The sequence below is a fragment of the Oncorhynchus mykiss genome, chromosome 6 (genome assembly GCF_013265735.2).
Source record: "Oncorhynchus mykiss isolate Arlee chromosome 6, USDA_OmykA_1.1, whole genome shotgun sequence".
Taxonomy (NCBI): domain Eukaryota; kingdom Metazoa; phylum Chordata; class Actinopteri; order Salmoniformes; family Salmonidae; genus Oncorhynchus; species Oncorhynchus mykiss.
This window is the reverse complement of record NC_048570.1, coordinates 42,831,521-43,119,878: the sequence shown is the minus strand read 5'-3', so window position 1 is coordinate 43,119,878 and position 288,358 is coordinate 42,831,521. Positions and strand designations below refer to the sequence as shown.

The following is a 288,358-nucleotide window of genomic DNA, read 5'->3' as shown; positions in this document are numbered from 1 at the left end:
AATCACAGTCCATGGGAGGCTATTAATTCCTACCTCCCCAAAGCACCACACACACGCATTGTCTGTAATGTCTTTTTAGTCATGTGTTGGCCCCCAGTAAGACTAGGTGTCACCATTGGTGTCGGCTAATGTGGATCCTAATAAAATCTACAAAATCTAAAGCAAATGCACACACACTCGCCTCAGTCACACAGTCATTTAAATAAGCCGAAGCAGTCAAGCGGCACACAGATCTCCCAGCAAATACCACAGAGTGATTGAGCTGGAGAGATCATGAAAGTAAAAAGATAGCAGATAAATATCTTAAATTGAGGCTGATCCCATTCTCTGTATCAGGACTAATGTACCTCAGTAGAGGAGGAAAGAAATAGAACACTACGTTTGGTAGTGAGTGAGTGAGTGAGTGATTCTACCTTTGGTAATGTTAGACCATTAGACTGTATTCAGCTCTGTGCTGGGTGATTAAGTAGTTTAGATCTCTGCCATTGTTCAACGGAATAATGAGTAGTCCCAAGGTTTTCAACTGCCACTCACTCTGCTGAAAAAAAGAGATGGGAACTGTAGAACTTCAATGCTCCATCTTTATCATATCATCATCGCCTGATTTGAAAGGAAAGATGAGAAATGCTTTTATGATTAAAGACTTTGGGGGGGAAAAAGATTGAGAAAATGGAGGCTGCCATTGCTATGAGATAGAACATGAACAGCATGGGACCACCAATCCTACGTAAGAGTCATTATAGCTATGCCGTCAATGGATGGTTGCATGCCAATAGTTTCACAGCTTGAGTGTGTCTTTATGACTGTCAGTTTCACAGTGTGGTAATTGTTGCTTCTTCTTCTGTGCGGGAGTGTGGGAGGACAGTCACACAATGACATGTTGCCACCACCCAAGTCTTCTTATCTCATTCTCTCTTTCAGTCGCTCTCACATGGTGTGACTCACAGGAAGCAAGGACTGAGACAGTGAATAAAAACTATTCCAGCTCAATAATGGGTTGAGAATGACACTCTGACTCTTGAGAATGTTGCCTGTCACACGATACCATGCTTTGTTCTCCAGAAACATTCTCCACTACTCAGTCCGCTAGCTGATAGATTGAACCTCTTGTTTAAGGAAGTCCTTACAACAGCAATCAATGTCTCTTAATTACAATGTATTGTGATGAACTAAGTGTCAGGGGGGATTTGTAAACAAATTCTCAAATTCTCAGATCTCAATCGTTCCCAAACAATTCCTTGGGCAACATGGTAAAACGCAGATTGGTTTTCCAATGTTTATTCTGTGGAAAATGTGTGGTTGGAATTTCAGATCACACAAAGGTGTTTTGTGAGTGGGGATATAGAGCAGACTAGGGTGTCATTTTACCTAGCTGGGTAGTGTGGTTAAATTGACACAATCATCAGCACCAACAGCAGGATGCATGACCAGCAAATTTAATGTTGTTAAATTATACCCTAATAAATCAGTCTGTTTCCATTTGTCAGTATTTGTATGCATAAATTGGTCCTCTTTCAGTAAAACCATTTTTAAAAATCAAATTTCGACAACATGGGTCATTAAAATCTTACATTGTGAATGACAGGAGGCCTTTTTAATCAGACTCATGAATTGAGGCTCCAGGGTTAAGTCCAAACTATTTGCTCGAATTTTGTTTTAATGAATGTGCTGTAAACAATATTTTGCTAATCACAGTGATGTTTTTAGTTATCCTTGATACCTAGTAACCAGGTTTGAAAGAATAAGGACACACACACACAGACAGACAGACAAACAAAACAGTTACTGAATAATTACAGTAAAGTATCCTGCACACACACAGGCTCCTGCTTTGTCCGTTAGGGATCATTTGGGATGAACTTGTGGATACCATTTTTTATGTACCTGGTCCAGTATAAAGGAAGTGTTAGTGTTAGCAATTGCTAGATACTTCCTTTAAACTGCACTCAACGACATAAAAATGGTATCCACGAGTTCATCTGACTCTGGGGAGGTAGATAATGCGCCTCATTGCCAAAATCCTGAACTATCCTTAAAATGTTGGTTTATTTACAGGGACAGGTCAATTGTAGGGCAATGTCTCCTGTGCTATACAGATTCCACTGGCCTTCTGCTCATGCACACTCACACACTCTCTTGCCTCATTGACAGGCTTAGCAGAATTTTTTTTTGGTTTAAACCTTTATTTAACTAGGCAAGTCAGTTAAGAACAAATTCTTATTCACAATGACAGCCTAAGAACAGTGGGTTAACTGTCTTGTTCAGGGGCAGAACAATAGATTTTTACCTTGTCAGCTCGGGGATTTGATCTTGCAACCTTTTGGTTCCTCACCCAATGCTCTAACCACTAGGCTACCTGCCACCCCAAATGTGACCATCCATGCTGTGTTTGTGCCTGATTAAGAGTGTAAGTTACTGCCAGGGAAGTGTGTGCGTGCCAAGGAAGTCATCGTCCAGGGCTTTTTTAAACAAAAGCCCCTCGCCAGGACCAGAGGTTAAATACCCAATTAGATAGGCATGGGTAATGGCCGAGTGACTGTGATTCTGCCTGACAGAGTTAGAGGCTGCATAGCAAATGGCTCTGGTAAAAAGTAGTGCACTATGTAGGGAATAGGTTGCCATTTGGGACACAGGGTAGTTTAACCTCTAAATGTCTAACCTGTTGGGGTGGGGTATACTAAGCTAAGATATGGAATTGTTTTAAGATGACCATACCAAGTAACATGTAGCTATTTGATTATGAATTTTAGGTACAACAAAAATAAATAAAAAAATATAGGAAGTTTAAAAGGCTCTTCTCTCTGTTCAAGGACATTATTATGAGACTATGGTGACCTCACAGTGGTAACCAGGACAATCAAACAACCCGAAAAAACACTATCAGTGTCAGATACATCATCATGGAGACAAATTCACTTACTTTTGGTGGTGCCTCCAGCATTGTTTTGTGTTCTGAGAACTCAAGCTCTGATGTCGAAAAGCAGGGAGACTAGAATTCAGTACATAATGACAGCAAATGAGATGGAGAGCTCAAAACCCCCATTTCAACTTATTTGTCTGTCAGTCTCTGTTGCTGTAGTTGTGGTGTTGGCTGCCATTTCTGTGTTGTTTTTGTAAGTATTTTTAAAATCCCTTTAACCCTGTCTGGATAAGAAGTAGTCCTTTCTCTCGCTCTCTTCTCTCAACATTCAGTAATTTGCACAATCACAGCCCCTTGCATCTCTGCACCAAACTCCACCAGAGGTAAATACATAAATGCCCAAACACTTGCTCCAAACTAGAGCAGCATCCCAAATGGCACCCTATTCCTTACATAGTGCATGATTTTGCACCTGTTCTCTACAAAATACTGTATTATATAGGGAAAATGGTACCATTTGGGAAGCAGTTTGGGAGTCTATCCTGTTTCTTTCACATTAGACAGGGTCAATGAGGAAGACAGACCTTTGTCTGGGATGCCAGGTCCTCATGGGGATTAATCAAAACTTTAGACCTGCACAATAAACTCTAACAACCCTCCTCGGCGAGAGAGAGATGCGGTTCTGAACAAATTGATAAACGCCTATGAAGAAGACAGCGACTGTCTGACTGCCTTAATGAATTATTTATTTCATCTACTCTATTCTGCTCCTCCTCGTCAGTTGGTTCGTTCTTAGCATTCTGTTTTGCTTTACATGAAATCTGATTTAGCAGCAGATTAGATTCAAACTCGCATGCAGGCTACACTGTGAATGGGGAATTATATTTTCCCACAAAAGCCTGATCAGCAAACTACCTCAGCTTGGAATGTGTAATTGGAAGACGGTAGAGCTTTTAAAATGTAATTATGCCTAATTGTCTCTCTGTCTCTTCTTCAGTGCTTGAAATGTGGTCCCATCAATCACTCAAACAAGAACAAGCTCCTCGGTCTCTGTTGTGAATCTTCAAATAGACTCATCCACTCTTTGAGAATAAGAAGACTGGGTAGAAAAAGGAAAATAAAATAATCACCTATTACATAACATTGTGTAGTTTGATGAGATCAAGGGAGACACTGTCTGTCCCTGGCCCAGGGTTTTCCTACCAGAGGTATGGGCTCACATGATTTAGACTTGAGTCTGACTCCAGTCACAAATTTGATAACTTAAGACTCGATTTGATAGAAAATAAAATACCTTGAGACTTGATTTGAATTTGGAGCCTTAAGACTCAATACTGGATTTTGACGAATTGAAATGACACTTTCACTCATTTTGTGGCAAAGAGTCTCCGTGGATTAATCCACACGCATCCAGAAACAGTTTCCTATTTGCAACAAAAAAAAACTGATTGGTTTGTGAAACGCACATTCGGGCCTCTGATTGGACCAGTAAACATTAATCTACACTGGTCGGATGCCCTAGCTCAGTGAGGTTTTGTGGGGTTGCAAGTGTGAAACTAAATGGGAAAATATTTTTTTTTATCAAACATATTTAAATAGGATGCCTACAGCCTACCATTTTGTATTTGATATGTATACCTTTGCTTAGTCGATCTGGTCACTAACATAGGCATTGCACTAAATTGTTGTTCACCAATGACCAGTCATCAGCATTGGAGCCAACTCTGGCGCACATATCCAGATTAGTGACCAGAAAGCTCTTGTTTAATTTTCTCCGGTTTTGCCTGGAAAAAACAGAGTAGCGTACCCATGTAAATATTATCCATATGAAGTACCGTTAAACAATCTGCTACGGACGCATCTTTGCCACGAAGAATTCTACTTTTTTGTCGTTATTGTTCTGAACCCTATCATCGTTAAATTCTCATCTATGCTTCAGAACCAAAAGGGTGCACGTGTTGATTGTTTACCAATGACCAGTCATCAGCATTTGCGACAAAGTTAGGCGTGCATATCCAGATTAGTGACCAGAAAGAAAGAACGTTTAATTTCTTCCAGTTCTACCTGGCAGAAGCATAGTAGGCCTACATGTATCAACCATATAAAATACATTTTAGCAATCTACTACCGACTCGCCTTAATCAGAACGATGGGCTACCTGGCGATTTGATTGATACTTTTTATATTTCAGATAGGTGTAGTTTGGGTGGCTACTGGCTATTATGTCTAAAGCTGTCAACATCGCACTGGCTTCAATATTATGGGATGAAGATGTAACCTATTCTGGTCTAATTTAGTATGATATTTGTTAAGAAGAAAAGGACTACCCGGCTGGCAACGAGCACTCTGCAAAGTGATGGCATGGTGCGGACAGAACATTCTTTCCATCCAATCCTGCAACCTCCGTTTAGTCCGCTACAAGTAAACCGTATGATGTTGCTTGCTTGAGAAGGGACATAATATATCCCTAGATGATATTGGCTGCTAAAATGAATTACTTTCAACTCCAAATGTAGATGTAAAACGCAATTTATTTCTGTAGCCTATCTTGTATTTTGAAAAATGCATCACTATTTATGGCTGTAATGACAGGCCATAATTTGCGAAGCGATTGTGCGTGTATGTTCACGTGTGCACACGTGCAGGTGGATGCGTGCTTGAGACCATGGTTGTGAGAAACTTTTTTTTGACTTGCCCTTTCTTTTGGTTTGACACAAAATGTCTTTGCACAGCCCTGGTACTGGCAATCGGTCTAAAGATAGCTGTAAAGGCACACTACCTTCAATACTTATGGGATGAAGATGTAACATAATCTGGCAAATTAATTATGATATTTGAAAAAAAAGGCTACAGACAGATCATGTTTTGTGTCCGATCCTGCAATCCTACAAGGGTATGCCATATTAGCCGGCTTGTCCCGGACGGCTGGACTACAGAGAAGTGACAATGTGATATTGACCGCTAACATGAATGACTTTCAGGTCAAAATGCTGGTGTAAAACGCTGTTTATTTATGTTCTTGCGTTTTTTAAAATGCATCACCGTTTATGGCTGTAATGACAGGCTACATTTGCCCAGCGATTGTGCGCACGTGTTTGCTCGGTGCACGAGTACATGTGCGTGCACTGGTCGCAAGCTTTGAACCACTCCTTTTTGGGGATAGCTGGTCAAAAAGTTTGAAAACCAATGAGCAGGTGCAGCACAACCTCAAATTGTAGGGAGAGAGGATTGCCATAAATTAATATGCAGCTTTAAAAAAAATGTGGTAATCAATAATATGAACCGTTTACTTTGCATGTTCGTCAGCAATGGGGCATCAAGCAACAATTACTAGCATATGTCTTCTGGTCTTTTGGTATGTAAAAATTGCTTGAAATGTATCATTTACTTATGAAGATTGGATTTGGAAATTGTTGTTAAAATGTATTAAGTAATCAAAATTAATTGTAGACAAAATAGTGAAAAGGGCTGTCTGGTAGCCTCAATAAGTAGACAAAGATTTGTAGTTGAACAAGTCATTGCCTGTACAGATAATGTTTTACATACCTTTAAGGGAACATTTCGGCATTTCGTGTATGATCAGTGAGAAAGTCCATATTGCAAATGTACGGTCCCTTACCAGACGTCCGAAATCGTTTGTAAAATTCGCGGTCGGCGTCGGGCCGTGCGGTAGGGCCGGACCTACCGGGAAGTCATCGAATGAAATTTGTCGGACGTTCGGTTTCCGTTAAATAAAATAAACAAGTTTTGGACCGTTTTTTCCGCCGTCCCGGAAATTCCCACCAGATGGCATACGGAATCGTATGGCAATTTGGCAAAACATCACGAGTCACGACGGGGCCTTCTCAAAAACTGAAAATATTTCGAAGCCGAAACTTGGTGAGCGTAGGTTTGGCGTAATGGGCAGTTGGCCCCGAACGGGATGGCGTCTAGGCCTCGACGGTTTTTGAGTTACGGCCATTTTTCTGGGATTAAAGGCTTAAAATGGAAATAGAGAAATTATTTTTCCACTTCAGGTCAAAGTCAAGGAGCCTCCGGTGTCAATAAAAAAAGAACCAGCCATTTATCTATCGTCATTTAAGAGAAACGGAACAATGACAAAATTGGTGATGGTCACAAATAGGCGTTTTTTTTTTTTTTCAACAGTTACAGATCCAGTTGCAGGGTGTTCATACGAATCTTTTTAAAGTGTGCTGCGGAGCTCTGCGACATTTCTGTGATTTTCTATGATTTTCTGAAATAACACAATAACTCAGTTCTTAACGTAAAGACTTAAAACTCAGGATTATGTAAAGGCATACCCCAATCAGGATATGAGTTTATTTATAGCTTCCTGTGCCAACCAGAAGTGCCTTAAATGGTGTCATAGTGGCTGTTTCCAAGGGTTAAAAAGGTCAGATCTTTTCAAAACTTCATATGTGTGATTAGGCAACCCCCATAAACTGTAAGTCAGTCATTTCTCCCAACAGATGTCAAAGAAAAGCTCTCACACACACACACACACACACACAGCAAGGATGGAGTGACAAAGTGCGGTGCTTAAAGACACAGAGAGCAGGCAATGCAATGCATTACCATAATCCCTAGGCCGTGCCGAGTTCAACGAGATATCCCGCTTGACCGTAGCTCGCTCGGTCTAGGCGCAGCGACCATTAGAATAGTAGGCCCAAAATGAAGCCTGCCCCACAATGTCATTTGCTTTTGAGTGACAGTGAGAGAACCGTTAGGGTGAGAAGAAAAATTCCACCACATGAATGTTCCTAAGGTCCTCCCGATCTGAACTGGCATTAACCCTTCACAGTAAAACAGGGTTTTTTGATCTCACAGATTACAGTGACATCTCTCCCCATAGGAATACATAGCCTGCACCACAAAAGCCTATATGGGTTATGAATGCCGTATGAACCTGTCTTCGGTACCAGTCCATCAGGCCACTATGAGGTCTACCTGTGTCGAATCTAAGCTTCCTGGACCAACCGGAAGTGGTTAAAATGCCCCTAAAATTGTATATCCATACCCTGCCTGCAGTTTGACAGACATAGTGCATTCAGGCCTGTGTAAATCAGTCAATTCTTAACGTAAAGACTTAAAACTCAGGATTCTGTAAAAGCATACCCCAATGAGGATATGTGGTGACTTCATATATGTGATTAGGCAACCCCCATGAACTGTAAATCAGTCATTTTTCCCAAAAAAAATCAAAGGAAAAAAAAAAAATCGCACTAAAACACAACTTGGATGGAGGGACGTATTGGGGTGCGTAGAGACAGACAGTGGCTGCAATAGTTAGCTTTGTTCGAGCTAAAAAAGAACGGTCGGACCTAGAGTTCCGAAACTTTAGAAACCTGTTCTAGACCTCCGGTCGATGGTGCGTGGTGAGTTACGTGGCTCTAGACGGTTCTCGGACCGAGAAACAGCCTCGTACATTTGCAATAACTTCAATTCATTTTTGCATCACGAAAATGACGACGTTTAGAAAAGTCTCAGAGACGCAAGGCTAGGTGCGTTGAAACCGGCTTGGCCCATAGAGACGGACCCCAACGTTTCTGTCCGATAGCTCGTTCAAGGACCCCGTAGCAAGGCATGGAAATAAATGGATTTTCAGCACCAATTAGGGTTTTTCTCGGACACCAAATGACCTATCGAGCCGAAACTCGGGATTCGGGGTCGCCTCACATAGGCCTTCGCATAATGTCCGAACTGGACCCGCAGCTAGAACGTAACTATGTGTTTTACCTTTTTATTATGTTTTCAACTGAAGGCGCTGTGAATTATGGGCCTGCTCTGACATATGTGATAGTTGGCTACTAAATGAGTAGGAAAAAGTGGGTTTGGTGTCAATTGATATCCGTTTGGTGTCATAATGACATCTAATTGACTGATGGACACTGACTTGCTAGTTGACTTTTGTACATTTGCAATATGTTTAAACGGAGAGGGACCATCACCAAAATGGCATTCTGAAATCAACACAAAAAATGGCATCACCATAGTCTCCAGACTGTGCCGAGTTCAACGAGACGCCCCGCTTGACCGTAGCTCGTTCTGAGTGCAGCAAACTTGAAAAAAAGAAGGCCCAAAATGAAGCCTGCACCACAATGTAATTTGATTTTGGGTGGCAGTGAGAGAACCGTTAGGGTGAGAAGCACAATTCGACCTCAGGTACGTTCCTGAGGTCCACCCGATCCGTGCAAGCCTAACCTTGACCGTGTGGCATTAACCCTTAACAGTAAAAAGAAGGTGTTTACTTGAAACAGCTTGCTTTGACTTCTCTCCCCATAGGAATACATTGCCTGCACCTCTAAATTCAACCTGAAGCCTATGTGGGTTATGAATGCCTTATGAACCTGTCTTCTATGACAGTCCATCAGGCCACTATGAGGTCTACCTGTGTCGAATCTAAGCTTCCTGGAGCAACCGGAAGTGGTTAAAATGCCCCTAAAAGTGTTTACCCATACACTGCCTGCAGTTTGATAGACATAGTGCATTCAACCCTGTGTAGATCAGTCAATTCTTAACGTAAAGACTTAAAACTCGGGATTCTGTAAGTGGCTATGTAAATCAAGACATGTGTTTACTTATAGCTTCCTGTGCCAACCGGAAGTGCCTTTAATTGGGTCACACTCTCTGTTTCGAAGGGTTAAAAAAGTCACATCTCTCCAAAACTTCATATGTGTGACTAGGTAACCCTTCTGAACTGTAAATCAGTCATTAATCCCAACAGATGTCAAAGAAAAGCTCCCTCACACACACACAGGAAGGATGGAGTGATAAAGTGCGGTGCTTAAAGACACAGAGAGCAGGAAATTGCATTACCATAATCCCTAGGCCGTACCGAGTTCAACGAGATATCCCGCTTGACCGTAGCTTGCTCGGTCTAGGCGCAGCGACCATTAGAATAGTAGGCCCAAAATGAAGCCTGCCACACAATGTCATTTGATTTTGGGTGAGAGTGAGAGAACCGTTAGAGTGAGAAGAAAAATTCCACCACATGAATGTTCCTAAGGTCCTCCCGATCTGAACAAGCCTAACCTTGACCGTGTGGCATTAACCCTTAACAGTAAAACAGTGTTTTTTGATCTCACAGATTACAGTGTCATCTCTCCCCATAGGAATGCATTGCCTGCACCCCTAATTTCAACCTGAGGCCTATGTGGGTTATGAATGCCGTATGAACCTGTCTTCGGTACCAGTCCATCAGGCCACTATGAGGTCTACCTGTGTCGAATCTAAGCTTCCTGGACCAACCGGAAGTGGTTAAAATCACCCTAAAAGTGTTTACCCATACCCTGCCTGCAGTTTGATAGACATAGTGCATTCAAGCCTGTGTAAATCAGTCAGTTCTTAACGTAAGGACTTAAAACTCAGGATTCTGTAACAGCATACCCCAATGAGGATATGTGTTGATTTATAACTTCCTGTGCCAACCGGACGTGCCATAATTGGTGTCTCAGGGGCTGTTTCGAAGGGTTAAAAAAGTCTGATCTTTCCAAAACTTCATATGTGTGATTAGGCAACCCCCATGAACTGTAAATCAGTCATTTTTCCCAAAAAAATTCAAAGGAAAAAAAATCACACTAAAACACAACTTGGAAGGAGGGGGTGCGTAGAGACAGACAGTGGCTGCAATAGTTAGCTTTGTTGGAGCTAAAAAAGAACCGTCAGACCTAGAGTTCCGAAACTTTAGAAACCTGTTCTAGACCTCCCGTCGATGGTGCGTGGTGAGTTACGTGGCTCTAGAAGGTTCTCGGACCGAGAAACAGCCTCGTACATTTGCAATAACTTCAATTCATTTTTGCATCACGAAAATGACGACATTTAGAAATGTCCCAGAGTCGCAAGACTAGGTGCATTGCGAACGTCTCGGCCCATATAGACAGACCCCAACGTTTCTGTCCGATAGCTCATTCAAGGACCCCGTAGCAAGTCATGGAAAATAGTGGATTTTCAGCACCAATTAGGGTTTTTCTCGGACACCAAATGACCTATCGAGCCGAAACTTGGGATTCGGGGTCGCCTCAGCTAGGCCAACACATAACATAAGAAATGGACCCGCAGCTAGAACGTAACTACGTGTTTTATGGTTTTTTTATGGTTTGAACCGAAGGCGTTGTGATTTTTGGGCCAGCTCTGAAGTATGTAATAGTTGGCTACTAAACGAGTTGGAAAAAGTGGGTTTGGTGTCAGTTTGTATCAGTTTGGTGGTCAGAATGATATCTAATTGACTGATGGACTCTTGTCCACTTGACTCTTGTACATTTGCAATATGATTCTATAGTGAAAAAACATCACCAAAAGCGACATTCTGAAATCAACCCAAACGAGCGATTGAGATGACCCAGAATCACTGCAAAGCCATCCCGAGTTCATCGGGCCAGTCAATTTCACATTCCTGCAGGATTTTTATAGCATGACAAATTCGTGATGGTACCTGCCCATCAAAACATATTGCAAATGCACAGTGACTTTGAAAAAGTAAGGGAAACATAAACAAAAAAACATCAAAAAAATGTTTGGGTAACCAGTTGCATATTTTAGATCACAAGATGACAAAGGTATAGTTTGAGCAAAGTAAAGCTTGAATTTTGAGCATGACAAATTCGTGATGGTACCTGCCCATTAAAACATATTGCAAATGCACAGTGACTTTGAAAAAGTAAGGAAACATAAACAAAAAAACATCCCAAAAATTGTTTTTTGGGTAACCAGTTGCATATTTTAGATCACAAGTTGACAAAGGTATAGTTTGAGCAAAGTAAAGTTTGAATTTTGAGCATGACAAATTCGTGATGGTACCTGCCCATTAAAACATATTGCAAATGCACAGTGACTTTGAAAAAGTGAGGAAACAAACAAAAAAACATCCCAAAAATTGTTTTTTGGGTTACCAGTTGCATATTTTAGATTACCAGTTGCACATTTCAGGTCACCAGTTGCACATTTCAGATCACCAGGTGCACATTTCAGATCACCAGGTGCACGGAGGAAAATATTTACTTTTGACTTTGACTTTTGACTTCCTATGACATCATATTGCAAATGGAGAAAACATATGCCTTATGCACAAGTAAAAAAAAATAAAATAATATGATAATAAAGTATGACTAAAGTATGTTGATAAGGTTCTTATACATGTGTTGACACAAAAATCGAATGAATTTTGAAAAACGGTCCAGAAAGCACTTTTTTAAGGATGTGTGAAGTTTTTTACCAAATTTTGACATTTTTGACTTTTGACTTCCTATGAAATCATATTCCAAATGGAGAAAACATATGCCTTATGCACAAGTAAAATATATATATATATATATATATATGATAATAAAGTATGACTAAAGTATTTTGATAAAGTTCTTATACCTGTGTAATTGACACAAAAATCGCAAGAATTTTGAAAAACGGTCCAGAAAGCACTTTTTTAACCTCTTAGAGCTCTAGGGGCGCTATTTCATTTTTGGATAAAAAACGTTCCCGTTTTAAGCGCGATATTTTGTCACGAAAAGATGCTCGACTATGCATATTCTTGACAGTTTTGGAAAGAAAACACTCTGAAGTTTCAGAATCTGCAAAGATTTTGTCTGTAAGTGCCCCAGAACTCATTCTACAGGCGAAACCAAGATGATGCATCACCCAGGAATTAGCAGAATTTCTGAAGCTCTGTTTTCCATTCTCTCCTTATATGGCTGTGATTGCGCAAGGAATGAGCCTACACTTTCTGTCGTTCGCCCAAGGTCTTAGCAGCATTGTGACGTATTTGTAGGCATATCATTGGAAGATTGGCCATAAGAGACTACATTTTCCAGAGGTCCGCCCGGTGTCCTTTGTCTAAATTTGTGCGTAATCTTCAGGTGCGGTCATTTTCTCCTGGGATTCAGGAGAGAAAGCATGTGTCCAAGAACGATGTATCAATGAAGAGATATGTGAAAAACACCTTGAGGATTGATTCTAAACAACGTTTGCCATGTTTTCAGTCGATATTATGGAGTTAATTTGGAAAAAAGTTTGCGTTTTGAGGACTGAATTTATGGATTTTTTTTGGTAGCCAAATGTGATGTATAAAACGGAGCTATTTCTAATACACAAGGAATCTTTTTGGAAAAACTGAGCATCTGCTATCTAACTGAGAGTATCCTCATTGAAAACATCAGAAGTTCTTCAAAGGTAAATGATTTTATTTGAAGGCTTTTATGTTTTTGTTAATGTTGCGTGCTGGATGCTAATGCTAACGCTAAATGCTAACGCGAAATGCTAACTCTAGCTAGCTACTTTTACACAAATGATTGTTTTCCTATGGTTGAGAAGCATATTTTGAAAATCTGAGATGACAGTGTTGTTTACAAAAGGCTAAGCTTGAGAGATGGCATATTTATTTCATTTCATTTGCGATTTTCATAAATAGTTAACGTTGTGTTATGCTAATGAGCTTGCTGATAGATTTACACAATCCTGGATACAGGGGTTTTTTCATAGCTAAACGTGACGCAGAAAACGGAGCGATTTGTCCTAAACAAATAATCTTTCAGGAAAAACTGAACATTTGCTATCTGAGAGTCTCCTCATTGAAAACATCTGAAGTTCTTCAAAGGTAAATGATTTTTTTGAATGCTTTTCTGTTTTTTTGTGTAAATGTTGCCAGCTGAATGCTAATGCTAAATGCTACGTTAGCCATCAATACTGTTACACAAATGCTTGTTTTGCAATGGTTGAGAAGCATATTTTGAAAATCTGAGATGACAGTGTTGTTAACAAAAGGCTAAGCTTGAGAGCTAGCATATTTATTTCATTTGCGATTTTCATGAATAGTTAACGTTGCGTTATGGTAATGAGCTTGAGTCTGTATTCACGAACCCGGATCCGGGATGGGGAGATCAGAAAGGATAAGGATGTGTGAAGTTTTTTACCAAATTTTGACATTTTTGACTTTTGACTTTTGACTTCCTATGAAATCATATTGCAAATGGACAAAAAAACATATGCCTTATGCGCATGTAATTAAAAAAAAAAAATTATGACAAAAAAGTATACTCATACATTTCTTACACATGTGTAATTGACAAAAAAATCGAAAGAATTTCGAAAAAAGGTCCAGAAAGCACTTTAAGGGGTGATAAGTTTTTTTTTTTTTATTCTTTTTTCAAAATTTTGCTTTTGGATGTTGACTTGGGTTCCATTTGCAATATGAAAAGCCCCGGTGTCAGTTTGTATCAGTTTGGTGGTCAGAATGATATCTAATTGACTGATGGACTCTTGTCCACTTGACTCTTGTACATTTGCAATATGATTCTATAGTGAAAAAACATCACCAAAAGCGACATTCTGAAATCAACCCAAACGAGCGATTGAGATGACCCAGAATCACTGCAAAGCCATCCCGAGTTCATCGGGCCAGTCAATTTCACATTCCTGCAGGATTTTTATAGCATGACAAATTCGTGATGGTACCTGCCCATTAAAACATATTGCAAATGCACAGTGACTTTGAAAAAGTAAGGAAACATAAACAAAAAAACATCAAAAAAATGTTTGGGTAACCAGTTGCATATTTTAGATCACAAGATGACAAAGGTATAGTTTGAGCAAAGTAAAGCTTGAATTTTGAGCATGACAAATTCGTGATGGTACCTGCCCATTAAAACATATTGCAAATGCACAGTGACTTTGAAAAAGTAAGGAAACATAAACAAAAAAACATCCCAAAAATTGTTTTTTGGGTAACCAGTTGCATATTTTAGATCACAAGTTGACAAAGGTATAGTTTGAGCAAAGTAAAGTTTGAATTTTGAGCATGACAAATTCGTGATGGTACCTGCCCATTAAAACATATTGCAAATGCACAGTGACTTTGAAAAAGTAAGGAAACAAACAAAAAAACATCCCAAACATTTTTTTTTTGGGTTACCAGTTGCATATTTTAGATTACCAGTTGCACATTTCAGGTCACCAGTTGCACATTTCAGATCACCAGGTGCACATTTCAGATCACCAGGTGCACGGAGGAAAATATTTACTTTTGACTTTGACTTTTGACTTCCTATGACATCATATTGCAAATGGAGAAAACATATTCCTTATGCACAAGTAAAAAAATAAATAATAATATGATAATAAAGTATGACTAAAGTATGTTGATAAGGTTCTTATACATGTGTTGACACAAAAATCGAATGAATTTTGAAAAACGGTCCAGAAAGCACTTTTTTAATTAGAGCTCTAGGGGCGCTATTTCATTTTTGGATAAAAAACGTTCCCGTTTTAAGCGCGATATTTTGTCACGAAAAGATGCTCGACTATGCATATTCTTGACAGTTTTGGAAAGAAAACACTCTGAAGTTTCAGAATCTGCAAAGATTTTGTCTGTAAGTGCCCCAGAACTCATTCTACAGGCGAAACCAAGATGATGCATCACCCAGGAATTAGCAGAATTTCTGAAGCTCTGTTTTCCATTCTCTCCTTATATGGCTGTGATTGCGCAAGGAATGAGCCTACACTTTCTGTCGTTCGCCCAAGGTCTTAGCAGCATTGTGACGTATTTGTAGGCATATCATCGGTCATTTTCTCCTGGGATTCAGGAGAGAAAGCATGTGTCCAAGAACGATGTATCAATGAAGAGATATGTGAAAAACACCTTGAGGATTGATTCTAAACAACGTTTGCCATGTTTTCAGTCGATATTATGGAGTTAATTTGGAAAAAAGTTTGCGTTTTGAGGACTGAATTTATGGATTTTTTTTGGTAGCCAAATGTGATGTATAAAACGGAGCTATTTCTAATACACAAGGAATCTTTTTGGAAAAACTGAGCATCTGCTATCTAACTGAGAGTATCCTCATTGAAAACATCAGAAGTTCTTCAAAGGTAAATGATTTTATTTGAAGGCTTTTATGTTTTTGTTAATGTTGCGTGCTGGATGCTAATGCTAACGCTAAATGCTAACGCGAAATGCTAACTCTAGCTAGCTACTTTTACACAAATGATTGTTTTCCTATGGTTGAGAAGCATATTTTGAAAATCTGAGATGACAGTGTTGTTTACAAAAGGCTAAGCTTGAGAGATGGCATATTTATTTCATTTCATTTGCGATTTTCATAAATAGTTAACGTTGTGTTATGCTAATGAGCTTGCTGATAGATTTACACAATCCTGGATACAGGGGTTTTTTCATAGCTAAACGTGACGCAGAAAACGGAGCGATTTGTCCTAAACAAATAATCTTTCAGGAAAAACTGAACATTTGCTATCTGAGAGTCTCCTCATTGAAAACATCTGAAGTTCTTCAAAGGTAAATGATTTTTTTGAATGCTTTTCTGTTTTTTTGTGTAAATGTTGCCAGCTGAATGCTAATGCTAAATGCTACGTTAGCCATCAATACTGTTACACAAATGCTTGTTTTGCAATGGTTGAGAAGCATATTTTGAAAATCTGAGATGACAGTGTTGTTAACAAAAGGCTAAGCTTGAGAGCTAGCATATTTATTTCATTTGCGATTTTCATGAATAGTTAACGTTGCGTTATGGTAATGAGCTTGAGTCTGTATTCACGAACCCGGATCCGGGATGGGGAGATCAGAAAGGATAAGGATGTGTGAAGTTTTTTACCAAATTTTGACATTTTTGACTTTTGACTTTTGACTTCCTATGAAATCATATTGCAAATGGACAAAAAAACATATGCCTTATGCGCATGTAATTAAAAAAAAAAAAATTATGACAAAAAAGTATACTCATACATTTCTTACACATGTGTAATTGACAAAAAAATCGAAAGAATTTCGAAAAAAGGTCCAGAAAGCACTTTAAGGGGTGATAAGTTTTTTTTTTTTTATTCTTTTTTCAAAATTTTGCTTTTGGATGTTGACTTGGGTTCCATTTGCAATATGAAAAGCCCCGGTGTCAGTTTGTATCAGTTTGGTGGTCAGAATGATATCTAATTGACTGATGGACTCTTGTCCACTTGACTCTTGTACATTTGCAATATGATTCTATAGTGAAAAAACATCACCAAAAGCGACATTCTGAAATCAACCCAAACGAGCGATTGAGATGACCCAGAATCACTGCAAAGCCATCCCGAGTTCATCGGGCCAGTCAATTTCACATTCCTGCAGGATTTTTATAGCATGACAAATTCGTGATGGTACCTGCCCATTAAAACATATTGCAAATGCACAGTGACTTTGAAAAAGTAAGGAAACATAAACAAAAAAACATCAAAAAAATGTTTGGGTAACCAGTTGCATATTTTAGATCACAAGATGACAAAGGTATAGTTTGAGCAAAGTAAAGCTTGAATTTTGAGCATGACAAATTCGTGATGGTACCTGCCCATTAAAACATATTGCAAATGCACAGTGACTTTGAAAAAGTAAGGAAACATAAACAAAAAAACATCCCAAAAATTGTTTTTTGGGTAACCAGTTGCATATTTTAGATCACAAGTTGACAAAGGTATAGTTTGAGCAAAGTAAAGTTTGAATTTTGAGCATGACAAATTCGTGATGGTACCTGCCCATTAAAACATATTGCAAATGCACAGTGACTTTGAAAAAGTAAGGAAACAAACAAAAAAACATCCCAAACATTTTTTTTTGGGTTACCAGTTGCATATTTTAGATTACCAGTTGCACATTTCAGGTCACCAGTTGCACATTTCAGATCACCAGGTGCACATTTCAGATCACCAGGTGCACGGAGGAAAATATTTACTTTTGACTTTGACTTTTGACTTCCTATGACATCATATTGCAAATGGAGAAAACATATTCCTTATGCACAAGTAAAAAAATAAATAATAATATGATAATAAAGTATGACTAAAGTATGTTGATAAGGTTCTTATACATGTGTTGACACAAAAATCGAATGAATTTTGAAAAACGGTCCAGAAAGCACTTTTTTAATTAGAGCTCTAGGGGCGCTATTTCATTTTTGGATAAAAAACGTTCCCGTTTTAAGCGCGATATTTTGTCACGAAAAGATGCTCGACTATGCATATTCTTGACAGTTTTGGAAAGAAAACACTCTGAAGTTTCAGAATCTGCAAAGATTTTGTCTGTAAGTGCCCCAGAACTCATTCTACAGGCGAAACCAAGATGATGCATCACCCAGGAATTAGCAGAATTTCTGAAGCTCTGTTTTCCATTCTCTCCTTATATGGCTGTGATTGCGCAAGGAATGAGCCTACACTTTCTGTCGTTCGCCCAAGGTCTTAGCAGCATTGTGACGTATTTGTAGGCATATCATCGGTCATTTTCTCCTGGGATTCAGGAGAGAAAGCATGTGTCCAAGAACGATGTATCAATGAAGAGATATGTGAAAAACACCTTGAGGATTGATTCTAAACAACGTTTGCCATGTTTTCAGTCGATATTATGGAGTTAATTTGGAAAAAAGTTTGCGTTTTGAGGACTGAATTTATGGATTTTTTTTGGTAGCCAAATGTGATGTATAAAACGGAGCTATTTCTAATACACAAGGAATCTTTTTGGAAAAACTGAGCATCTGCTATCTAACTGAGAGTATCCTCATTGAAAACATCAGAAGTTCTTCAAAGGTAAATGATTTTATTTGAAGGCTTTTATGTTTTTGTTAATGTTGCGTGCTGGATGCTAATGCTAACGCTAAATGCTAACGCGAAATGCTAACTCTAGCTAGCTACTTTTACACAAATGATTGTTTTCCTATGGTTGAGAAGCATATTTTGAAAATCTGAGATGACAGTGTTGTTTACAAAAGGCTAAGCTTGAGAGATGGCATATTTATTTCATTTCATTTGCGATTTTCATAAATAGTTAACGTTGTGTTATGCTAATGAGCTTGCTGATAGATTTACACAATCCTGGATACAGGGGTTTTTTCATAGCTAAACGTGACGCAGAAAACGGAGCGATTTGTCCTAAACAAATAATCTTTCAGGAAAAACTGAACATTTGCTATCTGAGAGTCTCCTCATTGAAAACATCTGAAGTTCTTCAAAGGTAAATGATTTTTTTGAATGCTTTTCTGTTTTTTTGTGTAAATGTTGCCAGCTGAATGCTAATGCTAAATGCTACGTTAGCCATCAATACTGTTACACAAATGCTTGTTTTGCAATGGTTGAGAAGCATATTTTGAAAATCTGAGATGACAGTGTTGTTAACAAAAGGCTAAGCTTGAGAGCTAGCATATTTATTTCATTTGCGATTTTCATGAATAGTTAACGTTGCGTTATGGTAATGAGCTTGAGTCTGTATTCACGAACCCGGATCCGGGATGGGGAGATCAGAAAGGATAAGGATGTGTGAAGTTTTTTACCAAATTTTGACATTTTTGACTTTTGACTTTTGACTTCCTATGAAATCATATTGCAAATGGACAAAAAAACATATGCCTTATGCGCATGTAATTAAAAAAAAAAAAATTATGACAAAAAAGTATACTCATACATTTCTTACACATGTGTAATTGACAAAAAAATCGAAAGAATTTCGAAAAAAGGTCCAGAAAGCACTTTAAGGGGTGATAAGTTTTTTTTTTTTTATTCTTTTTTCAAAATTTTGCTTTTGGATGTTGACTTGGGTTCCATTTGCAATATGAAAAGCCCCGGTGTCAGTTTGTATCAGTTTGGTGGTCAGAATGATATCTAATTGACTGATGGACTCTTGTCCACTTGACTCTTGTACATTTGCAATATGATTCTATAGTGAAAAAACATCACCAAAAGCGACATTCTGAAATCAACCCAAACGAGCGATTGAGATGACCCAGAATCACTGCAAAGCCATCCCGAGTTCATCGGGCCAGTCAATTTCACATTCCTGCAGGATTTTTATAGCATGACAAATTCGTGATGGTACCTGCCCATTAAAACATATTGCAAATGCACAGTGACTTTGAAAAAGTAAGGAAACATAAACAAAAAAACATCAAAAAAATGTTTGGGTAACCAGTTGCATATTTTAGATCACAAGATGACAAAGGTATAGTTTGAGCAAAGTAAAGCTTGAATTTTGAGCATGACAAATTCGTGATGGTACCTGCCCATTAAAACATATTGCAAATGCACAGTGACTTTGAAAAAGTAAGGAAACATAAACAAAAAAACATCCCAAAAATTGTTTTTTGGGTAACCAGTTGCATATTTTAGATCACAAGTTGACAAAGGTATAGTTTGAGCAAAGTAAAGTTTGAATTTTGAGCATGACAAATTCGTGATGGTACCTGCCCATTAAAACATATTGCAAATGCACAGTGACTTTGAAAAAGTAAGGAAACAAACAAAAAAACATCCCAAACATTTTTTTTTGGGTTACCAGTTGCATATTTTAGATTACCAGTTGCACATTTCAGGTCACCAGTTGCACATTTCAGATCACCAGGTGCACATTTCAGATCACCAGGTGCACGGAGGAAAATATTTACTTTTGACTTTGACTTTTGACTTCCTATGACATCATATTGCAAATGGAGAAAACATATTCCTTATGCACAAGTAAAAAAAAAAATAATAATATGATAATAAAGTATGACTAAAGTATGTTGATAAGGTTCTTATACATGTGTTGACACAAAAATCGAATGAATTTTGAAAAACGGTCCAGAAAGCACTTTTTTAATTAGAGCTCTAGGGGCGCTATTTCATTTTTGGATAAAAAACGTTCCCGTTTTAAGCGCGATATTTTGTCACGAAAAGATGCTCGACTATGCATATTCTTGACAGTTTTGGAAAGAAAACACTCTGAAGTTTCAGAATCTGCAAAGATTTTGTCTGTAAGTGCCCCAGAACTCATTCTACAGGCGAAACCAAGATGATGCATCACCCAGGAATTAGCAGAATTTCTGAAGCTCTGTTTTCCATTCTCTCCTTATATGGCTGTGATTGCGCAAGGAATGAGCCTACACTTTCTGTCGTTCGCCCAAGGTCTTAGCAGCATTGTGACGTATTTGTAGGCATATCATTGGAAGATTGGCCATAAGAGACTACATTTTCCAGAGGTCCGCCCGGTGTCCTTTGTCTAAATTTGTGCGTAATCTTCAGGTGCGGTCATTTTCTCCTGGGATTCAGGAGAGAAAGCATGTGTCCAAGAACGATGTATCAATGAAGAGATATGTGAAAAACACCTTGAGGATTGATTCTAAACAACGTTTGCCATGTTTTCAGTCGATATTATGGAGTTAATTTGGAAAAAAGTTTGCGTTTTGAGGACTGAATTTATGGATTTTTTTTGGTAGCCAAATGTGATGTATAAAACGGAGCTATTTCTAATACACAAGGAATCTTTTTGGAAAAACTGAGCATCTGCTATCTAACTGAGAGTATCCTCATTGAAAACATCAGAAGTTCTTCAAAGGTAAATGATTTTATTTGAAGGCTTTTATGTTTTTGTTAATGTTGCGTGCTGGATGCTAATGCTAACGCTAAATGCTAACGCGAAATGCTAACTCTAGCTAGCTACTTTTACACAAATGATTGTTTTCCTATGGTTGAGAAGCATATTTTGAAAATCTGAGATGACAGTGTTGTTTACAAAAGGCTAAGCTTGAGAGATGGCATATTTATTTCATTTCATTTGCGATTTTCATAAATAGTTAACGTTGTGTTATGCTAATGAGCTTGCTGATAGATTTACACAATCCTGGATACAGGGGTTTTTTCATAGCTAAACGTGACGCAGAAAACGGAGCGATTTGTCCTAAACAAATAATCTTTCAGGAAAAACTGAACATTTGCTATCTGAGAGTCTCCTCATTGAAAACATCTGAAGTTCTTCAAAGGTAAATGATTTTTTTGAATGCTTTTCTGTTTTTTTGTGTAAATGTTGCCAGCTGAATGCTAATGCTAAATGCTACGTTAGCCATCAATACTGTTACACAAATGCTTGTTTTGCAATGGTTGAGAAGCATATTTTGAAAATCTGAGATGACAGTGTTGTTAACAAAAGGCTAAGCTTGAGAGCTAGCATATTTATTTCATTTGCGATTTTCATGAATAGTTAACGTTGCGTTATGGTAATGAGCTTGAGTCTGTATTCACGAACCCGGATCCGGGATGGGGAGATCAGAAAGGATAAGGATGTGTGAAGTTTTTTACCAAATTTTGACATTTTTGACTTTTGACTTTTGACTTCCTATGAAATCATATTGCAAATGGACAAAAAAACATATGCCTTATGCGCATGTAATTAAAAAAAAAAAAATTATGACAAAAAAGTATACTCATACATTTCTTACACATGTGTAATTGACAAAAAAATCGAAAGAATTTCGAAAAAAGGTCCAGAAAGCACTTTAAGGGGTGATAAGTTTTTTTTTTTTTATTCTTTTTTCAAAATTTTGCTTTTGGATGTTGACTTGGGTTCCATTTGCAATATGAAAAGCCCCGGTGTCAGTTTGTATCAGTTTGGTGGTCAGAATGATATCTAATTGACTGATGGACTCTTGTCCACTTGACTCTTGTACATTTGCAATATGATTCTATAGTGAAAAAACATCACCAAAAGCGACATTCTGAAATCAACCCAAACGAGCGATTGAGATGACCCAGAATCACTGCAAAGCCATCCCGAGTTCATCGGGCCAGTCAATTTCACATTCCTGCAGGATTTTTATAGCATGACAAATTCGTGATGGTACCTGCCCATTAAAACATATTGCAAATGCACAGTGACTTTGAAAAAGTAAGGAAACATAAACAAAAAAACATCAAAAAAATGTTTGGGTAACCAGTTGCATATTTTAGATCACAAGATGACAAAGGTATAGTTTGAGCAAAGTAAAGCTTGAATTTTGAGCATGACAAATTCGTGATGGTACCTGCCCATTAAAACATATTGCAAATGCACAGTGACTTTGAAAAAGTAAGGAAACATAAACAAAAAAACATCCCAAAAATTGTTTTTTGGGTAACCAGTTGCATATTTTAGATCACAAGTTGACAAAGGTATAGTTTGAGCAAAGTAAAGTTTGAATTTTGAGCATGACAAATTCGTGATGGTACCTGCCCATTAAAACATATTGCAAATGCACAGTGACTTTGAAAAAGTAAGGAAACAAACAAAAAAACATCCCAAACATTTTTTTTTGGGTTACCAGTTGCATATTTTAGATTACCAGTTGCACATTTCAGGTCACCAGTTGCACATTTCAGATCACCAGGTGCACATTTCAGATCACCAGGTGCACGGAGGAAAATATTTACTTTTGACTTTGACTTTTGACTTCCTATGACATCATATTGCAAATGGAGAAAACATATTCCTTATGCACAAGTAAAAAAATAAATAATAATATGATAATAAAGTATGACTAAAGTATGTTGATAAGGTTCTTATACATGTGTTGACACAAAAATCGAATGAATTTTGAAAAACGGTCCAGAAAGCACTTTTTTAAGGATGTGTGAAGTTTTTTACCAAATTTTGACATTTTTGACTTTTGACTTTTGACTTCCTATGAAATCATATTGCAAATGGACAAAAAACATATGCCTTATGCGCATGTAATTAAAAAAAAAAAAATTATGACAAAAAAGTATACTCATACATTTCTTACACATGTGTAATTGACAAAAAAATCGAAAGAATTTCGAAAAAAGGTCCAGAAAGCACTTTAAGGGGTGATAAGTTTTTTTTTTTTTTTTATTCTTTTTTCAAAATTTTGCTTTTGGATGTTGACTTGGGTTCCATTTGCAATATGAAAAGCCCTGGTGGAACGCACACGCCCCCTATTGGAATTTTGAAGTGTTACAATTGGCAATTGCCATATGGCATTTGCAATATACTTTGCATGAATCAACGCCAAATTGGGTGGTATTGGCCATCGTGTATATGGTTTGTCCAATGCCAATATTTTGCCATTAATTTTTGTCCAAATCAGGGGGGTATTCCCTTACTTGACTTGAGACTTGAGTTGAGAACTTGATTTGACTTGCTCTTAGAATGCACGACTTGGACTTGACTCGAGACGATCCGTTCTACTTGGGACTCGACTTGGACCTTGTGACTTGCTTGTGACTGGAATAATAGTGACTTTGTCCCACCTCTGTTGCCAACCACCCACGGGTCTTTGTTTGATCACAAGGTGTTATCAGGATTCCATATGATGCAACTGGAGGGAAAAGCGAATGGATACCCTGCCCAGGGCTACATTATAGAACTATGGAACTACATTATGGCATTCTACAACAACACGTGTCATGAGTCATTCCATCCCTGGATTGTTTGTGGGCAAATGCATTACAGATGGTGATTAGATTTGTTTGTTTGTACCATGTGAACAAATCCCAGTTACCATAGGGAACGTAATCAAACACATATTTAGGATCCTTAAGTATGCATGAACATTGCAATATATAGCAATTCTGTGTAGTAGCCATGACGGGCATTATATTACAATGCTATTATTATGCAACTACATTGCTGTAGTCTTTACTTATAGCTGTTCTAGTTTTGCATAGGAGATGACAGTCTTGGTCCGACTCTGATGCTGCGTTTTTTTCTGGATAACTTATGCAACCATTACGAAAACTGATGGCCGGTGTGATATTTCTAAAGATTATCGTGCGTTGTACTTGGTTATTGTATCGGCGGATTTATATTTATATAAAGAGGGGTTGTGGTTGTCAGTGATAACAAATGCACTGACAAATACCTGGACAGCGTGCCATTTGGAATTCATTTAACAGGCAAGGTAAAGATAAACCTCCCTGTCTGGGCTCCGGTCGGTAAATCACGGAAAAGAGACAATGAATTAAACAGGTGAAGAAGTCGGCTCTGAAGGACAGACAGCGCCAATGCAGACCTGGGTTCAAGTATTATTTGAAATCTTTGAAATACTTTGAGTGTTTGCTCTAGTCAGCCTTGAATATCAGATGGACACGGTTTGCAGTTTTCAGACTGTTCTATTGGTTTTGTTTAGCCATGAAAGCTCAATCAAGCGCAGCTGAAGTATTTGACATTTATTTGAATATTATTTGAACCCTAGACACTGTATATTCATCAGAGCCCAACGTCCTGCCTACAGACACTATAGGTCACTGCTCACTCCGCCAAAACGTCACCACGCTGTCCTTTTGGAAATGTTAGTGCAGTCAGCAGTACAGAGTAAGACAAATATCTCACATTTACATCTCTGGTTTCTGAGGACTCAATTCTAGGGAGTCATCCAAAGGACACAATCTCCTTCAATCATGCGGTGACCCTGAGGAGAGGAGAGAGGATAAACAAAGGAAAAGAGGAGAGTGAAGTAAAGAGCACATACTGGAAGGAATAAACAAGCCAGGCTTATCTTGACCATCTGGGTTAGTGATATGTGGGCCAGACCAGCAACTGTACTGTACCTCTCATTGTAACGGTTGTCATCTGGAGATAGAAAGGACCAAAGCGCAGCGTGGTTAGTTTTCATCTTTTTAATGGGAAACTGAACACTTCAAAAACACAAAACAACAAAGTGACAACCGAAACAGTTCTATCTGGTGCAGACACACAAAGACTGAAAATAACCAGCCACAAACCCCAACAGAAAACAGGCTACCTAAATATGGTTCCCAATCAGAGACAATGACTAACACCTGCCTCTGATTGAGAACCATATCAGGCCAAACAAGAAACACAACCTAGAAACACAAAACATAGAATACCCACCCAACTCACGTCCTGACCAACTAAAACAAAGAAATAACACAAGAACTAGGGTCAGAACGTGACACTCATCTGGAATAGACATAGCCTTTTTGCAGGAAAAGTCTGACAAAGTCTGGCAAATAAAACAATATAGACCCACTCTGTCTTGTGGTACAAGCAACAGAAGAGGAGCAAGGTACATGCTGTCTTATAACCAATAGTGGAGACAAGACCGCCTATATAGCTGAACTTATAGCTGTAATATAGCTATAATATAGCTTATATAGCTGTAGCTAGCTGTATGCTCTCCATCCAGATGCACTGTCACTTTGCTTCAGACATGGTTAAGGCATTTGAATGGAGACCATAGGTTCAGCTAAACGCCATCTCCACTTCTCGTTTATACAACCTTTATACAACGGGTGGGTCTAATTCTGAATGCTGATTGGTTAACACCGCATTCCAGCTGGTGTCTATACCACAAGTTACCACTGGCTAAATCTATGACATTAAAATGCCTATTTACTCTGTTCCATCTGACTGCAAAATCCACTGTCTCATCAGCCCAAACAGGCAATTTATAAACTTGATCTCCACTATTAAAAGCATCTAGACATTATCTCACATTTCTTTTAGACTAACATTTAGTTTTCAACCACGGAGATTTGTATAAACCTTGCTGTCTGTCTCGCCGACATTTGCAACATTGTTTCAATATTCAAATTCGCATAGTAATGAACATGTCGGAATGAGACAGACAGGCAGCTTTTCTCAGCCAGTCGAAATCATGAATTAGCATAATTTTTATGGATACAAAGAACTATCAATAGAAAACAGGTCAAACTAGTTTGCAACTAGTTTGCAGTCTTTCCAGCTTCAGTTTGAAGTGATTGTGTTATCTGTGTTGTTGGCTATCTTCTCTGAACAACAGTGTCCTGACGAGAGAGCACATTTTCTATGCCAGGTGAAATCGCACATCATCATCTCATTGTTATGGATAAATGTCACTAGAAAACAGCTTAAACAAATGCAAATGCAGCTATTTTGTTGTTATTCTGACTGCACTGTTTGATGTGACTGTAAGTTAGCCGTAGTTGGCTAGCTAGCAAGCAAGGGATAAGAGTTTTGGCAGCCAGTATGGCAATAGAACATTTAGAACAAACGACTAGGTTGTGTCCATAGATAAGGAACAAAAAGACTTAACGACTGGGTCACATCTTTGGCAACCGAACTGATAGAACGAACGACCAGCCGGCTTGGGTAGCAAGATTTGTGTCGGGACTATATCTTGTGGAAGGATGAAATAGTATGAATGCATTTATCAAAATAACTTTTTTTATGAAAATATGTAAAATCAAATCAAATGTATTGGTCACATGCACGTGTTTAGCAGATGTTATTGCGGGTGTAGCAAAATGCTTGTGCTTCTTGCTCCGACAGTGCAGTAATATCTAACAGTTTCACAACATATACCCAAAATACTCGTAAATCTAAGTAAGGAATGGATTAAGAATATATACATATGTCAGAGCGGCATTGGACTAAGATACAGTGGCATAGTATAGATTACAGTTTATACATATGAGATTAGTAAGGCAAGATACGGAGACATTTTGAAAATGGCTAGTGTTTACTTTCCTTAAAGTGGCCAGTGATTCCTAGTCTGTCTATAGGCAGCAACCTCTGATGTGCTGGAGATGGCTGTTTAACAGTCAGTGGTGTATTATAGAATACAATACAGTATATACATATGAAATAGGTGATGCAATATATGAAACACAATTTAAAAGTGACTAAATACCGTAGAATAGGGTGGAGTGCAGTTTATACGTATGAGATGAGTAATGCTAGATACGGAAACATTATTAAAGTGGCTAGTGATCCATTTCTAAAAGTGGCCAGTGATTCCTAATCTATGTCTATAGGCAGCCTCTGATGTGCTAATGATGGCTGTTTAGCAGTCTGATGGCCTTGAGGTAGAAGCTGTTTTTCAGTCTCTTGGTCCCAGCTTTGATGCACCTGTACTGACTTCGCCTTCTGGATGATAGCGGGGTGAACAGGTAGCGGCTCGGGTGGTTGATGTCCTGGATGATGTTTTTGGCCTTCCTATGGCATCGGGTGCTGTAGGTGTCCTGGAGGGCGGGAAGTTTGCCCCCTGGTAATGGGGTGGCAGGTAGCCTAGTGGTTAGAGCATTGGGCCAGTAACCGAAAGGTTGCTAGATCGAATCCCTGAGCTGACAAGGTAAAATTCTGTTGTTCTGCTCTGAACAAGGCAGTGAACACAGGAATTGTTCTTAACAGACTTGTTTAGTTAAATAAAGGTTAAGAAAAACGCACCGGGCCTCCCAGGTGGCGCAGTGGTTAAGGGCACTGTACTGCAGCGCCAGCTGTGCCATCAGAGTCCCTGGGCCCAGGCTCTGTCATAACCGGCCGCGACCGGGAGGTCTGTGGGGCGACGCACAATTGGCCTAGCGTCGTCCGGGTTAGGGAGGGCTTGGTCGGTAGGGATGTCCTTGTCTCATCGCGCACCAGCGACTCCTGTGGCTGGCCGGGCGCAGTGCGCGCTAGCCAAGGTTTGCCAGGTGCACGGTGTAGCCTCCGACACATTGGTGCGGCTGGCTTCTGGGTTGGATGCGCAGTGTGGCTGGTTGGGTTGTGTATCGGAGGACGCATGACATTCAACCTTCGTCTCTCCCGAGCCCGTACGGGAGTTGTAGCGATGAGACAAGATAGTAGCTACTACAACAATTGGACACCACGAAATTGGGGAGAAAAAGGGGTAAAAATTATTATTTTTTATTTAAAAAACGCACCACACTCTGGAGAGCTTTGCGGTTGTGGGTGGTGCGGTTGCTATGCCGTGTCATAGTTGAAGTGTACCTATGATGAAAATTACAGGCCTCTCTCATCTTTTTAAGTGGGAGAACTTGCACAATTGATGGCTGACTAAATACTTCTTTGCCCCACTGTATGTGCATAGGTGGGTGTTCCCTCTGCTGTTTCCTGAAGTCCACGATCATCTCCTTAGGTTTGTTGATGTTTAGTGATAGGTTATTTTCATGGCACCACACTCCCAGTGCCCTCACCTCCTCCCTGTAGGCTGTCTCATCGTTGTTGGTAATCAAGCCTACTACTGTTGTGTCATCTGCAAACTTGATGATTAAGTTGGAGGCATGCTTGGCCACACAGTCATGGGTGAACAGCGAGTACAGGAGTGGGCTGAGCACGCACCCTTGTGGGGCCCCAGTGTTGAAGATCAGCGAAGAGTTGTTTCCTACCTTCACCACCTGGGGGCCACCCGTCAGGAGGTCCAGGACCCAGTTGCACAGAGCGGGGTTCAGACCCAGGGCCTCGAGCTTAATGATGAGCTTGGAGGGTGCTATGTTGTTGAATGCTGAGCTATAGTCAATGAACAGCATTCTTATATATGTATGCCTCTTGTCCAGATGGGACAGGGCAGTGTGCAGTGTGGTGGCGATTGCATTGTCTGTGGATCTATTGGGGCGGTAAGCAAATTGAATTGGGTCTAGAGGGGCAGGTAAGGTGGAGGTGATGTGATCCTTGACTAGTCTCACAAAGCACTTGATGATGACAGAGATGAGTGCTACGGGGTGATAGTAATTTAGTTCAATTACCTTTGCTTTCTTAGGTACAGGGACAATAGTGGCCATCTTGAAGCATGTAGGGACAACAGACTGGGATAGGGAGAGATTGAATATATTTGTAAACACAGCCAGCTGGTCTGTGCATGCTCTGAGGATGTGGCTAGGGATACCATATGGGCCGCCAGCCTTGCGAGGGTTAACATGCTTAAATGTCTTACTCACGTCGGCCACAGAGAAGGAGAGGCCACATTACTTGATAGCGGGCCGCGTCGGTGGCACTGTATTACCCTCAAAGTGAGAGAAGGAAGCAAGATGTCGGTGTCCGCGATGTGGCTGGTTTTCATTTTATAATCCGTGATCGTTTGTAGACTCTGCCACATCTCGTGTCTGAGCTGCTGAACTGGGACTTAACTTTGTCCCTATACCGACTTTTAGCCTGCTTGATTGCTTTGCGAAGGGAATAACTACACTGTTTGTATTCTTCCATATTCCCAGTCTTCTTGCCCTGGTTAAATGCGATGGTTCACGCTTTCAGTTTAGCGTGAATGCTCCCATCTATCCAGAGTTTCTGGTTGGGGTAGATTTTAATAATCACAGTGGGTACAACATCTCCTATGCACTTCCTGATAAACTCATTCACCGTATCGGTATACGTGTCGATATTATTTTCTGAAGCTACTCTGAACGTATCCCAGTCTGTGTGATCAATAATGTAAATCATGATTTGAATATTTTGGTAACCCGTTGTATAAAAGTATTAATGCCCTCGGAGCCAGTGTTTGTGCTTAGCAACACCTGTGCCAACATATCCTCCAAACACCAGCTTTATCACCTAAATAGCTCAACCTATTGGCTACAGCTGAAAAGAGTGTATAGTCTAGCTGAACCTACAGCCCTGTCACTTTGATTAAGACATTGTTCAGGAATCTCATGTCATGGCTTTGTTGGTGATGAATTGATTTCATGAGCCATGTCATTTTTAAAGCGACAAGTCATTTACATGTTCCCCTTTTCAATTTCTGAACTTGAATGTGCATCTTAGAACTTGCTCTTGTTTTCAGTGCAGTGCAATAGAGATATTTCATTTTTAATAAGCATCAATGATACACTCTTAGAAAAAAAGGTGCCATTTAGAACCTTAAAGGGTTCTTTGGCTGTCCCCATAGGAGAACCCTTTGAGGAACCCTTTTGGTTCCAGGGATAACCCTTTTGGGTTCCATGTAGAACCCAAAAGGGTTCTCCAATGGGGACAGCTAAAAACAACTCTTTGAACCCTTTTTTCGAGGAGTGTACTGAGCTCATTTGCGAACAGTATAGTATTGAGTGGCTGTCGGGAAAATGAATTGATGGCAGATGATGATCACTCAGATAAGGGATACAGATGTTCTTCTAAATTGTATTCAATTCCATATGCAGAAGATATGTCAGCAAATTCTTTGAACTGAAGAAGAAACTAAAGTAGTGCAAATACAGAGAGTCACTTCAGAATCATGATATCGCCATCTTTACAGAAGATAGTGCTACAGTGCAAACTTGCTAAACGGGTTCATACATGATGCACCTTTGAGTTGGAATAGAAACTGTATGTGAAGTGTGGATATAGAGATATGAATATACTGTATTTCCACAAGAGCGATAGATAAAAGGGTTCAACCATGGGTTGAATTGGTGAACAATAGATCATACTTCCTGTTCTAATTCAAGTAGACAGTGACTACCTCACACACACTGTCATTACCAGTGGCGGTCGGTTACATTTATTTTCACTGTTTATCCCCGTTTTGTTCCATTTGCTTCCGTTTAAGAGAGGTTTTTCAACAGAATCGGCGGAATGAATACAGCACTGGTCACACTTACACCCCTGAACACACTTTCATAGCAGCCACATACAAACAGCAGGAACATTTTGCTTGTTGTATCACGTTTCAGGTAAGACCCAGATGCAGACAATGTTGAAGTAACAACAGTTTATTAATCGAACAGAGGCAGGCAAAAAGCAGGTCGGGTAGGCAGAGGTCAGTAATCCAGATACAGTAGGTGGGGCAAAGGTGCAGGATGGCAGACAATCACAAATACAGATTAAACAGATTTTGGTGTGACACGTTGTATAATTCCTTCTATATTCTATGCACTCTCCTCCTATCACCTTTTCTCTTCGCTTCTGACTTCATTGCACAACACATCAGCTCTCTGTAACCAGGCGGGCGAAAAAAATTCTAAGCCAAACCATTATATTATAACCGCTAACCACATCCTATATCAGCTAACGATGTTAGTAACATCATAGCTGCTAGAACTAACACATTAGTAAACCTGCTACAATCATGTAGTACAGTGTACAGTCGGCAAGCAGTTTAGCAATTACACCACGTGGCAAATTTATTGAAAAAAAAACTTACCTTGACTTGGAAGAGTTCCCGTGTTGGATAGCCATAGCCAGCTAGCTAACATAACATCCCTCTATGTTTGAACCAGGTGTTTGAGTAGGCTAAACTAGCTAGCTGCATTCGCTAGCTACAGTATGTGAAAGTGTAAAAAATACAACTAAATCTCTCTCGCTCTTTCTCTCTCTCTCTCTTCTTCATTTTTAAAGAAATGTATTTATTAAAAACTGTTCAATTGTCTTTATCTCTCTTTGAGCTACTCACCACATTGTATGCACTTAAGGGATTACTAGCTGTAGTTTATGCTTTCAGTACTAGATTAATTATCTTTGATTGGGTGGACAACATGTTAGTTCATGCTGCAAGAGCTCTGATATATTGAAGGACATCCTCCGGAAGTTAACATAATTACTATGTTAGTCTATGGAAGGGGGTAAGAACCATGAGCCTCCTAGGTTTTGTATTGAAGTTAATGTACCCAGAGAAGGACGGAAACTAGCTGTCCTCCGGTTACACCATGGTGCTACCCTACAGAGTGCTGTTGAGGCTACTGTAGACCTTTTGCAAAACAGTGTGTTTTAATCAATTATTTGGTGACATGAATATATTTAGTATAGTTTTATCTAAAATGGATAACTTTTTAAAAATGTTTCACTATTTACATTTTTATAAAATTCACTGAGGAGGATGGTCCTATCCTGTGTACGGCTCCAGGTGCGAGTTAGTTCTCCATGCTGTGGGCTTGGGGGAGAGGCTTTACCAGGCTTTACAACCTGTATGTTTGCTTTGTATCTCCAGGAGGATGGATGGATCCACAGATTGTGATGGAGGACAGATGTAACTGACAACCAGCGTGTGTCAGCTGAGTGAGGAGCCTCTGTCCTGCCTCAGGCCTTTGTATAAATCACACAGAGCTCACACAGAACTCTTAACACCACAACTAATGGACAATGTTGCTTCAAGTGGTGGAAGACATACGTAGTTCCTGTATATATTCAAGACTGAGTTTTACTCCCAGCTGCCTGCTGGGAGGATGGATGGATTCACAGGTTAGGATGTTAGACAGAGGTAAGTGAAAATGGCACCCAGTCATTACTGGGTGAGGACGTAACTGACAACCAATGTGGTTCAGCCGAGTGAGGAGCATCTGTACACATTCTCTCTCCATCCTCTATGGGATTTCGTATGGGCAGTTCCATGGCTTGTACAGGCATGACGGCACTGCATGGACGCCCGTGGATGTAAACTAGGAGAGGATCCTGCTACTCTCTGTCTTTGTCTGTCAGTGGTGTTGCTGTTCTTTGGCTGTCTGTGAGATCTCATGTGATATGCATTATATGGCCCTATCCCAGCTCTCCCTGAGGCTCTCCCCATGGGACCAGTGGTAGATGTAGGACCGGTTTCCTGGACATAGATTAATCAAATCAAATTTTATTTGTCACATGCGCCAAATACAACAAGTGAAGACTTTACCGTGAAATGCTTACTTATGAGCCCTTCCCTAACAATGCAGTTAAAAAGTAAGAACATTTTACAAATAGATACAAAAAAATAGTAACAATAAAATAACACAAAATAACAATAATGAGGCTTTATACAGGCTATATACAAGGAGTACCGGTACCTGAGTCAGTGTACTGGACTACGAGGTAGTTGGGGTGATTGATTGAAGTAGTATGGACATGTAGGTAGGGGGTGAAAAGCAGAAAGTCCGGGTAGCCGTTTAATTAACTGCTTGGCAGTCTTACAGCTTTGGGGTAGAAGCTATTCAGGAGCCTTTTGGTACCTGTGTTTAATAGTCACATGTACAGGGTTGCAGGTGTGATTGCAGGGTACAGTGAAAATCTTAGGCTCCGAGTTCCAACATGCAGGACTAAGTGAAGTAAAATAATGAAAAACAATAATAGAAATAGAAATATACACAGTACCAGTCAAGTTTGGACACACCTACTCATTCAATGTTTTTTATTTATTTTTTACTATTTTCACAACGATGAAATAACACATATGGAATCATGTAGTAACCAAAACAATGTGTTAAATAAATCAAAATATTATTTTATATTCGAGAGTCTTCAAAGTAGCCACCGTTTGCCTTGATGACAGCTTTGCACACTCTTGGCATTCTCTCAACCAGCTTCATGAGGTAGTCACCTGGAATGCATTTCAATTAACAGGTGTGCCTTGTTAAAAGTTAATTTGTGGAATTTCTTTCCTTAATGCGTTGTGTTGTGACAAGGTGGTATGCAAAAAATACCAAGTCCATCTTATGGCAAGAACAGCTCAAATAAGCAATGAGAAATGACTGTTCATCATTACTTTAAGACTTGCAGGTCAGTCAATTTCCAGAATTTTGAAAGTTCTTCAAGTGCAGTCACAAAACCTTCAAGCGCTATGATGAAACTGGCTCTCATGAGGAATATTCGAGTTAACTGCACCTCAGATTGCAGCCCAAATAAATGCTTCAGAGTTCAAGTAACCGACACATCTCAACGTCAACTGTTCAGAGGAGAGTGCATGAATCAGGACTTCATGGTTGAATTTCTGTTAAGAAACCACTACTAAAGGACACCAATAAGAAGAAGAGACTTGCTTTGGCCAAGAATCACGAGCAATGGACATGAGACTGGTGGAAATCTGTGCTTTGGTCTGATGGGTCCAAATTTGAGATTTTTGGTTCCAACTGCTGTGTCTTAGTTAGACGCAGAGTAGGCGAACGGATGATCTCCACATGTGTGGTTCCCACCGTGAAGCATAGAGGTGGTATGATGATGTGAGGCTGCTTTGCTGGTGACACTGTCTGTGATTTATTTAGAATTCAAGGCACACTTAACCAGCTTGGCTACCACAGCATTCTGCAGCGATACGCCATCCCATCTGATTTGTGCTTAATGGAACTATAATTAGTTTTTCAACAGGACAATGACCCAACACACCTCCAGGCTGTGTAAGCGCTAAATGACCAAGAAGGAGAGATGCTGCATATGACCAAGATGGAGTGCTGCATCAGATGACCTGGCCAATCACCCGACCTCAACCCAATTGAGATGGTTTGGGATGAGTTGGACCGCAGAGTGAAGGACAAGCAGCCAACAAGTGCTCAGCATCAGCATATGTGGGAACTCCTGCAAGATGTTTGGAAAAATCATTCCAGGTGAGGCTGGTTGAGAGAATGCCAAGAGTGTGCAAACCTGTCATCAAGGCAAAGGGTGGCTACTTTGAAGAATCTAAAGTCTAAAATATATTTTGATTTGTTTAACACTTTTTTGGTTACTACATGATTCCATATTTGTTATTTCATAGTTTTGATGTCTTCACTATTATTCTACAATGTAGAAAATAGTAAATATAAAGAAAAACTATTGAATGAGTAGGTGTGTCCAAACTTTTGACTGGTACTGTACATCACAACATCTGTATCAGTGATGAATAAATAAATGTTCATTGAGGTGGAGGCAGAGTAAAGACTATTTAGGGGATGGGGTGGAATGAACATAGAGGGAGCAGCATGACCATTGATGGGGTGTGGGGACCAAGTGATCTATTTTTTAAAACAAAAAAATATATATTAACAACTGCAACAGGGATTAATGCCATTGCGGTGGGGGCATGTGGGGGGGGGGGGGGGGTGTCCATAGGGGGATTAGCAGGTAAGGAAAGTGACCGTTGAGGGGGGTGGAATGTCCATAGCGGGAGCAGCAGGGGGGATGGGGGAGCAGGTTGCAGACTAGTGGTGGCTATTCATTAGCCTGAGGGTATAAACTATTGGCCAGTCTTCCAGTTTTTGCTATGATGCTCCTGCACTGCCCGCGTCTTAGTGATTGAACAGGGGATGGCTTGGGTGGCTGGGGCCAAATTTCTTCAGCATCCTGAGGTTGAAGAGTCGCTATTGTGCCTTCTTCACCAGTGTCTGTGTGGTTAGACCATTTCAGCTTCCGTGTACACCAAGGAATTTGAAGTTATTGACCATATCCACTGCTGCCCCATTTTGGAGGGTGGGGGCGTGTCCAGCCTAGTTCATCCTGAAGTCCACAATCAGCTCCTTTTGTGTTGCTAACGATGAGGGAGAGGTTGTTTACTTGGCACCACGTGATCAGAGTACCTACCTCCTCCATGTAGGCTGTCTCATCATTGTTGGTAATCAGGCCTACTAGGGTTGTGTTGTCAGAGGACTTGATGAAGGAGTTGGAACTGTGTGAGGCCACGCAGTTGTGGGTATACAGGGAATACAGGAGGAGGCTAAGCATGCACCACTGAGAATCCCCCATGTTGAGGGTCAGCGTAGCATATGTGTTGTTGCCTACTCTCACCACCTGGGGGTGGCCCGTCAATGTCCAGTATCCAATTGCAGAGGGAGGTGTTCAGTCCCAGGGTCCGTAGCTTAGTGATGAGCTTGGGAGGGCACTATGGTGTTGAACGCTGTGCTTTAGTCAATGAACAGCATTCTCACGTAGGTGTTTCCTTTGTCCAGGTGGGAAAGGGCAGAGTGGGATGCAATAGAGCTTGTGTCATCTGTGGATCTGTTGGGGCGGTATGCGAATTGGAGTGGCTCCAGGGTTTCTGGGATGGTGGTGTTGATGTGAGCCATGACCAGATTTTCAAAGCCTTTCATGGCTACAGATGTGAGCGCTATGGGGTGATAGTCAATTTGACAGGTTACCTTGGCATTTTTGGGCAGGGAACTATGGTTGTCTGCTTGAAACGTGGGTATTACAGACTGGGTCAGGGACAGGTTGAAAATATCAGTGAAGATACTTGCTAGCTGGTCAGTGCATGCTCTGAGTTCACGTCCTGGTAATCCGCATGCCCCTGTGACATTGCAAATGTTAACCTGTTTAAAGGTCTTACTCAGATCGGCTACGGAGAGGGTGATCACAGAGTTGTCTGGAACAGCTGATGTTCTCATGTATGGTTCGGTGTTGCTTGCCTTGAAGTGAGCATAGAAAGCATTTAGCTCATCTGGTAGGCTTGCGTCACTGTGCAGCTCGCGTCTGGGTTTCACTTTGTAATCCGTCTTAGTTTGCAAGCCCTGCCATATCCGACGAGTGTCAGAGCCGGTGTAGTAGGATTCGATCTTAGTCCTGTATTGATGCTTTGCGAGATTATTTATAAGCGTCCAGATTTGTGTCACGCTCCTTTAATGCGGAAGCTCTAGCCTTTAGCTCAGTGTGGATGTTGCCTGTAAGCCATGGCTTATAGTTAGGTGGGGACTACGTCGTTGATCCACTTATTAATGAAGCCAATGCCATCTGATGAATCCTGGAACATATTCCAATCTGTGCTAGCGACTGAGTCCTGTAGTTTAGTGGCTACTTCATAGGACCATTTCCGTATTGAGCGCATCACTGGTACTTCCTGTTTTGAGTTTTTGCTTGTATCCAGGAATTTAGAGTACAGTGTTATGGTCAGATTTGCCAAATAAAGGATGAGGGAGAGCTTTGTATGCATCTCTCTGTGTAGAGTAGAGGTGATCTAGAAAAAACAGCTTGATTTATATTTTCCATCTCCTTGTTCAGCCACGACTTGGTGAAACATAGGATATTACAGTTCTGCAGATCATGTTGGCAGGATAGCCTTGAACGGAGCTCATCCAGTTAATTTTCCAATGATTGCACATTCGCCAATAGAACGTAAGGTAATGGTGACTTATCCACTCGCCTTCGCAGTCTTGTTAGATATCCCGCACGCTGACCTCTATGTGGCTGCTTCCACCTCCTCCAAGTGACGGGGATTTGGGCATGGTCTGGGTGAGCATTATGTCCTTCGCCTCCGATTGGTTGAAATAGATCCAAATCGAGGTTAGTAAATCGCTGTTTTGATGTCCAGAAGCTCTTTTCGGTCATATGAAACGATGGCCAAAACTTTATGTACAAACAAAGTTTGGATCAGGTAAAAAAAAAAATAGCACAATTGGTAAGGAACCAGTAAAGCGGTAGCCATCCCCTCCGGTGCCATTATATAACCCTGTAGTCCTGGACTAAAATACACTATGGATGGAGAATCTCCATTCAACATGGTTCTTGTCGACCACTACTCACTGGGCAAAAACTAGTTGAATTAACATTGTTTACCGTAACTTCAACAAACGTGATGACGTTGAATCAATGTGGAAAACTGATTGGATTTGCAAAAAGTCATGAACGTAAATCCAATGACATTGTGAAATGTTTTTATATTCAAGTAGTTCAACTCGACCAAAAGTAAATCAAAACTAAACGTTGAACTGACATCTGTGATCAGTGGGTAGGCTTAATCTGTGTCCAGAAAACCTACCCTTCACTCATTTTGTTTCGTAGCACCTCAACATTATTCTCTCAGAAACTGGCCTGTAGTTTTTAAATCTGTTTCCTGGTAAATTAAAGAGTAGAAGTAAAACAAATTAGGTAAGTAAGCAGTGTGCTACTGAAGCACACCTGCCCATAATTTGTAGCTTCATGCATAATGATTTTATAATAGCCCCAAACTAGAGAGAAGAGATAAAGAGCTGTAGAGCTTGATATGAGAATAATGCTTGTCTGTTTGTGTTCCAAAATGTCATGAGAAATAGAGCTAACATAATAGAGCCAAGGGCATTCAGATTAATTCAAGATGCAGCTAACTACAGCTTATTCATTTCAAACCATAGTACCTTTGACCTTTTTGTACCCCAGGGAACAACACTGTACCTTAAACGAACCCTAATATTGAGTGTGTGGATATACAGTGCAAATAGAAACTCTACACCCCCTTGAACGTTTTCACATTTTGCTGCCTTAAATTTTTTATCAAATTTTTCCTACCTACTCCACATTTTCAAAGTGAAAGTTATAGAACATTTTCCAAATTAAGAAAGAAAATAACTGAATTATCATAATTGGATAAGTCTGCACCCCCTTGGTGGAAGCACCTTTGGCAGCCATTACAGCTGTGAATCATTTCTACCAACTTTGCACTCTTAGGGCAACATATATCCATTGCTTTTATCAAAATTGCTCAGGCTCAGTACATGTACTAGGCTACTCTGTTTTTTCCAGGCAAAACTGGAAAAATTAAACAAGTGCTTTTTGGTCATTAATCTGGATATATGTGCCCGTCTTTGCGTGCCATTGCTGATGACTGGTCATTGGTCAACAGTGAAGATGCACAACGTTTTGGTTCTGAAGCACAGAATAGATGTTTTTGAAACAAGAATTTGGTGCAATGCCGTAGGCCTATGTTAGTGACCAAATCGGATAAGCAAAGGTATAAATATAAAATACAAATGGTAGGCTATATGTAGCCTATTAAAATATATAGGAAAAAAATTACCCCCAAAACCTTCTTGTGACCCCCACTTAGAGAACCACCATGCTAGCCATATGACCTGTGTTGATTGACAGTTTGCTGGTCCAATCAAAGGACAGAGTGTGAGTTTCACTAGCACGTTTATTTTTCTGAAGGTGCGATGCTGCTGCTACTGTGTCTGGCTGGGTGGAGAGTAATCCACAGAGACTCTGTGCAACAAAATGAGTAACAAAATGTTACAAAACCTGGCCAGATAATTTCAAGTCTCAAGTCAATGTCAAATCCCAAGTCTTGAGGCTACAAGTCCAAGTCAAGTCTCAAGTTTTTATTTTCTATCAAGTCGAGTTTCAAGTCATTAAATTTGTGACTTGAGTAATAATCAGAAAAGTATAGTATAGTCCAGTACAGTACAGTACAGCAGTGGTTCCCAAACGGTGGGTCGGAACCCACAGGGTCGCGGCAGGGGTCTAGGTGGGTCAAGGGATGACATGTTTTGTGCATTGCAAAAGTACAGTAAAGTATTGAGAAGCAAATGTAGTGTTCTGTATTATACCCTATTTTAATGTACTCTACAAAACTAAACTGTACTTTACTCTACTGAATAAAACTATACTGTCGACCGTATTACCTACCAAGAGATTCTCTTCAGTTATAGTCACAGCCGTGTATATTTTCCCCCAAGCCGATACCACAACGACCCTCAAAGAACTTCACTGGACTGTATGCAAACTGGAAACCACATATCCTGAGGCTGCATTTATTGTAGCTGGGGATTTTAACAAAGAACATATTAGAAAAATGCTACTGAAGTTCTATCAACACACTGACTAGGACTCGCACTGCTAAAACACTCGACCACTGCTACTTCAACTTCCGGGTTGCCTACAAGGCCCTCCCCCGCCCTCCCTTCGGCAAATATGATCACAACTCCATTTTGCTCCTCCCTTCCTATAGGCAGAAACTCAAACAGGAAGTACCCATGCTAAGGACTATTCAACACTGGTCTGACCAATCAGAATCCATGCTTCAAGATTGTTTTGATCACACGGACTGGGATATGTTCCGGGTAGCCTCAGAGAATAACATTGACGAATACGCTGATACGGTGACTGAGTTCATTAGGAAGTGTCTAGGAGATGTTGTACCCACTGTGACTGTTAAAACCTACCCTAACCAGAAACCATAGATGGCAGCATTCACGCAAAACTGAAAGCGCGAACCATCACATTTAACCATGGCAAGGTGACTGGGAATATGGCCGAATACAAACAGTATAGTTATTCCCTCCGTAAGGCAACCAAGCAGGCAAAACGTCAATATAGAGATAAAGTGGAGTCGCAATTCATTGGCTCAGACATGAGACGTATGTGGCATGGTCTACAGACAATCACAGACTACAAAGGGAAAATCAGAAAATGCCTCCAGACGTCTTGCTTCCGGACAAGCTATAAACACCTTCTTTACCCGCTTTGAGGATAACACAGTGCCACCAACGCGGCCTGCTATCAATGACTGTGGGCTCTCCTTCTCCGTGACTGACATGAGTAAGACATTTAAGTGTGTTAGCACTCGCAAGGCTGCTGGCCCAGACGGCATCCCTAGCCGTGTCCTCAGAGCATGCAGCTGGAGTGTTTACAGACATAATCAATCTCCCTATCCCAGTCTGCTGTCCCCACATGCTTCAAGACGTCCACCATTGTTCCTGTACCCAAGAAAGCAAAGGTAACTGAACTAATTGACTATCGCCCTGTAGCACTCACTTCTGCCATCATGAAATGCTTTGAGAGACTAGTCAAGGATCATATCACCTCTACCTTACCTGACACCCTAGACCCACTTCAATTTGCTTAGCGCCCCAAAAGATCCACAGACGATACAATTGCCATCGCACTGCACATTGCCCTATCCCATCTGGACAAGAGGAATACCTATGTAAGAAAGCTGTTCATTGACTATAGTTCAGCATTCAACAACATAGTACCTTTCAAGCTCATCATTAAGCTTGAGGCCCTGAGTCTGAACCATGCCCTGTGCAACTGTGTCCTGGACATCCTGACGGGCAACCCCAGGTGGTGAAGGTAGGAAACAACACCTTTACTTCGCTGATCCTCAACACTAGGGCCCCACAAGGACGTGTGCTCGGCCCCCTCCTGTACTCCCTGTTCACCCATGACTGCGTGGCCACGCATGCCTCCAACTCAATCAAGTTTGCAGACAACACAACAGTAGTAGGCCTGATTACCAACAATGATGAGACCACCTTCAGGGAGGAGCTGAGGGCCCTGGAAGTGTGGTGCTTGGAAAATAACCTCTCACTTAATGTATAAAAAAAACAAAGGAGCTGATTGTGGACTTCAGGAAACAGCAAAGGGAGCACCCCCCTATCCACATCGACGGGACCGCAGTGGGGAAGGTGGAAAGATTCAAGTTCCTCGGCATACACATCACTGACAAACTGAAATGGTCCACCCAAACAGACAGTGTGGTGAAGAAGGCACAACAGTGCCTTTTCAACCTCAGGAGGCTGAAGAAATCTGGCTTGGCACCTAAAAACCCTGACAAACTTTTACAGATAAACAATTGAGAGAATCCTGTCGGGCTGTATCATCGCTTGGTACGGCAACTGCACTGCCCGCAACCGCATGGCTCTCCAGCGGGTGGTGCGGTCTGCCCAACGCATCACAGGAAAGCCAGAAAGATCATCAAGGACAACAACCACTGCCTGTTCACCCCACTATCATCCAGAAGGCAAGGTCAGTTTAGGTGCATCAAATCTGGAACCGAGGCGCTGAAAAACAGCTTTTATTTCAAGGTCATCAGACTGTTAAATAGCCATCATTAGAGGCTGCTGACTTGAAATCACTGGCCACTTTCATAATGGAACACTAGTCACTTTAATAACGTTTACATATTTTGCATTACACGTATGTATGCACTCATATGAATGTACTGTATTCTATCCTATTCTACTCTTAGTCTATGCCGATCTGACATTGCTCACCCAAATATTTATATATTCTTATTTCAATTGCTTTACTTTAGATCTATCAACCAAGATGGCATAGCAGTTCAGACGTCTTTTGTCCTCGTCTTGTCGTGCCCTGTATATATATTTACAACTTTTTCACATACATTTTATTTTTATTTTCCATCAACTCATCTTCAAAACACTCTCCTGCAACCCGCCTCACCAATTTATATTTATAAAAAAGTATTATTTACCTCAAATCTGTAATCCTCCAAGAAGCTAGCCAGAAACTCCAAGAAGCTAGCCAGAAACTAGCCAGAAGCTAGCCAGAAGCTAGTTCAGAACATGCTTCAGCTAACCACGGTTTGTGGTCATCAGCTATCCTTTAGCTCGAAAATCTATCGCCAGTTTTGTACGGCGCAGCGCGGCTCGGAACGGAACATACCGGACCAATTTTTCTCTCCATGTCCCTGGATTTCAACTGCTCTCTGGACATTCATACCCGGATCTCACAGCTAGCTAGCTGCTATCCGTGTGACTATTGGCTTTCGTCGATTCCGGAGCAAACATCAATTATTCCGGAGCTAGCCAGCTCCGTCAATCACTCCTGAGTTCCATCAATCACTCCTGGGCTGCAGTCACCTATCCGGACCCGTTTTACTGCGTACGCGGAGCCCCACCGAGCCTTCACAACTGGACTGCCGACGTTATCTACCTGAAGGAGATCCGGCTGGCTCCTCCGTCGCGACGTTACCTGAACGCCCATCTGCGGCCTGCTAACCGTTAGCTGTCTTACCGGCTGCTATCTGAATAGACAATCGGACAATTTATTTATTTTTATTATTATTATTATGTTTTCTTCTTGGGCCTCTATAACTATATATATTGTTCTTATTTTTGTTGTTGTTGTGTGATTTGGATTAATCCCCTCTACCACACGGAACCCCACTAATCTACTGATGGAACGCAAGAGGTGGCTAACAACAGACCTCCCTCCTATGCTAGCTTGCTACCGATGGCCTGGCTAGCTGTCTAAATCGCCGTGACCCCCAACCAACCTCTCCACTCACTGGACCCTTTTGATCACTCGACTAAGCATGCCTCTCCTTAATGTCAATATGTATTGTCCATTGCTGTTCTGGTTAGTGTTTATTGGCTTATTTCACTGTAGAGCCTCTAGTCCTGCTCACTATACCTTATCCAACCTATTAGTTCCACCACCCACACATGCAATGACATCTCCTGGTTTCAATTATGTTTCTAGAGACAATATCTCTCTCTTCATCACTCAATACCTAGGTTTACCTCCACTGTATTCACATCCTACCATACCTTTGTCTGTACATTATACCTTGATGCTATTTTATCGCCCCCAGAAACCTCCTTTTACTCTCTGTTCCAGACGTTCTAGACGACCAATTCTTATTGCTTTTAGCCGCACCCTTATTCTACTCCTCCTATGTTCCTCTGGCGATGTAGAGGTGAATCCAGGCCCTGCAGTGCCTAGCTCCACTCCTATTCCCCAGGCGCTCTCTTTTTACGACTTCTGTAACCGTAATAGCCTTGGTTTCATGCATGTTAACATTAGAAGCCTCCTCCCTAAGTTTGTTCAATTCACTGCTTTAGCACACTCTGCCAACCCAGATGTTCTAGCTGTGTCTGAATCCTGGCTTAGGAAGACCACCAAAAATTCAGACATTTTAATTCCAAACTACAACATTTTCAGACAAGATAGAACTGCCAAAGGGGGCGGTGTTGCAATCTACTGCAAAGATAGCCTGCAGAGTTCTGTCCTACTATCCAGGTCTGTACCCAAACAATTTGAACTTCTACTTTTAAAAATCCACCTCTCTAAAAACAAGTCTCTCACCGTTGCCGCCTGCTATAGACCACCCTCTGCCCCCAGCTGTGCTCTGGACACCATATGTGAACTGATTGCCCCCCATCTTTCTTCAGAGCTTGTGCTGCTAGGCGACCTAAACTGGAACATGCTTAACACCCCAGCAATCCTACAATCTAAACTTGATGCCCTCAATCTCACACAAATTATCAATGAACCTACCAGGTACCTCCCCAAAGCCTTAAACACGGGCACCCTCATAGATATCATCCTAACCAACTTGCCCTCTAAATACACCTCTGCTGTTTTCAACCAAGATCTCAGCGATCACTGCCTCATTGCCTGCATCCGTAATGGGTCAGCAGTCAAACGACCTCCACTCATCACTGTAAAACGCTCCCTGAAACACTTCAGCGAGCAGGCCTTTCTAATCGACCTGGCCGGGGTATCCTGGAAGGATATTGATCACATCCCGTCAGTAGAGGATGCCTGGATATTTTTTTTAAATGCCTTCCTAACCATCTTAAATAATCATGCCCCATTCAAGAAATTTAGAACCAGGAACAGATATAGCCCTTGGTTCTCCCCAGACCTGACTGCCCTTAACCAACACAAAAACATCCTATGGCGTTCTGCATTAGCATCGAACAGCCCCCGTGATATGCAGCTGTTCAGGGAAGCTAGAAACCATTATACACAGGCAGTTAGAAAAGCCAAGGCTAGCTTTTTCAAGCAGAAATTTGCTTCCTGCAACACTAACTCAAAAAAGTTCTGGGACACTGTAAAGTCCATGGAGAATAAGAACACCTCCTCCCAGCTGCCCACTGCACTGAAGATAGGAAACACTGTCACCACTGATAAATCCACCATAATTGAGAATTTCAATAAGCATTTTTCTACGGCTGGCCATGCTTTCCACCTGGCTACTCCTACCCCGGTCAACAGCACTGCACCCCCCACAACAACTCGCCCAAGCCTTCCCCATTTCTCCTTCTCCCAAATCTGCTCAGCTGATGTTCTGAATGAGCTGCAAAATCTGGACCCCTACAAATCAGCCGGGCTAGACAATCTGGACCCTCTCTTTCTAAAATTATCTGCCAAAATTGTTGCCACTAGCCTGTTCAACCTCTCTTTCGTGTCGTCTGAGATTCCCAAAGATTGGAAAGCAGCTGCGGTCATCCCCCTCTTCAAAGGGGGTGACACTCTTGACCCAAACTGCTACAGACCTATATCTATCCTACCATGCCTTTCTAAGGTCTTCGAAAGCCAAGTCAACAAACAGATTACCGACCATTTCGAATCTCACCATACCTTCTCTGCTATGCAATCTGGTTTCAGAGCTGGTCATGGGTGCACCTCAGCCACGCTCAAGGTCCTAAACGATATCTTAACTGCCATCGATAAGAAACATTACTGTGCAGCCGTATTCATTGATCTGGCCAAGGCACTCGACTCTGTCAATCACCACATCCTCATCGGCAGACTCGACAGCCTTGGTTTCTCAAATGATTGCCTCGCCTGGTTCACCAACTACTTCTCTGATAGAGTTCAGTGTGTCAAATCGGAGGGTCTGCTGTCCGGACCTCTGGCAGTCTCTATGGGGGTGCCACAGGGTTCAATTCTTGGACCGACTCTCTTCTCTGTATACATCAATGAGGTCGCTCTTGCTGCTGGTGAGTCTCTGATCCACCTCTACGCAGACGACACCATTCTGTATACTTCCGGCCCTTCTTTGGACACTGTGTTAACAACCCTCCAGGCAAGCTTCAATGCCATACAACTCTCCTTCCGTGGCCTCCAATTGCTCTCAAATACAAGTAAAACTAAATGCATGCTCTTCAACCGATCGCTACCTGCACCTACCCGCCTGTCCAACATCACTACTCTGGACGGCTCTGACTTAGAATACGTGGACAACTACAAATACTTAGGTGTCTGGTTAGACTGTAAACTCTACTTCCAGACCCATATCAAACATCTCCAATCCAAAGTTAAATCTAGAATTGGCTTCCTATTTCGCAACAAAGCATCCTTCACTCATGCTGCCAAACATACCCTTGTAAAACTGACCATCCTACCAATCCTCGACTTTGGCGATGTCATTTACAAAATAGCCTCCAAAACCCTACTCAACAAATTGGATGCAGTCTATCACAGTGCAATCCGTTTTGTCACCAAAGCCCCATATACTACCCACCATTGCGACCTGTACGCTCTCGTTGGCTGGCCCTCGCTTCATACTCGTCGCCAAACCCACTGGCTCCATGTCATCTACAAGACCCTGCTAGGTAAAGTCCCCCCTATCTCAGCTCGCTGGTCACCATAGCATCTCCCACCTGTAGCACACGCTCCAGCAGGTATATCTCACTAGTCACCCCCAAAACCAATTATTTCTTTGGCCGCCTCTCCTTCCAGTTCTCTGCTGCCAATGACTGGAACGAACTACAAAAATCTCTGAAACTGGAAACACTTATCTCCCTCACTAGCTTTAAGCACCAACTGTCAGAGCAGCTCACAGATTACTGCACCTGTACATAGCCCACCTATAATTTAGCCCAAACAACTACCTCTTTCCCTACTGTATTTAATTTATTCATTTATTTTGCTCCTTTGCCCCCAATTATTTTTATTTCTACTTTGCACATTCTTCCATTGCAAAACTACCATTCCAGTGTTTTACTTGCTATATTGTATTTACTTTGCCACCATGGCCTTTTTGCCTTTACCTCCCTTATCTCACCTCATTTGCTCACATCGTATATAGACTTGTTTATACTGTATTATTGACTGTATGTTTGTTTTACTCCATGTGTAACTCTGTGTCGTTGTATGTGTCGAACTGCTTTGCTTTGTCTTGGCCAGGTCGCAATTGTAAATGAGTACTTGTTCTCAACTTGCCTACCTGGTTAAATAAAGGTAAAATAAATAAAAAATTGTGAAATTGGTAGATAGTACTGTACTATTGGAGCTAGAAACACAAGCATTTCGATACACACGCAATAACATCCGCTAAACACGTGTATGTGACAAATAACATTTTATTTTATTTTTACTGTACTGTACTCAATTGTACTGTACTCTACTCTATTAAACTGTACTGTACCGTACTAAACTGTGCCGTACTGTACTGTAGACGTCTATGATTCGTTCAGAAAGTTAAATCTAGAATTGGCTTCCTATTTCGCAACAAAGCCTCCTTCACTCATGCTGCCAAACATACCCTTGTAAAACTGACCATACTACCGATCCTCGACTTTGGCGACGTCATTGACATAATAGCCTCCAATACCCTACTCAATAAATTTGATGCAGTCTATCACAGTGCCATCTGTTTTGTCAGACCAAAGCCCCATATACTACCCACCACTGCGACCTGTACGCTCTCGTTGACTGGCCCTCGCTTCATACTCGTCGCCAAGCCCACTGGCTCCAGGTCATCTACAAGACCCTGCTACGTAAAGTCCCCCCTTATCTCACCTCGCTGGTCACCATAGCAGCACCCACCTGTAGCACGCGCTCCAGCAGGTATAGCTCTCTGGTCACCCCCAAAAACCAATTCTTACTTTGGCCGCCTCTCCTTCTAGTTCTCTGCTGCCAATACCTGGAACGAACTGCAAAAATTTCTGAGACTGGAAACACTTGTCCCCCTCACTAGTTTTAAGCATCAGCTGTCAGAGCAGCTCACAGATTACTGCACCTGTATGTAGCCCATCTATAATTTAGCCCATCTATAATTTAGCCCAAACAACTACCTCTCCCACTACTGTATTTATTTTGCTCCTTTGCACCCCCATTATTTCTATCTCTACATTGCACATTCTTCCACTGCAAATCTACCATTCCAGTGTTTATTTTTAAATTTTATTTTTTACTTGCTATATTGTATTTACTTTGCCACCATGGCCTTTTTTGCCTTTACTTCCCTTATCTCACCTCATTTGCTCACATTGTATATAGACTTAATTTTCTACTGTATTATTGACTGTATGTTTGTTTTACTCCATGTGTAACTCTGTGTTGTTGTACCTGTCGAACTGCTTTGCTTTATCTTGGCCAGGTCGCAATTGTAAATGAGAACTTGTTCTCAACTTGCCTACCTGGTTAAATAAAGGTGAAATAAATAAAATAAAATAAAAAATTGGATCTGGTCTGCAAATAAATAAATACTATCCATCATTTATATTTTGGTCATTTAGCAGATGCTCTTATCCAGAGCTACTTACAGTCAGTGCATTCAACTAAGATAGATAAACAACAACATATCACCGTCATAGCAAGAAAAAAAACATGTTACCTTTAATGAGAATGTTATTGTAGTTGAATTGTTCTTTATTTTCTAGGTTGGACTACTTTGAACATTATCGCTGCCAGTTTTTTTTTTTAAAGCTTTTGAAAAAGTTAACAGAAGTACATTTGACAGATGGGAGTAACTCTAAATGTTCTGTTGCAATCTTCAGCTGGCTCCTCTTTCCTATATTAAGAGGCTTGAAAAATGACGCTTACTTAATTGAGAATGTATGTGCAGTTGAAATTTGTATGTACATACCTATTTTCAATGTCGAAAATACTTATTTTCAATTTCCAGTAAATACGGGTTTTAACCTTTAATTCAGCACCTAAAATGCACATGATGTTAGCTGTACATCTCCATTACTGGAAAACATTTATGGAAAAGGCGGATGCCACAGTTCAAAAGAAACTATCACCCCATTATATGGCCTAAGAAACACATATGAGGAATTATTGATAACTATCCATCCCCATCGAGCCATTCCAATACCAGACATTATCTGAGAATCACGTCTCCAGATTAATGGTGAAATAATGCAGTCTGGTGCTGCAGACACTTGCCTGCTATCTGCAGTGTCTTTATCCAGCACTAAACATCACTGTATTCCCGGACCCAGCTGATATCTTTTTGATTCGGTCTATCAAAATATAATTATGGCAGCCACGCAGTGACATTATTACTATCTGGCTTTCTATTTTACCCAAACAGCATGAGCCCTGGAATATAAATAATAAACAAAAAAGCAAACTATATTTGTACTGGATGTAATGAATAATTGAATCCAAGACAGAGGTAAAGTTCAGACTAGACAGGCTTCTCCTCTGAGCATACAGTGCCATCTAGAGGCCGACTGGGGAATAGTCTAATAGAACTCACTGCTGCATATGTATGTGAGTGTGTACATGTTTTCCTACACTATCAGGACCAGAATGTCCTGACAAGGTAGGGCATTTTTTTGGAAGGGTTTGGGTTTAAGGTTAGAGTTAAGTTTAGGGTTGGGTTATGGAAAACAGGATTTTGAATGGGAATACATTCTTACTCCCCAAAAAGTCCTGAAATTTAAATTTAAAAAAGCTGTATGTGTGCATGTGTGTGAGCATGCGCACTAGCCTACGTCCATATCTGAAAGGGGAAAAAAATACCTCTTCAAAAGAAAGTGGTTAAACGGGCCGATGGAAAGATCAGAGTCCCGGGATGGTTGTTCATTCCAGGGGAATGTAACCTAGATAATGTTATGTTATGCCTGGTGCCACAGAGGGTCTGGTCAGGGCACAGGCTGCTTACCAGGCTGCCTGGCCCAAAGGTGCCCCAATGCCCGCTACGGGCCCCTACGTCTGGCAGCTGCACCGCTGTCCAGATGGTCCCCTGAATAATGAGTAGAGATGAGTAGAGACACACAAACAAACACATTTACACACACTCTCACTCAAAATCAAATCAAATCAAATGTATTTGTCACATACACATGGTTAGCAGATGTTAATGCGAGTGTAGCGAAATGCTTGTGCTTCTAGTTCCGACAATGCAGTAATAACCAACGAGTAATCTAACCTAACAATTCCAAAACTACTACCTTATACACACAAGTGTAAAGGGATAAAGAATATGTACATAAAGATATATGAATGAGTGATGGTACAGAACGGCATAGGCAAGATGCAGTAGATGGTATCGAGTACAGTATATACATATGAGTAGGGTATGTAAACAAAGTGGCATAGTTTAAAGTGGCTAGTGATACATGTATTACATAAAGATGCAGTAGGTGATATAGAGTACAGTATATACATATATATATATGAGATGAGTAATGTAGGGTATGTAAACATTATATTAAGTAGCATTGTTTAAAGTGGCTAGTGATATATTTTACATCAATTTCCATCAATTCCCATTATTAAAGTGGCTGGAGTTGAGGCAGTGTGTTGGCAGCAGCCACTCAATGTTAGTGGTGGCTGTTTAACAGTCTGATGGCCTTGTGATAGAAGCTGTTTTTCAGTCTCTCGGTCCCTGCTTTGATGCACCTGTACTGACCTCGCCTTCTGGATGATAGCGGGGTGAACAGGCAGTGGCTCGGTTGTTGTCCTTGATGATCTTTATGGCCTTTCTGTGACATCTGGTGGTATAGGTGTCCTGGAGGGCAGGTAGTTTGCCCCCGGTGATGCATTGTGCAGACCTCACTACCCTCTGGAGAGCGTTACGGTTGTGGGCGGAGCAGTTGCCGTACCAGGCGGTGATACAGCCCGACAGGATGCTCTCAATTGTGCATCTGTAGAAGTTTGTGAGTGCTTTTGGTGACAAGTCGAATTTCTTCAGCCTCCTGAGGTTGAAGAGGTGCTGCTGCGCCTTCTTCACAACGCTGTCTGTGTGGGTGGACCAATTCAGTTTGTCTGTGATGTGTACGCCGAGGAACTTAAAACTTACTACCCTCTCCACTACTGACCCATCGATGTGGATAGGGGGGTGTTCCCTCTGCTGTTTCCTGAAGTCCACAATCATCTCCTTAGTTTTGTTGACGTTGAGTGTGAGGTTATTTTCCTGACACCACACTCCGAGGGCCCTCACCTTCTCCCTGTAGGCCGTCTCGTCGTTGTTGGTAATCAAGCCTACCACTGTAGTGTCGGCCGCAAACTTGATGAATGAGTTGGAGGCGTGTATGGCCACGCAGTCGTGGGTGAACAGGGAGTACAGGAGAGGGCTCAGAACGCACCCTTGTGGGGCCCCAGTGTTGAGGATCAGCGGGGTGGAGATGTTGTTACCTACCCTCACCACCTGGGGGCAGCCCGTCAGGAACTCCAGTACCCAGTTGCACAGGGCGGGGTCGAGATTGCATCGTCTGTGGACCTATTTGGGCGGTAAGTAAATTGGAGTGGGTCTAGGGTGTCAGGTAGGGTGGAGGTGATATGGTCCTTGACTAGTCTCTCAAAGCACTTCATGATGACGGAAGTGAGTGCTACAGGGCGGTAATCGTTTAGCTCAGTTACCTTAGCTTTCTTGGGAACAGGGACACTGTATATGCACACAGACACACAAACATACGCACACACACATGCACTTGCACATACACACCGGCCTTCCAGCTTGACAAGGCGAGAAGCCATGCGCAGAGTGAATATCCCTCAGCACATTGGAGAGGCACTGCAGATAGATTTTTCTTTGGTATCAACTCAAATGGTAGTATGTTTCAGGCCTCCCTAGGTACGCTGTTGTGTCTCTCCTGTCTGTATCTGTGAACTTCCCTGTCCCTTACACATTTCAGACTCCCATCCTCCCTCTCTCCCCTGACATTTTTTTGCCAGGCTGGGCACAAGGAACCTTTCCTGTATTGTTAACTAAAATTACCACCCCAGACTGCTTTCCCTTCCTCCCCAACAGACACATACAGGCACACAGACACAGACACACCATCAATGCCACCTTCCTCTCTCCTGAGTCTTTGTGTACAGGTAGTAGGAGTCTTTCTTTATTGTCAACCACAAGCCTGCCCTACCTGAAACACATGTACAAGCATGTACATACACAAACATACTCTTGTACAAACACACAGCCTCTTCCACCCTCCCCTAGGCACCAGCTCTTAGAGCCAGTTGTTGTTCCCGTAGACTCCATAATGGTTGTTGGTGTTTATTGCTGGCAAGGCTTGAGATTTCACTGACTGGCCACATTCCCAGATAGTGTGCAAAACTCCAGGGAAATGGCAGCCATTTTAACTTCCCTCCTCCCCATCTATCTCTTCCACTCTGCATTCAGTGCTTGGTTGGTCTGTTTTCTTTTATGACAGTGGTGACATACATGCTGTTAACTTCTTGATGCACCCATCCCGTTAGCGGGATCATTTTCGTCAACAGCCACTGAATTGCAGAGCGCCAAATTCAAATTAAATTACAAAAAATATTTAATTTTCATGAAATCACAAGTGCAATATAGCAAAACACAGCTTAGCTTGTTGTTAATCCACCTGGCGTGTCAGATTTCAATAAAGCTTTTCAGCGAACGCATACCAAGCGTTTATGTAAGGACATCTCTCTCAGTAGATAAAATATTACAAACATCTACCTGCCAAGAAGATTGGTCACGAAAGTCAGAAAAGCAATAAATTAAATCACTTACCTTTGATGATCTTCGGATGTTTGCACTTACGAGACTCCCAGTTACACAATAAATGTTCCATAAAGATTATTTTTATATCCAAAATATCTCCATTTGGTTGGCACGTTATGTTCAGAAATCCACAGGTTCGAGCGGTCACGACATCGCAGACGAAAATTCCAAATAGTATCAGTAATGTGTGTAGAAACATGTCAAACGTTTTTTATAATCAATCCTCAGGTTGTTTTTACAATATATAATCGATAATATATCAATCGGTACTGTAGCTTCTTCAATAGGAGAGAGAGAGAAAATGGCTGCTCCAAGCTGTTGCGCATGCAAAACGTTGCTGGCACAAAACGTTGCTGGCACCCAGCCATCCCCTTACGCGATGTGATCTTTCTCGCTCATTTTTCAAAATAAAAGCCTGAAACTATGTCTAAAGACTGTTCGCACCATGGGGAAGCCATAGGAAAATGAATCTGGTTGATATCCCTTTAAATGGAGCGAAGGCAGGCTATGGAACATAGAGCTTTCAAAATAGAAGCCACTTCCTGGTTGGATTTTCCTCAGGTTTTCACATGCAATACCAGTTATGTTATACTTACAGACAATATTTTTATAGTTTTGGAAACTTTAGAGTGTTTTCTATCATAATTATATGCATATTCTAGATTCTGATTCTGGGCCTGAGAAATAGGCAGTTTATTTTGGGTACGTTTTTCATCCAAACATCAAAATACTGCCCCCTACACTCAACAGGTTTAAGAGTGACAGAACAAGAGTCTCCCCTCTCTCCACTGGGATTCTCTGCCTCTAACCCTATTACAGGGGCTGAGTCACTGGCTTACTGGTGCTCTCCATGCCATCCCTAGAAGCGGTGTGTCACTTGAGTGGGTTGAGTCACTGACGTGATCTTCCTGTCTGAGTTAGCGCCCCACCCTGGGTTGTGCCATGGCGGAGATCTTTGTGGGCTATACTCGGCCTTGTCTCAGGATGGTAAGTTGGTGGTTGAAGATATTCCTCTAGTGGTGTGGGGGCTGTGCTTTGGCAAAGTGGGTGGGGTTATATCCTTCCTGTTTGGCCCTGTCCGGGGGTATCGTCGGATGGGGCCACAGTGTTTCCCGACCCCTCCTGTCTCAGCCTCCAGTATTTATGCTGCAGTAGTTTATGTGTCGGGGGGCTAGGGTCAGTCTGTTATATCTGGAGTATTTTTCCTGTCTTATCGGGTGTCCTGTGAATTTAAGTGTGCTCTCTCTAATTCTCTCTCCCTTGGAGGACCTGAGCCCTAGGACCATGCCTCAAGACTACCTGGCCTGATGACTCCTTGCTGTCCCCAGTCCACCTGGCCGTGCTGCTGCTCCAGTTTCAACTGTTCTGCCTGCGGCTATTGAACCCTGACCTGTTCACCGGACGTGCTACCTGTCCCAAACCTGCTGTTTTCAACTCTCTAGAGACAGCAGGAGCGGTAGAGATACTCTGAATGATTGGCTATGAAAAGCCAACTGACATTTACTCCTGAGGTGCTGACCTGTTGCACCCTCGGCAACCACTGTGATTATTATTATTTGACCCTGCTGGTCATCTATGAACATTTGAACATCTTGGCCATGTTCTGTTTCAATCTCCACCCGGCACAGCCAGAAGAGGACAGGCCACCCCTCATAGCCTGGTTCCTCCCTAGGTTCTGGCCTTTCTAGGGAGTTTTTCCTAGCCACCGTGCTTCTACACCTGCATTGCTTGCTGTTTGGGGTTTTAGGCTGGGTTTCTGTACAACACTTTGATATATCAGCTGATGTAGGAAGGGCTTTATAAATACATTTGAGTTGATGTATAAGATTGCAGGTTTGTTAAAAAATCACTGATGCTGGGCTTTAGCCACTCTCCTTTATCCTCTTTGATCCTCTCCTGTCCTGTATCATAGCAGGGGTTTGGAGTGTTTGTGAGAGAGAGTGGCCGCCGCACCACACCTCACAGTACAGCACAGCAAAGCATCGACAAAAAGGGAAACTTTTAATTAACTACATGGAACACAGCTACAGTGCCTTGCGAAAGTATTCGGCCCCCTTGAACTTTGCGACCTTTTGCCACATTTCAGGCTTCAAACATAAAGATATAAAACTGTATTTTTTTGTGAAGAATCAACAACAAGTGGGACACAATCATGAAGTGGAACGACATTTATTGGATATTTCAAACTTTTTTAACAAATCAAAAACTGAAAAATTGGGCGTGCAAAATTATTCAGCCCCCTTAAGTTAATACTTTGTAGCGCCACCTTTTGCTGCGATTACAGCTGTAAGTCGCTTGGGGTATGTCTCTATCAGTTTTGCACATCGAGAGACTGACATTTTTTCCCATTCCTCCTTGCAAAACAGCTCGAGCTCAGTGAGGTTGGATGGAGAGCATTTGTGAACAGCAGTTTTCAGTTCTTTCAACAGATTCTCGATTGGATTCAGGTCTGGACTTTGACTTGGCCATTCTAACACCTGGATATGTTTATTTTCGAACCATTCCATTGTAGATTTTGCTTTATGTTTTGGATCATTGTCTTGTTGGAAGACAAATCTTCGTCCCAGTCTCAGGTCTTTTGCAGTCTCCATCAGGTTTTCTTCCAGAATGGTCCTGTATTTGGCTCCATCCATCTTCCCATCAATTTTAACCATCTTCCCTGTCCCTGCTGAAGAAAAGCAGGCCCAAACCATGATGCTGCCACCACCATGTTTGACAGTGGTGTGTTCAGCTGTGTTGCTTTTACGCCAAACATAACGTTTTGCATTGTTGCCAAAAAGTTCAATTTTGGTTTCATCTTACCAGAGCACCTTCTTCCACATGTTTGGTGTGTCTCCCAGGTGGCTTGTGGCAAACTTTAAACAACACTTTTTATGGATATCTTTAAGAAATGGCTTTCTTCTTGCCACTCTTCCATAAAGGCCAGATTTGTGCAATATACGACTGATTGTTGTCCTATGGACAGAGTCTCCCACCTCAGCTGTAGATCTCTGCAGTTCATCCAGAGTGATCATGGGCCTCTTGGCTGCATCTCTGATCAGTCTTCTCCTTGTATGAGCTGAAAGTTTAGAGGGACGGCCAGGTCTTGGTAGATTTGCAGTGGTCTGATACTCCTTCCATTTCAATATTATCGCTTGCACAGTGCTCCTTGGGATGTTTAAAGCTTGGGAAATCTTTTTGTATCCAAATCCGGCTTTAAACTTCTTCACAACAGTATCTCGGACCTGCCTGGTGTGTTCCTTGTTCTTCATGATGCTCTCTGCGCTTTTAACGGACCTGAGACTTTCACAGTGCAGGTGCATTTATACGGAGACTTGATTACACACAGGTGGATTGTATTTATCATCATTAGTCATTTAGGTCAACATTGGATCATTCAGAGATCCTCACTGAACTTCTGGAGAGAGTTTGCTGCACTGAAAGGGGGCTGAATAATTTTGCACGCCCAATTTTTCAGTTTTTGATTTGTTAAAAAAGTTTGAAATATTCCAATAAATGTCGTTCCACTTCATGATTATGTCCCACTTGTTGTTGATTCTTCACAAAAAAATACAGTTTTATATCTTTATGTTTGAAGCCTGAAATGTGGCAAAAGGTCGCAAAGTTCAAGGGGGCCGAATACTTTCGCAAGGCACTGTATGTTTGTTGTTCTATGAAAAATATATATTTGTCAGAAGTGCAGGCTGCAGTAATACTGAGGCAACACCTGAAACTAATACCAAAAGGGACCAGGGACCATAGGGTTCTATATAGGGAATACCCACTGGGTTCTATTTAGGGAATACCCATTTAGGGAATACCCACTGGACAAAAACTGGTTGAATCAGCATTGTTTCCACGTCATTCAACCCCAAAATTAATTGTGATGATGTTCAATCAATGTGGAAAACTCATTAGATTTGCAAAAACTCACTGAACTGTCAACCTAAATCCAATGACAGGGTGACATATTGTGTTGAATATTTGTTAGTTGGCAACTCAACCAAATGTAAATCAAAACTAGACGTTGAACTGACATCTGTGCCCAGTGGGTAGGGTGCCATTTGTAGCTATTATTGAGTTATCAATCAGATTATATGTGTAAGCACAGGGGACAATTTGTCTGTAAACTTGGGAGAGAAAGTTGGAGTAAGAACCCTCCCTCCTCTAAATAAAATCATCAGCATCATAATCATCTGTTCTGAGATGGGGCTTCTTTATAAATATGCTTATTCATTCAGTGTGACGGTGGTCATACAGAGGGTGGAATGTAGAACAGATTCCTGTTTCAATCAGTCAACTGTAGATACATCCCAAATGTTACTCTATTCCCTAGAATATCAGAACCCATAGAACTAGTATATGGGATAGGGTAGGTTGCCATTTGAGACGTACCATGTGTGTTGCACCATTTCACTAATAATTATTCAGATGAAATGTATTTTATTCACCCTCCTGAGCTTTCCTGTATTTTTACAACAGGGAGTTGGGAGGCTTCTTGTTATGTTGTATTATGCAGCCCCCCTGGGTATACTTCAACAACTCCAAAACCTCCACAATAGCCTTATGAATGCAGAGGTAGAGGTATTTTATTTATTTGGTTCTCTGGAATTCACTGTCATAAAGAAAATGAAATCCACTTGATACAGGACCTTTTGTATCATTTGCCTGCCAGTAATGCTCTGTAATAAAATGAAATATGACACGCCAATTTAATTACGGCTTCGGGAAGGCTCGTCTTCCCTTATAGTATAAATATTGAATCAGGGCTTCACTCTGCCTCTTTTCAAAGCTCCTCTCCCTTCTCACTTTCTCTCTCTACCCTGCTCTCTAAGCACTTGGTCTATCCCTCTCTCTTCTCACTCTTCCTTCTCTCTATCCCTCCTCGCTGTCTCGCTCTCCCTCCTCTCTTTATTTGATCTCTGTCTCTCCATCTCTCCACTTCACTCCCCAGTCACTCACTTCACTCAGTAAACACCAGGTGATGGTGCTGCATATCATGCTGTGCGTGTGGGGGCCAGCTCAGGGGTCTGCTTTGAAAAGTCTCACATAAGATTCCACCAAGGTTCTGGCCAAGCTGAATGTGATGATACCACAAGTCAGTTTGCACGCACCGTGCTGCCCATTGTAAAATACACACCATTTCCATAGCAATATGCTTTAGAAAATGTAAATGGTGCCACTCAGGGCATAGGCACACCTTTAGAGGGGAGTCAGAACAACTGGTGGGGAGGAGAGCTAGGAAGGCTCTACAGTAGTGTGTTTTGTGTGTGTGTTTGAGAGACTTCACACACAGCCTCTCTTCATCCCTCAGCAGTGTGTCTGGACTTCCATAAACTCTTTGACCCCTCCGCTCTGCCATTCCCTCCTGAGTGTACAGTGGGTCAGACTCATAGTAGACCTGACCTGTCGGAGAGTCTCTGTGAGAGCTTCCCCGTTGAGAGGTATAGACCCGCTTATGCATTCACTGCTCATGTATGCGGGCGGCTGCCTAACCACCATCGCCATTCAGAGAAGAAGAAGAAGCTTGCACAAAGGAAGGTTGTGGACGGAATGAAACACAATGAGCTGGAGGATGGATGCCCTTTTAATAATGTAAATAAAGACACTACACACAGACACACACATACCACAGGCATGCTATTAGGGTGCTTCCTCTCTAAACCTGTCAACCCGTTCGCTCTCAGGGTACTCAAACTTCCATTTTATAATGACTCACATGTGAATCATTACAATATAGCCTTAAGGGTGACAGAGCTTGCCAGCTTGACGCATTGTTAACACCATGCCGCAGAGCCAGCAGAGACAGGGGTTTCATCCCAAATGGCACCACCCTATTCCCTACATAGTGAGCTACTTTTGACCAGGGCCCATAGTCAAAAGACTCTGGTCAAAGTAGTGCACTTTGTAGGTAATAGGGTTCCAATTGGGACGTATCCAGGACCTGCCAGAGGATTAAACTGCCTAACATGGAAGGTCAGGGGCCGTCGACGTCGTGCTACAATCCTATTCAGATGCCTACCAACTCTGACTGTCAGTACAGGCAAATGTAAATGTGTAATTGGAGTGTACATGAATGCAAACCTACTTCTCTTACAGGGTGGCATGAGTCTTTCATAGAAGTAGCAGTTCTATTTTTCAATTACTCGTTAGATCTCACTCATGGGTAGCATCCCCGTTTAGGGACATAGTCTAGGAAGATCCAATCACACGTCTGCCGTAGAAAGACAGGAGCAACGGCCAATAGTGGACCACTCCACTTCCCATATAAGGGGCCGTATTTCGCTCCTCGCTTAAATTTATCCATCTTCTTTACTAATTCGATTAAGATCCTCTACTCTCCTCACCTATTGACTTGGGCCTCATTTCCCGATAGCGATGGAATTTAGGCTTACGAGTGTTTTAACAATGCATTGTTCCTACAATGGCCGGACATGTAACATTAGTTTCCCAAAACACCACGCAGAGAGAAGGGTCGCGAAGTGCATCTTAGGAGCATGTATCGATACTGATAGGATCGAAAGAAAGGGAGTGCTGCTCTCAGATCAGCTTTTTCGATTCAAATCTTTCCCTTAACATAATTGTTTCGCAATACTGATGTGAAATATCTCCTAGAGAGATATAACCACCTACAGCTGCAAATATTGAGGCGGCTTATTCTAATGTTTACCCAATAAAAATGCACTAAATCACCGATTGTGCATGTTAGGCTACACATCATTAAATATATTGAGACAAATTACAGACAGTAGCTTACAAGTGGCAAAACAGAACTTAATTGATTGAACATGAATGTATTTCAATATGATTGAAATAGGCCTATAGCCTACTGTTTATATAGTCATCCCGTGTTTTTGTTTGTAACAATTAAAGACATTGACAACTTTGTATTTTGTAGTCAACTTTGTTCTGAAGTTATCGGTGGTCACAGAGAGATGGATAAACCATGTGATTCTATGTTTAGCAGAGTTCTTCTGTTTATAAAGTGAGGCGGGATGGCAAAAAAAGCATCTAACAATGCACTTAGATGTTTGCATTTACGATTGGTCCTAGGCAGACGTTAGATTAGGAGCGGTTTCAAGTGCAATTTAAGAGATTTAACGACGCTCCTACAAAGGTTCTAACAATGAGCTTAGCCTTAAGATGCTTTTGGGAAACTGGGCCCTGGACCTGTGCTTACCTGTTCACAGGTGGACCATCAAAGACTCTACCACCGAGCGTAGGACAGCAGCTTCTCGTCGAGAAGATTGAGCTCACACTGGCTCAGCTAGCGTCACACAGCTAGCTCTCGTGAAATGCTTATGTTTCTAGCTCCAACAATATCTAGCAATACAATAGCAATACACACATAATCCAAAGTTTTTTTTATTAAATAACAAGAAATTAAGACGTACTGAATCAGAACAAGCAATATCAGAACAAGCAATGTGAGAGTCCGGATTATAAATATATTTGTATGTGAATGGTGTGTATAGACAGTATATTAATAGAAAATGTATGTATAGCAGTAGTTATATAGGATGAGTATTGACTATAATACAGTATATACTGTACATATTAAGTGGGTAAAATAGTAAGTAAACATTATTTAGGGGACCAGTGTTCAATGACTATGTACAGTGCATTTGGAAAGTATTCAGCCCACTTGACCTTTTCCACATTTTGTTACATTCACAGACTTATTTTAAAGTGTATTAGAAATAAATAAATCTACACATAATACCCCATAATGACAAAGCAAAAACAGGTTCAGACATTTTTGCAAACGTATTAAAAATATCACATTTACATAGGTATTCAGACCCTTTACTCAGTGTTGAAGCACCTTTGGCAGTGATTACAGCCTCGAGCCTTCTTGGGTATGTTTCTCCCATTCTTCTCTGCAGATCCTCTCAAGCTCTGGCAGGTTGGCACAGCCATTTTCAGGTCGGGTTCAAGTACGGGCTCTGGCTGGGCCACTCAAAGACATTCAGAGACTAGTCCAGAAGCCACTCCTGCATTGTCTTGGCTGTGTGCTTAGGGTCGTTGTCCTGTTGGAAGTTGAACCTTCATCCCTGTCGGCGGTCCTGAGCGCTCTGGACAGGTTTTCATCAAGGATCTCTCTGTACCTTGCTCTGTTCATCTTTCCCTCGATCCTGACTGGTCTCTCAGTCCCTGCCGCTGAAATATATCCTCACAGCATGATGCTGCCACCACCATGCTTCACCGTAGGGATGGCGCTGGGTTTCCTCCAGATGAGACGCTTGGCATTCAGGCCAAAGAGTTCAATCTGGGTTTCATCATCATTGTTTCTTATGGTCAGAGTCCTTTAGGTGCCTTTTGGCAAACTCCAAACTGACTGTCATGTGCCTTTTACTGAGGAGTGTTTTCTGTCTGGCCACTACCATAAAGGCTTGATTGGTGGAGTGCTGCAGAGAGGGTTGTCCATCTGGAAGGTTCTCCCATTTCCACAGAGGAACTTTGGAGCTCTGCCCTTCTCACCCGATTGCTCAGTTTGGCCAGGCGGCCAGCCCAGGAAGAGTCTTGGTGGTTCCAAACTTCTTCCATTTAAGAATGGAAGCCACTGTGTTCTTGGGGACCTTAAATGCTACAGATATGTTTTGGTACCCTTCCCCAGATCTGTGCCTCGCCACAATCCTGTCTCGGAGATCTACAGACAATTCCTTCGACCTCATGGCTTGGTTTTTGCTCTGATATGTACTGTCAACTGTGGGACCTTAAATAGACAGGTGTGTGCCTTTCCATATAATTTCAAATCAATATAATTTACCACAAATGGTCTCCAGTCAAGTTGTAGAAACATCTCAAGGATGATCAATGGAAACAGGCTGCACCTGAGCTCAATTTCGAGTCTCATAGAAAAGGGTCGGAATACTTATGTAAATAAGGTATTTATGTCTATTTTTAATACATTTGCAAAAATGTCTATAAAACTGTTTTTGCTTTATCATTATGGGGTAGTGTGCGTAGATTGATGAGGTAAAAAATTATTTAAGCAATTTTACAATAAGGTTGTAATGTAACAAAATGTGTAAAAGGGCCTGAATCATTTTCAAATGCACTGTACATAGGGCAGCAATCTCTGAGGTGCAGTGTAGAGTACTGGCTGGTAGCTGAATAGTTGTCTAACTTAGCTACCTGATTCATGCTGCTTATTCCCACCAAGGTGGAGGAAAGGAAAGAGACCTCTGAGATTTGGATAGCCACACTAAGCTAACCTAGCTAGCTGACGAGGAATGCACAGTGTGCAGTGTGTGTTATCTCCACCCGGCACAGCCAGAAGAGGACTGGCCACCCCTCATAGCCTGGTTCCTCTCTAGGATTCTTCCTAGGTTTTGGCCTTACTAGGGAGTTTTTCCTAGCCAGCGTGTTTCAACACCTGCATTGCTTTCTGTTTGGGGTTTTAGGCTGGGTTTCTGTACAGCACTTTGAGATATCAACTGATGTACGAAGGGCTATATAAATAAATTTGATTTGATTTTGCTTGCTGTGCGCTTGCTATAGCTAGGCTATTAACCCTCGAGGTGAACGCTAGCTAGAAAAACGCCAGGACTAGCCGGCAGCACAGCTAAGCATCAGCGAAAGCACACGACTAGAACTAGCTCTCTCTACCTACACGGTAGTATTCTTCTCTCACCTAGCTTACCAGCGCTCTTGCTGGCCAGGCTGACCGGTCCTACCTTCCAGTAATGCGGTCTTGAAAACCCTCTAGGCTGTACAGCAACTCCACCTTGCGGTGCTCTCTGACTTACTGCGTGCCATTTATGACAGGTTTGGAGCCCACTCCACAGAGTCATGGCTACCGCTTCCCCTTGTGAGGATAACCCAAGCCAGGCACCGGAGCCCCATCTCTGTCCCTGTGGCCTTTGCATCCCAGAGAAAGGCTTCCACCCTCTCTGCTTTGCCTGTTTGGGACGAGAGCATTCTCGAGAGGCAGTCGACTACCCAGAGTCTTGTCTGAACTGCAGCACACCGTCTAAGGTTAGCAGGAGAAGGATACTAAAAAAGACAGCTCCTGCTCCACTGGCACCCCCATCTCTGAGCCTCCCCAAAGGGTAGGGGACAAGAGCTCTACTGTACCCAGCTGGGCTGAGGTGATGCATAACCTTGATTATCTTCATTTACTGAAGACATGATCTCGGGAGAGGGGAGATGACAACGCTCATGTTAATAGCAGCCTCTCCAACTTTGAACCAGAGGATGGAGGGGGAGCCCCCGCTTCCTCTTTCACAGGCACCTGCATCTGTCCCCAGGCGCCTCGCCAAGCGCAAAGCTGGTGAAGAGGTCGCTAATCCCCGCCGGGATTACAAGCTCATCGACATCTGCAAGCAAGCTGCGGCCAAACTCGCAATCGAATGGCCCAATGTCTCTCTGGACCAAGGGGGAGGCAGGGATTTGTACGATGGGAGAAGACTCCCACCACAAACGACCACGACCAAACCTAGCATTCCGGTGGTAGCGTCTTGCCTAATCGAGTAAAATTGTTCCTGGGAAAATTATTTTTCCAGTAGACTAACCCCCAGTGGTTCCCCTACCCTGAACATGCAAGGTGAGTCCGGTTTCCATAAGCCCCCTCCGGTGAAGCCCCCTTTGGCTAACTACCTTAACACTTTTCCGCTACCATTTGTCATAACTGCAGCCCATTCGGCCAGAGCACTTATTAAGATGTCCAACTTACTTATGGCTTATCAAGCAGAGCTGCTGGAAAACATGGCATGTCAATGCACAGCTGACCCTGCTATGTATATGGGAGGAAATCTGTGTCATCACAGATCTCAACCTCTGCTCCGCTCGGGAAGCTGTACAGAGTTATGGCCGTACCATGAGCCTTGCGGTAGTAGGAGAAAGGGGCCCTTTGGCTGGACATAGCCAGTCTTACGGTCAGGGTCAAATCTGGCTTTCTGGAATGCCCCTATTACACACAGTGGGTTGTTTGGAAAACCATGTCAGAAATGCGAAATCCGTAGGACGGAGGACAACGTCTGCATACCCCGCAGTCCCAGGCCCTGTGGCGGATCACAAATGCCCCATGGGGGTGTTTGGAAAGGGACAACGGATAAGCCTCGAGCCCTAAAATCCTGGCCTCGCAGCAAAATATTAATACCCAAGCGAAGCCCCACACCCAGGGCCGACCCGGACAAACAGTCCTTCGCTGCAATCACTACGAAATTCTGACCTCTCAAGAAGGTTAGCGTTTTTCGTCATGAATCTTGTTCTGGATGCAGCTCTAGTCATAAAATCTGGTTTTAAATAAAACCCTAACCACAATGCTAACCCTAATGCATAAACCTAACCTTAAATGTAGACTAAAAAGCACATTTTTACAACATAGCCAATTTTGACTTTGCAGCCGGCCTATCTAAAGGGAAATCGCTCACTCGTGTCATACTAATATGGCATGGTGGCTATAGGACCATCTGATATGTGTTTCCAAGGGTTATGCCTCTGTTACAGATCTTCAGCTCTGCTCCCTGGTATAGTGCCTTCAGAAAGTATTCACACCCTTTTACCTTTTTCCACATTTTGTTGCGTTACAGCCTGAAATGTTGATTTTGTGTCATTGATCTACACACAACACACCATAATGTCAAAGTGGAATTTTGTTTGTAGAACATTTTTTACATTAACTAATTAAAAGCTGAAATGTCTTGAGTCAATAATTATTCAACCCCTTTATTATCGGAAGCATAAATAATCATAAAATTGCATAATAAGTTGCATGGACCCATTCTATGTTCATTAAGTTAATGAATTTCAGTGCAGGTGTTTGTTTACACACAAGCACATATGTACACAAGCACATATGTACGCACTCACGGTTGCACACACACGGACAGACACAAACATTTCTGTACGGTGCTTGTCAGCAGGTGGTAGCCTACTAGTATGAGTTCAGTAAACATACTACTTGATGAATTGTGCATGTGGTGCTCCCAGGTAAATATGGTTAGACAGCACTGTAACCGTTTCCTACAGCCACTTGTTTCCATGCCAACCACAGCCCCTGCTCTGCTGCAACTTTACAGCACGATAAACACAAAAGGCTGATAGATTTCATTGGTCCTCCTTCTGTTACTGATCTGGGAGGATGAGAATGTATTTGAACAAAGTAACAGGAGAGGAAGAGAAAAGGTGGCATTATTGCAGTCTTATGAATTTTGCCTCAATGTCCTAGATTTAGTGGTTGATCTTTGATTCTAAATTCAAACCTTGTGAGTTGATTGTTGACTGCATAACATGTATGATTTCAGTCCATGACATTCGTGAAAAACTCATACCTTATTTGTTCAGTATATACCCCTGTCTGTGTGGACTTTGTGTGTATGCGAGCTTTGTGGAGACATGTCTTATCATGCTATGAGAACATGGCCATGTCAGACCTCACGGCAGGTATTGAATTGATGTATTACGGGGCGGCACGGAAAAATAAAACCTTGGGCTTTTCCTCTGCCTGGCTGCCGTTATTGCATTTGACAGGACAGTGACCACATAACTCAATCCTGTCAACACTCAAATTGAAGCCCTTGAGAAAGTGTTCTGCCATTGACCTGCAAATTCTTTCTGAGCCTTGTGGCCAAGACCATGTTTGCTCACTTCACAGTTGTGGGTTGTGTGCAGATTTGGGTTCAAATAGTATTCGTTCTCTTTTCAAATACTTTGATCGTTTGATTGAGCCTGCCTGAGAATGGCAGATTTAACTGACTTTGCACTGTTGTGACTATGTCAGTGTCTCAATCACACCAGGCAATCTCAATCAAGTGCAGCTGAAGTATTTCAAAGAACACAAATACTATTTGAAACCCCGGTCTGGTTGTGTGTGTGCCAGGAGGGTGGGATGTGGGCTCTAGCCCTTCTAGTGTGCTGCAGAATCAGGATGCTGAAAGAAAGTGACGAAGCCCTGGTGATGCTCGCTCAGTCTTCAGTTTTACTTTTTTTCCAATCATTGGAGTAGAGCAGAATTAATCACTCTTAGAGCTGTCTGTTCCCGTCAGCCAGAAGCAATCCATCTCTGAACCGGCATCTGTAATTTGGCAATAACTGTTATTTTGATTAATTCGCTGACTGAAACGATTCCAGGACTACCAGGAGAAGTCAATCGACAATGACAGATTGATGATGCGTACCCTTTAAAAGTCAATGCCCCCAAACTTTGCAATGATTGGGCTATATAAAATATATTACAGATATGTGTTGTAACCTCTTAAATGTGATGATGTAGGGATCACTGTGTTGGATGCTCCTTTGTAGCTTGGGGGCCTATACTTCAAATGCACTTTGTCAGCGGAAGGAAGCTTCAAGCTTGTTGCATCTTCAACAGACACACGTTATCATTAGCCTCTAGCTGGGGCTGACCTGCTGAGTGTTAGGGTGTGTCTCAAATCGCACTACTTTGACCAGAGCCTTATGGGTTCTGGTCAGAAGTAGTGCACTATAAGGAATAGGGTGCCGTTTGGGACACACACTTAGTGCTACTGGAGATACTTTACAGCGTTAGCTTGTGGGTTGCGTTTTCAGACTTTGCTTTCTTGTTGCTGCTGGTGAAGCACAATTGGTGACATTCCTCAAGCTAACCACGTCCCTCCTGTCTTCCCAAAAGTACGGATAGGGATTTAGGTATCAAAATATTTGAGCTATACCACAGTGTTTATCAAAAGAAAAAGCAGATTTAGCATGTGTTGTTCACATATTTTCTCTTCACCTTGATTCTTCTTTTTTTTTTTTTTTTTACAAAATTCATGTTCACTTCAATCCCTCCCCCTCTCAAGAGATTGCAGGGATGGAACACATTGCTGATGTATTTTGTTATTTCATTTGACCAGACAGAGAGAGAGAGAAAGAGCCACACCCCCCAACCTTGGGGATGTTTGTTTTAAACACCTGGCACGGCTCTGAATTTTTCACGGACAAGACCATTTACACTGTGAGAGGAATGTGAGATTGTCTCACTTCCACTATGAATGGGTAATAATAAGTGGTGTGGCAACATTAGGATTCATCAGCCACTTCAGTCAGTCTACTATGGTAGACTGACTGAAGTGTACAAAACATTAAGTGTACAAGACATTAAGAACACCTGCTCTTTCCATAACCTGCTCTTTCCATTCCATAACAAAGACTGACCAGGTGAATAGGTATGATCCCTTATTGATGTCACTTATTAAATCTTCTTCAATCAGTGTAGATGAAGGGGAGGAGACAGGTTAAAGGAGGATTTTTAAGCCTTGATACAATTGAGACATGGATTGTGTATGTGTGCCATATAGAGGGTGAATGGACAAGACAAAAGATTGATCTGCCTTTGAACGGGGTATGGTAGTAGGTCCCAGGCTCACCATTTTGTGTCAAGAACTGCAACGCTAATGGGATTTTCACACTCAACAGTTTCCCGTGTGTATCAAGGATGGTCCACCACCTAAAGGACATGCAGCCAACTTGATACAATTGTGGGAAGCATTGGAGTCAACATGGGCCAGAATCTCTGTGGAACGCTTTTGACAACTTTTAGAGTCCATGCCCCGATGAACTGAGGCTGTTCTGAGGGCAAGCGGGGGGTTGCAACTCAATATTAGGAAGGTGTCCTTAATGTTTTGTACATCGGCTATGCATCCCCTTCATGTCTGGAATAAGCAGGAGGCATTTATGCATTCCCTTAAACAAAGATGACTAATTAGGCTATCTTCAAAGTATGTTAACCAAACTCATACACCTGCTAACAAGCACCTTAGACATTTTTGTGTCTGTCCGTGCGTCCGTGTGTGTGCAACCATGCATGCATACGTGCGTCCATATGTGTATTTTATCCTGTCTTTGGCCATTTGATGGATATTTATATGTACATTTTATTTAATCAGGGGAGCACAATTGAGACCAGGGTCTCATTTTCAATGGTTCCCTGCATGAGGACATAAAATTAAATATAAAACTACAAGATACAATAACAAGTGCATTATATTAGAACATCACAGGCATCATAAGCAAATTATTAAAGTCAATCAAAGCAATTGCACACCTCTGAACTCATTTATCATCAGGGTTTTAAACTGTGGTTCCAAAAATGTGGAGCATTAAAACTAAAATCATATTTACCTAGTTCGGTGGAGACCCGAGGAATCTCAAGAGAGTTAACCAACCCTGTGAACGGGTTTGGTATATAATGTTTTTATACTTTAGAAAATAAATTAGGGAAACAAAAAGTGATCTATGGGACTTTAATGAGGGACCAGCCAACCTTTTGATACAGGATACAGTAATGCGTATCAAAACTAATCACCTGTGATAAAGCGAAGGGCGGTATGGTAGACGGCATCCAAAGGTTTAAGAGTAGTAGCTGCTGCATTCCGATAAATGGTGTCACCATAGTCAAGAACTGGCAGGAAAGTTGACTGTACTACTTGCCTCCTGCTGTTCAGGAAGAGACATGATCTATTTCTATAAAAGAAGCCTACTTTAAATCTCAGCTTCTTAGCTAGCTCATCCGTATGTTTTTAAAATGTCAAATTATTATCAATCCAAAAGCCCAGATGTGTATAGGCAGGAACCTGCTTGATGAAAGAACCATCCAAGTGTGTAAGACATCTGAAATATTTCTGAGAATTAGAAAACAGCATACAGTTAGTTTTCCCCACATTAAGTACCAATCAACAAGATGTTTCTGCAAGGAAACAAAATCAGATTGCAGCTCCAACATAGCCTGGTCAGCTGTAGGGGCAATAGCATACATAAATGTCATCTGCATACAGATGAATGTAAAAGGTTTTTGCAGATAGACCAATATTATTTATATAAATAGTAAATAGGACAGGTCCCAAAATCGACCCCTGTAGGACACCTTTAGTATTATCGAGGTAACTCAACACCAAACCGTTGAGGCCCATTTCAGACATTTGAATGAGTAGGGGATGGTTGACAGTATCAAATGTCTTGGATAAATCTACAAATATGGCAGCACAGTGATTCCTATGATCTAAGCAATTTAATATATAATTTAAGACAAGGGTATCTGCTGAAACTGTGCCATGTCCAGGTCTAAAACCAGATTGGTACACATTAAAGGGATACGTCTGTAACGGTCGTCGTATGAAGGAGAGGACCAAAGCACAGCGTTGTAAGTGTTCATCTTGGCTTTTAATAAGAATAATGAACACTGAACAAAACAATAAACGACAACGTGAAAAAACAAAACGGAAACAGTTCCGTGTGGAACAAAACACTGACACGGAAAATAAATCACCCACAACTCAAAAGTGAAACCAGGCTACCTAAGTATGGTTCTCAATCAGGGACAACGATTGACAGCTGCCTCTGATTGAGAACCATACCAGGCCAAACACAGAAAAAGGAACATAGACAACCCACCCAATTCACGCCCTGACCATACTAAAACAAAGACATAACAAAAGAACTAAGGTCAGAATGTGACAACGTCGGGATTTTGGCAATGAGGTTCATTATCTAATTGCCCAGAGTCAGCATGCTAGCAGATACCCATAGACTTCGTCATTGCACTAATTGCTAGTTAATATTGGCTCGCAAAGCTCCGTCTAACTTCCTTCATACTGGACAGAGAGAAATAAAAATGGCATCCACAAGTTCATAAGACTCTGGAGAAGTAGATAAAGGGCCTCATTGCCAAAATCCTGAAGTATCCCTTGAAGAACATAATGTGAAGTTAAAAAAGTTCTTAGCTGAGAGTTTGCCAGTGATTCTAATACTTTTGCATGGCAAGATAGTTTATAAATTGGGCAGTAGTTATCTAGGTCAGAAGGATCCCCACCTCTGTAAAGGAGGTGGACATGCACCGCCTTTCAGATCTTAGGGACAGCACCAGAAGCAATTGTTAAATAAAAAATGTAGGTCAAAGGTTCTACAATGGATGGGGGTAGAAATGGATCAAGCGAATCAGCTACTGTAGATTTCTTTACATCAATATTTTGCAAGGCACTTAACATCATTGACACAAAACGGTTCAAATGAAGAAAAAAAAGACTAAGTGCATGGAAGTGCATCATTCTCTGCTATTTGTTTAGAGGTGAATAAAGGACGCCCTCTAGTGGAACTTGACGTATTTCCAGAGACCAGTCTTTCAAATAGATGGCCAGCTGAGGCAAAACGGTTATTTATTTATTTATATTTATTTGACCTTTATTTAACTAGGCAAGTCAGTTAAGAACAATTTCTTATTTTCAATGACGGCCTGAACTGCCTGTTCAGGGGCAGAACGACAGATTTGTACCTTGTCAGCTCGGGGGTTTCAACTTGCAACCTTCCGGTTACTAGTCCAACGCTCTAACCACTAGGCTACCCTGCCGCACCACAAATGTATTTTCTGTCTGTTATGGGACCGAAGCCTGTCATAACCTGCTGGGGGATTGAGGGTTTTTTTCTCCAAATATTTGTCCAGAATTTAGATAGATTTCCACCACTCTTAGATACAAAATTCAATAAGTATGTTGATTTAGCTTTTCTAACCAGAGTAAGACACATATTTCTCAAATGTCTGAAGGACTGCCAGTCAGAGGTAGAATCAGCAAATCTAGCTTCAGCCCAAGCAAAGTTTCTTTCATGAAATCTTTCAGACAATTCATGCGTAAACCATGGGTTAGACCTGTCCTTTACCCATAATCTCTTATATGGGTCATGCTTATCTGCAACAGAGTCAAACGGAGAGGTAAAACATTTAAGGGCCTGATCCGAATCAGAGATAGATGACCTGGGAATCATGCATCCCCAGGTCATACAAGAAATGATGCTAATTGAAAGTTAAAAAATGTCTCTTTGAAATAATGCGCAGGTAAGATTTAGGTAGCTTAGGATCTCTAATGCAGACAATGGGACAATCGTCACAGCTCGTTAGCAAAGATTCCATTGGCTGTATACTTATTTGTCAGTGTTTGTCAGAATGATATACAAAAGAGTAGATTTTTCTGGGTATTTCAAGTTGGTTTAGATATCAGTTGAGTTCAATTTAGCTCAGTGCAAATATATTTCAGTCTATGATACTGGCGTCAACCAATCCAGGTTAATATTAATAATTCAGATTTAGCATAGTCAAACAATTTGCTATGAACAACTAGAAGGGCCGATGGATGGCGATAAATTCTCACTAACGTTAGTTGGGCATTATACAATAAAAAACGAAATGCTAGTATACCCAATGAAGAACACAGCATCATGAAAAGAGAAGAGGTTCAAAAGGCTACATCAGACCGACTGACACCGCTGTGAGATACTGTGTAGGTAGAGGATGTCGGAAGGTAAGGAGAGAAAAAGGAAATCTCTCTCCAGGGGCAAGAGATTACCACACCACTACACCAAAGGAATGGCTGGTGGTTATGTTTTTATTCACACACAATCACCTTCAAAGGATCTTGGGGGAAACATTTTCAAACAATATCTCAGAGGTTTCAATGGAACGTCGAAGTACTGTTAGATCCCTCTGAATTTTCCAGATGCACCAGAAGCCTGCTGCTCTGCCAATCTTTAATTAAAATCTGACCCGGAGCTCCCATATGGAATACACACTCTTCAGAATAAAGAGGTACTGTGATAGTCACTACTCCAGCTATTTGATACTTGTTGTTATTGAATTTGCAGTGTTAGGGATCAATTTAGGTACAGCCCGAATTTCATCAGATCTTTCTATTGATTGGAATGCAACGCAAGGTCACCGACAGTCACCTTGTGATCATTTCTAATGGAGGGAGAGAGAGAACCAGGATGTCTTTCTAAACCAAAAGTATCCTAGTATGTATGATGTGAAGATACAATGTCGCCAAGAAGGTGTTAGGTGCCTGCATGCCACTTTCCTTCCTACCACAGCATCAAAGGCCTTTAATTGGTGCTGTCTACATCAAGTAGTAATTCAATATGATTTCAGGAGGAACACATAGGAGATTTTGGAAGGGTAATTGCCTAACAACTGGTTTTTGGAGGGTGATTACACGTTCTGGGAAGTCAAGGGGATTTAGAAATGAAGTGACAGGGCCTGAGTCACAGAGCAAACGCACACACACACAGTGTATTCCAACTGGTAACGTGTCGTGCTTATTACTCTGACAGGAACCACCAGCCTGCTGCAGTGAGTCTCTCTCTCACTCTCCTCCCCCAGGAATGCACTACTCACAAAGACAGCCTGCAGTGTACAAAGGCGCCTGATTGTGCTGTATTTTGATTTGACAATATGAATGTGTTTTAAATGGGAAGAAATAACCCCTTGACAGCCTTCATATTTGTATTTATTATGGATCCCCATTGTCCGCTGCCAAGGCAGCAGCTACTCTTACTGCGATCCAGCAAAATGAAAGGCAGCCATACAACTTTAAAAACATTACAATACATTCACAACATTCACAACAGTATGCCCTCAGGCCCCTACTTCACCACTACCACATATCTACAATACTATGTGTATGTGTGTGTATAGTGCGTATGTTATCAGGTGTGTATATGTTTGTGTTGCTTCACAGTCCCCGTTGTTCCATAAGGTGTATTGTTATTGTTTTTTTAAATCAAATTTTAGTGCTTGCATCAGTTACTTGATGTGGAATCAAGTTCCATGTAGTCATGGCTCTATGTAGTACTGTGCGCCTCCCTCAGTCTGTTCTGGACTTGAGGACTGTGAAGAGACCTCTTGTGGCCTGTCTTGTGGGGTATGCATGGGCGTCCGAGCTGTGCGCCAGTTGTTCAAACAGACAGCTTGGTGCATTCAACATGTCTATACCTCTCATAAATGCAAGTAGTGATGAATTCAGTTTAGTGAATGATTTGCCCCAAATACAATGTTTTTAGTTAAAAATTATTTAGGACTAATTTATTCCTTGCCACCCACTCTGAAACTAACTGCAGCTCTTTGTTAATTGTTTCAGTCGCTGTAGAAGCTTGACATGTACAGTGGTTGCGCCACTAAAAGTTTTGCGATTATGCTGCGGGACTTAGAGGTAATTTGTGGTTTAGTACGGTACCCTGCGTCACAACTTCATTGCTAAAGACCAGCGCAAGGGGGAGTTAGAGCACTGATTATGCTTTTGGGTGTCTGACAATGAATGAGCGACATAAACCTAAATAGAAACTGATAATTGTGCACGACTTCAGTACTACCTACTAAAACTGTTGTTACACTAAGGTTTTATTATTTTATTTTGCTCTTACTGTAGGCCAATCACAACCTTCACGTTATACAGCACCTGGGTGGCACAACGGTCTAAGACACTGCATAGCAGTGCAAGCTGTGTTGCTACAGATGCTGGTTCAATACATGTGCCGCCCTCGACTGGGAGACCCATGAGATGATTATAGGTTTTTGGTTTCTCTCCCTCTAAAAAGAGAAATAAATCATTCTAAATAACAAACTGGCTTTATTTACAAATTAGTAACTTAAAAAATATATATATATATTTCACCTTTATTTAACCAGGTAGGCTAGTTGAGAACAAGTTCTCATTTGCAACTGCGACCTGGCCAAGATAAAGCATAGCAGTGTGAACAGACAACACAGATGGAGTAAACAATTAACAAGTCAATAACACAGTAGAACCACATGTTCAAGAATGGCCTTTTTCTCACTCATTTTATATTATTTGATAAAATCTCAAATATTTTTTTAAACAAAGCAATTAATATTAATTTAGAATTATATAAAAGCCCGTTGGATATTCTCACAGATATTATTAACCCTGTTATTAGCAGGACAATATATATATTGGTCAAGGCTCCCGAGTGGCGCACAATGGGATTGACTTTCAGTTCTCCAGCTATATCCACTGAAAGCATGCAAGGTTCAAGGCACGAGGGCAGGGGGCATGGGATGGGCCACAGAGCCGCGCACAGAAGACTGACCTAGCCCATGGGCAACACTTTAAGGGGCATTGCACTAATAATGGCGCTGACGAGGGAAACGTTCCCGCTGTTCTGTTCTTAGTGCCAGTCTGCATGTGAAAAAAATATAACAATATAACTAATAATGGCATCTTTATGCTTTCGTTAATAAAATAATGGACGTCATTTCCTGTCACAACTTGCAGACTTGTTTTCGAGTTGCTGTGCGTTTTGTTGCCAACCTATTTTGCCACCTGACAACTTTACTTTTTAATTACCGTTTATATATATATTTTTTTTTCCTCATCTTTTTCACTCCGGACGCTTTATCTGGACACGGTTCGTCAGGACCTCCAACAGCCAAAGCTAAGTAGTAACATTAACATGATGCCTTCTAATTGATGCCTTTTTTTTTGCCCAAGATGGCATACCAGTTCAGACGTATTTTTGTCCTTGTCCTGTCGTGTCCCGTATATATTTACAACTTTTTTTTCACATACATTTTTAATTTTCCAAAAACTCATCTTCAGAACACTCTCCTGCAATCCGCTTCACCAATTTATATTTATATAAAAAAGTATTATTTACCTCAGATCTGTGATCCTCCGAGAGGCTAGCCAGAAATTAGCCAGAAGCTAGCCGGGAGCTAGCCAGAAGCTGGTCCAGAAGCTACTCTGAAGCTGGTTCAGGGGCTAGTTCGCTTATTTACTGGCTAATCGTTGGTACTCAGCTGACCACGGTTTGTGGTCATCGGCTGTCCTTCGGCTCGAGAATCTATCGCCAGTTTTGTACGGCGCGGTGCAGCACAGCGCGGCTCGGAGCGGAACATATCGGACCAATTTTTTCTCTCCATGTCCCTGGATTTCGGCCGCTGGCTCTGGACGTCCATGCCTGGATCTCGCAGCTAGCTAGCTGCTATCCGTGTGACTATCGGCTTTCGTCGATTCCGGAGCTAACATCAATTGTTCCGGAGCTAGCCAGCTGAAGAGTTCCATCAATCACTCCTGGGCTGCAGTCACCTATCCGGACCCGTTTTGCTGCCTACGCGGAGCCCCACCGGGCCTTCACGGCTGGACTGCCGACGTTGTCTACCCGAGGGAGTTGTCCGGCTGGCTCCTCCGGCGCAACGTTGCCTGGGCGCCCATCTGCGGCCTGCTAGCCGTTGGCTATCTTATCGGCTGCTATCTGAATAGACAATCGGACAATTTTTATTTTATTTTATTTTTTATTTATTTATTTTTCTTCTTGGGCCTCTATAACTATATCTATTGTTTTTATTTTTGTTGTTGTTGTGTGATTTGGATTAATCCCCTCTACCACACGGAAACCCACTAATCTACTGACGGAACGCAAGAGTTGGCTAACAACAGACCTCCATCCTATGCTAGCTTGCTCCTATGCTAGCTTGCTACCGATTTAGCTGTCTAAATCGCCGTGACCCCCAACCAACCTCTCCACTCACTGGACCCTTTTGATTACTCGACTGAGCATGCCTCTCCTTAATGTCAATATGCCTTGTCCATTGCTGTTCTGGTTAGTGTTTATTGGCTTATTTCACTGTAGAGCCTCTAGTCCTGCTCATTATACCTTATCCAACCTATTAGTTCCACCACCCACACATGCAATGACATCTCCTAGTTTCAATGATGTTTCTAGAGACAATATCTCTCTCTTCATCACTCAATACCTAGGTTTACCTCCACTGTATTCACATCCTACCTTACCTTTGTCTGTACATTATACCTTGATGCTATTTTATCGACCCCAGAAACCTCCTTTTACTCTCTGTTCCAGACGTTCTAAACGACCAATTCTTATTGCTTTTAGCCGCACCCTTATTCTACTCCTACTCTGTTCATCTGGCGATGTAGAGGTGAATCCAGGCCCTGCAGTGCCTAGCTCCACTCCTATTCCCCAGGCGCTCTCTTTTGACGACTTCTGTAACCGTAATAGCCTTGTTTTCATGCATGTTAACATTAGAAGCCTCCTCCCTAAGTTTGTTCTATTCACTGCTTTAGCACACTCTGCCAACCCGGAAGACCACCAAAAATTCAGACATTTTAATTCCAAACTACAACATTTTCAGACAAGATAGAACTGCCAAAGGGGGCGGTGTTGCAATCTACTGCAAAGATAGCCTGCAGAGTTCTGTCCTACTATCCAGGTCTGTACCCAAACAATTTGAACTTCTACTTTTAAAAATCCACCTCTCTAAAAACAAGTCTCTCACCGTTGCCGCCTGCTATAGACCACCCTCTGCCCCCAGCTGTGCTCTGGACACCATATGTGAACTGATTGCCCCCCATCTTTCTTCAGAGCTTGTGCTGCTAGGCGACCTAAACTGGAACATGCTTAACACCCCAGCCATCCTACAATCTAAACTTGATGCCCTCAACCTCACACAAATTATCAATGAACCTACCAGGTACCTCCCCAAAGCCTTAAACACGGGCACCCTCATAGATATCATCCTAACCAACTTGCCCTCTAAATACACCTCTGCTGTTTTCAACCAAGATCTCAGCGATCACTGCCTCATTGCCTGCATCCGTAATGGGTCAGCGGTCAAATGACCTCCACTCATCACTGTAAAACACTCCCTGAAACACTTCAGCGAGCAGGCCTTTCTAATCGACCTGGCCGGGGTATCCTGGAAGGATATTGATCTCATCCCGTCAGTAGAGGATGCCTGGATATTTTTAAAAAATGCCTTCCTAACCATCTTAAATAAACATGCCCCATTCAAGAAATTTAGAACCAGGAACAGATATAGCCCTTGGTTCTCCCCAGACCTGACTGCCCTTAACCAACACAAAAACATCCTATGGGGTTCTGCATTAGCATCGAACAGCCCCCGTGATATGCAGCTGTTCAGGGAAGCTAGAAACCATTATACACAGGCAGTTAGAAAAGCCAAGGCTAGCTTTTTCAAGCAGAAATTTGCTTCCTGCAACACTAACTCAAAAAAGTTCTGGGACACTGTAAAGTCCATGGAGAATAAGAACACCTCCTCCCAGCTGCCCACTGCACTGAAGATAGGAAACACTGTCACCACTGATAAATCCACCATAATTGAGAATTTCAATAAGCATTTTTCTACGGCTGGCCATGCTTTCCACCTGGCTACTCCTACCCCGGTCAACAGCACTGCACCCCCCACAACAACTCGCCCAAGCCTTCCCCATTTCTCCTTCTCCCAAATCTGCTCAGCTGATGTTCTGAATGAGCTGCAAAATCTGGACCCCTACAAATCAGCCGGGCTAGACAATCTGGACCCTCTCTTTCTAAAATTATCTGCCAAAATTGTTGCCACTAGCCTGTTCAACCTCTCTTTCGTGTCGTCTGAGATTCCCAAAGATTGGAAAGCAGCTGCGGTCATCCCCCTCTTCAAAGGGGGTGACACTCTTGACCCAAACTGCTACAGACCTATATCTATCCTACCATGCCTTTCTAAGGTCTTCGAAAGCCAAGTCAACAAACAGATTACCGACCATTTCAAATCTCACCATACCTTCTCTGCTATGCAATCTGGTTTCAGAGCTGGTCATGGGTGCACCTCAGCCACGCTCAAGGTCCTAAATGATATCTTAACCGCCATCGATAAGAAACATTACTGTGCAGCCGTATTCATTGATCTGGCCAAGGCTTTCGACTCTGTCAATCACCACATCCTCATCGGCAGACTCGACAGCCTTGGTTTCTCAAATGATTGCCTCGCCTGGTTCACCAACTACTTCTCTGATAGAGTTCAGTGTGTCAAATCGGAGGGTCTGCTGTCCGGACCTCTGGCAGTCTCTATGGGGGTGCCACAGGGTTCAATTTCATTATTTTTATTTCTACTTTGCACATTCTCCCATTGCAAATCTACCATTCCAGTGTTTTACTTGCTATATTGTATTTACTTTGCCACCATGGCCTTTTTGCCTTTACCTCCCTTATCTCACCTCATTTGCTCACATCGTATATAGACTTGTTTATACTGTATTATTGACTGTATGTTTGTTTTACTCCATGTGTAACTCTGTGTCGTTGTATGTGTCGAACTGCTTTGCTTTATCTTGGCCAGGTCGCAATTGTAAATGAGAACTTGTTCTCAACTTGCCTACCTGGTTAAATAAAGGTGAAATAAATAAAATAAATAAATTGCAGTCGCTGTACTCATAATATACAGGAGAACGATCGCCTTACGGCAAGGATAGCTGTGCTACAAGCCCAGCTTCAGACGCAATCATTAGGCAAGGGTAATTTCAGTGTAGGAAAGGATGAAACAGCGTCTGTGCCACCAGTAAGTACAGATAGTAGTATAAATCCCCTGGCACAGTCCCCGCAGCCGGACAACTTTCTCACGGTTTCTGGAAGGAAATGCTGTAGGAACGCTCAACCGGTGTTGCTCATTCAGCCGACAGAAACTTTCAACCGGTTTTCCCCATTAAGCAGCGAGTCGGAGTCAGAGTCCGAGTCTTCTCTGGTCTCTACTCCTCCCGTTACGGGGTCTGAGACGCCGAAGCTTCCCACCATTAGCTCTGACAAATTGAAAACTCTAGTCATTGGCGACTCCATTACCCGCAGTATTAGACTTAAAACAAATCATCCAGCGATCATACACTGTTTACCAGGGGGCAGGGCTACCGACGTTAAGGCTAATCTGAAGATGGTGCTGGCTAAAGCTAAAACTGGCGAGTGTAGAGAGTATAGAGATATTGTTATCCAGAACTCACAGGGCAGGCATTCTTCCAAACTAGTTTTTGTGGTCATGAAAGTTGGAGCAACTTTGACGTCATCGCCCCCACCCTTCCCAACCAGTTATGATTCTGGGGAGACTTTCTATGTCTTCCACTAGATGTCCTCATTCAGTAGAGCTTTAAATCGTTCAAATCCCGCGAGAATTGGCCCTATGGGAGTGAAATTAGTGCGTGCCACAAGAAAATAGGTTGTGCGTTGTGGCGCGAATTGGTCCCAGCCATTCCTTTGTTCCAGCACTCAAGAGAAGGACAGACGATGGCCGATTGAATTGAAGTTTGTTTTGTGTGTTTAAAACATCATAAAGCTTGCTTCTGCACTTAGTTTGACCTGTTTAGTCGACATATAATATGTAATTTTGAAGTTTTGATGCGCAACTTTTCCGGACCAGAGGACATTTTGGGTGCATTTCAGCTGATGTTACTAGCAGTAGCTAATACAAAGACGCAAGACTTGAAACCAAACGATGTATTGGGTAAGTATGAAGCCTTCCAGAACATTCTGAACGAAGACCATCGAAGGTAAGGGAATATTTATGCTGAAATCTGTGTTTCTGTTGACTCCAACATTACGGAGAAATGTAGCTTGTATCTGAGCGCCGTCTCAGCATATTGAATAGTGTGCGATTTCTGTAACGTTAAAAATAAATCTAACAAAGCGGTTGCATAAAGAAGCAGTGTATCTTTCTAACTATATGTAGAACATGTATATTTAGTCAAAGTTTATGATGTCTATTTACGTTATCTTTCCGCGCTACCTAGATTTCCTGCGGACATTTTTGAGTAATTTCTGAACGTGAACTCAATGTAAATGGACATTTATGGATATAAATGGCATATTATTGAAAAAAAAAAAATGTACTGTGTAACATGTCCTATTACTGTCATCTGATGAAGATTTTCAAAAGGTTAGTGAACGATTTATTTTTTAATCCTGCGTTTGTTGATTGCATGTTTTGGCTATTCAAATGAGCTGTGTCGGGTGGTGGTTTGACATATATATGTGCTATGTTTTCGCCGTAAAACATTTTTATAACAGACGCTCAAGGCTAACAACAGACCTCCATCCTATGCTAGCTTGCTCCTATGCTAGCTTGCTACCGATTTAGCTGTCTAAATCGCCGTGACCCCCAACCAACCTCTCCACTCACTGGACCCTTTTGATTACTCGACTGAGCATGCCTCTCCTTAATGTCAATATGCCTTGTCCATTGCTGTTCTGGTTAGTGTTTATTGGCTTATTTCACTGTAGAGCCTCTAGTCCTGCTCATTATACCTTATCCAACCTATTAGTTCCACCACCCACACATGCAATGACATCTCCTAGTTTCAATGATGTTTCTAGAGACAATATCTCTCTCTTCATCACTCAATACCTAGGTTTACCTCCACTGTATTCACATCCTACCTTACCTTTGTCTGTACATTATACCTTGATGCTATTTTATCGACCCCAGAAACCTCCTTTTACTCTCTGTTCCAGACGTTCTAAACGACCAATTCTTATTGCTTTTAGCCGCACCCTTATTCTACTCCTACTCTGTTCATCTGGCGATGTAGAGGTGAATCCAGGCCCTGCAGTGCCTAGCTCCACTCCTATTCCCCAGGCGCTCTCTTTTGACGACTTCTGTAACCGTAATAGCCTTGTTTTCATGCATGTTAACATTAGAAGCCTCCTCCCTAAGTTTGTTCTATTCACTGCTTTAGCACACTCTGCCAACCCGGAAGACCACCAAAAATTCAGACATTTTAATTCCAAACTACAACATTTTCAGACAAGATAGAACTGCCAAAGGGGGCGGTGTTGCAATCTACTGCAAAGATAGCCTGCAGAGTTCTGTCCTACTATCCAGGTCTGTACCCAAACAATTTGAACTTCTACTTTTAAAAATCCACCTCTCTAAAAACAAGTCTCTCACCGTTGCCGCCTGCTATAGACCACCCTCTGCCCCCAGCTGTGCTCTGGACACCATATGTGAACTGATTGCCCCCCATCTTTCTTCAGAGCTTGTGCTGCTAGGCGACCTAAACTGGAACATGCTTAACACCCCAGCCATCCTACAATCTAAACTTGATGCCCTCAACCTCACACAAATTATCAATGAACCTACCAGGTACCTCCCCAAAGCCTTAAACACGGGCACCCTCATAGATATCATCCTAACCAACTTGCCCTCTAAATACACCTCTGCTGTTTTCAACCAAGATCTCAGCGATCACTGCCTCATTGCCTGCATCCGTAATGGGTCAGCGGTCAAATGACCTCCACTCATCACTGTAAAACACTCCCTGAAACACTTCAGCGAGCAGGCCTTTCTAATCGACCTGGCCGGGGTATCCTGGAAGGATATTGATCTCATCCCGTCAGTAGAGGATGCCTGGATATTTTTAAAAAATGCCTTCCTAACCATCTTAAATAAACATGCCCCATTCAAGAAATTTAGAACCAGGAACAGATATAGCCCTTGGTTCTCCCCAGACCTGACTGCCCTTAACCAACACAAAAACATCCTATGGGGTTCTGCATTAGCATCGAACAGCCCCCGTGATATGCAGCTGTTCAGGGAAGCTAGAAACCATTATACACAGGCAGTTAGAAAAGCCAAGGCTAGCTTTTTCAAGCAGAAATTTGCTTCCTGCAACACTAACTCAAAAAAGTTCTGGGACACTGTAAAGTCCATGGAGAATAAGAACACCTCCTCCCAGCTGCCCACTGCACTGAAGATAGGAAACACTGTCACCACTGATAAATCCACCATAATTGAGAATTTCAATAAGCATTTTTCTACGGCTGGCCATGCTTTCCACCTGGCTACTCCTACCCCGGTCAACAGCACTGCACCCCCCACAACAACTCGCCCAAGCCTTCCCCATTTCTCCTTCTCCCAAATCTGCTCAGCTGATGTTCTGAATGAGCTGCAAAATCTGGACCCCTACAAATCAGCCGGGCTAGACAATCTGGACCCTCTCTTTCTAAAATTATCTGCCAAAATTGTTGCCACCCCTATTACTAGCCTGTTCAACCTCTCTTTCGTGTCGTCTGAGATTCCCAAAGATTGGAAAGCAGCTGCGGTCATCCCCCTCTTCAAAGGGGGTGACACTCTTGACCCAAACTGCTACAGACCTATATCTATCCTACCATGCCTTTCTAAGGTCTTCGAAAGCCAAGTCAACAAACAGATTACCGACCATTTCGAATCTCACCATACCTTCTCTGCTATGCAATCTGGTTTCAGAGCTGGTCATGGGTGCACCTCAGCCACGCTCAAGGTCCTAAATGATATCTTAACCGCCATCGATAAGAAACATTACTGTGCAGCCGTATTCATTGATCTGGCCAAGGCTTTCGACTCTGTCAATCACCACATCCTCATCGGCAGACTCGACAGCCTTGGTTTCTCAAATGATTGCCTCGCCTGGTTCACCAACTACTTCTCTGATAGAGTTCAGTGTGTCAAATCGGAGGGTCTGCTGTCCGGACCTCTGGCAGTCTCTATGGGGGTGCCACAGGGTTCAATTCTTGGACCGACTCTCTTCTCTGTATACATCAATGAGGTCGCTCTTGCTGCTGGTGAGTCTCTGATCCACCTCTACGTAGACGACACCATTCTGTATACTTCTGGCCCTTCTTTGTTAACAACCCTCCAGGCAAGCTTCAATGCCATACAACTCTCCTTCCGTGGCCTCCAATTGCTCTTAAATACAAGTAAAACTAAATGCATGCTCTTCAACCGATCGCTACCTGTACCTACCCGCCTGTCCAACATTACTACTCTGGACGGCTCTGACTTAGAATACGTGGACAACTACAAATACTTATGTGTCTGGTTAGACTGTAAACTCTCCTTCCAGACCCATATCAAACATCTCCAATCCAAAGTTAAATCTAGAATTGGCTTCCTATTTCGCAACAAAGCATCCTTCACTCATGCTGCCAAACATACCCTTGTAAAACTGACCATCCTACCAATCCTCGACTTTGGCGATGTCATTTACAAAATAGCCTCCAATACCCTACTCAACAAATTGGATGCAGTCTATCACAGTGCAATCCGTTTTGTCACCAAAGCCCCATATACTACCCACCATTGCGACCTGTACGCTCTCGTTGGCTGGCCCTCGCTTCATACTCGTCGCCAAACCCACTGGCTCCATGTCATCTACAAGACCCTGCTAGGTAAAGTCCCCCCTTATCTCAGCTCGCTGGTCACCATTGCATCTCCCACCTGTAGCACACGCTCCAGCAGGTATATCTCTCTAGTCACCCCCAAAACCAATTCTTTCTTTGGCCGCCTCTCCTTCCAGTTCTCTGCTGCCAATGACTGGAACGAACTACAAAAATCTCTGAAACTGGAAACACTTATCTCCCTCACTAGCTTTAAGCACCAACTGTCAGAGCAGCTCACAGATTACTGCACCTGTACATAGCCCACCTATAATTTAGCCCAAACAACTACCTCTTTCCCTACTGTATTTAATTTATTCATTTATTTTGCTCCTTTGCACCCCATTATTTTTATTTCTACTTTGCACATTCTCCCATTGCAAATCTACCATTCCAGTGTTTTACTTGCTATATTGTATTTACTTTGCCACCATGGCCTTTTTGCCTTTACCTCCCTTATCTCACCTCATTTGCTCACATCGTATATAGACTTGTTTATACTGTATTATTGACTGTATGTTTGTTTTACTCCATGTGTAACTCTGTGTCGTTGTATGTGTCGAACTGCTTTGCTTTATCTTGGCCAGGTCGCAATTGTAAATGAGAACTTGTTCTCAACTTGCCTACCTGGTTAAATAAAGGTGAAATAAATAAAATAAATAAATTGCAGTCGCTGTACTCATAATATACAGGAGAACGATCGCCTTACGGCAAGGATAGCTGTGCTACAAGCCCAGCTTCAGACGCAATCATTAGGCAAGGGTAATTTCAGTGTAGGAAAGGATGAAACAGCGTCTGTGCCACCAGTAAGTACAGATAGTAGTATAAATCCCCTGGCACAGTCCCCGCAGCCGGACAACTTTCTCACGGTTTCTGGAAGGAAATGCTGTAGGAACGCTCAACCGGTGTTGCTCATTCAGCCGACAGAAACTTTCAACCGGTTTTCCCCATTAAGCAGCGAGTCGGAGTCAGAGTCCGAGTCTTCTCTGGTCTCTACTCCTCCCGTTACGGGGTCTGAGACGCCGAAGCTTCCCACCATTAGCTCTGACAAATTGAAAACTCTAGTCATTGGCGACTCCATTACCCGCAGTATTAGACTTAAAACAAATCATCCAGCGATCATACACTGTTTACCAGGGGGCAGGGCTACCGACGTTAAGGCTAATCTGAAGATGGTGCTGGCTAAAGCTAAAACTGGCGAGTGTAGAGAGTATAGAGATATTGTTATCCAGAACTCACAGGGCAGGCATTCTTCCAAACTAGTTTTTGTGGTCATGAAAGTTGGAGCAACTTTGACGTCATCGCCCCCACCCTTCCCAACCAGTTATGATTCTGGGGAGACTTTCTATGTCTTCCACTAGATGTCCTCATTCAGTAGAGCTTTAAATCGTTCAAATCCCGCGAGAATTGGCCCTATGGGAGTGAAATTAGTGCGTGCCACGAGAAAATAGGTTGTGCGTTGTGGCGCGAATTGGTCCCAGCCATTCCTTTGTTCCAGCACTCAAGAGAAGGACAGACGATGGCCGATTGAATTGAAGTTTGTTTTGTGTGTTTAAAACATCATAAAGCTTGCTTCTGCACTTAGTTTGACCTGTTTAGTCGACATATAATATGTAATTTTGAAGTTTTGATGCGCAACTTTTCCGGACCAGAGGACATTTTGGGTGCATTTCAGCTGATGTTATTAGCAGTAGCTAATACAAAGACGCAAGACTTGAAACCAAACGATGTATTGGGTAAGTATGAAGCCTTCCAGAACATTCTGAACGAAGACCATCGAAGGTAAGGGAATATTTATGCTGAAATCTGTGTTTCTGTTGACTCCAACATTACGGAGAAATGTAGCTTGTATCTGAGCGCCGTCTCAGCATATTGAATAGTGTGCGATTTCTGTAACGTTAAAAATAAATCTAACAAAGCGGTTGCATAAAGAAGCAGTGTATCTTTCTAACTATATGTAGAACATGTATATTTAGTCAAAGTTTATGATGTCTATTTACGTTATCTTGCCACGCTACCTAGATTTCCTGCGGACATTTTTGAGTAATTTCTGAACGTGAACTCAATGTAAATGGACATTTATGGATATAAATGGCATATTATTGAAAAAAAAAAAATGTACTGTGTAACATGTCCTATTACTGTCATCTGATGAAGATTTTCAAAAGGTTAGTGAACGATTTATTTTTTAATCCTGCGTTTGTTGATTGCATGTTTTGGCTATTCAAATGAGCTGTGTCTGGTGGTGGTTTGACATATATATGTGCTATGTTTTCGCCGTAAAACATTTTAGAAATCTGACTTGCTGGCTAGATGAACAAGGTGTTTATCTTTCATTTGAGCTATTGGACTTGTTAATGTGTGGAGGTTAAATATTTCTAAGAATATTTTTGCGTTCCATGCTCCACCGTTCCAGCTGAACGTGGGAGGGTAGAGTCCCAAATGGGAACCAATATCTTTGAAAGGTTAAATGAGGCCTCACCTCCTGGCTACACTAGTGGCCATATCCCCCGTGCATCCCGCAAAGGCGGAGGTGTTGCTAACATTTACGATAGCAAATTTCAATTTACAAAAAAAAAAAAAAGACGTTTTCATCTTTTGAGCTTCTAGTCATGAAAACTATGCAGCCTACTCAATCACTTTTTATAGCTACTGTTTACAGGCCTCCTGGGCCATATACAGCGTTCCTCACTGAGTTCCCTGAATTACTATCGGACCTTGTAGTCATAGCAGATAATATTCTAATCTTAGGTGACTTCAATATTCACATGGAAAAGTCCACAGACCCACTCCAAAAGGCTTTCGGAGCCATCATCGACTCAGTGGGTTTTGTCCAACATGTCTCTGGACTCACTCACTGTCACAGTCATACTCTGGACCTAGTTTTGTCCCATGGAATAAATGTTGTGGATTTTAATGTTTTTCCTCATAATCCTGGACTATCGGACCACCATTTTATTACGTTTGCAATTGCAACAAATAATTTGCTCAGACCCCAACCAAGGACCATCAAAAGTCGTGCTATAAATTCACAGACAACACAAAGATTCCTTGATGTCCTTCCAGATTCCCTCTGTCTACCCAAGGACGCCAGAGGACAAAAATCAGTTAACCACTTAACTGAGGAACTCAATTTAACCTTGCGCAATACCCTAGATGCAGTTGCACCCCTAAAAACTAAAAACATTTCTCATAAGAAACTAGCTCCCTGGTACACAGAAAATACCCGAGCTCTGAAGCAAGCTTCCAGAAAATTGGAACGGAAATGGCGCCACACCAAACTGGAAGTCTTCCGACTAGCTTGGAAAGACAGTACCGTGCAGTATCGAAGAGCCCTTACTGCTGCTCGATCATCCTATTTTTCTAACTTAATTGAGGAAAATAAGAACAATCCGAAATTCCTTTTTGATACTGTCGCAAAGCTAACTAAAAAGCAGCATTCCCCAAGAGAGGATGACTTTCACTTTAGCAGTGATAAATTCATGAACTTCTTTGAGGAAAAGATTATGATTATTAGAAAGCAAATTACGGACTCCTCTTTAAATCTGCGTATTCCTTCAAAGCTCGGTTGTCCTGAGTCTGCACAACTCTGCCAGGACCTAGGATCAAGAGAGACGCTCAAGTGTTTTAGTACTATATCTCTCGACACAATGATGAAAATAATCATGGCCTCTAAACCTTCAAGCTGCATACTGGACCCTATTCCAACTAAACTACTGAAAGAGCTGCTTCCTGTGCTTGGCCCTCCTATGTTGAACATAATAAACGGCTCTCTATCCACCGGATGTGTACCAAACTCACTAAAAGTGGCAGTAATAAAGCCTCTCTTGAAAAAGCCAAACCTTGACCCTGAAAATATAAAAAAACTAATCGGCCTATATCGAATCTTCCATTCCTCTCAAAAATTTTAGAAAAGGCTGTTGCGCAGCAACTCACTGCCTTCCTGAAGACAATGTATACGAAATGCTTCAGTCTGGTTTTAGACCCCATCATAGCACTGAGACGGCACTTGTGAAGGTGGTAAATTACATTTTAATGGCATCGGACCGAGGCTCTGCATCTGTCCTCGTGCTCTGCATCTGTCCTCGTGCTCCTAGACCTTAGTGCTGCTTTTGATACCATCGATCACCACATTCTTTTGGAGAGATTGGAAACCCAAATTGGTCTACACGGACAAGTTCTGGCCTGGTTTAGATCTTATCTATCGGAAAGATATCAGTTTGTCTCTGTGAATGGTTTGTCCTTACAAATCAACTGTAAATTTCGGTGTTCCTCAAGGTTCCGTTTTAGGACCACTATTGTTTTCACTATATATTTTACCTCTTGGGGATGTCCTTCGAAAACATAATGTTAACTTTCACTGCTATGCGGATGACACACAGCTGTACATTTCAATGAAACATGGTGAAGCCCCAAAATTGCCCTCGCTAGAAGCCTATGTTTCAGATATAAGGAAGTGGATTGCTGCAAACGTTTTACTTTTAAACTCGGACAAAACAGAGAAAGAAAACAGAGAAACCAAGAAACAAAGAAATCTTCTGTTGAATCTGACAATTAATCTTAATGTTTGTACAGTCGTCTCAAATAAAACTGTGAAGGACCTCGGCGTTACTCTGGACTCTGATCTCTCTTTTGACGAACATATCAAGACTGTTTCAAGGACAGCTTTTTTCCATCTACGTAACATTGCAAAAATCAGAAACTTTGTCCAAAAATGCAGAAAAATGTATCCATGCTTTTGTTACTTCTAGGTTAGACTACTGCAATGCTCTACTTTCCGGCTACCTGGTTAAAGCACTAAATAAACTTCAGTTAGTGCTAAATACGGCTGCTAGAATCCTGAATAGAACCAAAACATGTGATCATATTACTCCAGTGCTAGCCTCCCTACACCTGCTTCCTGTCAAGGCAAGGGCTAATTTCAAGGTTTTACTGCTAACCTACAAAGCATTACATGGGCTTGCTCCTACCTATCTCTCTGATTTGGTCCTGCCGTACATACCTACACGTACGCTACGGTCACAAGACTCAGGCCTCCTAATTGTCCCTAGAATTTCTAAGCAAACAGCTGGAGGCAGGGCTTTCTCCTATAGAGCTCCATTTTTATGGCATGGTCTGCCTACCCATGTGAGATACGCAAACACGGTCTCAACCTTTAAGTCTTTACTGAAGACTAATTTCTTCAGTGGGTCATATGATTGAGTGTAGTCTGGCACAGGAGTGTGAAGGTGAACGGAAAGGCTCTGGAGCAACGAACCGCCCTTGCTGTCTCTGCCTGGCCGGTTCCCCTCTGTCCACTGGAATTCTCTGCCTCTAACCCTATTACAGGGGCTGAGTCACTGGCTTACTGGTGCGCTTTCATGCCGTCCCTAGGAGGGGTGCGTCACTTGAGTGAGTTGAGTCACTGATGTGATCTTCCTGTCTGGGTTGGCGCCCCCCTTGGGTTGTGCCGTGGCGGAGATCTTTGTGGGCTATACTCGGCCTTGTCTCAGGATGGTAAGTTGGTGGTTGAAGATATCCCTCTAGTGGTGTGGGGGCTGTGCTTTGGCAAAGTGGGTGGGGTTATATCCTTCCCGTTTGGCCCTGTCCGGGAGTATCATCGGATGGGGCCACAGTGTCTCCTGACCCCTCCTGTCTCAGCCTCCAGTATTTATGCTGCAGTAGTTTGTGTCAGGGGGCTAGGGTCAGTTTGTTATATCTGGAGTACTTCTCCTGTCTTATCCGGTGTCCTGTGTAAATTTAAGTATGCTCTCTTTAATTCTCTCTTTCTCTCGGAGGACCTGAGGCCTAGGACCATGCCTCAGGACTACCTGGCATGATGACTCCTTGCTGTCCCCAGTCCACCTGGCCGTGCTGCTGCTCCAGTTTCAACTGTTCTGCCTGCGGCTATGGAATCCTGACCTGTTCACCGGACTGGTGGTCATTTATGAACATTTGAACATCTTGGCCATGTTCTGTTATAATCTCCACCCGGCACAGCCAGAAGAGGACTGGCCACCCCTCATAGCCTGGTTCCTCTCTAGGTTTCTTCCTAGGTTTTGACCTTTCTAGGGAGTTTTTCCCTAGCCAACGTGCTTCAACACCTGCATTGCTTTCTGTTTGGGGTTTTAGGCTGGGTTTCTGTACAGCACTTTGAGATATCAGCTGATGTATGAAGGGCTATATAAATAAATGTAATTTGGATTTGATTTCCAGCCGGAATAACAGCAAAGTATCTGCATATTTAAGCTGTTTTCTTGTGACATTCATTTGGATGCATCTATAACAATTAGCTGATGATGCACAAATTTGCCTGGCATAGAAAGATGTTCCTTCTCATCAGGACACTGTTCATTACGAGATCACATTGTATATCAAACCCTAGGCTAGAAGCTAGCTAAATAGTTTGTAGCTAGCAAACATGCCAATATGAAAACACACACAAAATAAAAACAAAAACATGCTGTGTAGCTAAGGTAACAGATATCCCAGCTGTTAAATCAGAGACTGATGAAGATAGACTATTACCTGATAATAAGACTGGTGGTGTTCTGTGAGGAACCAACCACACAGTTATGAGTAAAAGGACCAAATTCATTCTCCATTGGTCCAGACCTCCATCATAGGGTTCTCTTGTACCTTCTGTACTCACCAAATATTGGTCCCCAAAAGGAGCAGCAGTGTCAGCTAGAGTTATATGAGTGAATATGATAATTTTACATTCCTTGTTCTGCCACCATTTCCAATATTAAACAGTGAGCCACACTGGCAGAATCTGTATTTTTGGGTGCAGGCTGATAATTGGCTGTTTCACCTTTGGTTTCTGTCATTTCTGTGAGAAACTTACAAGGACCATCAATTTTTTTGTTGTTGTATCACTTTCAGTTATAACCCTCAGCTTGCCAGTAGCAGAACCAAGGAACCGACTAGAACCAAGGAACCGATTAGATAGACAAGCAAACAGTCCGCAAATGGTTTCCCTTTCCACTAAGTCCAGATGCCATGAAGCAGCAGGAAAACATTTGATATTTTTGCTCCATTTCCTTTCCCACTCACTGCCAATAGCTAAGCCTACCTTTCTTAAATCTAAAGCAACATGCACCTACTTCATTCCACCATGCATTCCCATCCAAGTCAATTTTGCTTCACCCCTCCCCTCCATTTTCTTTCAAATTACATTTCAAAGAGTCCTTGGAGACAGCAGTGGCCTGAGAGTTGGTGGATCACATTTTCTCATTAATATAGTGGCACCGTAGATGCCTTCTGATTACAGCATGAATAATAAATAGGCCACTGCTGAGTCTCCCTTCAGTGGGTTAAGCCCTACTGTTTAATTCACGGTCAATCCAACAGTATTAGGGAAACTGCTTCTCCACAGTGGCAAATGGAACACGACATTGTTGTTCAAGGCTTAATAAACAACTAGTCAAGTCCTGTAACTGTAGGGAAGGATATTCTCAGAGAATCACAGTCAGGGCTCATGAGAATAGTCCTGTTGCGTTTGACATGCTGTTTCGATTTGAGAAAGTAAACTGTGTTCCTTAATAGCAGTTTCAGATTGTGTGTTGAATGTCATAACATTCACAAATTAATTGGTCGCTATATCTTTATGGTTTTGGTTCTAATAGTTGCTTGAGTGAACTAGTCTTAAACTAGTCCATTTTCCATTTAGTCTGACAAATCACATAACAAGATCTGTATTCACGTGGAGTTCCATAAAAGCATAAATAAACAAAAGGGAATACATTTAAGCTTGATTTTCCACACTTGAATCCACTGCAGATGAAAAAACAACAAATTCAAAACAAATGTCTGGGAGTGGTCCCTAAGCGACGGCTTCACTGGCTCAATATGCAGTTCATGAACTAACAATTACACGGCGATCTGAGGGCTCCTGAACAGCTAATTTTTATTTATGTCTGATTAACATAATATACATTACCAGTCAAAAGTTTGGACACCTACTCATTCAAGGGTTCTTATTTTTACTATTGTCTACATTGTAGAATAGTGAAGACATAAAAACTACAAAATAACATGGAACCAAAAAAAGTGTTAAACAAATCTAAATATATTTTAGATTATTCAAAGTAGCCACCCTTTGCCTTGATGACAGCTTTCTTTCAACCAGTGTCACCTGGAATGCTTTTCCAACAGTCTTGAAGGAGTTCACACATATGTTGAGCACTTGTTGGCTGCTTTTCCTTCACTCTGAGGTCGAACTCATGCCAAATCATCTCAATTGGGTTGAGGTCGGGTGATTGTGGAGGCCATGTCATCTGATGCGGCATTCCATCACTCTCCTTCTTGGTCATATAGCCCTTACACAGCCTGGAGGTGTGTTGATTCATTGTTCTGTTGAAAAACAAATGATAGCCCCACTAAGCGCAAAACCAGATGGGATGGCGTATCGTTGCAGAATTTTTTGGTAGCCATGCTGATTAAGTGTGCCTTGTCCTCCATGCTTATGATGGGTCTGTTACTTGAACTCTGAAGCATTTATTTGGGTTGCAGTTTCTGAGCCTGGTAAATGCTAATGAATTTATCCTCTGCAGCAGAGGTAACTCTGGGGCTTCCTTTCCTGTGGCGGTCCTCATGAAAGCCAGTTTCATCATAGCGCTTGTTGATTTTTGCCACTACACTTGAAGAAACATAAAAAAAAATTACATTTTCCGGATTGACTGACTAATATGAGCCCCTTTGGCCCTGCAGTCTACGGGGGATGGAAACGAGACCCGTAACATATCTCATGCAAATCATAACAGTGAAAAGGAACAGTGAGAACTAAAAACAGACAACCTAAATCTCCCGTCAAACACTAAAGGTTTTATTGCTTAAACACACGGTAATGGGGGGAGGGGGGGGCCCAAGGAAATAAATAAATATCCCAAAAACCCTAAGCTAGTCTTACCTGCTCCAAGCACAGCTAGCTAACTAACCAATAAAATACTGTGGGTGGTCCGCCCAGTTCTAACTAGGGTATTTAGACAATGTTTTCATACGGGTAATGTATGCCCATGGGCGATTTGGCTTGGTATCCCCTTTTCCCACCAACAAACAAACAGTGATACACCACAACAATACATACTCACAGGATAACGGACAAATGTGACATATAGGCGCAAAAACAAAAGAGAGATAGCTCAATCCAAAGTGAGATAGAGAGTTTGGGAAAATAACTGACTGGGTTTTAAAACCAAGTGAAATGGGATGTGATTGGGTAAGGGAAAAGGAGCAGGTGTGTCTTCAGTGGCGACTGATTGGTGACTGATGAGTGACACCTGTGACTAGGGCAGAAGGAAATAAAACAAATACACACACAGGATACTTCAAATCAAATCAAATTTTATTTGTCACATACACATGGTTAGCAGATGTTAGTGCGAGTGTAGCGAAATGCTTGTGCTTCTAGTTCCGACAATGCAGTAATAACCAACAAGTAATCTAGCTAACAATTCCAAAACTACTACCTTATAGACACAAGTGTAAGGGGATAAAGAATATGTACATAAAGATATATGAATGAGTGATGGTACAGAGCGGCATAGGCAAGATACAGTAGATGGTATTGAGTACAGTATATACATATGAGATGAGTATGTAAACAAAGTGGCATAGTTAAAGTGGCTAGTGATACATGCATTACATAAGGATGCAGTAGATGATATAGAGTACAGTATATACATATACATATGAGATGAGTAATGTAGGGAACATTATATTAGGTAGCATTGTTTAAAGTGGCTAGTGATATATTTTACATCATTTCCCATCAATTCCCATTATTAAAGTGGCTGGAGTTGAGTCAGTGTGTTGGCAGCAGCCACTCAATGTTAGTGGTGGCTGTTTAACAGTCTGATGGCCTTGAGATAGAAGCTGTTTTTCAGTCTCTCGGTCCCAGCTTTGATGCACCTGTACTAACCTCGCCTTCTGGATGATAGCGGGGTGAACAGGCAGTGGCTCGGGTGGTTGCTGTCCTTGATGATCTTTATGGCCTTCCTGTGACATCGGGTGGTGTAGGTGTCCTGGAGGGCAGGTAGTTTGCCCCCGGTGATGCGTTGTGCAGACCTCACCACCCTCTGGAGAGCCTTACGGTTGTGGGAGGAGCAGTTGCCGTACCAGGCGGTGATACAGCCCGACAGGATGCTCTCGATTGTGCATCTGTAGAAGTTTGTGAGTGCTTTTGGTGATAAACCGAATTTCTTCAGCCTCCTGAGGTTGAAGAGGCGCTGCTGCGCCTTCTTCACGATGCTGTCTGTGTGGGTGGACCAATTCAGTTAGTCTGTGATGTGTACGCCGAGGAACTTAAAACTTACTACCCTCTCCACTACTGTTCCATCGATGTGGATAGGGGGGTGTTCCCTCTGCTGTTTCCTGAAGTCCACAATCATCTCCTTAGTTTTGTTGACGTTGAGTGTGAGGTTATTTTCCTGACACCACACTCCGAGGGCCCTCACATCCTCCCTGTAGGCCGTCTCGTCGTTGTTGGTAATCAAGCCTACCACTGTTGTGTCGTCCGCAAACTTGATGATTGAGTTGGAGGCGTGCGTGGCCACGCAGTCGTGGGTGAACAGGGAGTACAGGAGAGGGCTCAGAACGCACCCTTGTGGGGCCCCAGTGTTGAGGATCAGCGGGGTGGAGATGTTGCCTACCCTCACCACCTGGGGGCGGCCCGTCAGGAAGTCCAGTACCCAGTTGCACAGGGCGGGGTCGAGACCCAGGGTCTCGAGCTTGATGACGAGCTTGGAGGGCACTATGGTGTTAAATGCCGAGCTGTAGTCGATGAACAGCATTCTCACATAGGTATTCCTCTTGTCCAGATGGGTTATAGGGCAGTGTGCAGTGTGGTTGAGATTGCATCGTCTGTGGACCTATTTGGGCGGTAAGTAAATTGGAGTGGGTCTAGGGTGTCAGGTAGGGTGGAGGTGATATGGTCCTTGACTAGTCTCTCAAAGCACTTCATGATGACGGAAGTGAGTGCTACAGGGCGGTAGTCGTTTAGCTCAGTTACCTTAGCTTTCTTGGGAACAGGAACAATGGTGGCCCTCTTGAAGCATGTGGGAACAACAGACTGGGATAGGGATTGAATGAATATGTCCGTAAACACACCAGCCAGCTGGTCTGCGCATGCTCTGAGGGCGCGGCTGGGGATGCCGTCTGGGCCTGCAGCCTTGCGAGGGTTGACACGTTTAAATGTTTTCCTCACGTCGGCTGCAGTGAAGGAGAGTCCGCATGTTTTAGTTGCGGGCAGTGTCAGTGGCACTGTATTGTCCTCAAAGCGGGCAAAAAAGTTATTTAGTCTACCTGGGAGCAAGACATCCTGGTCCGTGACGGTGCTGGTTCTCTTTTTGTAATCCGTGATTGACTGTAGACCCTGCCACATACCTCTTGTGTCTGAGCCGTTGAATTGAGATTCTACTTTGTCTCTATACTGACGCTTAGCTTGTTTGATTGCCTTGCGGAGGGAATAGTTACACTGTTTGTATTCGGTCATGTTTCCAGTCACCTTGCCCTTATTAAAAGCAGTGGTTCGCGCTTTCAGTTTCACGCGAATGCTGCCATCAATCCACGGTTTCTGGTTTGGGAATGTTTTAATCGTTGCTATGGGAACGACATCTTCAACGCACGTTCTAATGAACTCGCACACCGAATCAGCGTATTCGTCAATGTTGTCGTCTGACGCAATACGGAACATATCCCAGTCCACGTGATGGAAGCAGTCTTGGAGTGTGGAATCATATTGGTCGGACCAGCGTTGAACAGACTTCAGCGCGGGAGCTTCTTGTTTTAGTTTCTGTCTGTAGGCAGGGATCAACAAAATGGAGTCGTGGTCAGCTTTTCCGAAAGGAAAAGCCCGCCCTGTGCAACTGGGTACTGGACTTCCTGACGGGCCGCCCCCAGGTGGTGAGGGTAGGCAACATCTCCACCCCGCTGATCCTCAACACTGGGGCCCCACAAGGGTGCGTTCTGAGCCCTCTCCTGTACTCCCTGTTCACCCACGCGTTGCGGAAGTTGGAATAGCAATGATCCAAGGTTTTTCCCGCCCTGGTTGCGCAATCGATATGCTGATAAAATTTAGGGAGTCTTGTTTTCAGATTAAGTTGTTAAAATCCCCAGCTACAATGAATGCAGCTTCCGGATATAAGGATTCCAGTTTGCAAAGAGTCAAATAAAGTTCGTTCAGAGCCATCGATGTGTCTGCTTGGGGGGGAATATACACGGCTGTGATTATAATCGAAGAGAATTCCCTTGGTAGATAATGCGGTCTACATTTGATTGTGAGGAATTCTAAATCAGGTGAACAGAAGGACTTGAGGACTTATGTTGTTTTGGCCACACCACGTCACGTTAACCATAAAGCATACACTTTATGGTTAACACTGACCTTCATGTCTTAAAGTAATGATGGACTGTCGTTTCCCTTTGCTTATTTGAGCCGTTCTTGCCATAATATGGACTTGGTATTTTACCAAATAAGGTTATCTTCTGTATACCACCCCTACCATTGCACAACACAACTGATTGACTCAAAAGCATTAATTCCACAAATGGACTTTTAACAAGGCACACCTGTTATTGAAATTATTATTGACTACCTCATGGAGCTGGTTGAGAGAATACCAAGATTGTGCAAAGCTGTCATCAAGACAAAGGGTGGCTACTTTGAGGAATCTCAAATATAAAAGATATTTGATTTGTTTAACACCTTTTTGGTTACTACTTGATTCCATGTGTTATTTCATAATTTTGATGTCTTCACTATTATTCTACAATGTAGAAAATAGTAAAAATAAAGAAAACCCCTTGAATGAGTAGGTGTGTCCAAACTTTTGACTGGTACTGTATATGTGGCATACATAAATAATGCACAATCTTTCTAATTATGTGAAGGGCGTCCTTTTGGTTCAGGCAGAGAAAGTTATGTGCTGCTATTCTTCCTCCAGTATTTTCAAGGAAGTATGTCTCCCGCTACAGGTTACAAGGGGTATATTCTCAACTCGCATCACCCCGTGTGACTCAACAACAGGCCGTAATATCAAATGCTATACTGATAGGCAAGATAATCATATGTAAACTTTGTGACTGTGCAGTATTTAAATCACTGACAATAACATGTCTATTTGTCATAGTAAATTATGCATTTAATTTAAAGAGATTCTCTGGTACTTTTGTATACTTTTTAATCAGTAGTTCTGAAAGTAGCACTCACAATGCAAAAGTGGTCCCACATCATTGCTCTTTCTCTCTCCCTCTCTGTTGTGTCCACTGAGCCGTTGGGCCCACCCGGCAACCTCATTGGATAACGCTGTGTAGGCCTCTTGCTAGCTGTCACTCAGAATGTGAGGGGCTGAAGCTCATTGGCTGAAATTCTAATTGCTAGGGGCTGGCCCACGTGGGGAGAAATGTAGGGAAAAAGGCACAAGAAAACAGTCACTTCCCAAAGTGAGAGGTTTAAAAATACTTTCTTAGTCACCAAGTACCGGAGCATGTCTTTTACTACACCAGCTTAACCCTCCAATGTTGTGACGGTATTCTTTAAAAGCTTTTCATATAATATAATATTTTTAACATACTCAATAATTGATCCATCACACAAACATTATGGCAATGTGTAACCTATTAATATTTGACATTTATTAGTATACCTGAAACCTTAACAAATACTGCACATAATAAATAAATAAATACTAATTGTATTATTAGAATTATTGAAGACTTTCAAAACAGCTTTAAAATGACCCAAGAAGTATCAAAACAAAGTCAACAAAGTTTACATTAGCTCTAAAAGTTTTTCCTTCACCTTGTCTTCAATGCTCGCAAAGTATTTCATTTGGGCGAGAAGTGCTTTGGCAGCTTGAAGCTCTCCTGTTGAAAAGAAAAAAAACTGTATGTGGAGCAAAAACGAAAAGAAAGTTGAGCCATGTGACTCACAAGCACATCTGAAAGCATCTGAATTAACACCATAAGACTGAACAGTGAGTAGGAGGGAGAGAAACATAACACTTTAGTGTCTGAGGGCAACATACCTTTGTGCAGCAATGGATCTATTTGTTCAGTCAAGTCTTTCAATTTCTCTGCAAGTAAATGGGGAGAAAAAAGTTTAAATACATTTTGCATTGAAATGCAATATGGTACAATTTCCAAAAATCACATCCCGTAAGCTTATCAAAGCCATTACTGTAAAAAATAAACAATACACTGATTAATTTTGTTGAACTCCCTTCCTACAGATTCAAATCAACATATTCATGAAGAAGAATAAGTAGGCTGAGTAAAATTATTATTTTAACCCACACCTTTCATAGAGGCACCTATCTTGTCCGTTTCTTCTTTGCGCTATGGCTCATCCAGAGCTTCGTTATCTCCATCAACTCCATAAGAAACATAGGATTGGCCCCATTATCCGTCCCCTCTTCTATGTGCATGATCTTCAGCTCCAGCTGAAATAGAAGCAGGAAGTCACTTACAATGACTGATTCAACCTTTTCGTTTTATGACATGGAATGGAAGACAACGTTCCACCGGTTGTCACAGATAGCAGGCAGTCACATAAAAAGACAGGATTCAAACTGTTCATTTTCCGACATTGAAGGGAACACAACATTCCACAACTGTCTGGGATGCTACAAAAACAACCAATTAAAAGTCTAGACGGACTGACGGAGGCTTTGTGCTGCTGAATGCTATTTAGGGGGTCAAGGCTGGGTAAATGTAAAATACGTTGTGACAAATATTGCTGTTAAAATGGTTAGGCTACATAAATACTATTTGATGAAATTGGTTTTAGAAAAGAGACTCAAGTGAAATGGTGCCATCGTTCATTCAAAATGGGTCTATTTTAGGGCTCTCCAACCCTGTTCCTGGAGAGCTACCGTTCTGCAGGTTTTCCATCCAACCCCAGTTATTAGAATCAGGTGCGCTAGATTAGGAGGGTTGGAGTGAAAATCTACAGGACAGTAGCTTTCCAGGAACAGGGTTGGAGAGCCCAGGGGCCTCATTTATCAACCGTGCGTAGACACAAATGTGTTCATAAACCATGTGTGGGATCATTTCCATGCAAAGTGCACATATGAACGTTTGCTTGACAGTGTGCGTGAATTTATGCACAGCATGCGTAAGCACAGTGCCAAGTGGTAGAATAATCTGAAATAGTCGAATCCACTAATTTGAAGGGGTGTCCACACACTTTTGTATGTAGGTAGATAAAGTTGAAGTCGGAGGTTTACATACACCTTAGCCAAATATATTTAAAATCAGTTTTTCACAATTCCTGACATTTAATCCTAGTAAAAATTCCCTGTTTTAGGTCAGTTAGGATCACCACTTTATTTTAAGAATGTGAAATGTCAGAATAATAGTAGAGAGAGTGATTTATTTCTGCTTTTATTTCTTTCATCACATTCCCAGCGAGTCAGAAGTTTGCATACACTCAATTAGTATTTGGTAGCATTGCCTTTAAATTGTTTGTTTAACTTGGGTCAAACGTTCCGGGTAGCCTTCCACAAGCTTCCCACAATAATTTGGGTGAATTTTAGCCCATTCCTCCTGACAGAGCTGGTGTAACTGAGTCAGGTTTGTAGGCCTCCTTGCTCGCACACACTTTTTCAGTTCTGCCCACAAAATGTTCTATAGGATTGAGGTCAAGGCTTTGTGATGGCCACTCCAATACCTTGACTTTGTTGTCCTTAAGCCATTTTGCCACAACTTTGGAAGTATGCTTGGGGTTATTGTCCATTTGGAAGACCCATTTGCGACCAAGCTTTTAACTTCCTGACTGATGTCTTGAGATGTTGCTTCAATATATCCACATCATTTTCCTCCCTCATGATGCCATCTATTTTGTGAAGTGCACCAGTCCTTCCTGCAGCAAAGCATGCCCACAACATGATGCTGCCACCCCCATGCTTCACGGTTGTGATGGTGTTCTTCGGCTTGCATGCCTCCCCCTTTTTCCTCTAAACAAAACGATGGTCATTATAGCCAAACAGTTTCATCAGGCCAGAGGACATTTCTCCAAAAAGTACAATCTTTGTCCCAATGTGCAGTTCTAAACCGTAGTCTGGCTTTTTTTATGGTGGTTTAGGAGCAGTGGCTTCTTCCTTGCTGAGTGGCCTTTCAGGTTATGTTGATATCGTACACGTTTTACTTTTGTACCCGTTTCCTCCAGCATCTTCACAAGGTCCGTTGCTGTTGTTCTGGGATTGATTTGCACTTTTCACACCAAAGTACATTCATCTCTAGGAGACAGAACGCATCTCCTTCCTGAGCAATATGACGGCTGAGTGGTCCCATGGTGTTTATACTTGTGTTTGTACAGATGAACGTGGTACCTTCAGGCGTTTGGAAATTGCTCCCAAGGATGAACCAGACTTGTGGAGGTCTATAATTTTTTTCTGAGGTCTTGGCTGATTTCTTTTGACTTTCCCATGATGTCAAGCAAAGAGGCACTGAGCTTGAAGGTAGGCCTTGAAATACATCCACAGGTACACTGCCAATTGACTCAAATTATGTCAATTAGCCTATCAGAAGCTTCTAAAGCCATGACGTCATTTTCTGGAATTTTCCAAGCTGTTTAAAGGCACAGTCAACTTAGTGTATGTAAACTTTTGTCCCACTGGAATTGTGATACAGTGAATTATAAGTGAAATAATCTGTCTGTAAACAATTGTTGAAAAAAAGACTTATGTCATGCACAAAGTAGATGTCCTAACCGACTTGCCAAAACTAGTTTGTTAACAAGAAATGTGTGGAGTGGTTGAAAAACAAGTATTAATGACTCCAACCTAAGTGTATGTAAACTTCTGACTTCAACTGTATGAATTGCACCCCCCACTCTTTAACATGTCTCCTCCACTGTTTTAAGTGGATTTAACAAGTGACATCAATAAGGGATAATAGCCCTCACCTGGATTCACCTGGTCAGTCTGTCATGGAACGAGCAGGTGTTCATAATGTTTTGTACACTCAGTGTATATTCTTTCATCAGATCAAATTTTAATCGTCACATTCTTCATTGCCAACAGGTGCAGAATACAGTGAAATGCTTACAACAATGCAGAGAGAGAAAATAGAGATATTTGAAAAGTAATAACATGTAATAATAAAAGTTATCATAAATACACGAGTAATGCTAACTTGGCTACCAGTACTGAGCCATTGTGCAAGGGTATGAGGTAATTGAGGTAGATATGTACATATAACTAGAAATAAAGTGACTAGGCACCAGGATAGATAATAAAAACAGAAGCAGAAGCTTATGTGAAGAGTCAAAACATTTTAGTGCGAAAGGTTCAATGCAGATAGTCCGAGTAAATTGTTAACCAAATAGCTACCCGGACTAACTATTTAGCAGTCTTAGGGCTTGGGGGTGGAAACTGTTCCGGGTTTTGTTCTTTCCAGACTTGGTGTATCGGTACTTCTTGCCGTGTGGTAGCAGAGAGAACAGTCTATGACTTGGGCAGCTGGAGTATTTTACCATTTCCTCTGACACTGCCTGGTATAGAAGTCCTGGATGGCAGGGAGCTCATTCCAAGTGATGTACTGCACCGTACGCACTACCCTCCGTCATGCCTTGCGGTCGGGTGCCAAGCAGTTGCCGTACCAAGCGGTGATGCAGCCAGTCAAGATGCTCTCAATTGTGCAGCTGTAGAACTTTTTGAGGATCTGAGGGCCCATGCCAAATCTTTTCAGCCTCACTACAGCCCCGTCGGTGTGAATAGGGGCGTGCTTGGCCCTCCGTTTCCTGTAGTCCAAAATCAGCTCCTTTTTCTTTCTGACGTTGAGGGAAAATTGTTGTCCTGTCACCACATTGCCAGGTCTCTGACCACCTCCCTATAGGCTGTCTCAACATTATCGGTGATCAGGCCTGCCACCGTCATGTCGTCACGAAACTTAGCAAAGGTTTTGGAGTCGTGCACGGCCATGCTGTTGTGGGTGAACATGGAGCACAGGAGGGGACTAAGCACAAACACCTGAGGGTCCCCTGTGTTGAGGATCAGCGTGGCAGATATGTTGTTATTCAATAATTTCATCCAAACTGCTTTTTGATGAATGAAAGATGAATGAGGGCCACACTCCAGTCCATCTGGTAGTGGTAATGCACTTTAATGCTAGCTAAATGTTCATGAATGTTTCATGTGTGTTTCGACCTGTCCCCAAATTAATATAGCTGGTTCACGGTTGGTTTTGGTATTTTAACCTGCATGTCCTGAACGCATCTGGTGTGGCTAGACAAAATCAATACCCATAAGTACGGAGCCGGTTTGGTCAGCATGTAAAGGTGAGAACACAACAGTTCACCTGACAAGACTGAATCCAAACATTACACTGTTGAAATTATGTGCATTTTACATTGACTGTACTTTTCACAGCATTTGTTGAAAAAGAAAGCTGAAAATACTCTGGATACATTCAGCAACATAATAATAATACAAAATGTGGGGTAGGTGCAACATAAGACCAAGCAATTACAGGGGTTTGAGTAAGAGGACTAACTGTTGTCTCCAAGGCCACACACCTCTCCAAAGTCTGTACAGTTCCATAGCAATTTCAATGCACATTGATTACTCAAGAGAAGAACCTTCAGCTATTAGTTGCCTTTTTAATTTTTAGCTCTCCTAGCTGTGCCATTAAGGAACTAAAGCAAGGACACGTTTTGTTTTGAACACGTTTTGGTTTGCATAGAATAAAGTTTTTCCGCAGCTAATTTTCTTCACAATACGACAAACAGGCCAATTCTGTTTAGGACAACCCAAGGTTTGACGCCATGTCATCATTGAACCTGTACATCAAACATAGCTATAATAAATGTTGATAACGTAAATAGTATGAGTTTTATCATATGGAAATGTTAAGTGCATATTTGGACTCACAGGTGTGTGGTTTTCTTGTATGACATCAAAGCGGCATTTATTATAATCCTCAACATCTCATGTTTCAGAACATATCGAGTCCTCTTGATTTACACCATCTCCCTCACTCAGACAACAAAACATTTGCAAAAGTATCCCAATTAGCAGGAGGGATGGGAGCATATTCCTTTTGAGGGTGGTCCTCACATGTGGGTTGTTCCATTTGAATTTGATTACTTTATGATCGCACCCTTTTGATTTGAATGAAACCTATACATATTTGCCCATGGTAGAAGTGGTCAGAATGTAACTTTTTGGACCTGAATGCCAAAACATTCAGGAGATAGAGGTGCTCAATGAGCTGAGGTAGAGGGAGGACATGCCTATGAGGGACTTAAATTGGTACTAGTAAATAAATTGGAACTAGTGGGTCTGGTGTCGTGTATGCCATGTTTTTCAACTGCCCTCGACAACATGTGAATGCAATGAGTGTGAGCAAACTAAAGGGATAGGAATAGGCAACCTGGTGTCAGAGCACTTCGTATTATGTACGTAAATCTGAGATGCTCCATTTAGTACGATACGTTACATTTTGTATGGTGTGTATTCATTTGTGGATGTCCTTGATCAATTTTTTCGTGTGATATGTTACGAATTACAATTCGAATGATAGGTTGTGAATTTGCAAAATGTACAATTTGTTACAAATACATTTAAAATGTATAAAAAGAGGAAGCCTTAGATACGCATTGTCTGTTCACCAATAATGTTATGTGAATGCTGAAGAGCCTGTGGTGTGCACATAATCCGTAAATTGTTCAGTGACAGCATTGTTAGCAGCTAAAAACATGGATTAGCTCACTGGTTATGATAATCTAAAACCAAAACCATCGAGCATTTCCTGGAGAAGCATATGTTTCTTCTTCTATGGTGTGACAAGCGACAAAAAAGCGTACTATTGCCACCTATTGGAAACTGGTACAGGCTGCAGTGCTCTGATAAAGACAACAGATGAACAGAAGACAAGCTAGACACACCAAAATGTATTTCTGCTAGCAACTAGCCTGTGGGTAACCAAACTGAGTAAGTTTTCTAATAACTAGACTCTAGTTAGCTAAAACGATATTCAACACAGGCCTTAATTCTCTGGAGTTGTTTGTACTTATGCCGGTCGATTGAACGTTCGCGTGCTGGCTATGTTAGCTAGCTAACTAACATGCTGACAAATGTCAGCTAGAAAGCTAAGTTAGCCAACTATATAGCTATCTAACCATCTTAGCTATTTTAGCTGCAGTAGTAAGCTAATGTGATGCACGCTATCGCTGCTATGATAACATCAAACACTGGCTAATTACCAGTCGACTATAGCTAGCTAGCAGTTGAACTTCACAATCGTCTGCGCACCATAGACCCCACTGATAGAACAATGCGAGAGACCGGTTTTATCTGGCATGACTTGCCCAGCGAGCATGGTGATGTTAGCTAAGCTAGCTTTGTCACTAATTTAATGACAAGACAAAGGATAGCTATCTATTCACCGTAGAAATTGCATTTTGTCGTTACAAGTAATATTATATATAGTCTAATAAAAATGATATAATTTTGCTAACTTCATCTCACATCATCAGACTGCTGAATAAACTCCTGTTAGCTAAGTCAACGTTATGGTGTCACCCTTCAAGTGCTTAACATGTTTTCTTAAGGAATGGGATAGACTTATGTAAGCTTAAGCTATTCGTGTTATGCACAAATATAATATTTGAAAGTCTGTTTGTCTGATAGGTATTAACTTACATAAGGTAACTAACCCCAGTGCTACCAGACATCATGAAAGAGTTGCTTACTAGTCCTAATTATTCTTCACTTCTCTTTTTCTTTTGTTTTCAGATCAGCAAACCACCCATTCCTATGAAGATAAAAGAAACCTGGGCTCATGAGGATTGCTGGGCATACACCGAGTGGGATATCCACCAAGCACTGGAGTACAGATAACACTGCACTACCACCACTGTGGTAAGAGCATCAGATGTCTTGATACCTGCACAATTCACATAAATCAGGCTAATCTCACAGATATGTTGTCTAGACATATATTTATTTACTCAGTTTTCCATTGTCTCTATAGTATTCTTATCAGAATGCTTGTGTACTTTGTATTACACAAGAAGTTGAGTTATACATTTGGATACAGTCCCTCGACGAGTGCTGATTTAACTGTGGTAATAATGGCCCTGTAGAAATAATTCTTACCACTAAATGCTTTTTATCAGCACTCTAATGGGATGTCTGGTCTCATAATAGGGTGAATGGGGCTGAATTGTGGTGACATTCTGTGTGGGAGTAGACTTATATGGGAGGTCTGACTGGGCTGTGGTGGGCCCAGGCAGGCGACAGACTTCTCATCTCCACAGGAAGTCTGTTCTGTCTGTCTTCCTTGCTGAACAGATGAGGGGCCGTGATGGTACCCTACATTCTCAGGAATTTGTTCTTTAGATAATGTTCCAAAAACTTTGCAAATAACAGAGTTGGCGATAAAGAAAGCACATGTGGATTCTTCAATCCTACCGCGTCATTGTATGTACTTTATTCTTTATTGGCATAGTTGCAGCAGTGTTTTTGGAACTGGTTCTAAACAACTAAATAACATGTTCCTGAAAATATAACCTAGTCTAATGACCATCCCGAGAGGAGAAGGGCCATTAGGTGAGGGCCTGAGGCACAGCCAATGTTCCTCCCAGCAGGGAGACATCCAAGAGTAGGAGAAACGGGGTACGGTGTTAGAGGAGGCAGCGCTGGCTGTCTCCAGCCCCTAAGGTAAACAGGATCTTGTCCTGAAGGTCGCTGGGGTGCTCCACAAGGCCACTGGAGACAATATCCTGGGTATTATTATCAGAAACGACTAAGAATAGAGAGCACGGTGGTTGTCGTGCTTTTGGTTTGTGTTTGGACCAAACGAGCCAAAACGGAAGATATTTCTATAGAAGTGTTACGGTTGTGAAGATAATGTTCTGGAAGGGAGTGGCACGTGGGGGGAGGGGGGAGGGCACATGATATTTTGATTTGATTTTTATGGTAAATGTCTGAGGTTTTTCAGCCTGTCTGTTATAGAACTTTTCAAGATTTTGAGTTGTAGGCCTAGCACCTAAATAGAGAAGACATATTTTGTAAGCTTTTCACAAATGGAGACTTAATGTTCTACTGTATTTTATTCCAGATTTTGTTTGTCTTATTTTAAAATATATGATACTGGGCATATAGGATAGACTACCTACACTACAAAATAAATGTACTCATACGTGTTATTCGATCATTTCAACCAAACTGCTTCCCCCCGGCAACAGGCGTCTCCATAGCCAGCCGCTAAAATAGATCTTGGTTCTATTTGAGATGCTTGATGCGCTGCAAGTCCCGCTTCTCCCATCTACTCATTGGGTTTCACGAGCATACTAACCCACGTGGGTGATTGGAATATGAAGGAGGAGAGACTAATCAAAGAAAACAAACTAAATAGGTTTCTCAAATAGTCACCTAAAAAGGACCTAATGTGTTTCAGGTAAAATAACAACCCAATGTTTATCTCGCAGGACAAATTAGCTCGCTAAATGTCCATGAATGTTTCATGTGTGCTTCGACCTCTCCCCAAATTAATATAGTTGGTTTTGGTGTTTTAACCTCTGTGTCATTCATGCGTCTCGTGGGGAAAGACAATCAACATACGCACGATGGCACACACAGGGCCAGTTTGATCAAGGTGTCAGTGTTTCTTTCTTTATAATTGAAGTGATTTACAAGGTGGACCACACTTAAATGACTAATCTAACCGCTTATAAATTAGATTACTGCTAAACTGACTTTGGTCTTCTGAGACAACGTGTGTGTTTGCCGGGGTAATAAAAATGCTGTCCAATACCTGCCCTATGGGAGTTAGATTAATTGGACCTGCTTGACAGTGGTGAAATCAATAGCAAAGCAAACTCCAGTGTAATGCATCAGAGATTCAGGTGTTAGACCATGCACGTGATTGTCAGTCTTTTCATTTCATTGCTACACCTTTCAAATGAATAATTTGGTATTTTCTGATGGATGACCTATCATGATGCCATTGATTTATGTTGCTGCCAATACTGGCTATGTAGTACACATCACATTCATTCAACGTAGAATGCTTGTCTTTTCTTTTTTTCTTATAATGCCAGAGGCAAGCAATGGTAGACTTCGTTGATTTTGAGTGTTAAATGGCTTAAAGAATGTAGCCTGTTATTAATTGCAGTAGCTAATCTGTGTTCCATATGCCCATACCATTTTTAATGGCATAATAGGCTCTTTCCATATTTTTGTTATTGTATTTCAAATTGGAGGTGGAGCCCACCATTCTAAATGGCAAGTATTTCAGAAAATGTTTTGCTATTCTGTAATTTGATCATAAGAACTTGAACAGATCATGAAACAGGTTGTTTCAAAATTCATACTTGTGTTCTATCTAGAAAATTAGGCAAGTACGGACGTCAACTGTCATTTTTCAAGTGTGATTCCAAACGTAAGTACGTGAAAAGGCAAGTATGTACTAAGTTTACCGGAAGTTCCATAAGCGTACTTGGGAGGTCTGGAAAATAAAGCACGCATGGGAGCATACTTTTTCGGTCCTTTCGCGGGGAGGCTATCACAACACCTTTTTTTTTTACTTCTTAATTAAGAAGTAAACTTAACTAAAGTCCCGCTTGGGAGATCAATTTCCAGAGGATTAAGAAATACTTTTGTAAATTGTAAGTCTTGTGTTTTTATTCAACAAATTGTTAAAATGTTAAAATTACTTTCATATGAACACACTGAACACACTGGTGTTTATCAGACTGATAGCCACTCTCGTCAGACGTCATAGGTAGCTAGAAGTGATCTTGTCTTGCTAATCAGCTGTTTTAGAGATGAGCAACTAAACAAACTAATCGTGAAGTCGGCAATATGTCAATTGTGAAGATCCAGACAGTTTTTATTTTATTTTTTTAAATCCAGAATTTTTATACTTGCTAGCCAGCTAATGACAAATTCAAATTTGTTTTTTGTCCGTTTGTTTTCAGGGACAGATAGCAACTGATGCGTTAATTTTACTCCATGGCATAGGCTTGGCAGGACTAAAGTTATGCCCGATGGTTTGGAGGTAAGACATTTTAACAACAACTGATTAAAAACTTGGGAAATACAGCTAGATCTGTTCTGTTTAATCTAGGCCTGCTAGCCAGCCAAGTTATTTTTGCTTTCTTTCATTATTGTTCAATGTAGTGTCTTAACTTTCTTCTTGTTACTTTCCCCTCCCCTCTTGTGTTGCATCATTTGCATATTAAGAAAATGGGTTGAATAATCAACTAAAAGTAAATCGGTGACCACTTGATCAAGCCTATGAATATTCTAAACTTTTTACAAAACCATTGCACATTTGTAAAGGTAGTTGTTTCTCAGCATCTTGAACCAGGGGTGTGATCATGAGTCCAAACTAAAACGAGATTCTATTGGACAAATTCAGGTAGGTTCCTTTCCGTTTTAAGAAACGTTAACAATCGGCAGAACGAATTCACCCCAGCACAAAAATTTGAGCAGTGAGGTTAATATCCCCCCCCCCCCCCCCCCCCCCCTTATGTTTCTGCTCTGTTCTCCTCAGGTTGAAGCACATCCCACCCTAACACCTAGATACATGTAAAGAACTTGGAAACCTGCCGTCCACCTGGAAAGTCACCCTATCCCAGGGGTTTAGTCAGTAGTTTATTAAGTAGTGTGCAACATCACTACAGTAGATCCATACATGTTGTTTTCTATCATGGAACCTATGAAGCTCATTCTAAAATACAATGAGTTCTCTTCTAGGGGAACTTCACTGTGTGCAAGTTTTTATTCCTGCCCTGCACAAACACCTTGTTCAACTATTCGTGGTCTACAATTTACAGGAAAACAAATAAAAGCGACCATATTTATTAAAAATGACAAGTGTTGATGTCTCCCCACAGTTCTGGTTTTGAGGCTTGGCATCTGGGGGCTGCAGTTAATCTGTCAAATTCCCTACAAGGAGAGAGAAAGGCATTCATAATATTACAATGGTGTAATTATTTAATGTAATTCCTGTTTGATATGCATGCATATAATTAAAGTTGACATTGTCCTTTAATATGCCAGTGTTTGTTTTGTATCCAATGCATTTAGCTTACACTAGGATGAAGTGGCCTTCTAATCTAGTTGTATTGCATCATATCGCCTATCATTTGGTTATCAGTGTATAAAGTGAATGTAAAACAAAGCTAGCTTGAACATCATATGCATGGGTGTTATAGTTGTGTGAATTTAGCACTGAAAGCCTGCTCATTAGAAATGTAATGTTAGATTCAATATTCTGGCAATTTGTGTTTCACTGTAATCATTCTTAAACCGTAAGCAAAATAGTTTATTTAGCTTTTATTTATTTTTTGCTTCAAGCGTACCTGTCATACGTCCACAACGATGTAGCAGCAGACCAAGTAATGTGTGAGAGGAGGACCCCACATAAAATATTGATTCTGGTCGGTGTCAGCTTAATTCACTAACGTACTGAGGAGAACGATTCTGTGTAAACAAATGTAGCTAGCTGACTGCGTGGTGATGCGGTTTCCTGTTTATGTCAGTCACATCGAAGTACGTTTCAAATTTAACGGATTTTAAGCACTGCGTTCTCCATTCTAGACAGTATGCTCTCTCAGGTGTTCTTAGAAGTTCACCTTTGAAAGAACTGGTGAACGCAGGTGTGCATTTTGAAACATGGCCATACTGTATGTCATACTACTCTCCTCTTCCCAGGTAAACCATGATCCCCATCACTGAGCTGCGTTACTTTGTAGACTGTCAGCCTGCCTACCGTATCCTGAAGCCATGGTGGGACGTCTTCACCGACTACATCTCTATCGTCATGCTCATGATCGCCGTGTTCGGGGGCACGCTACAGGTCCGTGAGCGGATATTCCCTTTTTTTCCAATGCACTTGGTCTTATTTTTGTCCAGCTCATGTTACATTTCAAATTAAACTTAATTTGTTTTATGCACAGGAATGAAATGCTTATTTTGCTATTTTCGGTGTATCTAAAATCCTCTCGTTTCGTTATACAGGTCACTCAGGACAAGATGATCTGCCTGCCCTGCAAGTGGGTGGTCAACCAGACCTGCAGGAGGTATTTCAATGCCACCCTGTCGGCCCCGCTTATGTTGGAGCCCAAAGGAATCCAATACAACCTGGACCGCCACCAGTACAACTATGTAGACGCCGTCTGCTACGAGAACCGCCTGCACTGGTTCGCCAAGTACTTCCCCTACCTGGTGCTACTGCACACGCTTATCTTCCTGGCTTGCAGTAACTTCTGGTTCAAGTTCCCCCGGACTAGCTCCAAACTGGAGCACTTTGTGTCGATTCTCCTGAAGTGTTTTGACTCTCCCTGGACCACCAGGGCTCTGTCTGAGACGGTGGTGGAGGAGAGCGACCCCAAGCCGATGAAGATGAATGGCTCAATGGATAAGAAAGTGTCGTGTATCAGCGAGGATGTGGAGGCTAGCGTCCCCATGCTCCAAAGGACAAAGTCTCGCCTGGAGCAGGGTATTGTGGATCGCACAGAGACGGGCGTCCTGGATAAGAAAGAAGGTGAACAGGCAAAGGCCTTGTTCGAAAAAGTGAAGAAGTTCCGCATACACGTGGAAGAAGGAGACATTGTGTACAGGCTCTACATCCGACAGACTATTATCAAAGTCATTAAGTTTATTTTGATTATCTGCTATACAGGGTATTATGTGCACAATATTCAGTTCAGCGTGGACTGTAGTGTGGACCTAGAGGACCTCACGGGGTATAGAATGTATCGTTGTGCTCATCCTCTGGCCACGCTGTTTAAGATCCTAGCTTGTGTCTACATCAGCTTAGTGGGGGTTTATGGATTCATTTGCATGTATACCCTCTGTTGGATGCTGCGGCGCTCGCTGAAGAAATACTCCTTTGAGTCGATACGAGAGGAGAGCAGTTACAGCGACATACCGGACGTAAAGAACGACTTTGCTTTCATGCTGCACATGATCGACCAGTACGATCCGCTGTACTCCAAACGCTTTGCCGTCTTCCTGTCTGAAGTGAGCGAGAACAAGCTGCGGCAGCTCAACCTGAACAATGAGTGGACTCTGGACAAACTGAGGCAGAGGATCACCAAGAACTCCCAGGAGAAGCTAGAGCTGCACCTGTTCATGCTGAGCGGCATCCCAGACACCGTGTTTGATCTGATAGAGCTGGAGGTAGTTTGTGTAGAATTACCAGTGTTCCTTGTTGGCTGTGCCTTGTTTTTGTCACACAAAAAAATATATGTCCACACTGTAGCAACTTTGATTTGTTGTACACTTTAGGAAAGCACTCGCACATATGAGTCAGCTTGTTGCAGGTGTATGGGAATAATTAGATGATAGAAACAGAAACTCGCACATTGCTCTTGCCTGTGTGGGTCATTTCAGTTTGTTGGGCTTTCGGCCCAAATTTATTATTTTTATTATTATTGATGATATTCTAGGTGCTGAAGCTGGAGCTCATCCCAGACATCACCATCCCTCCCATCATCGCCCAGCTGGTCAACCTGAAGGAGATGTGGCTATACCACACCCCTGCTAAGATTGAGGCTCCGGCCCTGGCCTTCCTCAGGGAGAACCTCAAGTCCCTCCACATCAAATTCACAGACATCAAGGAGATCCCTCTGTGGATCTATAGTTTGAAGAACTTGAGCGAGCTGCACTTGACGGGGAACCTGAGCGCAGAGAACAATCGATATATTGTTATTGATGGGCTACGGGAGCTGAAGAGGCTCAAGGTAAAATTAACTTTTACAGACTAGCACACTCATCGATAGTCCTTATCAGTGACGCATTTTTTTAACACCTATTATTGTTATTTTAACTGCCTTGTATTTTTTTCAGTCTACGTACATAGCGCTTTGAGTTTTCTCTAACACTATAAAAATGCTATATAAATTTAAATGCATTTATTATTAAGGTCCTCCGGCTAAAGAGCAACTTGACCAAGCTACCTCAGGTGGTGACGGATGTGGGGGTGCACCTCCAGAAGCTCTCAGTTAACAACGAGGGCACCAAGCTGATGGTTCTCAACAGCCTGAAGAAGATGGTGAACCTGACAGAACTGGAGCTGATACGTTGTGATCTGGAACGCATCCCACACTCCATCTTCAGCCTGCACAACCTGCAGGAGATTGACCTCAAGGTAAGTTTGTCATTGCTGTTTGTTACGTTCAGTGTACTTTTATGTGTTCTCGCAAATATGTGATTTTTCTTGTTTTTAGTCCATCTTGCTGATTTAATTATGTAAAGTGACTTTGGTTTCCCGGACACATTAATTATAGTCCTGCACTTAAAACCATGCTCAGTGGAGATTCTCATTTTGAATCTTTTTTGTTGTTGTTCAGGGCTAAGCTTAATCTGTGTCAAGGAAACTGGCACGGGGTGTTTTGAAAAGTATGAATAAAATCTATTATTATTGTCATCATTGAAGGACAACAATCTGAAGACTATCGAGGAGATCATCAGCTTCCAGCACCTGCACCGTCTGGTCTGCCTTAAACTCTGGTACAACCAGATTGCCTACATTCCCATCCAGATCGGCACCCTCAACAACATGGAGAGGCTCTATCTGAACAGGAATAAGATTGATAACATCCCCAGTCAGCTTTTCTATTGTCGTAAGCTACGCTTCCTGGACCTGAGCCATAACAACCTCACCTACATCCCAGCAGACGTGGGGTACCTGCAGAACCTCCAGTACCTGGCAGTCACAGCCAACAGAGTTAGTGCTTTCATTTTCAGCTTTGGTTTGTTGTACTAGACATTTCTGATGGGTTTTAAATACAATTTATTCTGGATTCATTATTTATGAGGAATGTGTTGTCTGTACTGTAGTTGTGTTTACTTATCTGAGAACTGAATCAAATTGCATTAACACAGTGATTTGTGTTTCATTTATTTGATTGGGTTTTCTTAGTCTGTAATAACTAGGTTTAACTCCAGATGTTTTGTCTGATAATTACAGTTTTACACATTGCAGTGTTTGTCACATATCCATCTGATATTATCTCTCTATCCGACTTCTCCCTTTTTTCTACTTCTACCGCGTTTAGATCGAGACCCTGCCCAATGAGCTGTTCCAGTGTAAGAAGCTCCGTACTCTGAACCTGGGGAATAACTGCCTGACGTCTCTGCCATCACGCTTCGGGGAGCTGACGGGGCTGATCCAGCTGGAGCTGAGGGGGAACAGGCTGGAATGTCTGCCCGTAGAGCTGGGGGAGTGCAAGCAGCTGAAGAGGACGGGCCTGGTGGTGGAGGAGGACCTCTTCAACACCCTGCCCACCGAGGTGAAGGAGCAGCTGTGGAAGGTGGACAAGGAGACGGCCTGAACAGATGGGGGTTGGAGGTGGATGTTCACTCCGTTGAAACAGCCAGGGCCCCTGGAGGGCTGGGGAGGACTACACAGACCCAGACAGCACGCTAACCGAGCAGGACCTGCTCACTTTGACTGTACTCTACTGCAGGGCTGCTTTTCAAGGGAATCTATGCTAATGTCCCACCGCCATGCTACTTTTTTCCTGCAGTAACAGTTGTGAAATGCCGTTGTAAAAGGGACATTGGTAAGGAAAAGTGTTAAGTTTTACAAGATGTGTGTGGATTGAATGAGATCAGATGTGTTGCATATGAGATTGCAAAATGCAAATGCAATATTCCTGTACGAGAAAGGACTTAAATAATTAGCCAGCAGATGCATTTTCTGGTGGGCAGTGTTATTGTCATTCAGACAGGGTATATTATCCTGTCATATCGTATCGTAACCCATTTATATAACACAATGCAGTAGACTACCCTTGATCCAGATTCTCTAGGGTGCTACGGGATGTTTGGAGATGTACGGAACGGGGCTATGGAGAAAAATGGGGGAAGGCCTCAGGGCCATGCTTTTTATATTTCAGGTGTGGGGAGGGTTTAGTATTATTTATTTTTTATTGAGTCCTGTAATTGATCAAATGATGTTTTCTCGGTTTTAGAATGAGTTGCTTACTATATAACGATGTGTGCCCGATGCTGCCCCAAAACCCTTATTCTCCTTTGGGCACCCAATTTCAAGTGACCTATAGTCTATTTGCTGTGATCCCAATCAAATGATCCATTGCTTATAGGCCTAGGCTATATGAAGTGCATGCTTGGAAAAGCACAAGGCAAAGTTATATTTGTAAGAAAATGAACTTCCTGAATGTTTTGCGCTGTTCTGATGGTGTAAATTTAAACTAGACTACACTGCAATGGATATTCCAGTCAAGAACCCTGCCCTGCTCTTGCTGACCAAAACCTGTTTGTGCTATCTAACCAATGGCTGTGCAATGTGGCAGTTCAGGAGGTGAGTCAGATATCTTCTGAAAATAATTTTTAATTCCGGCTAATTTGAGTAGGCCTAATTCATTTCAAGTCTTCATTTTAATTTGACTTTACTAACAAGAGGGCTTTGTGTTGGAGCCTATTTCTTCCTATTTAAGAAAAAGAGGTAGGCCTACCTGTTTGACAGATGAAATCATAGGATGTTATAAATAGATTTTTCTCGGCCAGTTCCTCCATCAACCCTGCACTCTTTAAAAGCATCTGTCAGTGAAGTGCTTGGTGTGTTAAGTGAAAACCACGCCTCGAATTGAGCAGGTATGTGAGAGTATGCCATACCTTTTGTTAAAGAAAATGGCAAAAAGCATAGACCTACCCTTTTATTTTTAAGAAAATAAAACGGACCCTATTATATAACGCAATCTATAATGGTGCTTTAGTCCGTGATGCTTTATGCTAGAATCAAGCTGTAAAATACATGGGAAAGACGAGACTCCGATGCATATGGGGATGTATTTGGTTTGTCTCTATGACATTGAGTCTGAGCTACAACCTTCTATAGCTGACGAGACAAAAAAATGTACTTTGCTTGGGAAGTAATCTAATATGTGTGATTCTGTCGCTATCAATTGAGCTATTAATTTTCTGTAAAATGTTTAAACTCCAACAGCTTTTAGGGAGGTATGCAAGGTCAATGCATTCCTCTGACACAGCAAAACACATGAATAAGAGGAGCCTGCTTGTCATCAGAAACGTGGATTATAACACAGCTGCAATGAGCATTACTATGGATGAAGACAAGATTAACAAAATATGGTCTTTTTACAAAAGTACAACAAATGCATCATAGGAATGATAGCTGGCTATCGCTATGTAAACTTGGGATTGTATGTCAATCACTAACTGCTACAGTACTACCTTTGCTCCTTCTAGCCAAAGGTTAATACAGTATGATCCCCGAAAAAGGGATTCTTTTAAATAGGCAATACATGGACATTTTCACATGTCAGTTAATGGGAGGAGAGATGTGAATAAGAAGTCAAGAAGATTTAAAGGGATTTATTAAACATATATTGCACTAGATGGATGAAATCATCTCATCTACAGTAAGAGGATAGTCTTGTATTACACCGTCGGACAAATGCACAAAAAGCACAATGTGTAGGCTATTTATGTTATTGGAGGTTATGATGCAATGCAAATGTCCTCAGCAATGCTGGCGTAGACAATCAACTCTAATTTCATGGTGTATTTTCAGTGACATTATGCATGTTATAATGGAATTATGTACATATTAATGCTAGATTACATAGAAAGTGAGACAAGACTAACAGTAAAGACCAGATTAAGCCTAGTCTAGGACCAAAAAACATTCTCCGTCTCAATGGAAATTCTAATTTGAAAGAGTTTTTTTTTTCCATGACGAGGCTGAATCTGTCTAGGAAACCGACCCTAGATGAGTCCTGCCCATCATCAAGCGTGGGGTGTCTTGAAGAATATCAATATGAATATGAAGAATATCAATATGGAAACTGCATTTGGTGCGCGGGGTGTTTGTTGAAGTCTGTGAATCAATGTGTAATCCCAAGGAAACCCATTTAAATATTTTTTTATCTACTCACTAGCCTAACTCACTAAATCAATCTTATTGAAGCCACTATTTTTAGGTAGGTTTATTGAGTGGTAAATGAAATGCAAGCAATACTTCATGATATTAATTTGAAGAACAGTCGCACTTAGACATTCCATTTTTCTTCAGTGTTGACAGCTATTAGTACAGTACACCAAAACCTCAGGAAATTGCCATTCAATTTTATCCTCCTTTTGTTGACATTTTTGTTTATTCCACTCAATATTTTGATGTTAATTTAACAGTTGTTATACCACACATTTTTATATTTCTATACTTTTTAAAATGTTTTCTGGTTTTTATTAGCATTTAATATAATATGAATTGCTGGTTCGAAATTGTCGAACTTTTAATAAAATAAATCTGAAATCATACATCACATGGGGCAATTCATTTCTATGTCTTCTGTTAGTTACATTCTGAAACACCGATTTAACAATGTTAAAGGTTTCTTTTGGTTCTCACTTGAATTAAGAGTATGGAAGGAAAGTATGTTTCATGTAGTTCTGTTTTTAATCTTATTTGTCATCCTTTCCAACATGTCATTTTGACACTATTGTTTTTAAATCTCATTACTTTGTTGACTGACAACCCCAGTTTAACTTTTCATTCAGACACAGTGACTAGCAGTCAGTAGTGTAGCAGCAGTATGACATTTATTTAAAAAAGATAGTTCAGCACTTTTGGACAATAACTTTGCTATTTTGTTTAAATGACATGAATGTTGTGAACTGTGTCTAATCCTAATTATCCCCTTAAGCATGATCACCATTCCCCTCCTTTACTCTTTCATTCCTGTTATGAAATTATAGTATAATAAATGTAATTATGCACATACTGGTCTCATTTTACCATTTGTTTCCTGAATCAAGAGGCTTTCTATGGTCATGAAATTACTATTTTGAAAAAGAGATTTCAGATTTTCTAATTGGACGTTTGAACATTTTGTACTTTGTGTACAGAGAGAACCAAAGGTGTCACTCAGCACATGTAAGGAACTTGACAAAAACATTATTTTCATGGTGTTTCATTACTTTAACAGAACGTTTCCTTTAATTTTCCCTATTTTTGGGGTAATGTTCTTGGAACCTTCGCCAAGTGGTTTGACATGTTTTCATATAGTTTGAGAACGTTAAGAGAATGTTCTTCTGTGAGAATTTAAGTACTTCAATGTTTTCTGCTGGTTTCGTTATGGTTCTATTTGAAGTCATGTTTTAAGAAAACTTTCGATAAAACCCACCACAGTAACATTCAGAGAACGTTCGAAGAATGTTATTTAAAAACATTTGCATTCGCTTCTCAGAGCCAACACAACACTATCCTTGATCTTGTTAAATGTGTTCAGGTGTGTTGGCTGCACCCACTAATTGGTCACACCTGACCTTAATGAGTGCTTGTTTCCTTTGAAATGGGGTCTGTTTGAATATACTGAAATGAACAGCTTTGCATGAGTAAAAAATAACATAGCATGCTAGCTCCATACTGGTGGCACAGTGGACTAATTCAATGGCTAGAGAGCAAAATATCATAGGTTTGGAATCTCACTGACACCAATGCCACAATACAAAAGGAATGTGTTTGCATAATTAATGCCTAAGCAAATTCCTTTCCATATGTCCTGTCTGTGCTTGGAGTTCAAAACAGTTAAGCAAGCAGTGTTATTAAAAGTCTAATTGTAACATTTAGTGAAAGTTTTAAGGAAGTTATTTAAAAAAACTCCAAATAACCTTTACATTTGGTTCCCAAAGATTCCCAGAATGTTCATTAATTACCTTCAAATAACCTATAATTTCCATTCTCAGAACATCAATAAAAACCACCCCAGAAAGTGTTTAGGGACCAGAGTAAAATGTTCTCAGAACCTTCCTGCAACCAAAAAAGTGTCGTTCCCAGAACATTCAGATTTACCGGTCAGAAAAGCTATGGGTTTGTTACCAAAAGCAGTAGGAAACCAAAAATGTACACTCCCACAACCAAATATGCTAGCTGCTAGAGCTTGAGATATACGTTCTAAATATGTATTTATATTCCTCTATCTGTGAATCAGTTTGAGTTGCGGCAGTAGTTGTCTTTGCATCATAGCACCATCGGTTCAGCTCTGAACTCCAAAACAGGGTGTAGTCCTGTTACTGTCACAGAGCTACTGGCAGTGCCAGGCTAAATATAACATAGTAAAACAAGGTATTGATTAAAACTGTTTACTTCAAAGATGTTTAGTAAATGCAGCAATGGTTCTCAGCAATAGAAAAACATTTGATCACCTGTAAAAAGAAAAGAACACATGAGAGTTTGTGGTCTCGCGCCTATTCATTTGATTTAAAACTCAGACACTTTTGTAGGATTGTCAAACATTTGCCTGCTGACAGTACTTGGCACCTCTGAACAGTGTCGGCAGTTAATCTCTTTGGTGTTCACACAACAAAGACCCAATAATCTATATAATCCCTTGATTGCTAATGCTATGTATTGGCCATTGAGAAGGTTTGAAGTCGCCAGTCAGCCATAATGGTACACCCCAGTAGGAGCAGTCATCCATAGGAATCAAGGGTCGGAACCGGTTCAGGGAACAGAACCGAAAACTGGAAAATAACTAAATTATTTGAGGAACTGAAAATGAAAGTGATCTATACTGTTCTGGAACAGAACCATTATTTTAAAAGCATGGAAACTGGTTAATAACGTTCTTTTACATTCCAGAATTTTTTTTCCAGTCCCACAAAAATCACAAAAAAGCACCTATGCAAAGCCCTCACTGTCACTCAGAAACTTATTCCAGCATCTCCCTGCCAGCTAGAAATCTTTTCCTATGGGTGTGCATGTGTGTAGGCTAGCTGCCCCTCCCCTCTGAAGCATAAATTACTGTAGCCTACGGATGATGTTACAAGCATAATTCAGAAATTAGGGAGAGATGTTTAATTAGAGAAGAATGGATTAACCTTTTCAATGCTAGTTAAGGATACTATAGTTATCACGTTTCACATTGGATTTATTAACTACAAAAAGGTAAGATGTGTTTTTAATTCTAGTGCTACTCTGCACAAACAAGCTTGTTAGCTGTCTTGCTAAAGTTTGCTCTGGTCCAACGTTAAACCAACTCGGAAGTTCAAAGATTCTGCAATCTAGAGTCGGTAGGTTCCTTACTACTGGGTCAGTACCAATGATTTATATATACACACTAGGTCTCTGATAGGGGGTGTTGTGTTGAAGCCACGGTGCCTCCATCTTGGCACTTCCACACCATTGTAAAAAATAAAACAAATGCATTTATTAAAGTCTACGTTAGTTTTTACCACATTTATTATATTACAGACACCTTTATGCACACTTTGAAATTATATTATGTGACCTAAACATACCAATACAAAATGTTTAAAAGGTATAACATTTTCCTTAAAGTATATCGTTTTTTAGATTACTACACTGTAATATTCATATGTGTAAACATACTGAATTGTAATTGGATGCATTTTACCTCCATATCATACTGTGCTATGATTGGTTAAGACCACCCAAATGGTTAGGTCATGGGCAGTTTGATCCTGGTTGGCAATACGTGAACATGCCAGTTATAGCTAGCTAATAAAGAGCTACGTTAAGAAATATCCTGTAGTACTGCATTTTATTATTTTGTACAAAGTGTGCAAAACAAGACATACACCAATACATTTTTTTTTTAAATACATGTAATTTTGTTCTTGAAACATTTAATGTAAATGCTGTAGAATTCCATTCATTCCTATGGAGGACTGCTCCTACTGGTGAGTGCCAATATGGCCTAGCGGTGGCTTCAAAGCCTCTCAATGGCCAATACATAGCATTCCAGGGTTTATATACATTGGTCGGCACCCAGCAGGTACCGCTTTTGTTTTAACAAGGGAAGTTCCTTGCCACTGAGATAAGTACCTGTTGGCAGTGAGATTCTCTGTGCGTTTCATGCTTTAAGCTCCAAACTTGTTTGCGTGTCACGTTCGTTGTAATGATTAGACCAAAGCGCAGCGGGATAATACATTCTTCTTTTAAGGAAGAATAAACACTGAACAAACTATACAAAACGAACGTGAAGCTATGCGACACGAGTACTGACATGCAACTACACAGACAATAACCCACAAAACCAAAATGGAAAATGGCAACCTAAATAGGATCCCCAATCAGAGACAACGATAAACAGCTGTCTCTGATTGGGAACCAATTCAGGCCACCATAGACCTACATATACCTAGACATACCAAAACCCCATAGCCATACAAAAAACCCTAGGCAATACACAAACACATATACCACCCTCGTCACACCCTGACGTAAACAAAGGTAACTAAGGTCAGGTCTTGACAGTACCACCCCCCTCCCCGGCCGCAAACCTAAACCTATATGGGAGGGTCTGGGTGGGCATCTAACCTCGGTGGCGGCTCTGGGTCTGGACGCCGCCCCCCTTCTTTACCCTAAGTCTGCTCTTGTAGCACTGACCCGTGGCCCATCGCCGGAGGCCCCGGACTGTGGCCCGTCGCCGGAGGCCCCGGACTGTGGCCCGTCGCCGGAGGCCCCGGACTGGGTACTGTCACCAGACGCTCTGTACTGCCGAGCCGCACTGTAGGCCTGGTGCGTGGTGCCGGCACTGGTGGTACCAGGCTGGGGACACGCACCTCAGGGCGAGTGCGAGGAGCAGGAACAGGGCGTACTGGACTGCCGAGGCGCACTATAGGCCTGGTGCGTGGTGCCGGCACTGGTGGTACCAGGCTGGGGACACGCACCTCATGGCGAGTGCGAGGAGCAGGGCGTACTGGATCCTGGAGGCGCACTGGGGGCCTGGTACGTGGTGCCGGCACTGGTGGTACCAGGCTGGGGACACGCACCTCAGGGCGAGTGCGAGGAGCAGGAACAGGGCGTACTGGACTGCCGAGGCGCACTATAGGCCTGGTGCGTGGTGCCGGCACTGGTGGTACCAGGCTGGGGACACGCACCTCATGGCGAGTGCGAGGAGCAGGGCGTACTGGATCCTGGAGGCGCACTGGGGGCCTGGTGCGTGGTGCCGGCACTGGTGGTACCGGTCTGGGGACACACACCTCAGGGCGAGTGCGGAGAGGAGGAACAGGGCGTACTGGGCTCTGGAGGCACACAGGAAGCCTGGTGTCCTGTCTGTGCTTGGGAGTTCAAAACAGTTAACCTTAGCTAGCAGTGTTATTAAAAGTATGATTGAAACATTCAATGAACAAGACTAAAGTAGAAGTGAAAGTCACCCAGTAAAATACTAGTTGAGTAAATGTCTAAAAGTATTTGGTTTTAAATATGCTTAAGTATCAAAAGTAAATGTATTTTTTTAAATGTACTTAAATAAAAAGTAAATGTAAAAATAATTTCAAATTCCTTATATTAAGCAAACCAGACTGCACCATTTTCTTGTTTTATTTATTTACGGATAGCCGGGGGCACATTTCAACACTCAGACATAATTTACAAACAAAGCATGTGTTTTTTTGTGAGTCCGTCAGATCAGAGGCAGTAGGGGTGACCAGGGATGTTCTCTAAGTAAGGGAAAATGTATGGAGAAAACAAGACTACAAGCAAGTTGAAAGAGCGTGCTTCTACTTGGAGTAGCTGTACCAGCTAGCACATTTGGTTCCTTGGAAGTTGTGGAGTTCGTTTCAAACTGGTGGTGGGAACGAAGCCATATACTCCTTACTGGTAACAGACGTGAACATTTTGCCTGTTCTGGGAATGTTTATTTTTAAGTTGCAAGAAGGTTCTGAGAACATTTGACTCTGGTTCCTTGAAAGTTTTCATGGGAGGTTTTATTAACGCTCTCAGAATGGAAATTATAAGATATTTGGAGGTTTTTTTTAACGGGGAACTGCCCCCAGCTGATTTGGCCTCAATCTTTTTAGCTTGCTCCTCAAGAAATGCTGGCGGCCGTGACAGAAGCCAAACGTGAGTTAGCTTGGGGTGTGGTTTGATGTGGGTGTTTTTTGGGTGTCTCCTTGACACCACCAATACACACCCATCTGTCAGAACTTCCCCTGCAGCAGTTTCCCCCCACTCCATCACAACAAACAAACCTCCTGCAGGTTAATAACTACAGGAAGATGTATGGTGAGATGCCAGGGGAAGATTTTTGTTATTTATTCATTCTTTATTTATTCAGGGAAAAAACCCATTGAGATCAGGGTCTCATTCACAAGGGTGCCCTGATCACAGCAACACAACAATCAAACACAAGATGAAACAAAACAGCAATCAAATGACCTTTGAATAATTGATTTATAAAGCTCTTTTTACATGAGCAGATGTAGAAAACCCCAAACAGCAAGCAATGCAGATGTAGAAGCACAGAGTAATATGAGAAGAATGCAATTGCTGAATTTATGTAGATATTAAAATGTAGTAACAGGTCCATGTAGAATAAACAACCCTTTACATAATACCATAGGCACAGTATCTGTATCGGCTGGTCCCTTGGACCAGGAAAGATGAAAGGTGCACATTGTTATATTAGCAGAACACTGCTTCTGTCTACATTTTGTCTGGTGGTAATGTGGCTACCTTGGCAAACATGTCAGAGTGGTCATACCTTGCTGTGTGGTGTCCTTTATACAACAGGAGTTTCCTTATCATATAATTACACAGGGTTTCTCCTCCCCATATAGACTGATACCATTCAATTGAATCATAAAAAATTCAATACAAGTAAAGGTTGTGTCAAGTAAAATGTTAATGCAGAGTGCCAGGTCTCTCTCCATTCAGAGACATCAGTATCGAGCCCTGTAACATCATCTCCACGTGCTGTCTCCATATACACTACCGTTCAAAAGTTTGGGGTCACTTGGAAATGTCCTTGTTTTTGAAAGAAAAGCTATTTTTTTGTCCATTAAAATAAAATAAAATTGATGAGAAATACAGTGTAGACATTGTTAATGTTGTAAATTACTATTGTAGGTGGAAACTGCAGGTTTTTTATGGAATATCTACATAGGCGTACAGAGCCACATTATCAGCAACAGTCACCCCTGTGTTCCAATGGCACGTTGTGTTAGATAATCCAAGTTTATCATTTTAAAATGCTAATTGATAAATAGAAAACTCTTTTGCAATTATGTTAGCACAGCTGAAAACTGTTGTCTGATTAAAGAAGCAATACAACTGGCATTCTTTAGACTAGTTGAGTATCTGGAGCATCAGCATTTGTGGGTTCGATTACAGGCTCAAAATGGCCAGAAACAAATAACTTTCCTCTGAAACTCATCAGTCTATTCTTGATCTCAGAAATTATAGCTTTTCCATGCAAGAAATTGGCAAGAAACTGAAGATATTGTACAACGCTGTGTACTACACCCTTCACAGAACAGCACAAACTGGCCCTAACCAGAATAGAAAGAGGAGCGGGAGGCCCCGGTGCACAACTGAGGAAGAGGTAAGTACATTAGTGTCTAGTTTGAGAAACAGACGCTTCACAAGTCCTCAACTGGCAGCTTCATTAAATAGTACCCGCAAACACCAGTGTCGATGTCAACAGTGAAAAGGTGACTCTGGGATGCTGGGATGAGTTCCTCTGTCCAGTGTCTGTGTACTTTTGCCCATCTTAATCTTTTATTTTTATTGGCCAGTCTGAGATATAGCTTTTTCTGATGACGTTGAGACTGGTGTTTTGTGGGTACTATTTAATGAAGCTGCCAGTTTAGGACTTGTGAGGTGTCTTTCTCAAACTAGACACTCTAATGCACTTGTCCTCTTCCTCAGTTGTGGCCTGGCGCCTCCCACTTCTCTTTCTATTCTGGTTAGGGCCAGTTTGTGCTGTTCTGTGAAGGGAATAGTACACAGCGTTGTACAATATCTTCAGTTCAAAGCATCACCCAGGTGGGTGCTACACTGTCAGCAACGGATGATCGGCTACTATGGAGGAACTGGGAACGTCGGACAAAGCAATGGGCCCTGATGGCCCTGATAAAGAGCTCCTAGCTTGTCTGACTTTCTCATTGGCTGCACTGTACCATCGATGCACCCTCTGCTCAATCCATATTGACTTTTCCGAACTGCCTCAACTCCATTTGATTTAATTTGTTGTTCATTTATGAATACTATATTCTGTTAACAAGAAGACCACAATGGAAAGAAGTTTTAAAAAGTTTTTGTGTTATTCTCTATGATTTTTAAATGCATTGTATCCACATGAGGTTGTATTATGTTTTTTTCTTTTGTCAAATAAATCAAATCGTACATATCCCGCTCCCGAAGCTACATCCATAATCAGTAGACCGTTCTGATTGGAGAATGAACAAGAAACTATGAAAATCAGTTTTTAGCTTCTATGTTTGTGCTAGAGGTCTGCTATTGGGCCAACACACACGCTATGATTCTAAACACATTCGTTAAATCAATGCTTGCAGCTCTGTTAGTCCAATAATATTATTTTGGTTTGAAATATTAATTGTCTTTTACATTTTGTACCAAATAAAGTATTTTTAATAAAGTGTGTGTTTGAATTTTTCCATCATGATGATAAACTTGAATCGCCTTCGTTTGTGAAATCCATAAAGAAAACTACATTCTGCCATTTATGGTCTCATTTTGATGACGTCAGAAAACTGCGTAAATAACAAGTTATTTGACGGAGTTGCTAAACACTGCCACGAGTGAACTTGACCGATTTTACAGATTTAAACCTGGTTGTAGTCATTTAAACCCCGTTATGTCTTCAGGGGAAGGATTTAAGGTGAGTCAGAATTATTTGTGCATGCTCATGTTAGATTAGCACACTGTCAAACGCTGCCTATTGCCTTATCTGTTTGCTTAAATCTGTTGTAAATTCGCCGCAAGCAGCATATCGAAATGGAATCTTCACAGGACCTTAATGTTTTTGTTTACATTCTTTTTTTTTGTCTCTTTAGGTATCATCTTTGAAAGACAAAGTGACTTTGATCACAGGTGCCAGCTCGGGCATCGGGGCAGGGACAAGCATCATGTTCGCTAAACTTGGTGCCTTGCTCGCATTGAACGGGCGCGACGTGGAAAACCTCACCAACATAGCAAAACAGTGCACGGACCTGGGTGCTGCGGAGGTACAGTCCAGTGTGCAATTCATGTCATTGTCATGTTGATACAAAGTAACAGATCATTTACGCTGACATGGTGTAGTATTTGTTACAGAGTAGCTAACTATAACGTTCTACGTTCAGCCCTTCTGCCCAGGTGGGTGGGTTGTCACTATAGTAGAATGGTCTAAATTAAAATGTGCAAAATCCGCACCGAGGTATAGACTCCGGTTGGATATTCGCCTGTAGCTGTCCTTACGTCCACCAACAGCAGTTAACATAACCATTGCTCCCTAAAACTTTATAAACGGGTTCTAGCTAACCCGATGGCACACATTGCACACTTTTTTTTTGGTGGATTTACATCTCGCACTATTTTAAATTATTTATTTACATTTTTGAATTTCAATTGTCCTGACCTCAAACAAGGTTCAGAATGTCCACTGACTACCCTTCTATATTGCACACCTTTTTCAGCTCACACGATTTTAAATACATTTTTCCAAATGTAACATTTCAATAATTCCTTGGTCATGTGACCTACTGACTACAAACAAGGTTCAGAATGTACACTCAGTGGACCTACACTTTGCACACCCTTTAGTTTGTCCATTTACATCTCACATGATTTTACATGAACTTTGTAATTCAATAGCTCTTTGGTCATGTGACCTACTGGACTCAAACTACTTTCAGAATGTCAACGGACTGGTGGAAACGGGCGCCGCGAGGCATCCAGTGAGGTAACGCGACCGATCCCGGAGAAGCTGGCGGAGCTCCGGGGAGAGTTCTCGTTTATTTGTGACGTGCAGGGTTCCCTGGAATAGGTTCGCCCCGATAGAGGGACCCAAGCCCTGGAAAGTGTTGCGGTTTCGGTGCCGTCCGGTGAGCTCTCCCTGGCCCTTGTAAATCCAGGGGAGAGGGTGTAAATCTTACGCCAGGCCGTACCCATATCCGCAGCAGGTCTCCAAGGTGAACAGCCTCTGGCAGGTGGGGAGTTTGACTGGGGAGGTGCACCTGTCAAACAGTAATGCAGGTGTCCTAAGGCGAGCTTAGGGAGGACATAAACTTCCCGTGGAGCAGAAGGGCTAAAGCTCGCTTGATCTTGACTTTCAGTATGAATACAGACTGTGAAAGCGGGGCCTCACGATCCTTCTGAATTTTTGGCTTTTAAGCAGGAGGTATCAAATTTTAACACAGTGATAACTGGCTTGTGGCGGCCTAGCGTTCATAGTGACGTGGCTTTTTGATCCTTCGATGTCGGCTCTTCCTATCATTGTGAATCAGAATTCACCAAGCGTTGATCACTCGTAGACGACCTGATTCTGGGTCAGGGTTTAATACGTAGCAGAGCAGCTCACTCGCTGCGATCTATTGAAAGTCAGCCCTCGATCCAAACATTTGTCGGGGACGGAAGGCATCTTCCTCCACCATCCTCCTCCTTTACTTACGGTTTACCAGGTCCACGGAGAAGGGCCAGAGGCCAGACACAGAGTGTGAGAGAGCCCAGGCAGGTGGGTAGAAGGCATAAGACATTGACATGGGGCTCTGGATAGGTTGGGGGCTAGGTGGTGGTCGCCCGTCCTCTGGTGGGACTGTGAGTGAGGTTGGGACTCGCTGTGGAAGTCAAAAGGTTACCAGGTGCACGAGGAGACCTCCCCCAAGGCGGGGGGCACTCAGAGTCTGAGCAGGAGCGGCCGGACACGGACTGGGGCAGCACTCAGGCTGTGGAGGTTGGGTTGGGGACTTCGTCTCTGAGTGGATAAAAGCGGGCAGGTCACCAGGTGCCCAGAGCTTATTTCAGTTTACCAGGTGCACAAGGAGGCCTCCATCAAGGCAGGGGGCACTCAGATTCCAAGCAGGGGCGGCCGGACTCAAGCCATGGAGGTTGGAGTGGGGACTTGGGTGGGTTACCAGGAGCACAGAGCCTGTTTCAAATTACCAGGTGCCAAGAGCCTGTTTCGGGTTACCAGGTGCACGTGGTTCCTGACAGCGGGACAATAGACATCTTAGTAATTCCAGGGAGTAAGCTATATTCTAAGGCCAAGGGAGAGGGGTGTTGACCGGGTAGGGAGAATAGGTCTGGAGGTCTGTAGTTCCAGGGAATAAGCTATACACTCTCAGGCCCAGGGAGAAGGTGGGCAGGGAGTGTAGGCCTAGAGGCCAGGAGTGTCTGCCTGGAGGTCAGGAAGGCCCAAGTGAATAGGTGTGTAAGTGACACGGTCCTTCAGGGGGGCAGAGCAGGCAAATTAATGTAAAATCGTGTGAGATGAAAATGGACAAACAAAAGGGTGTGCAATGTTCAGGCCCACTGTTTTGACGTTCTGAACCTTGTTTGAAGTCAGTAGGTCACATGACCAAGGAGCTATTGAAATTCTGAAGTTTACAAAATGTATGTAAAAACATGTGAAATGACAATGGACAAACTAAAGGGTGTGCAATATAGGAGGGTAGTCAGTGGACATTCTGAACCTTGTTTGAGTCCAGTAGGTCACAGTCCAAGGAGCTATTGAAATTCAAATGTTAAAAAAAGTTTGTACTTTTTACGCTGCCTAACTAATTCAACTAGGAATACAAAATGCTGCTCACATTTCCACGTTTATTAGCATTGCAAAGCAAATTAATGTCCAAATTGTGAAAATAAGACCTGTGCAATGTTGTGTGCAATTTTTCCAACATCATGACACTTATTTGGAGCCTGTGGCTCAAGTGGTTTGAAAGCTATTGAGGTTTGGAAGCGTGAATATCCGTCAAATATCCAACTTGAAGCTGTCTTTACCTTGGTAAAATCCGCCCACTAGTTCCCTTGGCGAGCTATATCGAACCCCCCTAATTGCAATACCTGTATTATGACAGTACCACACTAACAAAAGTGATGAATGAGTAACATGATTTGTCCATTGCTGCCCACCAGCCCTTGCTTGTACCAGGGGACCTGACCAACGAGGACACCGTAAAGAAGACAGTGGAACTGACCATTGCCCACTTTGGCCGGCTGGATGTGCTGATCAATAGTGCTGGCATTCTGGCCATGGGCAGCATTGAGACAGGTGACCTGGCTCAGTATGACAAGGTCATGAACGTCAACGTCAGGTAGGATTAGCAGACCTATAATACCCTGAATAATAGACTTCATGATAGACTGAAGATTATATGTAACGTAGGGCCTTGAATGACAATCTAGGGCACCGCAAACTAAAAAATAAGCTTTCATTAGATGAAGCCTGAAATCTATGTTCTGTGTTTATTAATTGCAGTGCATTGTTATGCAAAATCATGTACGAGAAGATCATGTCAGTATTTGTCAGACACTAACATCTCTACTTGGACTGTCCCCCCCCCCTTTCTTTCTTAATGTTTGTGTTATTCCACAGATCAGTGTACCATCTGACTCAGCTGTGTGTGCCCCACCTCATCAGGACTAAGGGTTCTATTGTCAATGTGTCCAGTGTCAACGGGCAACGATCAGTAAGTATTACCAGACCATCGGGGGTTTGTGTGTGTTTCTGTGTCATTCTTTTGTAGCGGAGGCAAGTCAGACTCATGCTGTCTTGATGAGGTAGCCCTGCCTCTGACAAAAAAAATTAAAATAATCCTGCCCGAAATGGAAATGTACTCCTAGCCTTATGGTTAAGATGTTGGATTCCCAAACAGGAGACTGAACTTCAGATCCCACCTGTGACACTATTCCAGTATGATTTATGATGCACACAATTGTACATTTGTTTCTAGTTCCCAGGTGTCCTTGCCTATTGTATGTCCAAGTCCGCTATTGACCAATTCACACGATGCATAGCACTTGGTAAGAATTATTTGTTTTTCTCCCATTCACTTTTCATTCTATTTTCTGTAATATGTATTATTATAGTGGGTGAAAATAAAGGAGATACTCATACGACTCATATTTCTCCCAGAGCTAGCGTCGAAGCAGGTGCGAGTGAACTCTGTCTGGTATGTCAAGTCTGTTTTGCTACTTAATTATTATTTGTTATGTAGTTATTACGACCATATTGATCTCTATCTCTCTCTGTTGTCTTTCCCCTTCCAGTCCTGGTGTGATCATAACAGATGTCCACAGGAGAGCAGGCCTGGATGAGGAGCAGTATGCTCAGGTAACCTACTATGTTATACAGGGACCTAAACACATTGTTTTACAAGGTTGTGTTCACTGGATGACGTTCCAAAATGTATGTACTGTATATTGTAAAATGTCAATGTTTAGAGAGCTCATGGCTTACTATATGACAGAGAATGTTGTCAGTCACCTAGTTATAATGCAATATCTTTCTGTCTCTCCGAACGCACTCACTTGCTCTCTCCTACCCCGTCTCTCTTTCTCTCCATTTTCCTCTCTCCTCCCCCTTCAGTTCCTTGAGAAGTGTAAGCAGACCCACGCCCTGGGGAGACCAGGTGAGGTGGAGGAGGTGGCCCATGCCATAGCCTTCCTGGCGTCAGATGCTGCCACCTTCATTACCGGGGTCAACCTACCTGTGGATGGGGGGCGCCACGCCATGTGTCCAAGATAATATCCTGTGACATGATCATTGACTGGCAGCCGATACAAACCTGAACTGTCTCCCTTGGTTTGTGTCATTTAAAAAATATATATTTTGAGTCTAGACAGACAGAATATAATGAAATGTATAGTATGCCCTAGTATGCTATAAAAGTGAAATCATGTCAAGATCCTTTAGTTCTTCTGTGTTCAACATGACTGTACGCTTAGATGGGAGATTGGGTTTCAAACTGGAACATGAGTGCCCTCGTGGTGAAGATGTGAAGTGTAAGAATTTTTATACTTTAAAAGGGAAAACTTTTCATATTTCAGTTGCAATAATACATTCACTATTTTAGAACAACAACAAAACAAAAAGCCTATTGACAACTTTTATTGAAAACTAACTCCGTTCAAGGTGTCTTTGTAGCTAACAATTTTAAATGTTAAAACACAATGGTCTTCTTGGGTTTCAAATATTTATTGAACACCTGAATGTTGAAGAAAAGGAAAGTGAAAACTAGAAGCTGCAATATTTTGAAGCAGACAGAGGATCTGCAAAGGTGAATGAATGAATGAGCATTATAACCACTAACATCTGCTGTCTCACTCAGATGTGTTAAAGTAATGAAAGAAATGCAAATGGAGGGCTCTGAGTTGTGTGATGAGAGGTATTCTGAGTTTATGGTTGGTTGGTCTGTAGATTATCACAAACATGATCAACAATAAGGTAAAACAGTAAGTGTCAAAGCATTAAACGGTCCAAATACAGTACAGTTTTGAAGAAGAAAAAAGATCACGAAATCCACGAAGCCCCAAATGTATGCAAAAAAAAAAAAAGCTCTGATGATGGGAAGTGTAATAGATGACAAAGTCGCAAAACCCATGGACATTAAATAACATAAATTAGCATGTTGGGATCCACTGTATACAACAAAAAGCTTTGCATAATTATATACATTCAACAAGTAATAAAAACAAGACCTAAATCTTCAATAATAGCTTCAGACTCGGACAAAGGGGATACAATGATGATGCAGGGGAAAAATGCTGTTATGTTAGCTTGAAAAGTGAGTTTGATTTTTTAAAATTACTTGCATTTGTAATGTATAAAAAAAAATCCCTTTTGAAGTATAAAAGGCATGTAGATATATTCTGTCAAGATTAAACATGACCCACCACGGGAGTCGGTTAATTATTTTAGCACAAGGTATCAGGTGTCATCTCAGTTGAAAGCACCATAGCTAGATGAGAGATGGGAGGTAGACAGACTGACACTCTTCTGGATCCACTCTCTCTTACAAGCTTCAATTCACTTGACTAGGGAAACGCACATCCAAAATGTTTGTGTGTGTGAACGCAATCGTTTTTCATAGCCTGGTGGGCATTTCTTCTGCACCAAGTCACAAGTAGATTCATACCTCATCTGCAGACTAGGCAGGAGAAGATGGCTGGAAAGCATACACCTGTGGATGTCTGATAGGAACTATTCCTACACCTGAATGTTATGATTACTATTATATCCAATGTTTTGAGATCACTGTAAACCTGAATTGCTTTGAAAAGTTGCAGAACGAGATGTCTATTGCACGTTTATATTAAGATATACACGTAACATGTATAAATAATACGTGTATGTGTGACATTTAACAAGATAAGATGTACTGCATAATATGTATAATCTCGTTCCCTATTACTTCATACATCTTTCATTACATGTTGAGTGCAGACCATGAAAAGGAATAATTTAAAAACGTTGTCCAAGTGTGATGTCAGAAGAGAGATTTTCATATTATTTTCTCTCACTCTGGCATTCAGGGCTCATACTGTGCAACAGTAAAACAAGTCCCTGAAAGAAGCCAAAGTTTAATATCTTCTCCTCAGGCAGGCAGTAGAAACTATAGTGCGAGATGCCCCATTGTATCTCTGCAGTTTCTCCTGGTCAGTCCCTCAATGGCGCCCCCTTTCTGTTTCTGCAGTCCGAGCATATGCTGCAGGGTAAGGGACCTGACCTGCCCTTCATCTCCTGATGGGCCCCAGTATATGGGGACAGGGAGCCCCTCCTAACCTCCACCATCCCCCTTAAGTCACTCCTATGAGGAGGCTGTGTATGTAATGTATTTTGAGCTTCTATAACAACAGGCCTCTATAGGAAGCACACAGGGCCAACCTCTAGGTGGTAGTGCGAGCCAGGCTCTGTGGCTGGTAGGTTATACACGTTCAGGATGGGGAGTAAGTTGGGGTCCTGGGTCTGGAAGATGAAATGGGTCTGGTGCCAGCGGCCATCTTTGATCTGAAAGACGAGGAGGTTCTGCTGGTTAGAAAATCTTTGAGATAAGAGAACAAAACAATTTGAATATTGGAGCACGGAGTATAAAACAAAATGCAGAGACTGAACAGTATTTGGTCATGCTTTGCACTATTTGCAGATTGATATGAAATAAAGTGCCTTCAGAGAGTATTCAGTCGCATCCCTGGACCTTTTCAGATTTTTGTTACAGCCTTAATTTAAAATGGATTTAATTCAGATTTTTGTCACCATTTCAAAGCGGAATTATGTTTTTTAAATGTTTTACCAATTAATAGAAAATGAAATATCTTGAGTCAATAAGTATTCAACCCCTTTGTTATGGCAATCCTAAATAAGTTCAGGAGTAAAAATGTGCTTAAGTCACAAGTTGCACAGACTTACTCTGTGTGAAATAGTGTTTATAAAGATGTTTGAATGTCTACCTCATCTCTGTACTCCACACACACACACACAATTATCTGTAAGGTCCCTCATTCAAGCAGTGAATTTCAAACTCAGATTCAACCACAAAGACCAGGGTTTTTTCCCCAATGCCTCAGAAAGAAGGGTACCTATTGGTAGATGCGTTTAAAAAAACAAAAGACATTGACCATCCCTTTGAGCGTGGTGAAGTTATTATTAGTTACACTTTGGATGGTGTATCAATACATCCAGTTACAGAAATAATACAGGCGTCCTTCCTAACGCAGTTGCCGGAGAGGAGAGAAAACGCTCAAGGATTTCACTATAAGGCCAATGGTCACTTTAAAACAGTTACAGAGTTTAATGGCTGTGATAGGAGAAACCTGATGGATCAACAACATTATAGTTACTCCATTATACTAATATAATTGACAGAGTGAAAAGAAGGAAGCCTGACAAAACAAATATTCCAAGACATACATCCTGTTTGCAACAAGGCGCTAAAGTAATACTGTAAAAAATATAGCAAATCCAATTCAACACATTACTGAGTACCACTCCATATTTTCAAGCATAGTGATGGCTGTATCATGTTACAGGTGTGCTTGTAATCATTAATGACTGGGGAGTTTTTCAGGATGAAAATTAAACAAAATACAGCTAAGCACAGGCAAAATCCTAGAGGAAAACCTGGTTCAGTCTGCTTTCCACCAGACACAGATTAATTCACCTTTCAGCGGGACAATAACCTAAAGCACAAGGCCAAATATACACTGGAGTTGCTTACCAAGAAGACAGTGGATGTTCCTGAGTGGCTGAGTTATAGTTTTGACTAAAATCTACTTGAAAATCTATGGCAAGACCTGAAAATTGGTGTCTAACAATGACCAACAACCAATTTGACAGAGCTTAACATTTTTTTAAATAATAATGGGCAAATGTTGCACAATCCAGGTGTGGAAAGCTTTTAGAGACTTACCCAGAAACACTCAGGTCTAATCGGTGCCAAAGCTGCTTCTATTTGCTTCTATTTTCAATTTTTTTTAAATAAAAATGGCAAAAAAAACATGATTTCACTTTGTCATTATGGGGTATTGTGTGTAGATGGGTGAGACATTTTTATTTTATTCAGGCTGTAACACAACAAATTGTGAAATAAGTCAAAGGGTATGAATAATTTCTGAAGGCACTGTACAACTGGGTAATTACATTCTGGTTAGATAAGTCATAATAGAGTATCCTTATTACATGGTATACTGGCGCATTTATGCAAAGTGTTGCAGAGCAATCTTTGACTGGTCAACATACCCAGCAGTCATCCCTCACAACGTGGGGCTCTAAGAGTCCTCCAGCCTGGATCATGTCTCCACTCCAGGCCTTGAAGCGCACAGCGGTGGGGGAGGGCTCCAGGGAGGAACTGTTGGCCCACACAGGGATGTTCAGGCAGTGGATGGTGACGTGTTGCACTGCCTCGGAGCTCAGGAGGTGGAGGAAGTTAATTTGGATGCGACCTACACCAATCTCCAGCTGCAGGCAGAGACGAACGTCAACTACCGTTACAATTCCATCCGTAGTCTCTTGTGACAGACGAAACACCAGCAGGCATGCAAGATTTGGTTCTAGGTGCCGAGATGACTAAATCCCCCAAAATCCTATTTGAACTTAAAGGTTAGGGCTTGTCAAAAAGCCACAAAAGACAGGAAATTCAAATGAGCCATATAGTGAGAGCAATAGAGGTTGATGCTGACCTTGGATACTGTGATGGGTTTCAGACAGGTCTGGCCGCCGCTGCTGAAGTTACACGTCACTTCGATTGTGTCAGCCGAGCAGCCGAGGTTTGGGTCGACCCAGTAAGTGCCTTAAGGGAGGGAAAATAAACTGAGTGAAAAGGGATTTTGGATACAGGAGTAGTGTAATTTCACCAGAGTGGGCACATATTGACAGCTGAGTTCTGAGGGGCTATGGCAAGGATGTAGTGCTTTTGGAAGAGGTGTCACTAGCTTCGTCAGGTATATAGACGTATTGTTTATGCTGCAGTTATAGCACATATGAGCCCAGAGTCACGTGCAGGTTAAAATATTGGCCCTAGGACCTAGTAACTGAATAAATTAACCTTATATTTTTCTGTGGAAATAATGTCACAGCTTTTCATGTCTTTCAGTCGACATTAGTTCCAACTTCCTTACCATCGTTCATCCTCTGTTCACAGTCCTTGAGGTCTCGGCAGATGCGTGCTGGGTTGTCGTGGGTGCCTAGCGGGTTCTTCAGGCTCTGGATCAGTGTGCTGAGGTAGTGGAGGGTCTGGAAGATCTCTGTACCCTGGTGGTCCAACATGGGCAGGTCCATGACATGGTAACTCTTGAATGGAATGAGGACAACGGTCACACAGCACCAATAGGAGATAAATTGCCTCTGTATAAGGCAGACACATGATAATGTGCTAAAATGTATGAAGACAAAGTCAACATATGGGGAGCCTACAGTAGCCCATAATCATTGATTTGTAAGAGACTTACATCTACCTCCATATAACAGGCACCATGTTTGATGTGCACCACATTTTACACACCGACATTAACACACACAATTATCCTCTGGCCACATTGATGAATTCCCAAGGGATCATCTCACAGAGTACTCACCTCTGACCTCAGTGCAGCATGGGAATCAATAATGACTTGGAAAGCAGCTCCAATAGCCTCCTTTCTCTGGAAGAGATGACAAAATGACACAGTAAGACCACACTGGAACACTTACTTTCACGCCTCTTCATCCTTCCTGACACAGTCAAGTTTTAACATAAAGCAGACTTACAAATGTCAGAGAACCAGGGAGACCCTAGAAACCAAAGGAAATAGAAAGTGGGTTTTAATGTATTGTGCAGTCATAGTACAGTATACAAAATAATTAATATTAAAATTAGGTTAACACTGCCACAGAGTAACATAAATAACACAAAGGACTTACTGGGGACCCGGGTGGTCCACGTGGACCAGGAAGGCCCCTTGGTCCTTGCACCCCCTGTTTATGAAAAGAAACAGAAACACGATTGGATTAATAAACCCCCAATACACTAGACAATAATACTCCAACTGGGGACTGGTCTTGACCAATCAATATCGTGGATTTCATCATCTAAACTCCTTTACCAGGAGAAGCAAAAGCAGCATCAAGCAGCAGCCCAGCAGTCATCTCTCACTGTCTGAAATTATTCCACAACAGGGAAAGGGAAAGGGCTTTGGGCGTTGAAGCTAAATGTACTTTAAGTAGTGTGCTCTCCATACTAAGCAATGGGTTGTGTCCGAAATGGTACCCACTATATAGGGAATAGAGTGCCATTTCAGACAAAACCTGGGTCTATAGGGGATCGGATTTATCAAAGATATGGACACGCACCGTCTCCCCTCGACTCCCTTTGTCACCTTGGGGTCCCTGATGGGGAGAGAGAAAAGAAAGAGGGGAAATCCCTCCATTATTGCCAAATAAGAGAGAGGGTTAACATGTGTTGCATATCAGAAGGTATGAGATTTAATGATGTACATACTGGACTACCACTGGGTCCGATGATACCAACTGGGCCTATGGCACCAACATTGCCCTGAGAGAGAGAAAAACCATGGTGATAAAGTAGAAGTATAGGTAGATATCTGACTAGGCAGAGAATCATTTTACCTGACCTAACCAGGGGGAAAAAATGGCTTTGTAGTTACAGCTACAGCCCAGAGTTTTCGCTGTACAGGTAAAAACTCAGGATCATAATGTCCACATTTTTCTTTTCTCTTCTTACCATCAATCCATGTGGCCCTTTTGGTCCTTGTATCCCGGCTGGGCCGAGATCTCCTGGAGGTCCCTATGGAGATACAACAGCCAGGTCACTCGTTATGCAAGTCAGTATTCAACGTCCATCCATGTCTGAGGAGTCAGGAGATGTGGAAACTGGCCACTAGAGGCAACAGTGAGGGCTTTAACCTTCATTCATGTTTCGATTTTGCTAGGGTGTTGTGGACGGGGAAGCATCTGTCTTCCGATTCCAAAGGTTGCAAGTTTGAATCCAGCGATAAAAGGTTGTTTTTGATATTTTTGTTTTAAGCTTATCACAAACCTTAACCCTTACCTTAACGATTCGGAGTTAACGCCTAAACTTAACCTTCAACACTTCACTTTGGAACAAGTTTGAAATTTGATGTTTGAGGAACATGGGTTAACGTCTAATTCTGACATGAATCTGAGAACTTGTTGGATACAAATACATGTGTTGACAAACATACATGTTGATAATGCACACTGAATGTGAAGTATGACGATATGGGCCAAATGAGTGGAAGGTTGCACCATATCATCTGTTTAGCATCCTCTGTTGTGTGAATGTGCGTACACTGTATATCAAACTGAAACACTAGGAAAATCTCCAAGTGGAGCACTGGCAGTCATACAACACACTAAATTACTGCCTAAAAGTTCAGTAAAGCCTGCTAACGTCTCTGTTTTCTCAGCTGGCCAGCACCTGCAGAGCAACATCACTACAGAGTAGCAGAGTAACAAAAGTTATGGCATGTTAAGTGACGTTATGCGTGGGTGCGTTTAATTTATTGTGGACCGTTCTTCTGTCCAAATGCAGCAGTCTTTAATTCTGATTTATCCCTTTCAGGGCAAAAACAAAAAATGCTACCAAATCGTTTGAGGCTTTAAATTCCTCTCAAACTCTCTAATAATCTCCAGCCAATCTCTGATTTACCACTGAAAATGGGTTATGCTTTTTGGCGTTGTTTTATCAGAACCATATTTTTGGCCAACTGAGAAGGAGAGGGTCCTTCACTAGAGACATTTAACTATTTTAAATGTTTCTGCAAGTATTAATTCAAGAGCAAGATGTGTTTGTTGTGTTTCATTCATTCACCATTGCAGGATTTTTTCTGGATCAAAAAAGGGCTTAGGTGGTGGGTGTGGCAGGGGGCGTGGTAGGAGGCGTGGCAATGAGCGTGGTCGGCCGTTGCGTGGCTATATTTGAAAGAACATTTTCTCGACGCTGCAGAGAATATGACGAAATTTATGCTAATTTCCTGCAATTCTACAAATTTCTCCCTGGTGCTGAGAATTTGTTTTGTAGTTTAAAAGCTAACTGCCTCCAACTCGACACATTTTGCCATGCAACTGAGAGAAAATGTTGCAGTTTTAAAGCTAATTTCTTGCGATTCAATATAATGTGCCATGGCGTTGAGATAACATTTTACAGTTTTAAAGCTAGTTTCCTGCAATTCTATGCATTTTGCCATGTTATCCAGTTTTGCTGTGTTCTTTTGCTCAAACATAAAACAATTAATACTGCTAAATTAATTGTTTTGGGAATTTTCAATTCTCCCTGACTGTCTCCTTTTATTTTGGTGATTGTTAGTTGCCACTAGATTATATTGTAAAAATATATATACGTCCATTATCTTCTCTACATACTTTATATCTGGTTTTAGTTGTTTAAGTTTATACTTAAAACATTTTTCCATCCCGAAAATTAATGAGAGAAAAAGAGAAAGAGAGAGAGCAGAAGAGAGAGAAATAGAGAGAGAAAGAGGGAAAGAGAACAACCACAATTAGTGAAAGAGCTTCCATTAAAGAAAACCCTCTGAGTTCTATTAGATCTCTGAATCCACAATATGGCTATGGTCAATAATATCAAAGGCTGGACTGAAATCTAACAGTACAGTTCCCACACTCTTATTATTATCCATTTCTTTCAACCAATCAGTAATTTGTGACAGTGAATGCCCTTCTCTATAAATAAGCATGCTGAAAGTCTGTTTATAATTTGTTTACAGTGAAATAACATTGTATTTGATCAAACACATTTTTTTCCAACAATTTGCTAAGAACTGGCAGCAAGCTTATAGGTCTGCTGTTAGACCCAGTAAAGGCCGCTTTCCAACTCTTGGGTAGCGGAAATACTTTGGCTTCTCTCCAGGTCTGAGGACAAAGACTTTCCTCTAGGCTCAGATTAAAGATATGACAGATAGGAGTGGCTATAGAGTCGGCTGCCATCCTAAGTAGCTTTCCATCTAAGTTGTCAATGCCAGGAGGTTTGTCAAGATTGATTGATAACAATCATTTTTCCACCACTCCCACACTAACTTTACAGAATTCCAACTTGCAATGCTTTTCTTTCATTATTTCCTTTTGTGTGCGTGAATATGATGGCTCACTGTTCGTTGTTGGTATTTCCTGGCCAAGTTAGCCCACTTTGCCAATAAAGTAATCATTAAAATAATTGGCAACATCAAATGGTTTTGTGATGAATAAGCCATCTGATTCGATGAAAGATGAGGTTGAATTTGTCTTTCTGCTCATAATTTCTTAGCCAAGAGAGAATGGCATGCATAGTATTTATATCAGCCCACTTCTTGGTCACAGACACCTTCAAAAAAAAAAAGGTAGGGGTGTGGAGCAGAAAACCTGTCAGTATCTGGTGTGACCACCATTTGCCTCATGCACCACGACACATCTCCTTCGCATAGAGTTGATCAGGTTGTTGATTGTGGCCTGTGGAATATTGTCCCTCTCCTCTTCAATGGCTGCGCGAAGTTGCTGGATATTGGCGGGAACTGGAACACACTGTCGTACACGTCGATCCATAGCGTCCCAAACGTGCTCAATGGGTGACATGTCTGGTGAGTAAGCAACCCATGGAAGAAACTTTTGTGTACAGACCCTTACAACATGGGGCTGTGCATTATCGTGCTGAAAAATGGGACGATGGCGGTGGATGAATGGCATGGCAATGGGCCTCAGGATCTCGTCACGGTATTTCTACTGTAAATACATTTGTACACAACATTTGAGAGAAGCGTATGGAACATTTCTGGGATCTTTATTTTAGTTAATGAAACATGGGACCAACAGTTTACGTGTTACGTTTATATTTTTGTTGAGTATATAGAGCGAAAGAGAGAGAAAGAGAAGAGAAAGAGAGAGAGAGAACAACCACAATTAGTGAAAGAGAGAATATATATATATTTTTTATTTTTTTTGCTTTCCACACCTGGATTGTGCAACATTTGCCCATTATTCTTTTCAAAATTCTACAAGCTACGTCAAATTGGTTGTTGATCATTGCTAGACAACCATTTTCAGGTCTTGCCATAGATTTTCAAGTAGATTTAAGTCAAAACTGTAACTCTGCCACTCAGGAACAGTGCTGTTGCGGTGACCGTATTACCGCCACATCGGCGGTCACAATCCATGAAGGCAGTCAAATTCCACATGACCATTTAGTCTCAGTAATTAGGAATCCAAAGTTCTGATGCTGCTGTTGGTTATTAGTAGCCTGCCAAACTTGCTAACTGCCTGGTACTCAGCACTCTGTTGTCCCTCTAATCACTCTGACATCAATGCAAATGTAATCGAAAATCTAATCAAAGACTTCATGAGAACCCATGAGCTCATGTAATCGCAACATTTCTATAGGTTATGCAATTGTGTGAGAAAACAGAGTGATGGCCTCTATTAAAAAGAGGTTCCCAACAGCTTTCTATAGGCTCGGCCTACTATATTTAGTTCCAAACTTTCCTAATATTAATCATATTGTTTATCTTTACAACAGGAGTATAGCCTACCTGGCTGGCATGAAAATGAACCGTGGGAAAAGTCATTTTTTTGCGACTTTTTTGAATCACACCTCATGTAGCCTAGCCCATAGTCCTATATGTTTTAATAAGGTTTGTATCACAACTAAAGTGGCCAAATTAAGCACATTCATCTGCTTTACAAGGGCTGTAGAGCCTAACTGGCATACAGAAGCAGCACGTGAGTTTATAGCCTACTGCCGCGTGCGCATTGCTGCGCTTATAATGTGAAGAAATACTGTAGAAATGTATTAACATTTTAAGCTAAAAGTTCTGAACTGTTGCGTAAGCCTAACTGCATAAAACAGTTTTTTTATGCCAATGTTTGTATTCATTTGGGATCTATCGCATTCCACAACTGTCCTAGACTATGTTTGGAATATTTATTTTATCACACAGAATAAGTCAACTTTTGTACTATGGGAATAGTAGATTGACATAGGCTAATGCTTTTGCTGTTCGTTAGGCCTACTCATCTTGTTGGCTGATTTGCCCAAAATATAACGCTTCAGGACAAAAATGTAATTCCTTTGCCACATTTTTTTGCAGTATTACTTTAGTGCCTTGTTGCAAGCAGGATGCATGTTTTGGAATATTTATATTCTGTACAGGCTTCCTTCTTTTTACTCAATTGGGTTAGTATTGTGGAGTAACTACAATGTTGTTGATCCATCCTCAGTTTTCTCCTTTCACAACCATTAAACTCTGTAACTGTTTTAAAGTCACCATTGGCCTCATAGTATAATCCCTGAGCGGTTTCCTTCCTCTCTGGCAACTGAGTTTGTAGTGACTGGGTGTATTGATACACCATCCAAAGTGTAATTAATAACTTTACCATGCTCAAATGGATATTTATTTATTTATTTTTACCCATCTAGAAGTAGGTGCCCTTTCTTTGCAAAGCATTTTGGGCTCCCGAGTGGCGCAGCCGTCTAAGGCACTGCATCGCAGTACAAGAGGCGTCACTACAGTTCCTGGTTTGATTCCAGGCTGTATCACATCCGACCGTGATTGGGAGTCCCATAGGGCAGCGCATAATTGGCCCAGCGTAGTCTGGATTTAGCCGGGGTAGGCCGCCATTGTAAATAAGAATTTGTTCTTAACTGACTTGCCTAGTTAAATAAAGGTTACATTTAAAAATACATTTTAATAATTGAAAACCTCCCTGGTCTTTGTGGTTGACTCTGTGTTTGAAACTCACTGCTCGACTGAGGGACCTTACACATAATTGTATGTGTGGCGTACAGAGATGAGATAGTCATTCAAAAATCATGTTAAACACTATTATTGCACACAAAGTGAGTCCATGCAACTTATTATGTGATTTATTAAGCACATTTTTACTCCTGAACTTATTTAGGCTTTTCATAACAAAGGGGTTGAATACTTATTGACTCAAGACATTTCAGCTTTTCATTTGTAATTAATTTGTTAATTTAATCCATTTTAAATTCAGTCTGTAACACAACAAAATGTGGAAAAAGTCAATGGGTGTGAATACTTTATGCTGGGACTGTAATTAGATTATTGCTCATGCCACAGCATAAAACAGGTGCATTCAGAATGTTCTAGCGAGTCCATGTCTGAAAGGGGAGCTGTTGTTTTAGCACCTGATAATGCCAAGCTGTTATTGTTTTATCTTGCACCCTTTGCACAATAAATCAAGTTGTATTCTCAGTGTATGTTTTAAGCCTTTAAGCGCACAAGGTGACAGCCAGCCTTGTCACACCCACGTTTACGGATTAGGTCATTCTTGTGGGGGAAACTTTATAGATGATTAATGAATTGTTTCATTTGATCATGTGACTCAGGTGGGAGATGAAAACAGAGGGAAGTGTAGCGTACCTTTGGTCCAAACATTCCGAGAACCCCTGGGTACCCTGATTCACCTGTGTCACCCTGAGGAGAGGAGAGAGACGGAAACATCTTCATCTTTATCACCAGCATCATCACATATTCTAGTCATTACCATAAATCTGTGGTCATTACTCATTACTAACCAAATAACTTTTGAGTTACAGATGCAAACGATGACAAACCGGTTTGGTGACCAAGAATTTTCAGTCAAGTGAGACTGAACAGGGCTACATAATGAGCAACTTCTTCTCTGACTCCGCACTATTGCTATGTTACTCACAGGCTGTCCTTTGGGCCCCTGGTGACCCTGTTTCCCTGGCAACCCCATTCCACCAATGTGGCCTCTTTTCCCTAAAGGTCCAGTTTGGCCTGGGAGACCCCTCTCACCCTGTGACACACACACACATGGACAGAAACCAGTTTTAATGGAATAACAAGCAAAGTGCATATTCCTTTTTCTTAACACCTTAAACAATGTCTAACATGATAAACATGATGGGTCTCTATAGTTCATTGGAGCATGTTCTCTTCTCTCTCACCTTCGATCCAAAGAGGCCCTGATCTCCTGGAAGCCCTGGCACGCCCGTTTTACCGTGGTTTCCAGCTTTGCCGATAATACCAAACTCTCCGTCGTCCCCTTGCTCACCCTGAGGAGTGATCACACAGAGCTGATGATGACTGAAGCCTTACAGAAAACATAACTTGAGCATTAAGATGCATTGATATTTACGAGCACGTAGAGAGAACATTCGCTAAGTCTTTTGTTAGACCATGCTTCGATATTGATAGGATCGAAAGAAAGGAGTGCTGCTCTCGGATCAGCTTTCTCCATTTAAATCTTACCATAACATTAGAACTATTCCACAATACTGACCACGAATCAGCTCCTAGAGAGATATTACCACCTATGGCTGCAAATAGGCTATTGAAGCAGCTTATTGTGGTTACCCAATAATAGTGCACTAAATCATTGCACACATGTTATCACACATCATGAAACACATTGAGGCAAGCCTTTTTTGTGAGTACATACCGTGCATAATGGCAATAATGACTATAGTTGCTCTGCGAAACTCCTTATTTTGGTGAGTACCAAATGTATTTTGATGTTATAACATCTGCAGAGTAGGTTAATGGGACTTTGAATTGTAGGATCCTGGGTGTCAGGATCTCCTCAAGCCCAGATACTGTTTCATTGCAGCCGTACTTATTAATGCAGTCATCTCGGTTTTCATTTGAAGCATCATTTTTTCCTTCACTTGTTTGTAGCAATTGCAAATACTTTGTATTTTTAGTCAACTTCGTTCTGAAGTTATTCGCAGTCACAGTCAGACGGATAGCTTAAATATCTTGATTCTATATTCAGCGGAGATCTTTTGTGAACAAAGTGATGTGGAAGGGCAAAAAAGCATCTAACGATGCACTTTGGGCTGCACTATGAGTGTTCTGGATCACTCGTAGATGTGCAACAGTATTTAAGTATGTTACCAAAGAAAGGCTCTGGGAAACACCTTGGCTACTAAAGAAACATTCTAAGAAGGTTCTAACGATGGTCTTAATGCTAAAAAGGCTCTGGGAAATGAGGCCCTGGTCATTTCAGTCAGGGAGGAGTACACAGTTATTGTCTGTTCTTACCTTTACTCCTTTGTCTCCGTCTTTCCCAGGATGGCCGTCCATTCCAGGCTGGCCCTCAAGGCCTTCTCTGCCCACAACTCCCTTTGGGCCAGGATGACCCTCTGGACCCTAGGAAATACACAGAAATAAGCATATATACTGTATCATAACCTGCATTCTAGTACATAAGAAATCTCTCCGGCGAACCATCAAACAGGCAAAGCGTTAATACAGGGCTAAGACTGAATCCTACTACAAAGGGAAACACAGCCATGAGCTGCCCAGTGACACAAGCCTACCAGATGAGCTAAATGACTTCTATGCGTGCTTTGAGGCAAGCAACACAGAAGCATGCTTGAGAGCACCAGCTGTTCCGGACAACTGTGTGATCATGCTCTCTGTAGCCGATGTGAGTAAGACCTTCAAACAGGTCAACATTCACAAGGCCGCAAGGTCAGATGGATTACCAGGACGTGTACTCAGAGCACTCGTGTACTCGGTCCCTGACCGAGTCTGTAATACCAAAACGTTTCAAGCAGAACACAATAGTCCCTGTGCCCAAGAACACCAAGGTAACCTGCCTAAATGACTACAGACACGTAGCACTCACATCTGTAGTCATGAAGTGCTTTGAAAGGCTGGTCATGGCTCACATCAACACCATTATCCCAGAAACCCTAGACCCACTCTAATTTTCATACCTCCCAAACAGATCCATAGATGATGCAATCTCTATTGCACTCCACTCTGCCCTTTCCCACCTGGACAAAAGGAACACTTATGTGAGAATGCTATTCATTGACTACAGCTCAGCATTCAACACCCTAGAGCCCTCAAAGCTCATCACTAAGTTAAGGACCCTGACTAAACACCTCCCTGTGCAACTGGATCCTGGACTTCCTGACGGCTGCCCCCAGGTGGTAAGGGTAGGTAACAACACAACTGCCACACTGATCCTCAACATGGTGGAACCTCAGGGGTGTGTGCTCAGTCCCCTCTTGTACTCCCCGTTCACCTATGACTGCATGGCCAAGCACGACTCCAACACCATCATTAAGTTTGCCGACAACACAACAGTGTTAGGCCTGATCACCGACAACGATGAGACAGCCTATAGGGAGGAGGTCAGACACCTGGCAGTGTGGTGCCAGGATAACAACCTCTCCCTCAACGTGATCAAGACAAAGGAGATGATCGTGGACTATAGGAAAAGGAGGACCGAGCACGCCCCCCTCAATGACGGGACTGTAGTGGAGCAGGTTGAGAGCTTCAAGTTCCTTGAGGCAACTGCTTGGCAGACCTGCCTCTGATCGCAAGGCACTACAGGGGGTAGTGCGTACGGCCCAGTACATCACTGGGGCCAAGCTTCCAGCCAATCAGTACCTCTATACCAGGCGGTATCAGAGGAAGGCCCTAAAAATTGCCAAAGACTCCAGCCACCCTAGTCATAGACTGTTCCTTCTGCTACCGCACGGCAAGCGGTACCAGAGTGCCAAGTCTAGTTCCAAAAGGCTTCTTAACAGCTTCTACCCCCAAGCCATAAGACTCTTGAACAGCTAACCAAATGGCTACCCAGACTATTTTTTATTTATTTATTGTTTACTTCAGTTTATTTAGTAAATAGTTTCTTAACACTTATTTATTTTCTTAAAACTGCTTTGATGGTTAAGGGCTTGTAAGTAAGCATTTCACTGTAAGGTTGTATTCGGCGCATGTGACAATTACAATTTGATTTGATTCAATCAATGAATCAATCAATTAAATTAGGTACACGTTGCATTGCTTTACAAACTAGGTGTCCCACTTACCAGTGGTCCTTTGGTCCCAGATTCACCTCGCTTCCCCCATTTGCCTTTCTGACCCTGGAGTAGATCAGAGTACACAACAGTCAACAACCAACTGTGACATGATGTCATCATACCATAGGTTAAAATCAATCACACTGTGTCTGGTTCAAACACATGTCATGATGTGAAGTGAACAGGTGTTATGGTATACAATGACACTGGATACTACAGATATGTTGTTACTTGTCAAGGTCTGTTGTCCTTACTTGATCACCTTTGGATCCTTTTGGCCCCTGTATTCCCCTTGATCCAGGATGTCCCTACAATAGGAATGCATACATGATGAATAGCTGGATACTGTATTTATGTGGATACTGTCAGTGTAAGTAATCACATATTAGCAGGTCATAAACATAACCATTGGCTCACAGGTAGTCCAGTTGCTCCAGCCTTGCCTCTTTCTCCATCCAGTCCTGGCTGGCCCTGAGAAGTAGATGTGTGTTAACATTTCCACGCATGAAGCAAGTTTATTCCAGTAAAGTAACTTTCTTACTAGATTGGTTATTACCCCTATTTTATACAGTATATCCTGGCCAATGAAAGAATAACGTCAAACGATGTCCCACTCACTAAGTATCCGGGGTCACCTGGTTCTCCTCGGACTCCCCTGTCTCCAGTAGGACCCTTGTTTCAGATGAGAAACATACACAATGAAGCATATAGATAATTAGCTACAGCAGCACACCAACACCAAACACTGCTGTAGGCGGAGGGATACATGATGTGAGGAACTCACTCTGTCACCTTGTGGACCAGGAGGGCCTTCCACCTTACTGTCCTCCCCCTGTTCCCCCTGGAAATAAATATACAGGAAAACATATGTAGTTTTTTATGCATTGTATGTATGATCATTGCTGCAGAACCAATTTGCCTCCAGGACAATACATTTAAACTTCAAACTTGAACTTGAGACTGTGTAAGGTGAAATTATGTGAAATTTAATTGGATTCAAAAACAATGGAGTATTCAAATAAATCGAGGACTTTTGTTGACAGTAAACCGGCAGCTTCCAATTAAATGGAATCAAGATTGCATTAAACGTTCCAGTGGACTTTACAGGGACTGATGAATGATGTGGGATGCTTGTAGTATTATATAGTGCATGTGCTGTGTATGTGCTTGGTGATATAGAAGAGGAAACAGGGGAGAAGGGATCCAAAACTTAATGATTTATGAGCAGTGGCACAATTTGGGTCTCATTAGAAAGTAAGCAAGGTTGTCAAATGTCATTATGAGTTTATCATTATCGGTAAACAGGAAACTGCTTAATATCGAAGTCCTATTTATCACAACTGAACCATGATTGATCTCCTGAATAATGATGACAAGGAGTATTCCAAAGCAGTTTGTGGCCAATGTCCCCTGAGTTAATGAGATGTGCCTTGGTGCATGCCATCAAACAATTATATTTGATCACTTCTTGCAGGATTATCAAACTATAACAACAACACAGGCAGTGAGATCGACTCTCTCAGTGTATGCACACATGCAGCTATTACCAATGGGTAGGGCTAGGAGTTTTCCTGACCAACTGACCTGACCAGGAGAAACTCTGGAACCCTAAAGTTTTGTACCTACCTAGTCAGGATAGACTAGCCATACCAATTTGTTATAACAGGATATGTGGGACATAATGTGGATTGACCATAGAACAGACAAACAAAATAACAGACAGTGTTGGGTCAGTCATCACTAAACCCAAACCGTCACAGGCCATGAGTCCAGGCCCACTTGGATAGTAGAATTTGAGATAGCTATTACAAACAGACAGGACTGTGGGAAGTGTACCTTTTCACCTTTTGGTCCAGGAGGTCCCAGTGTGCCCTGTCGTCCTGTGTGGCCCTAAAATAACAGATGGTGTAAGTCATCATCGAGCACAACTCAATACCTCTGACTTAGTTTGGGCAACCTATTGTGCAAAATATCACAGACGACAATGCTCTCTACTGATCAATCATCTTTAGTTTTTCTAGATTCAACAAAAATCTCAGTAATATTGAGTCGAAGACACCCAATTCAATGATATAAGGGTCATTCTTACCTCATATCCTGGCATGCCTGGTTCGCCTTGTTGGCCCATTCTACCCGGGGAACCCTGTGAACATCACATGATCCGTCTTAGTGACCTACAACACTAAGAAACCTCCACATCAGAATCAGATCTGTAGAAGAGCCTTACCACTGGTCCAATGGTTCCTCTCGATCCTTTCGGCCCGACAAATCCTGCCTCTCCTTGTTCACCAATTGGCCCAGTCTCTCCTAGGTGACCCATATGACCCTTGCTGCCCTGGAGAACGGTCGCCAATGAGCAGGCATACAATATTAGCAAGGTCACCTTTCAGTCACTAGGAAGTGGTGTGTGGATAGATGTACTATGTCAACTGTCCATTTTAAAACTGCCCATTGGCTGAGCACTTTAATCATAGTGTGGTGGCTTGGAAGGCCATTGACCCTTATGTCTGTTGACCACAATTACAAGCAGTCATCAAACTTTCTTTACAAAACAAGACTATGGTAAAACGACTAACAGGTTTCAGGGAATTAAATGAGAGTGTCAGACGGAGGCCTATTAAATAACTGAGCTGACATACAGTACATACCTTCTCCCCTGGTTTTCCTCTTTCACCAAATTTGCCAGGTTTACCCTCCTGACCCTGGAAGACATGAGTCAAAAGACCATTACTTGAACTGCAATAAACATATAATAACATATGACGAAGACAAGGCAATGGTTAGAACAATGTCATAAGCAGTTTGCTTTCTACTCTTAAGAAAGTAAAACAATTGTTTGTTGGAGAGACAAAGAAGTGTTATGAATCCTACAGTATTTGGCACATAGTAGACTACATTGTTCATCCGACAACCAGTGGAGTTAAGTCATCAGTCTGACTTACGTGAACCTGAGAGTCATGTACAGGAAAAGGTAAGGTTACATTTCAGGAATGTAATAATCCTACGTTTGGACACTCACCCTCAAGCCCACTAAGCCAGGAGGTCCAGGAGACCCTTCCTTTCCTTTCAGTCCGATCTCACCCCTCTCTCCTTTACCCCCCTCCGGTCCCATGTCACCCTTCTCGCCCTGAGCACAGAACCATAGGGAAGATGCACTCAGACGTGACCAGATACAATTACAATACTTCACTGGTGTAGGTCTTGGTGGTAGTAACAAATATTCAAATAACTTTGAAGGCCGACGTGGAGAAGTGTTCCATGTGAACAGCAGTTGAATATGGTGCAGACGTGCATCTGTGAGTTTTAAGGCATTAAGCCACTGCACTCATAGTAGAGTTGTCCTGCATCGTTTGACTGACAATTGGTAATATGTCGATTGCTGGAGAGAGGATGATGATGCGCGTGTGTGCGAGCAAGAGCTTCTGTATGTGTGTGTGTGTGCGTGCGTGTGTTCATGCACAACACAACACTTACTATCCAGCAGCTTGGCTCAGATGGATATGAAACCTCCTTGTGCTTCTCTGAATCACCACTGTATTTCTATCAAAACTCCTGACAGACGGAAGAGCTCAAAATAGGCCAGCTGCCTATTTATTTTCACCCAGTGTCAACAGAATACAGTACATATACAGTACTTGAGTCTGACTGAAAATAACTGTCATTCCAGCTAAGTGTACAGTACAGTTCATTATCTTCATATGAATATAGCTGTGATGATCTAATAAAGGTTTGAATCGCCTTCTCTTGTGAATGGCTGATTGAAATAATGAAAGTTATCATAAAAACACCCTCTTCTGATTTACAAATCATTGGCTATCACATGGCTGAATCCTATTTGGAGATACAAGGGTGCAACTCTGGCAGGGCCTCCCGAGTGGCACAGTGGTCTAAAGCACTGCATCGCTGGAGGTTCTGGGTTCGAGTCCAGGCTCTGTCGCAGCCGTCCGCGACCGGAAGACCCATGGGGCGGCGCACAATTAGCCCAGCGTCGTCTGGGTTAGGGGAGTGTTTTGCGGCCAGGGATGTCCTTGTCCCATTGTGCACTAGTGACTCCTGTGGCGGGCCTGGCGCAGTGCACGCTGACACGGTTGCCAGGTGCACAGTGTTTCCTCCGACACATTGGTGCGGCTGGATTCTGGGTTAAGTGGGCATTGTGTCAAGAAGCAGTGCGGCTTGGTTGGGTTGTGTTTCGGAGGACGCACGGCTCTCGACCTTCTTCTTTCCCGGTCCGTACGGGAGTTGCAGCGATGAGACATGCCTGTAACTACCCATTGGGGAGAAAAATGGGTGGCACCAAAATTGTCCACTGATGTCAAAGTTTATACAGGCAGCCCAATTCAGATCTTTTGCCAATTATTCGTACATCTGATAACTATCTGATTTTTTCCAGAATGTGTAAACAAAAAAACCCACATGGAATCTGTACTTTTGACATCTGAATTATATCACCTTCTTAGGGTGGCTGTGAAAACACAGCCAAAGAGACAATGACTGTCAACTCTTGGCCGAGACTTTCAACTCAAGTTAGTCATTGTGATGGATCCTATTACCATAGTGTTATCTCTTACCTTAGGTCCATCTGGTCCACTCTGTCCAGCCTCCCCATCGATTCCCATCTCACCCTGAAGTAGAGGAGGGTTCAGTACAAGTTAATAAGGCCAATGTTACTACTAGAGGAATCACCAACATGGGTACAAGTGAACTTTGGGGTACCCACCCTCTGTCCGATGAGGCCCTGCTCTCCGAGGTTTCCCGCTGGTCCAAGGGCACCCTGTCACACAGATCAATAACACACTAGCACATGGATTGTGTGGCCTATGGACATGCATACAGTAGATTGATATACAGACTATTACTGGTTCGGTAAGTTAGGGCATTGGAAGTGAGATGTTGAGTGACCCCTTGATAGAAGTGTTGTTGAATACATCAACTATTTTTCTGAGCAGTTGAGGGTATTATCGTACCTTCTCTCCGGGTTCTCCTGGCAATCCCCACTCCCCAACCTTTCCAGGGGGACCCTGTCATAGAAAAATCCCCATTGACAATCAAACACAGATAGTGTTCAGGCTCCAATGACCAATGCCTATGTGAATGGCACACTACACGGGCAATTACAATAACCTATAGAAGCCACAATACTACCGTTTGGCATGTTTATGGAGTGTGGTGAAACTTACCTTGAGGCCCATCTGTCCCAGGGGACCCATTGTTCCTGGTGGCCCAGTTGGTCCCTAGGATGATAAGACAGAGGCAGTGTAGTGATGATTGAACACAAAAATACATAGGCCTATGCAGCCCTTATATCATAGTAACTACACTTGAATAACTAAGTACATTGCGGATAAAAAAACTACACCGGAATAACTAAGTACATTGTAGATAATAAGCAAATGTAAGGGAACACAGCAAGGATAGAAATGTGAAACAGGCAGCAAGGATTATAACGCGAAAGAGGCAGCGAGGATAAAAACGTGAAAACGATAATGAGGGTAAATCATGGAGTGGTGGAGATAAATGAATCTAGACTTGAGATCCAGATCAGCTCCTACTGCTAGAGACTTAGAACACAGAGCCAAAGCTTTTGTAGGCTATGTGGTGGAGAAAAAAAAAACAATGTTCACATAAAGCTGCCTCTCTGCCTCTGCAGGAAGCTCTGAGTAAATCATCTTCAGATACAGTATCACTGTATCTCTCTCTCTCCATTAATGCAGGATTAGGCTTCCCTGGGCTACTCAACCAGCAGATGCTGCACCATTTGAGGTATCAGAATGAAGACGTACTGTAGACGCACACCGAAGTTTACAACACATGGAGATGCAGATATTTTGGGACATTTCCCCTAGTCACTTCCTCTCTAAGATGTTGGTTGGATCCAATAACCCCTGGTTTCAAGTAGAGGAGCAGTAGAAAGACACCCAAGGAAGGGTATTTGTATGGAGACAATACAGTAAACAAAGTTAGGGGAAGTAATGAAATCAAAGACAGCTTTCTGGCTTGAAGGTGAAATATAACGCTAACCTGATGTGGCATTAAGTGTTGAGCTCTATAGGAATTTAAACACAGGATATAACTCCCATATCCCTGGCTGGGCCAGAGACACTTAGGACTGACAAGGATTTGGCAGATAAACCCTACAAATATTTAGACATAAAAGGACTTACCAGCTCTCCTGCTATTCCTTTGGCACCCGGAGGTCCTGAGAGTCCTTGGCGACCCTGAAATAATATAAACCCAGTTGTTATAAATGCAGATAGCATTTAACTAAGGTCACAGGAAGACAGACCATTTCCACTATACACATCTCACCCCTTTTTATCCCCAATTTCATGATATCCAATTGGTAGTTACAGTCTTGTCTTGTCCCATCGCTGCAACTCCCGTATGGACTCGGGAGAGACAAAGGTCGAGAGCCATGCGTCCTCCAAAACACTACCCTGCCAAGCCGCAATGCTTCTTGACACAATGCTCGCTTAACCCGGAAGCCAGCCACACCAATGTGTCAGAGGAAACACTGTTCAAATGGTAACCGTGTCCTGTGCATGCACCCAGGCCCGCCACAGGAGAGCACCCATCACGCTAGAGCATGATGGGACAAGGACATCCCGGCCAGCCAAACCCTCCCGTAACCCAAGATGACGCTGGGCCAATTTTGCGCCGCCTCATGGGTCTCCCGGTTGTGGCCGGCTGCGACACAGCCCGGGATTGAACCCGGATCTGTAGTGACGGATCTTAGACCGCTACCCCACTTGGGAGGCCTATTCATACGCAGCTTTAATGTACTAAGTGCTACTCACAAGCCTCTCTTTTCCCATAGCTAATGTTTGTCCACAAACCCATAGCAACTCTCAACTTCATATTCTTTATTTATTTTCCCCCATATTCTTTATACAGTATATTTCCCCCCATATTTTACCAGGTAAGTTGACTGAGAAAACATTCACAGCAACGACGTGGAGAATAGTTATACAACTGCATGCCCTACATGCTACACACAAGCCTCTCTTTTTCCATTGCTAATGGTTGCCCCTCCAACCTGTGTCCACCCTAAAGGCATGATTAACCTAAAAGAGCACTCTGTTAGCCCCAATCACTTACTGGAAATCCTTTAGGCCCAGCTTCCCCGGGCTCCCCAATATTTCCCTGGAGCAAAATAACATGGAGAGAAATAAGGGTTGAAATGAATATCAAGCACATAATATGGTCATTAAACGGAAACATTATGGTTGTTCCGAAGACACATTTATCCAAAGTGACGCACGGTTAACATTCAATTCATGTATTTAGTATGTGTGAATGTCCCATACAAGAATTAAACCCACAACCTTAGCGTTGTAACTTTAAAGCATCACACTCTAACTAAATGAGCCATTGGGCCATTGGAACCTCTAATGAAAATGTGTTAACAAGTTGAACATGATATGAATGGGCACTCATAGTCCTACACTATTCATTACCAGCCAGGAAATGATGTGAACACTAAATGAGGGGTAAAGCGTGCAAAGTCAACATGCAAAGTAAGGTAGGAAAGACTATACCCAAAAGCCCATGACTTGGACATAGCCATGAGTAGGAGGGTATGAGCAAAAACTGTTATTAAAAACATAGGGATCTTGAAATTGCCTGTACGTACCATCTCCCCTGGGAAGCCAAATTTTCCTGGTGGACCATCAGGACCCTGTAAGAAAACACGTGTCAATCTCACTTACAGCTTCACACACTTTACACATAAGAGCTCTTGTCCTAGATTCCCCCCTTAAGTAAAAAGTGTCCTTCAGATGTTGAAAATAATCAAAACTATTTAAAGACTTGTGAACAAAGCCAATTGAAAAACTCTTATATGGACATATTTAAGTATCAATTTAAGACCTAAACCAATGCCGCATTGCAGTCCATTGCCACGTGAAGTAGGGGTGCTGAGGGTACTGCAGCACTCCCTGATAAATTGAAATAATTTTGCCAAATTATACTGTATAATTACTCCTGTCTGAACACTGACTGAATTTGGGCAGCATGCTGGCCAAATATCGAAGAACTTGTTGCGTTGCAGCCATAGAAATATAATCCATGGAAGGGTTTTGGCTAACCCTGGCAATTTGACTGGTAAACTCATGCGTTCATTGAAAATGGCTGCCAGTCCTGACTTGAATGGGCACTTTCATTCTATGGATTCTTTCTATGCATTCTCTTTGCACTTTCAGTGAATAGCAATAGGCCTTTCACAAATTTCTAAATACAATTTTGGTAGAGCAAATGCCTACTGCTGAAAAGAGAAGACTAATCTGTCAGTCGAAGCTACCATTTTTTTTCACAACTCACTGATTTTGATAGTAGCTCAGGCCCATCTTGAGACGATCACCAGTCAAAAGCCTAGGCTACGCATATTTATGCTATCTTCATCATTGGGTGAGTCAGTGCCCCTGGAAAGTTGATTTAGTAGCCTATAATATACAGTATATTTTCTTCTAATATTGTACAATCTGCGTCTCCCTTTTTTCCATTAGCCCGGGCCAGGTCAAGACCAGTTCATTTGTATTGATCTGTTTGACAGTATTTGTGTAGTATAAAAAAATATTCTGATGTCTTTTAGGCCTAAATGACACAGAATTGCATGATATGCGTTTTTTAAGGCTCCACCAACTCAAAACATCTTCCCGCGGCTGTGGCAGTATCCATGTTTTCCATTGGCTGTGGCTAGTGCGTTCCGTAAAGGTCGTAGCATTCAGTAACTGAGTCAAGTCAGATGAAGTGGAGCTATGGAGCAGAAATACTGTATTAATAGTGTAGACTTTGACATATGAGCTTTGAACTTCATCCTCACCTTTCCGCCAACTGACCCCTTCTCCCCAGCTGGACCATCAGGACCCCTCGGACCCTGTAGGAGAGAGGGGGGAGCGAGAAACGAGAAAGAAAGAGAGACAGAAAGAGAGAGATTAATTGATGAAATATGAAGTATTCTCTTCACCATGAAGGGCACTTCAGTCAGAAAGGCTTTAACAAACGTCTAAATGTTCACACTTCCCATCCTAATGACAGTGTTCATTTGGGAAATTGCTTAAAAACACAAATCCATGGTTACTGAGAAGAAAGAGGTATTATTGGAGACAGAGGGAGATGTGACTGTGGTTGGTTCAGTAAACGCTCGTGATTTTCCCTATACAATGCACACTGATGTCTATGTTCTTTTTTCCAAGACCAGCTATTGTATGACCATGGTATTCAACTGAACATTCGGGAACAGTGTCACACAGAGAACACATGACCTTTACAAGACTAGAGTCTTACTGCTGACTAATCCTGTCACGACCTTTCCATCTGACCCTACCTATTAGATGTGAATGCCTATACGGCTCCATACTAGGATCACTGTGGAAAAATGTAGTCATATAATTGAATGGTTTCACAAATTCCTATTCATTTTGATAAAGATTTTAAGAAATTCTATCCATGTGCTTCAGGCATCTAGCATGAGTACATAGGAGATTAGATACTATTCTGAAACTTGGAAAAGTTGATAGATGGATAGCCACAGGGGAGCCATATCCAACAGTGAATTGGGCTCAGAGTAGATAGTACTGCTAGGACAGCCCTGATATCCCCAAAGACGTTTCAGTGATCTTGGGAGTTTCAGCAGTCCAGTACATCTGCTGATGAGGGTACTGCACTGCATGGCACAGGAACAAACAAGAATGTAAATAAAGTCATACAGTTTGCTGAGTTCTCCCATCTGTCTCTCTCTCTCTTTCCTCTCCTGGAGGACCTGAGCACTAGGACCATGCCTCAGGACTACCTGGCCTGACAACTCCTGGCTGTCCCCGTCCCCAATCCACCTTCGTGCTGCTGATCCAGTTTCTGTGGTTCTGCCTGCGGCTATGGAATCCTAACCTTTTTACCGGTCATGCTACCTTGTCGTGCTACCTTTTCCCGGACATGCTGTTTCGACCCCCTCCTCTCTCTCTTTACCACACCTGCTGTCTTGACCTCTGAATGCTTGGCTATGAAAAGTAAACTGACGTTTACTCCTGATGTGCTGACCTGTTACACCCTCCATAACCACTGTGATTATTATTTGACCCTGCTGGTCATCCATGAACATTTGAACATCTTGAAGAACAATCTAGACTTATTGGCCATGTACTCTTATAATCTTCAGCCAGCACAGCCAGAAGAGGAACGTGTACTCTTATAATCTTCAGCCAGCACAGCCTGGTTCCTCTTCAGGTTTCTTTCTAGGTTCCAGCCTTTCTAGTGAGTTTTTCCTAGCCACCGTGCTTCTACATCTGCATTGCTTCCTCTCTGGGATTATAGGCTTGGTTTCTGTATAAGCACTTTGTGACAACTGCTAATATAAAAAGGGCTTTATAAATACATTTGATTGATGGGAAATGGCCGGTCCTGTTTCTTTTGGAGCAGAGATGATCATGACGCGGACGATTCTTCCCTCACGACACTGGTCCATTCTCTCCACTAACAGGGAATGACATGATTCGTTCTGCATCGTATCTAGTCAACCAGACCATGTGTTACTGCTGTGTCCCTCGATAATTTTCATCTCTGTGAATGCTACGGCTCTTGGTCTTAGAGACTGGGTTGAGGTCAATGATTCAAGGTGGCCAACATGTGCTTGGTAATTGCGCACATAGGATTCAACGAAATGCATCCCTTGAGGATTGAAGAGTCATGAAGATAACTCACACCAGAGGGGGTTAGAGTCCACGACAGAGCTGAATGTATAACCTCCTTGTTCCTCTCTTACCTAATTCAAAGCCTCACTGGCTTCGTCTGTCCAACCTCAACATATGCAGCAAACACACAATTAACAAAGGAGGACTTGGAATGATGCTATTGAGTAAACAGTGCTATCTGTTGTTGGAGAAGTGCTCTTACTATCCTTCTCTCAGACATAAACGGTATGTCTCATCTCTCTCCCCAGTGCCGCTGTGGTATTATCTGGCAGGGTCTGAGTCAGGGCAGATCTTTGTTTGTGGTACTTCCCTGCCCTATATAAGATATGATTGTTTCACTTCGTTCTTTCTCAGACACATACTGAATCTATCATCTCTCTCCCCAGGCTGTTGTGGTACTGGCGTCTGGAGTCATTGCAGATCTTTGTTGGTGGTGCTTTGCTGATCTAAAGGATATCACTGTCTGGCAGGGTTTGGGTAAATCTGTAATGGAGGTACTTTATGAATACGGATTTGTGAATACTGATATACTGTAAGAAGATTGTTTCACCACCAAAGAATCTCTGCCCCTTTTCCATCGCTTAATGTGCCACATCTGAGTTTAATTGCATTGATCTTCTATGGTTCATTTTTATAGACCATTTTTATACTTAACGGCTATTATAGGTTATTAACTATTCAATCTGTGATTGCTTCGAATATTAAACAAGTTATGCAAAATGATTAAACAATATCCCCAAATGATACCACTTATGCATATTAGAGCGATCAGTCACACAGTTGAGCAGACCTACAGTGCAATAAATGGTAACCCTTTATCCAGGCAGTATGTTGTAGTATATTGTACTTTGTTGTACTATATTGGTTCTCTCACACTAGCATATCTACAGTATAATGTTCAATGAATGTTGTGTCCAGCTTTCTATCTAAATCAGTGGTTGCTAACTGGCTGATCACAATTGTTGGTGGCAGGTGCACTTGATTCAGAAGCCCTGCGCACCGGGTAAGCAAATTGTACCCATTTTGAACAATTTAAATTTGTCTGAAAAGACAAACTCCGCCTGCCTGGCGGACCGGGAGTTCTGTGGCTAAATCGTGGGTGCTTACTGCGCTGGTCAATTGGATAACTCACATCGCCGTGCCTACAGAGCTTCCAGGACCACGGCCACAGATAAGTTTGATGCTAGCCTACGTAAGATTTGATAATTTTTAAAACCATGACCATGGAGAGAGACTGTCAAACAATACAGCAAAGAGCTGCTGTTTTTATGAGTAAGTTCATGTTAAAGTTTTTATTCAGCACTTTTAACACTGTTTTTATTCAACACTATTCCAAAACATAAAACACTCATGCTGCAGCTGCAATTGATTAGTAGCCAAGTGTATCGATAAGCCTGCATTTGTATTATTATCAGCAGCTCGTCGTGTCTATTTTAATATTGAGGAATCCTTCACTTTCTCTGGTCATAGGAACAACATGAATTTGCGCATGAGGCAGGTTCGGTGCAACTCGAGTTTCGCCATTAGGTGAAAGACGATGTCCCATCTCTCTGGTCAGTATCACCAGAGGAAAGGAAGGAGAGAGCAGGGACCGTGAGAGGCAGACCCTCTGCTGCTCTCTCCCTCTGCTGAGACTAATGTTGTGTTCAAAACAACTGGGAACTCAGAACTATCCGACTTCAGTGCGTTCAAGACAACCGAGTACTCGGAAATAACGAGATTAGACTGGGAAAAATCGTTTCGAACTCCAAGTCGGAATTCATAGTCGGAAACTCTGGCATCTTTCTAGAACTGCAAATTTCCGACCTGAAGATTACGGACATCATGATTTGACCTTGTTATGTTCGGAGTTCCCAGTTGTCTTGAAAGCACCATCACCATTAGATGCAGATACCATCAGTCCAGTAAAATAAAAAAGCGAATTATTTCAATTTAAGCTCTGCAGTGCCTCGCAAGTTCTACATCAACTGATCTATTTTGTTATCAAAGCTTGAGCCTTTAACACAAACACCTGGGATGGCCAGCTGAGTATAAGACTGTATCATCTGCATATAAATTGATGGGAGAGGTACCTACTGCCTGAGCATTGTTATTGATGTAAATTCAGAAGAGCACAGGGCCAGGGATTGAGCCTTAGGGTACTCCCTTGGTGGCAAGCAGGGGCTGAGACAGCAAAATTCTTTACTTTATACACTGCACACTTTGAGAGAGGTAGTTAGCAAACCAAAGACCAAAGACCCCTCAGAGACACCAATACTCCTGAGCCAGCCCACAAGAACAGAATTGTCTACCGTATCAAAAGCCTTGGTCAAGTCAATAAAAATAGCAGCACAACATTGCTTAGAATCAAGGGCAATGGTGACCTCATTGAGGATCTTTAAGGTTGCAGTGACACATCCATAACCTGAGTGGAAACCAGATTGCATACCAGAGAGAATACTATAGACATCAAGAAAACCAGTCAGTTGATTTCCAACACATTTGATAAACAGGGAGAAATAGAAATAGGCCTATAACAGTTAGGATCAGCTTGACCCCCCCCCCCCCTTTAATAAAGGATGACCTGTGGCTGCCTTCCAAGCAATGGGAACCTCCCCAGAAAGAAGAGACAGGTTAAAGAGTTTGAAGATAGGCCTGGCGATGATAGGGGAAGTCACCTTGAAGAAAGGGTCTAAACCATCTGACCCAGATGTTTTTTGGGGGTCATGTTTCAGGAGCTCCTTTGGCACCTCAGACTCAGTGACTGCCTGCAGGGAGAAACTTTGTAGCGGGGCAAGGGAAGAAGAGGGAGAAGCATTGGGGATAGTCGCATTAGAAGGGGTGGGAGATGAGGAAATGTTGGACAGGCAAGGAGGCATGGCTGAGTCAAATAGGAATCCTGGCTTAAATGAAGTGGTGATTAAAGAGCTCAGCCATGTGCTTCTTGTCAGTAATGACCACATCAACTTTAAAGGACATGGGCAGCTGTGAGGAGGAGGGTTTATTCTCCAGGTCTTTAACAGTTTTCCAGAACTTCTTGGGGTTAGACCCATGTAACAGATGTGAAACGGCTAGCTTAGTTAGCGTGGGCGCTAAATAGCGTTTCAATCAGTGACGTCACTTGCTCTGAGACCTTGAAGTAGTAGTTCCCCTTGCTCTGCAAGGGCCGCGGCTTTTGTGGAGCGATGGGTAACGACGCATCGTAGGTGTCAGTTGTTGACATGTGCAGAAGGTCCCTGGTTCGCGCCCGGGTATGGGCGAGGGGACGGTCTAAATGTATACTGTTACACCCACAGAGAGAGAACTGCTCCTTAAAGTGACTAACTTTGGCCCTCCGAATAGCCTAAATGCACCTATTTCTTGCCTGAACAATGGCCAGAGTATGCATGTGCTGAGCCTTTCGCCAAATGGAATTCTTGAAGTGGAGTAACTCGACTCACGGTCGAACCAGAGGCTGAACCTGTTTTTAATTATAATTTTCATTATGGGGGCGTGTTTGTTAACAATACCACTGAAAATATAAAAAAGAAGGTCCCAGCGTCTTTGACAGAGGGGATCAAGCTGATTCTATACCATTTTACAGAGGCCAGTTCATGAAGGAAAGCTTGCTCATTCAAGTTTTTTAGCATGCGTCTATGACAAATCAGGACAGGTCGTTTCACTGAGCAGCCATTACGAACACAGGCTATAAAACAGTGCTCGCTAAGGTCATTACAGAAAACACCAGACATATACCTATTAGGATTATTTGTAGGATAACATCAAGAAGATGAGCCTTTTCTGGGTGCTTGGAGTCATACCTTGTCGGATTGGTAATAATCTGAGAAAGATTTTGGGATTTCCATTGCTTTAGGACTAGGTCAGGTGGTTTAAGCATGTCGCAGTTTATGTCATCTAGCAGGACAAATTCAGACTTGGTGTAAGGGGCCAAGAGAAGTTAGGGCAGGTAGGGTACAGGCCGGTGCTGATGGAGGACAATGGCACCCAGCAACAGTCAACAAAGAGCTATTTGAAAGTTTAATACATAAAACCAGCAAATTAAATTGTTTGGGGAAAGATTTGGTGGAGACAACCGAGCACTGAAGGTGATCCTTGGTAAAGAATGCCACTCCCCCACCTTTGGAAGACCTGTCTTGACGAAAAAGGTTATAACCAGAAAGGTTAACATCAGTATTCAAAACACTCTTCCTCAGCCACGTCTCAGTAATGACCAACACATCTGGATTGGAGCTGTGAACTCACACTTTCAATTGATCAATTTTAGGTAATAAGCTTCTATTGTTAAGGCACAGAAAACCCAGGCTTTTACGGGAGCAGAAATCAGTGAAGCAGATATCAGAGCACAAGTCAGAATTGGGGCAAGCAACTGTAGATGGGCCAGGGTGTACATGCACATTTCCAGATATCATCAACAGTAATACAATCAAGGCACAGCAGAGGACAGTGTTGATTTATGACATCTGAATGTGCATCAGATGGCAACAAGATCATATTGTACAGCAATTTCATCAGGTAACATGAATACAAAGCCGGCGAGAAGTGGTTAGAATGGGATGGGAGGCCAAAAATCTGTGTAACCAATAGAGAGTCAGAGTCCCGAGTGTGGGAACAAACATAGTCTGTCCCACTGCTGGGTAAAGAAAGTTCGTAGTCAAAGCATGCAGGAGTCATGAGACAAATAGCAAAATGCACAATCATTTTTTTAAATATATAACGACTTGGGGCTAGGCATTGTAAGTTCAGAGACACTCTGAACTTAACAATATTGACAGGCCAGGCATATTACCAATATGCTGTGATAATGTATTTAGCCTACTGCCTAAACCTCATTCCTACAGAACTGTTTTATTCGGTTAATGTTACAGTTTTTAAGTCATGTTAAAAAAAAACTATTTGAGCGGTAGATTTCGGCTGGCATTTTGACTGCGAAAGTGATCTTGGCTCAGAAAAGGTTGGTGACCACTGATCCACGTCAATGCCACCTTGTGTTGCACAGCAAGTTTATGACAACCATAGCAATTCATAGCAGAAAGTACAGATGCTTAAAGAGGAAACCTTATTCCTTACCCTCCTGCCTTTGATTCCTCTGATCCCACCGAGACCCCTTGATCCGGCTTGGCCCTGCAGGAGGAAGAACATTACAACACAATTATATGACGGAAGGCAATAACGTTACAACACTCACTGAGACGAGTTGCAGGACTGACTAATGAGAGTTGGACTGGGTCTCCAGGATGCTAGTGAATGCCATTCATCCCTATCATGACCAAAGAGCTGAGATCATGCACTTGAAGGACATGTGTTTTAGTCGTGCTTGTAAAAGAGATTCTATTGAGATGAAGCATGTCCTTTTCAAAGGACACCTGGTCAGAAGTTGAAGAGTATGTTCCACCTTTTAGAGTAAAGTACTCGCCTGCTGTCTTCCGTGCAGTTTGCGAAAGCGGCTCTGAGACAGTCCGGCATGTCTTGCCACAACTTGTGTGATGTCAGTGCACGGCGTAAAGAGACTAGAGACATGTAGACATGCTATAAAGGCAAAAGGGTGGGAGCTGCATTAGCTTTAGCCAGAGGTACTAAAGAAACGTTTACAGCTGCCTGTTTGAATGAATGACTGTCACTCTCACTCCCCATCAACAGAGGTATGTGCTAGGAGGAATTTCTCCCAACCTCCCCTTTGTGTGAAAAACTATTTTCTTTGGTCTCCAAATGAGCGAAGAGTAAAAAGGACTTAGCGGTGTTACTATATGGGCCTCGTTACAGACCTTTATTGGCTATGTTTACGTAGCTGGATTCCAAACAAGAAAGGCAACAGACCTTTGAGGAGCCAGAATGGGTAGTAGACTTTCTAGTCTGACCTTGAAAGACACTTTAATAAACTACACTCACTCTATGCTAAGATGATGTGCCAAATAGAACACAAGTTCTAACTTGAAGTCTCATTCAGTTTGTGATTCAGTTTCTGTTTACAGCAGTGATGTCTTGCTTCTGAGTTCATTCTGCCATGCTGTATTTTATTTTATTTAACCGTTATTTAACTAGGCAAGTCAACAAATTCTTATTTACAATGGCAGCCTACTCCAGCCAAACCCGAACGACGCTGGGCCAATTGTGCACTCCCAATCACAGCCAGATGTGATAGAGCCTGGATTCGAACCAGGTACCATAGTGACACCTCTTGCACTGAGATGCAGTGCCTTAGACCGCCAAATGCAAATGACAAAGGATGGTATTTTAGAGTAGTGTTGGTGTGATGGGGTTTGTTCTCGTAAATCTAGAGGGCACAGGACGTTTAAAATGGTACCATAACCTTATGGGCCGGTTTGAAAGACCCAATTTAAGACTACTCCATGGACAACAACAAAAATCTCCATTGAAAGTTGTTTTTAGTCCAGGATTAGGCTTAATCTGGGTCCGGGAAACCGGTCCCAGAAAGGTAAAGTGAGCAGGCTTTACTTACTGGTATCCCTAGAGGTCCAGAGGGGCCACACTCTCCAGGAGTTCCGGGATGACCCTGATAGACAGACAGAACACCACAACACCATGAAGACATCCATCATACTTCAAACCCATGTAACCCCTTTTTTACATACTCTAAATAATACTGAAAGTGAACTGGTGACTATTGACAATATGTTGTCTGTTCAACAATTTTGATGTAATGTATCTATTCTTAGCCTGCATGATGTGGCTGACTGGACAGTTTGTTAGTTTAGGTACGGAGTTATACTGTATCTGGCCTACTCCAGTTGTCATACAATAAACAGCTTGAGTAAAAACAACTAAGTTGACTGAGAACACATTCTACATACAGCAATGACCGCGGGAATAGTTACAGGGGATAGGAGGGGGGATGAATGAGCCAATTGGAAGCTGGGGATCATTAGTTGGCCATGATGATATGTGGGCCAGATTGGGAATTTAACCAGGACACCGGGGTTCACACCCCGACTCTTACAATAAGTGCCATGGAATCTCTAGTGACCACAGATAATTGCCAAAATAAGGGAAACACCAACATAAAGTGTTTTAATTGGGCTTGGGCCACCACAAGCCAAAACAGCATCAATGCGCCTTGGCATAGATTCTACTGGAGGGATGCGACACCATTCTTCCACCAGAAATTCCATAATTTGGTGTTTCGTTGATAGTGGTGGAAAACACTGTCTTTAGGCACCACCCCAGAATTTCCCATAAGTGTTAAATTGGTTTGAGATCTGGTGACTTATCAAACCATTCAGTGACCAATCGTGCCTTGTGGATGGGGGCATTGTTATACTTTGGGGGCATAGCCATGGCAGTCAAAATAATGGCCAGCCCAAAATGTTTATACATGGCCCTAAGCATAATGGGATATTAATTGCTTTTAATTAACTCAGGAACCACACCTGTGTGGATGAACCTGCTTTCAATATACTTGTATCACTCACTATTTCCATTATTTTGGCAGTTACCTGAAGATGCACCTCCAGCTGTCTTTCAGCTGTGTAAGCAAATGTTTCTGCTTTTACCATACTGGGTATTGAGTTGAGAGGCTTGTATTGAGATTAGATATAAAAATAACTTATTTGGAAACTTCTGCACACTTAGATCCAACATAAATACTCTTCTCACTACAGTTCATCTCAACATGAAGTTGGCCAGTATGACCTAACAAAAACGTAATTTCATACAAGATATACAAGCTCAATACATAACTATTTTTCAGTGATACCTATCTTAGTACCCCATTCCTTATCGCCAAGCCCCCACATGGCACTCTGTCCTAACACTAGACCCCCACATGGAACATTACCCGACCCATATAGAGTTGAATGCCCCTTGGAAGACAGACGGGGTCCAGACTTACTCCTTACCATCGCCCCCTTTTCCCCTGGCGGTCCAGGCAAGCCCATCTCCCCACGGTCCCCCTGGGAAAACAAACATAACTATAAGGACCCTGTATTACATAGGTAAGGCCAGGAGTTTTTCCTGACCACATGACCTGACTAGGAAAAACTCTGGGCCTGGAGTTAGTCCTAGTCAGGTCACAAGGTCAGGGGAAACCCAGGGTAATAGTTACATTGCCTTCAGAATGTATTCATAACCCTTGACTTATTCCACATCTTGTTGTGTTACAGCCTGAATTCAAAATGGATTAAATCTTCTTTTTTTCCCCTCACCCATCGACACACAATAGCCCAAAATGACAAAGTGAAAACATGCTTTCAGAATTATTTGCACATTTATTGAAAATTAAATACAGAAATATTCAATTTACATAAGTATTCACACCCCTGAGTCATGTTAGAATCAACTTTGCCAGTGATTACAGCTGTGAATCTTTCTGGGTAAGTCTAAGAGCTTTGCACACCTGAATTGTACAATATATGCACATTATTATTTTTAAAACCCTTCAAGCTCTGTCAAGTTGGTTGTTGATCATTGCTAGACAGCCATTTTCAAATCTTGACAGATTTTGAAGCCTATTTAAGTCAAAACTGTAACTATGCCACTCAGGAGCATTCAATGTCATCGTGATAAGCAACTCCAATGTATATTTGGCCTTGAATTTTAGGTTATTGTCCAGGTGAAATGTTCATTTGTCTCCCAGTGTCTGTTGGAAAGCAGACTGAACCAGGTTTTCCTCTAAGATTTTGCCTGTGCTTAACTATATTCCATTTATTTTTACTCCCTAGTCCTTGCCGTGACAAGCATACCCATAACATGATGCTGCCACCACCATGCTTGAAAATATGAAGAGTGATACTCAAGGATGTGTTGTTAGATTTGCCCCAAACATAACGCTTTGTTATCAGGTTCAAGTTCTTTCTTTGCCACATTTATTGCAGTTTTACTTTAGTGCCTTATTGCAAACAGGATGCATGTTTTTGAATATTTTTATTCTGTACAGGCTTCCTTCTTTTTACTCTGTCATTTAGGTTAGTATTGTGCAGTAACTACAATGTTGTTGATCCATCCTCAGTGTTCTCCTTTCACAGCCATTAAACTCTGTAACTGTTTTAAAGTCAACATTTGCCTAAAGGCAAAATCCTTGAGTGTTTTCCTTTGTTAGTATCTTTGTATTGACTGGATGTATTGATACACCAAAGTGTAATTAATAACTTCACTATACTCAAAGGGATATTCAAGTCTGCTTTTTTCAAATGTATTTTTCATTTTTTTTAAATCACATAACACTATTATTGCACAGTGAGTTCCTGCAACGTATTATGTGACTAGTTAAGTACATTTGTACTTCTGAAGTTGTTTAATACTTTGACTCAAGACATTTCAGCTTGACATTTTTTTTTATACATTATACATTCTAAACATTTTGAAAAACATAATTCCACTTTGACATTATGGAGTATTGTGTGTTGGACAGTAACCCAAAAATCTCAATTTAACAAAATGTGAAAAAAGTCAAGAGGCTTTCTGAAGGCACTGTAAATCTCAAGACATCAACAGGAAGCAATCCCAGCAGGCAAAACTGGTTGAAATTGCTTCATTAGAACCAGATTACAACTGTCTGTAATAGCATAATCTCAACCAGTTTAGCACGCTGGGAAAGTAGAACAATAACATATATTAATCAGAATCTCTTTCAATATGGCATCATAAGATATATGACATGAGAAGTCTTCCTGTAATGTCTAACGTAAAGATGCACATCTAACCTTTTCTCCAGCTAGGCCTGTCTCCCCATTAGGCCCGATAAAACCCACAAGTCCCTAAAGACAGCAACACAGGAAAAGACAGTCAAAGTCCTGTACTTACACCATTGCCTTTGGAGCAGTGGGGCAAAAGCAAAACACAAACTCACACACACACAGTACACACACAGAGTACAGTAAACAAACAGAGAGAGAGAGAGACTCCGAGTACACAGTACACACACACAGAGTAAAGTAAACAAACAGAGAGAGAGAGAGAGAGCGAGCGAGAGAGAGAGAGAGAGAGAGAGACTCCGAGTACACAGTACACACACACAGAGTAAAGTAAACAAACAGAGAGAGCGAGAGAGAGAGAGAGAGAGACTCCGAGTACACAGTACACACACACAGAGTAAAGTATACAAACAGTGAGAGACAGAGAGAGAGAAGCCTTTACCCTCTCTCCAAGCTTTCCGACCTCTCCAGTTATTCCCGTCTCACCCTATAGCAGAAGACAGAATTAGCATTTCATTCATTTAATTCTGTATCAACAGATTCAGACCTTTTTGAAGTTCAGATCAGCCAGAGAGAATGTGGTGAGAGGGCAGTTCACCTGGTAGTAGAAAATGTATGTCAAATTTACACAGTTAAATAAGACTTTACAGGTTGGGATAAAGAGAGACAGAAAGAGAGAAACAGGCCAAGAGAGACAAAGAGAAACAGGCAGAGAGAGCATGGGAGACCATGTTTAACGACAGTGATAGTGATAGACTCAGGCGGATGGCGAGAGAGAGACACTCAGCCAGTTGAATGGTGCATCATTTTAATAGGATCTGACCTTCAATCCTTCGGTTCCTGTTTCCCCCGGGAATCCATGCCTTCCAGGTCTGCCCTGAACAGAAGACAAACATGAACCATAGTACAGTACTTCATCAGATTCAGAGTGATTAATAGTCACATGTACAGGGTTGCAGGTGTGATTGCAGGGTACAGTGAAAATCTTAGACTCCGAGCTCATGAAGGACTAATTTTAATAAAATAATGAAAATGGCAATAAGAAAAACCATCTAAATAGAAATAGCAGTATATACACATCATAACAACTGTTGCAGTGATGAATAAATAAATGTCCATTGGGGGAGGCAGAGTAGTGACTGTTAAGGGGGTGGGGGAGAAAATCCATATGGGGAGTAGTAGGGGGAGGGGCGAGCAGGAGGCTGACTAGTGGTGGCTATTCAGCAGCCTGATGGTCTGAGGGTATAAACTATTGGCCAGTCTTCCAGTTTTTTGCGATGATGCTCCTGTACTACCCGTGTCAGATTGATTGAAGTGGGGCGAACAGGGCATGGCTTGGGTAGCTGGGGTCCCTGATGATCTTCTTGGCCTTCCTGCAACACCTGGTGTTGTAGGAATCCTGTAGGGCAGGCAGTGTGCACCCAATGGTGCGTTCGGCTGCAAGCATCACACTCTGAAGCGCATTGCGGTTCACAGTGGTGGAGTTGCCACCCTAGGCTGTGATGCAGCCTAACAGTATGCTCTCGATGGTGCTCCTGTAGAACACTGAGGGCCCTCAGGGACAGGCTGAATTTCTTCAGAATCCTGAGTTTGAAGAGTCGCTGTCGTGACTTCTTCACCACGGTGTCCATGTGGTTACATAATTAATTGTAACGATGTGCGCTGAGAGTCGGGAAGCAAGTTCAAGGAGTGAGTTTTAATAAAATAAACAGAACATAATACAAACAAGAAACAATAACAGCACATGGACATGAATCTTAAACAAAAACAATGACACCTGGGGAAGGAACCAAAGAGAGTGACATATATAATGCAGGTAATCAAGGAGGTGATGCTGTCCAGGTGAGTCTGATGATGCGCAGGTGCGCATAACGATGGTGACAGGTGTGCGACCGGTCGCCTCTGCTTCTGCGACCGGTCGCCTCCGCTTAGACAGAAACCTAACAAACCGGCTGAGGCGTGAGGGCCTGATGAGCCAGCTGAGATCTCCCCGGTTGCTTCAGTCAAGGCACGGGAACCTGTTCACCAACTGAGGCATGGGAGCCTATCGAGCCAGCTGAGGCATGGGAGCCTATCGTGCCAGCTGAGGTATGGAAACCGGTCGAGCCAGTTGAGGCAGGGGAACCCAACAAACCAGCCGAGGCCTCCCAGGTAGCTCAGCAAGGAAGAAGCCACTGCTCCAAAACCACCATAAAAAAGCCAGACTACGGTTTGCAACTGCACATGGGGACAAAGATCATACTTTTTGGAGAAATGTCCTCTGGTCTGATGAAACAAAAATAGAACTGTCTTGCCATAATGACCATCATTATGTTTGGAGGAAAAAGGGGGAGGCTTCCAAGCCGAAGAACACCATCCCAACCGTGAAGCACAGGGGTGGCAGCATCATGTTGTGGGGGTGTTTTGCTGCAGGAGGGACTGGTGCACTTCACAAAATAGATGGCATCATGAGGCAGGACAATTATGTGGATATATTGAAGCAACATCTCAAGACATCAGTCAGGAAGTTAAAGCTTGGTCGCAAATGGGTCTTCCAAATGGACAATGACCCCAAGCATACTTGCAAGCAAAGTTGTGGCAAAATGGCTTTAGGAAAACAAAGTCAAGGTATTGGAGTGGCCATCACAAAGCCCTGACCTCAATCCCATAGAAAATCTGTGGGCAGAACTGTGTGTGCGAGCAAGGAGGCCTAGAAACCTGACTCAGTTACACCAGCTCTGTCAGGAGGAATGGGACAAAATTCACACAACTTATTGTGGGAAGGTTATTGAAGGCTACCCTAAACATTTGACACAAGTTAAACAATTTAAAGGCAATGCTACCAAATACTAATTGAGTGTATGTAAAGCTCTGACCCACTGGGAATGAAAGAAATAAAAGCTGAAATAAATAATTCTCTCTACTATTAATCTGACATTTCACATTCTTAAAATAAAGTGGTGATCCTAATTTACCTAAGACAGGGAATTTTTACTAGGATTAAATGTCAGGAATTGTGAAAAACTGAGTTTAAATGTATTTGGCTATGGTGTATGTAAACTTCCAACTTCAACTGTATATAGGGCAGGTAATAAAGGAGGTGATGCATTCCAGGTGAGTCTGATGATGCGCAGTTGGGCGTAATGATGGTGACTGGTGTGCGCCATAACGAGGAGCCTGGTGACCTAGAGACCGGAGAGGGAGCACACGTGACATTAATCTTCTCTGAGATATGTACGCCATGGCAGCCCCGTTGTTGAGGATGGGGGCGTGTCCAGCCTGGTTCCTCCTGAAATCCAGAATTAGCTCCTTTGTTTTGCTAACATTGAGGGGCATGGCTTGGCACCACACCGTTAGAGTGCCTGGCTCCTCCTTGTAGGCTGTCTCGTCGTTGTTGGTAATCAGGCCTATTACCGGTGTGTCGTAAGTAGAACCACAGTATTGTACCTTACAGTCACTACTACCAAATCTACATTACTACACATAATACGGTAAGTAGAACCTAGATTCAAGACTTGATGTGTGTCTGTATTGATATTTGCAAATGAGGAAGTTTGCAATGATACTTTCATACACCTCAATTGTGTGTCCAAGATGTGTCCCCTTACGGACTAATTCGTATACTGTCTTCTCTTCCTGAAACCAGTGAGTGACATGATTCATGTCTTTGTTATTTAGAATGAGTGATAAGAAAACATTCCAAAAAGTTATTAAGAGCGCCAACAAAGCACTTTTACACAAATTTGGTGGAATGTCTTCCGCTTTTGTCAAAGTTTAACGTGCAAAAAAATCTGTGATACTTTTGTATGGTTTTTGCTAAAGGCTTTTTCTTGGCCGAGAATAGAAACGTCCCCATCCCACTCTATATTTTTCAATGACTCATAAACAATTCAGCATCAAAGTTCCCTAATGCGTTACAGTATTAAAGGCCCAATGCAGACATTTTTATATTAATATGAAATCATTTCTGGGTAACAAATAAGTACTTTACTAACTAGGTTTCTTTCCATCCACAGTTTTTATGCGAGTAAAGTCATACCGCATAAAAAAAAAAAATCTCGACAGCTGTGATGGAAACAGGGAATTTGGATACTTTTTCAGAAATGCCAACAGATAATTTGTTCGTTTGACATGGTGGGATCTGTTTGTGTCTGTAAAATGTATCATGCGATAAATGGCGATGGAAAAGCCTTTATGATGATTATTATATCAATATTTGCACATGTCGAAGTAAACTTGGAGTCACACAATGGTATGGTGTGTCATCCTGCCACCATGACTTGGGAAACAATGCAATTTACTGTATTGGGCTATAGATGTAAGTTATGATGAACTTCACAGGGTGGTGAAACTGCATGGGGATGAGCTTGATGCTCCGGGGGTCTTATTCTGGTGACATGATGGTCAATGCTTGACTACTGTCAAATAAAAACATTCTTGCACTCATCCATTCTAATCTCATCATGTATACTAGCCGCCTGCACTGTATCTGCAAACTGCTGGCTGGAGCGCAGGTGCCAAGACCAGAGTCGGCACATTTGCTAATTTAATGCACCAGTTTTTCTGACAAAACTATTGGTAATGTTGAAAATGCGATGGAAACACATTGAACTTCAGATTTTTTTTTAAACATAAGCGAAAAAGAAAATGTTGTGTTCACTACCTCATTGCACACAGTTTGGTGGAAACACAGCACTGGTGGGAAAATGCAAATGTTTTCTTAATGCAGATTTTAGAATATTCTGAAAATCTGTCGACAATTGTATGGAAACCAAGCTACTTCCATTAAAATGGGCAAAAATATATTTTTTTACCAAAAAACTACTTCTCAAGCAAGAATTGTGCTAGGACTGTCTGGGAGTGGTCTGAGTGGGGAGGAGAAATTGGCAGAGAGGTTTGGAATTGGCCTATTAACCAATTTCCTGCATGTTGATGTCACCATGGAAAGCCAAACTTTCTGTGCATGCAAACCTGCTGATTAGAAGGTCTTGTATTGCATTTTCAACCAGCAATTATCAGGAAATAACACGGATCACATTTCTTCACACTGTTACAGTCTTAGTTTCATCAGCTGTTATGATATTTAAACACAGGAAAACGTCATTTTGACTGCACTGGGCCTTTAAACTATAATTGGATCAAATGTGTTATGTGTTATATTGAATCAGTATATTCAGTTCGTTGTGGTTTCCATCTTTTGGAGATGGCAGTTTAGAATCCTCTGTTATTTAATGTGCTTAGTCTGTATGAACTTCGGGTGACTCCAGATTAACTCTCTATTCAGGCTATGATGGATACAAATTGGATGTCTCTGCAGGAAGATGCAGTACGGTGGAATCCAAGGCTACTGTCTACATCCCAAATGGAACCCTATTCCCTATATAGTGCACTATTTTTGACAAGGGCCACTAGACCCCTGGTCAAAAGTAGTGCACTTTATAGGGAATAGGGTGCCATTTGGGATACATACACTAACTGACACAATCAGAGGTTTGGCTTTCAGACCTAGCTTAATGGATCTAGGAGAAGAGAAAGAGAGAGTCTATCCTCATAGATATCCAGATGTTTATGATTATTTAGAGTAAGGAATGGGAAATCTATCTGTCTACGTTGGAGGAGTTTGACTTAACAAGCTCACAAAATATTAGGCAAGAGAGATCGAAGAGTTATCATTTCACAACAGCCATTCCAACTGACGTTTTTTAAAATAAAATTTTCAATATTTTAATGAGGCTTGACATTTACTATCAGTGTTTAGCAAAATGGCAGCGTTCCAAAAGCAACAACTTTAAAAATGAATGCAGAAAGCAGACATTTGGACAGTTTCTTATTTCAAAGAAATCATAATTCTCTAACTGGGATAGCTGACTAGGTGCATAAATGAGTGACTTTATTTTCATTGGTTTAAAACCATAAAGCTTTGTTTTTTATAATCCCATCTCTTCCAATGGTGTTGTTTTTGTCTCACAGATGAGCACCATGTGGTGGTAGCACAGCAATTTTACTGACCAAACCGTTGCCACAAATGCACAATAAGCGTTGAGCCATCTATCAAAATAGATTTTCTGCACAATAGACTGACAGCTAGCCAAGTGCTGCTGGTATGTAGCTAACCAGATCATAGTGATTCAGCTGGATTTAAACACGGACTGCAGCAAATTGCCTTCCACTCTGAAGTGCCATTGTTATGAAACAGGCTTTTTGATGGTGGAGATGAACATTTGGGTGTTTTCATGTGCTGAGTGACCCATATTGTGTTTTCTGAGTTCCTTGTTTTGGTTCTGAGCTGTCCAATTAGCACTCACCTCTGGTCCTGTTGACCCAGGTGGTCCCAGTGGCCCCTCATCGCCCTGGAAAACAATATGGAGACAGAGGGTCAAGGCAGGGACAAAAGCACTATGCATAAAAAAACACTTTGTATTTTCTCTGGCCTATGTGGCAATGCCAGATTTCTGTCTTATCTCTTACATACATTCTACATACATGGCCAAAGTAAGACTAAATCTTGACATGTTTAGTAAATACAGAACACTAAAGACAATCCCACCTCTAGTCCAGCTGTTCCTCTAGGCCCTGGTAAACCTCTGTTCCCTGGCTTCCCCTGAGGAGAATGATACAGAATGTTAGATTGCATAAGGAACCCATGTTGCTATCCATGATGCACCACTGGCAGTAAAACAGGACTGGTCCCCAGCAGTCACCACAGTCCCCAGAAAAGGCCTCAAATGTCCATGCGCCTGCTCTTTGCCACCCACCGTTCTTTGTATTCACTAAAAACCAACTGAACCTCCCAGACCACTTCTCAACACTTGCTCATAGAAGTGCTTGATCCAGCCGACTACGCCAAATGAGGATGTTAAAACCTCTTAAAGCTAGGGGGCAGAATTTTCACTTTTGGATAAATAGCGTGACCAATTTCAAATTCCTGCTACTCATGCCAATAATATAAGATATGCATATTATTCATATGTTTGGATAGAAAACACTCTGAAGTTTCTAAAACTGTTTGAATCATGTCTGTGAGTATAACAGAACTTATATAGCAGGCAAAACCCCGAGGACTAACTGTTGAGATTTTTTTTTCTTTCCCCTCTCTGTTCCCTATATTGTCTTTGCCATTGGATATTTAATTGGAACCTATTTTCATTTCCTACCGCTTCCACTGGATGTCGCGATTGAGGTTATTCCTTTGTGCTATGAAGAAGTAGGCCAACTCGGAACTGGGGACACTTTTGTGAGTTGCGCAAGATGTGAAAAGCAGTGCTGGTTTCTTTTCTTTCCTGTATTGAATACAGATTGCCCCGTCTACAATTTGATTGATTATTAACATTTAAAAATACCTAACGTTGAATTACAAAAGTAGTTTTAAATGTTAAGTTTTTGTAAGCTGTTTTTTTTTTTGGATCAAACGCACTTTATAAATGGACATTTTCGATATATATGGACAGAATTAATCGAACAAAAGGACCAATTGTGATGTTTATGGGACATATTGGAATGCCAACAAAATAAGCTCGTCAAAGGTAATGCATATTTTATATTTTATTTCAGCGTTTTGTGTAGCGCCTGCTATGCTAGCTCCTTTGTTTACTGCTGGTGCAGATGGTGCAGGCTATCAGATAATAGCTTCTTATGCTTTAGCCAAAAAGCATTTTTAAAATCTGACATGTTGGCTGGATTCACAACGATTGCAGCTTTAATTGAGTATCTTACATGTGTGATTTAATGAAAGTTTTAATTTTATAGCATTTTATTTGAATCTGGCACTCTGCATTTCCCCCAGCAATTGTCCAGTTGAGACGCTAGCGTCTCCCCTATCCATAAGAGGTTTTTAAGTACACAACCAATGTTTTAAAACAAATGGTGTCGCTCTTACCGATCGCATTGCCATGAACTGTGTGAAGATGGAATCATCGCACCATCGGACATAAGACAATGGTACACTACTAGATACGCAGAAAGATAGTGCCAGTATACATACCTTTGGGCCTTCAGGGCCGTTGTGACCTGGTGGGCCGATGTCTCCTGGGAAACCCTGTGGACAACCAGAGAACAGGTTGAATATAATCCATTACTCACCTCGTACTAGACAAAGATTTTTTAATTAACGAGTTTGACACAAAGGATTTACTTCAGACACCGGACAAGGCCAAATCAACATCATTTGCATGAAGAAGAGACTGAGATATAGGAGTTATAGTTCGGGGTGCCTTGCAAGAATCCGAAGGCGAGTGGGTAACCCGCTTCTACCATCAGTCATATTAGCCAACGTGCAATCATTGGATAATAAACTGCATGAACTCCGATCAAGACTTTCCTACCAACGGAACATTAAAAACTGTAATATCTTATGTTTCACCGAATCGTGGCTGAATGACAACATGGATAACATACAGCTGGCTGGGTTTTCCGTGCATCGGCAAGATAGAACAGCTGCCTCCAGTAAGACAAGGTGGTTTGTGTCTATTTGTCAATAAATATCAGTGTACAAAATCAAATATTAATGAAGTCTCGACGTTTTGCTCGCCTGAGGTAGAGTATCTCATGATAAGCTGTAGGCCACACTATTTACCAAGAGAGTTTTCATGTATATTTTTTGTAGCTGTCTATTTACCACCACAAACCGATGCTGGCACTAAGACCGCACTCAGCGAGCTGTATAAGGTCATAAGCAAAAAAGAAAATGCTAATCCAGAGGCGGCGCTCCTAGTGGCCGGAGACTTTAATGCAGGGAAACTTAAATCAGTTTACCCTAATTTGTACCAGTATGTTACATGTGCAACCAGAGGAAAAATAAACTCTAGATCACCTTTACTCCACACACAGAGATGCGTACAAAGCTCTCCCTCACCTTCCATTTGGCAAATCTGACCATAACTATATCCTCCTGATTCATGCTTACTAACTAAAACTAAAGTGACTCGCTCAATACGGAAGTGGTCAGATGACGCAGCTACAGGACTGTTTTGCTAGCACAGACTGGAATATGTTCTGGGATTGTTCCGATGGCATTGAGGAGAACACCACATCACTCACTGGCTTCATCAATAAGTGCATCGATGACGTCATCCCCACAGTGAGCGTACGTACATACCCCAACCAGAAGCCATGGATTACAGGCAATATCCGCACGGTGCTGAAGGGCAGAACTTCCGCTTTCAAGGAGCAGGACTCTAAACCAGAAGCTTATAAGAAATCCCACTATGCCCTCCGACAAACCATCAATTTGCAGTGATTGATGAACGCTAGTCGGATGTGGCAGGGCTTGCAAACTATTACGGACTACAAAGCCTGAGCTGCCCAGTGACACAAGCCTACCAGACAAGCTACAGTGGCAAGTAAAATTATGTGAACTCTTGGAATTACCTGGATTTCTGCATAAATTTGACATAAAATTTGATCTGATCTTCATCTAAGTCACAACAACAGACAAACACAGTCTGCTTAAACTAATAACACACACATTATTGTATTTTTGTTGTCTATATTGAATATATCATTTGAACAATCACAGTATGGGTTGGAAAAATTATGTGAACCCCCTAGTCTAATGACTTCTCTAAAAGCTAACTGGAGTCAGGAGTCAACTAACCTAGAGTTGAATCAATGACATGAGATTGGAGATTTTGGTTAGAGCTGCCCTGCCCCATAAAAAAACTCACAAAATTTGGGTTTGCAATTCACACGAAGCATTGCCTGATGTGAACCATGCCTCGAACAAAAGAGATCTCAGAAGACCTAAGATTAAGAATTGTTGCCTTGCATAAAGCAGGAAAGGGTTACAAAAGTATCTCTAAATGTCAGTCCACGGTAAATCAAATTGTCTATAAATGGACAAATCCTGTCTTCACGTCGCACATGACAAAGAACTTGACTCCAAACCTGTGCCTTTTGGAGGGAATATATTGACGGAACGCCATAACATAACCTTTCCATAACATCAGGGACTCATCAATGCATAGGTCCTTGTATGGCACAAAGACCCGACCAAATGCTGATGTCAGGCTGATAAGAACATTTCTTATTTTGTGTAACGGGTCATTTAGGTTTGCAGTAGCATTGTTGACGAAATGCAGGCATCGCAGCAGAACTAGGAAGCAATCTTGGGAAAAGAGGGTGGCAAAAGAAGGGAGTTGCAAACATAGGATCTGTGCTCCCGTATTCTCTTAGGGAGTTCTTCTTTACTATCCCCATGAGAAGGACTGTCACCAGGAAGGTATACATTTCACTAATTGTGGTTGTCACCCATTTAGCGAGTTTCCCCCTCACTCCTGGCTCTCTCTTCTCTTGTAGCTCTAAGGCATAGCGATTGGTCTCCTCAACTATGTCTCCCACCAGCTCCTCTGTCAGAAACAACTTGAAGCACTCTGCCTCAGTTGGAAATGGCAAGGGGCGTTGCACTCCAGACTGGGACTCATCAAAGCAAACAGCAGGGCCAGGTGGGGTGAAATGGCTGGTGGCCTTCCAGCTACCACAGAACTCCTGTACTTTATCCACTGTCGGTCTGCCTCCATCACCACCAGCATCTTCAAAGGGACCTGGGACTTTGTCAGTGGACAAGGGAAATTCAGATTCAGGGTTCTCAATGGCTAGAAGGTTGGGGGGCAGCTCCTCACTGTCAGAATCTGACTCCTGACTTTCATACTCAGACTCATTGTCAGAATTTTAAAAAATCTCCAGAATTTCCACATTTGTGAGTTGTCTCCTTTTGAAAGACATTGTTAATGCTACAGCTTAGCTCACTAGCTACATACATAAACAACAACACTGAATGGCCCAGAGTGGGAGGTTACGTGGTTGACTGCCGGCACGCGCCACTTGTATCAATAAATCACTATCAGAAAATGTTTTGTGTGGCAATTATTTGTGTATTTACGGTTTTATTCACGTTTTCAATTCTAGGTGACAAATCATGCATTCCGATTCTTGCACAGATTGTAATGGACACATATTATGTGTGTAAAATACTTTTTTGAAGGTTGTACTGATTATGATGAGCTAAGCTAATTCCAGCTGTGTAGCCATGTTTGTTGACATATAATGCATTCTGGGATTCACGTCTGTTTGACCAAAGATGTTATAACAAAATGAGGTGAGGAAGAGTTCACAAATTTTTTGAGGACTTCCGGAAATTAATGGTGGGATGTGAACGAGGTAGATGACACACCCCTTCAACATGCATACTATAAACAGACCGAACTCATCTCGTCTTCTCTTATTATCTTCGGTTTCTGTGAGGAAAAAATGCATGGCTGCGCGCTGAAACTAATTGTCGGATTACTTTCGATTTCTATAGTGTTTTACCTAGTTATTTCGGTCAATGGTGAGCTCACCCGTGATGTGATTAATTATATATTGCTATTAGCTAATTCATATTGTAGTTTATGTCAGCCGAGAGTTAGAAAATATGACTGCTTGTGTTGGGTCAATCTTTCCTCAGCGCTAGGACAAATGTAGCCTACATTTTTCCGGTTAGGATGATTGTGTTATGCTATATTTACTTCTATGAATATCTGAACAATGCATCCAAAAATAAACTGCTGACATTCTGGACATAACTTTGTAAGGACTGTGTTTGTGTAAATAGTTTCTGAAAAAAAGTGTGGCCAGCTCAAACGCTGATTATTGCGTCATTCGAAACTGCCGTTCTAAACGAGCATTCTAAATGAGTGTTCTAAACACACGGGTGTGATCGTACGCTTCAGGGACCACTGTAGAACGATCACCGTGTGATGGTACGTGTGAAAGGGTTAAGCAGACTGTGTTTGTCTACTATTGTGACTTAGATGAAGATCAGATAAAATGTTATGACCAATTTATGCAGAAATCAAGGTAATTCTCAAGGGTTCACATAATTTTTCTTCCCAATGTAAATTCCTTCTATGGTTGCTTCGAGGCAAGCAACATTGAAGCATGCTTGAGAGCATCAGCTGTTCCGGACGACTGTGTGATCATGCTCTGCGTAGTCAATGTGATTAAGACATTTAAACAGGTCAAAATTCACAACACGGCAGGGCCAAACGGATTACCAGGACATGTACTCCAGGACATGACCAACTTGCAAATGTCTTCACTGACATTTTAAACCAGTCCCTGACTGAGTCTGTAATGCCAACATGTTTCAAGCAGTCACTGTGCCCAAGAACACCAAGGTAACCTGCCAAATTGACTTCCGACACATAGCACTCACGTCTGTAGTCATGAAGTGCTTTGAAAGGCTGGTCATGGCTCATATCAACACCATTAACCCAGAAACCTTAGACCCACTCCAATTTGCATAGCGGCCCAACATATCCACAGATGACGCAATCTCTATTGCACTCCACTCTGCCCTTTCCCACCTGGACAAAAGGAACACCTACGTGAGAATGCTATTCATTGACTACAGCTCAGCGTTCAACACCATAGTGCCCTCAAAGCTCATCACTAAGCTAAAGACTCTGGGACTAAATGCCTCCCTCTGCAACTAGATCTTGGTCTTCCTGACGGGCCACCTCCACGTGGTAAGGGTAGGTAACAACACAGCTGCCACATTGATCCTCAACACGTGGGCCCCTCAGGGGTGCGTGCTCAGTCCCCTCCTGCACTCTCTGTTCACCCATGACTGCATGGCCAAGCACAACTTCAACACCATCATTAAGTTTGCCGTCGACACAACAATGGGAGGCCTGATCACCGACAACGATGAGAAAGACTGTAAGGAGGAGGTCAGAGACCTGGCAGTGTGGTGCCAGGATAACAACCTATCCCTCAATGTGATCAAGACAAAGGAGATGATTGTGGACTACAGAAAAAGGAGGATGAGCACGCCCCCATTCTCATCCACAGGGCTGTAGTAGATGAGCAGGTTGAGAGCTTCAAGTTCCTCGATGTCCACATCTCCAACAAACTAGAATGGTCCAAACAAACCAAGACAGTTGTGAAGAGGGCACGACAACGCCTATTCCCCCTCAGGAGACTGAAAAAATTTGGCATGGGTCCTCAGATCCTCCAAAACTTTTACATCTGAGAGCATCCTGATAGTTTGCATCACCGCCTGGTACGGCAACTGCTCGGCCTCTGACCGCAAGGCACTACAGATGGTAGTGCGTACATTCCAGTAAATCACTATGGCCAAGCATCCAGCCATCCAGGACCTCTATACAGGCGGTGCCAGAGGAAGGCCCTAAAAATTGCCAAAGATTCTAGTCACCCTAATTATAGACTGTTCTATCTGCTACCACACAGGAAGCGGTACCGGTGTGCCAAGTCTAGGTCCAAAAGGCTTCTTAACAGCTTCTACCCGAAATCCATAAGACTCCTGAACAGCTAACCAAATACCACCACCCCATTTTTACACTGATGCTCCTCTTTGTTTATTACCTACTTATGGTCACTTTACCTCTACATGTGTACATATTAACCCGACTAACCTGTTTCTCTGTACCGGTACTCCCTGTATATATAGCCTCATTATGTTTTTTAATTTTTTAATTGTTGCTCTTTAATTATTTGCTCTTTAATTATTTGTCATTTTTTAATTGTTTACTTCAGTTTATTTAGTAAATACTTTCTTAACACCTATTATTTTCTTAACTGCCTAGTTGGTTAAGGGCTTGTGGGTAAGCATTTCACTGTAAGGTCTATCTATACCTGCTGTATTTGGGGCATGTGACAAATCACTTTTGATTTGATATAGGTCATGTGTAATCTTTCCACCCACACGCAGATCCTTACCTCTTGGCCAGGAGGGCCAGGTATACCATCAGGTCCTTGGTCACCGGTCACCCCCTAGGGGAGAAAAGTGATAACCTAGTAGTATACTTTACATAGTCCCAGGTACACAGATAGGTCTCTATTTAATGTTATTAAAAGTTAAATGACAACATTATAATGAAAACATTGTAACTTGAAGAGTTTTCACAATGTACCTGATGTTTGCATAATGTACATTGTGTGGAAAATGTCCAGATCAAAGATAATGTTTTTGTAAAGATTAAATGTGAAGTTAGTTGTCTAAATTGGATCTGAGTAAAATATAGACCTTGCCTCGTAACTAGTTACGCCCAGAGAACTTGCACTAAAGGCGGATACACCCATTTCTGACCCTAGGGTATAAAACATGTGAGTTAAGAATAAACATTATGACTAGGTGACCACGAGCTGCAGCCAAGGTTCGATTAGTTGTAACCCCAAAACGCAACACGAGGTTGAAGGCGACAAAGGAACCTTTTAACAATCTATGCTACGGATGAGTAGTTGTGTCTAAAAGGGTGAATTCAAGCAGGACCACCCGGTTATTCTCTCCAAGGAATCATGTGTCTACACTGCTTTCATTCCCACACTGGAACCACCTATATGGCTGATTAGCCATCATCAGAAGACCCCTCTTTCATAACAAGGGAGAGGAACCAGACCACTAAGAGAAAGGACACTACCATTGTGTGGACAATCAGAGTTACACCCGGTAACAACAGAACAACAGAAGTGTCACCATCAGTGGAGAAGTTATAACTCGGTCCACGAGGAGATAGCCCATCGGAGAACTTTGACACATAATTACATCATTATATTCTGACCCATAAGAGCGGCAGTTCGGGGCAAGGTTAGGGTTAAACTAAGCATAGTTTACAAATGTACGTAAGTGTGCTTTTCTCTCATGCACTCTCTTGTTTGAAATCCCCATTTTGTGTAACAAGTGTCATATTGTGTTGGCCTTCTAGGGACCTGTTTCATTGTAGTAAGTTTTAATCAATAGCCTAGACTGTGTGTATGTGTATCTTATTTATCATTTTAGCTTGTTAGTAAATAAATAATCTTCTCAATTGTTGTGGTACGGACTTATTTAGTTGGACTCAGGTTTGTGCAGATTCCCAGATTATGCGACATTCAGAATGAGACTGTAGAGGAAATTAATGAATTAGCGACTGTTGTAAAATCAATATTCTGATATTCGTTGAGGTAATTTGGGAAATAGAATCTCAATAAAGCCAAACTTTCCCATGGTGCCCCAGGTTACTGAGTTAATAGTTACCTGATTCATTTAATCACGTAATTATGAACAGTTCATCATTTGATGAACAGCAGTCGTCACATTAATCAATCCAACGCCACGACAGGTTAATGGACTCACCTGTTGCCCTGGTTTCCCTTGAACACCTAGCAACCCAGGTGAACCCTGGATACCCTGTAAAACAATGAGAGCACTTCTGTGAAAAGAAGTTATCCACAGTTAAAACCCAGACACAAAGACTCAGACGACAAACATCAGCACCATCTGTCAGGTGGTAGCGGAGTGAAATACCTTGTCACCTTGGAATCCATTCTCTCCTTGCTCCCCTGGAAGACCAACTTCACCCTGAAGAATGAGAGGTTAGAAGGTTAAGAATACCCTAACAAATGTACACTATAAATCCTCATCTCTATTGATGAGTACTATAGCCAGCTGTGGGCATGAGGCAGATCCAGTATGCCCAGTAGGCAGCTCTAGGGATGTCATCTGGTGACCTGTCGAGTGCAGATCTGCCATTGTTATACACGTGCTGTGCTCAGCAAATATGTGCATTTTTACTAAGAAAAGCACACATTTCTCAGTAGCTTATACATATATGTGATACATGGAGCACATAGCAAGCCCAAGCTCTAAATTTGCAATGATTGAGGATGAGTATCATCTTGTAGGCTTCGGAAAGTCTTTAAACTGTTCCTGAATCAGATTTCTAGAGATGTCTGTAGTTTTACCACATGTAACCTCCTCCCCAGAGAGCCAGCTAGTGGACGAGACTATTTGGCATGCATAACTTGATCTGATGGTTTATTTACGTACAGTAGGCTAATAATGAGGTATTCAGATCACCTTATCACCTTTCAGTCCTGATTCTCCTGGATTTCCTGGTACCCCCTGAAATTGAACCAATCACTGATGAGCAAACAGGCCTGGTGTTGCGCCGAGAGAAACCCCTCTTGAGATTTATGACACCTCCTGCATTGTATTACATTTACAATATTTTGTAACAGCATGTACAGTAGACGTGAGTAAAGCAGTAGGTCAGTTACCTTGAGTCCACATGGTCCTGGCAAACCCATCATCCCTAAAGGACCCATGTCTCCCTGCCACCAACAACACACAGAACACACACTTAGAACACTGTAGACAGAAATGCAGACCTACAGCTGTAGGACAATTATGTCATGCACATTCCTAACATATGTATACAGTAGTTAAGTTGAATGATAGAGCAAGAGTATATGGCAAAATTTGGGACTTATATTTATCTGTTTATCATCAACAAGACAAATTATAAACTGGGTGGTTTGAGCCTTGCCACGGGTATGACACAACAGTCATTTTTACTGGTCTAATTACATTGGTAACCAGTTTATAATAGCAATAAGGCATCCCTGGGGTTTGTGTTATATGGCCAATATACCATGGCTAAGGTCTGTATCCAAGCAGTCCGCGTTGCGTCGTGCAAATGAACAGCCCTTTGCTGTGGTATATTGGCCATATATCACACCCCCTCAGGTCTTATTGCTTAATTATAAACAGGCATCCCCAAACCAATCAGTGTCCTAGAGAGTGCAGTGGAGCAGAGAGTGACGGTGCACAATTAGAAAAAAAAGTGCTATCTAGAAGCACAGAGCGTTTTTACATGGAACCACAAAATGTTCTACCTGGAACCAAAAAAGGGTTCTACCTGGAACCAAAAAGGTTCTACCTGTAAAGAAAAAAGGGTTCTCCTATGGGGACAGCCGAAGAACCCTTTTAGGTTTTGGATAGCACCTTTTTTTCTAAGAGTGTGCACCTTCACTCTCTGCTCCACTGCACTCTCTAGGACACTCTGCATGTAGAACAGAGGGTTCTACATGGAACCCAAAAGGTTCTATCTGTAAAGAAAAAAGGGTTCTTCTATGGGGACAGTTTTGGAACACTTTAATTCTATGAGTGCACATGTCATATGGCTTTTTATACTCACAATGAGCCCGGGCACTCCATTAGGACCAGGGGCTCCCAGCTCGCCCTGAGAGAGAGAGAGAGAGAGAGAGAGAGAGAGAGAGAGAGAGAGAGAGAGAGAATTTCTCTCTAAGGTTATAGGCTCTATTCTAAACAAACACAGGCAGAAGAGAGGCACAGTGTTCCTTACGCTTCTGGTAGAAGGAAGGGGATAGACCCTAGCTCTCAGAATGTGTGTGTTGGTGTGTGTTGTCCCCCCCCCCCCCCCCCCCCCCCCCCCCTGTTTGTGTAATCTCCAGCTCCCATCTCGTGGGTCAGGGCAGGCTGATGAAAGGGGGGCTGGCTCGACACACAGAGAAGGGCTTGTTGTCCCCGGTAACTGCCCCACTGCTACGTGTCACGCCCACATCCTCTCCAGGTAGAGAGAGAGAGATACTTGATCTGTGAACTGAAATAAAAAGAAAGCTGAGCAAGCTTGGAAAGAGCTAGTAAAGAAATCAGCAATAGAAAATCTAAATGGAGATTATATACCATACAGATGTCTGCTCTCTTAAAGGCAAAGGAAAAATGTTAAAAGTAAAGTAAGGAGAGAATCACCCGAGACCTTGGTGGCAGACTTCTCAATACTATAGGGGAAGAAAACCACAATAAATCTCTTATTTCATACTGAGAGCCCCTCAGCCTGGCACCCTGTTGTGCACGAAATACGCAAAACATTGAAAAGATAACAATTAATGAGGACAAATTAATGAGGACAAACTGCCCCTGCCTCACCGTTAACGTTAATCATATCGGCACCATCATGGTCCAGGGAAAACAGCCTGAGGAAATTCCAGGAAGACTTATAGTCCCTAAGAGAAGAAGCAAAGGAGCAAGCAGCCTCTCCACAGATCACAATCCAGGAGAAGACAACCCCTCCAAGCCCTGACAGCAGACTCGTCTCTCTAAGTCTCTCCTCCGACATCAAATCTTTCAGAAAGTCTATCTGTTCTAGAAAAATACTTTTCTGAGTTCAGGGAGAAATCATTGACCTGCCAGAGCAGAAGCAGCCAAGAGCCCGACAGAGGAAGACACCAGCCTGGTGACTCGGGGGAAACAGCAGCCCAGTGACATCAGGGAGCAACAGTCAGCCACTAGAGAACTGGAGGAGGACAACCAGGCCCTCAGGATGTAAGTGCGTCGCCTAAGAGAGATGCTGGCCACCACTGTCGATCACAGCCACTTGCAAGACCTGCAGAGAGAGCTAGAGGAGCTGGAGGAAGAGGTCATCAGGCACCAGCCCGGCCACACTGCCAGGAAAGAGTCATCAAGCTCTGGTGCCCCACCACATACACTGCCATGGAGTTGCTCTCAGAGGAGAGTCTGAAAGAGGCAGAACACATCCATATTTACTCCAGGACAAACAACGTGACAGCATGCAAGGACAACCTGGACAGAGCTCTGAGCCAAGTGGCTACCAAAGATTTTTCTTCAGCCAGAATCATCCGTGAGTCATCGACACCATCAACACAGAGGTATCACAAGCCTGTTCCCCTCTGACAAAGGTGCATCTGGTGCATCACTAGGACATTCAACCTTCTATGACCATGTGCACCTCAGCAAGAAGTCAGGCTCTTCGCAAAAGCCCTGAAAGACACTGCTGGGAACAGGTCCCCCTCCAATACCCACACTAAGCCCAGAGACTCTAATCAGCACTACAAGAGTCCCAGGGCCCCTCAAAATCCAAGGAGCCCCAAACTACAGGGAGCCCAAATTCCCACTGGCCCCAGTCACCATGCTGCTCCTGGTCCTCATGCCCCCCCCACGAGTCATCCCTGACAGAGTACCCACCCAGCCAGCTAAAACAGGCAGTACAGAAGAGTTACGCAGTAGTGACTCCAACAGGGTCCTCAGTGCAGGACAACCAGAGCCAGATAAGAGACCTGTTGGCTGTAATCTGCTTTAAGATACGATATACTGAACTAAAAACATACATCCACTACAGATGACATCCAGAGTAAAGTACTAATGTATGCATATGATATGTAGCCGAGATAATAATGAGAAAATAAAGTTTTTTTTATTGTTTCATTATTAAATGTTTTCACCTAACTATTATTTTAGCCCCATGTTATAACACATGATAACACCCACAATGATAACACATTGGTTCACATATTAAGCATTTCACTGTTAAACACATAAAGGAGCATTTGAAATATAGCATCCTTAAGGATAAGCAGCTATAACGTTCAGGGTTTGTGCTCTTCAAACTTTGGTGTGAAAAGCACAGACCCAGACTTTGTAGGTACTGTAGGTCCATACAGAAATGGTTTGCCGAGATCGGTGTGGAAGAACTTGACTGGCATGCACAGAGCCCTGACCTCAACCCCATCTAACACCTTTGAATTGGAACACCGACTGCGAGCCAGGCCTAATCCCGCAACATCAGTGCCTGACCTCACTAATGCTCTTGTGACTGACTGGAAGTCCCCACTGCAATGTTCCAACATTTAGTGGAAAACCAGCAAAGGGGGGACCAACTCCATATAAATGCCCATGATTTTTGAATGAGATTATTAGCGAGCTGTACACATACTTATGGTCATGTAGTGTACATACCCTCCACACCTTTGTCCCCAAAAATGTCCACCAAACTCACAAAGGAAAAACATTTGCCTGTTTATTAGACTTTCAAAAAGCCTTTGATTCCATACGGCATGAAGGTATGTTCTTATAACTAATTCAAAGTGGTTTAGGAGGCAAGGTATATGATATTATTGATGTGATCTATAAGGAAAACCAATGTTGTATAAAGTTGTCAAGAAAATAAAACTATTCTTTGGTCAGGACAGAGGAGTTAGACAAGGGTGCAATATTAGTCAAACTGTATTCAATATTTATATAAATGAACTGACTACGATATTAGAACAATCTACATCTCTGGGACACCCTCAAATTAAAGTTGATTTTATATGCTGATATATATGCTGACAGAATTATTACAAAATATATTTTCCCACAATTACTGTATATTACTCCTGTCTGAACAGACATAAATAAAACCATTAAAAATACTACACCAGGGAACATTATTTACTGTAGCCACAGAGGATCAATAGCTTCTACAATATTGCTGTGGTTTTAAGTTGTATTACAAGCACTTACAGTCTTCACGACTGCAGCAATTTGGGCAGTAAGCGTGACCAATATCTACTGAACAAAAAATATAAACGCAACATGCAACAATTTCAAAGATTTTACTGAGTGACAGTTCATAAAAGGAAATCAGTCAATTGAAATACGGTAAATTCATGAGGCCCTAATCTATGGATTTCACATGACTGGGAATACAGATATGCATCTGTTGGCCACAGATACCTTAAAGAAGATGTAGGCTGTGGATTTTTAAAAAAACAGTCAGTATCTGGTGTGACCACCATTTGCCTCATGCAATGCGACACATTTCCTTCGAATAACGTTGATTGTGGCCTGTGGAATGTAGTCCCACTCCTCTTCAATGGCTGTGCAAAGTTGCTGGATATTGGTGGGAACTGAAACACGCCATCGTACACATCAATCCATTGAGCAAACATGCTCAATGGGTGACATGTCTGGTGAATATGCAGGCCATGGAAGTGCTGGGACATTTTCAACTTCCAGGAACTCTGTACAGACCCTTGCGACATGGGGCTGTGCATTATCATGCTGAAACATGAGGTGATGGCGGCGGATGAATGGCACAACAATGGGCCTCAGGATCTCATCACGGTATCTCTGTGCATTCAAATTGCCATTGATAAAATGCAATTGTGTTTGTCTGTAGTTTATGCCTGCCCATACCATAACCCCACCACCACCTTTACATTTTTGTTCAGTGTAAAATAGCTTGTAAACCACTGTGCTTCTACACCTGCATTGCTTGCTGTTTGGGGTTTTAAGCTGGGTTTCTGTACAGCACTTTGAGATATCAGCTGATGTACGAAGGGCTATATATATACATTTGATTTGATTTGTTGCAATGTGGCCATAGACATATAAACCATAGAAGGATTTTGGAACCTTGGAACCATTTTGGAACTCAGTGGTACACTAGCAATGGCAGCCAGTCCTGACGTGAATAGGAACTGCCATCTAGGGATTATATTTATTTGTTTTGTTGCGGCTGTCAATCTGTCAAATGCCTACTGCTGAAAAGAGAAGACCAATCTTTCCGTAGAAGCCAACAACTTTTTTCAACATTTTTGAGTGATTCTGAGCGAACAGCACTGTTTTTCAAAGTAGCTTATCTTGAGATGGCTATTGGCACAAGTGCATCGGCCATCACCGTTGATTAGCCTAGGATTCATCATTGGGTGAGTCAGTGTCACTGGAAAGTTTATTTTGTAGCCTACCGTGGCCTGTATATGTGTATATGTGTATATGTGTGTGTGTGTGTGTGTGTGTGTGTGTGTGTGTGTGTGTGTGTGTGTGTGTGTGTGTGTGTGTGTGTGTGTGTGTGATGTATGTGTATATATATAAATATACATATATATATATATTTGTGTGTGTGTGACCCGTTCCAGGAAGCTAGAAATGTGTCGCGCGTCACTACTTCACAGGAGAAGCATTTGAATGTAAATATATATTTGTTTTATCAAAATGTGTTTTTTTTGGCCTTGTGTTATTTATTATTAAAAGTCACTCCCTGAACTTGCTTCCCAACTCCCAGCGTATACTTTTACAACAAATAAGTTTTGAACAAGCTATATTTCAGAAATTACCAAGCCCTGACCATAGAGAGACCTCTATGGTGTAGTAGGTCAGGGCATGACTAGGGGGCATTCTATCTTATAATTTCTATGTTGTGTTCTAGTTTGTATTTTCTATGTTAGTGTTTTGTATGATTCCCAATTAGAGGCTGTTGGTAATCGTTGTCTCTAATTGGGGATCATATTTAAGTAGATATTTTTCCCACCTGTGTTTGTGGGATATTGTTTTGTGTTTGTGCATGTGCACCACGTAGTCACGTTTCGTTGTTCGTTTGTTGATATATTTTGTTTTGCTTAAGTTTCACTTTGGACTAAAGATGTGGAACTTCAATCACGCTGCGTCTCTCCACACAAATGTGACAAAAGGCTAGTGCCTACCATACCCAACAAATGACAGCAATAGGCTAATTATATTTATTTTACAACAGGCCTACTTAACTATCTTAAACTAAATACGGAAAACACAATTCAAAAGACAGATCAAACTTAATTTAGCGAACGGAATGAAACAAAACAGGTTCTGCATAGGCTATTTAAAGAACTGGTTTAGATTTTTTTGTTAAATAGGCTTACAATAATATCAATGATATACAATTTAATCATGATAAAACAAATGATTATAAATATGAAAACATTTATAAATTAAGTTCCAAAATTGCATCCTACATGAAGAGTTACGTATGTGGCCATCATGTAAATGACGTAAACTGCATGAAATTGGTTTATGAAAAGCCCATTTTTTTTCCACATCCTGCTAAAAATTCCCCCCCATGTGATTATAGATGCATGTAATGCGTTACTGTCTATAGGGCAGAACTTGGGAGATTCCCCCTAGCAATGCAAATTGAGAAAAGAGCTACCAAATTCTGGTGACCCTAAGCAACTGGCCCAAAAGCACCAGCTAAATTAAACTATTCGACCACAAATAACAAATTTAAAAGAAATACAAATCTCTAATCAAAATACATACACTAATCATTGGCAAAACAAAAGAAGGAGAAAGACTGTGTAAGCACTGTGGGTTGGGTGAAGTACAGAATGAGCCGCACTTCCACTGCCCAACATTTAATTAACGAGTTGCAGGATTTGGGAGAAAATCTGCATTTTGTTAAAAGAAAATGTAGAGACAGTAGATCTTGCTGCAGATTATTAGGTCTGTCATAATATAAGAGAGACAATAGTTTCAGTCATGTCATACACATGAACCCTTGTATATTAAATGTGTCAAATGTCAATTGTTGCTGTTTTGTTTACTTTTTTTCCACAAATGATTTTACAAGCATCATTTTTTGTTGTTGATATATATTATTATTTTTGCTCAAACATATTGTTCATTTATGTGATACTTCATATACAATCCTCTGGCAACAATGGCTACCACCCATTCATGCCAATAAGGCATTTGAGAGAGAGAGAGAGAGAGAGACGTTTTCGAAAAGGGGGAATAGATGTTACAGAGATGTGTTACAGACCAATTTTAAAGTGTGGCCTTCCGGACCCCTCTCTCCTCTTCTAACTTCACTATGAAGGAGAGGTTATTCAGCCAACTGGAACTTGCCTTCTCCTCGGTTGGAAAGACATGTGGTGTTGGAGAGGTCCGCAGAGGTCAGCCAATCACAGTATCACGATACAGCTGCCACTCAAGGAGATGTCAGGGTCAAACTAAGAGAGCAAATGTATCTGTATGAAGGACCGCATGCCTCTATGTCAAACTAGGATATTGTGTGGATAGAGATCTAAGGAATTTCTTTGGTGAAGACATTATTCCCCTTTTGACCCTTCTGAAGTATAGTATCCGCTTCATTGCTTGGAGGGGAAAGTTCCCCCTACTGGCCTACAGACAGCATGTCCATCAGTGAGCTGATTTTCCCAGTCGTCCCCAATTCAGCTACTGAGAAGTGCATGGGAGTGCATACTGCTCTAGAAAGAGTCTACAATACCTATAAACATACTTGGCATGTGAGTACTCAATAACACTTCATTTTAAAGGGGTCCTTATTACAGTGTTATAACCAATGTTCCCTCAACATTTTGAGTGCAAACTTGATCGTTGCAAATGAAAAATCTGTGCAACTTCCAGTGCATTTACTGTGAACAGTTTACTGTGAGCTAGTTTTAGCAATGGTCAATTAGGCTACTGTGGCTATTTGATTATAATGTAGGCCTACCAGAGTGGCCTACCATCAAAAACAATGGAGAAAATGCATCCCATAACACTTTAACATGGAAATAGCTGTTTTGTCATTCAGCGTACAGTAGCAGCCAATGTGTGGTTTTCAATGTAGGCCTACATTCCATGAGACTTTTGAAAAAAAAAACATGCAGGGCTTGACATTAACCTGTTTATACACTTATACACTTCAGACAGAGGTGACTGAAAATGTTGTGTTGTGTGATGCAAGAAACCACTTTACAAAATAAAATGCATCATTATTCCCATAGCACTATTACAGAGAATCAGACAAATTATGCTACCCTTAGCTTATTCAACAAAAAAAAGCTTTTTATCTGACTTGCCTTTCAAAGATGTCTAGAAATGCACACATTTTTTTTATCTTGTAGGAAGCAATCCCTCCCCCATTGTTGACTACAAATGATCTATAACTGGGCTAATAACTCACTAACTAGCAAAGGATATGAACACATGTAGAAATGTGCACACATCGCTACATGTAGCTCTCACTTTGATCTCCAAACAAGCGCATCTACTCACGACCGCTGATGCTGTACTGCAGTTAAGGTGCACCGGTCTGTGTAGAGAACGTGCCTGAGTCGTGCCTGTCAATGCAATATATACAGTATGCCTGTGTTATATGTTATATTCTGCCTGTTTGGCCTTGTCCGGGGGTATCGTCGAACGGGGCCACAGTGTCTCCCGACCCCTCCTGTCTCAGCCTACAGCATTTATGCTGCAGTAGTTTGTGTTGGGGGGCTAGGGTCAGTCTGTTACCTGGAGTATTTCTCCTGTCTTATCTAGTGTCCTGTGTGAATTTAAGTAATTCTCTCTCTCTTTTTCTTTCTCTCTTTCTTTCTCTCTCTCAGAGGACCTGAGCCTTAGGACCACGCCTCAGGACTACCTGGCCTGATGACTCCTTGCTGTCCCCAGTCCACCTGGCCATGCTGCTGCTCCAGTCCAACTGTTCTGCCTGCGTCTATGGAACCCTGACCTGTTCACCGGACATGCTACCTGTCCCAGACCTGCTGTTTTCAACTCTCTAGAGACAGCAGGAGCGGTAGAGATACTCTGAATGATCGGCTATTAAAAGCCAACTGACATTTACTCCTGAGGTGCTGACCTGTTGCACCTTCGACAACCACTGTGATTATTATTATTTGACCCTGCTGGTCATTTATGAACATCTTGGCCATGTTCTATTATAATCTCCACCCGGCACAGCCAGAAGAGGACTGGCCACCCCTCATTGCCTGGTTCCTCTCTAGGTTTATTCCTAGGTTCTGGCCTTTCTAGGGAATTTTTCCTAACCACCGTGCTTCTATACCTGCATTGCTTGCTGTTTGGGGTTTTAGGCTGTGTTTCTGTACAGCACTTTGTGACATCAGCTGATGTAAGAAGAGCTTTATAAATAAATTTGATTGTAAAATAAAATCTCTTGCACAGTTCGTTTTGTTTTGGTATGTTGCATTGAAAGTGGATTATACTGCGTTGATTCGATCACAATTCCCACAGTAAAGGGAAACGTTGATAGTGTTACGAACGTGGAAAACTCTATAAAGTTGACTGAAGTTCAAACTCATGCTTCTCTGCCCGCACTGATATTTCTTCTAAGTGGTAGTTCCTGGGAGCTAGACAGAACATTAGATATAACATATGTAATTACGCTGTAACAAGTATTGTAATTCATTTTAATAATTCATAGTTACACTAAACTAACAACAAGCAACTGGTGGTAATTGCAGTCTGTAATTACAGAAATGTAACAACGAATGCTTGTTCAAGTTTCCGATAGCAACCGAATGCACAATTTTTTCAGTCTACACGATCCACATTGATGATACCCAGGCACCAGTCGACCTTTTGTTTGAAATGCATGGAAGCTTATGAGCGCTATTGCAAAAACGAGGGGTTTACATATATGTATTTTTAAAAATAGTTAAATAATTGAATGCTACATTTGACCTTGAAAGCAACTGTAGCTAAGGATAGCAGGGCTTGGCAACGGGTGAATTACTTTATTAAGCATCAATCAAACATTTTTAACACATTAATAAAAAGTTATGGCTCTTAATAAACAGTTATTCATAAAATTGTGAGATAGTCATTCAGCGCTGGCCAAATTGGGAGATAGTCATTCAGCGCTGGCCAAATTGTGAGCCCACTAAGCTTGGTTGAATAATGGTTAATAAATGCACAAAATGGTCGTAAGACAACCTCTTATTTCATCATGTAACCTTGCAAGGGTTTCACGATTGAAGAACACTCTCACTTTTGGGTGGGATGCATTATGTGTATATTAAACTGTCCAGTGTTTACTGATTTCTATGAAATATTATTTATAATTACTTAACATTTTTTTCAATAAGTATGTTACCCCAACAACAGAATGGTGTGGGCATATATAGGTCATAAAAAATATTAATGCAAGTAGACCACTGATTGACCACTGATTTGTTTGAGGTGGGGTTTTTGAAGTATTTTTTTCTCCAATGTATACTTTGGTCACAAATACCAGTACAGATGTTGGATTTTAATATGACCCATTTCGTCACAGATTGATTGATGAGGTTTTGATGTTTGTGTGCTGTGCCTTTTTTTCTCCAAACAAAAACTTTTGTTTCATCTGTCCACAGAATATTTTGCCAGTAGCGCTGTGGAACATCCAGGTGCTCTTTTGCAAACTTTTTTGGACAGCAATGGCTTCTTCCATGGTGTCCTCCCACGAACACCATTCTTGTTTAGGGTTTTATGTATTGTAGACTTGTCATCAGAGATGTTAGCATCTTCCAGAGATTTCTGTAAGTCTTTAGCTGACACTCTAGGATTCTTCTTAACCTCATTGAGCATTCTGCGCTGTCTCTTGCAGTCATCTTTGCAGGACAGCCACTCCTAGGGAGAGTAGCAACAGTGATGACATTTCTCCATTTATAGATAATTTGATTTGCCGTGGACTGAATTTTAGAGATACTTTTGTAACCCTTTCCTGCTTTATGCAAGGCAACAATGCTTAATCTTAAGTCTTCTGAGATCTCTTTTGTCCGAGGCATGGTTCACATCAGGCAATGCTTCTTGTGAATTGCAAACTCATATTTTGTGAGTGTTTTTATGGGGCAGGGCAGCTCTAACCAAAATTTCCAATCTTGTCTCATTGATTCGACTCCAGGTTAGTTGACTCCTTCCTCCAATGAGCTTTTGGAGAAGTCATTAGACTAAGGGTTCACATACTTTTTCTAACCTGCACTGTGAATGTTTAAATGATGTATTCAATATAGACAAGAAAAATACAATCATTTGTGTGCTATTAGTTTAAGCAGACTGTGTTTGTCTGTTGTTGTGACTTAGATGAAGATCAGATCAAATTTTATGTCAAATTTATGCAGAAATCCAGGTAATTCCAAAGGGTTCGCATACTTTATCTTGCCACTGTATCTGACACGAATAACAAGTAATAGAATCAATCTCCTCAGTACCTATTAATGAATGAAGTTGATACCGGCCAGAATAATTATCCTATGCTCCATCATTTTGAACATGACAGGTAAGCTTGCATGCATGATACGATACAGGCTACGATTTTTTGAGATTTTACTGACTGTTTAATAGCCAGAATAGTGATGTTTCAATGTAAAGCTAATATTGCATTAGAGCTATTAATATATTTTTTTTAGGCTTGCTTTGTGATTAATTCATACAACGATCACAACCGAGCATATTACTAAATGACACCAATGTTCAAGATAACATGGTTGTATATTCATTGAAAACTAATATTGAAATGTGATATGATGTAATCTAAATAGATTAGGCCTAGGCTACTTCATCCTAAAGTAAGCTAAATGCATTGGCTATCAAACAAACACAGGCATGTGATAAAGGATAACATAATTATAATTATAACATAATTATATCAAACAGGAATATACGTTCAATGAAATGAATACAGTATTGCCATATTATTGATACCTCTCTCTCTCCTTGCCGGGGATTAGACAGATGAACTGTAGTCACCAGATGCCCAAGCCCCAAAAAGAAACGTGGAGACATCAACACTTGTAATTTTGAATAAAAGTTCAAATGTGTATTGGTTTTCCTGTGTCTGTGTATGAGTCCTTAAAACACCGTCCATTGTACAAAATAAGTCATTTCCAAGTGGGGGATATAAAGGAAATTAACCTCCAACATTCATAAATTGATCAGTACATGAGGGCAAATTTAGTCTTGACACCCATAGGTTTTTTTTATAGACAGGACAGGAGTTTACAGGTTTTTGTTCCAGACCTTGACTAAAACCATAATTCAACACATTTTTGTCTATACTGAAGACTTGCACAGAGTGCAATCCGCTGGGACAGAAATCACATCTGCATTTTAGAATGAACTTTACAATGTCCTGACAAATCTGCATTATAAAAAATAACACGGGTGAATCTATTTCTAATTTCAATGCCGGTTCAAGTCGCTGAAGCCACAATTACCTTTATTAAATGTGCAATCGTTTGGTTCACAGTTTTGTATATTTTTAGGCTTGGTATAGTTGTTTACAGTAAGACTAGAATAACTTAGCCTCTAATTTTAACTAGTAACACCAACCCCAATGGTGCAACACAATAGGGGATGAGAAAGTGGCAAGAGAAAGTTAGCTAACGTTAACTAGGTAAACAGACACTGCATGCAGGTAGCTAGCTAGACTCATCACCAGAATTCACAAATAACTTGGCTGGCTAAACAGAACACAGTTGGTTGTATTTCCTACGTTTTTTTAATCAAATGTCGTTAAAATGTCTTACTTCCAAACGAGACGAGTTATTTAACCTTTATTTAACTAGGCAAGCCAGGCAAGAACAAATTCTTATTTGACAATGATGGCCTACTCTGGCAAAACCCTGATGACGCTGGGCCAATTGTGCGCCGCCTTGCGGGACACCCAATCATGGCCGGATGTGATGCAGCCTGGATTTGAACCAGGGACTGACATGCAGTGCAAGAGGCGCCACTCGATGCAGTGCCTTAGACCGCTGCACCACTCGCCAATGCAATGGAGTAAAATGTGATTACAGTTACTCAACAGTTGAAGGAAAAATTCATATGACAATCATTTGTTGAACATTTTAACATAATTTGGTGAATAAATAAACGTTATACCTACATTTCGCAAAGTTATTACTTATTCTACAGGAATATGTTATCCCAAGGGGGACTTCTGTCCGATGTTAATTATGATTATTATTATATATTTTTCACTGCACCGCTAAGTGTTGTGGGATAGCTTTCCCAACTAAGGATACATGGGATTGGGACATGCCAATTTTGACGTCCTACCTAGAAATCCTGCCTCAAAAGGAAGCATCCTTATTATTGCCAGCTAATGTCTCGTTAAACCATCAATACGCGCTAAATTCACCCGCACAGCTGATCTCAAGTGCAACCATTATTGGTCACCTCATTATCGCTCCCTAAAAGATGATGACGGTGTCCTGCTTGCAAGTCTTTCAAGATATGTTCGCCCTCTGGTTTGTATTGTCATCTCAACTTATGTCATAGCCTAATGGAGACCAATATCTATCTTGTGTTACTAAGATATATAAAAGGATGGTTGATATGTATGGCTGCATTTCAGATAAATGTTTGTACATTTGAATGTTGCAGTAATAGGACCAAGACCTAGTATTTGAGCGAGCGAGAGAGAACATTATTTTGATAGCAAGCCTGGATCTCAATGACTTGACTGCCCTCACATGGAGAGAAAGAGAACGGCTCATTTTCAGCCACTCACGAATCTGAATTTCCTGATGGATCATGCAAATTCTCAGCAAAAAAAAGAGTGATCAAGTTAAGATCCGACATCTGTATAGGACTAGTCAACAACATTATTTGGATATGAGTTAACAGAATAAGAATAGAATAAAAGTGAGATTTTCACTGGGAAGTTAGTTTAAGGCATCGCGTCAAGATCTGCCCATCTGCGAAATGCGCTCGAAATAACAACAACCTCGATCATGCCCACAATTTGTGTTTACACTGACTCCTAGTGACAGTGTGCAAAGAACTGGGATCAATAAGAAGGTAATGTGCAAAATGCAGACATAAGAGATTGCTGCGAAATACACAAAGTGTGGTAGAGACAAAAACATACACACAGGAGAGAGTAGGTAGGTTTTCCATGCAATTTGTTTAGATTTTTGTATACTTGTGGTAACTCACCTATGAGTAGTTCATAAACACTAGGTAGTTTATTAATGTGAGAAAGCACCATTATTAGTATAATGCTAGCTGTGTACCATAACAACTATGTACTGTAGCTAGGCCAAGCAATAGGCCTAAACCCTAAATGATAGAAATCATGATAATAATGATAGCAGACATATCGGAGGAAGGATTCTATACCGTCTCTGATTATAGCTAGCTAGTAGGCTAATTGTTGTGTATTTGCTAAATTGTCATACATTATTTTTCTCCACCACAGATTTCCATAAGGTCTTAGAGTCTAGAAAGAAACAGACGAAGACAGATCGTTGTCGATTTCCTAGCCTAGACATGTGCTAGCCTAGACATGTGCACTATCGTCTAGGATCAATGGTTCTTCACAGGTCACAAAAGGGTTCTTTACTCTTTTAAAGATAATTGAAATGTAGGGGAGGCGGCTTATTCAAATATTTGAGGGTGTGGTTTGGACACAGCTCGTTTTGTTCTTTATAGAAGCATTCTGCATAAAGGTTATGTAAAATAACCATAAAAAAAGGGTTCAATATAGCCCCAAAAAGGGTTGTAAACAAAGCGGAACCGTTTTTGAATATGTAACCTGTTATATAAAAGTGATAATGCCCTCGAAGCCGGTGTATGGAGGATATTTTGGCACGGTTTGCCGGCCCTTGACGGACAAAATATCCAAAATATCCTGGTTTCTCTGGCATTATCACTGAAGTACCCCTCAAGATACACAGGATTTAGCTCGTTAAAATTAAGTGTAACAACTAGTAATTACATTTCACTTATGCAGATAGTACTCTATGGTGTACTAGTGGGTTTATCTTCCCACTTGGATGGGTTAGGTAAAGGAGACTCAGGTTGTCATAATGGGAAACATAAACATGAATTATAAGTCATTTTTAATTGTACAATCTGGGATGACACCCGTATGGTAGCCCCCAGTCAGAGAGGTTGACGTATATCTGATCTGTTTTTGTAAACTCAACCAAGTTAACCCAGATGATACACTTTTGGGGTTAACTTCCTAGCAACAATGTGGAGATTTTAAAGAGTGTACATTTACGGGTTGGTAATTATAGCCTAGGGAGCCTTCAACCTTTCTAATCTTGGACACCCAGTGCAACTGTCCACAAGAGATTACAAGTTGTTACTAAATCGGATGCTGTCGAGAAGAAACAAAACACTAAATTGGTGAATTTAGTGGAAACTTGCCCACATGTAAAAAGCATGGTAACACGCATTTGTTGTACACCTCTGTAATTACAGACTGTAACAATCACAAGTTACATGCTGTTTTTATAGTGTAACTATGAATTATTACGATTAACTCCAATACTTGTTACAGTGTAATTACACATGTTATTACATTGTAATAATGACCCCTTAAAATGTAGTGTTACCAGGTACTCTATGTCTCTAAGCATGTCAATGAATGAGCAAACGTATGAATGTGCAATGAACACACCAGGTTATAGTTCACACTTTCTCCAGATATCACAGAGTCCACAGAAAGCCAAGTTAACAAACACAGACCATTTCGAGTCCCACCGTACCTTCTCTACCATGCAATCTATTTTCCGAGCTGGTCATGGGTGCACCTCAGCCACGCTCAAGGTCCTAACTGATATCATAACCACCATAGATAAAAGACAGTACTGTACAACCGTTTTCATCGACCTGGCCAAGGCTTTCGACTCTGTCAATCACAGCATTCTTATCGGCAGACTCAATAGCCTTGGTTTCTCAAATGATTGCCTCGTTCACCAACTACTTCTCAGATAGAGTTCAGTGTGTCAAGTCTTATCGGCAGACTCAATAGCCTTGGTTCCTTTGGCAGTCTCTATTGGGATGCCACAGGGTTCAATTCTCGGGCCGACTCTTTTCTCTGTATATATCAATGATGTCACTTTTGCTGCTGGTGATTCTCTGATCCACCTCTACGCAGACGACACCATTTTGTATATATCTGGCCCTTCCTTGGACACTGTGTTAACAAACCTCCAAACGAGCTTCAATGCCATTCAACACTCTTTCCGTGGCCTCCAACTGCTCTTAAATGCTAGTAAAACTAAATGCATGCTCTTCAACTGATTGCTGCCCGGACCTGGCCATCCACCTAGCATCACTACTCTGGACAACAGAGTAGCATCACCACTATGTGGACAACTACAAATACCTAGGTGTCGGGTTAGACTTTAAACTCTCCTTCCAGACTCACATTAAGCATCTCCAATCCAAAATTAAATCTAGAATCGGCTTCCAATTCGCAACAAAGACTCCTTCACTCATGCTGCCTAACATACCCTCGTAAAACTGACTATGCTACTGATCCCCGACTTTGACGATGTCATTTACAAAATAGCCTCCAACACTCTACTCAGCAAATTGGATGTAGTCTATCACAGTGCCATTCATTTTGTCACCAAAGCCTCATATACTACCCACCACTGTGACCTGTATGCTCTCGTGGGCTGGCCCTCGCTACATATTTGTTGCCAAACCCACTGGCTCCACGTCATCTATAAGTCTTTGCTAGGTAAAGCCCCGCCTTATCTCAGCTTACTGGTCTCCATAGCAACACCCACCCGTAGCAAACGCTCCAGCAGGTATATTTCACTGGTCATCCCCAAAGCCAATACCTCGTTTGGCCGCCTTTCCTTCCAGTTCTCTGCTGCCAATGACTGGAATAAATTGCAAAAATAACTTAAGCTGGAGACTTATAGCTCCCTCACTAACTTTAAACATCAGCTGTCAGAGCAGCTCACTGATCACTGTACCTGTACATAGCCAATCTGTAAATAGCACACCCACCTACGGCATCCCCATATTATTACTTACCCTCTTGCACCCCAGTATCTCTACTTGCACATTCATCATCTACACATCTATCACTCCAGTGTTAATGCTAAATTGTAATTATTTCACCACTATGGCCTATTTATTGCCTTACCTCCCTAACCTCACAACATTTGCACACACTGTACATCAATTTTTCTATTGTGTTTTATACTGTACGTTTGTTTATCCCATGTGTAACTCTGTGTTGTTGTTTTTGTCGCACTGCTTTGCTTAATCCTGGCCAGGTCGCAGTTGTAAATGAGAACTTGTTCTCAACTGGCCTACCTGGTTAAATAAAGGTGAAATAAAAAAAACTCTTTTTTTTAAGTCCAGAGCTCCTTCATGGTGTGGAGGGCTGTGGTATAAATGATCAAAGACCGAACAGTGAATTGGCTTGTGGCATATAACTATGTAGCTAACGGTAACACTTAATAACTAACTATGTAACAAAGTCTCAGACTGGAATCATTATCCGCTCAGGACTCAGGAGTAGAAAATCTTCAGGTCTTACTTCCAGAAAGAAACAAGTAAGATCAAATGCAGTGCGAGGTCTACATATTTTCAATTCATCAAGTGTGACTTATGTTTAGCATGTCTTTCCCCATACACATTTTGTGTGTGTGTGTGTGTGTGTGTGTGTGTGTGTGTGTGTGTGTGTGTGTGTGTGTGTGTGTGTGTGTGTGTGTGTGTGTGTGTGTGTGTGTGTGTGTGTGTGCGTGTGTGTGTTGAGTTAAGGACTGCCTGGAAGCAAACAGCCATGGTGTGCAGTTTCACTACTTCAGTGCACCCATGAAGTGATCAAGCACTCTTAACTGCTGTACTGAAATTATGCAAATCAGTCATTCAAATTCTGTAAATAGATAGTTTCTATTGTTTTTGCTAATCATTGAATCCAAACAAAGGTATTAAATCAAGTAGACCTATGACTGTATAAAAACAACAAGAGAAACCTTCAAAAAGACATGCTGAACCTAAAATAGCATTTGTTTTCTCTTTGATTGAGCCTGCCTGAAGTGCCAGATGGGCAGTCATTTCACTTTTGGGACTATTCCAGTTGGTCCATTGTGCCAGGCAGACTCTACCAAGTGCAGCTTAAGTATTTGAAAGAAACAATATAGGCTGTTTTTTGAACCCAGGTCTGGAGTGATGGACAAGGGTGTTCAAGGGGACAGGGGGAGGAGACCTGTTGTTTCACTTACTGGGTTTCCGTCTGGTCCTGGTGGTCCCCGCTCGCCAAAGTCCCCGGGAAACCCCTGAGTAGACAAACACAGAGAGAGGAGAGAACAGACATGTTATCACTCTGTACAGCACAGAGCTGTTACACACCGTGGAAGACACATAGAAACACAACAGTCTGCAACGCAGCAGGCAACCAAATAGCAGTAATAGAAATAGAATGTACTAGACCATAATTGACATGGCCAACCATTACATACCATTATTTTCCCAAACCCAGAGTTGACCGTGAGAAAATGTTCTTGGAATATTAGGCTTATTAATCACATTGGTGTGGCTATTATCCACAAAGCTACAGTATTCCATAAAGTGCACTATAGTGTTTTATGTTCAACACGGAAGCAGATAAGAACACCGTGATGATGATCCTAAATATACTCATAGTGGGTGTTTGTTAATGTATGATTAACACATTTCCCACTGTTTTGTTACTGTACATATTGACAAAATACACTGAACAATAATATGAACACAGCATGTAAAGTGTTGGTCCCATGTTTCATGAGCTGAAATAAAAGACCCCGAAATTTCCATATGCACAAAAAGATAATTTCTCTCAAATTTTGTGCACAAATTTGTTTCCATTTCTGTGAGTGAGCATTTCTTCTTTCCCAAGAAAATCCATCCACCTGACAGGTGTGGCATATCAAGAAGCTGATTAAACAGCATGATAATTACACAGGTGCATCTTGTGCTGGGCACAATAAAAGGCCACTCTAAAAATGCAGTTTTGTCACACAACACAATGCCACAGATGTCTCAAGTTTTGAGGGAGCATGCAATTGTCCACCAGAGCTGTTGGCAGATAATTAAATGTTCATTTCTCTACCATAAGCCAACAGCCAATGTCATTTTAGAGAATTTGGCAGTACGTCCAACTGGCCTCACAACCTCAGACCACGTGTATGGCGTTGTGTGGGCAAGTGGTTTGCTGATGTTGACTTTGTGAACAGAGTGCCCCATGGTTGCAGTGGAGTTACTGGCAGGCATAAGCTATGGACACTAACACAATTGCATTTTATCAATGGCAATTTGAATGCACAGAGATATCGTGATGAGATCCTGAGGCCCATTGTCTTGCCTTTCATCCGCCGCAATCACCTCATGTTTCAGCATGATAATGCACAGTCCCATGTCTCAAGGATCTGTACACAATTCCTGGAAGCTGAAAATGTCCCAGCACTTCCATGGCCTGCATACTCACCAGACATGTCACCCATTGAGTATGTTTGGGATGCTCTGGATCGACGTGTACGACAGTGTGTTCCAGTTCCCGCCAATATCTAGCAACTTTGAAGAGGAGTGGGACAACATTCCACAGGCCAAAATCAACAGCCTGATCAACTCTATGTGAATGAGATGTGTTGTGCTGCATGAGGAAAATTATGATCACATCAGACACTGACTGGTTTTCTGATCCACACCACTACCTTATTTTTAAGGTATTTGTGACCAACAGATGCATATCTGTATTCCCAGTCATGTGAAATCCATAGATTAGGGCCTAATTCACATATTTCAATTGACATAGTTCCTTATACGAACTGTAGCTCAGTAAAATCTTTAAAATGGTTGCTTGTTGCATTTATATTTTTGTTCAGTATACATTTACATTCTCAAAACACAAAGTCAGCACTCCGTTAACAAACTCCATCCCCTTCATAGAGGTTCGCAGAATAAAACCACAAGCAAGCAACAATTCAAGCTGCACCCTGCAAACAAGCTCCTTGGTCTCTTCATTCCTAGTAGACTGCGTGCGGTGGCATGAAATTCCATGGCTGAGTGTTTGGGAGGGCTCCATGCTGCGCTGAGCCTCGCTGACAGGAGCCCTAACCAGCCTGGGGGCTGACTGGCCTGGCTCTGGATCTGCTGACTGGGCTCTTCCCTTTCCTCCTCCTGGCTCCAACTGTTCCATTATAGAATCAGAGAACAAGAGGTGTGATGCTCCAATAGGTTAGACTAAGGCTCTGGAAGGCTGAGGGTTCTGCTAGGCCACACGCTCAACGTGTGCCGCTTGTCCCGTTGCCAAGGTCAACAACAACCTGCTACTGCTTCAGCTTCAGTGTTCACCTTTCTCCACCACAATAGACAAGCGCTGTAGTTAGAGTATATACTGTCTGCATGATGAATGGCACTATTAGTAGAGGTCTTCTAGCCCCACAGAGTGGGATGGAAAATGTAACATTAGATGAAGCTATGGAGATCTTACAGGCAGTTCTATTGCATGAGATATTATTCAGATGTATGGTCTAAATGTTTCTGTGGCAGGCAATCTTGAGTAAAGCATTAGTCAAAGATCTGGGGGAAAGTAATAAGCTTGTAATTGCTGCAATGTGATGCCATCGAAAATGTGGAAAACAGCACTTCTCTCCAAAACTCCAATAGTACACTCTATCAAGAGCTTAAAAGGGTTCTTTAGCTTTCCCCATCGGACAACCCTTTAAAGAACCATTTTTTTGGTACCAGGTAGAAGGGTTCTATGTAAAATACTTTCCACAGAGGGTTAAAAAAGCGTTTTCTTATGGAGACAGCCAAAGAATCGTTTGGAACTCTTTTTTCTACGAGCGTACTAGTTTAAACAAAAACATATGACTCCTCCTCAGCTCTTGCATTGTTTTTAACTCAAAGATGTTACTTAAAAGATTGTAGGCAGTATGACCTCTGCTGCAAGGTAATGCATCTGATTCCACATTTGATTAACTGTCATATGCAAGTGCCACTGAACTTCCGCTAGTTACTGTGAAAAGATGTTCAGAGGACTGAATGTAAAAGAGGCAAAACTAGCTACTGAAGATGAGAAGCAGAAAGAGAAAGGCTGGTATGGCACCACAGAGACAAACACACAGAGATGCCATCATCAAATGCTGAAGCAGCACTCTCCTCAACATCTATTGCTGTTCTCTGCCAGCTTTAATTCTTGTTCAATGACCATCATCAGTTTAATAAACCACTTCATCATGTACCATTGTAAAGCTATGCTTGGAAAAATATCTTTATTATATAAGTCATTAGGAACATCAGGATTTTCCATGTAAGCACAACTCAATATGTTTATGTGAGAATTGAAAATTCCCATGCAGGCGCCAATGAATATACTTCCCTGGTCTGTGGCTAGCTGCTCTGGAATTCCAAAACCAAAAGTTCCTTCACCACATTGCTCCAATGTAATGGACTTTGTAATAGTCTTTAGATGAACAAAATACAAAACACAGATATGCTCTGTGAACTACCCTTTGAATGAATGCCATTCAGATCTCAATGTTATCAATGTTCAACATTAAATGATTAAATAAATAAGTAGAACTTGGTGTTAATCATATGTAATTACATACACTGAACAAAAATATAAACGCAACATGCAACAATTTCAAAGATTTTACTGAGTTTACAGTTCATATAAGGAATTCAGTCAATTTAAATAAATTCGTTAGGCCCTAAATTATACATTTCACATGACTGGGAACACATACCTTTAAAAAAAGTAGGGGCATGGATCAGAAAACCAGTCAGTATCTAATGTGACCACCATTTGCCTCATGAAGTGTGACACATTTCCTTCGCATAGAGTTGATCAGGCTGTCGATTGTGGCCTGTGGAATGTTGTCCCACTCCTCTTCAAAGGCTGTGCGAAGTTGCTGGATCTTGGCAGGAACTGGAACACACTGTCGTACACGTCAATCCAGAGCATCCCAAACATGCTCAATGGTAACATGTCAGGTGAGTATGCAGGCCATGGAAGAACTGGGACATTTTCAGCTTCCAGGAATTGTGTACAGACGCTTGAGACCTGGGGCAGTGTATTATCATGCTGAAACATGAGGTGATGGTGACGGATGAATGTCATGACAATGGGCCTCAGGATATCATCAAGGTATCTCTGTGCATTCACATTTTCAGCAATAAAATGCAATTGTGTTTGTTGTCTGTAGCTTATGCCTGCCCATACCATAACCCCATCATGGGTCACTCTGTCCACAACGTTGACATCAGCAAACCGCTTGCCCACTTGGCACCATGCACGATGTCTGCCTTCTGCACGGTACAGTTGAAACCGGGATTTATCCGGGAAGGGTACACTTCTCCAGCCTGCCAGTGGCTTTTGAAGGTTTGCATTTGCCCACTGAAGTCTGTTACGATGTCAAACTGAAGTCAGGTCAAGACTGGTGAGGTCAACGAGCAAGCAGATGCCATTTATGAGACAATTTCTGCAGAAATTCTTTGGTTGTGCAAACCCACAGTTTCATCAGCTGTCCGGATGGCTGGTCTCAGATGATCCCGCAGGTGAAGAAGCCAGATGTGGAGGTACTGGGCTGATGTGGCTACACATGGTCTGCGGTTGTGAGGCCGGTTGGACGTACTGCCAAATTCTCTAAAACAATGTTCGGAGGCGGCTTAGTGTAGAGAAATTAACATTAAACATTCAACATTCATCTCTAGTGGATATTCCTGCAGTCAGCATGCCAATTGTACACTCCCTCAAAACATCTGAGGCATTGTGTTGCGTGACAAAACTGCACATTTTAGAGTGACCTTTTATTGTCCCCAGCACAAGGTACACATGTGTAATGATCATGCTGTTTAATCAGCTTCTTGATATGCTACACCTGTCAGGTGGATGGATTATCTTGGCAAAGGAGAAATGTTCACTAACAGGGATGTAAACAAATTTGTGCACAAAATCTGAGAGAAATAGGCTTTTTGTGCGTAGAGAAAATTTGTGGGATCTTTTATTTCAGCTCATTAAATTAGGGTCCAACACTTTACATGTTGCGTTTATATTTGTGTTCAGTGTATAATCACTGGGATATTTGGCAATAGTGTCAATTGGTGCCATAGCTGTACTCCTTCCAACTCTCATCCTATATTTTCTAATTATATACTGAATAGACTATGGAAATATACAGACTTATGACTCAAGGGGTAGCCAGCCATCTCCAGAGTGAAAAGACAAATCTTCCCCTCTGGTTGTGTGAAGGTTACCACAACATAAATCACAGATGTATGGCTAAAGTCAAGGGGGCTCCATACACACTCAAGACTTCCTGTGAATAATAGACATGCCATGCCCACTAAACTACCCTAGACCTACAACTTCTAGGTATCAGAGAATGGAAAAAAATAACAGTTGATTTCAAAGTATTGGAATTGTTATAAAAAGGTATTTTGAGAGAAAACTTTACCGGCCTACCCATCTTGCCCTTCTTGCCACGATCACCAGGAATACCCTAAGGAGGTAGAGACAAATAGGGATGAAAGAAGGAAGGAAGGAAGATGAGGAAAGGTAGAAGAGAAGAAAGACCAAGAAGAGGAGACAAAATGTAAATAATATTTCATATTTATTTTACAAGTAGATTGGGAATGGTTCTTAAACATAGCCCACTAAAACCAATACAAATATCAAACACGTAGAGACTCTCTCTACTATACAATTTTGCACCACTGGACTGAGTCCTTCTGGGAATATGAGTCTATGAGTTCTGGTCAGGCTAATCCAAAGCAGCTCTTGCTCCAGCTCCTTAGTATTAGCTCCTGACTATTATCCCAAACAGTAGGGATGGCTGGAATTCCACCAGAGCTTGATCCTGTGCAAATATTTTGAGAAGGGCCTAGGGCTACTCCAGTCATCTCTTGGTGGTTTGGTGGAGCGTGCTTACTGGTAGCATTTCCTCCAGTGTAAGCACCTTCACTTCACAAACGTTTAAACTCACTAAGAGTCACACCTGACAATCTTGACTGACAACTAATGCCCATAGGAGGGTTTTCAGCTATTGTGCATTTCCCCCCATAGGACTAAGACAGGTACAGTAGGGTGTTATTTGCATTGCTAATGCATGAAGTAGTAGTAGTAGTAGTAGTAGTTACAAGAGGTAGAAATCATACCTTTCTTGGAATGTAATGCTTTTAGTGTCTTTGTCATATTCCTATTTTGAGTACTGTATTAAGAGTTATTCTGGACTACTTACTCTCTCACCATCAGGTCCAGGAAGGCCAAAAAGCCCCGCGATTCCTATGAAACCCTGCAAAGAGAGTTGTGGAATTGAAGGGAAGGGAAAGGGGGAGGGGTGAAAAGAGGGTCGAGTTAGAGCATAGGAAAGAAGTGAAGAAAGGGATAGGATGAATGGATTGAAAGGGATTAGGGATGAGGAACAAAGAAAATACACATTAGAATGAAGTGCTATACATCTCTTCTTTGGTATCATCCCATCAGTGTTACTTTAGTCATTTTTGGGAGTTTCTTTTGGCTCCAGGCAGGTGGCTCTTCATGAAGAACCAAGCCTTGAGGCAAGTGTATATGCCCATGGACTGCATGGTGCTGCCTTCCACGATGTAGTCCAAGGGCACATACCCTCACGTCAGGGATCTCTGATGAGTCCGGGCCAAGGGGGCTGCTCAGGGATGGAGGGTGAGAGAGATGGAGGGAGGAGAGGTAGGAGAGAGGGGAGAGCAGGGGGAGTCACAGGGGAACTGAAGAACAATGAGTGATACAAATGTTAAAGGGAAAAATACATGAACTGGACCATGTTGTGATTCAGATTGGCTATACAAGCAACAACAACAAAATCAGCAACAATACTTTACATTCAGGCAACAAGTGATTCAAGACAGTATTAAACAGAAAGCATTTCCTTGCTAATTGCTTGTACAGTACTTGAAATGTCTTGTTGTACCAACATCAACACAACATCATCACAGAAAACTCAATTGTAATCATACCCAGCTAGCACATTTGGTTCCTTGGAAGTGGGAACATATGTTTTTGGTTTCACATTGGTTGTGGGAATGAAGCCATTTTCTGACCGGGAAACTGAACGTTTTTAAAACAGAAGTGAAAGAAGGCGAGAACAGAATTGAACATTTTGACTGTTCTGGAATAAATGAAAAAGTTAAGTTACATGGAGGTTCTGAGAACATTTTACTCTGGGATGTTTTATTAACACTCTGAGAAGGGAAGTTATATGTTATTTTTAGTTTTTTTTAATAACTTCCTCAATGTTTCATTAAGACTTTTAATAACCCTACTAGCTTGTTTTGGGTTAACTTTTTGGAAGCACAGATGGATGTTAATTTCCTTAGGCATTAGTCATGTGAACAATTTTTTTTATTTATTGTGACACAGCATCAGTGAGATTTGAACACATCTGTTCTCTTTCCATGGAATTAATCCACTGCGCCACCAGGAGAGCGCTAGCATGCCATATTTATTTTATGCATTCAAAGCTGTTAATTTGAGTACATTTTTGGTATTTTACCCCCTTTTTCGTGATATCCAATTACAATCTCATCTCATCACTGCAACTCCCCAACGGGTTCGGGAGAGGCGAAGGTCGAATCATGCATCCTCTGAAACATGACCCGCAAAACTGTGCTTCTTAACACCCGCCCGCTTAACCCGGAAGCCAGCTGCACCAATGTGACGAAGGAAACACCATTCGCTAGTTCTGTCATTGTACTAAAATTCCCACAGAAAAATGTTGTTTCTTAAAATTCTCTGAACAATTTAAGAACATTACTTTAATCAGACTCATGAGGAAACCCGTAGGAAACATTATGCTGAAGTACTGAAATGCCCACAGAAGAACGTTGTTTCTTAACACTGAACTATTAGTGAGAATTCCCAATGACAAACTAGTTGGAAAACATTCCTAGAACATTACCAACATTGAAATGAAATGTAACCATGTTTGAACTTTTAGGAAACGTTTTGTTAAAGTAATGAAATAACAAGAAAATAACATTTTTTTTTTGTCAAGTTCCTGAAATGTGTTAATAATGTTCCAAAGCCAAGCAACTATCCTTCACCATGTCCAGAAAGTTCTGGGAAGATTGTATGCAAAATAACCATAGGACAACTGCGCTCTTGCCATGCTCTAAGAACGTTATGTGCTAACTGGGTGGTGAGTTAACAGGGCTGTCTTGGACAAATGACATTTATATAATGTCTATTTTTATGTGACCACTCTGGTTCTATTGATTCATATAACATGCTTTTCACAGTTCATTTAACACAGCAATTGGCAAGAGACATTTGGAACAAAGTCATCTTCAGAGTGGTGTGTACTTTACTGTAAAAACAGAGGAATTGACTGTACGGTGTTTATCTTTGTCTGTATACACCTTACTGTCAATCTGACCTGGGTTCAAATAGTATTTGTTTTCGTTCAAATACTTTGAGCATTTGATAATATATGCCATTTAGCACAGACACTTTTATCCAAAGCCACTTACAGTCATGTGTGCAAACATTTTACATATGGGTGACACCAGCGGGAATCGAACCCATGACCCAGCCTGTCTAGGGTATCAGATGGATGGGTTCTGCACTTTTGGGACTCAATGAAGTGTAGCTAAATTATTTATAAGAAAACAATGAATGCTTAAACCCAGGCCTGCTGTCAATCTGTTACATGTATATGTTGAGCATGCAGGCACTTTGGCTGACAGTGATGCTCTTTGGCCATTGAGAGAAGTCAACATCTTCTAGTGATGACTGTATAGGCAGTGTATTTATACTGTAAGTAAACAGAACATGATAAAAAATCTAAACAAACAGGGCTCTTTTAAGTAAGTAGGTTCATCCTGTATATATCATTCCATGATTACAAAGAGATAACATATCAGATGGATTGCACTAAAACACTTAAACAGAACAAACAGCGCACAAGACATATCTTGAAAAAAGGACGAACCATTTACAGTACAGTACAGAGGTGTTACTTTGTTCATGATCATTTGTCGACCACTCACCCGGACTCCTTTAGGCCCCATAATTCCAACAGGTCCAGGTAAACCCTACAGAAAAAAAGGCATAAAAATGACATTAGCAATGCATTTAGATAATGCGTTCCCCAATGCATACAACACTTTAAATGTACAGATGAAAGTGTAAGTGGATTGGACTTTGTGATGAGTGCTTTCACCATAATAACTGATTGACAACAATTGGTGTTGGCTAAATAATTCCAAGATGTATTTACCAGCATGCAGATCAGTGGAGTGATAGTCTCCATTATGTAATCTCGATGTAATCTCGAAGATGAGCAGACCTTAATGAACATGGACTCTATTTAGACTGTCTCAAGTGATTCACAGTCTACAGATGGAAAGGGGGTGCTAAAACCTAATCCATCAGTTTGGCGTGTGTATCTAGCTAGGGAGTTACAACAGTGTGTGCGAGTGTGTGAGTGCCCGCCCATGTGTGTGAAGTGTGTGTCTATCTGGGGAGTTACAACAGTGACAGAGTTAGAGCACCAAAGGAACAAAGACCCAGGCCTGAACTCTAAGCTATTATAAACATTGTGAACAAGCCAAGCTGAGAGCTATTTCCCAGCTGCGCGTTTTTGTCGGCGGCTTTACAAATGTGCGTTCTGGAGAGTAGGGAGGAAGCATGTTTTACAGTGCAGAGAAACCCACATACTACTCAGCAATGAGGGACTTTATCAAATGTTTTCAAATGACTTTCTCAAAAGAGGCAGCGCTGAATGAAACTCACAGTGTCAGCTCCTAAAGACTGATGAAAAAGTTTTTGCATTGAGGGAGCAGCTTACATTAATCACAGTTTAATTTGCAGTTACATTACTTTTTCAGTAAAGGCATTGCTTACTAAGTAAAAGCCTTTGGCACTTTATTTTAGTCCAGGGGCACCAATAAGCAACCAAAAATGTGCAACCCTAATCCGCACACAGGTGCTCGACAGTCTTACACTTGTGTGTCACTCTTTCAAAGACTCTCTTTATTTCAATCACCTATAAAAGTCTCAACAGGTTGTACTGTTTCCATTCCCAATCCCAATACCAGTGCCACTCTCTAACCACTCAATGAAATGGGCTGAGTGTGTTTGGTGTGTGTAGCCCTGCTTTTAGCCTTTCTGTAAAAGTACTGTATGGTGTGTGTGGACCCTAAACCAACACTGCAACACTAGATTTACTGCACCTGCCTGCCAGGATAACCTTTGGCCCCTGGGCTTCCGTGTGCTCCTTGCTCACCCTGCAGAAAGAGAGAAAATAAGGAGTGAGTGAGACAGAAGACAAGGAGTGAGACAAATAGCTGTTTCATGCCACAATAACTGTCATTCCAAATTCCAGCTTCCCTGGCTTTGAATTGAATCTGTGTAGTATAGGAAGAGAATAACGGAGAAAGAGGAATTAGGCACTTGATAAAGAGCCTTTGTGTGGTCAGCAGTGCGTTTGGAAGGCAGCAGAACCATTGCTGATATTGGCTATATCTACAGTATAGGCAAAAAAATGCCAAAAAATATCATCAATAGAAATAGAATGGGCGTCCCCACTCAAGTCAATGATACCATAATGAGTGGAATGGCGGCCAGTGCAAGTGTACACATAGGAGCAAAGCAGGAATTAAAATCAGGAAGTAAAAGCAGGAAGAGTTTCCATCAATATGTGCTCTGATTTCTTAATTCAACTCAATTCGACATAACAAAAAATACATTCCATTGCATGAGCCACATCAGTTAACATCATTTGAATGAACATTCTACATTACCATGGGCATTATTGCATCACAATACCAGGCAGCCATTGCAAGTGTACCCATTAGTTTACCAGTCAACTTGCCAGGGTTAGAGGTTCCAAGCCTGTTCTATTGATCTATGCGTATGTTCGCAATTTCGCTCCGAGTGTGCTCTGGGAGTTTGTAAATTCAGAGCGTTTCAATCTGGCCGAGGAGTAGGTTTGATCTGAGCATTCTGACCTCACAATGGCAGTCAAGCACCCAAGCTAACTGGCTAAAGTTGGCTAGCTTGCTAGCTACCTCCAGACACAAATGAGAGAACACCTCACTCTGACCATTTTACTCCTTCTAGTAGAGCTGGTTAGGCTGCTTTTATGTTATCTAGAGCAGTTGGTGACTGTAGCTGTGCTATTGGCCCAAATCTATTTTTATATATATATATATATTTATTTATTTTCTGTTGATATATGTTTATATATATATATATATATATATTTACCCCCTTTTCTCCCCAATTGGTAGTTACAGTCTTGTCCCATCGCTGCAACACCCATACGGACTCGGGAGAGGCGAAGGTCGAGAGCCGTGTGTCCTCCGAAACACAACCCAGCCAAGCCACACTGCTTCTTGACACAATGCCCGCTTAACCCGGTAGCCAGCCGCACCAATGTGTCAGAGAAAACTCTTACACCTGGAAACCGCGTCAGCGTGCATTGCGCCCAGCCCGCCACAGGAGTCAATAGTGCGTGATGGGACAACAACATCCCTGCCGGCCAAACCCTCCCCTAACCCGGACGACGAAGGGCTAATTGTGCACCACCCCATGGGGCGGAATTGCCTAGGCAACTGAAGACAAAGATTCATCACGTTGTTAAGAGTCCATGTTACAGTATATCCTGTATTTTAACGGTTATGACGGTTATTTTATTTTCATGACGGTACATAACTGTCGGTTACACTGCAATTCGGTAATTGTGCCAGCCCTAAGAACTCTGGGCCAAAGTGAAAACCTTTAAAGGGATACTTTAGGATTTTGGCAATTTGGCAAGTAACTTTTATCTATATCCTCAAAGTCAGATGAATTTTTGGATATCAGTTTTAAAATAGATAAAACAATGAGAGATATTTCACCAGATGTATAAATGTGAAGCATCCTCTTGGCATTTCCATTCACTACCAAATATGGTAGTGAGAGGAAGCTCGCTGGCCGGCAGTGAGAGAAAACGTAACAATATGGATTTTGGTCGCACATTCTGCACATTTTGCACATTTCCTCATTGATGAAACATTTGATCTCAATACAGTTTTCTGTTCCCAAAACTAGAATATGTTATGAACAGAGTGGACAAAGTTTTGTAGAGTACCCTTTGAAAAAGTTTTAAAAAGTCACATTATTTGGAAGGAGTGCAAAAGTGAATTGAGTTATTGCACACGCGCACTTCACAGACTAGGCGTGACCTAACGAAAATATGCAGATGAATGCTAGAATGCACCAATAGGATCTTGCAAGCTCGTGCTTGGCTCTGCCCACCTCCTTGCTTGTTCTGCCCACTATGACTAATTTGTTCCCATTGGAAACGTCAGGCTGTGATCTATTTGGCTTAGTTATAAAAATCTTTGGTTTTCTGTCTCTATGTCCAGTATAAAGGAAGTTAAAGGTAGTTGCAAGCAGATACCCATATATAGTTGAAGTCGGAAGTTTACATACACCTTAACCAAATACATTTAAACTCAGTTTTCACAATTCCTGACATTTAATCCTCGTAAACATTCCCTGTCTTAGGTCAGTTAGGATCACCACTTTATTTTAAGAATGTGAAATGTCAGAATAATAGTAGAGAGAGATTTATTTCAGCTTTTATTTCTTTCATCACATTCCCAGTGGGTCAGAAGTTAACATACACTCAATTAGTATTTGGTAGTATTGCCTTTAAATTGTTTAACTTGGGTCAAACGTTTCAGGTAGCCTTCCACAAGCTTCCCACAATAAGTTGGGTGAATTTTGGCCCATTCCTCCTGACAGAGCTGGTGTAACTGAGTCAGGTTTGTAGGCCTCCTTGCTCGTACACGCTTTTTCAGTTCTGCCCGCACATTTTCTATAGGATTGAGGTCAGGGCTTTGTGATGGCCACTCCAATACCTTGACTTTGTTGTCCTTAAGCCATTTTGCCACAACTTTGCTTGCAAGTATGCTTGGGGTCATTGTCCATTTGGAAGACCAATTTGCGATCAAGCTTTAGCTTTGTCTTGAGATGGTGCTTCAATATATCCACATAATTTTCCTCTTTCATGATGCCATCTATTTTGTGAAGTGCACCAGTCCCTCCTGCAGCAAAGCACTCCCACAACATGATGCTGCCACCCCTGTGCTTCACGGTTGGGATGGTGTTCTTCGGCTTGCAGGCCTCCACCTTTTTCCTCCAAACATAACGATGGTCATTATGGCCAAACAGTTCTATTTTTGTTTCATCAGACCAGAGGACATTTCTCCAAAAAGTACAATCTTTGTCCCCATGTGCAGTTCCAAACCGTAGTCTGGCTTTTTAATGGCGGTTTGGAGCAGTGGCTTCTTCCTTGCTGAGCGGCCTTTCAGGTTATGTCGATATAGCGATATAGGACTTGTTTTACTGTGGATATAGATACTTTTGTACCTGTTTCCTCCAGCATCTTCACAAGGTCCGTTGCTGTTGTTCTGGGATTGATTTGCACTTTTCGCACCAAAGTAATTTCATCTCTAGGAGACAGAACGCGTCTCCGTCCTGAGCGTTATGACGGCTGTGTGGTCCCACTGTGTTTATACTTGCATTCTATTGTTTGTACAGATGAACGTGGTACCTTCAGGCGTTTGGAAATTGCTCCCAAGGATGAACCAGACTTGTGGAGGTCTACAATTTATTTTCTGAGGTCTTGGCTGATATCTTTTGATTTTCCCATGATGTCATGCAAAGAGGCACTGAGTCTGAAGGTAGGCCTTAATATACATCCACAGGTACATCGCCAATTGACTCAAATTATGTCTATCAGAAGCCTATCAGAAGCTTCTAAAGCCATGACATAATTTTCTGGAATTTTCCAAACTGTTTTAAGGCACAGTCAACTTAGTGTATGTAAACTCCAGACCCACTGGAATTGTGATACAGTGAATTCTAAGTGAAATAATCCATCTGTAAACAATCGTTGGAAAAATTACTTGTTTCATGCACAAAGTAGATGTCCTAACTGACTTGCCAAAACTATAGTTTGTTAACAATACATTTGTGGGGTGGTTGAAAAACGAGTTTTAATGACTCCAACCTTAGTGTATGTAACCTTCCGACTTCAACTGTACCTGTTCTGACCAAAACAAATGTGAAAAAGTATTTCTCCACTAGTTGCACAATACATGACTGTCAAATACTATTAGTGTAAAATGTTGAAATATTGATATGTACATTTAGGCAATTCTTGAAGGTCTGTAACAGTTGCCATGATAGATAGCCATTGATATATTGCCCCATGTTGCTTTTGGAGAGACAGAAGATATATGTAGTTGCCAACTTAAGTGTATGTAAACTTCCGACTTCAACTGTACTTCCCAGCCATTGCATTAAGGCTGGTTTGCATTGGGTCGCCAAACTACCTGCAACTTCCTTCATACTGGACACAGAGACATAAAAATGGGCCTCATTGCCAAAATCCTGAAGTATCCCTTTAACTAGGCCAATGTTCTTCCCAATGTTCTTCCCTAACTAGGCCAATGTTCTTCCCAAATTGCACATTCTTCAGTACACTTAACACTATTTGTAGTTTTTTAAGGAATCTTGGGGAGTAGTGACCTTAGGGTGTCCAGACTAATTGGCCCACTTTAAGCTCTGCCAGAAACTAAATTTCTCTGGCCAAGATTCCTTAGGTACTAATGTGTTCATGTGTAACATCCTCCCTTCAGAAGAATTAGTTTCCTCTCTCTCTCTCTCTCTCTCTCTCTCTCTCTCTCTCTCTCTCTCTCTCTCTCTCTCTCTCTCTCTCTCTCTCTCTCTCTCTCCCTCCCTCCCTTTCTCTTTTCTTCTCTCTTTTCAGGAATTTATGTTTTGGTCTTCATGGAGCAATGTGTTCTGACAGCCGAGCCATAGCTTTAGCTTTGTTGGGTAAACAGATGGAGAGTCTTTTGTCTGATGTATTCCACTCTAACAGCAGTGGTTCAAACTTCAGACCCAGTCAGGTAGACAGACACATTAACACCAGCAGAGACGGAAAGACGGCAGCTGTTAGAATAACCACTGAAATATGTACAACCGCATGAGGATGTCATTCATTATGCTAAGTTTTATGTAACTGCATTGTTGAAGCTACCCTATATGTTTATGTTTTGTTAAGTAGAAATGATTGATAAGATATGATCACTGAGGAAAGATAAATGTCATTCTCATACAATAGAAAAACAGAATACTCACAGAATCTCCTGGTTGACCGGGGGGACCAGGGTGGCCTTTCTGTCCCTGCAGAGGAAAAACATTAGACAACTTTGAATGGTTATTATTTTGATCACCTAACTTGCCATAATATGTACTGATAGGCTATGCTTCGTTTCAATTGCTGTATACTACCAAGATACAGACTCACATGTACTCAATCAGAGCCCTCTGGAAAAAGAGTATGGTAATATGAACCTGCCGGGTAGAGGATATGGAGTTTCTGATGATCACACTTCTTATGTAAGTCTACAACACACACACACACAGCACTGCAGGGTGCTGCAGGGTCATGCCCCTCCTCAGCATTACATCGTGGAAATTCCTCACCTCGTTAGCTTGTAAAGGAACTCATAAACTGTTTATTTAAGAAGCTATGGATTAAATAAACAAAAAAATCAACAACAACAAACAGCAGGCCATTAATCAGCCATAAGGTTGTGAAATTGTCTCAGTATACGCTACACAGGTACAATGCTTTTATGTGCAGCACACTACTAATTTCAAATATCCTTGAATTATGCATATTACATATTCTAATATATTATTAACATTGTTGATTACATTTAGTATTAAAGTGGTAGCTATTCCAACATCAGGATTTGCACTTCTGTAAGCTACAAAACTGTCTGTGTTCAACCTTAACATGTGATGACAATACAACATAACAAATGAACAGGACATTTACTCTCACGGGTGGCCAAAAATAAAAGCCATGCCCCTACCAAGACACGCCTCCAGCCTTCTGATCTGTCCCGCTGGGTCATATCTTAATAACCCAGCATCAACAACCCAACCTGGCTCTTTTTAAATAAAACAACCCAACTAAGTGACCCAATGCCTGCAACCCAGCAGTTGGTTCATCCAAACAACCAAGCAATTGTAAGAGTGTATGCTAGGTTGAAGATACTGTAGCTACAGTGCATTCGGAAAGTATTCATACCCCTTGACATTTTCCACATTTTGTTACATTACAGGCTTTATAAACATTTTAAATCATTACAAATTAAAATCATTAATCTACACACAATACCCCATAATGACAAAGAAAAAACTGGTAACTGTTTTTTAGCAAATGTATTAAAAATAAAAAACTGAAAAAAGTTGTTTACAATATTATTCAGACCTTTTGCTAAGAGACTCGAAATTGAGCTCAGGTGCATTCTGTTTCCATTGATCATCATTGAGATGTTTCTACAACTTAATTGGAGTCCACCTGTGGTAAATTCAATTGATTGGGCATGATTTGGAAAGGCACACACCTGTCTATATAAAGTCCCACAGTTGACACTGCATGTCAGAGCAAAAACCAAGCCATGAGGTCAAAGGAATTGTCCGTAGACCTCAGATACATGATTGTGTCCAGGCACAGATCAGGGGAAGGGTACCAAAACATTTCTGCAGCATTGAAGGTCCCCAAGAACCCACTGGTCTCCCTCATTCTTAAATGGAAGAAGTTCGTAACCATCAATACTCTACCTAGAGCTGGCCGCCCGGCCAAGCTGAGAAGGGCCTTGGTCAAGGAAGTGACCAAGAACCTGATGGTCACTCTGACTGAGCTTCAGAGTTCCTTTGTGGAGATGGGAGAAACCTCCAGAAGGACATCCATCTCTGCAGCACTCCACCCATCAGGCTTTATTGTAGAGTGGCCAGTCGGAAGCCACTCCTCAGTAAAAGGCACATGACAGCCCGCTTGGAGTTTGCCAAAAGGCACCTAAAGACTCTCAGACCATGAGAAACAAGATGATCTGGTCTGATGAAACCAAGATTGAACTTTCTGGCCTGAACCCCAAGCGTCACGTCTGGAGGAAACCTGGAACCATCCCTACGGTGAAGCATAGTGGTGGCAGCATCAAGCTGTGGGGAAGTTTTTCAGGGACTGGGAGACTAGTCAGGATAGAGGGAAGGATGAATGGAGCAAAGTACAGAGAGATCCTTAATGAAAACCTGCTCCAGAGCACTCAGGACCTCAGACTGGGGTGAAGGTTCACCTTCCAACAGGACATCGGCCCTAAGCACACAGCCAAGACAACACAGGAGCGGCTTCGGGACAAGTCTTTTAATGTCCTTGAGTGGCCCAGCCAGAGCCCAGACTTGAACCAGGTCGAACAACTCTGGAGAGACCTGAAAATAGCTGTGCAGCGACGCTCCCCACCCAACCTGACAGAGGTTGAGAGGATCTGCAGAGAAGAATGGAAGAAACTCCCCAAATACAAGAAGACCTGAGGCTGTAATCGCTGCCAAAGGTGCTTCAAAAAAGTAGTGAGTAAAGGGTCTGAAATACTTATGTAAATGTGATATGTTAGGTTTTTTTTCTTTATAAATTTGCAAAAATAAATAAAAACCTGTCTTTCTTTGTCATTATGGGGTATTGATGAGGCAAAAAAAACTGTTTAATCCATTTTAGAATAAGGCTGTAACGTAACAAAAATGTGGAAAAAGTCAAGTGGTCTGAATACTTTCCGAATGCACTGTAGCTTGCAACCTAAGCCAACACCTAATAATTATGCTCATAAACAAATTCCATTACCATCACAATAATCTTTTTGGAATTAAAACAGGCTAAAGTCATATAGTATAATTGGGAAAGGGGGATAATCGACATCCACATCTTCTGCGCCTGTGGAACAGTGAGTTAACTGCCTTGCTCAGGGGCAGAACGACAGATTATTAACTTGTCAGCTCGGGGACTCGATCTAAGCTCCTACCCGCCAGGCTACCTGCCGCTTGGCTTGACAGACAATGTTGTATTATTCAACATTGCTATTAAAATAGTACTCATATAGGAATGGGTAATTGTTTTCAAGTTGCTAGCTATCGCATAACGCCATCGTCATATTTGCATCTTTTTCTGAGTCTGGCAGTGCAACAAATCCAACGGCAAAATAAATTCAAAGTGCTCCGCATGCGCCAGCAAAAAGGTTCCTCCAGGAACCCCTTGCTACATTGGAATATTAAAATATTCCTCTAAGAACCCCTCAACTAACTAAAGGTGCAAATATGAACCCAGTGACTGCAATGGTTTCTAGAAGAACTCCAGGGTTCCTCAAGTCACCCGTAATTCTAAGAGTGTGTACAAGTGCAATACTTTTAGACAATAAGTAGTCAGCACAAGGCTTTGGCATGCTTTAACACTAGATGGTCCTTACACCTTATTCTGAGAAACATACTATAAACCGTAGTATGAAAATTCCCCGAGTCCTACTGTCAATCAGTGTATCAGGGGACAGTTTGGAAACAACGAGCTGCAGTAGCAAGACTGAGGGCACTTCTGTTATTTCAGAACCTGCATATCTGACTCCTGAGGTGCTTAGCTGACAAACTCCTGGGGAGACAGAGAGACAGGAGTGTATCCCCTGTGTGTGTGTGTGTGTGTGTGTGTGTGCGTGCGTGCAAGCATGTGAGTGTGTGGGTGCGTGTGTTATGTGTTTATGTGTGAGTGAATGTATCCCCTTCAGTTGTGCCTGTGGCTGTCACTGCAGGCTCCTGCTAATTAGCATGCCTTTCAGCAGCAGCAGCCACACTGAGTAAACCACTGCATGCCAACACCACCATAGAGACAAATACACCAAACACCAAAGCACATATTGCCAAGTCCCACAGTGTTACGCGGAATGGAACAGGGGAACCTAAGAGCAGACTCAGACGAGGAGACTGGGATAACGTAACCAAGGTATTTATTGAAACACAGGGTGAAGATGGAGTGCAGGTCAGGGGAAGCTCGGGTGGGTTGCTGGAAACCAGGTGCGGAGGCTGAGGCTGGAGCGAGAGGGGTTGAGACAGAGTAAGCAGGTCCGGAGGAGAATCCAGGACAGAGTAGCAGGATGACGAGACGTGGGACTGGAGACAGGGACCAGAGTCAGAGCGGGCAGTACTGTAGCGGAGAGGAAAACAGCATCAGGCAAGGAAAACAGGCACAACAGGATCTGCATAGTAACAAACGGCTAGAAACGTAGACTGATTGAGCAGAGATTACGGTCTGGCAGCCGGGAAGTGGCAGGGCTGAGTATTAGTTTAGTAGAGGTCTTGATTATGGAACAGATTGCAGCTGGTGGGGATCTGCTCTGACTCCAGCACACCTGTCTCCACCCACACAATCACACACACACACACACAGAGAGAGGGAAAGAGCACTGGGGAAGGCGGCAGGTCAAGTAGACACAGGAATAGCAGTAGAGGGCGTTGCAGGAGCAGGTGTGACACACAGTTTACATACAGAGATGTTGAGATACGTCTATGAAGCCCAGTCGTTGTCTTCAACGGGTGATTCTAAACAGAAGGCCCAACAGATTATTATTATTCTTTTTTTTATTTTATTTTTTTACAAATAATCCCTGCAACCAATCAGCCAGCACTTGAAGACAGAGATGACAATTTCCCAGCCTCAGCAGACCTCGTCTGTGTCCCAAATGGCACCCTACTATATTCCTTTTATAGTGCACTACTTTTGACTAGAGCCCTACGGGCCCAGCTCAAAAGTAGTGCACTACAAAGGGAATAGGCTGCCATTTGGGACTCTGGAAATCTGTTCTATAAAAGCGTCACTACCCAGCCCCCTGGAGCAGAGTAAAAAGTCATGGCTGAGCCACTGCACAACCATGGACAAGGGAAGGGGGGAAGAATGCGTCTGAGCTCCAGAGCCAGCGACATACAGCTGAGTATAGTAAAAGGAGGGAAATGCTGCAGTCTCTGATCTGAGAGTCCATGCCAGAGAGACAGAGGAGCCGTGTGTGAGCATGTGTCTGAATGTGCAGTCCCGTGCACATAGCCATGGCTCACAGCTCCAGAGAGGAATATTGGTACTCTCTCATTCAAGATGAGTTATTTATTAGACTAGCGGATGTGTAATCCATGGTCCTATTACAAACATTTGCCCAGTTTTGCATCTGTTGGTATACATTGGAATTTGTATAATTTCAAGGCAGAATGCAAAATATTTTTTGCAAACAGCATACTTATGACGCAGTAAGGTATTGCATAACCCCTCTTGTATGAAGCAGTAAAATAACTTTAGCAGACAGAAAATATTCTTTCCATTGGATTTATATATTTTAAATGAGAAACTGGTTTCATATTCTCAACTCTTTCATCCCCACTATTCAATATTGACTGTGAGAGGGATTTTTAGAAAATGTCATTTTGCACAAATCAACATTTCCTGAAGAAATAGGAAACCTAACCAAGGCCCAGCCACCAAATGTGTCAGATCATCACCTACGTATAGTCTGGAATACGAGAGGAAAGTCTAGTAGAAAAAATACCTAGTATCTAATAAAAATAATTCCACCGTGCCAATGCCATCACGGCTGGGCTGGCTGTGGAAAGGGCAGGGTCGGCCAGGACCAGACCCATGTGCGCGAGCACACACACACACACACACACACACACACACACACACCCACACACACACACACACACGCAGCTCCAACACCGTCCAGATGCTCTACATAGTGTGTCAGTTTCCCCACCGCTTGACTGCCTCTTCTGATTTGCCAGACAACCCTGACTGCAGGGTAACTTCGCCCATTACATCTTTTACACGTTTCCCACCGAGGGAGAGGCTCTGCCAGGGACAAGGGCATGGGGTACAACTTCAAGGGGGGCGGGGGGGGACTAGATGTTTAGGTAACAAATGCACCATTTAACTGCAACAAATGTAAAGTGTGAGATTGTCATTGCTTTACAAACTATTGTTTTATGTTCCAGCAATGATGCAATTTAAAACATACATAGTAACTGTCAGTCACCTCTTTAATGGAAAAAAGGAACGGCTATTTTCCAATAAACTCCTCTTTCCATTACTCACATCATAGGCTGCATTCCAAATGGCACTCTATTCCCTATGTAGGCTCTGGTCAAAAGTAGTGCAACAGGGAATAGGGTGGCATTCAGAAAGTAGTGCAATAGGGAATAGGGAGCCATTTAGGATGCAACAACAGAGAGAGCTGAAAGAGACCCCCTTCTTCCCTATTCAGATTGGAGTCTATTTTAGAGTGAATGAAACAACCTTGACTGTAGCCTAGACCAGATGGTCTTTCACCATCAGCTTGTTCTACTACGTAACAGATTGTTGTTATGCCAGGTTTAGACTTTTACTGCTCTCGTACAAATGTGTCCAAAACAGACTACATGAGTATTGTGTGTGTTGCTAAACAGATCATTACGGCGCCGGTGATAACTTCTAAATTAGTACCCGGATCAGCCCTCAAGTTAAATAGTACAGTCATCTGTCATTTCAGGTAGACTCAACCATAGGCTCAAAGTATCTGAACGAAAACAAATACTATTTGAACCCAGGTCAGCACCAGTTGGTTCGAGGCCTAAAGTTCCCCTGGCTGTACTGTACTCAGAGTTTCTGTTTCTTCCTGCATTCACAGATTTCTTCTCCCTCTGGCAGTGGACCATGTGTGGAATAACCATGAATCACTGCCTGCCAGCAGTAATTTAGGAGAGGTAGTGTCTCCAAGTCTTTTTCCACCAGCTTTTATTGTATTTTCTGGTAATGAATAACATGTGTTTGCTGTACGGCAATCAGGTAACTTGAATGTAATATTTTTTGCAATGATGTTTAAGTAACGTTTTGTGTTGAGTCTTGTGAAAATCCATACAGCTAATTATGTTTTCCATTAGTCAACAAATATCTGTATCCCTAACATGGAATAAACTGTGTGTGTGTGCGCGTGTGTGTCTGCGTGTTTCCGAGTGCATGTGTGCGCATGTCTATGTGTGTGGTTGCATGTGTGTGCGTATCTGATCATGCATGTGCCTGCTGGCATGCCTGTCAGTGCATGATGAGTATGTGTACGTGGGCACGGAGCAGATTTCCTTCTTCCCACCTGAGTGTGTGTAATAGTCTCCCATGGTAAGTGATTAAGCTGTATTACAGGCCCAGGGCAAGGGCAGGACTGGAGTGAAGCCCGCAGAAGTGCATCTTAAGACAATGTACACTAGCAATAGGATGTGTGTAAATTGAGTTGAGACAGTACATGAAAAATAACTCAAGCTCTATAACAAAATGCCATTAAGATTTCAGCAGAACACTACTGAGTATTGAGAGCAATTGTCAAAGAGAGGGAATTACATAATTTATTTTACACTGCGTGTGATTCCCACTGATTCCCGCCCAAAAAAGACTCTCCTCAATCACCCTCATCGTGTTGGAAGCATTGACGATGAGGTCACAACCCAGCTAGTATATTCCAATCCAGCTATTCCAGAGTGTGAGCCTGAAGAAGAGTCGGTCTGAACACAGGTGCACTAATGTACAGTACTACTACGCCTGCACAATGTTAGGCTCCTCTCCAAACAAGAGAAGAAACATCCCGTGAGAAAAATGCTCTTGGCTTCGGTCCTCCTAAACAGTCCTTTCTGAGAAATTCCTGCTGAACACTGCTCATAGGGATTTAGGAATGGGCAGGCAGGGTTGGGGTGTAGCGTAGGATTTAGTGCACTTCAATGTGGTCCTCTGTACTCATTCGAAGAATCTGATTCATACAGTATCATGTGTGGCAGGGTTACGGGTAAAGTGGTTTCCTACCTTTCTGCTAACTTGACCAGTCAGTCCAGGGGGTCCTGAAGCACCACGGTCTCCCTATAAAGATAATAATGATTTATACAGTATATACTCTTCATTCTCAGGCTAATTGTAAAGTAGCGAATACATGTAAAACCAGTGATGTCATGGAACATGTCTGAATGCCAGCTAAAGACAGATAACACAGTAAGTCATATCGGACAATTGAAAGAATTGGGTTATCGCAAAGCGTGTTTCCATTTTCTCGAGTAACTCTCTATGACCGAAGTAAAATTCTCTGTAACAGATAACTTATTACATTATTGAATCATGACATTATCCGGTATTATTACTTTATCCGGTGTTACACTCTCCTTTTCAGAGAACGACACAGTGAAACACGAAACACAAGATGCTCACTCTTTCTCCTTTTGGTGCTCTGCCAGGTGAAAGGCCAGGGTCTCCTTTTCGTCCCTTGAACACACACACACACACACACACACACACACACACACACACACACACACACATACACACACAGAGACAGAGAGAGCAAAAAACAAACGGTTTAGTTTAGACAGATTCCGCTGATTCCCATGACGTCTTAGTCTCCAAATAACGAACAGATGTAGATTTCTGAAATATTTAAAGAAGGTTCAGGATGGAAACCTCCCCTCAATAATATGAATTGCTGATACGTTTTGGTGCAAGCTGCTTCGGCCAAGCCCGGATGTTGATTTCTCCCTCATACTTAGACTTAAAGAGCCTACTCAATGTTATGAGTCAATGTTAGGTCTAAATATAATGGCTTTATTTACATGTTCTCTACCATGACATGCAGAACTCAGGCGCTAAAGTTGACATGAAAAGGCCTACGGTACTCACTGCTGGTCAACGTTAGTGATCCGGTACACGCACGCAATAGCTTGACGTAATGGTGCATTTACACATTCTCTGCTGAGCTATGCTGTTTAATCACACGAAAAGTGGAAACATTACCGTACATGCTTGCATGCAGTGTAAGGGAGGGAATGGGTTCGCACACAATAGTAGCAGTTGTATTTACACAAGACAGAGTCCATTAATATTTACGTTTACAGCAAAGCCTCTGAAAAGCCATTGGGAGTGACCAGGCACATTCCTTGTCCTTTTCAGGCAGCAGTGGGATGTGGTCTGACTGCTGCTGTACTCCAGGGAACTGGGAAGGGCTTACTTTTAAATCTTACTACTGTACCATGAAGACGTTGGACGCTATTCATCTATGGCCTCAATCACATATAAAGTCAGGACCCTTGTAGGGGCCCTCGTGATGACCTTTCATTTATAAGTAGGGCCCAGAGTTTTTACTGGTCAAGTCAGGTGGAAAGGAAAACAACCTTCAACACATGTTAATGGAGCCATTCAAGGATTAACACAGAAACATTTGCAACCAGCTGTAAAATCTGTGTTTGTTCAAAGGAATTGGATCAAAAGGAAAATGATTTTTACAGACACTGGGCTTCTGAACAAACACTGTATGTGAGTAACTTTTATGAATGCTCTCCGGCAGTTAACGACTTTCTCCTGTGTGCCTACAATAAAAAAAAAGTTGGGGAGCGATTTTACATCTCCACCTCTGAATGCACCAGGCCTATTTCAGCAGGTACTCCAGGTAACAGTCCTGTTGGTTCTAAAACTGTGAAAAGGCTTAAACGGACACAAAATAATACAATTATTCCACAAGGTCATTGATGGTGGAAATATAAGCTTCTCCATTATCACCTTCATTGCACCATTAAATTATACATTTTCATATGAGCCCCAACTTGGCATGAAAACCGGCACGTGTCCCAAACAGCACTCTATTATCCTTGTAGTGCACTACTTTTGACCAGAGCCCTGTGAGCCCTGGTCAAAAGTCGTGCACTATGTATAGGCAATAGGGTGCCATTTGGGACACAGCCAAGGTCTTTCTTTAAATGTCCCCCAGACCAGCCTCACCTGGACACGAATGGGGAAAGGAGGTTGTAACTGGTGCCAACATCTACACTCGGGAACAATGTAGGATTTCACTGTCCATCACTCTCTTTTATCGGAGAAAGGAAATTTAAAACAAGTGAAGCAGTTTATTTACACTTGAGGACCCACTGTAAATAAAAAAATAAGTTGTTTAATTGTTTGTCTTAAACTCTACAAAAGTCAGCTTTCTCCCTCTCACTGTCTATATCAGAAGTGTCACGGGCACAGTTCTAAGAGGACAAGACCACATACTGGGTAATTGCACTGGGGTTGTGTCAAAAGGGACAGGGGTTGCACACAAATGAGCTTTTTCCATCTCAATTGACAGTAGGTCAAAGTGAGATGGACTACCTTTGGTGACGCGCCAGCTCAACTACTACTCGCTATATCCTCTCTCTCTCTCTCTCTCTCTCTCTCTCTCTCTCTCTCTCTCTCTCTCTCGCAAATCAATTTAAATTCAATTCAATATTGACATGATGTAACAATGTACATCTCCCTCTCCCCCTCTCTCTCTCTGCATCTCTCTTTCTCTATGTTCTTCTCGCTCTTACACTTTCTCTAACTGTCTTTCTGTCTCTCTGTGTCGCTCTCTCTCCTTCTCCCTCGCTTTCTCTTCTTCCATTCTAACACATAAATAAGCGTTATGGTGGTATGAACATGGGCTCCAGTCAAAGGCTGGTATTGATTACTTTTTACTATTGTGAACATGGAGTGGAAAAAATACCAGTTGAAATTGAATGTGCCCATAAGGATTAAGTATGGAACAATAACATGAAAATGTTTCCATTCTAGTTTAGTAACTTATTACTTGTGAATTCATAAAAGACGCAGTCAACAGTCTTGCAGTTATCCATCCATCAATGATTCAGAGAGTGTGGAACAGTAGGCTATGTTTTATGACTGATCTGGGTGTACATGTAGTGAATTTTAACAATATATACACTATCTATACATTAACTATACATTAGCTATACATGCCAGGGACATTCAAAGATGTCATTCAAGTACAGTAACCTCCGAATGTATTTGCACCCTTGATAAAAATGAGCAAACAATATTATAAATCTGGTTGCTTGGATCCTGGATGCTGCTTGGACGAGGTGCGTTCCAAGCCGTGCAGTATTGGCCATCACAGACACACCTACAGTTTGTCTGCTAACAGTTCCATCTGAAAATTATCACTGTGCCTCCATAAGAATATCATGTTCATGTTGCTGTCCAAAGAGTCTCTTGTATTTATCTCAACTTGCACATTATTTACCCTTGCTTCCAGCCTAGCATTTAGTTTGGTACAGCCAGGGTTAATATACTGTATGCCTCGCTGTCTGCCTGTCTGACCTCGGAAACAATGTTTCACTTTTGAACTTCAATCTCTGTAGTACCACAGATAGAATGAACATTGCCCAGACAAGACAACCTTTTCTGAGAAAGTCGAAATCACACATCAACGTCATTATCTTGGACATATCCAAGTAAATGCCAATAGAAAGAAAATCTCAAACAAACAGAAATCCAGCTAGTGTACGGTCATTCCAGGTTCAATGTATGACGTGACTGAGTTAGCTGAAGTTGGCTAGCGCAAGTGATAAGAACTTTACCCAGCCTGCATCGCAACTGTTTTGTATAGAACGGACGACCAGTCCAAAGATTTTTATTACTAAACCTAATTGTTCTATCTGTGACCAGTCCTTTTGCATAGCACCTACAGTTGAAGTTGGAAGTTTACATACACTAAGGTTGGAGTCACATCTACTTTTGTGCAAAACACAAGTCATTTTTCCAAACAATTGTTTACAGACAGTTTATTTAACTTATAATTCACTGTATCACAATTCCAGTGGGTCAGCAGTTTACATACACTAATTTGACTGTGCCTTTAAACAGCTTGGAAAATTCCATAAAATGATGTCATGGCTTTAGAAGCTTCTGATATGCTAATTGATATAATTTGAGTCAATTGGAGGTGTACCTGTGGATGAATTTCAAGGCCTACCTTCAAACTCAGTTCCTCTTTGCTTGACATCATGGGAAAAACCAAAGAAATCAGCCAAGACCTCAGAAAACAAATTGTAGCCCTCCACAAGTCTGGTTCATCCCTGGGAGCAATTTCCAAATGCCTGAAGGTACTACGTTCATCTGTACAAACAATAGTACGTAAGCATAAACACCGTGGGACCACGCAGCTGTCATACCACTCAGGAAGGAGACGTGATATGTCTCCTAGAGATGAACGTACTTTGGTGCAAATCTATCCCAGAACAACAGCAAAGGACCTTGTGAAGATGCTGGAGGAAACAGGTACCAATGTATCTATATCCACAGTAAAACGAGTCCTACATCGACATAACCTGAAAAGCCACTCAGCAAGGAAGAAGCCACTGCTCCAAAACTGCCATAAAAAAGCCAGACTACGGTTTGCAACTGGACATGGGGACCAATATCGTACTTTTTGTAGAAATGTCCTCTGGTCCGATGAAACAAAAATAGAACTGTTTGGCCATAATGAACATCGTTATGTTAGGAGGAAAAAGGTGGGGGCCTGCAAGCCGAAGAACACCATCCCAACCATGAAGCACAGGGGTGGCAGCATCATGTTGTGGGGGTGCTTTGCTGCAGGAGGGACTGGTGCACTTCACAAAATAGATGGCATCATGAGGGAGGAAAAGGATGTGGATATATTGAAGCAACATCTCAAGACTTCAGTGAAAGCTTGGTGGCAAATCGGTCTTCCAAATGGACAATGACCCCAAGCATACTTCCAAAGTTGTGGCAAAATGGCTTAAGGACAACAAAGTCAAGGTATTGGAGTGGCCATCACAAAGCCCTGACCTCAATCCTATAGAAAATGTGTGGGCAGAACTGAAAAAGTGTGTGCGAGCAAGGCCTACAAACCTGACTCAGTTACATCAGCTCTGTCAGGAGGAATGGGCCAAAATTTTACCAACTTATTGTGGGAAGCTTGTGGAATGCTACCCGAAATGTTTGACCCAAGTTAAACAATTTAAAGGCAATGCTATCAAATACTAATTGAGTGTATGTAAACCTCTGACCCACTGGGAATGTGATGAAAAGACATGGTATTTTTTACTAGGATTAAATGTCAGGAATCGTGAAAAACCGAGTTTAAATGTATTTGGCTAGGGTGTATGCAATCTTCCGAATTCAACTGTATGCAAAAAATAATTATTGACTGGTTTGCGTCTGTAGCAACATGACCAACCAGATTTTTGTCCGCACTATATCTTCTAGTGGAAAATTGAAATTGTGTGAAATTACTTATTAAAATAAACACTTTATGAAAATATGTAATAGAGCACTGCCTCACGTGCCTTATTGCTTAAATACAAATGCTGAGCTATATTGTATGCTCCCCAAAAATTGTAATATCTTCTTTTATACTATACAATTGCTAAGAGAAAGACATTTTGCAATGGGAGGGTGCCGGATAATCATTTTGACCATCTTAATAAAAACATTTTTTATATATATATATTACCTGTTAAACAAAATATTTTACTCCTCGCATATGTATTATTATAAAATAATATAATTTCCCCATTTATTTTAGCATACAATATAGCTCACTATTTGTATTATTTATTTTATACAGGTTTTTTTGCTCATCCTTATCAAGGGTGCCAATTGTTTTGGAGGCTGTACATTACCAAGCACTCCAGACAATTTTAGAGCATGGTGAGAACCTGAAAGAGAGAAGCTATTCATTCTCACCCATACACTGTCACTTATATCAGTCTCTATATTGTCCCTCTAATATTGGCCCAATCTAATAAATACATACCTTGAGTCCAGGGGGTCCCGGGCGACCAGGGTTTCCATGGGGACCAGGAGGACCCTGCAAAACAAGAAGACGCAATGTTGAGGAAAATTAAGATTAAGGAGAAAACGGGTTCATCAACCACACATTTGTTTCAAAGGAGTCACTGGAATCCCTATCTGAGTAATGTTACCGCGTGTGGAGTTTCCACTCTCTGGTCAGAGCTGAGCTCTTTCTCTCTCTCTGTGTGTGTTTCTGTAGGTGCTCTGTGGGCCATATGCCAATGCCTGTCTGTCTTTTTGTATTTCTGTCTGTCTGTCTGACTGTTTCTCTGCCTGCCTGCCTGTCTGAGTTATGACATATGGATGTGATTTTCCTCATCACTTTTCCAACAGCATCCCAGAGACTCACAGAGACGAGTGAAGGCAAGGCCAGTCACCCATTCCTATAGTCACAGTGGATACTCTGTCTCTCTTACAGAAGTTGTACCACAAACTGTGGGTACATGTATACTCCTTTTGGACCAGGCCTGCCAAATGTTTTAGCAGGGGACAAACTAAATATAACAACCAGATATAAATCCACCGGTGATTAATGGTAGGATAAGTCCTTTTGGGGAAACAGAACATAAATTCCAAACCAACCAAGTCGGGCCCATTCAACAGGGACAGGGATCGATAAGACTAGGGCTGTGCGGTGAACGTATTACCACCACACGAGTCATTAAGGAAATCAAATTCACAGTAATTAGGCTTCTCCAAGCTCTGATGCTGGTGAGCTCATGTTGCGCAACATTTCAATAGGCTATACAATTGCATGAGAAAACAGAGTAATGGCCTCTAATAGGAGGATCAGCTTTCTATAGGCTAGGCCTACTATATTTATTACTCAACTTTCCTAATATTAAGAACATTGCTTATTTACAACAGGAGTATAGCCTACCTGGCTGGCATGAAGATAACCCATGGTGGAAAGCGACCTCCATTCGCTATTTAAGTGCATTGATGACATGTATTTTTTTTCCTGCTGACCCTGATAATAATGGTCCATATCAAATCAAAACAAATTATAAGACATACATTATTTAGTGTATGTAAAGACAAGATGAAACGAAGAATAGTCTGATGGGTGACAATATTAGCCTATCACTTGTGAATTATATATTATCACTTGAGAATGATGCCGAGCATAAGAAACAATGCCTTTTTTGGGACTTTTTCAATCATAGTTGTACCCTTAATGTAGCCTAGCCCATAGGCTAGGCTATATGTTTCATAAGGTTTGTATCACAACTAAAGTGGCCAAATAACTTCTTAAAATGAATCACATTAGTACGCTTTACAAGGGGTGTGTAGCCTAACTGGCATACATAAGCAGCATGTGAGTTTAAATTTTGGGGAAGATAATTTTCAATATAAAAAGGCACCTTTATAATAAAAGCATTACATTTAGATTTAGAGCATTAAAGAAATTGAATAATTTATCTGAGCAAACCAGAAACCTTTCAATATATACATTCAAACAATACTTTAGAGCCATTTAAATATAATACATTGGAAGGTTGCGGGACTATGGAAAATGAAGGAATCAATCTATCTTTTTAGACTGTTAAGAGTATTTATCTGGTCATTATGTCAGTGTATTATGTCTGTTCGTAACAGTGTGTTATATGAGAAAATGTGATCGTATTATAAATTGTATTTTAATGTTTAAGGACTCTTGGAAGATTAGTCCAAATGAGGACTATGCATAATTGCATTTGCGGTCCCTTTTGATAACTGTATTTTCTGCTAATGGAACATTTGCGCTCATAGCCTACTGCCATGTGCCCTTTGCTGTGCTTATAACGTGAAGAAATAGCCTAATAGTTGATCAATATTTTAAGCTAAACGTTCTGATCTGTTGAGTCACCCACATTGTGTAAAAAAGTTTTTGGGATGCTAGTGATTGTATTAATTTGGGATCTATCGCATCGCACAACTGTCCCAAACTATGTTCGGAATATTTTTTCTCTCACAGAGAATAGAATAGGTTGACCTTTCTACTATGTGGGATTGCAGATTGACATAGGCTAGTGCTTTTCATGTTCGTTCGGCCTACTCATATTGTTTTGTGATGAAAAGTAAACATGGACAGTTTTTCCAATATTTTCAACATGCACCTCGAATTGGATAAGGACGCGCGCAGTTGCATCCCGATTGTGTGTGTCTTCACTTTTAGCCTGTGAGAAAGACCCATGCAGCACTCAGGGAGAAGAAAAGGGTATTCCGCCGTGATATTCTTGGCATTATGAAGGGGTTGTCAATTTACTGACGTTGTGTGTACAGCCTGCGCAAAAACAACAAAGCAGAGCTCAAGCAACTATTTCAAATCATCATTAGAGTCACATCATGCAGCCTTACAATGTCTTAACATGTAGCCCAACGTTTGTAGAACAACTAAAGTTACATTAATAACTCTAAATTAAGCCTTTACGAAGACCTATATCTTTGTTAACTGCTCAACACAGAATAGCCACATGTGTGCACTCCCTCAAATCATTTGTAGAAAAGATCCTTTCTATTTTATTCAGCTTTGTTCAATTTTATTCTTCATACTATAAAATAACGCCACGGAATTCGAAGCAAATCTTGTCTGCTAAATGAACTAGTGAAGCCCACTGCCATTTGGCATAGCCACATCAGGACCTAACATAAGGACAACTCAGAGTATGCTATTCTGTTCTTCTGAAGTAAGACTACATTTTCTTCATGTCATGCTTTTTTAGACCTGTCTAAAATAAATCATGAATTTATTGGGAAGGTGTAGGCTATATTGCATGGATTTATTATACTTTTTAAAATGTTCCAAAGGTATGCATCAGTTGATTGTGTGGAAGCCAGGAGATGCTAAATGTGTTTATGTTAATTACTGTTAATTACCGTGAGACTGACAGTTATTTGCTTGACCCGCTGACAACATTTTGACCGCCACAGCCCTAGATAGGACCCTTTGGAAAATAGCATAGTGAAGTTGTCTTGTGAGTAGCCTGATTAAAAAAAGTCTATATTCAATTATGTTGGAGAGAGATGAACTGCTGAGTTTAGACAGCGTTGGACGTGCTGGGGTTATGTCCATCACAAACACCTCTGGTGACAGGGAGGATGACAGTTGAAGTTGAAAAGAAATGAGCTAAAAGCATTCTTGAACACAAAACCCGCTGACTCCCCAGGTTTCCTTTGTGGAGGAGAGAAGAGACAGGGGGAATTCATTTCAACCACATCCAGAGGACGAGGAGAGACAGAGGAGAGACTGACGAGGGACTGACAAAAGACCAAAAAAAAGACGGTGGAGAGACAGGGGATGGCCAAGTGCAAGTGTGTGGTTTAGTAATCCCGCCTGTCTCTGTTATTATCTATGCTTTATTATCAGCCTACAGAAAAGGCAGCAGCTCACTCTCACCTCCACATGCTGCCCTGTCCCCTTAGCCCCAGGCCCAGCACAATAGCTGCACACAGCACACTGGCTGGACATATGGAGACACTTACCAGAAGCTCATCTACAGATTTTCTCTATTCAACCATTCAGTGCATCTCACTGGATTTGCATTCGCTTGACATTATTAAAACATATGGAAATCATCATCTCCAAATACAAAGAGAGGAAAGAAAAGAGAGAGAGAGAGAGAGATACAGAGAGATACAGAGAGATACAGAGAGATACAGAGAGAGCGAGAAGATAGAGAGAGACAGAATGGTGGAGAGACAATATCGTTAGAAGTAGACACACATGCAGAAAGTAACAGGTTAGTTTACACATGGTGCAAGTAATCGGAAGGTAGAGATATGTGGAGACACCTGACTCTCTCACCCTGGCCTGGGCCTGACCAGGTTTACAATGTGGACCAACGATTCTTACAGGGGTGACGCGTAGAGTGTTATATTCTTCAATCATAATAATACTTTACTAATAATCATTTTATTTTAAGTGCTTTTCAAGACACCCAAAGTCACTTTAAATACACAAGAAAATGAGCAGGATAAAAAGCAATAAAATCACACATTAAAATAAGGAAGTACAGTGCATTCGGAAAGTATTCAGACTCCTTGACTTTTCCCACATTTTGTTACATTCCAGCCTTATTCTAAAATGTATTAAATTGTTTGTTTTTCTGTGCCTGGACACAATACTGTCTCGGAGCTCTACGGACAATTCCTTCGATCTCATGGCTTGGTTCTTGCTCTGACATGTACTGTCAACTGTAGGACCTTACAGTATATAGACAGGTGTGTGCCTTTCCAAATCAAGCGATTTAATTTACCACAGGTGGACTCCAATCAAGTTGTAAAAACATCTCAAGGATGATCAATGGAAACAGAATGCACCTGAGCTCAATTTCGAGTCTCATAGCAAATGGTCTGAATACTGAATACTTATGTAAATAAGGTATTTCTGTTTTTGTTAAAAAAAAATTTAACCTGTTTTCACTTTGTCATTATGGGGTATTGTGTGTAGATTGATGAAGAAAATGTATTATTTAATACATTTTAGAATAATAATAACATTCTGAATGCACTGCATATTCAAAGTACACTAAACATTAGACATTAGGACAGAATAAAAAATTGAGAACACTAAACAAGGCTAACCAGGGAAGTGAATTAGACAGAGAGTAAAAGCTAAGACAACAGATAATCAGGTAAGCCTGTATGGAGAGGTGTGTCTTTAGTGTGGACTTGCGTATCGATTGTGAGGTTCTGACAAGGAGAGAGGGGGAGTTCCAGAGTTGGGAGACTGCACCGCTAAAAGCAGTTTTACAGCCCATTAATACAGAACAGACATTCTAACACGCTCGGAGGCCAAACGGATCGGAGAGAAACATGACGCCTGGAGCCAGATGACTTGAAGTCAGATAACAGACTTCTCAACGCTCGATTGTGCTCTACAACACAAGGGTTTAGAAATAAAAGGGGAGAGTATGTAGATCACATGAAATGACATCAAGGAAGTAACATAATGAAACTGTTAAATACAGTTAACTTAATATTGCAGTGGTAGGTTTTTCCTGGAAGAAAATGTGTGTGTACTGTATGAACAATACCCCAAATGTTATAAACAGTGAATGGAATGCCAGTACAGTGCCGAACGGCACTACGATCGACCTGCATCGGCATTCTGTCAGAACCCACTGATAGGCAGCTCCCCTTGGAAAGAACAGCAATGTCCTGATTTGGACCCAGGAACAATCATTTTGACATCCTCTTCAGTGGCACTACCAGGCTTCACTACACTCAGTTTCACTTTCCTTTCTACAGTCTTTTCTTCATGACACAGTGAGCGTAATAATTAAATTAGCAATCATGCTAATGCCCTTCTCTCACTCCATTCAAGGCCTACTTCAGCTACTGCACTGCTAGCTACTGAACTACACAATATACCACCTTCACACTGCCCCTGCTGTCTGCACTGCACTGAGGGTCAGTTCCCTACCACAAAGCCTCCTTTGACTGCAGCCAAGGCACCAGGCCTTTCCCTATAGGGCTGGGTGATATCGTCCTCAGGCAGGGCTTTCTTTGAGCGCTAGCCGGCTAGCCGCCTGCAGGCTTGACGACTGGGCTGAGGAACGCAGGTGTGATGCTATCACGTGTCTGAAGAGGAAGAGGTGGAGGAGGTAGTGGTGGAGGTGGTGAGACTGTCTACCCACAGTCAGACATGACACCTCTCTGTCAAGAAGAGATAGCGCTTAGCGAGCTAGCAAGCTAGTGACTTTGCTCACGTTTACACAGCACCGACCGCCACCAACGCTACTACAGAAGCTGAGCTGTGAAGATAAATGGGGGATAGTTATACGTCTAGACAGCTCACGTGTGCTCTCTCCCTGTGTGTTGAGCGACGGTTGCTAGATTACATATCACGTCTCTGTGTCAAAGGTGAAAGGTCAAATGAGGTCAAGGGCTTCTAAACGCTTAGGTTTCACTACTTGCTTCAGTCCTGTGAAAATCGTTTTCATTATTAGTATCCACCTTCCAGAGCAATCAAGGACAGTTTCAGAAAGTTTACGAGGGTCATGGAAAATAAGCAGTGTCTTACTGCAATGCCATTGCACTATTTAAACAATGTATCATGTCTTTGTCCAGATTAGAAGCATCAAAGTGGTTCCTTTGTGTTTCTGTTTGCTGAGCCAAAGAGAAGAGATATCCAGATCCACTTGACAGGCAGGCAGAAACTCAACCACTTACTTTAGCCATCATACAGTCTTGGGGGCGAATGTTAACTTTCACTTAAGTCACATTGACATCAATGCATGACTAAGTGAACATTTGAGGATTCGACCGCCCCATATAGTATAAGATATTGCACCGCCAAATCACTCAAGAATCAATCATTCCATAGTGAATTGGAGTGAGTGGTCTCAGGCTCTTGATCATGAATGAACTGTATGGAGGTAGTGTACTGGAGGGAGGTGGTAGTGAGCACTAGGTTAGCTCTTAAATGAATTTAATGAGATGGGAACAAAGCCCTCTTTCTTCAGTTAAAGTGATTGGGTTCCCACAGCCTACCCCTCTGAGGCCTTGTCCCAGCCCCCAGCCCAGAGACACAGGGCAGGCATAGTAGCAGTCTCACAGAGTAGGCAGGTACTGTAGCTCCTGCACACGCACATACAGTACAACCTAGCCAGAGGGCATCTGTCTCTTTCTTAACTCACTTCCTGTACTCCATCCTTGACATCTATTTATCCCAAACACAGAAGATACAGTATCTTGTTTTTCTAAAATAGAAAATCCCTGACAAGCCAAATAAGAGAAGAGCTGATGCTTGATCTTGCATATTAACTCTTGATCCACTGATCCACTAGTTTCATGTGATACTGATATAACTCTGCTGGGGGTGGATTTAATCCTGCTTAAAGTCTATACTGAGCATCTATTTTAATATGACATGGCTTTGATGGGTTAACATGGGTTAGATTGAAAGTTCAACAGCTACAGAGAAAATGATTACCCCATTAGGTCACAGAGAGTCTAACCCCAACAACAACAACTGTCAGAAAGACAAAACATCAACACGTTTTTTTTGTTCATAATAACAAGCAAACTCCTATACTGTTTTCAAACGCAGTCCACGATTGAAAATAGGTCCCCAAGTGGAGAAGACTGGCAATAGTGAAGGATTCGATGTACAGCACCAACACACTGAAGATATGTACCTAACATAGTAGACGTACCTAACATAGAAGCGAAGTGAAAATGAAGCACTAGCACTGTATAAATACCTGATAGTATGGTATTTCCGTACTAATCCAGAGATCTTTATCTCAGTTTTGCATAACGTACTCATTCTTTAACTGAATTGCTCCTATATTCCCCATACATTGAAGACCTTATGCGATGAACTCAATGACTAGGTTTCACTCACTCATTTGGCTTAGGCACCATTGACTATCATAGTGTTACAGCTATTTCTTGTTCTCCAGCTTTAGAGGCATACTTTGGCAGCAGACAAACAGTGTGATCAGAGCCAATGGAAACTAAACCTAGGATGATTTATGCTCCATAATCCAAAGATGTTATTGAGTACTTAATCATAATGCTCAAAAAGCCTGTCTGTTTCAAGTCACAATTAATCAAATTAAATCAAATAAAATGTTATTTGTCACATGCGCCGAATACAACAGGTGAAATGCTTACTTACAAGCTCTAACCAACAATAAAAATACCTTAAAAAAATATGAATAAGAAATAAATGTAACAAATAATTAAAGAGCAGCAGTAAAATAACAATAGCAAGGCATTATACAGCGGAAACTGGCACAGAGTGAATGTGCTGGGGAACCGGTTAGTCAATATGTAAATGCAGGTAGAGTTATTAAAGTGAATATGCAAAGAGGGGAGGGGGCAATGCAAATAGTCTGGGTAGCCATTTGATTAGATGTTTAGGAGTCTTATGGCTTGGGTGTAGGAGCTGTTTAGACTTGGCGCTCCGGTACCACTTGCCACGCAGTAGCAGAGAGAGCAGCCTGTGAGCAGGGTGGCTGGAGTCTTTGACAATTTTTAAGGCCTTCCAAGTGACACTGCCTAGGATAGAGGTCTTGGATGGCAAGAAGCTTGGCCCCAGAGATGTAATGGGCCGTTCGCACTACCCTCTGTGGTGCCTTGCGGTCGAAGGCCAAGCAGTTGCCATACTAGGCAGTGATGCAACCATGCTCTCAATGGTGCAGCTGTAGAGCCTTTTGAGGATCTGAGGACCAATGCCAAATCTTTTCACTCTCCCAAGGGGGAATAGGTTTGTCGTAACCCCTTCACAACTGTCTTGGTGTGCATGGACTATGTTAGTTTGTTGGTGATGTGGACACCAAGGAACTTGAAGCTCTCAACCTTCTCCAGTACAGCCCCGTAGATGAGAATGGGGGCGTGCTCGGTCCTCCTTTTCCTGAAGTCCACGATCATCTCCTTTGTCTTGATCACATTGAGGGAGAGGTTGTTGTCCTGGCACCACACGGCCAGGTCTCTGACCTGCTCCCTATATGCTGTCTCGTCGTTGTCAGTGATCAGGCCTACCACTGTTGTGTCATCAGCAAATTTAATGATGGTGTTGGAGCTGTGCCTGGCCATGCAGTCAAAAGTGACCAGGGAGTACAGGAGGGGACTGAGCACGCACCCCTGAGGGGCTCTGGTGTTGAGGATCAGCATGGCAGATGTGTTGTTACTTACCCTTACCACCTGGAGGTGGCCCATCAGGAAGTCCAGGATCCAGTTGCAGAGGGAGGTGTTTAGTCTCAGGGTCCTTAGCTTAGTGATGAGCTTTGAGGGCGCTATGGTTTTGAACGCTGAGCTGTAGTCAATGAATAGCATTCTCACATAGGTGTTCCTTTTGTCCAGGTGGGAAAGGGCAGTGTGGAGTGCAATAGAGATTGCATCATCTGTGGATCTGTTAGGGCGGTATGCAAATTGGAGTGGGTCTAGGGTTTCTGGATTAATGGTGTTGATGTGAGCCATGACCAGCCTCAAAGCACTTCATGGCTACAGACGTGAGTGCTACGGGTCGGTAGTCATTTTGGCAGGTTACCTTAGTGTTCTTGGGTACAGGGACTATGGTGGTCTGCTTGAAACATGTTGTTATTACAGACTCAGACAGGGAGAGGTTGAAAATGTCAGTGAAGACACTTGCCAGTTGGTCAGCACATGTTCGGAGTACAAGTCCTGGTAATCCGTCTGGCCCTGCGGCCTTGTGAATGTTGACCTGTTTAATAGTCTTACTCACCTCGGCTGCGGAGAGCGTGATCACACAGTTCTCCAGAACAGCTGTTGCTCTCATGCATGTGTCAGTGTTACTTGCCTCGAAGCAAGCATAGAAGTATTTTACTTCACCTGGTAGGCTCGTGTCACTGGGCAGCTCTCGGCTGTGCTTTCCTTTGTAGTCTGTAATAGTTTACAAGCCTTGACACATCCGACGAGCGGCAGCTCTACTCTTTAGCTCAGTGCGGATGTTGCCTGTAATCCATGGCTTCTGGTTGGGGTATGTACGTACAGTCAATGTGAGGGGGACGTCATCGATGCACTTATTTATGTAGCCAGTAACTGATGTCGTGTACTCATCAATGCCATCGGAAGAATCCTGGAACACATTCCAGCATCTGCTTCATCTTACCACTTTGTTATTAACCGAGTCACTGGCTCTTCCTGCTTTAAGTTTAGCTTGAAAGCAGGAATCAGGAGGATACAATTATGGTCAGATTTGCCAAATGGAGGGCTTTGTATGCGTCTCTGGTTGCACATTTACAATGCTGGTGGAAATTTGGCAAAACGGATTTAAGTTTCCCTTTATTAAAGTCCCATGCCACTAGGAGAACCACCTCTGGATGAGCATTTCCCTGTCTGCTTATGGTAGTATACAGCTCATTGAGAGCAGTCTTAGTGCCCGCATTGGTCTGTGGTGGTATGTAGACAGCTACAAAAATATGGATGAAAACTCTCTAGAGTTACAGCTTATCATGAGATACTCTACCTCAGGCGAGCAAAACCTTGAGACTTCCTTAGATATCGTGCACCATCTGTTGTTTACAAATATACATAGACCACCACCCCTTATCTTACCAGAGGCTGCTGTTCTATCCTTCCGATACAGTGTAAAACCCGCCAGCTGTATGATGTTCATTTCGTCTTTCAGCCACGACTCGGTGAAACATTAAATATGATGGTTTTTAATGTCCCGTTAGTGGAATGATCTTGTACATAGGTCATCAATTTTATTTTCCAAACATTGCATGTTTGCCAATAGAACGGATGGCAGTGGGGTTTTACTCTCAGAAGGCAGCCCGACCTCCTCTCCCTTTTTGTACGTATTATCTTTGCGCAAATGACGGGGATTTGGGCCTGTTCCCGGGAAAGCAGTATATCCTTCACGTCGGACTGGTCGGACTCGTTAAAGGATAAAGCTTCTACCAGTTCGTGGTGAGTAATCGTTGTTCTGATGTCCAGAAGTTATTTTTGGTCATAAGAGATGGTAGCAGCAACATTATGTACAGAATAAGTAAAAAGATGAGTTACAAACAATGTAAAAAAATAAATAATTAAATAACACAGTTGGTTAGGTAGGAGCAAGTAAAATGTCAGCCATCCTCTCCAGCGCCATTCTAATGGTGTTATTTGTATGTATTGATGTTGGAATATAGACAGTACAATGGATCAGACAAGGGAACAGGATCCACAGTGCTTAGCATAAAGAATGTAGCTAGCTACAGTACGTGATTCTGAATGGAAAGAAAGAGTGAAGGATGGGAGGTTTTTTTTATGAAGCTTGTCTGTCGTTGGTTATAGTGCATAGGTTCTCAGTCTTTTTCATTTCGAGGTCCACTGAAACTCCCACAGGGGTCATAGGCTTCCTGGTTGAAAATTACTGATTTAGTGTACACCAAGAGAATCAGGAATACAACAAAGAGAAACTCACCCGTGACCCACTCTTCCCTGGCATCCCTGGCTTCCCAGGAGGTCCTTGAAGTCCCTGGAAAGGGAAAATAAAAGATGTCAATGAATCAAAGCAGGAAGTAAGAACACTAACCAACTGTTTACAAGAAAGGGCTTGAATTGATTGATTGAATCCACGTGGGAGAACAGAACTTGAATAAAAAGAGTTGTGAAAGAACTTGAGAGTTGGAAATGTAACATGCAATCCACATAATGACATGTCATTGCTAGGTAAGATAATTGCCTTCATTAGCCTTAATTAAGTTGGCAGTAAAACACCTATCCATCCACCCAGTAATGCTATACTTGGCAGCCTCAAAACCCATTTTCAGAAATTGCATATCGAAACAAGGCTTCGTTCTTTTCCTTGCCATTCTGTGTAGGCTATTACATTCAGTACAGCTTAGGTCTTTGGTTTAAATGTTGGCAGAGTTGCTGAGAGTGTATTGTTAAACCTGCTACGGCTTACTCCCACTGAAACCAATATCATACTAGTTCCAAAACCACTACAGTGCTTGGATATGGAAGTGTGAGTCATTGTGCTGGGAGCAAGCAGGGGGTCCTGGCCTGGACGGTGGACCAGGGCCTGCGTTGCTCGAGTCCAACCACAGCCACTCTTGTTAATTATGGGCATCAGCTAGCTTTAAACCAATTACACACATGGATTAGCCCAGCTCTCAAAGGTCATTGCTAATGAGGGGTCAGCCTCTGCAAATCCAAGCAGAACAGACTATTAGTTTGAAATGTTAGGTTTGGTTCCCTTTTCCACATTTCCACTAGCACCAGGCTCATAAAAACACAGAGGAAAGAGGAAATGAAAAAAAAACAGCTTAATATGACATTCGGTTTTGTTAACATACAGTAGGAACTTAATGGTGTACATATAACAGACTTGCCCCGGAGAATGCTTGATATTTCACAGAATTGTTGATATTTGGACATTTTAACTACCCTACTAAGACTAACTTCTACTAACTTTTTTGGGGGGGGGCTTTTTTTCGGAGTTGGAGCTGAGTCTGAAAATGCACCACAAGACTACTACTAAGACTTCTTTAAACAGATATAGAAACAAGTCTCTATCGAACAAGCCTGTAAGTACCCATTGAGGAGACCTGTTCTTGAAGAGTACTGCTGGACTAGAGTGCTGAAAGAAGACTGTTTATGCTCTGGTGTGGTCCACAGTTGAAATGACACTGACAGCTTGAATATATCAAAGACCATTGTGGGCTATGCCAGGACCCATGTGTAGCCTCACAGATGCCAAGCTTGCACCGCAGTGGGGTTCAACAGTGTTTGAAGACTACAATAGTCAGACTGGCGGTCACAAACTCACACGTGAGCAAGGCCCTCAAACGAAGATTGGCGACAGTTCTATCAAAATTTGTAGAATTGCACTGCTATGAAGAATGTCTACTCTATAATTCTACTGACGTGAATAGAAACAAATTGTAGTTGTGGGATTTGTCCGTTCTAAATCACAGAGTTATTCCAGCTGGTGTAAACCTAGGAAAACGGACCTGTGTTTCAAAGCAGTGGAACTTGAAAGGCATTCTTACACATTATCATGCCAGAAGAGGAGACACACACTAGGCCTAGATCCTGGTAATATCAACCTTGACCAAGCATGAGGAGGATGGATCCAGCTCTGCATCAGCTAGCTCTCCAATAAGCATGTTTCTCACAGCCTTAGGTGGCTATGACGTACATAGCAGTGTGGATGCCCTCACTGCAGAAGCACGAGCAAGGCTCTTTGGGCCACAGTTAACAATGGAAAATGTGGGTAAATGTCATCAGTACCCCAGGCTAGTGAATTTCTTCACAGCAGGGCCTGCATAATGTGCGTACATGTATTCAATATAACAAGTAACATTCATTATATATATATATATATATATATATATATATATATATATATCTCCAAAAATGAGCTATGCCATACTTTAAGTACAATGAATGGTCTGAAAAGGTCTGAGATCAATATTTGATTTAGCTTTGGACAGAGCTAAGGGAAGACATTGACATAGTAGCACAAGCAAGTGTTATCATCTACTACATCAACATAAAACATTGTGAGAATATTTTTGGTCGCTTTGGATCTTGACGCCACAATATTAATACATGAAAACATCTGAAATAGTCTATGACATAGGGACACATGGTGAAGGCCAAGAAGTGTCTGAAATGACTGATAACTCACATTTCATGAGATCTTTCAAAACAAGTAAAGCCTCAAGCCTGCAATCACATCTGGGCACCATAACATTGCAAGGTTCCAACAAGAACAAATGACCTACACGCTATGAGCTATCAATGGTCTGTTACGAGCTGGACAGTCATGCTTGTTATAGTTTTGAAAGCTGTTCAAACATCTGACATGAGTCATAAAAAGGTAATTTCTTAATACAATGTGAGTTTGCTTTCTTGGAAATCCATTTATAATTTTCATTGATTTCCCAAGACGAGAAAGACACTTCCCAAGACACTTCACCTTAAAAACCTCCACCATAACCTCCACTACAGGCTTCTAATCCCAACACAGGTTTAACTCAACAAAATGGACCAGAATCGTCATTTTAACACACTCAACAAATCCCATTCCAATCCCAACCATCAAGCCAAGCATTCCTTGCCCTTCATATTAGCACTTCATGCAATGCATGGTGGGTTCCGAAGCTTTCAAATGCTCCGAGGTGCTTCATCCACCATGACCTTTGAACCTGTTCTAAAGGTCTCCATTCTTCCTACAGTCACACACCCTTCTGGGAGGAATCTCTCACCCCGGCGTCAGGCCCTCAGTTCAGACACACAGACCACTGGCTGGCGGGGCACTTCTGTGGACCCGACTATTTCTACCCATCTCGCTAAAAAGGAAATCTCACATTAGCAAGCAACACTCTGAAGAGTAGCTAGCACCGGCCCACAAGCCGTTTATACTTGATAAGGGGGGCGATAGCGAACAGGCTATAGGGTAGGACACATTTTGCTGAGCTCCTGCTGAATTCCTAGATAGAAGAATACATTTAAAAAAAGAGATACTGTAGATGAAGCCTATGCAATGTGTTCCAATAAACTGAACAGATGCAAAACTGAAATACGGTTAACTATTAAAAATGACACCATACAGACAGGGCTCGGGGGGGGGGGGAGGCACTTCTATGTCTGTAACCCATGGAAGGACTTCGTGTCAGGGACTTTTTAAGAGGGCCGAACCTACTCCACCCACCCAACCCCCTACCGCCTCGCCATCCACAGAGCGACTTAGCATCAAGCTCCCTGCTTGTTTAACGTAATGGGTGGAGAAGGGATTAGGGGCAGAACAGTACAGAACAGCTCCCAAAGCTCAGTGTGAAATATAGCAGGAGTTTAAAACATCAGCCTGCTGCCACACATGCCAGGCAGGTTAGGAGTCCCTCCTGTACATTGAATATATACATACTGTACATACACACACCAGTGGAGGCTGCTGAGGGGACAACGGCTCATAATAACATCCAGAACGGAGCAAATGGAATTGCATCAAACACCTGGAAACCATGTGTTTGATGTATTTGATACCATTCCAATGATTCCGCTCCAGTCATTACCACAAGCATGTTCTCCCCAATTAAGTTTCCGCCAACCTCCTGTGACACACATCTCTATTTAAAAATGTGTTCTTACCGCTGGTCCCGGTTCTCCCTTTAGTCCAGGTGGTCCCGGCCCAGCCAGCAGTGAGAACTGGGTCGGTTCCAGGTCCCAGGTTTGGAAGCCATCCGTGGCAGGCGGAGTGACAGAGATAAACAAGGTGGGTCTGACAGCCTCCACACTGGTCACTCTGGGCTCAGGTTTCTTTGCAGCTAGCACGGTCAGCTGCTTTCTCTGGATGTAGAGGATGGAGGTGTTTGAGTTTGAAGAAGAGCCTTGTTTGGATGCTGCCGTGGTTTGGAGGTCTGGCTTCCTCTTTAGTGGCCGGGTGGTGACGGAAAGGGTTGGTGCAGCAGCCAATCTGCTCCCTATGGGCTTTGGGGTTTTAACACCAGGTTCCACCGCCATGCTCTTTTTAGCACTGCTGTCGCCACGGGATGTTGGCTTTGGGGATGTTTGTGTTCCGCTGGTCCTGAGGGGTACAGTAACAGTGTGAGTCTTGGCCATTAAGGGGTGCTCTAATCCTGGCCTGGCCATTGTCGGGGCGACAGTCGCAGGAAGGGACAGGGACATAGTTCCCGACTTTGGTGTGACAAAACTCTCACGCACAGAGAGGGTTGGCGCCACTGTGGGGCGGCTGGTCGGGACAACAAGCTTAGTCCGGGTTCTGTCCCCAGTCAAGACCAGACTAGGACTCTGGACTTTCCTGGTTACCTCAGTCGACAGCAGAGGAGTGTTGAGGGTGACAGTAAAGTTTGGGTTTGAGGGGATCAGAGGTAGCAGGGGTGGGAGATTTACAGGCCTGTAGGTGTCGGCCTCCCTGCAGTGTTTCTTTATGTACTTACAATAGTTATGAGCTGCCTTGGCAGAGGGGTAAATATCAAACTGGCAAATGGCACCCTCAAACTGCACTGAGTTCTGGGCCATCTTACCCAAGAGGAAAGAGCCCTCGGGATCCAGGGCCTCTTCTTTTTTAGAATGCAGATCTGCATGTACACTAGTCTTCCCACAAGAAGTATATAACGAGACCCTCTGGCCTCGGATGTCCAGGGCCAGGCTGTGCCACAGGCCGTTGTGAACGTCATAGTCAAAATGGACAAAGTCCTTCTGGCCAACGTAGACCAGGACCTTCCCCGGGATGAACTGGACCCCCAGCTGCAGTCTCTTCCTCTTGGACAGGACGGTGAAGAGGAAGGCGCTGTTGATGCGGTGGGAGCTCAGGCTGAGGATCAGAGAGAGGTTGGTGGTGGGATAGGAGGCAGTGGAGAGGATGGAAGACAGGGGGGCCTGGACCCGGGCCCGCTGAGTGAGGATGACCCCAGACTTAAAGGGGATGACCCCCTGGGGAGCAGCACGGGCCCCTGAGGACGATGAACCCCCTCCGCTCCTTGTCCCTGTGAGCCCCAGCTGCTGTAAGACATCCACATCTACAGAGAACCAGAGGAAACACACCATCAGACACATCACACAATGGCCATATCTACAGAGAAAGAGGACAGAGACACACAGATCACAGAAATCCCACCATGTCTACATCTATAGACAAGCAGAAGAAACACACCATCCGACAAATCACACAATGTCATATATCTACAGAGAACCAGAAGAAACACACCACAGATCACACAATGACCCTATCTCATACAGTAGGAGTGCAAAACATATTCAGACAGTCTAGACAGAGAATGGAATTTCAATAGAGTTAAAAAGTGTTCCAAAACAGGCATGTTATAGACACAAAGACGATTATGTCAGATTACTGGTTGCAAAGGTGTGATGTGACAGCAAGATGGCATGGTATTTATCATGATGTTTGTCTTTTCTGTCTGCCCTCACTAAAGAAGAAGTGCTTATTAGTGATGTGGACTTGACGTTCAGCCATCTTTACAGGATTTCTGAGAGCCTCTTCTGAGTTGCAAAATGTAAACAACGTGTTGTAACACAACGTGTTCAGTAGTGGCATTCAAATGTTGTCAAAGTCAGCAATATGGTCCATCAATCATGGCGCACTTTAAGCAAAACAACAGTGAATATGCAGTGAAAATCTGAGAAGCATAGTTTTACTGTGAACAATGCATTAATTTTCTGATACCAGACATCACTCATGCACTAAAAGAAAAAAAAAGAGAATGCCTTTCTGATGCCTCGTGGACAGTGTTCATTGTATTCAAGTACAGCTGCAGTAGTCTTGGCCAAAGTTAATTTGTGGAATTTCTTTCCTTCTTAATGCATTTGGGCCAATCAGTTCTGTTGTGACAAGGTAGGACATTAGACCAGTGAAAATGTGTCCTCTGGTCTGATGAGTCCAAATATGAGATTTTTGGTTCCAACCGCCGTGTCTTTGTGAGACGCAGAGTAGGTGAACAGATGATCTCTGCATGTGTGGTTCCCTACGTGAAGCATGATGGAGGAGGTGTGATTGGTGGTGCTTTGCTGATGACATGGTCTGTGATTTATTTAGAATTCAAGACATTCTTAACCAGCATGGCTACCACAGAATTCTGCATCGATACGCAATCCCATCTGGTTTGCACTTGTGGGGCTATCATTTGTTTTTCAAAAGGACAATGACCCAACACACCTCCGGGCTGTGTAAAGGCTATCTCACCAAGAAAGAGAGTGAAGGAATGCTGCATCAAATGACCTGGCCTCTACAATCACCCAACCTCAACCCAATTGAGATGGTTTGGGATGAATTGGACCGCAGAGTGAAGGAAAAGCAGCCAACAAGTGCTCAACGTATGTGGGAACTCCTTCAAGACTGTTGGAAAAGATTCCAGGTGAAGCTGGTTGAGGGAATGCCAACAGTGTGCAAAGCTGTCATCAAGGCAAAGTGTGGCTACTTTGAAGAATCTCAAATATAAAACATATTTTGATTTGTTTAACACTTTTTTGGTTACTACATTATTCCATGTGTTATTTCATAGTTTTGATGTCTTCACTATTATTCTACAATGCAGAAAATAATTTTAAAAAAAAATTTTTTTTTGGAATGTGTAGGTGTGTCAAAACTTTTGACTGGTACTGTATATATTTCCATACTATGAGATAGGAATAATACTGTGAAATTATGATAATGCCCTTTTAGTGTCATGTATTGTCATGTTGTGTCCTGTTCCTGTTCTTTCTCTTCACCCTGTCTCCCTCTGCTGGTCGTATTAGGTTACCTTTTCTTCCCCTCTTTCCCCCAGCTGTTCCTTGTCTTCTCTAACTACCTCGTTCACCCCTTTTCCCACCTGTTCCCTTTTTCCCTCTGATTAGGTCTCTATATCTCTCTCTGTTTCTGCTTCTGTCTTTGTCGGATTCTCGTTTGTGTTTCTCATGCCTGAACCAGACTATCGTCGTGTTTGCTGCAACCTTGTCCTGTCCTGTCGGAATCTGCCTGTTCATCTAACCTTGTCCTGTCCTGTCGGAATCTGCCTGTCCATCTGAGCCTACGTGTGTTTCGTCATTAAAGAAACTCTGTTTTGTTAATTCGCTTTTGGGTCCTCATTCACGCACCTGACAGAAGAATCCGACCAAGAATGGACCCAGCGACTTCGGATCCTCTCCACTCAGCCGTCGAGATCCAGGGAGCGATGCTAGGCAGACACGAGCAGGAATTGTCTGCTGCTCGACATGCCGTTGAGACCCTGGCCACCCAAGTCTCCAACCTCACAGAACAGGTTCACCATCTCCGCCTCGATCCACCGGCCACTTCCAGGGCTTTCGAATCTCCGGAGCCCAGAATCAATAACCCGCCGTGTTACTCTGGGGAGCCCACTGAATGCCGCTTGTTCCTCACCCAGTGTGATATTGTGTTTTCTCTCCAGCCCAACACTTACTCCAGGAGCACTGCTCGTATCGCCTACGTCATATCTCTCCTTACTGGACGGGCTCGTGAGTGGGGCACGGCAATCTGGGAGGCAAGGGCTGAGTGTACTAACCAGTATCAGGACTTTAAGGAGGAGATGATACGGGTTTTTGATCGATCTGTTTTTGGGGAGGAGGCTTCCAGGGTCCTGTCTTCCCTATGTCAAGGTAATCGATCCATAACAGACTACTCTATTGAGTTTCGCACTCTTGCTGCCTCCAGTGACTGGAACGAGCCGGCTTTGCTCGCTCGTTTTCTGGAGGGTCTCCGCGCAGAGGTAAAGGATGAGATTCTCTCCCGGGAGGTTCCTTCCAGCGTGGATTCCTTGATTGAACTCGCTATTCGCATAGAGCGACGGGTTGATCTTCGTCACCGAGCTCGTGGAAAGGAGCTCGCGTTCTCCGTTGCCCCCCTCTCCGCATCACTACCATCTTCCTCTGCCGGCTCGGGTGCTGAGCCTATGCAGCTGGGAGGTATCCGCATCTCGACTAAAGAGAGGGAACGGAGAATCACCAACCGCCTCTGTCTCTATTGCGGTTCCGCTGGTCATTTTGTCACTTCATGTCCAGTAAAAGCCAGAGCTCATCAGTAAGCGGAGGGCTACTGGTGAGCGCTACTACTCCTGTCTCTCCTTCAAGATCCTGCACTACCTTGTCGGTCCATCTACGCTGGACCGGTTCGTCAGCTTCCTGCAGTGCCTTGATAGACTCTGGGGCGGAGGGCTGTTTTATGGACGAGACCTGGGCTCGGGAACATGACATTCCTCTCAGACAGTTAAGGGAGCCCACGGCCTTGTTCGCCTTGGATGGTAGTCCTCTCCCCAGGATTCAGCGTGAGACGCTACCTTTAACCCTCACTGTCTCTGGTAATCATAGCGAAACCATTTCTTTTTTAATTTTTCGTTCACCTTTTACACCTGTTGTTTTGGGCCATCCCTGGCTAGTTTGTCATAATCCTTCTATTAATTGGTCTAGTAATTCTATCCTCTCCTGGAACGTCTCTTGTCATGTGAAATGTTTAATGTCTGCTATCCCTCCTGTTTCCTCTGTCTCTTCTTCACAGGAGGAGCCTGGTGATTTGACAGGGGTGCCGGAGGAATATCACGATCTGCGCACGGTGTTCAGTCGGTCCAGGGCCACCTCTCTTCCTCCACACCGGTCGTATGATTGTAGTGTTGATCTCCTTCCGGGAACCACTCCCCCCCGGGGTAGACTATACTCTCTGTCGGCTTCCGAACATAAGGCTCTCGAAGATTATTTGTCTGTAGCTCTTGACGCCGGTACCATAGTCCCCTCCTCCTCTCCCGCCGGAGCGGGGTTTTTTTTTGTCAAGAAGAAGGACGGGTCTCTGCGCCCCTGCATAGATTATCGAGGGCTGAATGACATAACAGTGAAGAATCGTTATCCGCTTCCTCTTATGTCTTCAGCCTTCGAGATCCTGCAGGGAGCCAGGTTTTTCACTAAGTTGGACCTTCGTAACGCTTACCATCTCGTGCGCATCAGGGAGGGGGACGAGTGGAAGACGGCATTTAACACTCCGTTAGGGCACTTTGAATACCGGGTTCTTCCTTTCGGCCTCGCTAACGCTCCAGCTGTCTTTCAGGCATTAGTCAATGACGTCCTGAGAGACATGCTGAACATCTTTGTTTTCGTTTACCTTGACGATATCCTGATTTTTTCACCGTCACTCCAGATTCATGTTCAGCACGTTCGACGTGTCCTCCAGCGCCTTTTAGAGAATTGTCTTTTTGTGAAGGCTGAGAAGTGCACGTTTCATGCCTCCTCCGTCACATTTCTCGGTTCTGTTATTTCCGCTGAAGGCATTAAGATGGATCCCGCTAAGGTCCAAGCTGTCATTGATTGGCCCGTCCCTAAGTCACGCGTCGAGCTGCAGCGCTTTCTCGGCTTCGCGAACTTCTATCGTCGTTTCATCCGTAATTTCGGTCAGGTGGCAGCTCCTCTCACAGCCCTTACTTCTGTCAAGACGTGCTTTAAGTGGTCCGTTTCCGCCCAGGGAGCTTTTGATCTCCTCAAGAATCGTTTTACATCCGCACCTATCCTTGTTACACCTGACGTCTCTAGACAGTTCGTTGTCGAGGTTGACGCGTCAGAGGTGGGCGTGGGAGCCATTCTTTCTCAGCGCTCCCTCTCTGACGACAAGGTCCACCCTTGCGCGTATTTTTCTCATCGCCTGTCGCCGTCGGAACGTAACTATGATGTGGGAAACCGCGAACTGCTCGCCATCCGCTTAGCCCTAGGCGAATGGCGACAGTGGTTGGAGGGGGCGACCGTTCCTTTTGTCGTTTGGACTGACCATAGGAACCTTGAGTACATCCGTTCTGCCAAACGACTTAATGCGCGTCAGGCTCGTTGGGCGCTGTTTTTCGCTCGTTTCGAGTTCGTGATTTCTTATCGTCCGGGCTCTAAGAACACCAAGCCTGATGCTTTATCTCGTCTCTTCAGTTCTTCAGTAGCCTCCACTGACCCCGAGGGGATTCTCCCTGAGGGGCGTGTTGTCGGGTTGACTGTCTGGGGAATTGAGAGGCAGGTAAAGCAAGCACTCACTCACACTCCGTCGCCGCGCGCTTGTCCTAGGAACCTTCTTTTCGTTCCCGTTCCTACTCGTCTGGCCTTCTTCAGTGGGCTCACTCTGCCAAGTTAGCCGGCCACCCTGGCGTTCGGGGTACGCTTGCTTCCATTCGCCAGCGTTTTTGGTGGCCCACCCGGGAGCATGACACGCGTCGTTTCGTGGCTGCTTGTTCGGTCTGCGCGCAGACTAAGTCCGGTAACTCTCCCTTGTTAATTCGCTTTTGGGTCCTCATTCACGCACCTGACATTTAGTGTAAGAGCTGTTTGAAAACACCACCTGAAATTTCTGCCTGTTTTTGTGGGATGGAGTTTTGGCCTACCTGGTGACATCACCAGGCGTTAAATTAATGTATAGACTAATAAGAAAGAGAGCTCCAAGCCTTTCTGCCAATAACAGCTTGTTTAGTTTTTTTTTTTCACCTTGTCGGCTTGGCTATTTGAACCAGCGACCTTTCGGTTACTGGCCCAACGCTTTAGCCGCTAGGCTAGTGCCGCCTCTGCTAGTAAGAAATACATTTTTTAAAAGCAGCTTTACTTAGAGGAGATCAAATGGTCCAGAAAGTTTATAATAAATCAGATGAGTTGTTGTAGAAAAACTTTCAACACTTGTTACAACATTGTCACACCTCACTTGGGTTTAAATAGCTGATAGGAGATAAACCAGATACAGTCCAGTCCAGTCTCTACACCAGGGGTATTCAGCTCTTACCCTACGAGGTCCGTAGCCTGCTGGTTTTCTGTTCTACCTGATAACTAATGCACTCCCCTGGTGTCCCAGGTCTAAATCAGTCCCTGATCAGAGGGGTACAATGAAAAAACACAGCGGAACTAGCTTCAAGGTCCAGAGTTGAGATTGAGGGCTCTACACTGTTAAAATAGCATGACTCAAAACACCCTCGTTGTGAAATAAAACCATGGGAAGTAATGCACCTAAGCTGAGATCTGGTGTTTTGGAGGGTGTTTGATACACAGAATGTGTTTGAAAACAGAATGGATGTGCTCTGAAACATCCACTTGTTCTTCAATCGGAATAATGGTGTTTGTAAGAGAGTGTTGTGGAAAACATTTGCGGTTTCAGTGCACCTAAAAAGCAACATCAAAACACATTCAATCAAATTGTTTATAAATGCAAATGGTTTTATAGCCTAAAGATTGAATGATGATAATTTTCAATCAATATTTTACAACTTATTGTAGGCTATTACAGTTTGCACATGAGTTTCCAGTGATCAAGAGACAGAGCTGTCATCCAGTATTTTTCCACAACTTGTTAACATAAAGAAGATGGATATATTGGATCTAGTGGGTATATGGAGGCTTAAATATCTGGATCTAGTGAAATATACATGGTGGAGGCTCAATCAAGCTAGTCGTCTTGACAACGTTCTTATTCCATTCTCGCTGGCACCAAAAGTTTAAAAAGTGATGATAGGGGACATAATGCGGTCGGACCATCAAATAACTGGCAAATACATTACTCTTACAGAATTTCCACATGGGAGAGGATATTGGAAATTTAATCCAAGCCTATTGGATGATAACATGTTTTTAACTGGGACAGAATAATTTATAACGTGCTTCTTCTAACATAACATAGGTACAGCAGATCCCTTTATTGTATGGGACACTTTTAAATGTGCCTTTAGAGGCCATGAAATTCGATGCTCATCTTTGAAACAAAAGCAATTTAGGTCAAAAGAGTTCATATTAACAAAGGAAATAGAAGGTCTAACAATGCAGATAGATGGTAATAAAAACTGTGCCATAGAGGCACAGAATAAGTTAGAGGAAAAACAAAAAAAATGGAGGAACTTATTCAAGAAAGATCAAGTGTAATATATTTAAAACATTAAGCCAACTGGATGGAATACGGGGGAAAATGCACCAAATTATTTTTAAATCTTCAACATAGAAATGCTACCGAAAATAATTTACTGAAACTTGTTACAAATGACAGAGTAACCCATGATTCACCAAACAAGTCCTAAAGAAGACACTGGGAACTGAATACTTTTCCTAGGGTAGACAATGACACTAATTATACTGCCATACCAAGCAAAAAGGCAGTAACTGCTCACTGGTCGAAAATGAGTTAATGTCATTTTTCCTACATTAAATGCATGCTTAATCATGTGGACAAGTATCCTGCCTCTATTTTATTGTGTTTTGGGGAAAATGGGGGTCATGTTAGCAGTAACTGTATAAAGTTACTGTGAAACCAAGGTAAATAAAAGCCATTTTTCTCAGTTCCACATCATGAGCAGTTACTGTCTTTTTGCTTGGTAGAGCAGTATAGAGCTACTACAGTTGTCAGGCCCATTGTGAGGTTAAAATGACGTTACAATCCAAATGTTTAGGGCTATGTAAGTTATAGCAGAAGTAGCATGAGGTAACATACATAATGTGGGCATCTGATATTTGTGTGACAAGGTGGATTTGTATCTGCTTGTCACGACACTGACTTCCACTCAGACAGTCTTCAGGAATCAACGGTTGAACTGAACTACCATTGTTACATGACCATGGACTTAAGTCAATATTTTTTTCGCTGAATACTTTAACTTCTCTCAAGTCTAAATAGATGGGTTGGTTGTTTAGCAATAAAACCAATGTGCGTGCAACTATGGGGCAAAACAGACGGGATTGACTTCGATTGTTGACAACATGTAAACTATATTTTGTCTCCAATGTTTATTGAAAACATAAAGACATTTGCACAATGAGCACTTGTGGTCTATCAAATACACTATATCGTTACAGTTGTTGGTTAGCTAGCTAGCGAAATCAGTCAAAATAACTCTAAACAAAATATGGTATCAAGAAAAAGATGAAACTAGCAGAAACGAGTCCCGATTTCCCAAGTGGCAGTTTCTTGTCATTGATGTTTAGCTATCTGGCCATCCACAATCACAACAATTAACAAACTTCTGCCCCATTGAATCGTGCGTATCGTTTCCGTGACGTTGTCAGCTAACCCATCTACAGGGCCTATGGAGAATATTTTTGTGGTATTCCACCTTTACTTTTCCTATTCATTATTTACACAGATTAGAAACAGGAGAAGACAGAGAAGAAGTGGGAAAGTTTATTTAATCTGTGACTTCTGGGGCAGTAAGATGACACATTTTGTAATGTTACCCATTCAAGCACACGTTCCATGTGAGGAACTTGTTAATCCCATTGAGCTAAAGCCTGGGCCCCCATATCAGAAAACAAATGTTTTTATTAAAATATGAACTTCAAACATTGTTCTGTTGTACTGTTCAGAATTCCCCCAGTCTCGGGCATGAAGGCGGATGAACCCTCTACTAGAAAACTCTATTGTCAAGTATAAAAACAGGCAAGTTTGCAGGCACCTCCTCTTGGGCCACGAGGTGGGTGTAAGATGGCAGACAGGAAAAAAAATTGAAAAGTGGAAAATGTTGAGTGAATATGGAGTGGTGGATCACACAGAGGTTTTGGAAGAGATACAAAAGGAAATTGAAAGTGACGAGAGTGAGGATGAATTAACTGGCAGGTGCGGTGAAGACCGCCGAGCTTGAGCCTCATCCTGATGATGAAAAAGATGATTCTGGCCCAGTGGGAGTGAGATTTTTTGGAGAGAATGGATACTTGCCTTCTGGCAGATCCATACAGTATGTGTTGTCTGTCGGGTTGGGTGGAGAAGAGGTTGAGGAATGTTGTGTAGGTGAAAGAGAAGTGTAATTGTTTCTATTTTTTTTTTTTTTATTATTACTGCCGGCCAGAGGAAGCATGCTCTCCGCACCATGCGAATGGGGACAATAACTGTGACTTGCTTTCCTCTCTGGAGCAGTAGGGAAATGGTTCTAATAGTTTTTCCATCTTTAATTTTTCCCATAGGGAATTTTAGAAACACTTCAAATAAGGGCTGATGTTTCGTGTAGGCATTCCCTGGCGTCGCGTTTTGATAACCTTTGATAAATCTCTCTCGGACAAGGTGACTTTTGTCAATATATTCGACTCTATTTACTCTCAGATAAAAAAAGAAGAAGCGAATTAGCATCAAAGTAGACATCATGCAAGACTGCAAATCCCTGCAAGCTCCTGCACGTCATCTCTAGCTGACACCTTTGCTCACAGGTATTGTGTCCATTTAAAACTTGCACGAGACAGTTCACAAAATTGTGAATTTAACCCTCCTGTTGTGTTTGTTTCATGTTAATGTATTCTGTGTTCACGGTCCAAAATGACCGCCCCATTATAGCTGATTATGAATCCATAATAATACATATACAGTATTATCACCTAATGTTGTGTTAGATATTTTTATCAACATAATTTATTTTTAACATTACAAAAATGTTTCTTCTGTTTGCTATATATGGCCTGTAGGCCTCATTGACCTGAGCTCATACAACTCGTTTTTGAGTTTTAAAAAAGCACAATGTATGGATTATTTTGGCTATAACATATGCTCAGATTAAACATTTTGTGCTATTTATCACAGGCTACTTTGTGTCAAACTGTAACAAGGACTCTCTCCTCCTCACCAGTGTCATGATCAAAGATATGATCAAGAGCCTCACAATCAGTATATTGTTTGGTCATTGTGCTGCCACAGAATGAATTGTGAGCAAGGCCTCAAAAAAAGCTTAATATACCAGAGCTGCAAGAAAAGTTCTATATATTATTGAAACAATGTTTGTGAGAATGCCAACAGGTGTGTTTCCAGTGGGGGAAAGATTCTATTGGGGAAAGGTTCCTGTGGGGGTTGCCATGGAAGCCAATAAGTGGAGTGAGGTGTGTGTGTGTGTGTGTGTGTGTGTGTGTGTGTGTGTGTGTGTGTGTGTGTGTGTGTGTGTGTGTGTGTGTGTGTGTGTGTGTGTGTGTGTGTGTGTGTTTGTGTGTGTGTGTGTGTGTGTGTGTGTGTGTGTGTGTGTGTGTGTGTGTGTGTGTGTGTGTGTGTGTGTGTGTGTGTGTGTGTGTGTGTGTGTGTGTGTTCAAACACACATGCGTGTGGGGGTCTGGGAAAGGAAGTGTGTCCATCTGATAAATGGGCATGTGGCTGAACTCAATTCTATACACTAATTGCAGTCTCACCCATTCATTTCTAATGACCGGCCATTTTTGACCGGGAACACCACATGTGTACAAAAGTTAAATAAAACACCCAAAATGGAATGAAAATCATCCAAATGTATTTTGTGTGTTCAGATGCCCTGTGTGGACAAAGTCATGGAACCTTATGACAATCAGATAAAATGAACTACATTTTTTTAGAGAGAAAACTTCGGTCCAATTCGACCGGAACACAGCAGGAGGGTTAAAGAAATGTAGCCAATGTATTCATTACTAAATTTAGCTGACATTAGATAGATAATCCAGGGATTCTAACCTTTGCCTCGATTTGGCAGTCTCGTCCAGATCATCATGGCATTTGTAGTTCATTATGATAGCCACATTAGCAGCTAATTAGCATTTCGTTTCTAGGGGGGAAATACAGCTGAATATATTGAGAAAAGTTAGCTTGTCCTAGAGAGATTTACACGGTTATCAAAATGTCACGACAGGGTAAGCCTACACAAAACGCAGCCCTTATTTTAAGTGTTACTTAAATCCCCTGTTGGGAAAATGAATGGTGGAAAAACAATTGGATCCATTTTTTCTTGTTTGACCGCTAGGTGTTATGGGTATTATGACTCATACTGTGGTACTCTGTCATCACAGGAGGTTGGTGGCACCATAATTGGGGAAGACGGGCTCGTGGTAATGGCTGGAGCGGAATCAGTGGAATGGTATCAAACACATGGTTTGATGCCATTCCATTTACTCCGCTCCAGCCATTATTATGAGCCGTCCTCCCCTCAGCAGTCTCCACTGTCATATTCTCTTGATTTTGAAGAATATGATAAATACCTTACGGATCTTAGAACTGTCTTACTTTATCAATATACCATGTGAAAGACCTGTTAATGTTTTGTTGTCATTGGATAATTTGCAAAGAAAAAATAAAGCATTTGATGCATTAAAATCAGGTCTTGAAAAAGTCATGCACTCATTCATTATTCTCTTGGACAATCTTATTCATTTGCATTTTCATAGAGCGATCTTTTCTGGTGTCTTTTATTTGAGAATAATACTTAACCTTTGACCTTTTGGTGTTACCAATGAGGAGTTTATCAACACACACGGCGTGACACACCATATAAGAGCGGGGAATACGAAATAAGAGAAGGGACTCCCATTTACAGTATTTGAAAACTCCAGAAGAAGGGATGTAATTCTGCACTGGACAGGATTTGAAACACCATAATAGTGTTTTCAACATTTTCCAGTAGCTTTCCCAATCTCTGGGAAGGTATTGCACAACTCTTGATTAAGTGGTGTTACAACACCATGTCATGTTCCAGAACATTTCAGGATTATGAGTTTTAACAACTAGCAAAGTTAAGGTTTTGTCTCCTTAACATTGGTGGCAGCTCAGTTGCCACTAGTTGTAGTGTTACAAAACACTTTTAACGGTGTATGGCTCACCTACAGTAAATGGTGTATTGCTTTATACAAATCATCTCTCCATCATCTCTGTCTAACATGCAGTAATGTAGCTGAAATATGGTACCGTAATAAGCCATCTGGTTACCACCAGGTACAGTGGTTGTACCATGCTGTTTGAGGCCAATAAAGTCTGAATCTGGTGTTTAAAACTTCTTAGATCAGCATTAAAACAACCCCCTGTTTCTGCAGCTTGGTCTAGAGGTAGCGCTGCCGCCCCTAAACCACACATTGTCCCTGGAGGGAGTAGTTTGACTGCTGTTTATGCCAATCACTTTCTGTGATATATCTTTCTCATCAATCTCCCCATCTCTGTATCTGTCTCCCAAACAAAATGTTTCACTCTCTGCACCAGGTTGAAGTAAGGTGGTTGAAACGATTAATTCTCTTTGTGACCCACATAAAGACTACAGTACATGGCTTCAGATGTGAAAGTACAACTTCCCCTTGGCTAATGCAAAACAAATGTGGGCAACAGTCAACTAAACACTGAGTTGAATTATAGTGCTACAATAGAGAGGAAATACAGAACAGTACAAGACACTGCAGCTATGATTCCTAAGGGCTGTTGAGCCATAAGTCATGTTAGGGGGGAAGGAAGGGGGTGGGCTGTACATTATGCAGCGTCCCAAATGACAACCTATTCCCTATGTGAAGCACTACTTTTGACCAGGGCCCGTAGTGGTGCACTATATAGGGAGTAGGGTGGCATTTGTGACATTTCTATGTGCAGGCAAGTGGGAGGCAGGGAGGGCATGATCACTGGACAGACCTCCCTACACATGGAAAGGACATCAAACTGAAGCTGAACTTGAAGACAAGAACAAAAACTTACTTCATCAGCAGAATATGATACTGTAGCTTACAATTATCTGTATAATGGTTCTGAGAGATTATTTTACAGTCTGCTAGATACAAGATGAAATGTAATAACATAATAGGAGTAAGTAGTCTGTTATAGGAAGGGGGACAGTGAATGCCAAAACTCTAGGTTTGACCCTATTACATCCAGATCTTCACAAACATCCTTTATTAGAACATCTTGGCAGAGTTCCACAGTAAACGCAGCCGTTGCATCAGAGACCGAAGAGGGAAGGATATCAGAAGATTCAGAAGATGCAATCCCCGTAGAATCTTCAGTACACATCTCCCACTCCCACAATAGAACAGAGAGCGTTTTGTCTCCACAATCTCTTCACTTCCACACCAAAAAGAAGTAAAGGAGATAGCAACTACTGTTGGAGAAAGGATTGTTGCCTCTCTCAGAATAAACATGCTTCAGCTGAGCCTCTGGACAGACAGACAGACAGACAGACAGCCAGCCAGCCAGACAGACAGACAGACAGACAGACAGACAGACAGACAGACAGACAGACAGACAGACAGACAGACAGACAGACAGACAGACAGACAGACAGACAGACAGACAGATAGATAGATAGATAGATAGATAGATAGATAGATAGATAGATAGATAGATAGATAGATAGATACATAGATACATAGATACATAGATAGATGCATAGATAGATAGATAAATAGATACATAGATACATAGATAGACCCCTGTCACAGTTAATCCTCAACTTCACGAAACACGTTAAAGGATAAAGGACTTATGTTTGGAAGGATTGAATGAAGTAAAGCTGTTTCAGCTGGGTTATGATACATTTTACAGTCCACATTTCACCCCTTTACATTACTGTAAATCATACACGTTTTGCCCCAGCACTTTCCAAGTGTGTTTTTACTAGGCTGTACCAATTTGACACTGACAATACGCAATACAATGTTCTGCTGTACAGCTATAATAAAACTCAATAAAAATACATGATTGGATTTCTGAATCCTTACTTCAGAATGAAATAATGAAACCTCACCTTCAGGGTGTGCTTGAGCTAGCCCCAGGAAACAGGTACAATAGAGAATAGTCCAGAGTATCAGAGTTCTCCTGTGGGGTAGAGAGAGAATATGGTTACACACACTCATCCATAGGGAAGTGGTGGAAAAAGTACTTCATTTTCATACTTGAGTAAAAGTAAAGATACCTTAAAAGAAAATGACTCAAGTAAAAGTGAAAATCACAAAGTAAAATGCTACTTGAGTAAAAGTCTAATAGTATTTGGTTTTAAATATACTTAAGTATCAAAAGTAAAAGTATAAATAATTTAAAATGTCAAACCAGACGACACAATTTTCTTGTTTTTTAAATATACGGACAGCCAGGGACACAGTTCAACACTCAGACACAATTTACAAATGAAGCATTTGTGTTTAGTGAGTCTGCCAGATCAGAGGCAGTAAGGATAACCAGGGATGTTCTCTTGATAAGTGTGTGAATTAGACAATTGTCCTGTCCTGCTAAGCATTCCAAATGTAGCGAGTACTTTTGGGTATCAGGGAAAATGTATGGAGTAAAAAGTACATTATTTTCTTTAGGAATGAAGTGGAGTAAAAGTAAAAGTTGTCAAAAATATAAATAGCAATGTAAAGTACAGATACCACAAAAAATTAATAATTTTTACTTAAATACTTTACACCACTGCCATAGAGTATAGGTTATAACAGGGTTTGTAAAAGGTTTAAAAATTAATTTCTGCACTCATTTCATCCTTAGTTTCTAAGTAGTAAATATGTGGTTTATGACATTATTGCTCCTAGTCAGATCTCATGTATAGTAACCCATGGAGGCAGCAGCATAAGCAGCACTAGCATCAGAAGTACTGCTTCTACCCAAAGCCCATCCAGCTGGTTCAAGTCACTGGGGAACTTTCCTATCCACATGGCAGATAATCTGACCCACAGGGGGGGCTAGGTGAGTACTGCTACCCCTTAGTCTCCCTCTGACTGCTTTGCATCTGAGCCCCTATTCCCTATATAGTGCAATACTTTTGATCAGAACACTCTGGTCAGAAGTAGTGCACTACAGTGCATTCGGAAAGTATTCAGACCCCTTGACTTTTTCCACATTTTGTTACGTTATAACCTTACTCTAAAATTGATTAAATTAACTTTTTTTCTCATCAATCTAAACACAATACCCCATAATGACAAAGCAAAAACAGATTTTTAGTCATTTTGCACATTTATAAAAAAACAAAACAGATAAACCTTATTTACATAGGTATTCAGACCCTTTACTATCAAACTCAAAATTGATCTCAGGTGTATCCTGTTTCCATTGATCATCCTTGAAAAGTTCTACAACTTGATTGGAGTCCACCTGTGGGAAATTCAGTTGATTGGACATTACCTGTCGGCCCAACAGCTGACAATTGCATGTTAGAGCAAAAACCAAGCCAAGAGGTCGTAAGAATTGTACGTAGAGCTCCAAGACAGGATTGTGTCGAGGCACAGATCTGGGGAAGGATACCAAAAAATGTCTGCAGTATTGAAGATCCTCAAGACCACAGTGGCCTCCATCATTTTTAAATGGAAGAAGTTTGAAACCACCAAGTCCCGCCCGAGAAAACCGAGGAATTGCAGGAGAAGGGCCTTAGTCAGGGAGGTGACCAAGAACCCGATGGTCACTCTAACAGAGCTCCAGAGTTCCTCTGTCGAGATGGGAGAAACTTCCAGAAGGACAACCATCTCTGCAGCACTCCACCAATCAGTTCTTTATGGTAGAGTGGTTAGATGGAAGCCACTCCTCAGAAAAAGGCACATGACAGCCCACTTGGAGTTTGCCAAAAGGCACTTAAAAGACTCTCAGACCATGAGAAACAAGATTCGCTGGTCTGATGAAACCAAGATTGAACTTTTTGGCCTGAATGCCAAGCGCCACATCTGAAGGAAACCTGGCAACATGCCTAAGGTGAAGCATGGTGGTGGCAGCATAATGCTGTGGGGGTGTTTTTCAGAGGCAGAGACTGGGAGACTAGTCAGGTTCAAGGGAAAGATGAACAAAGCAAAGTACAGAGAGATCCTTGATGAAAATCTGCTGCAGAGCACTCAGGACCTCAGACTGGAGCGAATGTTCACCTACCAACTCGACAACGACCCTAAGCACACAGGGAAGACAATGCAGGAGTGGCTTCGGGACAAGTCTCTGAATGATCTACAGTGGCCCAGCCAGAGGCCAGACTTGAACCTGATCGATCATCTCTGGAGAGACCTGAAACTTGCTGTTCAGTGATGGTCCCCATCCAACCTGACAGAGCTTGAGAGGATTTGCAAAGAAGAATGGGAGAAACTACCCAAATACAGGTGTGCCAAGCTTGTAGCGTCATACCCAAGAAGACTCGAGGCTGTAATCACTGCCAAAGGTGCTTAAATAAAGTACTGAGTAAATTCTCTGAATACTTACGCAAATTTGATATTTCATTTTTTTTAATACATTTGCAAAAATACTAAAAAACTGTTTTTGCTTTCTCTTTTTAGGGTATTGAGTGTAGATGGATGAGGGCAAAAAAACAATTTCCTTAATTTTAGATTAAGGCTGTAATGTAACAACATTTTGAAAATGTATTTTTGTGACACAGCCTCTGACTAAGGCCTCCAATGGCTTGTATTGCATTACCCCCGCCTATGGTTCTTAGAAATCAAGGAAGCAAAGATAAGGGGAAAATTAAGAAAAGGGCAGGGGGAGACAAACATCTGGAAACATCAACACTAAGAAACTCAACACACTAAATCATCAGTCAGCACTTCCAGTTCAGAGTCAGACAGTGACGTCACATACATAACGAGGTTGTATTATCCTGTGAGTTTGTTTTTCAGTACCATGACTACGTACTTCAAACTTAAGATAAGGAAAGTGGATGTGGCCAAAGGATGAGTCTCAATGATGGACTGGGAATATCACTGAGTAGTTTTCAGCCTGGATGTTAGCCTGGATAAGTTTTGGAATCCATCAAGACCAAAGTGTAAAAGTGCATGTTATGCCTGTATTTGGTTTCGCCAGCAATGCAGTATTCACCAGCAATGAGTACTTGAGCTGGATGAGAATGCTTTACAGTATGTGGTTACGGCACATCTACTTGTCCACAATCTGAAAAACTCATTGACTTCTGCGGTTTCCTCTTACAGAGTGAGGCCTCTCAATGACCTGCAGGCCTGGAGATTCCAGCCAGGCAGCCAGGGAGGCAGGGAGACACTGAGTGCTACTCCAGCGCCCAATAACAGCAGAAAGTCACCAAGTGACCACAGGCTTATTACACTTACTACGTCTATAGTCACTTCGACATCCTCAGCTTTCTGCACCTTTGCCTCATTCAATATTTTAACACTACATTCAACATTTATATTTGCAGAAAAGCATATAAGGCATTGAGGTTTGCTGAGTTGTGACAACTAGTTTGAATGTAAAAAACTCAAAAAAGAAACGTCCTCTCACTGTCAACTGTGTTTGTTTTCAGCAAACTTAACATGTGTAAATATTTGTATGAACATAACAAGATTCAACAAGTGAGACATAAACTGATCAAGTTCCACAGACAAGTGACTAACAGAAATGGATTAATGTGTCCCTGAATAAAGTGGGGGTCAAAATCAAAAGTAACAGTCAGTATCTGGTGTGGCCACCAGCTGCATTAGGTACTGCAGTGCATCTCCTCCTCATGGACTGCACTAGATTTGCCAGTTCTTGCTGTGAGATCTTACCCCACTCTTCCACCAAGGCACCTGCAAGTTCCTGGACATTTCTGGGGGGAATGGCCCTAGACCTCACCCTCCGTTCCAACAGGTCCCAGATGTGCTCAGTGGGATTGAGAACTGGGCTCTTCGCTGGCCATGGCAGAACACTGACATTCCTGTCTTGCAGGAAATCACGCACAGAACAAACAGTATGGCTGGTGGCATTGTCAGGACGGTCATGTCATGATAAGCCTGCACATGAGGGAGGAGGATGTCTTCCCTGGAACACACAGCATTGAGATTGTCTGCAATGACAACAAGCTCAGTCCGATGATGCTGTGACACACATCACCATGACGGACCCTTCACCTTCAAATCGATCCCGCTCCAGAGTACAGCCCTCTGTGTAATGCTCATTCCTTTGACGATAAACGCGAATTCGACCATCACTCCTGGTGAGACAAAACTCGTCAGTGAAGAGCACCTTTTGCCAGTCCTGTCTGGTCCAGCAACGGTGGGTTTGTGCCCATAGGCGACGTTGTTTACAACAGGCCTACAAGCCCTCAGTCCAGCCTCTCTCAGCCTATTGCGGACAGTCTGAGCACTGATGGAGAGATTGTGCGTTCCTGGTGTAACTCGGGCAGTTGCTGTTGCCATCCTGTACCTGCCCGCAGGTGTGATGTTCGGATGTACCGATCCTATGCAGGTATTGTTACACGTGATCTGCCGCTGTGAGGACAATCAGCTGTCCGTCCTATCTCCCTGTAGCGCTGTCTTAGGCATCTCACAGTACGGACATGTCCACATCTGCAGTCCTCATGCCTCCTTGCAACATGCCTAAGGCGCGTTCAGGGGACCCTGGGAATCTTTCTTTTTGTGTTTTTCAGAGTCAGTAGAAAGGCCTCTTTAGTGTCCTAAGTTTTCATAACGGTGACCTTAAGTGCCTACCGTCTGTAAGCTGTTAGTGTCTTACCAACCATTCCACAGGTGCATGTTCATTAATTGTTTATGGTTCATTGAACGAGCATGGGAAATAGTATTTAAACCCTTTGCAATGAAGATCTGTGAAGTTATTTGGATCTTTACGAATTATCTTTGAAAGACAGGGTCCTGAAAAGGGGAGTTTCAATTTTTTGCTGAGCTTATAATGCATTGATGAATTGTGTATTCCCCCACCCACTCACTGAACTAGCCAATCAGCAGAGTGAGATTTAAGAATACATTGTTTTGTGATTTTTTTACGAACTCCGCCAGGGTCTCAACTAGGGATGTGGCAGTCACGAAATTTCGTCAGCCGTCAAGCAAATAACTGTCGGTCTCACAGTAATTGACCGTTAACTAACATAAACACATTTAGCATCTCCTGGATTCACACATAGCATACAAGCCATTTTAAAAAGTATAATAAATCCATGTAATATAGCCTACACCTTCACAATAAATTCATTATTTATTTTAGACCGGTCTAAAGAAGCATGATATGAAGAAAATGTAGTCTATTTCAGAAGAACAGAATCTGAGTTGTCCTTATGTTAGGTCCTGATGTGGCAATGCCAAATGGCAGTGGGCTACACTAGTTAATTTAGCAGATAAGATTTGCTTATAAATCCGTGGCATTATTTTATAGTATGAAGAATACAATTGAACAAAGATGAATAAAATATAGATATTTTCTCCAAACGATTTGAGGGAGTGCACAAATGCGGCTATTCTGTGTTGAGCGGTTAACAAATAAATAGGTACTCCTATATCCTTAATTTAGAGTTATTCGTGTAACTTTAGTCGTTCTACAAACGTTGGGCTATATGATTCGATTTTTATACATTTCAAGGCTGCATGATGAGACTCTAATGATGACTTGAAAAAAGTCGCTTGAAAGGCGTGAGCTCTGCTTAGTTTTTTTTGCACAGCCTGTACACACTCAAAAAGTATCTTATTCACAATTTGATAAGCACTTGATAATGCCTCGAATTTCACGGTGGAATCCCCTTTGTGGCTGTAATGCACTCTAAAACAAATCTATGCCTCTTGCGACCCGGAGTGCTGCGTTGTGCCCTTCTCCCTGAGTGTTCTGCGCAATCCAAATTGTCTCTCACTCACGCCGCTCTCCTTCACGTGATTGGGTCTTTGTCACAGACTACAAGTTAAAACAGACACATCCAGGACGCAACTGCGCGTCCTTATCCAATTCCGAGGTGCATATTGAATATATTGGAAGAACTGTCCACATTTACTTTTCGTCAGCCAACAAGATGCGTAGACCTAGCGAACAGCAAAAGCACTAGCCTATGTCAATCTACTATCCCCCATAGTACAAAAGCCGATCTATTCTATTCTGTAAAATCAATAAATATTCCAAACATAGTCTGAGACAGTTGTGGAATGCGATCACAAATTAATACAACCACTAGCATCCCAATAACATTTTTATGCAATGTGGCTGACGCAACAGATCAGAACGTTTAGCTTAAAATGTTGATAAACTATTAGGCTATTTCTTCAAATTATACGCGCAGCAATGCGCACACGAATGTTCCATTAGCGGAAAACAGCATTATCAAAAGTGACCGCGAATACAATTATGTATGTAATGTTTGTATTATAAAGGTGCATTTTATAGTCAAATTATCTTCCCCAAACTTGGAACTCACACTCTGCTTATGTATAACAGTTAGGCACTACACCCCTTGTAAAGCGGACTAATGTGCTTAATTTTAAGAAGTTATTTGGCAACTTGAGTTGCGATACAAACCTTATTGAAACATATAGGCCTATGGGCTAGTCTACATGAGGTGTGCAACTATGATTCGAACAAGTCGCAAAAAAAGGCATTGTTTCTTATGCTGGGCATCATTCACAAGTGATAATATATAATTCTCAAATGATAGGCTAATATTGTCACCAATCAGACTAATCTTGATTTAATCTTGTCTTTACATAATAATATATGTGTGACAATTGTTTTGATTTAGAATGGACCCTTATCATGCACCTGTATCGAACCAGGGGCAACGAGAAAAAATACGTCACTTAAAAGCGTATGGAGGACCCATTTCCCCGTGGTTTATTTTCATGTCAGCCAGGTAGTCTAAACTTCTGTTGTAAATATAAGCAATGTGCTTAATTTTAGGAAAGATGAGAAATAAATATAGTAGGCCTAGCCTATAGAAAGACGATGGGCTCCTCCTATTTTTATTAGTGGCCATCACCCGCAATTGCATAGCCTGTAGAAATGTTGCACAACATGAGCTCATGGGCTCTCATGAAGTGTTTGATTAGGTTTTTGAAATCATTTGCATTGATGTCAGAGTGATAAGAGGGACAATATAATGCTGAGTATGAGGCAGTTAGCAGGTTTGGTAGGCTACTAATGACCAGCAGCAGCATCAGAGCTTGGAGAAGCCTAATTACCATGACTAAACGGTCATGTGGACTTTGACTGCCGGTGTGGCGGTAAGACGGTCACCGCACAGCCCTAGTCTCAATTTACTGTTGCGAGTTACAATAGTATAATGCACAAGGTGCAATTTAGAAATGTGATTGTGCATCAGCATATTTTCTCTTGTTTTGTCAGTCACTTAGCCAATGTCAGCAAAATAAAATCTAATTGCTAAATTAGTTTAACGGCCAGCTATCTAAACTTCTTATCATGGTCGAATTACCGGCCGGGGTGCCCACATCGATTTTGATTGTCAGTTTCACTCAGATATCATATTAAAAACTGCAAACATTTCTCTCCACCTCATGGCAAAATGTGTAGAATTGCAGGAAATGAGTTGGAAAACAGCTGATCTTCCTCTCTGCCCCATGGCAAAATGTGTAGAATTGCAGCACACTTAAAAAATAACTCTAAAACGGGGCTTCCCAGGTGGCGCAGTTGTTAAGGGCGCTGTACTGCAGCGCCAGCTGTGCCATCAGAGACTCTGGGATCGTGTCCAGGCTCTGTCGTAACCGGCCGCGACTGGGAGGTCCGTGGGGCGACGCACATTTGGCCTAGCGTCGTCCGGGTTAGGGAGGGCTTGGCCGGTAGGGATGTCCTTGTCTCATCGCGCACCAGTGACTCCTGTGGCGGGCCGGGTGCAGTGCACACTAACCAAGGTTGCCAGGTGTTTCCTCTGACACATTGGTGCGGCTGGCTTCCGGGTTGGATGCGCGCTGTGTTTTAAGAAGCATGGCGTCTCTCCCGAGCCCGTACGGGAGTTGTAGCGATGAAACAAGATAGTAGCTACTTAAACAATTGGATACCACGAAATTGGAGAGAAAAGGGGTAAACAAAAAAACACACCAAAAAAACCTCTAAAACCTAAAAAATGTCTCTCTGCTGTCAAGAGGGGTGCCACTAAAATGTTTTACTCACAATGTGTGTGTTTATGGGTACGCAGACCTCACGAGCAACTTCGGCCCATTATGATGAGTTCAGATTTTTTGTAGCCCCCATCGCCATCAAAGTTTCCCATCCCTGCTCTAAACCATCCCAGCAACTCACTCCCACAGCGTTCATTTGGCAGCAGTGCACAACTGCATAAGCAAGAGAGTGCAACTTCAAGTCCATTGGCAGAGTTTATAAAAGGGGAATGCTTATACTTTCAAAAGTAAATGTTTTAATTGGAAGTTGTATCTTACTTAGACATTGCAATGCACAGTCTGAAATCCAAAATGTGTTATCGCTATCATTAATAACTATAATAATTATTGATAGTATAAGCCACCAGCTCTACTGGAATCCAGAACACAGAACATCCAGAATCCAGAACACAAGGTTTTAAATAAACTGCATAATAAATAAATGTGACTGGGCAATTGTCTGAGTCAGGGGCAGGCACAAGTACACAGGGGGCCCATGAGGCAAAACATAAAATCAAATAAATCACATTCTTTTTTTTATTATAATTTTTTTATGCAACCACAGGAGCCCGTTCTCAATGTTCAAAATATACCAGAGAGCATAATTTAGCCACAGAGGATCAATAGTTTCAGATAAATTACTGTGGATTACATTTTATCACCAGCACATACATGTAACTGTCAAAATAAAGGAAACACCAACATAGTGCCTGAAAGGCGCTGCAAGGTCAATCTGACGTCAGCAGTGGCCGTGCAGCGTTTACGCTGATACGGCCTCTGCAGAAATCAGGGCATTCATACTTCTTGCGCTTCCCGAAGCAGGGCAGAGCTGCTGTGAAGGAAGTGAGTTTGTGTTTATACAGGACCTCCCTCCCCCACCTACCATCAACCAATCATGTCAAGGCAGAGCTATTTGGAGCCCTCCGCATTGTTACGACATTTGGGAGGCGCACGGCGATGCTGTATGGAGCTCAATTTGGCCTCTGCATGCCTCAGGAGGCTCCGCAATTGCGTCACACCCTCCATATGGACCTTCCAAACACATTTTCGGATCAAACATAAATTCGATTTTAAAGTGTGTTTGGCCACCACCAGCTGCCAGAACAGCTTCAATGCGAGTTGGCATAGCTTCTACAAGTGGACCTAAACCATGCCAGGAAAATGCACCACTTTCCTTTCATTCTGGCAGGTACTGGTTGCCTACAGTCGGGAAGGCCGCAAATTGGCCAGCATGCTTGCCAAATATACAACTTGTTCGGTTGTGGCCATAGACATATAATCAATTCATAGGAGGGTTTTGGATCCTCTTATCCTGGCAATTTGACGATTAAACTCATGGGTATACTAGCAAGAGCTGCCTGACCTGAATAGGAACTGCCATCTATGGATTATATTTCTATGGTTGGTTGTGGCTGTCTGTTGGCCTTTTGCAAATTTCAAAACACACCTAACACCTAACACACCTAAATCTTAACCTCTGGGAAAAAACATACAGTTTGGAAATGCCTACTGCTGAAAATAGAAGACGTGTGAACCAATATAAATATATTTTTTAATCGACAACACAATGTTTTGCAAACAGCAGCACTGTTTTTCAAAGTAGCTCATCTTGAGATAGGCTATTGCAAAGATGTGTGCATCGGTCATCACAGTGAGTAGAAGCCTACTGTACATTAACTCCTAATATTGTACAATCTCTTTGTCGCTTCATTGGCCTGGGCTATTGTTTGTTGAATTCAAGATTGATCTCAGTTTGTCAGCGTCAGAGTAGCCACTCATTTCGGTCATTTGTGTGGTATTAAATAAGATTCAGCTCATGTCTTTTCTCATGTAAATGACGTAGAATTGCATGAAGTTCGTTTTTAAAAATCCTATTTTTTTCGCATCCTGCTTTTTCGGACCCTCCCAAAAATGCCTCTCCTCAACAGTAGCCTAGGACACATGACAAATGTTATTATGGCTTTATTAAAAGGGCTTTTTCTTCAACAGTATTTTTTTCAACGGCTTTCAACGGACTCTTGAAAGTTGTAATAGTAGAATGCATTTTCAAAATTGGGTAGTGCATCACCAGTTTTCCTCCTGTCATGTCCGTCAGTGCATACCTTAGAGCAGGGTTTCCCAAACTCGGTTCTGGGCCCCGGGAACCAAGTTTGATGGTAAATTGGTTATTTGAATCAGCCCCAGGATCGAGTTTGATTGTGAGTTGGTTATTTGAATCAGCCCCAGGATCGAGTTGGGGAAACCCTGCCTTAGAGAGCTATTTATAACCTGTCAGAAATGTCCAGATTAACTAGCCCATGTCAGCTAGATTTTGTTGTAATATTTGAGTCACTCAAATATCACATGAATACACATTAGTAATGACAAAATGTATAGAATTGCTACAAAAAAGTGCTTTAAAACGGCTAGATGTTCTCGGCACCCCATGACGAAATATGTAGAATTAAAGGAAATACGTTTTAAACCTGCAAAATGTTCTCTCTGCCAACAAGAGAGGTGTGAACAGTTTGTGTCATGAACAGTGCTTGTGCCCACAGAAATATAGATTCCCAATGCTGGAAGGGGGGCTTCAGTAAAAATGTTTGGGAACCCCTACTCTAAAATATAGGCTTTTAGTTCAGACAAATAACGTGTTTATGTCATAGCTGAGAAATCCAAAATGAAAATAGTAAGGAAAAAGACTAGCCCACACATTGGGATCACAAAATAGGGATCATTCATTCATTGATACAGACATGATTCCCACTTTGTATTATTGTGTGCTCTCAAGAAAGTACACGTGCATTTCTTCTGGAATGTATGGAAACGCATTGGAGTTAAAACAGCTGCACAGATGTTCAGAAGTGAGTTAAATCTTGATCAATCTGATAGATAAGAGATGAAGGGGAGAGCTGTTTTGTTTGGATAATTTGTACTCACCCCCCAACTCCAGCTGTTTTGAGTTTGGAGTACAGGGCATTGTCCGGCTCCATAGCGGTTACTTCATTCTTTCTTGAGAGTTTTTACAACGGTCCAGAGTGGCAGGAGACATACGCAAATCATTTCCATTGCAGCTGGTCCTTAAAACTTCGAAAGGGAACCAAAAAAGCACCGGTAATAAGAGATCAATAAAGTGTCTTCCTTCTTTCTCAATGTCGTTCCGTTATCTTCCTTCAGGAGTTCTTTACATAGAAGAAACTTCGACCTACAGAGCTCCATCGGAGTGTTACTTTTCCGCGCGAAAGAACCGACTCCAGGTAAATGTCTGTGGGGAGAAGTACAATATCTTACACACTCATACGAGCACGGTGAAATGAATGTATGGTGACCGCCTTGTACGCCGACGTTTCTAATATACAAGATATCATGGAGTGAGTGAGGGAATTCTCTGCTCGGGACTCAGAGAAACACACCTCCTTCTTTCGCCTCAGCTGATACTGAAGGAGGAAACAAATGTAACACACATGAATGGTGTAAAGAAGAAGAGACATTTCTTTGGAAAGTGTGTCTTGCTTGGAAAGCAAAACCTTCTACATTTGCACTTTTCCTTAGTAAGTAGACCATGTATGCAGATTTAATTTAGTGCCAGACATGACCTAGACCTCTGACTTCATCAGAAACAGTCTTGTCAGCCTGGTCTCATAGACTAGACTTAACATAGTAAACGTAAATCCATTACACTCAAATTAGTATATGTTATGTTTGGGATGGTTACACGAGACAGAAGGGTACGTAATAATAAGGCAAAAACGAAAGTAGGGTGGTTGGTTGGGCATATAACTTGCAACCCAAAAGTTGTGTGTTTGAATCTCATCACGGACAACTTTAGCATTTTAGCTAATTAGTAAACTAGCGACTACTTACTACTTTTGAGCTACTTTGCATAGCTTAGTATGTTAGCTAACCCTTCCCCTAAACCTTAAACCCCAAATCGAATTCTTAACCCTAACCTTAACTCCTAACCCCTAGCATTAGCCACCTAGCTAACATTAGCGACAACAATTTAGAATTCGTAACATATCATACGTTTTGAAAATTGTAACAATTTGTACGAATTTCAATTCATAACATCATACAAATTGTAATACATATCATGTGAAATGGATGATGGACATGCACAAATTAATACATACCATACCTATCATACTAAGTGAGTGTTGGATTTACTATGTTACGTCTACCCCTGAGTCGAGGTTGGACTTGTCTCTGGATAGGTAAGAGTAGTCTTCAGCTGTCCAGTTATTTATGGGCCAGGTGACAGGTCTAGACTGTAGACAGCTGGATGGCTGATTGTTTGTTTACCCAGCACACTTGTTTTGTCTGGGGCAAGGTGCCTGGTGCCACCTTGGTGTTTTACTCCTCTCCAACACAGCACATTTACATTTACATTAGGGGAAATGTAAAAGAGAAACAGATATAGCAACAACAAAAAAAATGCAATACCTGCTACAAAAAAAAGTATATCCTTATTCCTTCTTAGTCTTTGCAGTACCAGGCTAGTTAGATAATGTATTTTGATTTCAGTACACCAGCCAAGTTTTGGTTGTTTCTACGGTCTCCCGACCCAATGAAGAGGACTACCATGCATGCCTGACAAGCTGACAGTGACGATTTCATTGCTCAGGAGATTTCCTCTGAAGTAACGAGTTGCCTGTCATCCTTATCCTGTTCTACAAAACCAGAGAGTAATTTGCTACGGAGAAGTCACAGTCAAATGGCCGGGTGGCGAAGTGCCTGTGAGATGCCTTCAATGAAGAGTGAACTGTGCTGCCTGCCTGCAGAGGACATGCTCATCTCCCCTGTTGAACTCCTACCTCTGGTTCCAACTTAACTGTCGCTCCATCTGTTGCAGGCTTGAAACACCCAAAACGTTAAACTCGGGCTCAAAATCGTACTCCAGACCTACTCTATCATATATCTGTATTATTTGATTCTTGTTTGTTTTGCTTTTTCGAGTGCTTTGAGATAATATTTGTAATGAACAGTGCTAGAGAAGTTGAATAAATGATTATTATTTGTTTGATATATTTTCTATTGTATCCTGTGCTGTTCAATTACTTTTTAGTGTTCCAGGCCATATAGCTGCCTATCCTCCCTGCCCACCTTACCTACAGTCAGTACTGTATGTACGCTCATGCCTGTGAGCCGGAGCCAGAGTAGAGCTCTGCTGCCTACCTAGCCCAAAGGCCGGCAGATGGCGATATTGAGTCGTTTCAGTCTTACCATCCAAATGCATTGTATGCAGCTCGCAATACACTCCTATACCCCGTGGACCGGTTTGAACCTAAACATTCTCCATTCAAGCTGCAAAGGCATCGATTTCTTCCTTGACTAGATTTATTGGAGAGAAGGTGAAAAAAAAGGGGGAAATATGCAGACATTATAAAACACAATTTTCCTTTAAATGCTAAAGTGGCTAATGCCTAGGAATGCGAGTCGGGGCGCAGCATCAGGAGTACTATTAGCCACTAGCATGGTGGTGGAAAATGGTGTTTCATAAAGAAAGTATGCAGGTTTTCCCAGTTTTTTTTCTTTTTTGACATTATCTAAGGAGGAAATTGATGCCTTTGCAGCCTGAATGGGGAATGTTTTAGGTACTAACCAGTCCACACGGATACGAGTGTATTGCCGGCTGCATACAATGCGTTTGGACGGTAAAATGAAACCATCAATCCAGATTAAATGTCGCCATCTGCTGGCCTTTCGGATACTGCCTACCCTGCTGCTGCTGCAGTCGTGTGCTGTGAAATTCCTCTGTCCTCATTGACCCGCCCTCAACAAACACGCAGTGACAGTGTCCAGCCGAGCCCCAACAGAGCGCCGATTCAGCTCCCTGCAACTGGATCCCCCGTTCCTGAGCCTGGGCTCCCAGCACACAGAGGCCCTCACAGTTCTCCACTCACAGCCAGCTAGGACTAGGGATGCGTCCCAAATGCCACCCTATTCCTTATATAGTGCACTATTTTTGACCAGCTCTGGGCACTATAAAGGGAATAGGGTGCCATTTGGGATGCATCCCAGGAAGAGTGCACACCACCTTGAAAGAGCACATCCCATGTACCTGTCTGAGCTTACATGTCTGATGGTAGATTTTGTTACTTCAAACTTTTAGTTCGCAGACAATGGAGGCAATGTCCGAGAAGTCGAAGCAGAGCAGGCACAGCAGAGCAGTTAGGTTTTGAGTGTTGAGGGTTTTTTGTTTCAGCACTGTAAGTTTGCGATGAGTGATAGCTTAGGTTACTGTACGTAAGTCGTGAGAGCAAGCAAACTGAGAATGATCAACATTGTAGTTACTCCACAATACTAACCTAATTGACAGAGGGAACAGAAAGAAGCCTTTACAGAAAAAAAATATCAAAAACATGTATCCTGTTTGCAACAAGGCAATAAAGTAATACTGCAAATAATTTTGCAAAGCTATACATTGTTTTGTCCTGAATACAAAGTGTTATGTTTGTGGCCAATCCAATACAACAAATTAGTGAGTGCCACTCCATATTTTCAAGCATAGTGGCAGCTGCATCATGTTATGGTTATGCTTGTAATAATTTCAGGATAAAAAAGAAACAATGTAGCTAGGCAACAGGCAAAGTCCTAGAGGAAAACCTGGATCAGTCTGCTTTCCACCACTTCACCTTTCAGCAGAACAATAACCTCAAATGCAAGGCCATATCTACACTGGAATTGCTTACCAAGAAGACAGTGAATGTTCCTGAGTGATTACAGTTTTGACTTAAATCTACTTGAAAATCTATGGCAAGACCTGAAAATGGTTACCTAACAATGACCAACAAGCAATTTGACAGAGCCTGAGGAATTTTTTAAATAATAATAATAATAATGGGCAAATGTTGCACAATCCAGGTGTGGAAAGCTCTTAGAGATTTAGAAAGACTCACAGCTGCAATCTCTGCAAAAGGTGCTTCTACAAAGTATTGACTCAGGGGTGATAAAACTTATGTAAATGACATATTTCTGTATTTCATTTTCAATAATTTTGCTAACATTTCTAGAAACATGTCTTCACTTTGTTATTATGGATATTGCATGTAGATCGGTAAGAAAAATAAAATAAATAATTTTATACGTTTTGAATTCAGGCTGTAACACAACAAACATGGAATAAGTCAAGGGGTATGAATCATTTCTGAAGGCACTGTAGCAAACAGCTCCAACAAATATCATACAGTAAAACCAGGTTTCAAAAGAGTGAAAGGCCAAGACCTGGAGGCCAGTTTATATATGTGTTTTATGAGTTGATTTTCCACCACTAATCACTTATGACTGCCATGTTGGAACCCCTGTCTTTAACTATTGGCAGGTGTGGACGACTCTCTGATCATTCTTTATTCCAGACTAGGGAAGTAATGGAAGTCATCTGGCCCTGGTATTACAATGGAAGGTAGAAGTTCCGTGTCTGCAGGAAATTTGAGAATTTTCCAGCAGACAGAGTCAATGTGTATGGCCAGTAACAATATACCCTATCTGTCCAGTGTCCATATGGATCACATGCACATACTAGACCAGTCATGTATAGAATTGATGAGTTAAATTTGATTGATATACAGCAGAATCTAAAATTATTGACACCCCTGATAAAGATGAGCAATAATGACGGTGTAAAATAAGTAGTTCAAATACTAAGCTATTTGTATGCTCCAAAAAATGGGAAATTAATAAATACAATTGCTCAGAGAAAGAGATTTTGTTTTTTTCTAAAAAATTTAGGGGTCAAGGTTTTGATACCCTTAAAGATTCTTATAAATAATGTAGTCAAAAATGTAGTATTTGGTCCCATATTCCTGCATATTGTGACATTTTCAGTCCGTTTTGGTTGTATTTCAGATTATTTTGTGCCCAAAATAAATATAAAATATTTAACCTTTATTTCACTAGACAAGTCAGTTAAGAACAAATTCAATCTAACCACTAGGCTACCTGCCACCCTGAAATGATTGATAAATTATGTATTGTGTCATTTGGAGTCACTTTTATTATAAATAAGAATAGAATATGTTTCTAAACACTTCTATGTCAATGTGGATTCTACCATTACTTATAATCCTGAATGAATCGTAAATAATGATGATTGAGAGTTACAAAGGTCAAAATTCATACCCTCAAGACATGCTAACCTCTCACCATTACCAATAACAGGGGAGATTAGCATGTCTTGGGGGTATGATCTTTAACCCCTTGTTACTTTCCAACTCATAATCTGAAACACACCCAAAAACATTGCAAATGCATCCAACAAGTTTGCAGTCACAAGCCTGATGATGATTTTTGCTAAGATCCTCATTAGCTGACGCCAATGGCAACACCTAGTCTTCCTGGGGTCTGACACATAACGAAAAAGACAACAACTTTAAAATGTACATACATTTAAAACATGAATTAATAGACATTACAGACTTACACTACTGTTCAAAAGTTTGGGGTCACTAAGAAATGTCTAGTTTTTGTGAGGAAAGCACATTTTTTTATCCATTAAAATAACATCAAATTGATCAGAAATACAGTGTAGACATGGTTAATGTTGTAAATGACTATTGTATCTGGAAACGTCTGATTTTTAATGGAATATCTACATAGGCGTACAGAGGCCCATTACCAGCAACCATCACGCCTGTGTTCCAATGGCACGTTGTGTTAGCTAATCCAAGTTTATCATCTTAAAAGGATAATTGATCATTAGAAAACCCTTTTGCAATTATGTTAGCACAGCTGAAAACTGTTGTCTGATTAAAGAAGCAATAAAACTGGCCTTCTTTAGACTAGTTGAGTATCTTGAGCATCAGCATTGGTTGTTTTGATTACAGGCTCAAAATGTCCAGAAACAAAGAAGTTTCTTCTGAAACTCATCAGTCTATTCTTGTTCTGAGAAATGAAGGCTATTCCATGTGAGAGATTGTCAAGAAACTGAAGATCTCGTACAACGCTGTGTACTACTCCCTTCACATAACAGCGCAAACTGGCTCTAACCAGAATAGAAAGAGGTGTGGGAGGCCCGGGTGCACAACTGAGCAAGTGGACAAGTACATTAGAGTGTCTCGTTTGAGAAACATACACCTCACAAGTCCTCAACTGGCAGCTTCATAATAATAAATAGTACCCACAAAACACCAGTCTCAACGTCAACAGTGAAGAGGCGACTCAGGGATGCTGGCCTTCTATGCAGAGTTGCAAAGAAAAAAACATATCTCAGACTAGCCAATAAAAATAAAAGATTAAGATGGGCAAAAGAACACAGACAGTGGACAGAGGAATATTGGAAAAAAAGTGTTATGGACAGATGAATCTAAGTTTGAGGTGTTCGCATATGTCTGTTGCCAAAAATAAATTCAATTAAATTCAGTAACAAAGAAGAACATTTGTGAGACGCAGAAAAAATGGCCAGTACAGTTACCGGATCTCAACCCTATTGAGCTGTTGTGGGAGCAGCTTGAGTGTCCATCAAGTCAATCCAATTTGTGGGAGGTGCTTCAGGAAGCATGGGGTGAAATCTCTTCAGATTACAAATTGACAACTAGAATGCCAAATGTTTGCAAGGCTGTAATTGCGGCGAATTGAGGATTCCTTGACGGAAGCAGTTTGAAGGACACAATTATTATTTCAATTAAAAATCATTATTTATGACCTTGTCAATGTTTTGACTATATTTCCTATCATTTTGCAACTCATTTCATATATGTTTTCATGGAAAACACAGATATTTCTAAGTGACCCCAAGCTTTTGAACGGTAGTGTATATATAAAACATATAAAACATCTACTACAAGTAAATACACAAATAAAAAAATAAACAATACAACTCAAAAATAATCATGAGTGTAAAGTGTCGAGTGCGTGTTTGTGCATCATCAGTTACACATATATGTCAATTCATACCAGGGTTGATGTCAAATCCATTTCAATTACAGTCAATTCAGAAAGTACACTGAAATTCCCATTCCAATTCTCTTCAATGCTTTTCAATGAGGAAAATGTGGAATTGGAATTTTGTTTACTTTCGGAATTAGGCCACATGTGGGAAAGGCGTTGTGCCGATGAAGTCTTACTTTATTTGTTTTTTGAAATCAGGTTTGCTGTTCACTTGCGCTATATGAGATGGAAGGGAGTTCCATGCAATCATGGCTCTATATAATACTATACGTTTTCTTGAATTTGTTCTGGACCTGTGGACTCTCCAAGCTATATGTAAGTTGATTATACAGACAATTTGGAGTTTTCAACACATTCATATTTATCACAAAAACAAGTGTTGAAGCAGTCAATCTCTCCTCTACTTTGAGCCAAGAGAGACAGAAATGTATACTTTTGACATTAGCCCTCTGTGTACATTGAAGGGCAAGATCTGCTGCTCTGTTCTGGGCCAGCTGCAGCTTTTCTAGGTCCTTCTTTGCGCCACTTGACCATATCACTGGGCAATAGTCAAGGTTAGATCAAACTAGAGTGTGCTGGATTTGTTTGGTCGACTGTGGTGTTAAAAATGCTGAGCATCTCTTTATCACAGACAGACCATCTATACAACAATCAAATCAATATGCCTTGACCATGACAATTTACAGTCTAAGGTGACACCAAGAAGTTTAGTTTCCTCAACTTGCTCAACGTCCACATAAATCATTACCAGCTTCTGCTGAGGTTTAGAGCTTAAGGAACGTATCAAATGCAATGTTTTTAGTTTTAGATATATATATTGTTATCTCTACACGTCCTAGTCTAATTTTACCCCCCCCCAGGCATCTTCTGTCAGATGCAGCAGTCGTTTCATGTCAGGTTAGTATGATAACAATGGGAATTCTTGTAGGATTATCAGAGATACTTTTGTTTTTACTCCCATGTCTTTAGGAATTAGGCCCAGCTGAAAGCCTCTATCTGGACACAACTGGATCCAGTATGGCATCTCCCGACGCAACACTCTGTTTATCCATTCCATACATTTAAACAGCACATTTGGAGAAAATGTCTATTAATTCAGAGTGAAAAAGTTTGGCTTCTTACCTTACCATGTAAATATTGATGTGTAAGCCTATACTGAGTTTTGTGTTATGGTGAATGCGTGAGGTAAGTACAGTTCATATTAGCACACCTCCGAGAGTGACTTAGTACCTTGACTTTTGAAACACTGATGAAGAACAAAAGAACAATACCATGTTGTCATTTGTCATTTTCAGACGCATATTTGTATGTTTGTTTTGTGCGACCGGAATAGAGTAAAGACTTGAACATTTTAAGTGATTATCTCATGACGTCATCTGGTCTGCAGAGGAGCCATACAGACGCCATTTGGGTGGTATTCCAGGCATGCCAGGTGTTGAGGATGTCTGTGGTTTTTGAACAGATCCTACTTGTGAACGTGTGAAAGGGAAGAACGGTGTGCAGACCGGCACTTGAGTGGTTGGTTAATGTGTGTGTGTGGTCATTCCTGTGAGGGGGCTACATACCAGAAAATGTGTTGAAATTGACAGCAATAAATATGGCCATGACTGTACTAAAACTATTTTAATTGTATTATGTACGGCTAACGGTGACAGAGACCAATCTTAACGTGTTAGTGTTTTTGAGTGTATTATAATATCATACACATTTTTGTATTAAAGTACATTTTTAGATTTGTTCATGTGGAGTATATGTCTTGGACTTGATTAGGCCTACTCTAACTTGTTCTTGAGGGTCATGTAGAAAAGGTATGTTGCATGTGAATTGTGTATAATACTGCTCTTAACAATGTAGTTAAGAATAATGTTGTTGATATCGTTCCATATAGACTTGTTCAGGAGAAGAGTGCCCACTGTGTGAGGTGGAAGGGGGAATGATGTCACAACTGAGAGGTTCGACCTGGGTGTTCTGTGGTTTTCCATCCCCTGAGTCAGTCAGATTCAAGGCCAGTCTATCTACTGTATAAGACATAATCTTCACCAGAGCTCACTGAATACTGACAACACACATGGTGTTGATCTCAAGGAAAATTAGGGGTTGGGTGGGACCATACCCTTATTCAGCCTTTTATTTCTTTATTTTGGATTTAAGGCTCTAGGTGGGACCTTCAAGGAGAGAGTCTTCACTGAACAGTAGTTTAACTCAATTTAGAAAAACTTTGAGGCCAGGAAGGTACGCAGAGTATTTATGTTTGCTTACAAAAGGTGTGGCATGTTGTGCTGTAAATGTGGTGTGAACGCTTTCATACCAAAATCATTTAATTTACAAGCATTCCTAGACTATTGTCACAACGCCTGGAGTGGTGGGTGCAGAGTGAAACGCAGAGAGCAGAGGAACAGGGAAAACCGGACTTTATTTCGGTTTCCAATGCGAACGCCCAAAACAACAGGCAAAAATAATCACAAAAATGTCCAACCCAACACAGGGCACAAATGGACAGGAACACTACACGCACAACCTGACTAACGGAAAACAAGCCCGCACAAAAACAGGCGGGCCTAACAGGCTTAAATAGTACTGAATCAAAAAAACAAAAGAAGAGACAGGTGCAACCAATAAGACAAAACAAACAGAAAAGGAAAAGGGGATGGGTGGCAGCTAGTAGACCAGCGACGAAACGACCTGCCGAGCGCCGCCCGAACAGGAAGAGGAGCCACCTTCGGGGGAATTCGTGACATCTATAGGTACTGGCAAGTACAGTTGAAGTTGGAAGTTTACATACACCTTAGCCAAATACATTTAAACTCAGTTTTTACCATTTCTGACATTTAATCCTAGTAAAAATTCCCTGTCTTAGGTCAGTTAGGATCACTACTTTATTTTAAGAATGTGAAATGTCAGAATAATAGTAGAGAGAATGATTTATTTCAGCTTTTATTTCTTACATCACATTCCCAGTGGATCAGAAGTTTACATACACTCAATTAGTATTTGGTAGCATTACAATTAAATGGTTTAACTTGGGTCAAACGTTTTGGGTAGCCTTCCACAAGCTTCCCACAATAAGTTGGGTGATTTTTGTCCCGTTCTTCCTGACAGAGCTGGTGTAACTGAGTAAGGTTTGTAGGCCTCCTTGCTCGCACTAGCTTTTTCAGTTCTGCCCATACATTTTTTATAGGATTGAGGTCAGGGCTTTGTGATGGCCATTCCAATACCTTGACTTTGTTGTCCTTAAGCCATTTTGCCACAACTTTGGAAGTATGACGATGTTCATTGTCCATTTGGAAGACCCATTTGCGACCAAGCTTTAACTTCCTGACTGATGTCCTGAGATGTTGCTTCAATATATCCACATAACTTTCCTTCCTAATGAAGCCATCTATTTTGTGAAGTGCAACAGTCCCTCCTGCAGCAAAGCACCCCCACAACATGATGCTGCCACCCCTGTGTGTCATGGTTGGGATGGTGTTCTTCGGCTTGGAAGCCTCCCCCTTTTTCCTCCAAACATAATGATGGTCATTATGGCAAGACAGTTCTATTTTTGTTTCATCAGACCAGAGGACATTTCTCCAAAAGGTACGATCTTTGTCCCCATGTGCAATTGCAAACCGTAGTCTGGCTTTTTTGGGCGGTTTTGGAGTAGTGACTTCTTCTTTGCTGAGCGGCTTTCAGGTTATGTCAATATCGGACTTGTTTTACTGTGGATGTAGATACTTTGGTACCTGTTTTCTCCAGCATCTTCACAAGGTCCTTTGCTGTTGTTCTGGGATTGATTTGTACCAAAGTACGCTCATCTTCTCCTTCCTGAGCGGTATGACGGCTACGTGGTCCCATGGTGTTTATACTTGTGTACTATTGCTTGTACAGATGAACGTGCTACCTTCAGGAAATAGCTCCCAAGGATGAACCCACCTTGTGGAGGTCTACAACTTTTTTTCTGAAGTATTGGCTGATTTCTTTTGATTTTCCCATGTTGTCAAGCAAAGAGGCACTGAGTTTGAAGGTAGGCCTTGAAATACATCCACAGGTACACCTCCGATTGACTCAAATGATAGCAATTAGCCTATCAGAAGCTTCTAAAGCCATGACATCATCTTATGGAATTTTCCAAGCTATTTAAAGGCACAGTTAATTTAGTGTATGTAAACTTCTGACTGGAATTGTGATACAGTGAATTATAAATGAAACAATCTGTCTGTAAACAATTGTTGGAAAAATGACTTATAAATGACTTATAATTAATGATAAGTAACCAACTTGCCAAACTATAGTTTGTTAACAAGACATTTGTGGAGTGGTTGAAAAACAAGTTTTAGTGACTCCAACCTAAGTGTATGTAACCTTCGGACTTCAACTGGTCCTGTTCTGATCAAAACAAATGTGAAAAAGTATTTCTCCACTAGTTGCACAATACATGACTGTCAAATACTATTAGTGTAAATGTTGAAATATTGATATGTACATTTAGGCAATTCTTGAAGGTCTGTAAAAGTTGCCATGATAGATAGCCATTGATATATTGCCCCATGTAGCTTATGGAGAGACAGAAGATATATGTAGTTGCCAAGTCATAGAGATTGCTGTGGTGACATTTTACGGGCGGATCAAACATAAATAAACTACTGTACATTGAAAGCATGTTATTTTTGCCAAATATGAAACAGTAGCATGAGCCATTGTTTGTAAAACAGGCCCCTGGCATTTTCCAGTGAAATTACTAGGATATGGTCGTGAATAGAAAATGAATGGCAAAGTGGCTTACAAACTTCCAACACCCATATCCGGGAGTGGGACATGCCTCAATTTCAGATTTTCACGTTTCACTGGGTAGTAATAAAAATAAAATAATTGTATTGATGCGTTCTCTTGATATGAAGAAAACAATCTGACGATTGAATTCCAAACCTCAACTAGTTATTTTTTGTTTCAAAGAAATATCCCCCAAATGCCATCTATTAATATCTCCGAAGTCAAGTATAGAATAGCTCCATTTTCATGATGTGCAATGGGATTTTCTATTTGTTTTGGTTTTACAGTAGCCCAGTGCGTCATCTTCTGACCGCTCTACACAGAGCCGGAGCCCTTATATAAATCACTGTACAGTGAGATCTTTCCAAAATCTTTCCAGAACCCGCCCCAGCCGGAGCCTTCATCCCTCCCCTTGGTGGTGGGGTGCCCAGCAGATAAACAGCCCTACCGACGGGAGAAATCTCACTGTAGCGCTACATCTCACAGATATATAGATCCCTTTCTCTCATCCTGTCCACTGGCATCCTCTAGCTATTCTATGATGGCTAGGCCAGTTATGGGACAGCTATTTTTCACATACTGGATGGAGATCTTTCTTCTTGGGGTGATTATGATGAGGAGGAGGATGATTAGGATGATCATGATGAATAGAGAACTTCATCATTTGTTGGGAGATGGAAGAGTTCTGTAATATCATCGTAACGGTTACCCGATTTTGTGTCATCCTATTAATATCAGGCACACAGTGTCAAATGGAAAACTTTTACTGCATGTTTTATTCCTGCATCCACTGAATGGTAAACAGGAATGCCTTACTGTTACACAACTAACTGATAGGCTACCTTAAGCACTGGCTCTGCTGGCTCTTCACGACACTTGTTAAATAATTATTTAGAGTTGAAATTAAACAACATGTGTTGGTCAAACGATGCCAGTAACATCTTATTGGCTCCGACCAGACAAAAACAAATGAGGCTGGTGTACGTGTAGAGCCAGTACAGCATGAACCCAAACGGACCCAACAGAGGCTCTGCTGTTCAGCCACAGGTACTAGTCTATACACCGCCTCCAGGCCTCTGTACACACAAACACACTGACTGGCTCTTTAAATGGAGGGACTGGGAGAGACCAGGTCTACAGTACAGTACAGCAAACACACACAAACACACACACATACACACTCACTCCATCCGAACCCTTTCCTGTTCCGAGACAGAGACAGAGGGCTGACTGACCCTCAGTGGCCACACTGACCAAAGAATGGGCACAAACCGTCCTCTTATGGTCCCTACTATTTGTTTATGGTGGTGCTGTGAATGGGATGGTTGTCTGAAGGTATTGGTATATTCTATTAACCACACTGGACAGTCACATTATTATGTCTGTCTTTTATTGAGTGTTTGATAGCATCCTAGTGTTTACAGTTGGCTGAGAAAGGTTAAGAGAAGATTTTAATTACTGGAAGAAACAAACCTTATTTCCTCGTCTAAACCTCATTAAACCTGTCTCAGTCAGTTTGTTGACATGTCTGTGTTTTGCTACTGTAAACCTACTGTAGAGTAATTCTGATTTCACTCACTACGGGCATAAACTCTCACCCGCTGCCCAGACAGACATCCACACATTGACAAAAGAGGTGTAACCAGCTCAGACATAACCATGAAAGGTAAGACGGATCCATGCACAGAGAGGTACAGAGAGAGACCTGTGTGTGTGTGTGTGCGTGCACGCAGACTGACTGACTGACGAAACTGAAGCTAAATGTTAACTGAGTCACTCACTCAATCTGCCATTTGAAACGTAGAAAAATTGTTAATCGATTGAGGCTATGTTGAGGCCTATATTGAATGGAGGATGTTAATGTTTATAAAATGGAAGGTTTTGTTTGTTTCAAAGATGCTACATTTCTTTCAGGGTCATTTTTCACTTCATACTGTGTAATGTCTGTAATCATGGTGAAGTCAATTACAAATACTGTACCCTGTAGATACAATACCAAGCATTAAATAGAAAGCATACCTGTAAATGCCTTGAAGATGGAGGATCTATTATTGGGCCCTGTATTTGGCAGAGAGAGCAGTTGAAAGAGTCTTGAGAGCCTTATAACATTACAGTGGTCTGCAGGCAGCGAGAGAGAGCAGTTGAATGAGCCTTGTAACACTACAGTATTCGTTTGAGGGCTGATTTAGATAACATTGGTGGGGAGACAATGGGGTCACTCATATGGGTCCAGCTGTAACAGAAAAGTCTGAAGGTCTTATCTTTCGTCAGCAGATTACAGTCCTTCTCCTTGTTGACCGGGCTGGTTTAACAATAAGAAACAATGTTAATGCATTGGAGTGAGACAGTCATTTAAGTTGTAGGACATACAGACAAAAATGAAACATGGAAAAATAAGATAAAAATGAGTGTTCATATTTATTTAGCTGGGTTCCATTGTTTTCCCACCACAGAAATGATGATACTTCCTGAATGTGGTTTCATTGTAGGAAGGGGTTGTTTTCTTAAATGGAGAATTACAACAAACTAACAGGGTGGGAAGGGATATCAGGGACACACAGAAAACCTGAAATGAAATAAGAGAATTTAACCAGGACTATAAAATAATTAAGACAGAAGTATTTTATTAATTTATTACTTATATTTTCTCATGGAAGTTGATGAATAAAACACAGGGACATGGCAAAAACGCCTACATCCACTGAAACCTTTTTTGTTCAAAATGCATACAATTTCCTTTTGAGATCCATTTTTTGTGTTTCTGAAGTAAAGGTCAACTGATACATTTGACACTAAATAATTAGTGAGATTTCCTGGGGACAGAAAAGGCACTGCAGAGTAGGAATGACCCCTTTGACTATTAAGGTATAAAAAAAAAAAGATATGCTGGTTAGAGCACAGATGCATTTTAGTAGGCCCTTAAAGTGCCACCATGAAAATGGTTCAGAAATAGAACATAACAATCTTTTGACTTTCCTATCAAAGCGATGCAATATCCATCCAGGATCTATATACTAGGTGGTATCAGAAAAAGGCTCTAAAAATTGTTAAGGATTCCATCCACCCAAGTCATGAACTGTTTGTTCTCTCTGCTACCACACGGCAAGTGGTACCGATGCACCAAGTCTGGAACCAACAGGACCCTAAACAGCTTCTACCCCCAAGCCATAAAACTGCTAAATAGTTAGTCAAATAGTTAACCAATAGCTACCCGGACCATTTTTGAACTCGTTTGACTCATCACATGCTGCTGTTACTGTTTGTTATCTATCCTGTTGCCTAGTCACTTTATCCGTACCTATATGTACATATCTAACTCAATTACCAAGTATCCTTGAGCATCGACTCGGCACTGTTACCCTGTGTATATAGCCAAGTAAGTTACTGTTAATCATCCGGGTAGCTATTTCTTCCTCGTGTTATTATTTTTCTATTATTTCTCTCTGCATTATTGGAAAGGGCCCGTAAGTAAGCATTTCACTGTTGGTCTACACATGTTGTTTACGAAGCATGTAATAATTAACATTTGATTTGATTTATGAGGAGTTTCACAGAACTGAAATAATATCCCAGTGAAGATACAACAAAAGTTGTACAAAATGTATATCATGACTGAAAGAGCATGACGGGACAAGATCAAGACAATATACACTACCGGTCAAAAGTTTTAGAACACGTTCAAGGGTTTTTCTTTATTTTTTAAAACTATTTTCTACACTGTAGAATAATAGTGAAGACATCAAAACTATGAAATAACAGATACGGAATCATGTAGTAACCAAAAAAAGTATTTTATATTTGAGATTCTTCAAATAGCCACCTTGATGACAGCTTTGCACACTCTTGGAATTCTCTCAAACAGCTTCATGCGGTAGTCACCTGGAATTAATCTCAATTAACAGGTGTACCTTCTTAAAAGTTCATTTGTGGAATTTATTTTCTTCTTAAATGCGTTTGAGCCAGTCAGTTGTGTTGTGACAAGGTAGGGGTGGTATACAGAAGATAGCCAGCATATTTGGTACAAATAAAGAAAAACCCTTGAATGTAGATGTTATTAAACTTTTGATCAGTAGTGTACATTCCAAAATTATTCCCACACCATCCTGTCAGTGTGAGCTATTGTACAAACATATTGCGCTAACCAATTGAGCTAACTGAAATCCTCAGCTAAGCTCTGTAATCTTCAGGTGCACCAGTCAGTCAGTCAGTCTCATCCATCCTTCTGTCAGCCCACATAGAGGCTCATAAAGGATCCTTATTAGGGGCTGCAGAGAGGAAACCAAGCCAGGGGAGGAGGACTACAGAGGAAGGATGGAGGGATTGGTTTCAGAAGCATGGAGGAATGGAGGGATAGAGGGATTGGTTTCAACACAGCAACTACTGGCAGCAGCCCTGACCCTGAGCCTGGGGGTAATCACTATGACGACAAGCTTTGATCAGACGAATACAGTCATTCTACAGTTATTCTCAGTATGTCAGTTGGTCCAAAGAACAATACCATGGTCCATACCGGGGCCAAGACTCTCTCTCTCTCTGATAGCCTACATTTTGTGCTTGTTTTCGTCTGATTCTGAAAGGAAGTATTGTATAACTTATGAAGGACTGAGAACACTGAAATTACAGTAGGCTATACATGACCTGGTTTGGCTTAGTTCTTAGTAATCCCTTTTTGATTTGTAAAAAGTTTGTTTTCTTAGACCGGAGACAATGATCTATTGACTGACAGCTATTTAAACCCTATATCCCTATTCTCAACCAGTTGGTAGAGCATGTTTTGACAATGTATTTAGAAGTGGATATTATTATTCTTTTTCACTTGAACTTGATTGGTCAACTCCCCGAGCCCTCCTTCACCAAAAAAACATAACTTGTATCCTTTTGGGTTGCTGCAGTTCAATGTTGTGGCACTCTAACTTTGCCCACTTAGAGGGCTGTAAAGAAACTCAAAATCAGTCACCAAAGACAGCAGGAATTCAGTTGGTGAGGGATAAATATTGCACCATTCCTGTTAGTAGAGATCTTGGAGAGCAGGAATATGATAATAAATCGCGTAGAAAGTGTAGAAAGTGTAGAAAGTGTAAAAAGCAATACTTTTTGTAAGATATGCTCAAACAAGCGGTTCATATGTGAGTAGAAAGTACAGCGGACTAAGAATAGGCTACATTTATTTTTTATATTTTTTATTTTATTTTAGTGAATAATATGATTTGAATTGTTGACAACACTATATTAGGCAACAGAAATAGGTTAAACTACATTTCATGACCCACGGGGTCAATTAATCATTATTCAGACTGAAGGTGGGCTATAAAAGAATGCCGATAGAATAGTAATACAAGACTGCACTTTATCTAAAAATGTAGTCTGGATCAATAGAAATTTAAGAAAACCATTTTGAGGGACATTGCACTATACACCACTTGGAAATGCATTAATTTCAATGTAATCTAATATGTTTGGACAAACAAAATTACCCTAATTTGTTCAACTTTGACATCAGTCCTTATTTAACAATGCTTACCTACCTATAAGCCATTGACGCAGACCTAAAGTAATTTTTGTAATATTGTTGATTAGTAAAAAGGCTATGCAAATTGACTTTCTATCATGGCATTGCTGGAATGACCCTCTATTGACTTCTCAACCGTCTTGTAGAGCTCTGTTATTTCCAAAATAAACATCAAGTAGACATTTTTTTTTAATTGGAAGTTCTTATTTGAGTTGTTAGTTTCAGGAATTTAAGATGAAATATTTTTCTGAACATGTTTTTCAAGAAAAGACAGTTAAAGGGTTCAAATACGGTGTATAGTGTACATTTCAGATTTAGATAGAGAGGATAGAAGATACAGTTTTACAAAATTCTACCACACTGTAAACAGTAAACAATTAGTGCCTTGCAAAAAAAGTTTTGCAAGTCCTTATTTACCTAATGTCCATTAAGCTCAAATATCCCTTAAAAGTAGTTATTTGGTAATTATTGAGTAATTACCATTTTAAAGTGTAATTTCGAGGTAAATACCATGTAAATAGCACCCTATAATGTAAAGCATATCCAAATGCTCTACTTAACATTTCTAAATGTGTGCCCCTTTGAAAACTCCCACATGTATGTGACTTTTTCCCCTCAAATCTTGATCCACATATAATAAAAGCATTGTGTCTTTTTTTTTAGGAAAGAAAAAGGTATATTTGAACCAGCAGCTTATTTTGGGCAAAATTTTAGTATTACAGGGTCTTCATGTTCCCACTATCCACCATCTCATTTCACTCGAAGAGACAAGTGACTTTGTGTGTTTCTTATGACTCCACCTTCAGTCCACCTAAGGCTGCTCTGTCAAGTGCATTTCCTACTGAAACCAAACATCCTGCATCTTGGAAGAACTCCCTGCCCTCTCCCGTCTTTCCCTCTCATTCTCCCTCTCTTTCTCCCTCTCTCTCTCTCTCTCTCTCGCTCTCCATTGACACACACAAACACAGGCAAAACACGTTTGGTCATTATGTCAACAAAATTATGGATATATTATGTGATGGATATATTTCTTTTTTATTCGATTTTCTTCATTCCTGCCTTTAAAAAAAATACAGTAGATACTGTAGAAATACATTTTTACTGTATCTAATAGGAAGTACTGTTTAATTGTGCCACTTCATGTTTGCATCACCATGGTTACGAGATATGGATATTTCTCCACATTTTCCAGGGGAATACTAAACTTTAGGGAATAACAAGCGTCAACAAGGAGGGGAGTGTGGTCCTGAGGGCAGCATTTGTGAATAAATCAGGGTGGGAAGAAAATAGCACAAGGTAAACATCCTGGCCTGGCCTCACCACAGGTTCTGGGAAGAAAGACTTACTTTACAGGGCTTTTCTCTGACGTCTCATCCATACCACAGAGCAGCCTAGCTAAATCCCAGCGCACTCCTTCCTACCTGCTGAGCTGATGGCCATGTCTGTGAGCTCTACAAAGATATTTAAATCAGGGCCACCAGTAGCAGAGGGAAAGGCCCTCCATGTGAGTTGGCAAAGAGAGTCAAATGTTTTTCCAGTTTTATTCCACTGACCTGCAATTTACACTGACTGAGCTCCAATTGAGATGATTCAACATAGATGTGAGAAGTAATTTATTAACAGTGAGGAATAGTCTAGTCTCGTGTACAGTAGCTAGATGCTGATCTTGTGTAGAAATAGTCAGACAAATCCATATTATTTAGTATTTTCCGCAACATCTATTTTGACTGTTCCTCTTTTGTGCTATGCGCTGTGCCCTACCTTGTTCATCATTTTGGATAAATTCCAGTTCTGTAATATGTATAAAATTTTTTTTTTTTTAAAACATGTTTCTGTCAGTTAAATCTCACTTCCTGTTGAATTCTACCCATTAGTCCAGTGCTGATACCATTCCCCTCCAGACTCAGGTGTCTCAGCGGAAACTGTGTCCTACAAAGCAGCGCCTCTATGATTTCACTTCCTCCCACCTCACCAATCCCATTACTGTCCAGATCCACCTGCCTCAGGCTCTGATTGGCTCTCAGCGTGTCAGAAAATAGCCTGGCTCCCTGGTCTCCTAGGTTACTCTCATCCAGGATAATATGGCTGAGAGTCACATTTCCCTTCAGAGAGTCAAACAGCTCCCGCCATGCCTCTAGGTCCACACCAGTGGTCCGGGCCAGCCCCAGGTACTGCAGTCTTGAGTGGAGTCTCATGTAGGATGTCAACATCCTCAGGCCATTGCTGCTCAGCCCGTTTCCTCCTATGTCCAGCTCCAACAGTGAAAAGGGGTAGAGAGTGCCCCTTGTGGTTGGAGGGAGGGGGACAACTGAGTGTGTTAACGGGTTCTGGCCCTGGACCTGGGGATCTTCAATCCATGGTAGTGATGTTGGGTGTCTCGTTGTTATCTCCTGGAGTTGAGCCAGTCCACTAAGTAGTTTCAGAACTCCAGGGTCTCCCAGTTGGTTTCCAAACAAGCTGTAGAGAAGAAAAAGAATCAGCCGTCAATCACAACTTCCAACTAACATTTTCATTTTTCTTTGAAGTGGCTCACCTAACATGCACTGAATACAACATTTCACCTTACTGTGAAATGTTTACTTACAAGCCCTTAACCAACAATGCAGTTCAAGAAATAGAGTTTCCGGGATGATGGTGTTGATGTGTTAGTCATTTAGGCAGGTTACCTTCGCTTTCTTGGGCACAGGAACTATGGTGGTCTGCTTGAAAGATGTAGGTACTACAGACTTGGTCAGGGAGAGGCTGAAAATGTCAGTGAAGACACTTGTCAGTTGGCCCGCGCATGCTCGTAGTACACGTCCTAGTAATCCATCTGGCCCTGCGGCCTTGTGAATGTTGACCTGTTTAAACGTCTTGCTCACATCAGCTACGGAGAGCGTGATTACACAGTCGTCCGGAACAGCTGGTGCTTTCATGCATGCTTCAGTGTTGCCTCGAAGCAAGCATAAAAGGTATTTAACACGTCTGGTAGGCTCGCACCACTGGGCAACTCACAGCTGGGTTTACCTTTGTGGTCCGTAATAGTTTGCAAGCCCTGCCACATCCAATGAGCGTCATAGCCAGTGTAGTAGGATTCAATCTTAGTCCTGTATTGACGCTTTGCCTGTTTGTTCATCTGAGGGCATAGCATGATTTATTATAAGCATCTGGATTACTGTCCCGGTCCTTGAAAGTGGCAGCCTCGAAAGTGGCAGCAGTCTAGCCTTTAGCACGGTGTGGGTGTTGCCCGTAATTCATGGCTTCTGATTGTGATATGTAAGTACGGTCATGTAGCATTCGTGTCATCTGACCACTTCCGTATTGAACGAGTCACTGGTACTTAATGCTTTAGTTTTCGCTTGTAAGCAGGAATCAGAAGGATGGAATTATGGTCAGATTTTCCAAATGGAAGGCGAGGAAGAGGTTGAGCATTTTCTTGTTTGCTTAAGGCCTTATACAGCTCGTTGAGTGCGGTCTTCATGCCAGCATCAGTTTGTAGTGGTAAATTGATGGCTACGAAAAATATAGATGAAAACTCTCTTGGTAGATAGTGTGGTCTAGAGCTTATCATGAGATATTCTACCTCAGGCGAGCAATACCTTGAGACTTCCTTAATATTAGACATTGCGCAACAGTTATTATTGACAAATAGATACATACCACCACCCCTCGTCTTACCGGATTTAGCAGTTCTGTCCTGTCGATGCACAGAAAACCCAGCCAACTGTATATTATCCGTATCGTAGTTCAGCCACGACTAAGTGAAATATAAGATATTACATACAGTTTTTAATGTTCCGTTGGTAGGATAGTCTCGAACAGAGCTCATCCAGTTTATTCTCCAGTGATTGCACGTTGGCCAATAAAACGGATGGTAGGGGCTGGTTACCCACCCGCCAATTCAATTTTCACAAGGCACTTCGATCTCCGCCCTCTGTACCTCCGTCTTTTCTTCACACGAATGACAGGGATTTGGGCCTGGTCTCGGGGAAACAATCTATCCTTCACGTCAGAATCATTAAAGAAAAAATCTTCTTCCAGTGTGAGGTGAGTAATCGCTGTTCTGATATCCAGAAGCTCTTTTTAGTCATCAGAGATGGTAGCAGCAACATTATGTACAACATAAGTTACAAACAATGCGAAAACACACACAAAACAGCACAGTTTGTTAGGAACCCATAAAATGGCAACGACTTGTCCTGATCACTTGTGTGTAAATGGGTTTACAGTATGACATTGGCATCCTGGAAAAACCTTGTATCTTCAAAAAGTCAACTTCATTCACAATGTCCTAGGCTCATGAAACTTTCACAGAACAATTTATGTAAAAAAGAGAGATATTCTTTTTTTTTTACAGGACACAGATTTATGAATATGACATACAAGCTGGAGCTAAACAAAGACTTTGAATGTCACCTACAGCAGTCCTTTGACTTGGGGCTAGACACTCACTCAGTCACTCACTCACTCACTCACTCACTCACACAGTGACTCACAGCAGTCCTTTGACCTGGGGCTTGGCCCTCAGTAGGTCCAGGAGGATGTGGGCCCCTTGGGGTCCGATGTGGTTGAGGTTGAGATTGAGGAATGTGACCTCCGAGGGGCTCCTCTTCAGGGCTGCGGCCAGGCTCAGTAGGAGTGCGTCTGTCAAGCCGGTGTTCCTCAGCACCAGCTGCTCCACCTCGTCAGACGTGTTCAACACCTGCATCATCACATCCAGCTAGAGACAGAGATAAAGACAGTGAAAAGTAATGAGAGATAAAAACAGAGAGACGGATGTCAATGAAAGCAGATCATTTTTTTTCTTCTTTCTATTGAATGAAAAAGTAGCCCCCTCATGATGAGTCCAGCTAGGGAGATGATAAGGAGAGTTGGCAGTGATACCTCTTCTATTTAGACTTGTCATTAGATCTGTCAGAGGTTGTTTGTGTTATATGGTTTAGAGAATAAGCAGAACTCATCATCAACTTATGACATCCAGCTATGAGTTTTGGAAGGTTCTACAGTGCGCACATTCTGAAATACATCTGTCTCATCCTATTGAGGAATTACAATCCATATCTACTGGCTAGAATGATGTAATACTGAGACTTTTCAGAATTCAGACAGGAATTCCTCATATTGGCACAGAGTTCAATATATCCAGCGATTCCTGTCGGCACCCCAGTCACATTTGATCGATATTAAACAGATTCTGGACCCTTAATCTGTGAGCAGAGGATCGATACATTTTCTGTTTGTCTGTGAGGATAACTGAGGAATGTCTTAGACAGGTATCTGACTGGGACAGTGGTGGTATGGACCAAGGAGGTATGTAGGTATGGATTGAGCAGACCTGTGTTCAAATACTATTTGAAATGTATTTTAAATACTTACTCAAACTGTGCTTCATTAAGATCTGCCTGTTGCAATGGAACCAATAGAAAAGCCCCAAAAGTGCAAACCCCGCCGATCTGCCACTCCAGACAGGGGGGGAGACACTACCTAACTTGAGAAACTAACGTTATGGTCTGGCCACTGTCCTCATGCAGCAGGCCACCTTGCTAGACTGTGTGGAATGTTTCGGCATGCTATGTCAGGTGATCATTTGATGGATGCGGTTGAACTGAACGCTCCTTCATCATCTGA

General features: G+C 41.9%; 4 protein-coding genes and 1 long non-coding RNA gene across 8 annotated transcripts in view; 2 read left to right on the top strand and 3 right to left on the bottom strand.

Moving 5' to 3' along the window:
- Positions 1–95,180: 95,180 nt before the first annotated feature.
- On the bottom strand, positions 95,181–96,016 carry LOC118965079. Its single transcript, XR_005052415.1, has 3 exons — positions 95,880–96,016; positions 95,610–95,657; positions 95,181–95,448 (listed from the first exon to the last, which is right to left on the bottom strand). It is a non-coding gene; the product is annotated as an uncharacterized LOC118965079 (long non-coding RNA).
- A 5,343-nt stretch (positions 96,017–101,359) lies between these two features.
- LOC110526002 (volume-regulated anion channel subunit LRRC8A) lies at positions 101,360–114,309 on the top strand. Of its 4 annotated transcripts, XM_036980153.1 has the most exons (10): positions 101,360–101,516; positions 102,321–102,446; positions 104,918–104,970; positions 105,509–105,588; positions 107,250–107,394; positions 107,556–108,722; positions 108,989–109,282; positions 109,465–109,689; positions 109,978–110,268; positions 110,600–114,309. In XM_036980153.1, the coding sequence occupies exons 5-10, from the start codon at positions 107,257–107,259 to the stop codon at positions 110,873–110,875; spliced, it is 2,391 nt and encodes a 796-aa protein (XP_036836048.1). In that variant the 5' UTR covers positions 101,360–101,516; positions 102,321–102,446; positions 104,918–104,970; positions 105,509–105,588; positions 107,250–107,256; the 3' UTR covers positions 110,876–114,309. The 4 variants fall into 4 exon arrangements, with proteins under 4 accessions (XP_036836048.1, XP_036836047.1, XP_021462250.1 ...); XM_036980152.1 differs by lacking the exon at positions 104,918–104,970; XM_021606575.2 differs by lacking the exons at positions 104,918–104,970; positions 105,509–105,588 and having other exon boundaries at positions 107,556–108,719.
- Positions 114,310–122,020: 7,711 nt separating this feature from the next.
- On the top strand, positions 122,021–127,830 carry zgc:101858 (SDR_c11 domain-containing protein). The gene is made up of 8 exons (XM_021606574.2): positions 122,021–122,176; positions 122,352–122,522; positions 125,410–125,588; positions 125,870–125,963; positions 126,228–126,297; positions 126,410–126,446; positions 126,544–126,607; positions 126,863–127,830. Exons 1-8 carry the CDS (start codon positions 122,153–122,155, stop codon positions 127,019–127,021), a joined length of 798 nt encoding a protein of 265 aa, XP_021462249.1. The 5' UTR covers positions 122,021–122,152; the 3' UTR covers positions 127,022–127,830.
- col27a1b (collagen, type XXVII, alpha 1b) lies at positions 127,648–266,092 on the bottom strand. Its single transcript, XM_021606572.2, has 60 exons — positions 265,549–266,092; positions 254,592–254,662; positions 239,794–241,184; positions 236,117–236,170; positions 225,215–225,268; positions 219,838–219,891; positions 219,442–219,495; positions 211,887–211,931; positions 206,921–206,974; positions 205,736–205,780; positions 202,954–203,007; positions 202,171–202,215; positions 196,954–197,007; positions 179,826–179,870; positions 178,906–178,959; positions 178,706–178,750; positions 178,154–178,207; positions 177,983–178,036; positions 176,587–176,640; positions 170,852–170,905; positions 169,418–169,471; positions 169,176–169,220; positions 163,715–163,768; positions 163,334–163,378; positions 162,901–162,954; positions 161,098–161,151; positions 159,702–159,755; positions 158,312–158,365; positions 151,402–151,455; positions 150,214–150,258; positions 149,679–149,723; positions 148,745–148,798; positions 147,761–147,814; positions 147,548–147,601; positions 147,301–147,354; positions 147,152–147,205; positions 145,603–145,710; positions 145,232–145,285; positions 144,811–144,918; positions 144,673–144,726; positions 144,420–144,473; positions 143,368–143,424; positions 143,202–143,255; positions 143,001–143,054; positions 142,838–142,891; positions 142,593–142,646; positions 140,806–140,913; positions 139,710–139,817; positions 139,451–139,558; positions 139,159–139,212; positions 133,491–133,553; positions 133,248–133,301; positions 133,100–133,135; positions 132,671–132,724; positions 132,518–132,541; positions 132,346–132,411; positions 131,890–132,061; positions 131,452–131,561; positions 131,012–131,230; positions 127,648–129,283 (listed from the first exon to the last, which is right to left on the bottom strand). The coding sequence occupies exons 1-60, from the start codon at positions 265,599–265,601 to the stop codon at positions 129,137–129,139; spliced, it is 5,190 nt and encodes a 1,729-aa protein (XP_021462247.2). The 5' UTR covers positions 265,602–266,092; the 3' UTR covers positions 127,648–129,136.
- A 17,680-nt stretch (positions 266,093–283,772) lies between these two features.
- LOC118965026 overlaps positions 283,773–288,358 on the bottom strand; it is a 6,296-nt gene continuing 1,710 nt past the window's right edge. Inside the window, exons 3-4 of the mRNA XM_036981749.1 lie at positions 287,227–287,450; positions 283,773–285,208 (exon numbers count right to left, since the gene is read on the bottom strand). Coding sequence (XP_036837644.1) covers positions 284,587–285,208; positions 287,227–287,450 — 846 coding nt within the window. The 3' untranslated portion in view covers positions 283,773–284,586. The remainder of the gene's footprint in view (positions 285,209–287,226; positions 287,451–288,358) is intronic.

What these genes read in the sequence shown, in the direction of transcription:
- LOC110526002 (XM_036980150.1), top strand. Translation starts at nt 107,257, where the DNA reads ATGATCCCCATCACTGAGCTGCGTTACTTTGTAGACTGTCAGCCTGCC. An exon ending in TGTTCGGGGGCACGCTACAG is followed by an intron (nt 107,395 to 107,555) that starts GTCCGTGAGCGG and finishes TTCGTTATACAG; the next exon opens with GTCACTCAGGACAAGATGAT. An exon ending in ATCTGATAGAGCTGGAGGTA is followed by an intron (nt 108,723 to 108,988) that starts GTTTGTGTAGAA and finishes ATGATATTCTAG; the next exon opens with GTGCTGAAGCTGGAGCTCAT.
- zgc:101858 (XM_021606574.2), top strand. Translation starts at nt 122,153, where the DNA reads ATGTCTTCAGGGGAAGGATTTAAG. An exon ending in CGGACCTGGGTGCTGCGGAG is followed by an intron (nt 122,523 to 125,409) that starts GTACAGTCCAGT and finishes GCTGCCCACCAG; the next exon opens with CCCTTGCTTGTACCAGGGGA. An exon ending in GTGCGAGTGAACTCTGTCTG is followed by an intron (nt 126,447 to 126,543) that starts GTATGTCAAGTC and finishes TTCCCCTTCCAG; the next exon opens with TCCTGGTGTGATCATAACAG.
- col27a1b (XM_021606572.2), bottom strand. Translation starts at nt 265,601, where the DNA reads ATGGAGCCGGACAATGCCCTGTACTCCAAACTCAAAACAGCTGGAGTT. An exon ending in CTGGTCAAGTTAGCAGAAAG is followed by an intron (nt 211,932 to 219,441) that starts GTAGGAAACCAC and finishes TTTCCTCTGCAG; the next exon opens with GGACAGAAAGGCCACCCTGG. An exon ending in GAGGAATCAAAGGCAGGAGG is followed by an intron (nt 151,456 to 158,311) that starts GTAAGGAATAAG and finishes TCTCTCCTACAG; the next exon opens with GGTCCGAGGGGTCCTGATGG.